Below are 221,258 nucleotides of genomic sequence, written 5' to 3'. Positions count from 1 at the left end.
CACAACAGCCAAGCCTGATGCAGGCACAGTGCGAGACCTTCGCAGCCAGGCTCTGACAGCAACTAGCTGGGCACCAGCCCTTCTGGGACACTACAAGCAGGGCTCTTCCCCCCCAGGACAAGCAGCCCTGTCAGGAATAGGAGCGATCTGGGACAGCTGGTGTAACTATCCAAGGGAAAGGTGAGAAAAGTCACCAAAACCTGGTTCACCCATCAGGCACAGCAGGGCAGGAGGGTGCAGTGAGCCTGTCCTGTCTGTGCCAGGTGCATGAGCCGCCTGCCCCACTCAGCTCTCCAGCGCTGAAGGGCTGCTTCTGCCCCGGTGAGAACAAGATCCCAGCCATTGTGGCCTGCTGAGAATTCAGCTCAGGCTTCAGCCATGTGGCTTTCAGGTACGGTGACCCAGGCAGATGAGCAGTCATCAGCCAGCATCAGCAGATGTCCCAGAGTGGCTCCTTGGCACATCCAAGGCAGCCCAGCTTGCTGGCCAGCTGATCCCTGTTTCCCAGCCTGTGACCCGCTGCCTACAGAAGGGATTTTCCTCCTTTGTGCCTAGTGTGACACAGGGAAGCCATGCAGCTGATGGCAGCACGACGGCAGGTTGGTCCCTGGGAGCTGGGTTTCAACTGACATAAGCAGGCAGCATGTTGCTTTCAGCACTTACATCAGCTTTCTGCATGCTTAGGCTGTGTCTCATAGGACACAGCATTTGACACAGTCCCTCTCACCTCCCTTTTGGGGACTGGTTCTCCATCACATCTCTGTATGGAAGGAAAGCGTTCCTCGGGAAGAGCCACATGAACCTGGGCAGAATTATCTTCTCTTTATGAAGGGAAAGGAAAAAATCCTGTCCCCTGGGATCTGACCTCAGCCTCCAGCCTCAGCTCACATCTTCCGGCATCCCCAGTAAAAAGCACAACCCAACCAGCAGCTCAGGATGAGCGGCCAGGGCAGAAATGTGCAAGGGAAAAGCAGAAGCCCTTATTAAATAGCTTGTTCAAAGATAAAACCCTGGCCATCTGTCAGCTTGCACTGCTGTAATAATTAGCAGAGGGAAAGATGGCAGAGATGCTGGTGAAAAACCCCAGCAGTTTGCCAACACCTCACAGGGGTTTGCCATGAACACAGTGTGAGGAGGGAGCAGGGGGAAGAGCTGCAAAGGAAGGACAATCACATTGCTTTGCCAGGGCAGATGCTCCCAGCAGTGAGGGACAGAAGCTTCCCAAGAGCCACAGGATACTTGGAGCTTGTGCAGTTTGGCGCTTGGCACCCCAGGGGCAGATGCTGCCAGTCTCTCTCAGACCCCAGGGTTCTGCCCTGCAGAGGAGTCCCCACTGCTGAGGGGGGTGTCCCAGAGGACTGCGATGCTGCTGGTGACGGGAGGGACCCCAGTGGGTCTGGGTGCACGTGGCACCCTACTGGGATGCTGTTGGCGTGCTGTGCTGCTGCACAGCTCTGACCATGGCTCTGTTGCCCACCCAGCACACTCCCAGTGAAACAGTGATGGCTAATGAACCCTCGCTTACCATTCCCAAAGAAAGAGCCTTCTCTCTCTTTTCAAAGCTCAAAGCATCCAGAAGCCCCTGAAAGTCCATCAGCTGAGCCTGACAGCAGCACCTCCCCAGCGCTCAGACACACTCTGTGGTGACAAGGCAGGTTCACAGCCACGTGACAGTCCCTGTACCAGGGCTGCAAAGCCACGCACACTCCCCCCATGCCAAAGCATCACCCCACACAGCTGCTCCCAGAGCCCAGGGGCACCACTGAGCTTCCCCTGCCCAAGCACCTGCAGTGGCTGGGGCTGTGACAGCTGCTGTCACCCAGCTCCCCATGGAGCATCACGCTGAAGTTCCCCTCACAGAGCTCGAAAGCCGCTTTAAAATAAGAATCCTGGATTATAATTCCTAATCCTTTCATTTGCAGTAAGCGCAGAGAGGGGACAGAGGGGACAGCTCTCTTTCTCTCGTCCTGCAGGACCAAACATGCTTCAAACATGCCTCAAAGTGTTGGTACCACAGGGTTGGGCAGGTATCAGCCTGCTGTGGCGTCGGGGAGCTGTGCCCCTTCCTCCAAGAGTGCTCACCTCTGTCTCTCATCTCCAGGGAGTTATTTTTACAGGCACATCCACTGGTGCCGGCATGTGGCAGAAGGGGATGCACAGGGGGAGGGGGGATGGGTAGCCGTGTGGATAAGGGTGAGGTGTGGCAGAAAGGCACATGGGCTCTTTGGGGATGGGCAGGGAGCAGGGCAGGAGGCAGCACTGCCTGCCTGCTGAGGCCCAGGTGCCCCCCATGTCCTGCCCATCGCCCCTCAGGGACAACACTGGGGCTGATGCACCTCCCAGACTGTGTTCACTGCTTCGGAGCCACTGAGCAGGAGGCTGCTCTCTCTAGGCTGATGGCAAGGCTGAGCTTACACCAAAGACCTGTGCTATCTGGACACACACGTGGCAGGATCTGTCTGAAGCTGGCACAGCAGGAAACCTGTGGGTGCGGGGGTATTTGTGTCAGCACGATGCAAACGGGCTGAGCGCCTCCTCTGAGCCAGGCAGCATCCAAAGAGAGAACAACCAGCCAGGCAGCTGTGCCCAGGGCAGGCCTGGGCTCACAGGAGATGTGATGTCGGGGCAGGAGTGCCCGCAGGCAGCTGTGCCCCCTGCTGTGGCTACGGGACCTTCTGTGGCTGGTGCCTCCCTTCTGTCATTGCACCAGTGACTCAGACACCTTCTGCTGGGTTGGGTTCTCTTGTCTGGAAGCAAAAACACCCGGAGTCCCCCAGAGGCCTTTGAGAAAGCTGCCGTGAAACAGGACTGAGCCCCACCTTGGCTGCTGTGCACAGGCCTGCAGCCATGGGGGTGAGGGCTGCTGGTCCCCAGGGGCCTTGGCAGGGACACGTGCCACCCCCCAAAAGGCTGTGGTTTTACCCCTGTGGCCAGGCTGCAGTGAGCTGGAGGCTGGGATTGTTCCCCAGGAACCCAACGAAAGCTGGTGCTGCTTTCTTGGCAGCGCAGCAGCATCATGCTGGGCTGTCAAGAGGCATCTCCATCAGCGTCACGGTCGTCAGGTATCGGCGTGAGGAGCACTAACCTCTCCCGAGCATCTCCAGACACAGACACTTCCTAGCTGACAGCTCTGCAGGGATGATAGATGGGTGCTTGGCAGAAGTCCCACTGCACTCAGCGATGCTGCCTTAGCCAGCGCTGCAGTGGGGACACCAGGATGCCACCCTCACCCCCTGTTGATCGCCAAGCTGTGGTGGTCCTGGGGCTCCTCCATGGGCATGGCCCCAGGGCTCAGCACCCTTTATGCAGTGTCTGAGAGCTGGACTCGGGTCCCAGCCCCTCCAATGTGCCAGGGCAAGCCCTAAAGCCAGGGGAAGTGCCAGCAGCCCCACACGCAGCCCTCCCCACATGCACCACTGAGGCACAGGAGGGGACACATGGGGACTTATACTGCATAGGGCACCTGGCACAACACACTGGAGGGAGGGACTGAGCAATTGCTCCTGATGGGGTTGAAAAACCCCTGAGGATCACTCAGCTCTAAGGTGTCCGACACCTGCAGGGACCTCTGACAACTTTAACGTACGATTACAGGTGCAGAAAGTGGAAGAAAGCCGCTGAGAATGTGTGGAGTGTACAGTGCTCTGGATTTTGCTTTCACAGCACCCTTGCACCCCTCCTTTGGGGCTACGGAGGGCTGCCTGCCAGCTGGGCAGAGGAAAGCACCTGACAGCCCTGTTAGGTGCCAGTGAAACAGCGTTGGCTGCCTGCACTGGGCAGAAGGGCTGCCAACGGAGGCATGGGGAGCTCCTGGGAAGGAAGGAGGCACAGGCCCTGCAGAGGTGGCTGGGTGAGCGGGGAGGGGTTGGCATCCCAGCCTCTGTGCAGAGTCTACCCTGCTGCCCGTTGCCAGCCTGCCCACCTTGGTAGTCCCCTGGCCCAGCCATGGGCACACTGGTCCAGCTCAGGGGTCACCAGTACCAAGCAGAAATGAGGTGAGGAGAAGAGCTTGGGCAGGCAGATAAACCTCTCTCCACCCAGAAAGGATGAGACAGGAGAGCAGGAGGATGCAAAACAGAGGAGAGAAGGAGCGATGGGAGTGACCCAAGGGCTGCCTCAGTGGCCAAGACGGGAGGTGGTAGCCAGCCCTCACAGAAGCCCCCATCTTTCAGCCCTCCCCTGACATCTCCTCTCTCGCCTTGCCAAGGGCTTTGAAGGGGTGTAGTGATCAGAATGGTCCTTGCATTCATTTCTAAGAGCTAGCTCCCACATGTCATCTTAAAGGGTGCAGCGTTTCAAGGCTTTTTCTTCCTACCCATGGGGCGACTGGCCTCGATACAGACAAAACCACAGCGGCCACGCCCCTCACTGGCACAGACCTCCCCCTCTTTGGTCATCACCACCAAATGGGTGCCCCAAGCAGAAGAGACACTTCCTCCCTGGGGGACAGGAGCGGGACAAGGGCAGGCTGCTGACCCAGAGTGACGCTGGCTTTAAGCGCACCCCCGACGCACAGCACAACTGCGCCCAACACATCGTTTAATAGAGAAGTGGAGAGACTACAAGCTACATGGCAGGGGGCTTGCCAAAGCCTTGCAGTGCCACACGGCAGCAGTACCGTGCTGTGGCTGTTGCACATGTGTTTCACAACCAGCTGCCAGCTGCTGGAGCACATCTGGGAGCACAGCAGCAGGAAGCGCTCCCCACTCTCGGGGGGAGAGGATCGCACCCACATCTCCAGGGGAAGCAGCACTTGAGCAGCAGCAGCGAGGCCACCCTGCCTTCCCCATTGCCCCCCTCAGTCCCCACTCCCGCAGGAGAGGGTGGGGGCAATGGCATTTATTTTATTTTTCACAGTCCTTGGGATAAAGAGGATTTCAGAGGGATTTGAGCACAGCTCCCTAAATAGCTCCTTAGAATTAAGAGGTTTCACAGGGGATTACTTCAAGCAGCTGCCCGTGGCAGGAGGGAGAGGCGGCAGGTGCTGGGGGGCAGGGTGAGGGAGTTGAGAGAAGGGAGGAGCAAGGTAAATGAGCCCAGGGTGTGGGATCTGCTTCTGGATGGCAGCATGGGGGTTGGGGGGGAAGAGAGAGGCATTGCACCCCACCGGCCATGCACATACTCCTTTCTGCCAAGCGAGCCAAATGAGGGGTGGTCGCCAGAAGTGATGCACGGTAGGAACAGCCCAAAAGGAGTCGCTGGCACTGAGCACAGCCTGGTATCTGAGGTCTGAAGTGACTGAGTCAATGCACAGATATGACTGCTTCGCTGGACCTGCAGGTAGAGGCAGTTCTGAGGCTTGGGGTGAGCATGAGGGGCTGTCCCCATCCCTGCCTCCTCACTAGATGGGAAGCCTACGTGTGATGGGGGTGGGAAGGCTCTTCTAGCTCTAAGAATGGGGTGAGCTTGAACTGCTGGAGAAGGGGATCAGTCAGTCAGAGCTTGACTAAGGGCAAACTCCTCCCTGCAAGGCTACGAAAGCCAGACTTTGCAGACCCAGACACAAAATAGTGCAAAAAAGAGGAAAGGCCACAGAGTGTTTTGGCTCTGCTGAGACTGGTGGAATGTGGGACTCTCCCGTAATATACCGCGTTGCTTGGCACACCGCTTTCTGGTGCAGAGAGGAACTTCATTGTAGTTTTGATATTGGGATGGAAACGGATTCCTAGGGACCGGATCCTGCAAGAAGCTGAGCTCCTCCATGAGGTCCCGCGCTCCAGCATTCAGCAGGCAGAAGGGGCGAGCATGTCCGCAGTGAGCCCTGGGCACGCAGGGGTAAGTAGTGAGGCTGAAAGACCAGCACGTGAGGGAAGCTGGGCAGTGAGGCTGGAGAGAACAGAGACAGGTGGAAATGAGGAACGATAGAAAAGAGAAGTCAGAGGTGGGGGGCTGTGATTTGACAACAGCGGAAGCAAAAAAGCCAGAAGCAGCAAGCTGAGGTAGATGATTCCCACTGGATGGATGAGAGTGGGGAAGAAATGAGGCAAGAGAACAGAAAGGATCAGGGCAGGACGGGGAGCAAATGAGGAGGTCACAGGCAGGAAACTGAACAAATGGTTAAATGTCCTCAAACTTGCAAAGCTGAACACCAGACAATGAAAGCTGCAATCACAGTTCATCATGATTCATCTCAGCCAGTCACAGCCGTGTCACCCTTCCCTGTCTTGTGATTGCAAATGCTAATATAGCTGAAATTTTTTGTTCCACAAGCAGTGGTGGGTCCTGCTGCTGCACCTGGAGTGGTGTTCTGCAGCTGCCACACACAAGGCCACATGTCAGAGAGATGCTGGGACTAAAATCCTAGCAAGAAAGAACTGGAGATTTAGGGATTTCCTCAGCCACCTGGGAAGGGACTTTGTTTTCTGGACTCTTCCTTCTCTACTGCCTTGAAGGAACGACCCGGACGGTACAACCCTTTGAACAGCTCTTCCAGAAACCCAGCTTTTTTTGGCCAAGAGTTTCTAAAAACACCACTGACACTGATGTGTTCTACCACAGACCTGGGATGCCCCAATAAAGCTGGAAAAAACGGGACCTTCGAGGTTTTAGGGCCTCGCTCAAGAATTGACTCCTTTGCCCGTCACCCACCTGCACAGCCCTCAGTATGCATTTAAGGGGAGGGAGGTTACGTGGCCTGGATGTGCAGGGAAAAGCAGGTCATCGCTGCAAAGATCAGAGGTTAACATCTCCTTTCAACACAGAGACAACTCAAAGGACATGCATATATGTAAAGAGTGCTTTTCTTTAACCCCTGGTTTATAAAGATAGGTGGGATAGAAAATTTCAGCCATATTAGCGTGGGCAGTTACAGAAACAGGGAAGGGTGAGACGTCTGTGACTGGCTGGGATTGATTGTGAGGAACTATGCCTGCAGCTTTCAGTGTCTGGCTTTTGGCTTTACCAGATCAAGCCTGTAAATTCAGCCTTTCCTCATGCCTATTTAGCAGCTGCGGATTTTTTTGACGTAGCCACCCTCACGACTCGACGCGGGACAGGGCGTGATCGTGTCACTGGCGATGACAACACACGCAGTCGAGGCCCGGCAGCTGCCATCACGAAGGGCCAGGACACACAACGTGCCACACTACAGGAACACGAGTTGGTTACACACCTGGCACAACGTCAACTGAGACGCACTGACGAGCTGGCAGAGGACCCCGCCCCAAAGGTGACCAACTGCAGCTTTCACTAGATGACTCCTTCGCTCTTTATGCTACGGACCCTCTGGCGAGGAGACCAGCAGAAGAGTGGGTGGGCCCCGCCATGCACTTGCTGGCTCCAGGGATGGGCAGCACAGGGCCAATCCGCATCATTTCACACCTCATACCAGAGTGCAGGGCAATTGTGCAAAGGCTCATTGCTCAGCTGGCACCTGCAATGGGACCCCCCGGGGGCTTCAGCAGGTCACCTCTGAGACCAGACCCTTTGGTAGGAAGTGTGAGTGGCACATACCTTTTCTTGTTTTTTACTTTGTTGATTCTGAGCTGAACCTGGGAGCACGAGCAGACCTGGTGATGCTGTCACAGTGCCAAGGGAGGGGAGAGACTAATTTGCACTGTCACGTTGTGTGTGCACATCTTTGATGGGTGCTCATCAGATACTCTGAGTATCTCCCCATGGGGTCACTGGGAGGCTGTCACAGTCAGGAGCATCACTGTCACACCTGCACGTGGTGCTATGATGAGCCACCTCCTTTCTCAAAGGCTTTATAACCAAGAAATAGCGCTGCTGCTTTAGGACTGCTCTGAAACACTTCCCAGCCCTCTCTGAGGTGTTTTACACTCCTCCAGCACCACCTACAACAGCTCACAGCCCCCTGTGATGTGTGTCCTGAAAGTTGGGAGGTGCCAGCACGAGCAGCTGGCCACACAGAGGAAAGTCGGCACTGGTTCACAGTGCTGGGTTTAGCATGGTGGCTACATCCTACCAGTTCCCCTAGGAGCTCTTGCCTTCCACGGGCTGGGATTTAGGTGTTGCCACTTCCAGAAAAAAGGTACAAGCTTTTTTCATGGGCATGATGCTGCATCTTAGTGCCTCTCATTGGGGGATGCAACCAGGAAGCGTATCTGTCTGTGGGGGAGATTTGCACCATGATGGAAGGTCTCCCCATCACATGGCAAACCTCTTGCCTCTGCACAAAGCTGACTGCAGCAGAATGGTCATTGTGGGAGACTGGGACAACCTCTAGCAAAGAGCACTCCACTTACCCTCTTAACTGCATTTTAGGGCCAGGGAGTGGCTACTGTGCACAGCTGCAGAGGGCAGGATGCTCCAGGAGGAAAAGGCTGCCTACTCTGCCAGGCTCCTGCTCGCTGTGCCAGCTGCGATGCAGTTAAAACGGCTGGAGAGCATGCAGGGCTGAAACAGAATGTATGTGAGCAGCACATGCTGTCCTGATGCTCTTCTCCAGTTTTGGGGTGACATCCTACAACTACCAGCATGCTGGAGTCTTCATGGGAATCCCTCATTCTGCCACATTCCCTCCAGTCATGTGTTTGCTAGTGTTGGTTAATACTAGATCAATCGACAAACATCTGAGGTTCAAACCTGGTGTTAGCTGGCTCTCTGGGGTGACAGCATGGCTGTGTGCTATGGGATGCTCTGTGGAGATTCACCTAGCAAGGCAAGAAGAATAGAGAAGTGGTCAAAGATCAGTCTAAGCTCTCTAGAAACATCACCTCTCTTTGGGAGGAGGAAGACCTGGCCACTGGCTGCTCCTCCGTGAGAGCCTGGACCAGGATGTTGCAGGATGAGGATGGTCACCACACAACGTCCTGGTGGCAGCTCATGCAGAGCCTTGGTAATCTGGGCTGTGAGGAAGAGTCACAAGAGGGTTCCTCTGCCAGGTCCTCTCTTCGACAAGCAAAAGCCACCACGGAGCCAGGGACAGCGAGCTGTGCTGGAGGAGCTCGAGGGACAACGTGGCGCGAGCAGCTACAGGGCAGGGCGAGGAGGTCCAGGCTCTCCTCCTAGACAGCAGCATCCGAGACCCTCCCGTTCAAGGATGTCTTCGGCTGGAGGCCGTTGTTCTGCGTGTGCACCTCTGGTTTGGGCTGTGTCATCTGCTGCAAGCGCTGCCCAGGAATGAAGGGAGAGAATGTGTTAGCGAGGGGGGCGGCAGTGGTGGGGCAGCTGGGGCAGGGCAGTGGCTGACGGCTGGGACCCTCCTCCCCAAGCCTCAGAGATGTCCCTAGATAGAGGGTTCATGCGGCAGGAATTCCTCCTCCAGCACCATTCACTAAGAGCCTCCACAGCGCAGCAGCTCCTCCTGCTACTTGAAGTACCCGCATCGCCCTTACAGCACCTGCAAACTGCTACCAGGCAGTACCAGCTGCAAAGGGGACTGACAGCTGTGATGTCACGGGCTTCCAAGCAGACCTGTTTTCCCAGTTTCCACAATTTTTCAACTAGGGTTGGTCACAGAGTAGCGCTAGCCAGCTAGAGTGGGCTGTCAGGGCTACGGCCTGTGTCGCTGATGCAGACCAGAGCAGCTCACCTCTGCACTAGCAGCAACCCGTCACCCTGAGCTGGCTGAATGAAAACTGCAAAGCCAAGTGAAGCAGGAACCCAGGAAAATATGGACGGGCACGTTGTTACGAGAGGCGTGTGGACTGAGCATCGGGAGTGAGGGAGAAGAGTGAATTGCCTCTGCCTGTCAGGGAGGGCCCAGCACTGTAAGCTGCAGCAGAGAAGGCAGAGCCTGGCAGGAATAGACACTGCTAAGTCAGGAAGAAGTTCTTTCCACCAAAGGGAAATGAGCTCCTGCTCTCCAGTATGGCTGAAGTGGCTGTTTCTGGGTGAAGTCCTTGGAATTCTCACTGAGCTGCTGCTGCCATTCATAGGCTGTTTTTTTTTCTTTCTTCTCTTCACATTCACTAGTAGGATCAAAATGGCTTGTAATCTTTCCTGTCTGTCAAAACCACTTAATTCAGCATTGGCATCTAATTTCCCTCCAGCTACAGCTCTATGACAAACTAATCCTGGATCTGTGTATATAAGAGGCCAAAAATTCTCTCTGTCTCTCTGACATGGACACACATGCACACACACACAAGCCTACTTTCTTCCTGCTTGCCATCTGCTGCTCACTCCTGGGTCTATAAAGGATAGGGAGGAGGTCTGGGTCCCCCTGATGTGTGTGGGTGCAGTTAGAGGGAGAGTGGTACGGAGAGGGTTTACAGCAGCCACTCACGCTATTGCCTGGTGGCACTGGATTGCACAAGGTGCCAGGGGGATGGGTGGAAACATTATCCCGAGCTGCCCTGGATGCCAGGATGTGCTTTCACCAGCCCCAGGGGAAAGGGGATTGAGCCTAAGCAAAGGGCTGAACCTCTATCTGTATTTGCAGTCTTCCATTTTCTCTCTTGTCAAGCTCATATTATGAGGGGATCTGGAGCCCCCGAAACAGCTGAGAAAGGACCCCGAACCTGAGAAAGGACCTACGACTGGAACTGCTGCTGTCCTTCCAGACAAAATGGCAAGAACCTAACCTCGACCTCAGAGGAGAGAACAGAGACTGAAAGCAGTTCTGAGACATCAAACTCACAGTTTCCCCACCAGAGCCAATCCAAACGGAGAACTGGGAGGGAGGAAAGTCAGATTCACCAGCAACTTGACCTCAGGGATAGAGAGCCCAAAGCTAACCTCAGTCTAGCAACTGCAGCCAAAACACTTCTGAATTAAGTATTGTTCAAAATGCAGTATCCATGAAGTAAACTCATGGGATTTAGAAGACATCTGGTTGCTGTTGCAGCTGGGCTGGGAAAGCCATAAATCAGCTCTCCTGTGGTGACTTCTTACATCTGTGCCTTGCAGCAGCATCAAGCCAGGGACTTTGTGCACAGTGCTCTCTGGGTTGAATGTCAACACTGTAAATAAAACCTTAACAGCAGTTATGAGGTATGACAAACAGAGAGTCATGGTTCACTGCTACGTAAGTCCCTGCTCCAATTCAAAAAAGGTTTTAAACAAGATCAGAGTTGTGGATCCTGCATAAATGTCTCCATTGCTTCTTAACCCCTCATCCACTCAGTGTCCTTTACAAAGCACATGGAAAATCACTGCTGCACAGGTTTGCTGCCAGCAGGTCCTAGCCCTGAGATATGTCAGGCTTCATGTTTGGAGGACGCTGATCTCTCTAATGAAAGATGCCAGGTAACCATGCTCATAGCCAGGGATTGATGGGAATTGGGATTTCTCTGGGTCAAGAAACCTCAAAGATTTCTTGCCAATCTCTTCCAGAGCTCCACTTCCCTGCACCAAAGAGATACTCAGAAAAAAAGGGTTCCCCTTTTGTGATGCTCAATGAGGAACAATGGACTGACCTAAGGAGAGACTGCATGAAGGTCTATCGGCTTGGCCAGGCACAGCTGAGTGCTGCCCAGTGGTTTAGACATGTTTGTGCTCAGTTTTGCTAGTAATTCTTCTCCTCTCCATCCAGCCCATGCCACTGGAGGGTGTTCTGTGTGCTGGGGGTGATTTGAGCCCTCCTGGAGGACAGGGTGCACAGAGTTCCTGCAGCACCATCCTGAAGAACTCTGACAACTTTGTCAGAGCAGAGTCTGCTTGGTTCTCCTTAGATTTAGTTCAGTGGGGGGGTTTACCCTAAGCAGAGAGCAGAAGAGGAGCAGTGCAGATGTTCATACCTGCCGGAGAGTGCCCGTTGAGGTGAAGAAACAGTACAGCATGTATCCTGGAATCAGTACCATGGAAGACAGAGCCATAAGCCAGCCAATGCCTTGTCCCCATGCAGGGTAGATGTATTTTCCCAGTGTCAGAGGGGTCATTTCCACCACACTGAAGAAGAACACACCCTGGGAAAAGAGCACCAGCCATCGCAGGTGAAGGCATGCAAAATCAGGGTCCATCCATCCATCCATCCATCCATCCATCCATCCATCCATCCATCCATCCTTTCCTTCACTGTCCTCTTAGTTCCCAAGAGTCTTAGAGGAACCTAACAGCTCCTTAAAAAGTTGGAACTGGAATAGCCCTTATTTCCTTCTTCACCAGACTCCTCAAACAAGCAGTGCCCTTCCCCCGCCTCCCCCAGCTCCTAAGCAGGTTAACAGCATCCTCACAGCTGGCCTCAGGAGTTTTCATCACCCTATCACTGGCCTTCTCATGCCATTCCCTGTATGTTTGCTGGAAGTGCAGGACCCAGCAAAGACTAAATTGCTCCACAGTCAGCTGTACTACCTTTGCTGATGCTTTGCTCTGACAAGCCTATCAGGGTTTGAGGCTGGAGCTGGAGTAGCTGAGAACCAACAATGGCTTTTTAAAACACTAAATTTTTTGCTTATCTTTTGGCACTTCAGAAAGAAGAATCAAGAACTGATGGCATGGTTTAAGTTAAAACAATAATCTAGAGCTTTTCTTACATGTGATTTCTAGCAGGTAGAGTGAAAGACCCTCCTGTATTACTTTACCCATCTCAAGTTTGACTAGAACTACCTTGTACCAGACATATACTAGGTTGAAAACATGGTGGTTCCTCTACAAACTAAGATGTCCTATGTAGATAAGATGCTTCTGTTCTTACCAGGCAGACAAGAGGAGTGAAGAAAGCCCAGCAGATCTTCCACCAAATGCAGGGTTTGTAGCCAATCATTTCTTCAATGTTCCTGTAAAATCTGTTCACACCTGCAAGAAAAAATGAGCACTGAAAAAATAAAAATCCCATCTCACCACGATGGTCATGACCTCTTCTCATTGCACAGGACAGCCACAGCAAGAGGATGTTGACACTGTGGCATGAGAAACATTATCTGGAGGGGATGGGGCATGGGGATACAAAAGCAGATTTGTGCTAGCAGCTTCCATGTTCCTGGTGTCCTCCCAAAGGATCAGAGGGCAGGACCCCAGGTATCTGTCATTTTGTGCAGAGGTCTTTGTGGTGGCCTGGAGAAGTGGAATGACAGCCTCTCACTCCTGATTTTCTGGAGTTATGAGCCAAAGTTATTTTCAGTTGCAGTTTTCGTTGGCTTCACTGTGGGAAGCTTCTGAAATAACTCACAGTGCCCATGGAGAAAACAAAGGAACAAGGTCTTCTGCACTTACCATAACACCAAGAAATTGAGATGGTTTCAAAGAAGACAAGAAAGAGAAGACACATGCCACTGGCCGAGTAGTAATCAAACAGCTTGAAGACATAAATGCCACCCTGAGGAAACAAAACCAGGGTCAAGGAGTTTAGTACTAGATTATGGTTGACAATATCAGTTAGCTGCTTGGGTTGCTACTATCTGCATCTGCTGGCTTTAATGTTAATTTCCTTGGACAGTAGAGCTGGTGTTGCAATGTTTCCACTGGAGTTTGTCTCCCAGCAGCAAAACTGATGTGCTCTTGCAGACAATTAGCCAGCCTGTTCAGGCATGGCCAAGGGTGAGGAGAAAAGAGGGGATCTGCTAGGATTTCCTACTTTGTTTTCAATTGAGTCACTTAGTTTAGTCTGCTCTGCCTCTCCCAGGAGCTTTGCTGCTTTGCCTCCTCATGAACCTACAGTACTCCACAAATGGTCTCTGGACTCTTGAGCCCTGACCTCCCCACATGAGAACCTTGGCTTCAGCCCCAGAGGTTCCAAGCCCCAACAGATTGGGCTTCTTTGTGCTCTCTTAACTCCTTGCACTAAGCATTCCCTTAACTCGGGCTCTGTGGGATTTAGCTCTTAAAAAAAAAACCCAAGTCAGACTGACAACAGGATGGTGCTAAAAATTATGGAGGCATCCTAAGTCACTTGAGATGTGGCAGTGATGAGCAAGCCTATTTAACCAGCATTAGTGTAGGTCCCAGGGATGCCTCTCCCAAAGCTTTCAGGGCTGGTGTGCTATGCCATAGTGACTGGGAAGGCATTGTGAATGGAGGTACAAGTGCAGATGTCTGTACCTGGGTGATGTTGGAGAATCCAATGAGATAAGAGATGAAACAGACTACTGCAATGAAGACCTTCTTCCTGGCTCTCAGGAGATGAGGATACTCATCCATCAGGGCTGTAATGAACCCTTCCACAGTGCAGAACTACAGGAAAAGGTATACACCAAAGACAAATATATGTAAGTTTCTTAGCCTGACATCATCACATTTAACTCCAGTGTTGAAATCCTCACTGCTTTAAGTGCTCTCTGCAGGCACTGGAAAAGAAGGAGGCACTTCTTCCCAAGGTCCAAGCCATCTTCCAAAAAATGCCTCTCTCCCTCCACTGAGTATAGAGGGTGCTAAAAAAGCACCAGGGTTAAATTCCTAAAATTAGCTGAGCTAAATGGAAAGCCTCCTGTTTCTTCCTGCATAGTCTTAAGGTCCTCCCTGCCACTGCCCTCTTCCCTGATGCTGCCAGGCTCTGTCACAGCAATGAGTCTGCTGCTGGGACACGTGCAGGACCTCGCTTGCTCTTCCTTTCCCATGTGCACTCTTCTCAGCTTATTACAACAGTGCCAGTGCTGCTCAGTGATCTAAAACACTCATTAAGGAGCTGCATTAGCCACTGCCCCATCCCACATGTGTGACCAGGACAAGCACACCTCTGACTACCCGGCCCTTTCAGTGCATTCCCCCTTTCCATGCACACCACACTGAGTGTGGCAGTACGCTCAGTCCTCGCAGCACGCGGTCCTTCCAGAGCTGAGGACACCTGGCTGGCTTGTGCAGCGCTAGACCAGGCACAGCCTGTCTGTGCTGTCTGCACCACAACACATGGGGAAGTCCCCACGGGTGTCACCTTCAAATCAGTTTTCCTACTGCTTCTGCCCTGTGGCATGAGGACAGTTGGACTGTATGTTTGTGAAGCGCAACCTTTCCTCCTATTTCTTGTGAAGTTGTGAGTTTCGCTTTTATGCCTACTCTTAGAAACCAGTGGTAACACAGACCTCTCAGTGAGCACATCATGCCTCTAGCAAAAATACTGGCAAGTTTATGAGGGCAGCAAGCTCTTAGTTTCCTTGGTCACCCTCAGTAAACGCACAAGACAGCGCAATGAAAACTAAAGAGGTTTCATTGCTCTTGGATGTCAGGGACCTCCCTGTCCCTGGGAGAGTGCTCCAGAAAGTGCTGGCATTTTTTTACACTCAGCTTTGAATAGGGAGACAAGAAGGCAAATGGCCCAGGGTTTTGTATCCACACGATGTGGCACAGAAACCTGTATTCCCAGAGTGCCAAAGCTCAACTGCTTCAACTTGAATTTTTAATGAGCTAAGCCTTTTATGTTGGACACAAGTGCTATTAAAGCATTTTTTGCTGTTTGGTCATGGGTTAAGCTGCCTTTATACTCATTGACAGTGAGCTCTTCAACCCATCCCACCCTGCTCATTGCCTTGAAGAGTCAGGTCTGAGCTGGCACCGCAGTGTGAAGAGCGGGCGTGACAAAAAACCCTACTGTCGAAAGTTATTCCTTCCACGTGGATGCATGTCCTGGCACTGCTGGAGCCATGGGCAGGGCCAGGTGGACTGGCACCAGGCAAGGAAGAGAGGAAGAAGGGTTCGAAGGTGGGGGATGGGGTGGCCAAGGGCAGAGGGTGGATGTGAGGAGTGTCCAACAGAGAAGCAGCAAAGATGCCTCAGGGAAAAGGAGGGAGCAAAATGAGCGGCCCTTTGGTGCAGGAAGAGGAACTGAAGTCAGGGAAAGCAGAGGGCAAGACAGGGAGACCTGTGATGAGGAACAGCGCTACCAAGTGAGCTGAAATCTCTTTACCTCCTGCCAGCATTAAGCTGGTGTATAATGGATGAAGTGGGGAACCAAAAAGTAGTACACAGGGTTTTTTTAACCCATAAAACAAGCAGTGCCCTTCATACCATTTACTGAGAATTGCCTCATGCCAGCCTCAGGCCTCAGTGAGTACCTTTCTGACGCTGGGGACTGCGGCTCCCTGGCTGACCTGGGGTCCACATTTCCCAGGTTTTGCACACCTAACCTTCGATGCCTGCCCAAGATAAGTAGGCTCCTGAGTGAAAGCTTTCAGGAGCCATGAGGATCCAGTCATTGTCATACCTCCTCATATCACCCTTGCCCTAGGTGTGCACTTGTGCATGTAGGTGAGACACACACACAGATGGGACACACACACACACACACACACACACACACACACACACACACACACACACACAAATGCTTGCACACATCAGTCTGCTTTCCATGAATTTTCCTTGTTCTTACCAACTGTATCTGCCCACAACTTTTAGCATATACACTGATTTGTCTCATGCCTTGTGTGGTGGTATTGTTTCTCTCCTAAAGATTTTACTTCCATTCTCTGTTGTCTTGAGCTCTTTTTTCCCTTTCAGGGGCTTAACCTTTGCACAAGCTGCTGGGTCTGACAATCCGAAGTTGGGAGTCAGCGTAGGCAGCACCCCAGTCTGAGTGAGCCTCTCCCAGTGTCAGGAGCTTGCCAGCCCCTCCTCTGCCACGCAGAGCAACCTGACCAGGACCCATGGGCCTGTGGGAAGTATGGCTCCACAACTGTCAGATGTGCAGCAGAGAGCCAGGAGAGGGGGTCTGGCTGCCGGCAGCTGGGTTCCTCATGAATAACCCGTGAGAGGCAGGCTCACATGGGGGACAGACGCAGGCTTGCAGTCACAAGGCCTGCTGGCTCCCTTGGGGAGAAAATGCCTGACCTGGAAACTGGTAGGTTAAAAGAAAGCATTAGCGTATTACGAAAGAAGGTCTAGACACAAGAGAGCTAAAGCCTGCTGGATCAGAGGCAGAGTAAACGTTATGGCAAATGAGTGGCAAGCTGGGGCAGGGGAGGGAGGTGTGTGTCTGTCCATATAGGTCATTCACCCCGTTCCAGGCCCTGCAGAGGAAATGAGGGGCCTGGCAGAAGGAGGCAGACATGGCTGTGCTGCATCTGCAGAAGGCTCGCTGTTGGAGCTACTGGGCGTGGGTGGACCCACTCCTACCACCAGAAAGGGGTTGGGGCTGGTCTCTGTGTTGCAAACGCAGATCTAAGCCCTACCTCCCGGTGCTGGCTGGGTTCCTGAGCATCCCCACTGCCCCTACAGCTGGCGACAAGGGGCACCCTCAGCCCAGCAGCCCTGGGGCTGTGGGGCACAAGAAAGGCTCTATGGCCCCGCCGTGCCTCATGGGCTGGATTGCTGACCCAAATGCAAAACCAGCTGCTCACATCTGCAAACACCATAAACTATACTTCACCTGCACAGAGCAAAGCCAACTCTGTTTTTATTTTTCCTTTTTAACTGGATGCTTCAGAGCACACGTGGGATTGCAGCCCTTGTTGCAGCAAGCCTTACGTGTTCTATGTGCATCAGCTGCCCTGCTGCTAATGGTGTGTTTGATGGAATCAGAGCTCCAATCTGCTGACAGAAAGCTTCGTCACATGTATTTAGCCGTGATTTTTTAAAAGCTTGTTTTCCTTTTGAGGCTTTGTTCCCTGCCCCTTCCTCCTCCTCCTCCAGGCAATGATAGCCCCCCACAGACTGCCCGCCCTCGGAGACTAGCTGTCAGAAGGAACTCAGAGAATTTCAAGTGGTATTTCAGAAGCAAATGCAGCAAATGAATTCCACACAATGCTTAGAGGGCTTATTGTCATGTCTCGAACTATTTACTAGTACTGGGTGAATAATCCAGGAAGAGTAATGTGTGCGGGGGGTGTGTGTATGTGTCTGTAAATGTAGCTTCTTAGTCGTTATTTGAAATTATTCACCAAATAATGTCTGTGGCAATGCAGACGTGAGCTTCATCATGTGTTTACAGGAGTGTGTCAAAATTGAAAAATGGATTTGGTTAATTACATTTTCCTAGAAAACAGGTATGACACTTCAGGGATAGGGCTGGAGTCTGATGATGAATTAGAATTTTGGTTTATGATCGTTACCTGTAATCCAACAGAGTATTGATGTCTTTTACCGTTCATTGGCAGCACTGCAAGGAAAGAGCACGTGGGCATGGGGCCAGGGGGATGTGGCAGACCAAGCACAGGCTTTTGAAGGAGCCATTGGTCTTGATGCACACAAAAAGGAGGCATGCTGCAGTTCACTGCTGCCCTGGGTAGCTACTTCTATGCTGAATTATCAGAACTTTTAAAAATACAGAGATCATGAGGGATTTTTTGCTTTGTGAGGGCTCTGAGGGGGGCAGGACAGAGGCCTTTTGCTACATCCGGCTGCTTCCCCCTTGCAGCAAGGGTACCCAGGCATCAACCTCTCCCAAGGCACAGCTCCTTCCTTCTGCCAGGATTCATCCCTGCTAACCTACAAACCAGGCCAAGGTGCTTCTGCGCTGCTCAGGGCCAGTTTTGTTAACAACAACAATGCCAAATCACTGCACCAAACCCCCATTCCCACACCATGGCAGAGCCCTTACTCAAACACCGCATGACTGCTTTTTGCAGTGCAGCCTGTCGATACTGTGTCAGGGCACTGTGGGCTGGCTGGAGGCCAGTACCTTGTGCAGGGGTGCTCCTCCCAGCTCCCAGGAGCAGGGAAGATGGGGACTTCCTACCCTAACCTATGGAAGTAAGCCGAAGTAATGATATTTTCTTGACAGTGCCTCACAGCTAAATGCAGTTTGGTCGAGATGCTCCATGACACAGTAAGGTAATCCAAAGCATTCAGACTTGGCTTCTCACAAAATACCCAGAGAGCCACAGTGACCACAAAGTATTATCACACAAGCATGAAATGAAACAATACTGATTTCCCTTCCTTCACTTCTCTTTTTGTGGAAGAAAAAAAACAATCGCATTTTACAAGAACAAATCAGTTATCACTTGAAAGACATCTTTTTCCTTTTTCCCTTGTCCCAAAGTGTTTTGGCAGGTATACTTCCCACTAGCTCCACTTAGAGCCTGTGAGCTCAGCTGTCAGGGTCACCCAGCAAGACGGGGACATGCTGTGCACACGCAGCAGCACTAGCACTCCACTAAGGCCAAAAATTGTTCTGAACAGAGAAAAGCTCCTACAGAGAAGGGGGCGATCATCTTATAAGGCTGACTGGTTCTGCTGGGCTGCTGGAAGCTGGTCATTACTCTTATTTTTAATTGGCTGCAAGACAAGGACTGGTGCATGGGGTAGTGGTCAGCTACCACCATGTTTGCAGTATATGCCCACCTTGGGAAAGACTAGAGGTAAGGGCCACAGGGGGCTTTGATTCATGCAGCTCCTTATCATCTTTAAGAGTAAGAAAAGACCTTGCTCGTCATTGTCTCAAGGTGCAGAAGGGGACAGCACCACCATTGTATCTGAAGCTACCTTAGTATCTTACCCCACATTGTCCCCAGGTCATCTCACCTGACTATCCAGACCCAGCATCATCAGCATGGAGAAGAAGAGGATCGACCAGAGTGGGGACAGGGGCAGCTGTGTGACGACCTGCGGGTAGGCAAGGAAAGCCAATCCAGGGCCTACAGTAATGAAAAGAGGGATGAAGCCATGTTCATGAAGCATTTGATGGGAAGTCTGACCTAAGAGCAAGAGCTGGACAGGAGGATGATGATTACAGTCAAGTATTGTAGGTATTTATTGTAGGAGCCTTCACCCACAGCACACCAACTTGGAGGGGTGCACAGGCATAGGATAGGGAGGCAGGAATGACTGGGGAAATGTTTTGCCTTTTCTCTTCCTGCAAGCAGGAAGGCCAACAGATTACTGTTACTGAATGAAGTTGGAATGCTTTGCCAGAAAAACAAACTGATATTCAGAGCTGGTTATAACTTTCCTGATATCTCTTTTTTTTTTCCCCATCACAAAATGCTGTTTCTAGAGATAAAGGCTTTCCCTGGGAAGACAGCAATTTCAAATGTCTTTTTGTGCAAAAAGACACAGTCCCATCTTGGTTAAAAATTATTCTGAGATTACAATTTCAAAATTTCACATAGAAAAGGGCCTCCAAATTTTAATCATGTCTACTGAAAACATAAGCAGTATTTATTCTCCATAACAAGCTTTCAGAAAGCAAATGGTCTAAATATTTCACCACAGCAAAAGCACACAAAACTTCAGCATGGAAAGAAGGTGAATGTTAAAAGCAGGTGAACATTAAAAGCAGGCCCTTTACAGCCAAAGCATGATGGGCATCACCCGTAGGTGCCTGAGACCCATCTTGGTGGAAAGATGTGCAAAGAGGGTTGCAGACCTGGGTCCCAGTCAGGAAAGTCCTGGGAGCATCCCATGATCTCTGACCAATTGCTCTCAAAGGTTGCTGTTACATTCGAACCTGGGCTTCTGCTTACCTGAGGAGGCCAGTTCTGAGATTGTCTTCTTCGTGATGTGCGACATGAAGCCAACAATAGAAAAAATAACAAATCCGGCAAATATGCTTGTGGTGGAGTTTATACAGCAGACAATAATGGAGTCTCTGGAAGAAAGAACAAAAAGAAACCACCTGCAGATCCCTTACTAAGAGGCCAGGAGCAAAGGGTGGGGTAGCCAATGACCAAGCCCTGCTGAGAGCAGTTCCTATGCCTTGGAGAGGTAGCATGGGGGACGTTAAGTGTCCTGTAGCAGGGGAGCCCCTCTACGGTGGCTGCAGCATGCACTCTGGGCTGCATGCTGCCGATGAGAGGACATCAGAGATCAGGCACCCCAGCCTGACCGTGACCCCCACCTCACCCGCAAGCACACCCCGCCACACAGGAGGCTGGAAGAAAGCCCAACAGACCTGTAGACGTTGTTGTGGAAAGTGTTGTAGCTCCCCAGAGCGATCAGGGACCCCAACCCCAGGCCATAAGAGAAGAAGATCTGTGTGGCCGCATCCATCCAGACCTGCGGAGAAGGAGCCAGGAGAGGAGTGCAGTGGGAGGTTCTCCATGCTGCAGGTGTGTGTCCTGCAGCAGCTCAGTGCAGGGCTAGCTGGGGGTCCAGATCCCAACCATGGGGCTATGGATTTGGTCATATAGCCCACTGGGGTCATCAGGACCCAGGGCACCCTGTCACTAGGGCCACGGGTGCCTGCAATGCTGGCTGCTGACCCGAGATCCAAGGAAATGTTTGGGCCAGTGCGTGGACATGTCACAGGAGCCACCTAGGAGACTGTAGCTGTGTGACTGCCAACCAGGCTGAAGAAAAGACGTTTTTCCTTGCCTTTCTGACCACCTATCTCCATGGCAAGGTCAAGGTGAGAGACAGCAGTGTGTGCAGAGAGGAGAGTAGCAGAGGTGGATGGTACAGCCCTGTTCTGCCTTTTGGGTGGTGATGTGTGTGCATTTGTGTTTCTCAGACGTGGCTGAAGGACTCTGCCTCCTGGAGCCACTGCTCATCCTGCAGCTATGTGGGGTCGGCAGGGCCCCTGCGTCCTCCCTCAGGGGAATGGGGCTGCCAGGGATCCTGTAACGCAGGCTACTGTCTGTCCTGCATGCAGTGTCAGGAGGGAGCCTGACAGAGAGGCCTCCCTGAGGAGGAGGAGGAGGAAGAGAGGACCTCTGCATCCTTCCTTCCCATGTTGTGTGTCAAGAGTGCAGCCTGGCACCAGAGGCACATCTCCACCCCTCCAAAACCCGTGTCTCGAGGCTGCTTTTGTGGATGGATGGGGATGGAGGAAGGGTTGTGCATCCCTTTTTTCCGAACCGTGTCCCTCAGCCACTGGTGCAGGTCAGGAAGGACTCATGAATCGTCGTAATTTGTGCCTGTGTGCTTGCTTTCTCACAGCTGCCCCCCAAGGGGTGCTGCTCCCCTGAGAGACCCATGTCCCACGCTCACTCCCTCCATTCCTCTTCCACTTGCATATCTTTGATTTTCCAACATGGAGTTTCTTGTACAAAGAACTGTCTAGGACAGCATGCAAAGCTGGACCCAATGCCTCAAGACCTTAAAGCCTCAAGGGCAAAAGAAAAAAGGGGGAAACTGTTTGTTTCTTAATTGTATAACATATAAACAACTCTTCTAGCCTTGAGAGCCCTGTTTTGAGCATTAGAACCAGTGCAGCTGTCAGTACAGTTATAGAAAGTGTCCTGCAATATCATTGGGACCCCTTAGAAAATGATGGGTATCCAGCTGTCCCTGCTCACACGTGACACATGACTCTGGAGCCACAGGAGCATCACTGCTGCAAAGGGCAGTGTCACCTGAAAAACTTCACCTTTACATGCCTCCATGCTTTTCCTGGGTTCCCTCTGCACTTCTGCTGACCAAAGCAATGTTAGTGGCCACCACTTGTCATTTCAACATTTCCAAAAATTGCTGCTGTGTATACTGTTGTGCTTGTGCTGCTTCAGAGGCTGCCATGCAGGCTACACAACATCATCCTTTCTCTGGGACCATCAGGTCAAGACCAAATAATCACCAGGCCTGAGACAGTCATGAAATGAAACATGCCCAGCCTGGAGAGTCTCCTTCGTTGAGGTGATTTCTGAGCATGCACACACCCCCCACCCATGCCCCATGGATAACACTGCTTGAGTACAATAGAGCTGCTGCACAGATTTCCACCTATGAAGGACCTGACCTTCAGCTTTGCCTCAGCCTGTGATGGCCATGATTGCTTGAATGGGGAACTATTGGGGCAGGGAGGTGTGTGTGGTGTGTTCAATACTTCAATTGTTCAAGGTAAGTGCCTGTGAACGACTAATGTGAAGACAACTGGGAGGTAGGAGCTTTCCTTGCTATGCTGCTGACCTCGGAGTTGGAGAGCTTTCTGAAGTCAGGCGTGAGGTAGAAGAGGATCCCCTCCTTGGCTCCCGGCAGCGTGACTCCACGGAAGAAGAGGATGAAAAGCATGAAGTAGGGGTAGGTGGCTGAGAAATACACCACCTGTGAAAGACACCATGGGATAAACACCATCAGTCCACCAGTGCCCAGGAGCTTTCCTGCCCATAGGAGTATTGTGTCCAGCATGTCCCACTGTCTCCCTGTGCACAGCCACTTTCAGCAGCATTTCCTTGTGTTTTCTGTCTCCCATTGCCCTACTAGTAATGCTTCTGGCTGTTTGAGCTTTCTCCTTGCCAATGACAGGCAAGGACACGCTAATCGCAAAAGTAGCATGCTAAAGTCTGGATGAATTGCCCAAAGAGAAGGGAATTGCACTGGGATAAATTTAGTCCAGAGAAGTAATCCCTTTAAGTCATCACATCCTTATTCTGCAGAGCTAAAGCTGTTGTTTCTCTAGTCCAATGCATCAAGCTACATGAGTTGTCTTGACTCCACTGCTTTCTTTTCAGCACTGATTTGGGGATTTGCAGGTATGTGCCATCCCCCATTGCAGGCTCCATGCCGGCAGCCACCAGGGCTCTGCTGTGGCTGCGTAGCTAAAACCTGTCTGAGACAGGTGTCTGGAAGTTAACAGCTTAGGTGACCTATGCCTGAAGTATTTCTATCTGATCTCTCCTCTAGATTATTTCTTTCATAATATTGTCCTGCTACACCACGCTGTGCTCTAAATAACACATCTCGGTATCTCAGGATCGCTGTTTCACTAAACTAGGCAATTACCTTTCTGCTGTGCTTGCCTGAAATGCGACACAGTGAATAACAACATGCTTCTGATCGGAAGGTCTCCCACCAATACCTAAAGGGCAGCAGGAAAATTTTCAAAAGAGGTGCTGAGGGTTTGTTTTTTTTTTTCCATCAGCACCAGCACTTTAAAGAAATCATGATTTTTAAAAGGAGGAGCCGAGAAGAGGCCTTGCTCTCTCAAAGGGCTGTCCCGAGGTGGGAAATGTAAATAATCTCTGAATATCTCTTCCCAAGTCTCTTTCTGAAGAGGTGGAGACCCGTGGCTTTACAGGGTAAAACTATTCTCTAGGCTTAGAATGAGAATTACCATAAACACAGTAGCAGTTTTTACAACTGTGAAAGGTAAATGTCATGAATTTAATAGCATCAACCACAATTCTGCCTTGAAACACCAAAACCTTAGTGACAGCCACTCAAAATTGAGTCCAGAGGACATTTCGACAGCCAAGACCCAAGCTCAGCAATGAGAGGCAACACCAAAACACCCAGTCCTCACACCGTACCTTGCCAGTCCATTCCACGCCTTTCCATATGGAGAAGTAGACCAGCAGCCAGGCCAGGGCCAGTGTGCCAGCCAGGGGCCAGCGGACGGTGCCGGGCTCCCCCAGGCCCCCGGACATCTGGTGCATGTTCCTCCTAGGAATGGGAGAGGTTGTGTTAAGGAAAAGTCCGACCCTTGGGGGCAGAGGGAAAAGGGATTGTAGAGTTGGCCAGAGGGTGAAGGGACAGGTGCAAGCACGAGGGCCCGCAAAACCCTAAGGGGACCTGAGGCTCATCGTGATGGTATAAATGAAGGAGAAGAGAGCTGGAGAGACTGTTATCCTCTCTATCCCTCTGACCTGCAGCTGCACAGCACACCCCACACCCATGCCCACACCACCTGGCTGGCTCTGACACCCTCCTGCCAAGGCTGTCCAAGGAAAGGTGCCATCGGGCATGGCAGCAGCCCCGGCGAGCAGGCATGGTGGCCGTGGAGGAGGGGAGAAACCTGGCGTAGGCAGGCTGTGGACGTACTCCCAGAACTCAGTGACGGCGCTGGTGAGGTTGGTGGTGTCGCTCAGGGAGTAGTTGGAGAAGCAGCGGTCGGTGTTCCACGAGTTCCCACAGTTCTGCCATGGCAGGTCCTGTGCCGGCACAACAACAGCAGGGATATCATTGGTGTGGTAACTCCCAAGAACAGCATCAAGAAGTGAAATTTGTCTTCTTTTAAACGGAAACTGTCATTTATTAACGTTTTTTCACAAAGGGTGGGTGGCTCCTCTGGGTGGGCAGAGACCAACGCGCAGCCCAAAGCACAGCATGATTTTCTGAAATAATGGTAAATTGTGACATGGACTTTGCAGGAGACAATATCATGACGGGATTAGGGCGATGCTGAGGCTTAATAAAATGCTAGCAATTCCCCAGATATAAAGCCATTTCCAATTAACTGTTGGTAATTAATAGCTACTAATTAAAATAGCTACTGGGGGATATTGTGTTTATAATCATTACAGCTTTTGGCTAGCTTCACTCAACAAGTGGTCGGAATTTACTGCACAAAGAATAAACACTGATTTGATTCTTCTCTCTCATTTATACCAAGCTTAAGCACTTGAAAAGCGATAAGCCCAGGAGTAAATTTAAAGCACAGTAACTATTTCATGTTGTCCCCTGCCCTGATTATAGGCAGCAGAAAGGGATACAGATATGATACCATCATTTCTGGTTCCACTAGTGATAAAAACGCACTGTCAGAGGCTGTGCGAGCACACAGGGCAACTCACACAGGCTGTGTAGTGCCACAGCTGAGACAGCCCAACAAGAGCAGCTCAGATATGTCTCCATGTGCAGCAATCTTGTTTCCCGAGCACAGTGCATGTGGATAAATGCAGAAAGGCTATTCTGGATGATTTCCCTCTGCAGACAAGGCCTCAGGCTCCAGCTCAACCCGGCTTTAAGAAGATGTTTGTGTCCATTCCCGTTCACCCACGAACACAGACCCCTTTAGAAACACTATCTGTTTTGAGTGCTTTGTCGCATCAGTGCCTTTAAGTGCTGCCTTCACCCCCCAACTAAACCAGTTCGCTGCAGCGGATGCTACCTCCTAATGCACACGCTGGCTTGGCAGAAGACGGGCAATAGGAAGGGCAGGTGGGGACACCCCAGTTGCCACCCAGGCTCTCTGTACCCACCCAGTGATTTCGTGGTGGACTTGCTAATTGCATTGAAGCAAATGCAACTGCTCAAGCATCACCTGCACAGCAGCCCTTCAGCCAAGCAGTTTGCACATCAGAGATGTCGTACAGTTCTCATGAGGAGGAGTGGGTAGGGGGATGCTTTGTTGCTGCTCCAGTTCCTCTGAATTTCAGAGGACAGAAACTGCAGAAAACTAGCTGGACTCCTATTCAGGTTCAAAATACTTGTAGTCAGATTTAGGAGGGATAGGGTACAGACATCAAACAACCTTTTTTATTCACATCTTGAATCCTTTGGGGAGCCTTGAATTACCTCTGGTAAAAGAAAAGGCATTGAGCCAAACACCTGCTGCCTGTGCAGCTGTGAGCCTGTCAGGTCTGTGACACCTCAGTGTAGCAAAGCCTCACCCTAAGATGCATCCTGCCCAGGGTGTGATTGGGAAGGGTTCTTTTGGGGTATCTTTTGTTAATTTGGGAAGCCCTCGAGGGATTATCACCTTATGATCCATGGCAAACAATTTCTCTCTGGACCTAGAAGCTTGATTTTGGACCCCAGTGGGTGTTGCTGGTAGAAGCATGGGTGGCAATGCCAAACATAATATTTTAGCAAAAGTCTTGATAGGTGCTTGAAATCTTTGATCAAACAAAAAGTGAAACTGGATATACAGCATTCAGAGTGGAATTTCAGGCTATATCTAAATGAAATTAAAAAAAGATCCCATTCGAACCATGGGGTTGATATCTTCAAGGCTGTTGCTCAGAAAATGAAGTTGCTCAGAAAATGAAGTTACTCAGAAAATGAAGCAAAGGGAGCTCTTCTTAGCTGCTGGGATAAAATAAATCATTCAGCTATTGAGAAATTAATGATGTGGGGTGTGGTTCTTACCTTGTTTGGTAAAAGTCCCTGCTATAGGAGAGGAACTCAGTATAAACCACAATGCTAAGGGACAGTCACATCTAAATGCTTTCTGAATCTTTTTCCCAGCAGAAAAAAATGCCCTGGATTTCATTTGTCAGGCATAAATGAGGACTATTAACATCAGGACTAAGTCCTGGGTAATAAGAAGACATGACAAAACCAGTTTTGGAAATGTGCAGCTCTTAGGTTTGCACAGCTCTAGAAATACAGGAGACACACAATGAGTTTTCAAGACTGGTGTGAGTGGGGAACAGTTCCCAGAGAGAGGATGGGATCATCCGCTCTGGAGGACAAGCATCAGTACCCATCACCACAACACAGCTGCCTCCAGGGCTGATGAACCTCTTGAGGAAGGGTCCACCAGGGCACTGACAAAGTCTCTTTACACAAACTACGAGCAGCTAGTGCATGTTTTGTGGCATAAACAACTCAACCCCCATAAAGTAGAGAGTAAAGACCCAGAACACAGCCAATGCCATGTTGCAGACATGTCTGCAACTCACCGCAGTGAAAGAGTTGAAGAGGTAGTAGAGAGCCCAGGCGATGATGACAATATAGTAGATGTTAAGCCAGAAGGAGAGAACCACAGCTGCCAGTCCCACTCCTGCAGATGAAGTCAGAGAGCAGCATCCATTCAAGTCTCTGGTACCCAACTGATCTCATGAGCACCACAGCAAGTTTTGTGGCAAAGCCAGAAAAAGCAAATCAGCTGCTCAACGCAGCACGTGTTACAGCTGCACCATGAGCTGTCAGCAAGGGAGGCTCATTCCCTCACACCTCTCACCCACCCATTTCCACTGGTTGAGAAGTATGCCTTTTCAGTATGCTACAGGTATGCCAGGGGCAGAGCTCCATGAAAACAGGATCTGGTCACTTCCTTGGAAGAATCACTCTTTTCCCATATCCAAGGTGCTTCTAAATCACCCCTGTTTTCCAGAATGCTGTTACTCCAGACACAGCAACAGGTTCACGTCCCCCTATCTACAGGTGTCATGTACAATTAAAGTAAGCCTACAAAGGGAGGCTTGGGGCAGGTCCTCTGCAACAAGCGCCCCTCCATCACAGACTCTGCTGCTCATTAAGTGCCTTGTCACTATGCAAGACCATTTGAACAGAGCGTGGCAGTGTTGGTGACTGCAGAAATCAGGGTCAAGGACAGCTTGATAAAGCCAGAAGGAAAAAACCTCCCCTCACCTGCCCTGTGATCCCAGTCCCCAGGGATTTCCTGATTTCCTTCCCAAACCATTAAAGGGTTTTTGTCTGTACCTTTGTGCCATCACCTTCACACACTTACAATACAGTACCTTTAAACATGGGTGCTAGCTTCCAGACTCCCAGTCCACCGACAGAAGTATATTGGCCCAGAGCAGTTTCCAGCAGGAAGAGAGGAATCCCAGCAAAGACCAGTGTCAGGAAATAGGGGATGAGGAAGGCCCCTGAAACAAGGAGCAGTGTTATCAGATGGCTTCCCCTTTCACCAAGAAGTAAATGCTTCCAGCTGTGGTTTCTCACTCCACAACACCTCTGTGATGAGGAGCAGACTGGCTCAGAGCTGGCATTTTGCAACTGGAATTGGCATGTTCAGCAGGTCTCCCACTGAGGTCACCACTGACTTCCCCTTATCTGTTCCTACCACTGTGGATATATATGTATCGTATATATGTGTGTAGTGGCATCACTAGCTATAGCATGCCAGTCTCACTTAGCTGTAAGGTATTTAGGCAATTCTAAACGCAATCTGATAATGAACCCATAAGCCTGGGCACTGACACTGGTAACTTGTTCTTGTTGATGTTTTCTGTCTTACCTGCAGCAGCTCCCAATCCTTCACCTTGAAGGAAATAAGCACAGCAATATCTAGCACTGGCCACTGCTTGCTTTGTTCACAGCTATTTCAGTCTTTTAAAGAAACCACAGCTAAGACTGTATTTTCTCTTGTAACAGCCCTATACATCTTCCCAACCTTCTCCTAGGTTTTACCCTTAAAACTACTGCTGAGAACATTATTCCTCTCTGTGGACTCTATGGAAATCATCTCATCACTAGAAATGATGTAGTGCAGCCACTCAGTAAGAGATTAATGTGATTTAAAGGCTCATCTGACTTCCAGGACTTGGGACAAAGCACATTTTTCAGCTTCCTCGTGCATGTGCTAGAGCATGCCATCATTCCTGAAGAGGACAGACTTTTGCAGAAGATGATGTCTGGGTAGACAGAAGGAACCTCCAAGTCAAGGGAGGTGATTCTGCCCATTCTCTGTTCTCATGAGACCCCACCTGGAGTACTGTGTCCAGCTCTGGTGTCCCCAGTAAAAGAAAAATATTGAGCTGTTGGAGCCAGTCCAGAGGAGGGCCGTGAAGTGATCAGAGAGCTGGAGCACCTCTCCTATGAAGACAGGCTGAGAGAGTTGAGCTTGTTCAGCCTGGAGAAGAGAAGGCTCCAGGGACGACTTAGAGCAGCCTTCCAGTATAGAAAAGCTGGAGAGGGGCTGTTTTCAATGGCACATAGTGATAGGATGAGGATTAATGTCTTTAAACTGAGAGAAGATAGATTTAGATCAGATATTAGGAAGAAATTCTTCATTGTGGGGGTGGTGAGGCACTGGAACAGGTCTCCCAGAGAAGTTGTGAATGCCAGGTTGAATGGGGCTTTGGGCAACCTGGTCTAGTGGAGGGTGTCCCTACTCATCATGGTGAGGGGTTGGAGCTAGATGGTCTTTGAGGTCCCTTCCAACCCGGAGCATTCTGTGAGTCTATGACACTCCATTTGCTCTGAAGCAGCTGGCTGTGTGCAGGATGGCACTGGTTTCCGCAGTAGCCAAAGGGCTAGGCTGTCAGTCTGAGTCTTCTTCTCCTCCACATATGAGTGGGAAAGAAAACATGGAGCCAATGAGCAAAGTCACTTTGGAGAGCTGCAGCCCAGCTTGCACCTGGAAGAGCCAGGCTCCAGCAGCTGCTCTCCAAGGGCAGGGAAGCAGCAAGGCACAGCCAGGGATGCTGGCTCAGAGGACACCCAGCTGGGGATGCCAGCCTGCCAAGCAGGGAGCTGAGCCCAGCTGGGAGAGGCAGGCGCCAGCACCGGGCAGGGGAGTCTGCAGGAGGCAGCATGCAAGAGTTGCTGGCAGCGGGTGACAGGGAGAAAATGTGCTCCAGGCCAGTAGCTTGATGACCATGAGCTGGAATAGCAAGCTGGCATTGAAGCACAGGCTCTCAGCTTCACCAGCAGCCTGGCATGGAGGAGTGAACAGCTTTGAGCATCGCAGCAGGAAGAGCACTGTCCACTCGGCATCCTCCCCCCAGCACTCTCACTAACCACCGCAGCCTGCAAGGCTGTGACAGGTCCAGCCCTGCAAGAACCCTGTGGGAAGCCAGGCCCTACTCCAAGGGTATGGATGCTGCCTTGCTACTGCTGTGTTTCATTGTAGAGTTTGGAGACTGAGCTTATCAGCTGTGACAGTGCCTGGTTCACTTCTGTGCAAGCAGATAATTAAAATCGGCCACAGCCCTAATGATCCTGCATTTCCATCTACAGCCCTCCAGGAAGGTTTGTAGGTGAAAGATTGAGAAAGAAAAGTGGACAAACTTTTGGGCCCAGGTCATTTATCCTGACTTGTCTAAAATCTTCTGGAACAGGGGAAAACCTGCAAAGCAGCCCACAGCCTTGAAGTGAGGGCTGCTAGCGATGACATTGCCCCTCTGCAGGTTCAGGTCCTTGAGCAGGCACAGATAACATCCCCAGATGCCACACAGCCAGAGAAGAAATCAGTTTGGAAATCTGTACCTAAAATTTGTGGGCCTGTGCCTGCATCCTTGGGACAGAGAGAAAAGGGTAGTCTTTAAACTCTGGCCCCGCATGGGCTGCTGAAAGGTCTGGCTCAGTTCCTGGACCTGCTAGAAATGGTTGTGTATGACCAAACCTGTCTCCAAAGACTGGGACAAAGATGAGACAGTGCTGTTCCTGTCCCGCTCAGGGCCATGGCCATTGAAGGGAGGGAGAGAGGGAGGGATGGGAGGGATCACCCAGCACCTGGCACTCATTGTGCAGCCCCAATTCTGCCTGCAGTCTCCAGCTCCTAATGCCATACCGCGAGGAATAATAATTTAATCCTTAAAATGGCAAACATGGCCCACAAATCAAAAGTTGAGCATTACAAGCTGTTACATGCTGTTGCTTGGAGTCTTAATGTGTAAATGAGAAATGCATGATGCTTATTTAAAGAAATGTTCTTCTCTCAAGTTATTCAAGCTCAGGATCTCACAGACAATTTTTAGCACCTACTGAGCCACATTTAGAGTCAATTTAGAGTCCGGTAAAATTCTGTTGACATCAGAAGGACTGCATCAGGTTAGACAGCAGCGTAGAGCCTGTTACTCATAGCTGGGCACATTCGGCTGCGTGCAGAGCCAGGAGGGAGCCTAGGAATCACTTTGGGCAAAGCCTGCTCCCTGCAGCGGACGGGCCTCATGCCGGGCTGCTGTACCCTGGCTGAATATCCCCTAATTATGCACCCGATTACAATGCCGAGCAAATGGTCCGTGAGCTGATACAATGTGACAGCGGTAAGTGAGACGACAATATTTCCATTCAGTTCAATTTGCCTGTGCGTAATGGAAGCAGCCCACACGGCCGTGCTCCGAGCAGCGCACATGCAGGACGCTAAAATTAGAGTCCCACCCACAGTCTGCTCTGCTCCGGAGGCACCTCCGCTGGGCAGAGCCAAGACAGTGCCCACCCGATTGCGAATCAGATGCTGCGTGACCCTTTCCTCGCTACTCCGCATCGGCTCTCAGTGACGCTTTCGTGCGTCAGCGCTCCTGTCTGTCCCCAGAATCAGCAGCCTCCACTTGCTGCTTGTTATTGCTGGCTGCAGGAACAGCCGTGCCTGTGAACAGCCAGGCCAGGTAGGGGTGAGAGGAAGGAACGGCACAAGCTGACAGGTGAAGCGGGGTGTTGTTTTAGAGGAGGCAGGGACTGACTCCTGCCTTTGTTTTTGCTTCTGATCCCTCTGCGTGCCTGCAGCTGCTGGGGCAGAGATCCCCTTGTGTGTCATTTCTGATGATAATGATAGTGTTCCGGACCTCAGCAGCACCCTCCGTCCTAGGATCTCAGCTGACTTTAAAAATAGGATTGATTTTACCTTCAAAACAACCTTCATCTAATTATATGTATCACCATCCCCACCTTTATGTGTGAGGAGACAGAGCCGTGGCCAGTGCAGACCCGGTGTGTTTGAGACAGCATGGCAATCACAGGGCAAAGGCTGGGCTAAAAACCAGCGCTGGGACGTAGCTGTCAGGCTAATACTGTGTAAGGAGGACTAGCACAGCTAGGTGCCCAAGTGTGGCTAGATAGAAATGGCAGACCTGCACCACGGCACCGGCAATGGTGGCACAGGCTCCCCTAGGAAGACTTGTCTGATTCCCACACATCTCACCCAGCTCAGCTGCAGACTCATGCCTCTGCACAGAACAATGTACTGAATTAGAAATCTCCTTGTCAAAATGGCTAAGTGTCTGGTCTTCCACTGGGACTTGCTCCACATGCTTCAGAGAAAGGGCTGAGTTACCCTCTAAATGCCGCGGAGCTACATGGACAGACCCCTCTTTCCCAGGGTGGGAGGAGAAGAGCATCTGACACCTATAGCGTGGACAGCAGCAGTGGGCTGATATGAGGAGAAGTCACGAGAGCCAAAGACAAAGTGGGCTGTGAAAAGGAAATTCAAAGCAAAAGGAAAAAAAGAAAGGCGTGGAAGGGAAGCATGATAAGAGACCCCGAGAGCAGCTTGAATTAACAGGGTACTCCGGGCAGTGAAGAGCTAAGAGGGAGGTAAAGAGCTACATGGGAAGACTAGCAGGCAATACTAAAATTATTATATACAGCCACAAAGGTGAGGTGAAGCTATTTGGACTTGGGTGGGAACTCTGAGTAATGGTTCAAGGAGCTGAGCAGCGCTTCATGGGGGGAGGGAAAGTAACAGCCACAAACAGTGCAAGAGCTGGGTGTGGGGAGAATAAAGAGCCTCTGCTCTACTGCCACCAAAGTAGCCCATACTCCTCTCTAAAAAAGCCAAGGTTGAAGAAATAGCACCATTTTACATAGAGGAGAGCTGAGGCAGAAGAGTGCGTTTTCTGACTTGACCTAAGAAGAACAGAAAGCCTGTAGGTGGACAGGGAGCTGATCTCCCAGATCTCTTGATTTCTAGCCAGGCACTGTTTCCCCATCTGCCTGCCTTTCTCCAGCCTTGCAATGGTGTGGCAAAATCTCAGCTGAGGAAAGGATGTAGTGAGGCAGTAAGAATAAAAAAATCTGATATCAGCTGTCCACAGAAGAGGTCACTGCTACCAGCTGCATCACAGGGACCCCCAAGCCCAGCTGCTGCCTTCTCTCGTGACTTCTGCTCTCCAAACAGTAAGGTGGAACCGATAACCATGATCTTCCTCTCAGCACTGGAGTAAGTCAAAGCTCATTTCCTTCTATAGATGATGACACTCATGCGTGCCTGTGTACTCATATGTGTATGCATGCTTGTGTGTGTGCGTGTATATATATGTGTCTACAAGGCCCTGCTATGGTCCAGTACATAGCCCACCTTGAGGTCCCACATGCTCTTTGCTGTAGCCCTGAAAATCTGGATGGCAGAAGCTTGACAAAATTCAAACCTTCTGTTATATTTCTTTGAGCTGCTTCCTCACAACCTGGACTTGCTGGGAAAGCCCACAGAGCATAGGAATCTGTCTCCTGACAGCTTAATAACTCATATCGTGGGGAGAGCTCTCAGCCAGGGGACCAGCTGCTTCCCCAGACTCACAACAAACCAAAACCCATTCAGGGGTTAGGGCCACTCAGGGATAAGCACAGGTGCCAAGCATGTCTCTCACCTCCTCCGTTCTTGCCGCAGAGATATGGGAAGCGCCAGACATTGCCCAGCCCAATAGCATAGCCCACACAGGACAGCAAGAAGTCAAATCTCCCCTTCCAGGACCCTCTGTCTGGGATTTCCTTCTTCTTCTTCTTGGTGCTCACCGCCTCGGGGGCAATGGGCTCTGAGTCCTCCAGGGCTGCCTGCTTCACCTCGGAGGGAGAGCTCAGCTCCACAGAGGTATTATCCATCTTGCCCATTGTGACTCAGACGTACGGCGTTCTTGCTCAGGGGTTGGAGAGGCAGTTCGGCCTGGCTGAGCACAGATGAAATGGGAAGCGCTGTGCAAAGCCCCTGATGAGAAAGTAGAGAAAGAAGGTGTCTGTATTAGTGCAGCTTTGCTGGGTCTGAGGTGGACCCGCTGCATAGACCAGTGCACAGCAGGCAGCCTATCCATGCCTCCCTGCTTCCCCCAGAGAGCAAAAGGACAGTATGGCCTTGCTCCAGAGCCACCTTTCTGAGGAGCCATGGTCATGCAGACTGCTAACAGGGCCAGACCTGGTTGTTATCAGCACACTACAAACCCCTCGACTCTCATCTTCTCTCCCCTTCATCCCAACCCCTGGTCTGCAAGAAAAGCTCCAGGACCAGTATGCATGCAGTGAAATCACAGGCTGTGGGCTGTGACCCACCACAGAGCAGCCCAGGCAGAGAAATACATCCAGTATAGCTGAGCAACAGTGGAGAAGGGCATGATGGGCATGCTCTGGGGTCCAAACCCAAGCACACCAGCCATGGGGCCATCTAAGAGATCACACATGGCTGTGATAGCGTAGTTTTGCAATGGTACCTCCACTACGGTCATGGCCACATTGCAATCCCATGCCTTAATCCCTTTTCATGGCAGCAACACAGCTGTGAGCAGAGCTGTGCATCTGCAATCTTGTCTGGCAAGGAAATCACTGATCTGCTCACCATCTCCTTGTACACCATGTCTCATATGATATTGTAATTGCCAGCTTTATTCAGATGATGCTCATAGTGACTATAGCCAGCCTGTGAAATCCCACTAAGTCAGGACTCCAAAGTCCTGAGGATTAATTGGATGAGTCTGACTAAAAATCTAATGAACATTTCCATTGATTTTAGTCCCTGAGAAGTATATAACCAGCACACCAAAACATTTCAGAAAGAAAATGAGAACAGGTTATGCTGTAACACTAAAGCAATATTGTACCCATGTCTTGAAAAAGTAGTTCAGTTCCCCCTTCCTCTTACAGAGACTATTGCAAAAAAAGGCAGAAAAAGGCATGGAAGAGAGCCAAAAGGGTATTCAAAAGTGTGAAACATCTTCCATGTGAGGAAAGGCTAAACGAACTACAATCCATCATCCTGTGGATGAGGTGACTGACCGGGGCCTATAATGTATCAGTGTCACAAAATAGGGGTATTCACCATTTCTAGCACAAGAACTACGGGGGACTGAGTCAAGACAGCAGGTGGTAGGTTCAAAAAGAGCAAAAGGTGACGCTCCATAAAATGCACAGCTATGGAGTGAGAATCTCCACCCCAGAACATGCTGGATGCTAAGAGTTTATGTGACTTCAAAACAGGAAATTAAGAGGAAACATAATGTAAGGAAAATCCACCAGAAGCTACCACTGCAGTTCAGAAAATCCCTGACCTTTAAGTTGTTGAAGGTTGAGGGACTCTTCCAAGTAAGCATGACGCTACTTTTCCTGGTTTTATCCTCTCCCTTCAACATCCACCCATGGCCAGTGCAGAAGACAGGGTCTGGGACTGGCATGATGTTTGCTCTTACATGGTTCTCATCCCATTTTACAGAGTCAAATTTAAGCCTCTACCAGGGACGTAAGGGTGACCAGTGCCACAATCTCCCAGAGAAGTCTGTTGACAAAAACATTCCCAGATGCACACATAAATAAAATCTAAAAAAACCCAACCAACAAGAAAAAAACTCTCAACTGAGTGAGCATGTCAAGAAACAAAATGATGCTACGACGAGATCGCGTACTCCAGCAGTTACAGCTGGTGTACTCCAGCAGTTAAAGCTGGCCTTGCTTGAGCTGCTTACTCTTGGCAACCTTGTCTCCTAAGCAAACCCTACCCATTTGCCCCATGGGGACTTGTTAGCTAGGGTTTCTAAAGCATCCTGAACAGTGATGGTCTCCCAAGCCCAGGCTCAACAGCTCCTGCTTACTACAACTGACACCCCATGATTACAGCAGATGGATTTCCTTCCCTCACAGAATTTGTCACTGAGGTTAGAAAAACTGTGTCAACTGTGAAGGGAATAGCTGAACCAGAAAATAACTGTAATTCATTCTGGTACGTCAGCGGAGAAGCCACAAAACTCCTTGCTGCAGTATGAGGGCTGTAACTAAAGCCCTCTGAGCTATGGGGCCAGCCCTGAGCCTCACAGCTCCTCTAGCCCAAGGATGGTTGCAGGTAAGCCCAGAAGTTGAGGCAGCACAAAAAAAGCATTCTGAGGAGACTGTTTCACATGAGCCACGCAGCAGATGCCAGAAGAAAGCACTGCAGGACGTCCAAAGCAAAGGCTTTGGCTAACAGATCCACTTCTGTCTTACACCTTGTGATAGCACTGTCACACCAGCTCCTGGCTCCTCAGTACGGCAGGGAGAAAAAAGATTATACAGAATGTGTAGGAGGAAAGTAAAATAAAGACAATTTATAAATCAAAACAGAAGAAATAGCACCAAAACCCCTGGGAAGAATTCAGAGCCCGGCAAAGTCAGGATAATTAGCTATGCCTGGAGACATAACAAATTAGGCTCAGCAGAAGCCATTTTGACTCACTTTTAATTTTTTTCCCCAAGACAAAAACAGTAGGTAAGCTGCTATCTTAAAAAGTATGTATATATCCTGCTCTCCCTTGTGCTCTTTCCCCTATTTTTGCTGCCACAGTTCTGGAGCTCTACAGCAGCCAGATGATCATACTTCATCGTCTACATACATGGGGTAGGATAATAGAGGAGCAGCTGACCATACTAGTGGCTTCTTCTTAACTGAGAAGTGAAGTCCTCCATCTCCAGCTCACAAAGAACAAACTAGATTTACAGAGGTTTCTCCACAGCCAAGGAATAGAAAAACTCAAGAGGAGCCACTGACAGTTCATCCCACCTACTGTCCTGTCTCCCACAGTGATGGATGATTAGGGCAGAAGGGTTCACACATGTCCTCCAGCCCAGTCGTGCCATGTCATGCCCCAAACACACAGTTCTGACCAGGAAAAATACAGGCCTCAGTTGCTCCTGGCTAAGTGTTTGACTCCTGTGTTCAGACATCAGCTTACATGCTGGGCAAGTGGTCCTACCGGGACAAAATGCACCAGCCCCTCCCCTTATCCACATGGGCCTCCTCCAGCTCTGCACTGACAGCCTAGAGAGAACAGAGTCGGTTCAGCAGCTCTCTGTCATGTCACATTATCAGTTCTGAAAAGCACACAGTGCTTTGGGCACAGCAAAACACCCAAAGGACTCGAAATGATAATCAATAAGAGCAGAGCTACAAGCTGGAGGTGGGTTCTGCGTCACAAGGACTTGAAAACAAGGTCAAAGAGTTTAAACATGACGCTATAGCGGGTTTCTCATTTAGATTCTTCTAAATTCATCATATTCTGAAATCAGGACTTTCCAAACAACCACTAAAAGCTAGGGTTATAAATCCCTGGCAGTAAGTAGTAACCTTAGTTTCACAGAGGCCTGCAGCAGGCCTGGTCTGCTGCTGCTCAAGTCAATAAAAACAATTGTGTAGTCCTCAGTGGGTGCAGAGCCAGGCTGAAAAGCGTTCTTGTAAGCAGCCCTTCCCCTCCTTTTTTTGTTTCTTTTTGAAGAATTTCACTTCAAATAAGAAAATAGCCCTGGAAAAGTGTTACCTTGACTTGAAACGCTGTTGCCTGAAACTGCTAACGACCGTGACCTTTTTTGCTTTCCCTGGCTTCAGTGTGAAATAGTAACAGTCTCCTCGAATTTGACACAAACCAAAAATTTCAAGGGCATAAAATTACCTGAGATGAAATAGCAAAATTACCTGTGGAAAGGCATGTAAGAAATACTTTCACACCTCCCCACCTCTTACTTGTCAGTGCTTTAACAGCCACACAAATCACTTCTGACCCATGCAGGTAGAGCCACAATTAGTTTAATTACACAGCTCAGGCTGTTGTTCAGTCAATTAGACTTTTCCTTCCATCCATACCATTTTAATGACAGCCAAGTAGCCCCAAGGCTCATGCATCTTGCTTGGAACAGTGACTGGCTGATCAGGGCACAGCAGACACTCGTACAATTCTCTGCTTGCTGCAGCAGCAGCATATGCTTGAGCTTCCTGCTTTGGTAAAGCCAGAGGAGCTGGGGGAAAAACCCCTGCACAGGAGCTTGAGGATGCTGGTCGGGCATTGGCCCCGTGTGGAATGCACTCTGAGGCGCCACTGACTTGGGTCTGGAGAACAGAGGAGCTTGTGCTTCACAGCCCTCTCCGTGTACTGCCCAAGAGGCAACCACCGCAGCCACCCAACCTTTCACCTCCCTTCCCCTGAAGAGAGGTGATTGCTTGATTACAGGAGAAATCAGTGCTTAGAGAGGACCGGAGAAGAAGTATCAAACAGGTCTTCTGGGTGAAGGAAATGCCAGGTGGCCTCCACCTGCACATCCTCCCGCCCGTCCCCCCATGAGATTTGGGTTGTTGATTGCCAGGTTTGACTGGTGGCTTTTGCCCAACATCCCTCCACTGCCAGCAGCTCCAGCCAACCCATGTCACTCCCAATAACATGTCAGGTGAGGTTGGCACCGCAACCCTATCCAGATGAGTAGAGGGGGCAAAGCAGGCATGGGCCATGTTTTGTAAACCATTAAATGAACAAGACATCCACATGAGGACAGAACACATCTCACAGTCCAGGCCGTGATCCTGAGAGCTGTGGCAGTCCCTCATGGCCCTGAAAATAACAAGTGAAGAACTGCCGAGCTGTTAGCACTGGCTGCAGCCTACCTACCTCATGGTCACTTTGCCAAGTGCCACCTCAATTTTTGCATCACCCAAGCAGGACCACTCAGGTCAGCTATCATAACACCCTCCCTGGCTCCGGATTCAGAATTGAATCTCCACTGGCTTTTCATCCTTCAGGGGAAAGCGGGGTCAGATCCCGCTCCTGGTTACACACCATGCTTCACCCACCACTACTGCTCTCTCCTTGGTCTCTGGGGCCACCTCAAGTCACCTCTAAGGAAAGTGGCCTTTTTTGAATGATGCGAATAATGCAGCCCCCTGAGCCATTTTGGCAGTTTAAATCTCATCCTGGCACCTGAGAAACTTCCCCGTGGGGCAGAGAGCTGGCAGGGCTCTGACTCAGCTTCCACTGGGCACCCAGACCCTGCCCAAGCAACCTCGGCAGTGTGAGGATCAAAGCAAAGCCACACTCAGCTCCCCCGTGGCCGCCTCCGAGCGGAGCGCAGGCCGCTCCCTGAGTCCCTGCCAGCTTGGAGACTGGAGAAGACAGACAAGTGGCTTAAAGGCATCCCTGTCTCCATCCTGTGCAGCAAAACCACCACATTAAAAAGATTAAAGGCCTATTTCTGCCTGTTTTAAATGTGCTGATTAAAGAAAGAAGTGTTTTCCTTTTCTTACACGGTGCAAGCTGGCATGCTGGGATGCCAGTTTCGTGACACTAGTAGTTTATACATCTCTGCTACATTATTCTTTTGCCGTGCCTGAAGCAATACAGACATTTTTTAGCCCAGCTTTCCTGTACAAAGACCTGCTTATTCCCAGCCCCAGAGACTTTCTGAGCTCGCTGATGAGTTTCACTCAGACTTGAAAAAAGAGCACAGGCCTCAAGGACATCCAATTCCTTGAGAAGTAGGAAAGGGAGAGAGGGTAGAGACTCAGATTAGTGCTTCTCCTGAGGAAGGGCTGTGGGGTGACCCCAAGAGTGCCCCGTTGTGCACCATGTGCCAGGGAGGAGGGAGGCAGCTCCTAGGAGGCAGCCTGGAGACATGGGAGACGAGCAGGAGCACTGAGGATGGAGTGGTGTGGACAACTCCCATAAGGGACCTGCCATGAGAGGTGGAGAGCCAAAGAATATTATCATAGAATTTCTAAGATCATCAAGTCCAACCATCAGGCCAACACCATTGTGTCAAATAAAACATGTCCTGGAGTGCCACACCTACACATTTTTTGAACACCTCCAGGGATGATGACTCCACAAGCGCCTGACCCCTCTTTCAGTGAAGAAATTTTTCTTAATATCCAATCTAAACCTCCCCTGACACAACTTGAGACCATCTTCTCTCATCCTATTTCTAGTTACTTGGGAGAACAAGCTCCACCTCACTACAACCTCCTTTCAGGTAGTCGTAGAGAGTGATAAGGTCTCCGTCCCCTCAGCCTCCTCTTCTCCAGGCTAGATAACCTTCAGCAGCTCCTTCAGCTGCTCATCACAGGACTTGTGCTCCAAACCCTTATGGAAGAAAGCAGGAACCATTACTTCTGCTCAGCAAAAAAACCCAAAAAACAACCCAACCCAACTCACTGTTTGTCCTGTAGGAAAGAAGCTGCTGGTTTGCACATATTTCTCCACTTTTTTTTTTTTTTTTTTTTTTTTTTTTTTTTTTGTATGCACAGCCTAGGAATAGCATTCACTGGTCTCTTCTGCCTGTCGTCTTCTTTGCTAAGGAACAATCCCACTCCAGGGAGACTAATGTAAAAAAACCTTCCAGAGACATCAGCAAGAACCTCACTGGGGCAAAAGTGCCTAAAACAAGCACAGAGGGCACTTTGAGCTGGAATTTCTCACTTGCTTTATACGTCCTGCTGCCACCACAGTGTGGGCAGGCATCTGCACTGGACCCTTCCCTCTTTCCCCCAGAGAGGCTGTGGTGTCACAGTTCAGCTGGTGCAGCATGAGTTGCTGCTCCCACCAGCCACTACCTTTCCAAAACTGCACCTCTGAGATAAGATTTTAGCTCAAACCCTGAGCTGCAGCAACATCCCCAGTGGGACCATGGCCTGCACAGAGTTGTATTTCCCCACCTTGCCAGGAGCCACAAATTCTGTTGTCCTGGTTTCAGCTGGGATAGAGTTAACTTTCTTTCTAGCAGCTGGTGTAGTGATGGGTATTGAATGTGAGATGAGAATAAAGTTGATAACACAGTGATATTTTGGATGTTGCTAGGCAATGTTTACACCAAGTCAAGGACTTTCCAGCTTCTTACACTGCCCTGCCAGTGAGCAGGCTGGGGGTTCCCAAGAAGCTGGGAGGGGACATGGCCAGGTTGGCTGACCCAAGCTGGCCAAGGGGATATCCCATACTATATGACATCACGCTCAGTATATAACTGGGGGGAAGCTGGCTGGGGGTTTGCACAGCAGCTCAGGAACTACCTGGTCATTGGTGGTCTGTGGTGGTGAGCAGTTGTGCTGTGCATCACTTGTTTTGAAGATGATGATGATGATGATGTTGATGATGATCATGTAAACTCTCTTTATCTCAACCCATGAGTTTTACCCTTTTATTTTCCAATTCTCCTCCTGCTGTCCCCCACTCTCCCCACCCCCATCCCACCAAGGCAGGGGGAGTTGTTTTAGCTGCCTGCCAGGTTAAACCACAGCTGTGTTGTGTGTAAAGGGGGGAAATAACAACTTCATATGTGTAGACCTGGATTTGATGCCAGAGACACCGCAAGTAAAGCCAGTGGTTATTTGCTGTATTGGGCTTGATATGTTTTGGGTTTAGAGTGGTTATTTGCTGTATTGGGCTTAATATGTTTTGGGTTTAGTTTTTTTTTTTAATGAAGTCACTGAACAGAGCAAATTGGGTGAATCTGGTCTTGCAATAGAAAATGATAACCTTAACCTGAGAATGTCACCTTGGACATTTTTGCCAGAATTTAATAAAGAAAGGTGAAAAAATGAAAAAAAAAATACAAGGAAAGAGCAGAAACTAGCATGATAATGATCCCAATACTACCCTGAAGTGTCCAGCGTGGCAGGGAAGTGATCTCTCCTCAACTTGTGTGGCAGAGGAGCAGGTCTGGCCACTGTGCATGTCCCCTGTGGTTGGGAAGCTCACAGCTAGGGACACAGCCCATCTCAGGGCATCAAGAAGTCCACCTTGCTCCATGCCAGCCAGCACCTGCTGCTTTTGGAGTGAGACAAGCAGGTAAGACCCCTGCACTGTCTCAAAACTCTCTGCTACTTTGTTCAGCTGAAAGCAAAAAGGGAAAGATAGTTGGGAGACAGAGGAGACAAAAATGCAGGCTTTCCCCCTGCTCCTTCTGGGCAGGGTCACAGCAGCCTCTGAACATCAAGTCCTCAAGAGCTCATCCAAAACAGGGTGCCTGTGAAACTGCCTGGCACCTCTCCGGCACACATATTCAGCTCTGAGAAAGACCAGAGCCTCACCATGCAGAGGACAACATTCTTTTCCTACTGCCACACAGCCAAGCCAGAGAGGAAATCTGTGTCCCATTTTCAGATGCCAAACTCTTTGTGCTCCTTCTCCATGAAAACAGAGAGATAATCATGCCCCAGAGCACTGAGGCTGCTGCTACTTTGTTCATATGCTTTTTTGGGGTGGAAAATAGGGAATGGCAGATCCAGCTCCCTCCACAGGAACCACACATGAGCATTGTTAGCCAGCAGCCTCTTGGCTGAGGTTTTCCTTGAAATAACCCAGAAAACAGGCTCATTACCCAGTAAGGGCATCACCCCCAGTCACCTAGGATCAGCCTGCAACTAGCTGGCCATTATTACCTCTACTACCGCTATCTTCCTCCTCCTCTCCTTACTTCTTGTGTTAAACACTATGCAGGAGTACAGAATGAGCAGCTCTTCCCCCGGGGTTTGTTATATCAGGAGATAAGGCAGGAGAAGGAAAGGCTGTCGTCCCCTTGCCTTCACTGGAGACCCAAGCCCCAGCTCACGCAGCCAGTCAGTACCAGGGTGTGGACCCTGAGCCTCTGGGGCAGGCACAGACAAGCATCTACATAAGGATCTCCAGAGCAGCCAGACACAGCTCTCACATACTATATCCCTGGCAAACAGGACCCAGTGCCATGGTGATGCCCATCCCCAGCATAAGGACATCAGTCATTTGCTCCTTGCCTCCCTTAAGTTTCTTCAGAAGAAAACATGCTTGCAGCTGCCTGTCTTTGGCCTGATTTGTGTTCTCAGCACAAAACCCCGAACTGTGGCAGAGATTCTTTCAGAGAGAGGAGAATTGAAATTTAATGTTCCAGAGGTCTCCACCAGACAGGCTGTGGAGATAGCCACAGCAAAGTCACCACTGAACTGAGGTGCCTTTGGTAGCCCATCTGTAGTTGTCTCTTCCTCCAAGCAAGGTGGTAGGGAACTGGGAGAAGGTAGGAGGGGAGGCAGTGGGCAGATGAATTTGGCCAGTTCCCCAGTGCTGTGGAGACAGAGGAGGGACAGAGAAAACCAAGGGACTGAGACACCTCCTTCAGGGTCCCTTGGAGGTAGATAGGAAAGAAGGACATAGACATCCCTGAAACGCTTCAGCAGAAAAAATATAGGCATAGCAGTGGTGCAGATGACTGTAAAGTACAGGCAACTTCTCCTGCTTTGGGCAGCATGCCTGCCCCACATTGCCCCAGCTGAGCATCAAGCAAGCAGCTCTGCCCTCATTTGCTGACCTCTCCTTCATCTTTTGGGAGGCAGAAACCTCTTTCATCCTGCCTTGTCCTCAAGGTGCTGAGCCCCTCATCAGTCCCCACATCCAACCCAGGTGCTCAGCACCTGCAGCAGCCCTTCCCCAGGTGGCTCTTCCCCACCACTGCTGCAACGCTCCCTTCTCCTAACCCAGTGCTCACGTCCCCAAGACCAGACATCCCAGTGGATGTACCTACCTCACAGTGCCGGCCAGTTACACGTCCTTGGGGTGTGCAGAGCTGCTCATGGAGACACCAGCTCAGGGAGGCACATACTGACCTGCTCCCACCCTCAGAGGGGAGCTATGAGCCCCTCCTGCTGCAGGGCTTCTCTCCCCTGCCTCACCCCAAGCAGCTCCTCATTGCCTGTATTGATGAGCCCTTAATGAGCTTTGAGCTCACGTCCACTCAAATCAACACCCTGCATGTCGTGGGTGTGGGGCGGGGGGGTACTCAGAGCCACTGGAAAATCACACGTTGCTTGGAGAGAAGAGGCTCCAAGGGCATGGGCAGGAGTGAGGGCGGGAGTGCGGGCAAAGGGCCTGCTGGCAAAAAATGGGGGAGGCAGCAGGTGAGTGTGCTGCATGGGGTCGATTGTGTGCATGTTGCTGCAGCAGTTCCTGCAAGGATGGCTGCAGCAGTAGATAAGAGGCTGTGCTAAAGGCACTGTGCACACCCCTTGCCCTCCATATTTGCAGCTGGACAGTGGTCTCCATCCTCTCGATGAGTAGGGCTGGCTGCAGCTGTGCAGAGGACCAGCACGCCATGAGCAGTGGGGAAGGAGCCCAAGTAAATTAAAATATAATTCTGCCCAGAGATTGGCTGGCAAAATGGCATCTTCTCACTTAGCAGCTCCTCTGTGTGTGTGAAAGCAGAGCTAGGTATGCTTAACTTAGTGACAAAAGTACACTTAGTGGCTTTCAGCACTGTGGAAACTATTTGACTAGGAATGTGGATCCCCCTACCCCCATGTCCCCCAGCAAGTACACAAGGGCTTGCTTCACCCCACACTAGCTCCCCAGGTCCTCAGGTGTACCTCGACAATCCCACAATTTTTATTCCTCATTAGCAAAACTCACCTTCTTTAAAGGTCCCTCGTCTCTTTAGAGCGGGCAATCATACCTATAACCCACTGCAGCCAAACCCAACAGAGCTCACCTGCCAAAGCCCTTAGCCCAAATGGACAGGAGGGAAAACACACTGCCTTACGTCCTTACATCTCTGCTGAGGGTACTGCTTGTGGTCCCATCTACATCTGTGCTAATATCCTGGCAATGGGCTCCATTGAAAGGTCATGTTTCTGGGTAAGCAGGCACTAGAGGAGCATGGAGAAGACAGTAGGATCCCCACCAGCCTTTTTCATCCATCAAAGGAGAAAGATGGTGTCAGGAGGGGCGGCAAGGCTGGTGAGAGGGAAAACAGAGAACCAAAATTATTTTTGCTGCATAAATCCAGGAGGAGTTGAGAGATGAGTGGGAGGACTGCATGCAGACTGGAGGCATCCCAACAAAAAGGCACCCTCTCTGAGCTGAAGCAAATGTTGTGAGTGGGAATCCCTTCTGAGAGTGAGCTGTGGATCTGACAGAACACCCTGATCCTTCTCCTCTGCTAGGGAGCCCATGTTCCCCATACTGCTCTGTGCGCTTAAGTACCTCTTATTCAGCAGCTAATGAAGTTAAGAGAGAGGTAAACTACATCTGTGTCAGAAACCTTTCCGTTAGATTCCCCTGGGATAAAAAACCAGCCAGTGAAAATGTTGTCATGCCTTCACTCCCTAGAAAACCCATTCTGCACATACACAGACTGTGCAGGCCAGACCTGCGAGGACAGGGAGGACGTAGTTCAGAACAGGGGAACCATTACTGCCCCTCGGGCCATGGAGCTCTGCAGGAACTGCTGCCAGCCGAGTGCTGCGTAAGCAACACCCAGTCCCTGCCTGGTGAGCCAAGGCTCACGGTGTTTCAGCTCTTGGTGAAAGCTGGGCTGCCAGAGGTGCTCTTCCCCCATCTCCTGGGGAACACAGGCACACAGCCCTGGATGTGCTGGGCCACGTAGGAGGCCCAGCTCTGTCTCATCTGCCAGGCTCGCTTTGCAGCTGCCACAGGGCCCAAGCTGGGAAAGGGCTCTTTGGATGGTCAGATTTGCTTTGGCCAAACAAACTGAATTAGAGCAGGTACCTGCAGACAGTAGTTTCAGCTGGGAGCCAGCAGCAAAGCCCCTGGTCTCTTTTTGTCAAAAGGAATGAAACTTCCACTGCCAAGATATCATAACTCATCCTTTCCTCAGCATGCTGTGCCTGGCATTAGCCTGTCTATCACTGTTCCCTCTTGGTCTTCAATCTCTCCCCAAGCCCCATTGCTGATGTGACACCTCCTAAAATAAAAAGACAGAGAGAGACAGCAGCAGTTTTCTTGCAGGGTAGGTGCAGATCCCAGACCTGAGAGGATCAGCCAGTTATGTGTTTTCACAGCTCCCCACACCGTTCTGGCTGAGGAACACCTGAGAACTGCAGCGGTTGACTGGAAACACCAGTCGTTGAAGGCAAAGAAATTTACTTATTTCACTGGAAACATGGCAAAACACCTCCCCACCTCATGCACTGCTGGGCTGGAGAGAAAGCAGGCCAGAAAGCTGCCATTCTCACTGAAGTGATAAAAACAACCCCCCCAAAAAACCCTGAATTTGAAACCAACATGTGTTTTCGGTATAGCATTAGTTGTGCAAGTTAAAAGCAGAAGAAACAGGCAGGGAGTGTCAAGGGCACTGGGGAGCAAGAATACCTCTCAGCATCAGTCTGAACAATCCCTTCCTTTCCCACAAGAAAGGAAAGCTGGACCAAGAAAAGAAGAGAGTGCATGGATATTTCATACTTGGCTAGAACTAGACCCGGACTGGTAAGCCTAAATGAATTTGGGAACATGCCTTAGGAGAGAAGCAGAATTTGTTTGGAAGGGTGGGATTTGGAGCTGTTCTCTTGGTTGTTGTCCATAAACATTCATGAGAATAAATTTTGATTCACCAGTGTGTTCCCAGAAAATGGGAACTTGGCAGATACTCAGGCAAATACTCACTGGCTTGAATATTTGCATTTGAAGCGTTTGGGCTGCCACCTCCAAAGCTTTTGGTGGCTTGGGAAAGTATCCAGCTAAAGAGCCCAACCCCACCATATAATCTAGGTGAGTAAACACAAGTGCAAAGAGTGTTTTCTGAATAACAGCTATTGGATGCGATGACAGCAATAAAAGCAGCCAAATAATCAGGCTAGCCATCTCTTGGTTTAAAATTCATTTGCAGAAATCATTAGCACAATCATTATAAAATAAGCAGAAGTATAATCACTCGGGGATAATTTGCAAAGAGGAATAGGGCTGCACTCACAGAAAAGAGCTGCTACTAGCTGTGAGGCTGCCTGGCTCTGACTGAGCCCACCAATTCCACCACCCCCAAAGGGAAGCAAAGCTGGCCAGCACAGCAGATCTGGCAGGCCTTGCTTTTTTGAGCCCAGACTAAGGCATGGTCTTCTCCACAACCTCAGCGATCCTGCCAACCTGTGGTGGGGACCAAGCTGGCTTGCCTCCTTTCTCCCTGTGCAGGCTCAGAGCTCAGGTCTGGTGTGGTGGTTTGGCTCTGGCTGGAGGCCTGATGCCCACCAAAGCCACTCTATCACTCCCCTTTTCAGCTGGACAGGGGAGAAAATATATATTGAGAGGCTTAGGAGTTGAGATAAGGACAGGGAGAGATCATTCTGCAATCAGTCATGGGCAAAACAAACTCACCAGAGTAAAAAGAAAAAAAAGCATCTGATTTATTACACTACACCCCCCCTCCACTCCTCCGCAGTGAAACCAGAGTCAGACAATGAGAAGTGTGACCAGATCTTAAAGCATCTCCCCCCATCCCTCCCTTTGTAGCAGAGGTCCCTTTAGTCATGATTTCACTCCCTTCTTCCCCCCCATTGTGGCACAGGGAAGGGTGGGGATGGTGGAATGGGGGTTTTGGTCAGTTACTCACGAGTTGCTATCCTTCTTAGCTGGGGGGGGGCGGGGGGGGGGGCATTCCTCACACCCTTCCCTTGCTCCACTGTGGGGTCCCACCCACAGGAGGCAGTCCTCCATGAACTTCTCTGTCAGTCATTGCCCACGGGGCTTCACCTCCTCACCAACTGCCCCAGTGTGGGTCACTTCCATGGGGTGCTGACCTTCAGGCCCAGACTGCTCCAGTCTGATCCCCCAAGGATTCATAAGTCCCCCAGCAAACCTGCTCCAGCGTCAGTCGGTCTATCCATGGGCTGCAGGTTTCACTGCCCAGAGGTTGATCCAACATGGGCTTCCCACGGGGTCACAGTCTCCTTCAGGTGTCTCCATCTGGTCTGGTGTGGGGTCCTCTGTGGGCTGTAGATGGGATCTCTGCTCCCCGTCATCATCCATGGGCTGCAGGGGGACAGCCTGCTTTGCCATGGTCTTCTCCATGAGCTGCAGGGGAATCTCTCTGGTACCTGGTGCGCCTCATCCCCCCTGCCCCGCGCCTTCACTGACCTTGGTGTCTGCACAGTTTCTTACATCTTCTCACTCCCTTCTCTGGTGGCAAAAAGTGTCTGCTTGTGGGGTTTTTTTTTCTCCTAAATGTGATTCCCAAGGGCACTCTGACCATTGCTGATGGACTCGGCCTTGGTCAGCGTCAGGTCCGGCCTTGAGCTCAGCTGGTGTTTGCTCTCTCAGGCCTGCAGAGAGCTTCTGGCTGCTTCTTGCAGAAGCCACCCCTGCAGCCCCCCTCCTCCACCAGAACCCAGCCACACAAAACTAAAACATCTGGTCTGACTCCTGCCACCCAAGGCATCGAGGGGCAGTGATTTTAAACTAAGGCAGGGTAGCTTTAGGTTAGACATTATGACGTTCTTCACTATGTGAGTGGTGAGGCACTGGAACACGTTGCCCAGTGAGGTAACGGAGGCCCCATCTCTGGAGGCATTCAGTGTCAGATTTGATGAAGCTCAGAGCAATCTGGTCTAGTTAAAGGTGTCCCTGCTTACTGCAGGGGTGTTGGACTAGATGACCTTTAAAGGTCCCTTCCAACGTAATACATTCACTGATTCGATGAATCAGTGATCATTCCCCAAATGGTGGGGGTATAGTCAGAAAATGTTTAAGACCAGGGTAGGTAAGGAAGGACATTTCCCATGCTCTAGTCCTCCCAGCTTGCACCCACAGGTGCTATACAGGACTCCCAAATCAGATGACTTGTTGAAAACTCCCTTGGTGGGGTCTAGGATTGCTTTGTCAGCAGTGACTGGGCTGTTAATACCCAGCAACATAATCATCTCCCAGCCTCACCAGCCTCTTCTCCCCAATAAAGTTCCCAGAACTGGGGGTCCTCCCAATCCTGGGCACCTTGTGCAATTACTTCTAGTCAAGGTGAGACAAACCAGTTCTACACCACAGAGAGACATCTTGCCCCACACACTTACAGTTCTCCACAAGCTGCCAGACATGCTCCCAGGATACACGTCTTCCTTTTCTTCCCTGGAAACCTGTCCAATGCTTTCCACAGCTAGCACTTTTATTTACAGTTGCTTTCACCTGCTGGTCTTAAATCTACATTTATGCCACTTGCCCCTGCAGCTGCTAGGAGCCCTTGGGAGCAATTTCATCTGGAGATCCCTTGTTTCAAAGACTGGGAATTTTTAAATCACTTTCACTGCCAGCAGCAGAAACAAAGCAGAACATGGTGAAGGAACAAAAAATGTAAAAGAAATATAGTAAGAACTAAATTGAAAATAAGTACAAGAAAAGAAAAGGAACTTCCTCCCTGGAGGAGACTAAAGGTGATCTGCAAAAGAAAAATAGATTGAGTTTTGTTTGGGACTCACCAATCCTTTTATTATTTTTTTTCCCTTGGAATACTCTGGAGACAGGGCGAACTCATAAGATAGTCACTGGAGGTACCGGCATTAAGACTTCATCATCTGTGTAACAGATAAGTTCTGTTAAGCTCAGTGTATTTTCTGTTGTTTGCCCTGTGCACTTCACCTTAGCTCATGTGGTTGAGAAAAACCTGGGAGAAAAGCTTCCTCTGCTAAAGGTTTATCAGCACTGAGCTTTTGGTCAGCAAGTGGCACCTGAAGGTACAAGACTCCACCAGCACAAAATGAAAAAGATCAATCTGGTAAGTCCTGGGAAGAGGGGGAATATTAGATAGAAGAGAAGAAAAAGGCCACTACAATAAAATTCATGCATTTAAAGAAGTGCCACTTTCCCTACTCTCTCGTTCAATAAAGAGCCTTCACTTCCAGTTTGTTTGGGTAGAGTACTTCTAGGTGTGTGACCAATTTTTCCATTTGATTGAAATAAAGAGAGCTGTATATATGGAAGTTTCTTAGAGGAGAGAAACACACAACCATGCAGGGTAGCATGCCTGTGGCTTTTGTTAACAGCTAGAGCCACGATGAGTCCTTCCCCCGCTGCAGCAGAGCTGGCAATAGCGCCTGAGGATGTTCCATAGCCATGGGTAGCCCTGCTTGTTCCTCTGATGGTGCTGACAGCTGCAGCACCTCATTGCAACACAGATTCAGTTTCTGCTGGGCAAAGCCAGACCCGAGTTGCCCTTCCAAAGAGTGAGGTTTCATTTCTAGCACCTGCCTCCCAAAAGCTGCCAGAAAGCTCTTGAGCTGACTGCTGGTTAGTGTCTGAGCGCTGGCAAGGGTACAGCACCTGCCCTTAGGCTTTCAGCTTTCTCCAGAGGTGCTCCAAAGACTGGAGTCCTCAGAGTGCAAGCTTGCCTGGGGTCCAGGTGACACATGGCCACTAGTGTTCCCAGGGAGCCCCAGAGGTCACGTGCCACTATTGTCTATGATAGGCTTTGGGAGCAGACTCAGAGCACCGGAGTCTCCCCTTCCCCTCATCTTCCTGGCTATCTCTCCTGCTGTGAGGATACCTGAGTGAAACTGGATGTCCCTGTGACGTGCACCTCCTGGCCAGCACACCAAAAAGGCACACGAGCCCTCAGGAACCAGAAGCAAGAGCTCTCACAGATGCCAGCCACAGGATTTCCACTGGGAGAAGGACTTCTGGCAGGACTTGTGTAACAGCAGTGTTATGGTACCTACCCACTGCACAGCCCTCTCTCAGGTCTTGTCCACACATAAGCGACCAGTGTTGCTCTATCTAAATCAAAACCAATTTGGATAAATTAAACTGGAGGAGCCCATTTGCAAGCACGATTATTCCAGTTTAAAGACCATTTGAGTGATAGGTGGACAAAGCTGCACTGATGAAAGTGTGCCTGTGTCTGCAGGCTGTTTTGATAAATGTAGTTAAATGTAGCTAAATGTAGTTCAAAAAACCTGAGCATCTTTCTATCCCATGCTCTCACAAGGGACTGCGATGATTTAGCTCTATTACTTCTAATCCATCCAAAGCAGTGTGAAAAGTAACACTAAATTCAACTCAGCTTAAACTTGATCCTGGTGGACTTAATATAAATTAAAATTAGTGCGAATGGAACATAAATAGAAGTGTCCTCACATACTTTGGAAGATTTAACTGAAATCGCATACTGTGTTAAACCAACCTCACTTTAAAGTAAATGTGCCCTTAGGTCTAGTTACATCATCGGTATAGCTCTGCCAGGAGAGCATATGGTTTTTTTCCCTCTTTATTAAGAGGCTTGTGCTGATAAAAAGCTCCACGGTATATGTTTTAAATAGGCATAAGAACAGTTATAATGATAGAGCTTATGCCACTTCCCAGTACAACTGCATGGCAATGCTCTCCCACAGGGAGAAGTAGCCTTATTGCGTGGCTGTGTCTGACCTCAAAAGCACATGGGTGTGGGGAAAATGTGATAGACGTGGAGGAAAAAAGAGGACAGATTTGGGTATGAGAGGCAAGTGAGGGCAACTTAACAACAGAGGCAGTGTAACCACAGCCCACCACAGGTGCACCATCACAAGAAGTATGTGGGCCTTGGGGACAAGAGAGAGGAGGAAGACCTCCTCTGCAAAGTGCCACTTGGGTGCAGTCTCATTTATCTCCATGTAGGAAGGGATGGTGCCTGTACCACAAGGGAAAATGTCTCCAGCCTGCAGCTTTGCTGCTGCTTGTCCATGTGATGCACACCACCAAAACAAGCCCTTGTTTGCAGCAATTGCGTTTCACCCCCCAGGGGATTTGCCTCTATTGATAGAATCGGACGGTGGGAAATTGCTTTGGCCATCATTCGATGTGCTGTGCGTCAGCCTGTCCAAGGGACTTTCGCCAGAACAACCAGAAGGTGCTGCTGAGACCTCTGCCCAGGGTCAGTAAAACACCCTTCCCTTCCTTCCAGAGAAGGAAGAAATTTGGACAGTTTTACCAAGATTACAAATTACTCCTACTTATAGTTGAGGTCTAAAGGCTCACAAACCTGAAACACCAGCAGCAATGTACTTTACTCACCAGTATCTGTCGCAACATGGATATCACTCATTTGGTTAAGACACAAAAAAATCCCAAAGCACAGTTCTCCCCCAGATGCCCTGACACACACACACACATTCACGTGGAGAGGAGCAACATCTCAGATCAGCATCTCTAACTTTTTAAAAGGGACTGTCCCCCTTTCGCCTTTCTCCTCTTCACATGAAGCCTCTCAGGACCCCGAGGACCAAACAGCAAAGATTTTGCTGCTGCCTCCCCTGACCACACTCAGAGACACCACCCCAAGAAATACCCGCACAAGTCAGAAGCCCCCTGCCCTAATAAAGCCCAACTCCAACTGCCTGGAGACCAGGGAAGCAGCAAAGTGGGGCTGAGATTGACCACTCCCAAACACAAGGGAAATGCCACCCCTGTCTTGAACTGAAAAAGAGGCCGGGGTGGGGGTCATACTGAAAATTATATTAAGTAAAATTTTAGGCACCGAGTAACTTTTTAAAAGGTGGATCTTTTAGCTGCTGTCTAGGGCAGGTAATTCATGAAAAAAAGAAAAAGGAAATTAATTCCTGCCATTTTCCCAACTTGTCACTGTAAAATCAGTATCTTTTTTTACGCATTCAGATATCCTCCACCACAGGCACTGAAAAAAACCAAACTGTGCCTGATCACACCACTGACTCATGTGGAGATGTGCACTCCTATACTTTGGCTCCTGGACAAGGAGGTTTATGGGACAGGACAAAAAGGGGCTGCCCTAGGCTCCAGTTTTAATTAGCCAGTGGCTTATGCTTTAGCTAAGTAGCAGGAATAAGGATAAGCCCTACAAAAGTAGACAGGAATGGGAGAACTTGGAGTTGGTGATGGGACAGACACCCATGGGACAGGACTGCATGGGCCGTGGGAGAGAGGACTCCACCGCCATCTCACTGTTACACGACTGATATACTCATCCCACTGGTGCCAGTGGGAGCCACAGTCTCCCAGCCTGTCTGGGAAATTCATACCTCATCCAAAACCGCAACACAGAAAGCTGACACTGCCTGGGTACGTTTTCCCCACAGTTCTGAGAGGAAGCCTCAGCACTGGGAAGGTTCCCGTTGCCAGGTTGCCTCCTGCCATCCAGAAGAGGCTAAACCAGGGTTTCTGATTTACAACACTGTGCCTTGTCCCTGGTGGGATTTCTCTTCAGCTCCTGGGTCCACCCATTTGCTGCTTGCAGCATCCCAGGACAAAGCTGTCTGCTCCTGGAGAGCCTGGTCAAGAAACTCCAGGGTCCAGCTCCCAGGTCATCTCCACTTCAGTGTGGCAGTGGCCCTTCTCTGGGATATGGGGAAAGTGACAGGTTGCTTTCTTTTTTGGGGGTGGGATGGGTTTATTCCTCTGTGAGAAAAATATCGTTGTTTCATATTGAAACACGAAGTCAAGAAAGGCACCAGGCTGGCTGTAATAATCCTTCTTCAGAGACTAGTACCTATACCATGGCACAACAAAAGCCTTGCACTCGATAAAGCATATTTTGGAAAAGTCTAGTGGCCACTGGCAAGTAACAAACGAGCGTGACCATGCCTCTGGTCCAGAGCAGACATCCTAGATAGCTAGTGGGGTAAAGCTCCCTGTCCTGGCTGCAACCCAGGCTGGGCAGGAAAACATTCTACAGCCTAGAAGAAAAATGGAGGGAAAAAACCAATCCAGTGGCCATTTCACAGCATGGTCTTGGCATGTCACCAAAAGCAAGACAGGACAGAGGTGCCCACAACTGGCTTTGCATGACCATTGAAAGCATTTCTTGCTGGGACTCTCTTTCCTTTCACAGCCGTCCAAGCACAGGCTTGACAAACCAGAACAGACAGCTCCAAAAATACATGTCCTCCTTTGCAGAGACATGGATCAGGGATTCAAAACAGAGTGAGGATCCAGCTCCAAGAGCAGTCACAGGGCCAGGGCTCATTCTGGGTTTAAAAACAAAACAAAGCAAAACAAAGTCCACCCTGCTCCCCCCAGGTGCTGTCAGACACCTTTCATCTTTTTCCCTTGGCCCCAGCAAGAGATGCAGGAACAAAGTCTTTGACTTTAATATCCCAGTCCTTCCCTGCAGAGGGAACTGGGTAGCAGCATACACACACTTCCTCCACCTCTCAGGGCTTAAATTTACATCCTTACTTTTTGAAAGCTTGTATTATTTTGTCTTCTCCTCTTACCCTGTTCAAGTCCAACTTAGCTAATTAATAAGTGGTTATTGTACATAAGCACATGTAAACCAATAAAGCAAAGAACAGCAAGACATCCTGATGCTCTCTATGGACTCGTGACTGCAGAATGCCTCTTCCTGGCTCTCATTTGCCATGCGCCCAAGTCACTGGGCTACCGTCTCTTATTTCTACCGAGGCAAGGCCCACTTCCCTTCAGGACTTTGAAAACACCTCACCTCTCCTCACCCTTCTGCTACACACCAGGCAAGCAAAAGCTTATGGAAGTCCCCAGGTGGAAGCACAAACCACACAGTCTCTGCAGAGCACCTGGAACCCACACAACAGAAATGTGATGTAAGATCTGAGAAACCACTCTCCCCTGTGCTTGTAAAGATTTCCACAAATGAAGATGCCCTGTTTCCTCCAGCTCAATCTCTACTGCCCCTTGTCCTCTCCTGGCCCTTGGCAAGGTGCAGTACATGCACAGGATTGAAGGAAAACCCAGGGCTTTGCTCAGGATGGAGCTGTGACTCCATTCCTTGGCAGCTAACCCCTGCGCTGGGGCTATTGTGGGCACAGCTGCTCTCATCCCAAAAAGTTCAGATGGAACTGGAGGGAGGGCACAGCTCCACCTTTAGCTCATTGGGAGCTACAGCAAATACTGTCCTTTTCCTGAAGACTACCACAGTCACCTGGGGCAGGAGAAAGGCTTGAGAGCTGAGCTCCAATCAAAATGAAACACCACTGCAATTCTCCTCCCTACAAAAAGCTATCTTGAGGATTGGAGTCATGAAAATTGAAGATATCCTGAAAATGAGAAAAAGTACTTATTACTTCATGCTGGAAAGAGATAGAAGTGCGAGAATTGCTATGAGTCCTCCAGACCCTGAATGCACCCTCCAGGACCAGTATGGAAGTGGATCCCCAGCTGGCTGAGGCCCAGGGGCCATCCATGTCAAGAGACACTATGGTGTCTCCCTACCTGACCAAGTCTAGGGGATGGCAGTCCGACCAGACCAGGAATCACCTTAATTCAGACAAAGATCTAAGGGAGGAGGCTCAGGAATGACACATTTCTCTTTGGGAAAAAGAAACTTGCCAGAAAAGCAAGGGAAGGGGGTTGTTTGGACACAACCTCTCTGGCTGGGAGTGGAGCAAGAAAACTCAACAACTTGTTTGGTTTGTCATTTGTTTTCTCTTTCTTTCTTCAAATTTTGTACAGGACAAGTTTTCAGTTATTATTTCCTTTTGCAACTGTCAATGGAACAAGGTAGGGAAGGCTGAGTGGGAAGGATTAGCAAAATTGGGAAGGAAAGAAACAGAATCAAAAACAGAGAAGGAAAGTACAAGACCTTTTAAGCTTGATTTCTTCTTTGACAAACTATAATCTTGTATTTCCTTTCTGGAGAAAGGAGTGAATTGGCCTTTTTAATGACAACAACCCTGAAAACACAGAAGTTGTAATTAGGTGCTTAACAGTTACCTGTCCTTTCTTCTACATACAGCATTGGTTTTCCTCCAACCAGGAAGATCAGCACAGTATAGCTACCTCTAACTTCCCCTGGACTTCAGCATCAAATACATGAAATCTTGGCATGTTATCAACAATTACAAGGGAACAAAACCTCACCCTCCTCCCCATACCATTGCTTCAATACTGTATTTACACCCTGATGGTGTGCAGGAAAGAAGCAGCTTTCCATCAGGCTCAGAGGTCTCCAGAAATGACCACTTCCAGGGCCTGATGGAGACATCACATCTGTCCTATCTCTGCAGCAATGCCTGAGGTGTTTGTGTAAGTTTAGTAAATCACTACTTGGTCCCTAACTATAACATTCTGGGGTCCTGTAGGAAAGAACAACCACTGGTGGCATTTTCTCTTGTTCTCTCAGCGGGGTGTACCTGGGTCACTGAGTTTACCCTTCCACTTCTTGAGACTCTGCCAGTCCCATCCAAAGAATCAGGATTAGTTTTATCATCCTAGGAATTTCATAACTGCTTTCAACAGGGACAGCAACACCTCTTTTGACTTTATTAAAATATGCTGCTTCCTGGCAGAGGTGGAATGCTACTATTGGATTATACATGAGCAGTGGAGGAACCGGTTCATGCAGTATTTATTTTCAATAACGTTTCTCCTCAAAACTGAAAAGTGATTTATTTCTATCTGGAATTTTTGCAGTGTTGCCTGACTACTTGAGAAAAAGGAGTGAACACATCTCCACAATGTTTCAAAGGCATGGTGGTAGAAACAAGAGGGCTAAATGTCGTCACAAAGGTTGTACAAGAAACCCATGCTAGTGGGGGGGTAAGACTGACTCTGAACCCCAAGTCTCAGTGCTTTAACTTCCCTTTCTGTTGCTGGAAGAGAGACCAGGTTTCTTTGCTAAACCAATACAAGTGCTGACAAGGTAGCTGCGGCCTTTCAAATCGAATCAAATTGATTCTGTTTGATCGGAATTGAATCTCTGGTGCACGGGCCTCACCACCGCCCCGAGCGCAGGGAAGCAGCCACAGAACAAGCACCCAGCAGATACCCAACACAGGTGATCTCTCCGCAAGACTGGGCTGTGCCACCTGGCACTCCTGCTCCTTGGTGGCAGCCAAGCTCCAGCTGCAATGAGACCCGCTGCAGGGAGCAGCCCCCACTTGTGAACAGCACTGCTGGGAGGGAGAGGAAAAAAACCCCACTAAAATACTTACCCCGAGGCCTGACTGCAAGCCTCTAGATGCTAAGCACTTTGTAGGATTATTGCTGCAACGTGACATTTAGCTCTTTCAGAAGTAAAAATAAAGTAAATGTCTTCTGTGGCGTTGCAGTCCTGTGCAGGGAGGGAACAAGAATGAGGCTTGCCAGCTATCTCTGCCTTTTACAGTAAATCATCTCAAATCAAATGATAATGTCCCTGAGAGGTACAAATTTTTGATACTTGACTTCCAGTGTTCATTTCACCAACAGCTTTTAGTTTTTAGTTTGTAAAGGAAAGGAAATTAAATGGGGAAAAGATTGTCCTATGCTAATTCACCAGTTAAACTCACAGGAAACTGCAAAAGATAAGGTTCCCATAGCAATTGGAATAGATACCGCACTGCACAGATGAGGCCTGATTTTCCCACTTACTTTCAGCAGTGGTGGTTTATCTCCACATAGCACAGGGAAAAGCAATTACTTGGAACGAGGAACAAGGGAAAGGAGCCTGTGGCATCTCTGATTCTTTTTAATGGCCATTCTCTGGCCTGGATGATGCGCCGCTTTTCCCATACAGCCATGCACTGGCGTGTACGCCCTCAACCACAGCAAAGCTCCCACGGGGATCCTGCTGCTGTCTTCTCCTGTGGTTTTAACCATGAAATTCTGATAGGCATTCAAGCAGGTTTTGGCAGGGAGTTTTACAGCCCCAGCCTCCGCAGGACAGAGCTGTGTGGCATCGCACCAAATGCTGCATCCGAGCGCAATCCCTCTCAGTCATCTCCTCACATTCATGACTAGAGGCCTTTAATTCAACACAATCTGCTTCCAATGAACCCATCATACCTATTAATTATCACTTTATCTTGCATGAGCTTATGATTATTGCACCCGATTATGTCTTCCCTGTCCCCCAAGCAGTCATCTGTAGCAATATTGAGGTAGTGCAATCCTTCTCCCACCCTTGTCTCAAAGCTGCTCTGCAGCATGGAATCAGGTCCATCGACTCCTTCATTAATTCCCCTACAAAATGCCCCTGCAGCACCATCAAATTCGTGGGCGTGCAGCCCCCCGGGTCTCATTTTTCCCTGCTCTGTTGCAGCTCATTTTTTTTTATCAACTGCTCTGGGACTTTTCCTGCACTCCATGAATTTTATGAAAGAACTGTCAAATATTCAGCTGTTTTGCTCTCGGATGTGTTTTCACTGGGTCGTGTAGTTTTGACCAAGCGCGACTCCTCTAGATAACTTTTTCTCACCCCTTTTCCATCCTGACACTACTTTGAGATCCATCATTAATAACTATGATTGCATCAGGTGCCCCTTTGAGCGACAGCTGAAGCCATAACTACTAACACTACAACCTCTTTTTAACATTGCCTGGCTCCCTCTCCCTCCTACATAGGTGACCTAGCAATGCACTTTCCTTGTCATCCTGCAGCTTCTTATGTACAACTTACTTATTCCCTGCCCCATCGTTTTGTGCTTTTACATCCCTAACTTTGCTCCTGCACACCCTGATTACCTGCTCTGTTATCACTGTGGTTTCCCACACAGCCACTTCTCTTTCTTTTCTTTTTTTTTTTTAACCTCCTTTTCTGTTTCTGTTAATACATTGTTTTTCTCTTCCCCACCAGTGTCAGTACTGGAGCATGCTTCTAACAAAAGAGAGCTATCCCTAGGGTGTCAAAAGAAACGTTGTCCCTGGCAGATGCAACCAGCTGGCTGGAAGGAGAGCGTGTCCCAGATGCTTATGTCTCAAACATAAAGGAGAGAAGGGAAGAGCCCAGGAGAGAACACAAACCACTTTGTAAAGAGAAAGCAAATCAGTCCATGGTATGCAGAAGACATCCCCAAGTGCCTTAGAAGTGGGTTTCTCTCTCTGTGATGCTGAGCACCTCCTGAACTGGGGGGGACCATCCCTTGTGCTTCAGTTCAGACAGACCCGCCATGTGCTTCTTCGGCTGCGGCAGATCCTCTGCTGGGGAAATCAGCTGTGTGAGCCGCTGCGGAGAGGAAGTCTCTGTTAATTAAGCTGATAAACAGACACCCAATAGTGATCCACAACCATTGCTGGGGGCAAAGGCATCTAGAGAGCTAATGCTCCCGGCTACCCACTCCTCTCCTGCCGAATGGCTGTGAAAGGGAGAGGAAGGAGAGCAGGCTCACTTGAGCTGCTCTCCATGATAATCATTTCACCTCTGGGCTCAAACCTGGGCTGTGGACTGACAACCCAATGTACAGGGCTCCTCACAGCCTGAAGAAGAGAAGGCTCTGGGGGGCCTTACAGCGGCCTTCCAGTACCTGAAAGGTGCCTATAAGAAAGGTGGGGAGGAACTGTTCACAAAGGCATGTAGCAATAGGATGAGGGGTAATGGTTTTAAACTAGAAAAAAAGTAGATTTAGGTTGGATATAAGGAAAAAATTCTTCAATATGAGAGTGGTAGATCACTGGAACAGGTTACCCAGAGAGGTAGCAAAGAGCCCATCCCTGGAGATATTCAAGGTCAGGCTCTGAGCGACCTGATCTAGTGAAGTTGTCCCTGCTTACTGCCGAGGGGTTGGACTAGATAGCATTTAAAGGTCACTTCCCAACCCACCCATTCTATGATTCTATGAAGGATGCTAGTGATTTGCCCCACAGACATTTTTTGTGGCCATGGGAAAAAACACCATAAAGCCCCCTTGGGTTTTTTTTCATATACCAGGCAGCTGTGCTTCTTGTTGACTTTGGTGAGAGCCATGGAGCCTTCCAAATGGTCTGAACACCAAAAAGGGCTAAGCATCTCCTGTTGTGGTGCAAAACAGGATGGCAGATGCTACCTCAGGGGGCACTTCTCTAGTAAATCAGTCCCTCTGCAGATTGATTCCTGTCCCAAAAACATCCCAGCTCCCCTCTCATAGCCAGACAGCCCCAAGCAATGTGGATGGTGCCACAGGCTGTTCCACACATGTATGCTAGTGTTGTCTCAGCTTTGGGAACATTTATCTTTAAAATAAAATGCAAACAACTTGGAGCTTTTTTGCAAAAGGTGCTGGCCCACCAAGGCAGCTGCTCTCAATTTCTGGCATTTCTCATCTCATTTTTAAAGCCCTTATGGTACCGCACACCTTCCTGAGCACCTAGGCTCCTCTGGAAGCTAAGTAACATGCACTGTCCTGCAGCCACCTGCCCAGGTCCATGGGCCAGTGTATCACTTCCCTGCTGAATACTGACTTTCACAATTACTTTTTCCATCTCAAGCTGTTTTGGACAGTACACGCTCCTCCCTTGCAAAGCAGGCAGTTCATCCATGACTTCTTGGATTAATTTCAATCCTTCCACTTCTTGTGAAGTGCCTGCCAGAATCCTGGATTTTGCTCATTTATTCAGAACTGTTTGCCCCATGATTTCTGAAATCAGCCTTGGCCTGCAGCTGCTCTGTAAGCAGTTCATTGCGAGTTTTCAGTCTTTGGAGCTTGAGTTGTCTTAATCAGATGCATTAGGAAGCAACATTTGTGTTTCTTTGTTAGTCAAGTGTAACAAGGGGAATCAGTTTGTTACAGTGACTGATCATAATTACCAATTACAAACTTGCTTTCAGTGAATGGTTGCAATATTCAGTTGAAAGGCACTGTTCCTAGAAGCATCTGTGTCCGGAAATTAATTCACTACATTTCTGGGATATGGCTGGAAAAAAGGGAAGAGGTATTATCGTGGTTTTGCCCCCAGCCAGGAGCTGAGCACCACACAGCCACTTTCTCTAGGGGAAAAAAGAGGGAAGGGGAAAAGGAAACCCAAAAAGCAAACCTCGTGGATTGGGATAAGGACAGTTTACTGGGACAGCATAGAGAGAAATAACAATAATAGGACTTTTATAGCAAAATACACAAAACTGGTGACACACAATGCAGTTTCTCACTGAACCACACAACTCAGGCCATACAACTCAGAGACATCCTGAAACTGGAGTATCCCAAAAACTGAGTGTCCTGGTGCTGTGAGCTCCTCCTGCCACCAGCCCTCCTTTATGTTGAGCATGACATAATTGGCACAGAATACCCTCTTTGGCCAGTTTGGGCCACTGTCCCAGCTGTGTCCCCTCCCAGCTTCCTGGGTGACCTCATTAGCCAGGCATTATGAACAACTGAAAATACCTTGACTGCCTGGCAACAATTAAGACATCCGTGTGTTATCAGCACTGCTCCCCATCCTGACTCCCAAACACGGCATTCCACCAGCTGCCAGAAAGCAAGCTAACTATCCTAGCTGAAACCAGGACAGGTATATTTTGAGAAAATCTGTTTTTCAAACAGGTGCAACTACTCCAGATGGTATAGTGTGGTTGGCTTTGATTGTCCCCTGAATCAACCCAGGGTTAGCAGCCGATTCCTTCCTCCTTGCCTAAACCACATCCTTGGAAGTTTCATCATACAGGTATAACTGAGAAATCCCTGGGAATTGTAACTAATATAATTTAAACCAGGGCAAACAGAAAAATCCTCCATCTGAAATTGGCCAAATCTATTGCTAGGATGTGCTGCAAAATAAGCAGTAACACTACTCACAGCAGCAGCATTTCAGTTCAAGGGCTCCAAGCACTTTGCAACAGGTGAGAAAGTGCTTGTTTGGCAGGTGGAACATTTGGGCAATTACTTCACTGACAGTTCCAAGTCCTCATTTAGACATATGAAACCTCTGAACTGTGTGACAACAGACTTGTCGTTAGCCACCCAGTCAAACTCTTCAAACCAGCCGTGGGAGAGGACAGATGTGCTACTGCTAAATGGCCTGGAGCACAGAGAGGGCCATAGGAGGCAGGACACAAGATCTGACCTTGGTGTAAATCATACCACAGCACTTTGGCACAAGATTCACCTGGAGCTCCTCATATTGAGAGGTGTGCAGCTCCCAGCACCCTCCTAACCTTGTCATTTCTTCATTGGCCAATGAGGACATCCTGCTCCCAGCCCATCCCTGGCTGTGTTGGCAATGCAGGGACCTCTTCCCCATGACCCCACAGTGTGGCTGTTACATGTACACCACAGCCACAGGGATGATCCCATCCCCTGTTCACCTGCTCCCCTCCCCAACCAGCTGCAGATGAGCCTGCGGCCAGACAGGATGGTGAAGGACCAGCAGGAAAATTGTACAGAACTTTATATGCAAATTGTGCATTACTCAGTTCCTTCTTCTGGGTCAAGTAGGGTGTCATCTCCATAACACTATCTTCCTAGACACAGTTCTTTCTAGGACTAGGACAAGGTGTCTACAACACTGAAAGAAGACAGGCTTAGGCATGGCACAGGGTAGCCCTTAACAGCTCTGTGAGCATGCCCTCTTTAGTAACCATGGATAATTTGTTCAGAGAAAATAACATGGTCCTGACCCAGAACTAAAAGGAGAGTAGGGGCAAAGACAGGAAGTAAAGGCAAAACAGATCCTGGTTTTGCACCTGGTTTGCACTGACACTAGTCAGTAACAGAAGAGGAGGCAAAGGTGGTGGCATGCCTTCTTTATGTACATGACCAGCAGGACCACCTGAACCATCAACCATACCAACCACCCTGTGGCCTTGAGTAGCCCTCACTGAGGGGGTCCTCTGCCATTCAATGAGCCGTGTTTGAGACATACTGCATATGTCTAAATATTGCACCAAACATGGTGGTCACAGAATATTCTGGACATTGGGTGATTACACTGGGAGTTGTGCTGGGACACTCCCAGCCCTCCAAATTGCAACAAGAGCTATGTGGCATTCTGAGGAAGGGCCAACTTCACCCTCCCTTGCCTTCTCAGAAGAGAAATGTGCTATGTGCATCTTCCCTGGGGACCTTCCCATGAGCCATCTGGGGGAAGCAGCAGCAACCCACCCAGTGACCACAATCTCAGTACCTGCTTCAGTGATCCTTTGGTTTTCAGAAGGATGAAGATGGCGTAAAGAGGAATGCAGACCATGGAGGAGAGTGCCATCAACCAGCCCACCACGTAGCCCCAGGGCGGGTAGATGTAGGAATTGTTGTATTTCAAGGGCTTGTACTTGATCAGGGAAAACAAGAAGACAGCCTGAGGAGCAGAAAACAGAGACACAGCCTTTGTCTTCACAGTAAACAAGTGGCTTTTCAGGCTCAATTAATTTTCCAGGTAAATATAAGGCTCTATAAAAGAAATAAATCGTCGTCTCACCTGTGGGCAACCTTCTGCTTCTCCACAGCCTTTGGAAAAAAATTACAGTAGCACCTTGAAGACAAATCAACCTTTTCTACTGAGAACCCAGGGACCCAGAGCAATATGCCATGTTGTTGTAACTCCACTTACCAAGCACAGACCCGGCGTGAACACCAGCCAGCATATCTTGATCAAGGGCCACGGCCGGAAACCAATCATGTCTTCAATGTTGTCGTAGAAGCGGTTGGCACCTTGGCCATCAGCCAGCACAGAGACAACGTCAGAGGTCAGATCACTGTTTCCTTCAACCACTACACACATCAGATCTCACTTCCTTTATCCTTAGTGATTATTCCTGGCAAGACCACAGCTATCCTAATAATATAGCAGCAGGTAACAGGCTTTTCTGACACTGAAAAGACCCATATCTGGCTAAAGACAGATGGAGGTTTTTAACTTCAGCCAAAAGTTATCAGAAAGCTTGTCATAGAAGAAACGCTCTGTCCCTCGGACAAGAGAGGCAGCAGCTGTAAGTGAGAGGGTGCAGTCCATGTGCCACCCACTAAGCACTGATATGGTCCAACAGAAGGCAAGGAAGGATGCCTAGTTTATAGGTCAGCAAGAGAAAGCTCTTGCGGGTTGAACACTTGGCATTGTGTGAGCCCAGAGTGCTAAAAGGATAAAGGGAGTGGGGGACACCAAACAAAACACTCTCTTTGCAACCAGATTGGCACACCAGGGAAATCATATCAAGAATCCTCACTAAGATGGGAATTTCCTGTCATGAAGAGCCTGGTTTCCATGGAATATTTTATTTTTGGCATAAACATAGAACACCTGACAATCCAAAATCTGCTGGAGACCAAATCTTCCATCTGCAAGTGCTGCTGTACTGTCCAATGGGAGCTGTTCTGGGGATGCCTGATGATCTTAGGTCATTAGTCTCACTTATTAGATTATGTTGTTCACAATATGTAGGACCCACCTGAATCTCATGGTGCGCCAGAGTAGGATATACCTCTGAAGAGCATCTAAAAGTCCTGCCACTGGCCAGAGCCTATCCGTTGTCTCATCCCAACCCAAAGAACAAAGAGGAAATGCATGCACTGGTGTACAGAAGAAAAGGTGTAAAGCCTATGGACATCAGCAGACCAAGTAGTATGCTCCAAGATGTCCTAAAGGAACAACAGCCTAATGTTGGCCAAAAAGAGATGTAAAATGAAGAATTCATGAGAAGCATTAACTTCTTCCCAACCAGAGGTATTTTCTAGGTACAATGAAACAACAATATTAGACAAAAAAATTTGAGCTAGACTGTACATATCTAAGATATTAATGTCCATAGCACCTCAGGGATTAAATCATACCATATTTGCCTTCTTGTAGTTTAATAACAGTGCACAGCTAACAAAGAAGGGCTCTGCCTTTAGGAATGTTTATCCTGCTGAGAACTGAAGGTCATGCCACAGTTCCCACCTGCAAGCATGATAAGACCTTGCTTCTTTGCATCTTAACACCAGAAGGCTGAGTGGGGCAAAATGTATTCATGTATCCTAGAGGACTGGCCACACTTGCAGGTGTTTGGGGTTTGATGAGTTTTATTTTGGTTTGTGCTTTTTATGTCTTAGAATTAAATTGCCGTATTATGTTTCCTTTAAATATATGGATTCTAGAAAAGCACATGGCATGTACTTTTCTGTTTTGTAATTCTCTGCATTATTTTCTATATCCCATGACTAATGTTTACAGGAAACCTCTTTTAAACTCAGCTTTTTGAAGTGTTCAGGCTGGGGAGGGCAGGTTCTTTGAACACCTCATGGTTTCCATCCTGAGTTGGCAAGTTAATAAGTAGCCTCAAGCAAAGACAACAAGCTGTGGCACATCAGGGGACACACACAGTCTTGTGTGGGAGCCCAGCCTACAGCAGAGAACAGAACCCTGAAACTTCCAAGCTGTAAATACTATGAGGCTTCAGACAGAAGTTCTGAAAACATACTGGGGATGAAAGGGAGATGGTGTAAAAATTTATCTTACCAAAAAGCCAAAATCTTCCACAGGGTAAAGAAAAGGAGAGAGACATAAGTCATGCAACTTTCAGTTTAGAATATGAGCATATCGCAGTCTCTTATAGCACACAGTGTTTCCACAGAAACACACCATGATGTTAGGCATGGATAAATTCATTCATAATAAAACTCTGTGGAAGTCAAAGCTTCACTGCAAATTTGGATCCTGAATCCAGTGGAATAGACATAACAGTTAAAGAAATACAAAGATGCCAAACAAAGACAACAGTCATCCATCCTCCACTGAGAAAAAAAACCCCAAGCTTTTCTTAGTTATGGTGTGCCTCTACAGTACAGTGTGTTCTCTGTTGTACAACATCCAGGTCCTGCGTTTCCACAGCCACTGCAGCAGGCAGTAGGATATGGGATGAAATGCAATGGGGACCGACATGAACATCCTCATGGAGTATACAAACAGGAGGTTTTTACATGTGCCATGTTTTGCAGGCAGATGAAAAAGTAATCAAGCTTAAGAAGCCATCAGTCCAGTCACTCACTGTTGGCTTTTGGAGCAAATTAGAAGCTGGAGGATGAGTGCAGTCCCCCTTCCTTCCGAGCACTTTAGAAGGATTACATAAACCATAACGATTTCCCCAAAGATATTTGGTTTTGTAACAAAGAAAGTTGTTTGCTATTTTTCCCATTATCCCAAGACAAGGAAGAATGGTTTGCACACACGGGGCAGTTATCCATGTGTGCTGGTACCACGTTGCTTGTGCTAACCAGTCCCGTATACCTTCAAACCCCTTTTCCGACAAAGAAATTACTTTTGCTACATACATTCATGGGAGTAAATTTCACATGAACCCAAACAGAGGTTTGCTTACTTCCTTATGCCTTGTTCTTATGGACCCCTTCTCAGTTTATGCAGCTTGTAACAACTGCAAGCGACACCTAAACAAACTGAAAAGGACAAAGACTATATTTACAACACCCAGTGAGTTTCGCAGATATGCTAGTTAGGAATCTATGAAAAAGCCCCCTCTTTTAACTGCTTTCTCCCAAGCTGCATGTATTTCCATTCATCCTTACCAAATTTCATCCATGGAACTTTAATAAGTCAGGACTTTGGCTCTATGCCGTAGCGCTAATTTTGTATCCACTCCTTGGCTCTCTGAAACCTCAGGTATCAACACCTGCACCAGCTGTACCCTTTGGGTACCAGCTGCACAGAGTCGGCCCCCTTATGGCCCATAAATAAGTGTGTAAGATTGCTTGTAGCCGGTGCATCCAAGAAAATAAAGCACATGCAGCCAGAGCAAGCCCAACAGGCAGGATCTAGGAAGGAGGAGGCTGCAGAAGGAGTCACACTGCATGTGAGCAAGGGAGCAAAAGAAAGACTTACACCAGCGCAACATGGATTCACCCTGGGGCCACCCACAGGTACCCACTGGCATCAGTTTGCTTTAGCTTTGTAAACAGTCCTAATGGTTTCAGCTCTGGCTCTCCTGCAGCGATGGAGGCGCTTGCTTTCTCCTGGAATAGCTAATCCTAATGTGCACGCTGTGACTGCCTGGAAAATATCCTCCCTGCAGCACGTTTTGGTGGCATCATGTTGTGAATCCCAGTGCTCAAAACCCCATGTCTGTTTATATGAGGGCTGCCTATCCCTGTTGGATGAGAGGAGAAGGGGTCAGAAAAACCCCAAAAGCCCTCCAAGCACTACCCTCTACGGAACGTGACCAGCAGGCCCGATGCTGAGCGATCCTTTCACAGGCAGGGAGGGGTACGCAAGGAAATTCTCAGATCTGTGCAGGAGCAGATGCCTGGCAGCGGAGGGAAGCTGCCAAGTGGTGGGTGGTTGGCGTATGTGCTGGGAGAGGGGAAACTCAGAACGCATATTTGTGTTAGCAAAAATGCTGTAATTCTTCACAGTGTAAGCAAGAGGCTCAGCCCTGCCAATTCTGAGGCTGGAAAAAAAGCAAATCGATTGGCACCAGGTACTTTTTTTTCCACTAAGATGCCACACCTTGGCCCTCTGAGTAGATTTCAGCCCAGAATCAGTCCATGGATGCAGAGCAGATCATCAAGAGGGTAAGATCCCACGGAGTGGGCAAATGAACCCACAGCAGTGGAGGAAACGGTCATTTCTCAGTCCCCAGCTGCTCCATCTCTCTTTCCAGGTTGCTGTGGCAGCATCACCTCTTCTGCTGCTCATTGTCTGCCATTGTTCTTCTCCATGGGTCATCAGAATATCTATATATATATATGTGACTGTAAAACTGGTAGGGAGGGCGTTCTATGGATTAGAGAGTAATACAGCTTAATGTAACTGAGCATGGTGATGAAAATTAAAACCTGGCCAAGATTTGGTATTGCAAGCTCCCAGGTGAGCTCCCCAAGCAGGACATCTATCTAGAATAAATCTGTCTTGCAGATCTTCTTCTCTTGTATTCCCCCGTGGTCAAGCTCAAGCAGCTGGGCTTGCTCCCATATCAGTAAGAGGGGAGTCCACCCACACTCGCGGTTGGCTCCTACGTGAGGTGCTTGGGGAAACTGGCAACCCCTTCATCAGGCACTGTGCTACAGACAACGCAACCTCTGTAAAACTGCATGCACCAAGGAGACCCCACAGGGTCACTGCTGCCTCAAATAAGACAAAGGTGGCACCAAAGGAAATGAACAGGTGGCAGATTCCAAACAAGAAAAAGAGAGTGACTTCCTACACAATAACTGACCAAGCCATGAAGCTCCTTGCTGCAGGGTTTTGTGGATGATAAATGCTTACCTGGGTCAACTGGAAAAATTAACAGAAGAGAAATAAACAGATTTTCCTTCTGTTTCTGTAAATCCCTGAGCAACAAGCTGAGTATTGCATCTGAGCCCAGGACTCCAGCACAAGTAGGACATGGACCTACTCCAAAGAGTGGATCACTTCAAAAGACTGGACCACTCCAAAGAGTGGAAGGAAACACTCTTTGGAGTTTTGTTCAGATGCATGGCTGCTCACTGGCTCACAGCTGGATCTTAGATAATCCAATATTACAAAAATCAAACACCCAACTCCACCAAAGATGAAAACAGCAAGTAACTACAATTCCTCCTCCCAGGTCTTCCCCCAGCTTCTCACTGCTGTCAGATCAGGTACTTCTTGAGCAAAACCAATCTACTCAGCAACCCAGAGACAATCCATCACAAGCACTTTGTCAGTTTGTCCTTGAAGACATGGAAAATTGTGCACAAGAGCTCCACAGGTCTATCACCCACAAAATGAAGAACTAACTTCCACACACCCCTCCTTACTTCAAGCATACTGGGCCCTGCTGGTTTCTTTTGCAGTTATTGTATTGGGATGGGTGGGAGCAGACAGTCCCTACAGCCTCCCCCAGTGCCTCTTCTGATTTTAGCTTAGCTGTAAAGAGCCCAATTTCTTTAGAGAAAGAGATGAAGAATCAATAGAACCTCAGGCAGGGTGTTGAGTTCTCCCTAGGAGGAGAACAGACAGGAGAGAGGGACACAGAATGTCTTCCCCCAAAGAGTTGTCAACCACTGGAAGAGGCTGTCCAGGGAAGTGGTGGAGACATCATCCCTGGAGGGGTAGATTTGGTGTTGGTGACATGGTTTAGTGGTGGACTTGGCAGTGCTAGGTTAATGGTTGGAATCAATGATCTTCAAGGTCTTTTCCAACCCAAACGATTCTGTGATTCTGTGACTTGTTAGAGTGGTTCCAGAGGAGGACCACAAAGATGATCAGAGTTCTTCACCTCTCCTGTGAAGACAGGCTGAAAGAATTGGGCTTGTTCAGCCTGCAGAAGAGAAGGCTCCAGAGAGACCTTGTTGTGGCCTTTGGATATATAAAGGGACCTTGTATGAAAGAAAGAGAGAGAGAGGATCTTTACCAGGACTTGTAGTGACAGGACAAGGGGTAACACTTCTAACTGAAAGAGGGTAGATTTAGATGTTAAGAAGAAATTAATTACTGTTGTGGTGGTGAAACACTGGAACAGATTGCCCAGAGAAACTGGACAACATCACTGGAAGCATCCAAGGTCAGCTTGTACAGGGCTTTGAGCAACCTGGTCTAGTGGAAGGTGTCTGTGCGCACAGCTGGGGGAGTGGGCTAGAGGATCTTTAAATGTCCCTTCCCACCCAAACCATTCTATGGTTCCATAATGTAGGAATGAGTGGAGCCAGTCATCCTGCTGATTAGGATTCAAAGGGAGTATTCTAAGTCCTGGGATAATGCCTTTTGATGTTTGAAAGAATGTGTATTTACAGCAGAACAGGGCTTGGCTGTACGCACGTGGGAGGTCACGAGAATGGAGAGAACGTGTGAGAACATAAACATCAAAGTGGCGAGGATCTCGTGAACCCTGGTCGGCGACCCCTGGCAGGGTTGTTTTTGTAAAAGGAGAGAATAAAAGGAGCACTGTGAGAGAGTGTAAACAAAAAAAAGAAAGAAAAAGAAAAAAAAGAAAAAAAAGAACCACAGAGAAGAAGCTGCTCCAAAACCAAACCCTTCTCTCTGTGTTTTTCATCACTGACAATCATCGCCAACACCATAATAAGTTGTCAGAAGCTGGAAGAATATTTACAGGAAGTATCATTGCTAATTTTGACTGCTATTATAAACTTTCCTGAGCATCCACTTCCGGCCACTGAAAGAGACACAACATGATGCTCATGGCTGCAATCTCTTCCTTCAGTTAGGATGGGCATGCTGTTTGGTGTAGCTAGGAGCCGGCAGGTGCTGATTGTGGGATGTTGAGGTTCTGGTCTAAGCTGGCATCTACTATAGCTTTGCATGACAGTTACAGGTACTGCGCTCCATGACAGTAAGGAAAGAGAGCAGCTGCTGTGCATCACACAAAAATAGACCCTTTGCCTAAAAACCATCAGCCTCCACATGAGCTTCAAGGGGATAAACTGCTTCCTATGCACTCAGGCACCTTTCAGCAGCTAAGATATCTCCTGTAGGATATCATGCAACATTCTTCCTAGTGCACAGGCTAACAAGCAATTGGTTTCCTTCTCATGATTTGTGGAGTTCAGTTTAATCCTGCCTCTCAGTAGTTTAGTTACAGACTTTACTAAAAACCTAAGCAGTCCCTCCCATTTCTTTGAAGAGTGTCACAACAGCCTGCGCAAACAGGAGTATCATCAGAGAAGTAACATACAGCAAGTCTGCATCCCAGCATGTTCCATTAAATTAACTGACAGGACTAATCCAAAGGCAGAATGTAAGCAGACAGTAAGAGAGACCAAAGAAGAGCAGTCTCTCCTCTACAGCTGATTTTGTTACTCAAAAGGCAGATGGGAAGAGCAGCAAGGTAGTTCAACATGAGGAAACTTCAGAGAGGAAAAAAACATTCCTACTCTAGATATAGAGCAATTAAGAAACATGGTGAGTAAACAGTGGGAACCAGACAAGAAAGAAGCTAATTACAACATTTCTTTGCCACCTAAGGATCTTTTCTTCCCATTCCCACTTCTCAACTTGTTATCCTTGCCTTGAGAAAGAGCAACACAGGGTTTTGTCTTCCACTTACCATACACCCATCCAACACATATGACTTCAAAAATGGCCAGGAAGAGCAGGCACGTGCCGCTAGCAGCGTAGTAGTCAAAGAGCTGGAAGATGTACATCCCACCCTGTTGAAGAGGTAGAGAAGAGAGAGTCATGGCCAGACTATTCCATGTGAGGGAAAAAGTCACTGAGGCAAGTAGAAGAATAGCAGCAGAAACACTACATCTAGAGCAGGTGGGAGAAGGAGAAGAGCCTTCTCTTAGGGCTACTCACACTCTGTCCCCAAATGACAGTCAGGCCTGGTGGCAGGAGAAAATTTCATATCCATTTTATGACAGTGCTGGGCTAGTGGGTGTCTATGTTCACAGGAGCAGGAGCCAGTTTGTTTGACTGAAATCAGTTAGCAAGTTTCCAGTGTGATTTCAAGCCAGCATGTAGCAGTGCAGAACTCCGCACCCAAGAAATCAGGATCCTGAGGATCAGGACATTCAAATACCTCATTTTAGCTCCATCCATCTTTATAAATCAGTCAAGGTCTGAGTCCTGTGACAGCAGAGGCATGTAGCTCTGCTACTGCCCCTGCCTTCCAGGTGAGCCTGACACAGTCGCCATCAGCTACCTCTGCAGGTCAGTGGATGATTCCTCTCTTATACTTTTATCTGTTTTCTCAGCGAAGCAGCCCCTCTAATAAAAGTCAAGCAGGTGCTTTCAAATATTGCTGAAGGGCTCTAGACACTGCCAGAGTAGCAGAGCGGTTACCCTTTCATTCCACCACGTATGAGGTGACATCCTGCAATGATAGGAGTAGATTCTCCCACGTAAGGGACATGCGAAAGCCATGGGAACCCTTACCACAGGTTCACTCAAAGCTCAAAAGGGCAAAGACTGTGCACATAGCACTACACCAGCACAGCTCTACTGTGTCTGGTTCCCAGGATCACAGGCTCCCCACTGGCTCGGGCAGGCTTATGGTGCAGCCATTACCCCTGGCCTTCCTGGTCACTGCTCTGCTTCTTGTAGAAGGCAGCCAGAAAATGGTCATTGCACTGAGAAGAGCTTCTGCCTGTGCAGCTGGGCTTCTTTTAGCCACCATGCCTGGTATTTGCACACATCTGTATGTCAGGCAGCCTCTCTGGGCCTCGTGACTGTCTCTCTGGAAGGCTCAGTTATGCGGTGAGTACGCCAGCGTCACACAGTAAAAGCAGCAGCGGCTGTGAGACACACCAGCTAATGCATTCGAAATGAAAGATAATTACCAGCATCAAGTATGAACTTGCTGTCTCTCCCCACTCCTCCAGAGCAGTCTAGCAGGGTCTCTGATGCTCAGCTGTACCCCAGCTACTCCTGACTTACCTCAGTGACCAGCAACAAGCCCAGCAGGTAGCATATGACCGCAATGGCCAGGATCAGCAGCTCCCGACGTCCCTTCCTCCGAAACGCTCCCGGGAACATGTCAATAAGAGCTGTCACCATGCTTTCCACACAGACAAACTGCAGAAGAAGACAGGTAAGAAAAACTAGCATCTCCCCTTCCCCTAGCACACATTCCCTCTCACTGGCCTTTTTCCCTCTAGTCACCAAAATCCTTACTTTTCTATTTTCTCTTTTTGTCTGTCTTGCTTCCAGCCAAGGACCAGCTGCAACTTCTAGGGATGCTAACATAGCTCTTTTCTCAGTGAAGATGGCACAAGGAACCCTTGTGACAGAGAAGAGCTCCACTGCCACTGTAAAGCTACAGGGAGCCAGGTGACTGTGGGGGCACAGCTCAGCCCTAACATCAAGCACACCCCTCGTACAGCAGGACTGCCTGTAAAATATGCCATGATTGCCTGGGACAACCCAGAAGAAACTGGCCAGGGGTTCCAAACATTGATTTCTGGCTTTTGGGGCTGACCATGGGGCAGGATGCTTGCTGATCACTGTGTGGCTCTCGATCCCATAGAGCACATCATCCATGGGGTGCACAGGAAAACATCAGCCCCTGCTAGGAGGGCCCAGCCAGCATGAAGCACAGGCATAAGTGAAATGAAGCAGGATGGGACCTTAGCCCAGGGAAATAGAGGAAAGAGACCTCATTGTCCAGGGGTTGTGGCTCAGATGCTACAAAGCAGAGCCTGAACAGACACCTTGTTTGGCTGACATGCCAGGACATCTCCTGATCCTCTCATGCCATCACATGTAGGTTGCACACTGCAGATGCTCTGCTGGGGTTTGCTTCTGGCATACCAGGGGTGTGGGAAAGTAAGAGATGGGCACACCAGTGAGGAGAGCACACAAGGATCGCTCTAGTGAGATGCAGCTATGAGAAAACAGCCCCATTCCCCTTCACAGTGTGCAAGGTTTTGGTGCTGGCACAGAGGTGGTAGGGGATGCATCTGGGACACCCTCATGTACACACCGGGAAAGGGATGCCAAACAGATGCCAGCACACATAACCACTGGCCTCCTATCATCCCTGGCTCTGAGCTCCCACATTCAGAAAGTGCTGTGGACAATGTGGAGAATGTATTTGAGGTACCACACCTGGTACATAACCACCTTACAAAGTAGAGAACCACCTTATCCTTTCCCATGGCCTTGGGGAGTTCTCAGGATGGGGACAGGCGCCTGGGAGGGGACATTTGGCATACCTGGCTGTCCAGTCCCAAGAAGATCAGCATGAGGAAGAAGAGGCAGGACCAGAGTTGAGACACAGGCATCATAGTTACTGCTGTTGGATATGCTATAAAAGCCAAGCCAGGACCTGCCAACAGACCACAGGATGACCACATGTGCCCCCCACATCATAGTGACACAAGGTGCCTGCCGCCACCAGCCTGCAGCATGGAGTGAGCTCACATAACACTTCAGGGCTCATCTCATCATGGCTCCCTGCCCACACCAGGCTGAAAGCTGTGATGGGGAGCACTGCAGACCTCACTGCAGACACCCATAGTGCAGATGACCTCCTGGGCTTCACTTGTTAGAAAAGTTCCCTCCCCTTCAGGCTTTCTGTTTTGCCTTGGCTCTGAAGTCCTCCAGAAAAACCTACCTGATTCAGCCACTTCTGCAATGGGTACACCCTGCTCTTGAGCCATGAAGCCCAGCACTGAGAAAATGGCAAAGCCAGCAACAAAGCTGGTGGCACTGTTCAGGAAACAGAGCATGATGCAGTCCCTGCAGGAGGGAGACAAGAGAGAAATCAGTGTTTCCCACTGCAGAATGGATCCACTTGGGATCATGTCCCCACTCAGCTCCCCCAGTTGGACAGCATGGACCAGGGAACAGAAATGCTCTTGAACTCCTGTAGAAGTACAAAGCTCAGAACAGGGCTGAAAATCAGCCTACCTACCTTGTACCACACTCTTCAAGAGTTATAGGAACATATGTGGCACAAAGAGAGACATAGGGCACCACCACAGGCTTGTGAATAAGATGCCACAATCATAGACATAGGGAAATGACAGAAAAATGTTGACAGGAGTCAAGAGAATAAGAAAAACAACAGAGAAAATGAGGAAAATAGCAAATTAGAAAAGGGAAGCGGTTGGAAAAGTAAACATAGTCAAGAAAAAGGAACGTCTGAAGACATAAACACACAGGGGTTCAGCAGGTCTGGTAAAACAAGGACTAATGGGTTAACAAAAATCCCCACCTGACAAGAGTTTATCTACATTGTCTTTACTAACTGTGCTCAGATGGAGACTGAACTATGCTGCTTGTCCTGAATCATCTGTGCACTTGCTGTCTGTGAAAATGGGGTACCAGTCTGAGCTGGCTGGGCTGTAAACCCCACACGCTGGAGTCCTGCCTGATCAGCTGCTGTGGGACGGTGTGGAGACCCAGCACATTTGGGCCTCCCAGACCAAGGCACCTGAGGTATCAGAGGATGGCACTGGCTCCACTGGTGACAGATACGGATCGAGAGCGCCAGGGAAAAGTATTAATATCCTGACCAACAGCTGTGGCAGCATCTATTTGAGAACAGAAGAGGAGAGAAGATTGATGTCTCTTGAGTACCATTACATTTTCCTGTCGATGACAGAGCAATATATGTTGGAATAACAAAGCCCCCACTCCTCATGGCTCTGTGGAAGGTGTCAGAAATGGTCCTGATGACTTTACTGAGTTCCATGTCAGGCCATGGATAAAATAGATCTGTAATCCAAGGGCAAGGAGGAGGCCAGACAGACTTGATTAATCGCCTTGATAGGACCAAAATGCCAGTGGCATTACATTATCCCAATGGCAGCTAAACACTGAAGACAGGGGACCAAACCACCTTCTTTGTACCATCTCCCCTGCCTAGCAAGTGACAGTAGACCTCACCATACCACCCCTGCTCACCCACCCTGTCAAAACAGCCCATGGGGTCTCCACAGTGGTTGGAGACACTCTCCATTTTTATTGCTCCCCCTCCTCCAATATATCCTTCTTCCAAGCTGCGTCATGCAGGAGAGCACTGCTAAAGCCATTTTCTGGAGCCCCTGTGTTCCCTCAGCCACTCTCCATCTGTATGTAACTTCTACACTCTGAAGAGCTTGTTAGTCAAAGCAGCACGACTCAAGGTCTCCCCTGGGGACAAACTGCCTCAGAGACAGCTTTGTGCTGTTTGTCTCTGAGCAAATTTCCAGAAGGATGCCAGAGGCCCAGGCTCCTCTTACCTGTAACAGTTGTTGGTATATTTGTTGTAGCTGCCCAGAGCTGTCAGACACCCCTGGCAAATGGCATAAGAGAAGAGGATCTGAGTGCCTGCATCCATCCAGACCTGGAACAGAGAAGGTCAGCGGTCTTCAGATCTGGCAACAAAATAAACAAATAGCTGTGCACTGTGTAGCAACAACCCCTCCATCCATGCAGCACAAACTGTAGGAGACAGGGAGGGGCTCAGTGAATGCAGAAACTGGGACACCTCTCTGGGAAAACTGAGGCATAGGATGGAAGGTCCTCTAGGAAAAGGCTCCTGCAGGCACTGTATTTTTCACATCCCACTCAAAGCAACACAGGGCACTTGTGCCTGTGATTGATGCCTGACACTGCTCCTCCATCCCTCGCTTTTGCTTCCTGGGTGAGGGCAGCACCCCTGGTAGCGTGGCTCTGGCTGAAGTTGGCACTGCAGGTGTCTGGTCCCTATGTGTCTCAGTCACTGGTGAGTTGTACCAAGACACAGCCAGCGAGTCCTTTGCATGATCAATATACTCCCCCCCCCAGCTCCGAAATCCGGTTTCCCACATCTCTGAGGCCACAGCACAGGGTGAAAAGGGGAAGATTGCTGGGCTGAGACCAGGTCAATGGGGTGTTGCAGACCCAGCTTCCTCTTTGCTCTAGCACTGCATGGGAAAGGCTGAGTGGGCCTTAAGCCCTCTCCCCATCAGGAGTGCCTTGTTCACCTGGTGTGTTGCGGGCTGAAGTGCAGCACCACTCTCACACCCTCCCAGGGAAAGCCCTGAGCTGCGAGTTCACAGGCAGGCAGAAAGCAGCCCACCTCTCTGTTTGTCTGTGCATCCCCACTCACTCTTTTTCCTCTATGCAGCCCCCAGATGGGAACATACAGGCAGCTGCACTGTGTCGGCCTTCAAAACAATCCCGGCCTGGCCACTGCTCCTTAAATTCACACAAATAGGCACGGACACGGGAGCCCTTCAGGCACGGCCACACATCCCACTTTACACCAAAGGCCCACATTCTGCCTAAACTCAGTAGCAGGATCTCTCTCTCCTGCTATGCTGGGTTGCAGCAGCCTGGAAAGACCACGTCAGCTTTAGTTAGGCTGTGAAAGACAGCAAGGTTTTCAGCGAATAAGCTCTGACCAGGAATAAAGCACACTCAGCTCCAGTCACCCCCTTGTTATTTATTTTGATATTAAAATGCCATCTACTTTCAGCTGGCTCTTTGCATTCAGTGCACCACAGATTTTGTATTGACAACACATAATTGCATCTGAAAGCCATGTGGGGGGAGACAGTGTATTTGGCAGCTGGTTTGGGAGCAGTTGGGGCTTTGGCCATCTGGGAAGATGCGGGAGGTAAGCTGAGACTGTGGGCTAAGCATATTGCTTGGCTGCCTCCATGAAAAGATTCAGTGGTGGAATAATTACCAGCAGTGTCATTTAAACGCTCTTTTGGGGCAGGGAAGGGTCTGCATTAATGTCTCCCTGGCTGGCAGAGGCAGCGTGCACAGCGTTGCTGAGCCCGCGTGAGGAGGGGAAGCAACCTGCTGCTACAAAAACATGCCTGAGCAGACACCTGGGGAATCCTCCAGCAGGAGTGGGGGGGGAGCATGCTGCTGCTTGCTCTGTGCAGCCCCCAAGGGTGCTGCCCACTACCTTGCAGGTCCTGGGTTTGGCTGCACCCTCTGCCCTAACCTGGACTTGCCCTCCCTTGGGTACACAGCATTGCCCCCACTGCGGGGAGCTTCCATGAGCTCAGATGAGTGGTGGCAGGGGCTGACCCTTTGGCCAGCTCCTGAGCCAAGCAGGTGGGACCAGATCCGGGGACAGGTGAGAGGAACCTGCTGCCCAACCAGCAGGGCACAGCCCGTGTTACCTGTGTGCATTTGGTCTCTGACAGCACAGGGGCCCTGTGCTTCCTGGGAGGGCCCTGTTGAAGCCAAACAAAGTGCTAACCAGGCCAACCAAAAAAAAAAAAAGGCAGGCAGTAGATTATTTCCTCTCCTCCTTCCTTAATTATTTGCATTTAACACCCAGCAAAACCATCTGTTATGTGCTGAATATTTCATATACTCTTCTGGATTTGCTGAGCCCATGAGTGGAGATGACCTAATATGCCCATATGCTACAGATGCACGAGCAAAAAGGCTGTGCTGCACAGGGGGACTGGACCCCTCTCAGCTCTTCTAAGGAAGTCTCAGTGGTTTGCCAGCTTCTTTTCAGAGAAGACAGCGAGATCCTCAGCTAGCAGCAGCTCCAAGGACCAGAGTGCTGGAAACCTTCCTGTGTCCAGCACTTGCCTGGTGAGTGCCACCCACCTGGGGGTCTGCCAGCCTGGAAACGTCCGGCTTCAGGTAGAAGATGATCCCCTCAGCAGCACCCGGCAACGTCACTCCTCGCACCAGCAGAATGATTAGCATCACGTAAGGGAAGGTGGCAGTGAAGTAAACAACCTGTGGGTGCAGGAAAACAAGAGGAGAGAGGGTCAGTGGGGAGGGGGTACAGGCATCCTCTCGTCTTGTCTCATCTGCAGGCCCCCACCCCACCAAACATCCCTGGACTCTGCTGTTGGCTATAGCTGCTACTGGTAGCATAGAGGAGGGGTGGGGAAGAAATTAATCAAGGTGACATCTCACCAGTGATTTAGTTAATCTGCATTTTGTTCCTAACCCAAGGCTCTGCCACTGGTTGCTCTGCTTTATTTTCCTTTTCCAGTCAGTGTAATTTCCCTGCTCTCCAGCTGTTCCCTTCATCTTTCCAGAGCTGCAGAAGAAACCCAGATCTCTTTCTGTCACTGAGTTTTAATGAGGACTTATTAAAATGGTCCTATTCCCAGCAAGAGTTTTCCAAATTAAATCACAACTTCTGCTGCCCAATTTGAGACACCTCTGAGGGGTCTCATTTCCAGAGGGTGCTCATGTGGCGCTGTCATCCCTTCAGTGCCTCTGAGCTCACAGGTGAAAAATAGGGGAAACCTCAAAGCCTTTATAGAAAATGCAGACTGCTATTTTTGCAAAACCTTCTTTTCACTTCTTCTTGTGTATGATGTAAATAAATATTAATTAGAGTTAATCATCTCTAACCCTTTGCATAATGTAAGTTTTTTTTTACTGCAAAAATATCCATGAGCAAGTTGCAACTTCCTAACATTCATTCATTATTAAAATTCATCCAAATATGTGAAGGCTTGCTTACTCTATAGATTCATAGCGAGGGGCCTAAAATTATGGTTTTTCTGCTTAGTGATAATTGGTCAAATAAGTCACAGTACAGGACACTTCTGCTGTTCCCTGATCAAATGAGAATGCAAGCACTTCTAGCACAAGTACTAAAATCTATCTTCAGAAATCACTTCTGGGGAACACTTATACACATCAGCTGAATGCATAAGGAAAGGAAACATGGAAATAGCACAAGAGTGGGCAAGATGAATAAAAGAAAAAGGCTTTTAAAGAAAACGAGTCTTCACGGAGTAATTCGAAATTATTTTTCTGAGGTCGCTATTGTTTCGTTAAGTTTGGACACCTTAAATCACAGAAGCACAAGCCCAAGAGTCCGGCAGGGTTAACCAATTAAAGCAGCCTCTCAGCCAAGCACAACATCCTGTTTAGTCTGCAGCTGTTAAACAAAATTATGCACCTACTCAGAATTCCTGGGATCTCCCTACAGTTTATCCTGATGCATAGTCAGTGAGGAAGAAGGAGGAGGGAGCTGATTTTTTTTGCCAGTGCCCCTGCAGAACTCAAAATGACAACCTGCAGAAAAAACAACAGGCCTGTCTGACCTGTGGTATTCCTTGGGAGAGAGAGAAACCCACCCTACCTTGTTGCACCATGTCCGTAGCATCTGGCTGGTAAAAAGTAAGCCCTGTAGGCTAAAACTTGTGATGGGAAAATCTTCTGTGGTCCCAGGAATCCCATCCCAGTTACTACCTGCACTCACTGTTCCCTCTCACTTTCTGGTCTGACTTTGCCAAACCGAATTGGCCCAACCATCCTGGCAGAACTTCTTTAGCTTTGTCCTTGTGCAGGCAAGCTCTGCACACCAGGGCAGTACCAGGGATAGGAGAGAGTCAGTGGAAAGTGCTGACAGCTGAAGGTAACCTGTGATGACTTCCATGAGGATCAAACAGCCTCTTGGACCCAATCTCCTGAGATCAGAATGATACCTTTCACAAAGATGGAACTGCAGGATTCAAAGCTGGGAGCATCAGAGATATAAAATTTAAGATTTAAAATGCAGAGCATCCCCTCTCCCTGTAAATGCGGTGTCTGGCAGCAGGTCAGCAACAGTGAGAGCCAGTCATCATAAAAGTTTGGGAGAAACCTAGCAATCAGAGCAAGTTATAGTCTTGTTCTGTTAAAATGGGTGCCCAGTGCCATTTCAAGGTGGGAGATGGGATTTGACACTGAAACATGGGTGTCCAGTACTACAGGGAACACCTGCCAATACTAGGGGTAGTGATTTGAAGGAAGAAGTCTGTTGCAGAAATTGGATCCTCTGTCTTTGCTACTGGGACATCCCCTGCATGCCCACAAAACCCAACCATCATTAATGACCTGCCCATCTCATTGCAGCTCTAGGAAGGAAACATGTCCTGAATAAGCCAAGGCCAGAGCAGCATCCCTAACGCCCACCCCAAGGTATCACACACTCATTCACCCCAGTGGATAACCTGCCTACCTGATCTAGGGGATCAACATCAAGAGGGAGCACTGACTCCAGCCTCACTAGCCAAATGCAGAAACTGAACTGCTGAGCCAAAAAATGCAGAGCCAGTGAGGGTATAAAGGAGAGCCCAAAGACACCTCTCCCACACCGAGTATTTTGCACAAGAGATTCATTATCTATTCACTGAGCTGGTTACAGGTAGCAGCTTGTCTGTTTTGCTGAAGAGTTCAATTATTGCCAGGGATAGGAAGTTTGCCACTGCAGAGGATCTTGTTAAAAACACCAGCAAGCCACAGTGAGACAACACACTGGTGAGTGGATGATTCCCAAGGGCACCTGGGGAGCTTCCATCAGCCACTGTGGGTATCTGCAAGGGAAAAGGTCACTCAAGACTCCCCTCAGTTCCCAGGCCTTCCCCTGTCCTCCCTCCCCTGTTTGACCTACTCTTTTTTTAGTTCCTCTTACGGGTAGAACACAACTGGTGTGAACCTGTATGGTCCCACCAGAGGCTTAGGTTTGACTTTGTGCTGTGTGTCTCCCGCCTCTACTTCATAAAGAGGGAAAAGAGACTGGGAAAGAAATGCAAGATGAGGAGGCTTATGGACCAGGAGGACAATCTCCATTCCTACTTTGCCCGTGGACTTGACCCCTTTCCAGATGCAGAAGTAGCAGATGATCCACGCCAGCAGGAGACACAGAGCCAGCTCCCAGCGCACAGTGCCCAGTTTGTGAATACCATCCGTGAGCCCCAGGACTCGCTTCCTGCCAGTGTCCAGGGACAGGGAGAGAAGCATTAACACCCAGACCCCACTCATCCGTACAGACTTTTCCCATATTACCCCATCCAAAGACTTAACAGACTATCCACAAAGCATCCGCCCAATGCTCCCAGCCATGTCAGTCACCCCAGCTTTGCCTAGGGCTCCCCTCTCTGTCATTCCCACTGATGCTGCTCCACTGTGCCCTGCAGCTAGCCCAAGTCCTCCCAGTCCCCATGCCCATGGAGCCCTGCAGCACAAAATCACCACCTGTCCCACATTTCTTCCCCACCCTGGCAGCTACCCAACAGACACTGCTCAATCCAAAGCAGGCCACCAATGCCATCATCATCCGATGGCCACCACTCTCCCTCTGTACTATGGACAACCTATAAATATGCATAAATACTGTTTATTATTACCATGTCCTTCCTTCGGCCTCATTCCTTGAAGACTCACCATGAGAGTTCAGCACTGAAGTTCATGCGGTCTCCGGAAGCCCAACTCTACACCTAAGATTCCTCTGCACACCCTTCTCCAAACCAGTCCCCTCAGGGACCCCTTGCCTTTGCAACCTCTGCAGAAAACCTGAACATATATTTCAGAAGGGTCACAGCTCTTGCTAAACACTATGTAGAGAGAATATGGCAGGAGACAGGGTCCAGTACTGTGCAGACTCTTTCTGCACACCCATGGATGCATATCATTTCTATGTGCACTGTGGTGGCTGCAAGGGACAAAGGACACTCAACCTCTCAGAGACAGTTTAGGAGCCATAAATGGGGGGAAAAAAAAGGCTGAAGCTGAACCCCTGGCACACCTCTTCTTTATGAGTTCTTCCTCAGTTGAGTATGGAGAGGTAGTGTGGCCTTGGCAGCCATTTCAGCCTCTCTAGGTTGCAGTGAAGACCCTCTCTGGGATATTGTCTGTTCTGTTGTAGGACCCCTCCCTCAGAGGTGTTTTGTAGTCTCCAGCCCTATGTCCAAGCCTTCTCGAGCCCCTCTCTGGCATCTCACATATGGTCCCCAGCTCCCTGCCCTCCAGAGATAAACCTGAGCAGCCTAACGGACCACTTCCCTTAGGTGCCAAGCAAGATGTGGTCAGAGGAAGGGAAATGGCAGCTTTGTCCCTTTCTGTTCCACCAAAGAGGACTGTTCACTCTTCCCTCACCTCTCATGTTTGCATGCCAACAGTACCCTCAACATCCAACACAACCACCTCCAGCTTACAGCAAGCCCTCATCTTCTTTCGGTGTCTCTTTCTGTGGCCACGCTCACCCAGGCACCTCAGTTCCAGAAAGGGGACCTGCCTGTGGATGTGTGCACATGAGCACTCCTGGGCAGGCACATTGCGAGCCTGGGCTCCGCGCCGAGCCCCTTGGCAGCTCAGCTCATTGTGCTCCCTGAGTCTGACATACGGCACCTCACTCGGTCCCACAGAGATGCGCGTTCCCTCCACCCGGACAATCCTACAGCTGCGGCATTTGGATGAGGGAAGAGCCTGAACAGAGGGAAAGCAATCACGTACTCCCAAAACTCAATCATTGGGGAGGTGGCATTCGCAGGCAAGGTCCTGTTGTCCAGGCTGGAGCTATTCAGAATGTCCACACAGAGATCTACCAAAAGAAAAGGAAGCTAATGAGCCAGATAAATTCTCCAAGGCTCCTCTGCAAGGGATGCCCCTTCCCCTCTGTACCCTAACCTTCACTCTGGAAGCATACACACCCTTTTCCCAGTGCTATAGGGCATCTCATTAAACTCTTGCATCTCATTAAGCTTCTCATTAAACTGTGCAGTAGCCATAGGGCATCGAGAAGGGGAGCAGGAAAGAAGAGAGTAATCCCCTGCCAAATGGAAACCAGATGCCTGTAATATATAGATTATTGAGGGATAGATTATAGAGCCAGTTTGAGTGGTCAGGATAGAAAATCCCATCCTCCTCCCACACCACGCAGCATTCCCTGTCCACACATGCATGCATATGTTCACACACGCCACATATGCCTTCATGCTCTGCTCTGCCATCCCCGACCCTGTCACATAGCGTGACATTCCTAAAAACAGTGGAGATGCCACACATCCAAGCAATGCACTTCAGCTTCATTTGGCAAGCAAAAGACAATCCACGGGAAAACTGAGGAAGCCCAGCTCTGGCTGGGAAGCTTCTGCCTGTTAAGAGAACATCTGTGGCTTTCCTTGCAAACAAGCCCATGCTGAGGGAGCTGAAGCAATCAGATCCACTCTTTAAAAGCCTAGTTGCCTCCGCCGGGTTGAAGGGGCAGAGGAAGCTGTGAGTGAATGGCCCATAGAGTGGAGAAATTTTCACATCACAGAAATTAATCACATGGCACAAGAGAAAAAGGGAGGAAACCTAGCTGCTGCCAAAGCTCTCTCCAGCCTGGCTTACCACTGAAAGAAAAACCACCTGTTCAACATGGTCAAAAAGCCTGTCAAGGACATCAGATGTATGAGGATTACCTCACATCTAACCCATCTTCTTGGGCACAGCCCAAAGTGCCTCGAATAAAACCAAAGCCAGGTCTCCTCTGCTGGGCACAGTTGTGTGAATTGCAGGCACGAGGAGGTGGGACCCCTGGCCAATATAATGGTACAGGGACTTGTATGGGTGTGATTAGACCAGGAAAACTGTTTTGTGTTGCTGATTGCTGCACTGGGGACTTGAACTGACCTGTACTACTACCTGTACTACCAGTGAGGGCTCAGCCTGATTTAGCCAAAACCTGAATGCATGGAAGAAAGTTGTGGCAGCAACTGTCCCTGTAACTCTGAAGGGGCAGAGTAAGGGAACTATAAGATAAATTGTTGTACCAGAGCTAATGAAAAGGTCCTACCACATGAGGAGGACTCTAGATTGGCTTGAAAACTCTCCCAACACACCTACATCTCCCACTTGGCAGAAAACACAGATTTTTCAGAGAAATCTCAGCACCCAAACCATCTCCATGTGGAAGTAGTTTTACTGTCCCCTGCTGCTAGCCACAGGGCCATGGCACTCACTCTTACTGACATGTGCCACGAAGACCTCTCTTTGGAGGGAGTCACTAGCCACACTACAACCCATGAGAGTTATTTATCTGAATAAAAATTATTTTCTACAAAACTCAAATAATTTCTGGGAATTGGGAAGGAGCTAGGAGCCAACCCAGGGAAGGTATACCTGAATTCCAGGGGTTATTGCAGGTGGCCCATGGTAGGACTGCAGTGAAGGAGCTGAACAGATAGAAGAGTGCCCAGGACAAGATGATGATGTAGTAGATATTCAGATAGCCTTCAATGACTTGTGAGGCATATCCAATTCCTGTGAAGGAAAGAAAAGAAGGTAACGATGGGGCTGCCAACCAACTCCCAGTGCATCGGGCATAACCCCAAAGAAAGATACAGAGCGTGCCATGGAAAGAAGCGTGCCACACTGACCACATGGCTCACTGCAGAATAGGACAAGACCTACCTCAGGGAAAGAGAAAGGATTTTCTGACTGTGCATGCAGACAGGAAGCACTGTTATTATCTCTAGCTAGGTCTGTGGTGGAACAGAGAGAAAGCCTTTTGCTGATGGGAAATCTTTTTTTCTGACCAGTACCATGCTGCTGCATCGCACTGCCTCTCCTGCAGGAAAGCCAGCTCTAGCTTTTAAAGACAAGACACACAGGTGAGTTCCTCCTGCAAAGACTCAGGCAAAAAGGGCTCTCACTGCTGATATACATTGTGTATAAAACATAGTGCTGGGGTAATAGTATGGACTTAGGAGCTGAACTCTGGTCTTGGGTCTTGCATGTACCTATTGCTCACTGAATGATCAGGTAATGAGATCAGAAATCCCCAATTTGTTGATTTAACACTGGTTGTCAGTGTCCTGTGAGATGCCACTTCTGTCTACCTCCAGGCCACGTGCCAGAGTGGGAAGTCCCAGACCCCTCGGGGGGTTTCAAATAGCACTGCACACCCATGCATGAGCCAACTAACCAGGCTTTTCATCGGCCTGAGCACAGTGTGGGCAATAAGCTCTCCTCTGGACAGGAGAACTGCAGACATAAGATTTATTAAATATTAATACCATTAAACAATCTTCCCCAGGGCCCCAGGAATCCTGGTTCTTATACCTAGGCCTTAGCCACAACCCCAGCCCATCACCAGGCCACGAGACCAGTGCGTGCAGTGTGATTCCCCAGGTCTGCAGGACACCAGCCTGCCACAGCAACCCTGGGCATGATGATGGGCAGGAAAAGTGCCGTAAGCCAGGCAGCCTTCCTCATCCTCTCTTCACTTCAGTATTTGTCCAGTCCACAGGTGTTCATGTATTGACACTTCCATCCTTCTCCTCCTGCTTGGTGACCATGATGTTTCTCCTTCCTTCCAGGCTCTGAGCATCTCAAAGCAGAGATTGTGGCTCAGCTGGACCAGTACAGCCCCAGGCCAACACTATGCACCCTCAGACATCTACGTGGGATTGGGACGCTGCTCCTGCCACATAGCAGTCACCAGGAGGGATAACAAGACTGGGAGAGAGAGAGGAAGGGAGGGAGAATAAAGGAGAAAGGAAAAATGGAATAACATTTCCAAAAACGTCTCTGAGTCACTAATGGTTAGAAAGTGCTGGCAGCAATTTTCATGATTTGACAGACCTTCAAAGATGGGACAGATCTTCCTCCAAGCAGTGACCCCTCCTTGGCTGGTGTACTGCCCCAGTGCTGTCTCCAGGAAGAACAAGGGGATCCCGCAGGTGAAGAGAAAGATGAGGTAAGGAATGAGGAAGGCTCCTGCAGAGAGGGGTAAGATGTTGCCTCAGAAACCTCTTAAGAACTTTATCCCCACCACCCCTTGTCAGGTACCTGGAGCCACAGCTAGAATTGGCTAGATAAATACAAATATTTCTCAGAATTAACTGTGCAATCTCTGCCAGAAAAGCAAGGTCTCCAACACCATCATTTCTCAGAAAAAAAAAACCAAAACAAACAAACAGGATCTGTCTCATGCTGCTTCAGTACTTCTGCCTTTGTCTCAGCCAAAAACTAGAGGTGAGGAGTAGCCAGGAAAGGGGATTAAAATAAGGAGAGCATCGGAGAGGGTCTCTCTGCATCACTCTCCTGAACCCCTTCTAGCTTTCAGCAGGAGCCAGGCGAAGCAAAAGGAGCCCTTTTTCCGCATAACCACATTTGTTCTGCCTTTCCCTGGAGTCACAGCAAAACTCCCACTTGCCCAGAAGATACAAACCTGGAGGCTGCTGACATTTCTTGGTAAGTAATACATTTTCCAGGTTATAAATTTGCTTGAGACTTATTTCACATCAAATTTGGGAAACCGTTTCCACCAAAAGAACAGTAATAGGGGAGGGGCAACAGAGTATATTTCCAGCATTTTCAAAATCTAAAAGTTTAACTTCTCTCTTCAAATTCAATTTTTCATTAAAAATACAGATAAATGTCTTAAGAGAAATCAGTCTAAAATAGTACTCAGATTAACCCCTGAAAAAAGGAAGGGGAAGGGGAGAGACAGAAGGGGTGGGGTTTTTTTCCAGATGCAATGACCAACAAAAACAAAGCATCAGAAAAGACAAACAAAAAAAATGTCCTGTTCAGCTGTCTGAACCCTTTTTCCTTCTTTTTGGTTCTGCTGCCAAACCCAATATTTTTGCTGTTCTGCTCAAAACTGTTCCTGAGATCTCATTTTCACTGCTGACCTTTCTTCTATCACCTCACAGCCTTCCTCACCATCCTTAGCATAGGCTTTCACACTTTTGCTCCCCTCCAAATAGGTCAAGGCCAATGCATTCCTAGCTGGAACAGCTGCCAAGGTCTTGCCACCAGTGCCTGGAGAGCATCTCTGCTGCTTGCAACCAAAATGAGGCCCCCTTCTCACCCAAGCCAAACCCTGTCCCCCAGGCCTTATCCTTCCCTGCCAGCACAGGCATTCACACTGAAATTCCTTCGTATGACAGTTAGCAACTAGGAACACTACCCCTTTTTGTCAAGCCAACAATGTTGGAACAACAAGCAACATCCAAATTTCCCCTAAACACAGCTGTGCTGTAGCTGTGGGGACCTGGGGCCTGAGGGAAGGAGGTGGGCTCGCAGGATTGGTCCAAGTTTGCAGAGCAGGGAATGGGAACTGCGTGTGTTGAGCAAGAGGCAGCTGCTGCTTTCGGTGCTGTGAGGCATCTACCTGTACGCCACATCTGCAAGGCAGTTTTATTATCCCACACAGAGATGAGCCTTTCAGCAGGTCTCAGACACTGTCTTCTGATACCATTTGTCCCAGAGGTTGTTCAACTGTGATCTCTGAGTAATGAGGCCTTTCTGACGCCTCGATTGTATTGTCTCGCTTAACCATCCCAGAGCAAGTTACCAGCTGAAACTCCAGTTAAGTTCTCCTCCCTTGGTTTGATGTTCCACTGGAGGAGACTCATCCCTGAGAAGGTCCCCCCAGAAATATACCCTCTTTCCTTATGAGCCAATAACAAGTTGAGGATGCTAAGCAATTAGATCAAATTTGAAAGTGCTAAGTTTATACTTGGTCACTTTACAGCAAGTTGGAACAATTGTCTCTATGACATCTGTCCTTACAGTTTCCTAACCGTCTCACTACATCCCAAGGTGAAGAAAGGTGAGAGGACAGATGTCTCTAGTTTGGAGGAGTAGGGAGGCAGGACAGGGACACAGGATTTATAGGTGGAAAATGTATTTTTTGCAATTTCAGGAGCTTTTCCAATGTTGAGAGTCTATTTGAGTGTCACAGGAATGAAAGTGCCTTGTCCCATACTAGTCAGTCATCTGGTTCCCTAGAGCCCTAGATAGAGAAATGTACCTTCTACAGTAGCAGCATACTTCCTGCAAAGGTGCACAAGCTGTGAAGGAAGGACACTCCCATCCTAATCTTTCCCAAGCCTAGCCTTTTTGGCCTCTAAATCACAGCCATAGGTAATCCATAGTAGTTAAATGTAACACACACACACACAAAGTTATTCAATAGATACCTAAAATGAACCAAAGTAGTCTTTTCACTTACACAAATTAGCATACAAATTGCAAGGCCTACTGAACCGGGTACCACAGGCATAAATTATGCAAAGATATCATCCGAGGTCAGGAAGAAATTCTCCATGCAAACACCATGGCTTCTCTATCAGAGCGTCGCTGCAGAATGAGCTGTTCAATCAGACACACCGTGGTGTTTACCAACCCGTGCTGGTCTGACTTGCTTTTGGTGCCTCCAGTGCCAACCATCAAAACCTCAGAAAAAGAGACTGGGGAATCTGCTAAAAACCATCCCAGGTTCAAGAAAAATTCAGCTCCATTTTCTTTAACTGTCCTATTATCCAACCCCCTTTTGGTTCAGATGAGAGAGTCTACTGACTCCAGCTTGATTTGGATAAACTTCAGTAACAGCACAGGGGACAAGAATTTGGTAATCTGGGGGTGCACTACAGCTGAATCACTCATTCATTGTTAAAAGCTCACAGCACCTTGTGAAATAAAGGCCTTTGTGCAGAGAAAGGAAGTTTAAATTGGGGGATAAAGGGGGGGAAAATGCAAGTCTCAGAGTGTTATTTCAAGGCGTCTCTAGAGAACAAGAACAAAAGAGGTGTTATTGCTGTGTTTGACATGTAATTTAATATTCCTCCTTTTCTTTTATAAAGTTAGATTTTGATTCACCAAGAAAAGTTAGTGACAGTCAATTATTCCCTTCCTCTTTCCCAGTTTCGTTTTATTGTTATGAGAAAGTTTAATTTTTAATCACGTAATGATCTTGTTGCAGTGTCATTGGAAAAGGAGAGTCATGCAGGAAACAAAAGGGGATGGGAACGAACTCTTCCTGGGGATGGGTTTCCTTAGCAGTGGGTTGACCACTGGGAGAAGTGTTCATGGGGAAGTGATAGCAATGTCCTTCTAGGAGGTATCAGGTCTTGGCAAGGATACCAGCACCATCAAAGCCTTTCCTCCTCTGTAACAAGGGCCTGAGAGAGGTGACACTGACATTGGGAAAAGGGAATTATATAGGACGAGGTTGCTGATGGCTTTCTGATCACTCACAGGGTTTGATGGTTTCTCAAGACCACCTGTTTCTCAAGATGTCCAAGAGCCTTTAAGAGTTACTAAAGTTCAATTCAGCATCCAAACTTGGGAGAGCTGCTTTGAGAAGCTGTACTTTCTGGGGAGCTGGATTCACAGCTCAGTGTTTATTCTTCCTGGTTTTGGCAGGAGCTAACTTGCTGGTAGAATCAATAAGGAAGTGCACATGGGGGCACATGAGGTGTAGCAAAAATGTATCCAGGCACACACGTGTCTCTTGTCATGCCTAGAGACCTAGGTCGACTTGTACATGCTGTGAACTTACCACCACCATTCTTGTAGCAAAGGTAGGGGAACCTCCACACATTACCCAGACCAATGATCTCCCCAGCCACAGACAGCACAAACTCCATTTTGCTACTCCACTCTCCTCTCTCTTCCATTTCTTCCTTTTTTATTTCTTCGGGAACCGCCATGGCCCCATTGGGCTCTTCTTCCTTGGCCACGGGTCTTGTCATGGCTCTGTGGGACAGAGGAAGAAAAGATCACAGGACGTAGGAAGCTTCTGCATGACACGCTGATGGGAAGAGGAGGAAGGGGACCAGTCACCACAATGGATGGGTTTTAGTATCGCCGTGAGGTTTTCTCGCCTGACGGGAAATGTCTCCTTTAGCGTCAGCACAAAGCGTTTTTCCCCAGGTTACGCCTGTGGAACAGAAAGTCTATGCTGAAGGGACAGAGGAGAGGTCACTGCTCAGGTGAGATGGGACCATCTGCACCACCCCTTCACCGAGTTCACCCCCGAATTCACCCTTCTTTCCCACAGCCCCTGTTCTTGTCCTTCCCAGACCACCAGCTTTAGTGTATCTCCATCCACCCTTCCATGCCCTGGCTAAATGTTCTGCATCTCCATTGTTGCTGGAAACTTGGACCAGACCTTGGAAACAGCTGTTCAGAGGAAGAAAGAAGGACCTGGAGCTGAAGCAGGGCACAGGAGCGAAGTCATTTAATTAGCAGGCTAATTCAAATCCAACCAAAATTCACACAAATTAGAATGAAACTTTTTAGCAACATTTTCATTATGAGAAAAAAAATGAAGTGTGAAGAGAGAAAGAAAGCTCCCTTTAACTTAGCTGAGAGAATTCTCCTCAAATCTTTGCTCTAATGAGTTACCTGAGGTAGGGATGCAGATGCAAGTCCAGCCAGAAAGCACAGACCTAACACAAGCAGGGCGGCTGATGAACTAATCCAGGGAAGTCCTAACTCAAGCAAGATCTCACTGGTGGTGTGACTGAGCAGAAGTTAGCCTTTGAAGAGGTGACCGGTATCAGCAAGGGATACACATCTCCACACTGAGTGTAGGAAACTACACTGGAAACAAGCCTCTCCAAAGCACCAGCATCTCTGCTTCCACTCCCACCAGCTGAGAGTGCTAAGAAATCAGGGCTTTGTTCATTCACATTCATCTACAGATTAGGTTCGCTGGTGGTTTATTAGGTTCCTTGAAGAGCACATCTATGATTTCTCCCATGCCTCTTAAGGTGGCATCCCCATGTCCAGGGAGCAGCCAGGACATCAATCTATCACCCATACTACTTTTCCGCAGCATCCACATCTGCCCTGCACCACTTCAGCTTGCTCACTCCCAGGCAAAGTCTCAGCATGGTTCTGGAGGCAGCTCAGGCCAGGGACCTCTCCCAGTCAGCCAGTTGGTGGTGAGCAAGACCTCATCACCCTTGATTACAGGGCCACCAAACCTACCCATTGACCTTTTGCACCATGATGGTGCACGAGGACCATGATGACAAACTTCCCTCCCTCCTTGTGCCTAGTCTCCCTCTAGTCTAGCATGAGGGTATGAGCCATCTCATGGAGAGCAGGGAATACCAGGACAGTCTGATATAACTGAGAATAAGAGAAGTGTAGTCCAACGGACTAGAAATAACATGGCACTTGTTTTGGTGTGGTTTTCAATGAGGCAGGGAGGAAACAGGTGCGGGACCTGGTTGGCTATGTTTGCACTTACTCCCCACAAGACAGCATCACGATCATGGTGTCTCATTTGCTTCTGTAAATCACCCAGTGCAAACGAAATGATTTCCTAAATACTAACCCCCTGGATATACCAGGGCCTGGGGCAAAGAAAGATGCTTGCATATGAAAAGACAACTTGTCCTGAATGTTTATAGCAAAGCAAGCCAGTTTTTTGGCACAAGGCATGTTTTCTCCCTCTGTCATTCAAGTAAAGAAAGGAAAACAGGTCTCACAATTGCACCAATTGCTCTCTAAATGCCCTGGGCAACAACAATCTTTGTCATCCCACCCCGCCCCCATCTGCCTTTATGCTGAAGGGTCCATCCGATTCCCTTGGAAATAAGCAGATTTCCATGGATGCTGCAGAGGGATGAGTCCCATGCAAAGCATTAACACTGCCTTTAGTAAGAGTAGCTGCAGCAAGAAGAGGGGAGCATAAACAGCAGAGGAGGGCAGTCAGGGATCAGTGAAGACCATCTTCCAGGTTATCTAGCTGCCTCTTCGCAAACTTTGCAGAAAAGATTCTGATCCCCTTGAGAGTTTTTTAGAATTATTTCCAGCAAGGGCTTATATATGGGCAGTGTTCAAGGTATCACAGCACCACAGTGGGCACAACCAGTTTCAGTGTCAAATGCAGATGCACCAGAGCACCAAGGAAGCATTCTCCCTTCTCCCACCCCCCTGCCCCGCCAGCCCCTGCCCTATATAGTCCATATGCTGGAAAACACCTATTTACTGCTTTATTCTTTTATGGATCACATTGCTTTGGCAGGGGGGTTGGACTTGATGATCTCTGGAGGTCCCTTCCCAACCCCTACAATTCTGTGAATCCGTGCCCCAAACCAATAGAGAAGTGAGGCACATGTGGATGTACAAAGGAGTGTGAACTGAAGCAGTCTTCTAACAGCTCATACAAACCTCTAACCCAACATTTAAAGAAGGTGCTGCAACCCAGAAATCAAGGCACAGCATCAAATGCTGCCTGGTACAGAGCTAGCAGCTCTGGAGCTCACCAACAGCTCACCAACACAGAGGACCTTTCAGTCCTGGCTTGGTCCCCCTCACTTAGCTCTCCTGCTGGGTTGGATCAGGAGATGGAAACATCAGGTCCTCCTGCTAGTCTTTTCTCAGGTCCTGAAGCCCAGGCAAGGCCCTTTTCCCCACTGCCTGCTCGCAGCAAGGCCTGCCAGCTGGCTAATCAGTTCATTCAGATGCTGCAGCACAGCCTCCTCATCTCCGAGAGGAGCAGAGCTCCACGCAGTCAAATGTGAGAGAAAAAATAACACATACTTAATGAAACCTGTTTGATCTGTCACAGTCCTTGGCACGTTCCAATTTGCTGCAGTCCAGGGCACATTATCAAGTACAATGACGCTTAAGTCTGGGCTTATTGGGGATGTCATGAGAAGCTGACAGGAGAGAGCTTAGCTAATTCCTTGATTTTATTTTTTTAATGCAAAGTGGCTCCAAGAGCCAGCCTATTCCTACTAATATTTGTGTTTTACCTGTTCTTGTGTTAGCCCTGTTTCACACATGGAAGCTCGGGAAGATCACATCAGGGAGTCACCTCCCCTCACCTAACCCCAGGAGGGGAATGCTCTGAGTGCCAGCCCACAGCCTCATCCCTGTCACCAGCCTCCACCCAGGAACACCTGACTCTGCATCTGCCCTCTGACTCCTGAATAGGACAACTGAAAGGGTAGAAGCTGTGACGCTGCAATGGGGAACAGGGCTGGGACAAATACAAGCAAGCGGGGGGGGATACAGTACTTGAGGCTTCATTTTCCACCTTTTTAAAATAAATAAGGAAAGCACCCTAGTTATGGAATCAAACCTTTTCAACTGGGAGCAGGTGGTAGATTAAACAGGTGTACAAAGTTTTGGCCTTTTGTGGCACAAGCTTCAGCTTCTCCTTCCCAGACAGAGAGCCTTACCCATCCCCACCACTTCCCTCTCCGCTCTCCCTGCTGTTTCTATGAGAAAGCCTATTCACTCACCTCCTGGCTCTTTTCCTGAACATCTAATCCTACTGTGCCCCTGCCCTATATGTTCTCAGGCCAGATGGGGACTCAAATAACTTCTTGTTTCCAGCTAGGAACAATTTGGCTCTCCCACAGCAGCCACAGCATCCCACTGTGTTACATCCTCCCCAACAGGCAGACGTTTTCTTCTCCCTTTGGATTCCCCTCTCCTTAACACACAAGTTTGGAGAAAAGACTTTGGCCCTCACTGCCTGCCTGCACTTTTTGTGCTGTTCCTACACCGAAGCTCAGAGAAAAATCTTCTAACTCCTTCATTCCCAGCCTCTTTTTTCCCACTGTCACAAAGGGTTTTTTCAGCTGTTAAGACACAACCTGGCACAGTCTACAATCTAACCCTGCCCTCTGACCTCACCAGACTCTTCTAGAGGTTCCCTTGCTCCAGTTTCACCCCTCAGCACTGAGAAGGTGCCTTCTTCCAGGCCTGGAGTACCCTTTGCAGATGTCATCTTCCCATGGAGAGGAGAGGGCTACCTCTGTTCCCAGTGCAATGTCAGCTCCATGTGAAATGGTACTGGGCTTGGTGCACAGAGGCAGGCACTTCTTTCCCCAAAGGATTTATTATACTGGGAAAATAAGAATACACCTGGATTCCCCCAAGCACTGGAAACAAAGCAGGAAATATGCAGGCAGACCACATAACACAAACACAGACCACACCAACAAATTCCCTTCTTCAGTATTTGAATGAGATAGCCCAGTCCCTTTGGTCACAAATTTTGGGCTGTTTGTCCCACACCTACCAGCACGGGATCCTTTAGGTATGGCCACAAAAAGCAAGAAAAGCCAAGGACACCTCTGAAGCGTGTGAAGACCCACCACCAGTTGGGTCTGATGTGTCAAACACAGGCTGCCGAGATGCAGGAGAAGAACATTTGTTGGTTTTATTTGGGGACAAGCTTTGACTTGGGAGGGGCGGGCAGGAGTCAGAAAAATAAGAGAATTAAATAAAGCATCCTTTGAAGGCAAAACATGGTGGCATCCTCAGCCCCTCCCAGGGGAAAAAAAGGCTTATTTGGGGCTTCTCAGGTGAGACAAGGAACAAGAGAGATAAGAGAGAGGGGAGAGAAGCCACCTGGAGTTCAGGCACCAGAGGTGCCTGAGAGATTTTAGAGATTTTTCTAAACCTTTTTTTCACTCAAATTTACTGCCTGTTCCCGACTGCCATCACACAAGAGCTCCTACTGCTGGGAAGTTAACATCCTCTGTCTGACCTCTTCTGCTGTTTTATCTTAAGGCAAATGAGAGGAGGACACTCTCAAGAGCAAACAGTGAAACAGAGCGAGCAGAGATGTCATTATAAAGCAGCTGATAACAGGAATTGGAGGAAGCACAGCGTTAAAGCACCTTTAGATGCTTGTAAGTGCTGCCTGAGCCACAGAAGGCAGTCGCAGGTGACACTGCAGGCAGCTGCACTGCATTTATATTTCTTGGTTTCATTTTGAAACAAGCAGCAGCCGAGCACGCAAACTGTAGTTTCAGGTGGGGAGGGAGGAATCTGAAAGCCGGCAGGCTGGGCTGTGTTACAAGAGGACACAGAACATTCTCTGGTTGCACAACGCGAGCCAGGAGTTAGTCAGCAGCTGAAATCCTGTGTTGCATTTTGATTGCAGGAGGGGGGGTGGCTGTAGGAGCAGAGGCAGAAAATGAGGGCTCAGTGAGGAAAAGCAAAGCCGAGGTACGGCTTAAGGAACAAACCCGCTGAGATTGGTGCGTGGGGGCTGCTACTGGAATAGGTATCTGCACGGTGGACAGGAAAATATTAGCAGTAGAAATAAGTGCTTTCCAGCCTGCCTAAGAGCAGCTACGTGAGTGGGGATGGCTGCTTCAGCCACAGCAGCCTCCAAACCTGAATGCTGCTGGAGAATGGCTCACTCCAGCCGCAAAAAGGAGAGAGGCAAGGAAAGATGTAGCAAGAGAAAAACTGATCAACTCCAGGACAGCAGTCAAAATTAAAATGCCTTTCCTTTCAAGCTCTTGAAAGCTAGTTGGCTTCTTACACCTTCTAATTAACTTCCAGGTTGTATGGGCTGCGGGGCATTCCCAAAGCATCTGTTCAGCAAGGTTCATGGGGCACAGGAGGCTGTCACAGGGATCAGATCCTGCTTACATTTTCTCCAACGTGGAGCACTGCTTCTGCAATCACTGAGTTTGCCACTTACTGACACCAGCAAGAGTGAGATAAGAAACTCCCGTGAGTTTACTAATGACATGTGCATCTGTGAAACAAGCTGCCAGGATTACAGAGCATCATCTTTCAGAGCACACAGCCCCAGCTCAGGAGAGGACCAAATGGCTCTTGCCCTGTCCTCTGCTGTCAGGACAGGAGAGCCTCCCCAGTATCTAACAGTGGGTGGACTTTCCTGAGGATCAGAGGCAAATCCCTTGCTAAAAACAGTGCAGGCTGCTGTTCTCGGTGCCAGCTCGGTCTCTGTTGGCATCCATCGCTGCTCTGAATTACAGAGACACAGAGGAGGTTTCTTACTTCAGCCTAGGAAAAAAAAACAAGACTAACTGATGAAGTCCATAAATGGGCCATAAATATGATCAGAAACCAGCCTTTGCACCAACCAGATGCTCTCAAGGGCTCGCAGTCTGGTTGTACCCACTGCCACAGAGCAGGAGGTCCAGTAGCACACAACAGCGACGGCAGACCTACCTTTCTGTCCACAGCAACAGGTCTCCCACGGGTGCAGAGACAGGCTGGCCCCAGCAGAGCCCCTAAAGCCATCCATCCCACCAGGCAGCTGCTCAGAGGTCCTTGCGCACAGCCAAGGCGTGGGGACAGTGTGGCTCCTGGCACTGGCTGGAGGAGCACCGTGGGTGAATGGCACAGAGGGTGAAACCACGCTGCAAACAAGGCGCAGCAGGGGCATGGCAGGGCAGTGACCTGCAGTGCAGCCTGGAGGTGTCCTACAGGGATAGGACAGAGTCCAAAGGAGGAGACACAGTGGCTACAGGGCTTCCACTTCACCAGGGAAGCAAAGGCACGGTGCAAGGCATGCTACACGACAGTCCTGGGGAGGGCAGGTGGAGCTGGGGAGGGAGGCTGACAGCCCCCAGCCCTGCAGCTCAGCCACCTGCTGCTGAGGCAGGTCAGCCTGAGGCTGGGAGCCAAGGGGTTAGGGAGGGGTGGGCAGCAAAGCAGCTACCCCTCTGCAGGTACATGTGTGCTTGCACAAAAAGCCTAACCTCTGCAGTGCTTAAAATCTGAACCTTGCAGTCACTTCCCAGGGGCTGCTGCCTTGGAGCAGGGGAGCAGAGGAGCCATCACAGCTAGTGTTCAATGTCTCCAAAAGCCTGTGGTTTGAATGCAGGAGAGCAGCATGGGGGATCTGGCACAGCACTGTTCTAGGCAACTCTAGCTAAACTCCCCCCAGGCAGAAACACCCCCTAAACTCCCTAAAGCGCAGCCTGGGGGCACTTGCTCTCAGTGTGGTGAGAAGCTGGGAGTATGGGAGAAGACAACTCAAGCAAAACTCTCCCAAAAGGCAGGTGAGGTTATGACATAACACTTTACCTTATGCCTCCCAGCAAGGAGGATGAGGGGAGCCGCTTATTTGGCGGAGCCCAGTGCTTCAGCACAGATGCGTGTGTGGCCACTGCAGTGCAGCACTGGGTAGGCTGCCCACATTGATCACACCCACACCAAGCTCCCTGTTGAGCCCTGCACAGGAAGCCCAGCACTCTGCATCCCGCTCAGGTGCAGGATGGAGATCTACTTGGCATACCCTGGGCAGGCTCAGCCCTCTTGAGTTGGTGCACAGGACAAGGCATGTCAGGTGAGATTGGGACAGGCAGGGGCACGTGCAGACTATGACTCTAGCAGCACGTAACCCCTTCCTAGCAGCGCCTGCTGTGACACTGAATTGCAACGCAATAGCTCTACATCATGCCCGCACCCTCCAAGAGGCAGGGTATCTGCACTCCCACCTGGGGCACCAAAATTTTCCTATTACCCTGCCCAGGAGCATGGGCAGGTAGGAGATGTGGCACGGGGCTTGTTAGCTTGCCCTCTGCAAGGACATCTGTGCCCATAAATCCAGAAAGGTTGGGCTGTTGCAGAGCTGCAAAGGGCAGGTCCAAGGTTCAGCCTCTCATATCAGCAGCTGTCACAGAGGAAAAACTGGGGCAATAGCATTTCCAGTGGCGTTGGATGAAAGCCCTGGTTAGTAGTGATTACTTTAAAAGTGCTGTTGATTTAAGGAGACACAGATCAGGTGTTATGAAACCCCCATGCATTCTGCCTGGCTTTGTTCACAAATATGCCCACAGATGCCCACTTTAGCACATGCACAGACTGTGCTGCCTCCTTGCCTCACCCATACGCTGGAACAAGTTTGATGACGCTTCTGAGACAAGAAGAAGGAGGAACATGCACCTAGGCACACCTTTTAGAGCTGCAGCCCACAAAGTCAGTGCGCCAGGGACAGCACCTCTGCAGGCCAGCACAGGAGGAGGGAGTCACTCCCTCGTGTTTGCAGGAGCTGAAACACCTACAGCCTACCTCACTCCTAACACATTTCCTGTACTTGTTATTACTAAGTAATCACCACCGTTCATCCCCATCCTGATCCGGCCCACTCTCATCTTCTCAGTCTTTCTGCTTAGTCCTTTTCTTTCTCTCCCTGGTGCTGCAACCTTCAGTACCCATCCTTCAGGCAACCCTTTGCTCTGCAGCTTCCTGGCAGGCCCCCAGCATCATCGCTGTCTGCCCTCTCTTGTAAGAGCCATTGAAAGAAAAACCTCTTCATTGGGCTGACCAAAACATTATTTACCCCCCATCCTCCAGCACTCTCTTCCTTTGCTTGATGTTGGGAAGCTTTTCCCCTTGCAGATTTGCTGGCCCACACCCCAGAGCACAGCAGGCAGCTGGCGTACCGCAGCTGGCTACAGACGGACCAGAGACACCATCACACCCGGTGTGATGTGCACATGCAGCTAGTTCAGCTCAACAAGCAAACACCCAACTCACCTGAACCCGGCACGGGTCTCCTCCAGGCAAGCCTGTCCGGTCCTGTCCCACTGGAGTCCAAGGCAGGGAACGCACTGAGTGCCAAAGAGACACAAGAAGAATTAAAGCAAAGATTCTCCTCTCTCCTCCTCCCGTCCCTCCTCCTCCACCAGCTCTCCCCACCAAACTATCACTCAGCTCACATGTGGGTGGTGGGACGGCAGGAAGGGAGGTGCATTGGGCGGGAGAACTTTCTCCCCAGCTCCCTTACAACATACACCTCTCCAGACCTTGAACTGCAGCCCTGACAGCAAAGTGAGAAAAGAAAGCAGCCACGGTCAAGCCAGGTCCTCTCAACCTCAGGAAGAGAGAGCTCATCCCTTGCCAAGCCTGCTGCCCAGCCCAGGATGGCTGCAACACACCCTGACTCTGGGGTGTTGGTCTGGGGCTGTAACAATTTAGTGGGAGAATAGCATCCCTTAAAATCCTCCTGCAAATGTACAGAATAAGTTGTCTCCATCTCCAGGGACCATTCCATTAAACCTGCTTCAGGGCCCAGGCCTGAAGCTCACCAACACCATCAGGCAGACAGTGCAAAAGGCAGAAAGTGGGTGGGGAGGGAGGGGGGTGTTTGTTGTGGGCTCACACAGACCCCTCCATGCCTGTGCCACACACTGCAAGCACCAATACAGCTCAGGGGAGAGCTCTGTCAGCCCACAGAGATACTGCTGGAGTGTTTATTGTTACAGTGCCTGTGCTTGCTTGGAAGTGAGCAATCCCACTTTGCCTCTGTCCTGGCAGCTCTTTGTATCCACCTCAGTTCCAGGGCTTCTCCTGACCAGTGCCAGCAGCAGGCATTCTGGTTATGTCCTTCAGCTCCTTTTTTTCTTTTTTTAATGTTAGGTTTAATGCTAGGGCTGTTTTGTCTTTTGCTTTGTTGGGTAATGTGCCTGCCAAATCCCGACTGACCTTTTCACAAACCCACGTGGTCAAGCCACAGCAGCACGTGAGAGGGAAGGTAGGACACATCCAGCACATGCTCCAGTTCGCCCGCCTGTGTCAGAGCTCACAGGATGAGCATCCCCTGGCACCCTCAGTGGAAAACCTGGGAGCTGACAAAAGCCCTCATCACCACAGAGTGGGGAAGCGGTAGGTTTACGTGCCTGCACACTATATTGAGGTCATTTGTAACGCTGTCTCAAAAAACTCCTCCATGGGTGCCAGAAGGTGGTGAATCAGATCACATTAGAGCATGCCAGAGTGCCCTGGGGACAAGCAATGCTGGGGACGTGCATGAAGGGAACCACCTCTGTCCTGGCAGGATGCTCAGGACAAAGCACTGGAGGCAGTAGGAAAAAACATCTCCTACTTTGGGGGTGTTTACTACCTCAGTTGACACTGTGAGAGAGCCCACGCTTCTGGGCAGTGCGAAGAAGGGGCAGAGCAGCTCAGCGTGAGCACTGGGGGACATCCCCGGGGCTGGGGAGCTCAAAGCCAGCACAGTGCTGCCCCAGAGGTCCCAGTTGGGCAACGGGGCCATGGGCTGGGGTGGCAGCTGGAGCAGGCATTGCCTCTTCACAGGCAGCCAAAGACAACACACAGCATCCTGTTTCCAGGATTAAATTGTCCAAGTGTGCCATTTTTCAAAGCCCTGGCTTTCACCTACCATTTGGGGTAGCTAACTGGATTGATCCCATCCCCAAAGAAATACAGGCTGAATCTTCCCTAGCACGGACTGGGATCAATGTCAGAGGGGCCAGGCTCCATCATCTGCCTTTTGGGGGCTATAGCTGAAGTCCTGAAAGACTCTGAGGGGAACATCATGTGCTGGTTACACAGTGCAGGCACTGCGCTGCCTCTGGCCCTGCCAGTGGGGGACGGTGCTACTGCATGTCCTGCCAGGGAGGACTGGTATGGCCCAGCACAGAGAGGGGAAAAAGCGCAATAGAGGTTATCCAGATACGAAAAGGGCATTGAGATAAGCCTAGGTAAGCAGAGATGACCTAAAAACTTGATTTATCCATACTGAAGTGTTTCACAGGAACATCACAGGGTTAGTTCCAAACCCGTAGATGAGAAATGACCTGTGACATTAAGGTAAAACAAGAAGAAAGTCAACCTAAATGAAAACTTTATCCAGCAATGCGTGAAAATCATTCTCTGGCAGGAAAAAAAAGGCTACTGTTCCTGCTCTCCAGCCCACAGGGTACCAGAAGTTACACCCAGGCTTCAGAATTTCCCACCCGGCAATAATTCACTGTGTTTTTAAATCCTGCTGTGGGCACAGGGCACCTTCATCCCCTCAGGGCAGCCTCCATAGGAGGGATTGCACTGGTGCCACGGTGCCTCCCAACCAGCTTAGCTATGGGGGTGCAGACTGTGCTCAGCCCCATCCCAGGAGAGGGTGACACACTTCCTGACCACTAATGGCCACCTTTTCTGGCAGAGAGAGCTTGGCTGCAGGTCTTCCCATGGCACAGGCTCCTCTCCTCTGCCACAGGGGCTAGCAGAGGGATACAGTGGCAAGACTCAAATTTCCCAGCAAGCCCAACAAGAGGAGCCACAGCCAAGGTTTGGCTGACACAAGGGACAGACACCATCAGGAATGAACCATGGAAGCTTCTGGCAGGGGTCCCCAGGAAACCCCAGGAAAGGTGCCTTGACACAGGTACGCAGAGGAAGCTGGAGGGGAGAAGTAGCAGAGCCCTTCTGGCAGCAGGGATGGTAAGAACATGGGTCAGGCTGCTCTTGAACACTCCATCCCCAAAAGGGAAACACCGCTTGTAAAGAATTCTGGAAACATTCACCCCTCCTTTGCAGCCCCTCCCCAGAGCTGGGATGTCCCCACTGTGTTTGGCACTTAGCAAAGGAAAGGATGGCAGCATCCAATTTCGCCAGCAGGAAACCCAAGACAAGAGGTAGCTCCATTGCTGTGCCCAAGGGGCAGCAGCCTTCTCCCCAGTAGGTCTTTCAAGCTGTAGGATGCTTCCCTGTCTAGGAGTCAGTGGGTTCACCCCACAGCCTACCCTGCCCAGTGACTGAGGTTTGGATGCCCTGCCATTCTCAGCCATTTTGAACCCACTGCCCCAAGGATCTGAGTTCCCCACACCGCTGAGCTCCCTGGGGAGCCACCTCAGGTCAGCAGGTCTGGGTGGGGCTGCCCCACTTACACACTGCATGCATAGGAGGAAGGGAAAGGCGCTGCTGTCCCACCACACAGAGGGTCCTACTCCCTCTGCAGCTGCCAGCTCAGAGCCTGCCACATGAGTTTCCATCCCTTCCTGTCAGCAGAGAGGAAAATGCTCCTCAAAGTGACCCTATGCCAGGCCCAGAGAGACTGGAGACCTGGACTTAGCTTGCTGGACCAGCCTTTTCCCTGATGGATAGCTAACCCCAACCTTGGAGACACCCTGCAGCTTCAGAAAGGTCTCCTCCTCACCACACCACTCACCAGCTGACAGTACACCCTTTGCCTCGCATTTTGTGTCCCCTTTTCTTTCCTCGGAGGACATGTTGGTTCTTCCTATCATTGCTGTCTCCCCACCACTTCCTCCCTTTCACCCAGCTCTGACACGCCTGCTGAAGTGCCAGGCTGGAGCAGCAGGCTGCCAACATCAGCCTGCACTAGGACCACGCTCCCCGGCAGCAGTGAGCCCCAGGACTCCCCATGATGCTTCCTCCCTCCACGAGCCAGCAAGAGGCAAGGCCTCAATCCAGAACGAGTCCCTTTCCACCCGCCCCAGCTGCTGGGAGTCTTTCACCATGACACCTTACGGGTGCATCCAAAACACACTCCTGCTTTCTAAAAGTTAGAGGCTGGGGGAGGTGGGCACTGGCTTTGGTGTTGGAGACATAGGAGCCTGCACCCCTGGCTGCCCCCCTTGCCAGGACACCTGTAGGAGAACCCACCACAGTCCTCGCTTGTCCAGACACCCCACCTTTTGAACCTGTGCTAACAAAATGGGAGAAACACTGGTGTCCCCACAGGCACAGCGCCGCTGCTCCTTCGCTTGGAACGTGCCCAGCTGACAGTGCTGTGCCTGCAGAGGAGCTTCCCCCAGGCACTCACATCATTCATTTTTTACGTTTACGGCTAATTCCTGCTTAAGTGTGCCTGTGACTTCCTGCAACAGCTTCACTGTAACTAAATCAGAAGTGAACATAACCAAAGTAACAAGAGCTAACGAGGCCCTACAGAACCATGATGGGCTCTGGCGGCAGCAGCACTGCTTCTGCGCTGGGCTCCCAGGGAAGAGGAGGCTGTTGGGAGCCTTCATCTTTACAAGTATGGATGGTGTGAGACATTCCTATTTCACAGCCTCCCCAGCTGGGGAGAGCATGAGGCAAGAGCAAACAGTTTAGGAGCCCAATGTCAACAATAAAAGTAGTTGGGGGGAGGATTAGTGATGCTGGGGAGACATCTATGGTCTAACAGTCTCTCTAAAAGCTGCATTGGCTGTTGATCAGAGACCAAGGAGGACCACAGAAGAAGAGCAGACAGATGACACATGGGTACATTTGCTCCTGCTCTCCCTCCCTGCTTCCTCAGGGCAGCTGAGCTTGTTGCTGTGGGAACACGTGTTGTGATGGCAAACACCTCCAGTGAAACAATACATGAGGATGCAAAGGACAAGGTTGTTCTGGGGGAAGAGAGAAGTGCATGTTACTACCCAAGGTTGTGACTCTGGACAGGTCAGATGGGCCAAGTCACTTCTCCGAAGTTATGACTTCCCAAATCCATTTAAGCACTCCTCTACACACACCTCCCTTACCTATGCCATGCAGATCTCCATCCTGCAGGCTGCTGACCACATTAGCAGACAAGGGCTCAGCTGAACACCCTGCAGGACACATATAACAGATTATTTGGGGACCCCTGTTTCGCAGGATAATGTATCCCACACAGTAAGATGTTACCCTTACTCTGTTCTCTCCATTTGTGGACAAGGGCCTGTCTTCTCCCAACACATACACCTTCATTGTCACCAAAACGTGCAGCACAGTTCATACAACAGGATCCATCAATAGCCACAGAAAACTGCCTTGTATATCACTAGTGGCAAAGCAAGAAGCACCTCTCAAGGCATCTGTTTGACTACATTGGGAGCCACACAGTTCAGGATGCTCCCCACCAGAGCAGATGCATCCTGCTCCACAGGTCCATGGGTCTGTCCCCAAGATCTGAAATCTCTTCCCTGCCTTGTGTGAGGCATCTCCATTCATGGAGGAGGAAGCTGAGACTCTTCCCCAGGCAACACAGATGCAAGCACAACAGTATGGGGAGAGCAAAGCCTGTTTTTTTGTGGACAGACAGATGGAAAGGCGAGTCACTCTTTCCAAGCACTAAAAATCTGTGGTAGAATCTCAGGGACTTTTTTTTTTTTTATGTGAACTTCTCATTTGAAATTAAAATAAAAACCAACCACCAACCAAAAAGAACCCAAAAAACCCAACAGAAACCCTAAAAAAAACAACCATAAAACCTGGGTCTTGAATCTCATCCCCATTTTCTGAGAAGTAATGGGTTGAAATCTCAGGCTAAATTGCAGATTTGGGATTCTGAAGGCGGGAGGTTTCCAACAACCACATATCTCCTGTCTAAAGAGACATCGGCATCTCCCCAGCTGGAGAAAGTATGAGCAGGGGTAAATTCCACAGACTGCAAGAAGTGGACTACTGGGCTGATCTTGAATGTAATGAAAAGAAAATCTCATTCACCATATTCCAAATACTGAAAAATCACTATATTCCACAATCACCATATTCTGCATTTTACAAAGCTTCCCTTCTAACCACGGGGTCTTTACTAAAAAGTCCTGTGAAAAATGCCATGCCTGGAAGTTTCAAATATATTCAGTTCAGATTTAGTCCATCAGCCTTCTCAATGAGCAATACAGAATATACTTGATTCTTATTTCAAGCCAGGCATCACAGGTTTCAATACTTTGTCTTAAAGTCCTATCAGAAAATAAATAAAAAAAAAAATGACATTTATTTAAGAATGACCAGCAAAACCTTTGGTTTTCTTGCTTATCAGAACTGCCTATCTCACCCAAAGCTTTACAGCAATTGGGTCATGCAGGAACACAGGCTTGTGAGGTTTCCTGGCTCATATATAACCAAATCAATAAACCACATGGCCAAAGCACTGGACACCAGAGTATTCTGAAACAAAGCAAATCACAAACCTTTCAGCAGAGTCCCACTTTGCCCACAACTATCTCCAAAATACGTGTGGTGCAGGAAGTCTGCTCAGCTGCACATAGGCAATTACTATTATTTTTATTAGGGTTAAAATATCTTCTCCATAGGCCAAACCTCTAATAGATATGACAGGAAAATGAAAGTATAATTCTGTTTAGGATTAGAATTACAGGACTGTCTGTTGCTGGAGCTTCTAATACAATTGATGCAAGAAGCCAACAAAAAACCCCTTCTGTATTGGATTCTCTGCTCATTTCTAGAAGTAATTTCTACCAGCCAGTATCCAAGTGGCAGAGCAGCTGGATGGCTCCATCCTCCATCGCACAGTGGTTCTCTCCTAAGAGGGACTTCTCCTGGGTTTGTAAGCTCTTTCCTGCCCTCAGCTCACAGAGGAGCACCAAGAAGTGCTGCAGTAGCTGGGGAATGGAGACCTCCGAGACTCTGAGGCTGTCCAGGAAAACAGTGACAGACGGTTCAGCCCTGACCTCCAGCTCCCCAGCCCTGTGTTTTCAGCACTCGCAGCCTTCTCCAGAAGCAGGGAGGGAAGTGTGCAGAATCCAGGGGCTGAAATTTTAAAGGAAGTGCAAGGATGACCCCTGCTTGCACATGCAGCCTAGCAAAGGTACCCATCTGCCCCAGAGCCTCTATGGAAAATAGGCTGGGAAAAGCGAAAACGGTCTGGAAATGAGATGAGGTTTCCACAGCCTCTCCGGAACAGAGCAAATGAAGCCCCAGAGGACCACAGATCAGCAGGATCTCCACCCCCGGAGCTTAAATCTGCGTGTTCACAGCCCTCCCAGCAGCAATCCCCTCTGTGCTTGGTGCTCTCCAGGCATTGTCAGAGGCGTTCAGTTCATGAACTGATCATGGGTCTGTTTCCCACCTCAGGCCACCAGGTTCCAACAACACCAAACTGGGGGAAAACGAGTCAAGCGAATCCAAGCCCAAGAGCTTGGCATCGCCTGGATATCTAAACCAGCGTGTGCCACAAACCAGGCCAGGGCCCCCCGCGGGAGGCTGCGGCCTGCGCAGGGCAGCTCAGCGCCGGGGAAGCGGCCGCTTAACCGTGACCCAGGCGAAATCTTCTCCCCGGCCCTACGGCTGGTGAGCAGGCAGCCACCGACCGTACTAGCAAAGCCACCCAGCTCGGAGGATCTTCGGTCCCTCTGCGAGGGTGCCCGCTGCCCCCGGCCCGCCCCGCCGGGACCCCGGCCCCGCGCCGCGGCGGCGGGTGAAGCCCTGGGGCCCCCTTGTGGCTAGTGGCGGGGACAGCTGCCTTGGCGGCCGCCCCCCCCCCGCCGCACCGCCGGCCTCGCACGCAGCGCGGTGCCCACCGGCGCCCACCCGCGTTTCGGGAAGCCGAGGGCCCCCGGCAGCTCGCTCGGCGCTGCCCGGGCTCCGGCTTCCTCAGGGTTTCCTGGGAACCGTCCAGCGTCCCGGGGCTGCGTGTCCTCTGGCTGCCCTCCCCGGCGGCTGGGGCTGCAGCGCTTCACACGCAAGTGGCTTGGGTTTATTTCCTTTCAACCCGAACAGCCCGTAAACAGGGGCCCTGTCTGCTGCCACAGCACCCAGATCCCGCTTCAAGCCGGCAGCCCCTCTTCCGCCTGCGGGAAAACCGGCTTGGGAGCACCTGGAAGGCAGTCAGCAGAGGGAAAAAGACCTGCAGGGAGGAGGGAGAGGCTCCTGGGATCCATCACCCACAGGAAAGGAAAGGCAACCCCACACGCTTCCCTCAGACCCTGAGAAGGGCCAGCCCAGTGACCCATCAGCCAGGCAGCCCTTCTGGCTGGGAGCTGGCAATGGCTCCAGCAGAAGGTGGCGTTGCGCTCTCTACTTCACCGAGGCCTGACACTCACAGGGGTGTCTGTTCCCTGTTTTCCTTCCCGCCCTAACCGAGCTGCCTCTCCTCTGGCCACCATCCCACATGGATGTGCCAGTGACGTAGATCCAGACCTGAGCGCCCAGCACAGCTCTGCTAACGCGTACCCCGCCTGATGCGCCACAAGCAAGGCACGCTGGTGAGACAAAACTGAGACAGAGCGGATCTAGAGGGGAAAATCAAGGGTTTAATGGAATGAATGGAGAAGCTCCCAAAGTCCACGCTGGAGCCACACCTCTGAGACTCAATGACACTCTCCACTTCAGGATCAGTCCTTCCTTTCTGACCACCAGAAGGCTGGGGATGCTCAGGAACACAGGTTCTTGGTCTGCCCCCTCAGTGCCCTCTCCAGACAGAGGATTAAGGTGCATTGCTAACTCCACGCAGACTATCTCCACAGCAGCCTCTTCCTCACCTCTTCAAATCTTCCAGGGAAGGGAGCTCAGCACAGAAATCCCTCTCACCTTAGTGAGTGAAGAATCCTTGTGTTGTCCAAGAGGTGATAAAGGCTGTATAGAAACCGTCCTGGGGGGGAGGAAAGAAGAGCCACACCAATCCTAGCAATGAGATTCAAGCTCTGTCAGCATCAGGAGGCCAGCTCTGGTGGAGGGAAGGGGCTGTCCCGTGCTGGGCCTGGAAGGCAAGTCCTCAAGTGGGCAGGTGAGTTGGCGGAGCCTCTGGAAGGCAAAGACAGGCACTGAACACAGCTGCAAGGGTTCTCCTATCCCACTTGTGGGTATCATTCAGCCAGCCAGCGCTGCAGGTCTGGTCCTTAAATGCCAGAGATGTCCCACATAAGGACAGTCAACCCTTCAGAAACCAAGGGGATAAACTCATCTTTGAGCCACCTGTCCCAAAACAAGCACTGAGCACATGAGAGACCCGAGACACAGAAGGAAAGCCATGTCCTCCATTTGCTCCAGGCCAGGGCTAGAAAACAATTCAAAGAAAAGTCAGTCCCCAAGTAGCTCCAGGTTATGCCCTTCGTCAGCACAGACTGCAAGGGGAGACCCTACACACACACACTTGGCTTTAACTGAGACAGCAAGTACACAACAGGGTACCCTCTACGTCATGAGCTGTGGCCCTTGCTGTGCTCCTGCAGCTGTGCCCTCTCTTCCTTGTCCATCCTGGGGGGCCCATTGCTGTCACAACCCATTCCCGAGCCCTGGGCATTGGGATGTCTGTAAAGCCTCCAGTGGCAGGGACAGGATGCCTGTTTGGAGCAAGGTCTGCTATGCCAGGTCTCAAGGCATGCTCAGGGCAGCCAGCAATGGGTCCCAGCAGCTCTGGGAGCCAGGCAGGCCCGGGCCACTGACACTCAGCTGCCCACAACGCTCACAGGATCTGGAGCTTTCTCAGAGTAAGTCCCCAGGCTTCAGTCAAGGGCAGTCTCCAAACTGATACAAGGTGTTGGAGATCATCTTTATCCTCTCCATCTAATGAACTTTTTCCTAATGGTGCTTGCAAAGAGACAGAAGCAATAAACAAAGGGCACCAAGAGGCAACAGCCAGCTTGGAGCAGCCCTCCAGCCAGGCAGAATTTAATAAAATCAACAGACAGTTATAGCAATGGACTCATCCAATCGATTTATTCTAGGCTCCCTGCTAATTAACCTGCAACACAGAAACGATCCCCCTTTGAGTCTCAAATTCAACACAGAAGCACAGCCCATGCCCTGATCCCAGAGCAGCAGCCTCACCTCTCTGAGGGAGCCTTTGATGGTGGAGAGTTTGTAGACAATCCAGAGAGGGATGCACACCATGGAGGAGAGGGCCAGCAGCCAGCCCAGGGTGTCTCCCCACCATGGGTACACATACTTCTTGTTGTAGGTCAGTGGGGTGTATTTGATCAGAGAGAACAGGAAGGTTGCCTAGCAAGGTGGAAAAGACCAAGAGAAAGAGCAAGAAAATCAACAACATTAATTAAGAAAGATCTTCTTGGTGAGCCCACACCTACACAGAGTTTCACAGTAACAAAGAACTCCCCAGGACAGCAACAGAGGAGATACCAGACCAGCTTTGCTAGGACAGCCCCCATGTGTCTGTCTAGGACAGCACAGCTCCCAAAGTACAGGCCAGATAACCCCCTACAGATACACACATCCCTCTATGTATAGGTAGGTATCTGTATCTCAGAGGCACACAGATATGCCCTCCTCCCTCCCCACAGCTCCTCTTCCTGTGGGCTCTCACCATGCAAACGGCTGGGGTGATGAAAAGCCAGCAGTATTTGATGATGGGCCACGGCCGGTACCCGATCATATCTTCAATGTTATCATAGAAGCGCTCGGCACCTGCGGAAGAGGGGAAGGATGCCTCACTGCTAACAGCGAGGGAAGACACGGGGTCTGCATGTACAAGGGGAGGAGGGCTGCTTCACCGCTGTTTGGGTGCTCCCCAGAAGAGGGGGCAGTAACTTCAGCATAGCCAACAGCCCAGTCAGGGAGCTCACCAGGAGTGTGGATGGCTTCAAGTCTCTGTCCTGGACCTTTTGCCCCCCTCCCACCAGAAGAGTCTGGTGGGTCAGCGAGGCCAGCCCCTCAGCTGGCATCTCTCAGGCCTGGACCTAAAGCCAGGTATTACCCATCCCTTGTGGACATCAAGGCTGAGAGAGGGCTCTTAAAAACGTTGAGTGTCTCGTACTCCTCTTTACACAGGTTGGGAAAAGATTTCCCAGCCAGCTCCAAGTCCTCAAGAATGGAGGGCCTCAAAAGCAGGGACACATAGGCACATGCTGAGGATATCTACCAAGCAGATGCCCCAAGGCATTGCTGTGAGAAAGCCCCTGCTAGCCTCTGGGCACTGAAGCGAGGGCTTAGAGGTCTGCCTTGCACTATGAAGCAATTGCCAAGAGAAGCTACTGATCAGCAATTTTAGGATGGGAACAAGCAAGAGCCTGAGAGACCAGAGCTGGGGTACCTCCCAAGTTCATACTCACCATAGACCCAGGCGATGCAGAGAGTCTCGAAGATGGCCACAAAGAGCAGGCACATGCCACTGGCAGCATAGTAATCAAAGAGCTGGAAGACATACATCCCACCCTGGGAAGGGCCAAGCAGGCAGCAAGGCAAGGTGGGGAAGGAGAGATGGAAGAGAAATCAGGCACAGGCAAAGAGCTCCAGCCAGAGCAGGAAACAAACTCAACCCAGAGCTGGAGGCACCTTCCTAATTAAGGTTTTAGCCAACAGCTAAGGCCACGTCCAGGCCTGATGGAGACAGGCAGCAGCACTGCTCTTGGGAGTCCCTGTAACCCTTCAAGTCCAGGGCAGGGCTGAGGAGGGCAAGTGACTGATAGGGATCGTGAGGATGTGTTAAGACAAGACAGAACTAAAGCAACTCCTGTGTCTGGAAGTGAGGGTGAAAAAAACCCTTTCAGAGGCACAATGCATCAGATTTAATTCAGCCTCCTAATTTGCCCAGAGAATGCAGTGCATGCAGTCTTGCAAGTACCTGTTGCTGTAGGCCCGGCAGCTGGCAGCTTTACTGCCCAGGCCTGCAAGGCTGTCTACAGAATGGGCCTGCAGGTAAGTCCAGGCTCAGAGCTGCAGGGGCAGCAGCTTTTTCAAAGTTATGCCCAAATGAAGATGCAAAAACTGTCATGGCAGCATCAGCCCCCACGCTCATACTGCTAGGAGGAGTTAAAGGTTTTAAACCAGAACAGTTTAACTCTCAGGCCATTAATCACAACAAGGGGAATATACAGAAAACCGGTGTAATAGATTTGGGGCACACTCAGGCCCACCACATCCCCTTACATCAAGCGCTCATGTAGCCCCATACAGGAGAGAAGTGAAGGAGAAAGGTGCTCCCTTCACCATGCCACAGGCTACAGCTGTAAAGGCTTAGCTCATGCAAAGATAAATCTGTCACCAAAACATGAGCTGCCCAGAGCTCCAGTCATCGGTCTTGGCAGGAGGAGTGTGGCTGGTACAAGGGGTGAGAAGGCTGTAAGGGAAAACACGAACGCCAAGGGAGGAGGGAAGGGCAGCCTCCCCCAGGCACTGTGCAGCAGGGTGGGGCTCACCAGCAAGCTCTCAGCCGCAGCACAGACCCCACCACCCGCCAGGTCCCACTCTGCCAGGGGGGCACTCAGACCAGTCTGAGCCCAAAATACCTCTGTGAGCATCACCAACCCAACCAGATAGGAGAGGACGGAAACCAGAAGGATGAGAGTCTCCCGGCGGTTCTTCTTGCGGAAGATGGTGGGGTACATGTCCACAAGAGCTGTGACGAGGCTCTCCACGCAGACAAACTGCAAAGAGCAGAGATCACACCTCCATCAGCCTGTCCTGACTGGGTCCCCAGCCCCACTGCCCCCACCTCTGCCACTTTAAAAGCCTGTCCCAAATGGATAGTGGCTTTTGTCTGGCAGGGAATTGTCTTTTACCTGGCTGTCCAGTCCCAGCAAAACAACCATCAGGAAGAAGAAGCATGCCCAGAGAGGGGAAAAGGGCAGCATGACCACAGCCCGAGGGTAGGCGATGAATGCCAGGCCAGGTCCTGCAGGGAGAAGGACATACAGAGTGGATGCTGGCATGGCAGCGGCATGGCTGGTGCAGACCTGCCCAAGGCAGCTACCTGGCCAAGGTACAGCCTCTTTCTCCAGTTATACAAGCCCTGAGCATGAAACCCAGGCTACTCAAGGGTTGGAGGAGCCAACAGGAAGGCAGGAAAAGGGGAGACAGTAAGCTCCAGCTGCACTGCCATCGCAAAGGCTGGGAGCCAGGAAAAAACTCTGAGCCCAGAGGAGCACAGCACAAGCCTGGGCATACACCATGCACGCACCTCACCCCCACCCCTCCTAAGAGAGAACCACTGCCTATGATTCTATGATTCTAACACCCCAACAGGCAGCTTATATTGACCCTTGAGCCATTGCATCTTAGTATTTCATGAGCATGCATGTGTTTCTCCCTGTTTTCTGGAGGCAGAAAGCAGAACCGCCTCCTAGGATGGGAACCTGCAGCAACATTGTTTTCTGCAGGGCATGCTCCTCTTGTTGAGGGGGGACAAATGGCAGCACCCTCATGGCCCCATCCCACCACAGCCCCACTTACCTGACTCAGCCACCTCAGCAATGGGCACGCCCTGCTCCCCTGCCATGAAGCCCAAGATGGAGAAGATGGCAAAGCCAGCCACGAAGCTGGTGCCGCTGTTGAGGAAGCAAAGGGCCACGCAGTCCCTGGGAGAAGGAGACACAGCATCAGCCAGGTGGGGGTCCAGATACAACCCACACCCCATGGCAGCCACCTAGGACAACACCTGTCTTCCCACCCCATGCACTACACACGCAGCAAGGCCTTGCTTCCCAGCTCCCCCATGGCTTGGCCTGACACCGGGAGGATGACCCAGGGTGGAAAACACAGCAGCAGCCCCTACAGAGAAAGGTTTTTCCAAGGACAGTGTAAAGATCCATTCCTCACCTAAGCTGCTCACTCAATGAGAAAGTCTTGTTACACATCTAAATGCCTGATTTTTTTTCATTTTTTTCCTTGCTCTTCCCTGGTCCCTCCTGTAGCAGAGAGTACCAGAGATTGTTTTTGTGTGAGAAGGGGGCATGGGGTTATTTTTCCTTAATAGATTTCTCAGACCTGTTACAATCTTCTTGGTTCTCAGCACGACCAGATATCTCCTGGTCCTCACATGATGAGAAAAAGATGAACAGAGCCATCCAATTTATTTTCTCTGATCTATTCCCTTTTGTCTCTGTTTCATCTCATTCTCATCCATCTACTATTTAAACTAAACATCTCTTATCTATCCAATTCCTTTTCATGCTCCAGTCTCCCTAGTTGTCCTGTGACTGCAACCCTGGGGACAACAATAACATTTGCAGCATTTTTCTGAGATATTCTGAACCAGACTGAATGCACCCCTTCTGGCATTTCATGGCCCGGTCTGACTTTATTAAATGCTACTCTGCAAATCCAGTGTGATTTTATGTATCAGTCTTTAGGTATCTAGCATTTTGGGAGCTTTGTGCTCCTCCCTGCATGTTAACTAGATCTATTAACTCATGGCTCGGTGGAGCCAGAGGGTCATGCTCCACCAAGCTCAGCTAACCCAGTGGGAAGCCCACACCAGGATATCTCCATGCTACACATCTAGACTGAAGATGCAAAGGGCTAATCGCCAAGGACATGCACCAGGCCACAAACACATCCATTATCTCTTTTCCTACAGCTTTTTCTCTCAGAACTGCATCTGGGAGAAGGGACATGAAAAGGAAGAGGAGTCCCAGCCCACCTGTTGGACAGGCATCCCTACAGCACAAGTGAACTTGTCCTAACATGACTAGAGAGAAAAAGTCCAAGCAAGGACCACACTGCCAGCAGTCTGCCTGGACCTTCGATAGCAACAGACACAGTTCTGAATTTAAAAGAAAGGGGAGAATCCAGTGCCAGGAGCAACAGGGTCTCATCAGAGAAAGGGTGGGAAAGGAGGTGGGCAGTTTTACCTAGAGGTGGTCTCTTCACTCACACTAGCGTTTTACCCCTAGGGATGCAGCTCCAGATGCTGCACACATACCCAGCAAAATGAGTTTGTTTTCACCTGACCACTTCAACTTGACAGCCTAATTCTATTTCACAGCCTGGCCCATCTCTGTTCAAGGGAGAAGGCAAGAAATAGAAGTCATATCTGCAGGCTTATACGCAGGCACAGATAGCACACAGGAACCCAGAGCACTGACAACCGTGCAAGACACTAGGGCCAAAGGAACCCAGGAAGGATAAATAACAAGGTGAAAGGACTCCAGTCTACAGCCATTAGATTTCACAGCTTAGCTTCCCCTATGACTACTCATAGGTTGTGGTGTGGGCTGAAGTCACAAAGGTAGTGAAGAGGATCTGACTTTGCTGGCTCTCAGATGATGGGGGAGAGAGGATTTGCCATCCATGCCACAGATAGAAAAGTTCCCTTGTGTAGAAAGCACAGAGCACTGGATTTGGGGAGAAAACACCTGGAAGGAATTTTCTTACACCTTGAGTATAAACAGAAAGCACACCACTTCAAAAAGCTAGCAGCCTCCAGCAGTTCACCGTCCTATGTGCACTGATGTTCAGGGAGGGGAAGGCTCTATGCAGCAGAGCTGTGCTCCAGTTACCTGTAGCAGTTGTTATGGTATTTGTTATAGCTGCCCAGAGCTGTCAGGCATCCCAGACAAATTGCATATGAAAAGAAGATTTGAGTGCCAGCGTCCATCCAGACCTGCAAGGGACATGCAAACACAGGTGAGAAGACAAGGCCAGCACAGACACTGCATGGATGCAGAGAGGCAGAGCCCCAGAGGCTGCTGTAGTCAGCAGAAAGGCCAATGATCATGAGGTCAGCCATACCCAGCATTTAAGACAAGCTCTTTGTTATACAGCACCAGGAGTTACAGCACTGGGAGGCACCCAGCAGGTGCTAAGAGCGCCAAAGGGAAAGGATGCACCAGGAGCCTTGCAAACCCACAGCATGTGTAGCTCCTTATCATCATCTCTTCCAAATCTGCAGAACGCTGTGCCTCTCCAGAGCATCTGAACATCAAGAGCCCAAGTGACCACTTCCCAGGAGAGCTGAAGGAGCCCTCTTCTAGTAGAGGAGGGATACCTGATTCAGGCAAGCGTGGTCTCCCATTGGGTGGCATGGGTGCATAGATCTTCTGGCGGTGGCCCTTCTCTCCAAGGCCTAATTTAACAGCTCCAAAACTTAGAAGAAAATTACTGGTGAGAAGGGAAGTACCAGTAATAAACAAACAGAGTTGTTTGAAAAAGACAGCTCCTAAAAAAAAATACAAGAATGCTGCTAGTCTCATGAGGCGCCTCTGAACTCTGCTTCGCTCTCACTGTCAATAAGAGGTCCCGGTGCTCCGAGGCTGACATTTGTCAATGCCAAATCTGATCTGAAAGCCTAGCTGTGTGCAGTCACCAGTGCAACCACTGCCACTGCCTTCTACAGAGAGCAGCAGAAGCAGGAACCAACCACGGTAATGAAGCAGTAACAGGGAATATTAATTAACCCCTCTGGTTTCTAAGATCTTTCTTCCTAAGGGGTTTATAAAGGCAGGTTTAGAGGGCAAGGGGTTTAGTTCGTTTTTGCATTTCAAAAAGATTGGAATAAATCAACGGCCCTTTTTTTTTTTTTTACAATTGATTCCTTAAGCACCACTGTGCTTGTGGGCAGTCAGGGCACAGCCTTCACTGTTCAGATGCTTTTTGGGCACAACAAAGCCCTGAGGGGACCTGAACCAGCCAACACCTCTGTATAAATAATTCACGCATCTTTGCGCTGATCAGGGGTAGAAGGTTTTGTTAAGTTTTCTTTTTGCTTTGCTGTTCATTGCTAGAGCTCTGGTTTTACATCAAATTCAAACTCAAAACCAGCCCTCATGGGTTTTGGAGCCCTTGTAGTTTGATTTGTCAAGATACAAGACTTTTGCCACCAAACCACCTACTCCACTCCTGCCATAACATTGGAGCTGGTGGGTGAGTTCCAACCAGATTTAACAGTTGGTAGAAACCTCAAAGATACCAACTAGCTATGAACTTCACAAGAGCCAGGGAACAGGAAAAAGACAGGAACTCAGCTTCGCCACTGAGCGGAAAGCTACAGGGAGGAACAGTCAACCAGTGTAAAATATCAGATAAATCACACAGCCAAAGAGACACGAGAAATATTCCCAGGGCAGGAAAAAACTGGTGCTTTACCAGCCATGGCAGAAGCCAAATATCAAGGCACCAAGCTTCATTAGTGCTGTGGCTCATTTCTAACATTCAATAATACCCTTGACTGTGTAGCAAAGACCAGTGCAGGATCTGTGGGCCCTCCTTCCCCTGCTTGCTCTGCCCAACACAACACCTATAAGGTGCACATGGGGTTACACGGAAGCTCAGCCCCAGAAGGATGTCTTTGGGGAACACAGGACCTGCATTTGCATGTGCTCCTACTTGAAGCAAGACAGCCTGTGGCTGAAACAGTGCAAATAAAGCTAAACTTGGCTTGCAGAATTTATGATGCTGCTTCGTCAACATAATTGTGAGCATTAGCTCAGGTTGCACACACTTTATTTCACTTTTTTTAAAGGTTACTGCAGCTCTTGGGCCAAAGACCAAGCCACCTTTGCACCCGCCCAGCCTACTGACAGTTCCCAAATGGAACTCAAGGGATCAAGGCTGATACTCACTTGTGATGGGGCCAAGCAGCAACAGCAAGTTCCAAGACTGCAGGATCACTGGGGCTGGAAGAGGCCACCTGTCTGTGGCCCAGCCTTCTTCCCAGGCTCCTCAGGAGAAGCACCATTGCCCACCCAGCCCAATGGTCTCACAGGGGCTACACAGACCGCTTGTTTCAGGAAACAAAACCTGAAGTGTTGCCTCTCCAAGCTGCTGCCTGTGCTCATTTCTCTCCCAGCAGTTTCTCCAAAAAACAGGTTTTTAGCTTTTCCAAGACACCCCCCACTCCCCCATAGCTGTTGATCAACAGCCTCTCATTATTTTAATATTTCCACTCCGCACTAAAGGGGCTTGCTGGGGTCAGGCAGGGCTCTCTTTCCTCTACATATAAAAGCATGCTGCTGTTCTCTACCCGCTGCTCCCAAAGAGGTGGGTAAAGTTTATCCTGTTCAGATTTCGAGAGCACATTGGGAGCCTGGGTATTTTGATTTGATTGCTTTCTGCAGTTTTCTAGGCTATTCAGTTTAAGTCATAATTCAATTTCCCTGAATGTGTTGTTTACTCCAGTTTATAATAACCTTCTACTCTCTGTTTTTAGCCAAAGCCCTCACACCTGAGCTGCAGTTATCCAAGATGGTTATGGCCTATAGGAGGACATATTCCTTCACCCCTTAATTTTCTCAGCAATAATCACTTTATTACAAGTACTGGAATTTAATAGCCCCCTGTACTGAAACAGATCCTTCCTTAGGAAGATTTCAAAGCACTTATGAATAACAGTAAGGACTATTTTCAAGCAAAGTGTTATTGAACCCCAGTGCACATCTTACATCAAATACATGTACCATGCTGAGCAGCACTGAATGGTCCCCCATCAGCAAACAGAGATGATACAACACAGAGCGGTACACACTGCATGGAGAGTCACGCTCAGCGTAATTCAGAGCAGAGAGCAAAAACCACCCAGTTTAACCTGTATTTCTTTTGCATCCAGCGTCACAGCTCAGCTCATGGCACCAGCACTGCCAACTAGCCGCCCACTGCACCATGCAAACACATTGCTTCATTCCAGCCTTAGAAGAGATCCTGATTCCTAACAGTCCACCTCAAGATGCCCAGGGCACCATTTCCAAATTATTGCCCTTCTCCATTCAGGGCTGGCCCACAGGCCCCAGGCCCAAGACCCAGTTCATATCCTGCAGTGCTCCAACAGCTTTGGGTGGTGAGGCCCTGGGGCCCTGCTGCAAAGAATCCATCACTGCACCATACAGCCCAAGCCAACACTTTCCTGTTTTCTCATTCACCCCAGGAGAGGGGAGGCAGGGAACATGCCATTGATGTTTCCATAGAGTGTTCCTGGCCCTTCTGACCACCCTATGCCCAACCAAGCATCATGTTCCCCATCCCAAGCCCTGAGCAGTTTGGAAAATATATTCTCAGGCTCCTTAGGAATCAGGAATGGGGCTTTGCTGCCCCGCTAACCTCCCACTTGAGGCCCCTGCGATGTCCCCCAGCAGTAAGCACTGACCTCCTGTAATACCCACACCTTGGAGCACCTGAAGACCCATGGGATGGTTTACACCCAGGGAGCCCCTCTACTGCTGGGTTTCTTTAAACACCACAAGAAAATAAACAGGTTTCTTGTTCATCCCAAAGAACACAGCTGGCCGCCCCAGGACAGTGCAGAGGGCCACGGGATGCTCGGAGGGATGCTCCTTGCTGCCCAGGAAGCCAGGGTTTACAGTCCCCCCTTGCCCCACTACTTGTGGGCGGACAGACAGACAGTTTTATTCCTTCCTGCTATGTCAGCGCTGAGATCAGGCTCAGCAGGGCTGCACGGCCTTGGCTGGCCGGCCACCTGGGTCCCACGCCAGCAGAGCTGATGAGAGGCATGGGAAGAGGAGGAAGAGGAAGCCCCACAAAATAAATACAGCTGTGGTTCACCCCACATGGATGCATTGCTCCAGCAAGGCAAAGGAGAGGACGCCAGCCCCAACCCCCTCCAGCACGCCGTGGGAGCTTCCAGCACTCCCTCCCTGCTGCCCAGTACCTGCCCTCAGATAGCAGCAGAGCCTGGGCTTGCGAACCCTCTTCAGACCCTCTACCAGGTCTGGAGGTGTGGGGGGCTCTGGGCTGGGGCATGAGGGCATGTGGCAGGAGAGAGTAGAGCATGCCAGTGGCAGCTCACAGGCGCATGCATCCACGCACAGGCACAGCAGGTCACCCTCCAGCACGAAAACAAACACGCTCGCCTTCAGAAGGGGAAGCAGGAGGCCGGCAACAACACAAACTGAGCACATGGGGTCAAGTTAAAGGCTTGCTGGGAAAAAAATAAACAAGGGGAACAAATAATATTTAGCAGGCCCACAGTTGCCCTCCCCTCTTGCTGGGAAGCAGCAGCTCTTGCTGGCCATGAAGCAGCAGCATGAGGGGCCTGAATTTGGAGAGGATCTGGGGGCTTCAGGTTAACCCAGCAGTAGGTCACAGCCCTGCAAGATGCACGAGCCTCCTGTCCTCAGGTGGTGGCCCAAGGGGCTTACTTATCCTCAGCACAGCCTCAGCAGCAAGAGCCGCTTTGGTGCAAACCGTGAGCCAGACCCCGGTAGCCTCCATCTCCAGCCACAGTGGGCAAGCCCCCCGAAAAGCTGGGGGCATCTTCATCTCTTGCCCTCCCCCTCCTGCCACATCCATTAGGAAGCAGGAGCCTGCCCCAGAAAGCAGCCACCAGCAAAAATGGGTGAAAGAAATGAGAGGGACATAGGGAAGGTTGCAGATGAGAGACAGAGAGACAATTAAAAGCAGAGGTTGGATGAAGATAATGCTCTGAGTGTATCTATACAGAGCAAGTCAGGGCATCTCGGCATGGCGCTGCGCAGGGTAGGATGTCCATTGCCATGGTGGGGACTGCTTAGAAGGTATCTGGAGAACTGCAGGTCCTCTGCATGGCCCCAGCACCACCAGTGCTTCCCTGTCCCCACAGCCAGGGGCACAGCCTCCCACCAGCACATCTGGGCCAGATCAAAATAGCCCACTGCGGAAAGTTCTTCCTTTATATAAAGACTGAATAAAGTAAAAACACATACAGCAAGGTGGTGGGCTTTCTGGAAATTTCAAGAGGAAAACAAGAGTGGGAGGTTTTGAGAAACATTTGCTGCTTTTCCAGAGGGGAAAATGCTCAGAGGCTGCTGAATTTACTTTATTCTTATTCACTAAACCTAATGAAATTTAGCTAAAGTCACTCAAAATTTTATACCAGAGTGAAAGGGGACTGCTGGCACTTTCTGCACCAAGCCCATCAGTCTCCACTTTAAATCAGTCTATTAAGATGATGTCTAGTCATGGAATGAAAGCATCAAGCAATGGAGAGTCCACCAGTGCCTGAGAAGAGTTCTTCTACTGACAAGTTTCCCACACTTAAACCTTATTTCTACTCCAAATTCCTCTCATTTCAGCTTGCCACTAGTGGATCACACTGCACATCCCTTAATCTCACCCGTAAATCCCCATTGTTATCTACTTAAATAAACAACTGATAAAATTACCACAGAGTTAATCGCAGAGGGCAGATTGATCAAAAGTGGAAGCGTTGAACAACTCTGAGACACACCACCCCCCCCCCCCCCCCCCCGGGTTGTTAGAACACAACCTGCACCATGAAGTAAGTAGGAACCTTCTGGAGCACAGAATAAACGAACAGGGACGAGCAAAAAATATTTGGGTGCAGTAATAGATGGCATGCTAACATGATAATACCAAGTATTATACAAATACAAAACAAACTATGCGGTTTCTTTTTAAATTTTTTAGTTTGGGGCACACACTTCAAAATAGACGATCCCTTCGGTGGTTTTGCTGTCATCTGCTTGCATTTGAGCAAAATTGGACTTCGTTATTCAAACCTTTTGTTTGGCAGTTTCTCTGTGTAGTCTGATCTACCTATCAAATGTATTTTCTTCACCATTTTAATTATAAGCCTTTCATAGAACTAGAAAATGAAGGGGAAGGAAGATTTAGGGCATTGCAGACTTCATGGCTAGAAGACGCCACCATCAATCAGCAAGCCTGAGCTTTCACAGGCAGGACTTCCCCATTCTGTCCAAGGTCATTTGGCAGGTGAAAAGCAATGATTTCCACACACCAGTCTGATATTCTGACACTTAATCACATCTCGGCTGCTGTTGCTCCCCTGGTAGAATCTACTAAATAATTTATCCCCTCTCTTCATCTAGATTTTTCATATACTTTAGAGGAGCTTTGACTTTGTCCTCTTGTATACGTTGTTTGCCCTTCATTTAAACCTCCCTTTGAGATGGCTTATCATGAGGCTTGGATTGAAGAGGGTATTTTATTATTATTATTATTTCCAGAATCCCTTCCCAGGCACTAAAGAACCTTGCATTTTTCTGGGCAGCATGGAATTGCGGGTAAACAATTACAGCTTACCGTTCTCTGAGTGCAAATCAATTCTAATTGACTTAGCCCCGATGGGCTGGCAGGACTCACGCTGTCCCTGCACAGAGAGCATGCACATGGGGCTTGGGGCGCTAACCCCTTCCCTCTCTAAGGGGAAAACACAGGAGAAACGACAAACCCTTCTGCCTGGCCTGGGAAGATGGTTAAAGCACACCGGAGGAAGGCAAATGCTGCTACCGACTCCTGATTTTCTCCTGCATAAGTGAAAGCATTCATTGGGAAACCCCAGAGGAGTGAGTTTTCCTCCCCCAGTTAAGGACAAGACCTTTTTTCTTGTGGTCTGAAGGGTTACTCTGGCTTTCCACGAGCACATTAGCATTTTCCAGGCTGGAAGGAAGCTGTGCTTCTAAAACTCAGGCTGTAACTGGAAAGTTTGCCAGGATGGACCTAATGAGGACACAGCCAGTACCAGCAAAACCTTGCCATGCTTGAAGTAACTTAATTCAGTCCCCTAGGTGACACAGACACAGTAAGAACAGGACTTTTCATAAGTGAATGAACACTGTTTGAAAACATTCTTTCATTTCAGAGGTCTTGAACGGAGCCACAGACACTGCAAACACAGACCTGTCCTCACCCTCCCCCAAACCTTGCTGCACCTTCACACTGAAGAGCAGCTGTCCTGCCCACCGCTTGTCCACTGGCAAACAGAGACAAAAGAACAGCCGGCACCATAAACCGAGGCTTTTCAACCCCCACTCAGGCACAGCCTTGACCAGACAGCAACTTCCAGAAAGCTGAGCAGGAACTCTGACTCCTTCCCATGATAAAAACCAGACCGCCTGTCACTGGAAACCGGATGCTCATCATTAGCTCCCCAGATCGGAAGCTGTAACTCAAATTGACTGCACCAGTGGCATGGGCAGGACACAGGGATGCCACCAAGCAGCCCCTGACACTCTACTACCCGCACTCACAGGGATCATCTCTCTCCCATCAGGGAGGGCAGGATCAACCAGAGCCATTCCTCCCCCAGCACTAATGCCCCCCCATTTGCAAAATGAATAACCAAGGCAGCACTGGGGCTAGACCACAAAGAGTTAATGGGGTTACAAAGGGTTTTGCTGGCCTATTTTCCAGGCAGGCACCCTTTAATCTCCTTTGGAAACACCTTCACACAAAGGCTGGTACAGCAGCTCAGCTGGAGCCAGGATTTAACGTGGAAGAACTTGTCCCAAAGAGATTAAAAGCAGCAGTCAGGCACTGCCCCTCCTGTCAGACTGGCAGGAATTTCTCACTGGGGATGGGGAGGTGAGTACAGCTAGGTCCCTGGGACTGCTGCTGCAGCATGCTATGGGCCCTCACCATCAATGCACCCAGCACACTTCCCAGTGGAGCTGGAGAGAGCACGCCAGGAACAGGGCTTGTCCCTACAGGCTGCCAGACAGTGCAGAGCAGCACCCTGTGTACCAGCTGCCTTCACAGCACAGAAGTGTCCCCAGTAAAGGGGGCAGCTGGGAGTGCTTAAATGCACCACGGGTAATTCAGACCCAACTGGGTCTGAATACTTAATGCCACAGGAAAATACTTAATGCAAGGGCAAGAGGGCACAGGGACCACCCAAGTACGTGCTGATATCCCAGCCCTGAGGTTTGCCGGCAGAGAGGAAAGAGACAGAAAGAAGAAACTGGAGGAAAGAGAGTGAGAAAAATTGAAGGAGGGGAAAAGGACAGCCACGAGCATCCATGCAAGCACAGCTCAGCCATCCAGTCCCCTCCCCACCTTACCTGGGGGTCCCCGAGGCGACTGAGGTCTGGATAAAGGTAAAACAGGATTCCCTGGGCTGCCCCGGGCAGGGAGACTCCCCTGATCAGCAGAACAACCAGCATCAGGTATGGGAATGTGGCCGTGAAATACACCACCTGAGAGGATGATGAAGGAACAAGCGTGAGCAAGCAGCATAGACCACAGCACACAGCACCAGCTGGCAGCACAGCACAGCACTGACCCCCAGGCTGGGGGAGTTGAGCAATGGCAGAAGATGGGTCGGGCCGCCTCGCCGAGCACCTTGCTGTGGCCTGCAGTAGAAACAAAAGCATTTTAAAATGTGGCCAGGAAGTCTGTCATGTGCTGTAGCATGTCTGGAGCCAGAGAAAACCTCTCTAGTCCTAAAAGCAATGCAGACCCTGAGCTGGGTTGTCACCAGTCAGAATAGCTCTACTGAAGCCAGCAGTGTAATATCCATGGGCATCAGAGGAGCCGCCCTCAGTATCCATCTGCACATCCTTACCCCAAATAGAGGTCAAAGTCACACACAGAGAGTCTTTTCTTCTCAGCAATTAGTGGCAAGGATGAAGGGGCGTGCACATAAGAGATACACCTTGGAATGTGGCTGCTACTGAAGGACCACCAGGTACAACGCTGGGGCTCCCCTGCTCCAGGGCTGGTGCTGGCAACTGGCTTATGTCCCACTGCTCCCCACTGCAGTGACCAGCAGCCACTGCCTCGGGCTGCCCCAACACAGTCACTTCAGGCAGAGCAGGACAGCATGTCTCAGACTCACCACCAAGGAGTCAAAGCCAAACAGGACCTTTAGCCAGTGGCCTCTTGCTTTTTGCCCTTCCAGCCCCAGGAGCAAGGCAGACATACTCAGGCCCAACTGAAATCCCTTCTTCTAGCAAAGCAGCCACATCCCTTGGGGGAATGCTGCAGGCCCGTATCAGCTAATCCTTTCAGGGACTCCACTTCTGCTAAATATAACATTCAATTTGAGGATTACCAGGGTACTTTCAGGACTGCTCATGCTAATTGCTGTAGCGTGCCACAACAACAACAACAACATGTTGTAGTCTGTGCTTCCCACACAAACTGACATCAAGGGCTCATGCAGCATCCCCAGCAACTCAAGCAGTGTCATTAATCTCTTTGCTCTCGTGCCTTCAAGACTTATTGACCACCTTGAAAAACAGTTGTTCAGCCTCTTGTACCACCCTAGGCCAAAAAAGAAATGCTGCTTCTTCCCCTCCCCTTGTGAATGTGCTGAGCAAGGATTTGCATCAGCACGCTTCACGTGCTAATGGCTCTTTTCTCAGCTTTAGCAATTACGCACCAGAGAGCTAAAGATCATCCCTGGAGGAAATGGAAAATGTAATGATGTGAAATTATCTGGTTTTCACACCTGCCCATCCACTAGAAGTGAGTTGTTTCAAACTCCACCTAAAACCCACCATCCGCGAGGAGGGGTCACAGGCTCTGCCACAGCTATAGCAGTTTCTGCATTAAAAGAAGGTCCTACAAAGAACAAACATGATTTCTCTGGACAATACGCCCACTTTTGCTCTGACACTGGGTAATTCTTATGATCGCAGTAGTGATTCAAAAAAGGATGCTTTCTGGATTCACTCCAGTGTACTCCATCTGAACAAAGCAACAACCAAAGCACATGACACTGCTTTACAAGTCCTCCTCTAAGTCAAGATGCACGCTCCTTTTGTACCATGGAAGGACAGAAGGATTTGAGAGAGATCCCATCCATGAAAAACCACACTACTAGATTATCACCTCTGCCTGCAGCTCCAGGTTTTCTCTGCATTTCATGTGCCGTGCTCCCCATGTCACAGCAGTGTTGGGTAATACCACAGAGGGCGGTGAAACACATCTCCTTGCTGGGTCACATATTTGTCTGAGATGTCTGCATGAGCAGATCCATCCCTGTCCCTCCAAATCTGCACCCTGCACGCTGAAGGAACCCAGGGACAGTGTCCTTCAACACAGGCAAACACCATTATTCATTTCATTCTCAAAATTTCAAGGAGTCTCTGATTTAATGCTTTTCAGTGACAGTTAATCAAAACTGCAGGTCCTGTGAGTTTAACAATCATCGTTGTATTTACCACACAACCAAATTCTTTCTTCAGGAAATGATAGGATGCAAGTGTAATCTTTCTCAGCTCATGAAAGGAAGGTTAAAAACAAGCAAACAAAAAAATCATGAAAACAACCCATTGCCTCTGCACCCTAGTGCCTGCTCTTAAAGGATGCCAGGTTGCTGGATAACTAAATAACGTCAGAGCTCAGAACACAAACCAGTAGTTGTGTGGCATATTATTTGGATTTACATTTTGATAATGCCCTGTGTGCTTTTCACTCAACAGCCACTCTCATCTGCACTGAGACCAGAGGCCTGAATTTGGACAGCATTTTGCTGGGTGAAGGTTCCAATATTCTATCTAACAACAGGAACATCTGGATCTAATAAGATATTACTCAATGCTTGGCTCAGGCCCAACCTTTTTATTTCTCAGGCATTGTTAGCAATAACTACATCGCTAGGAACCTTGCCGGGATCAGTGTGATCATTCTGTCACATGCTGGTCAACAACATCCAGGGTTTTATTTGAACCTGATCCACATGCCTCGGCAAAGTGGTTCCATCTGTGACAACCTCCTGCATCTGCAAGCGCTCCGTGGAGACAGGCAGGAACGCGAACTGCTGCTGCTGGTCTGAGGAGGGCAATTCCAGCCCACAGAATTTGCCCCTCCATAGGGAAATCCCCAGGACTAAAGGTATATCTTTTCCCCAACAGGATTGCATTCTCACAGACATCATTTTAGATGGATATGCAGAGGGTTGGTAAGCCTAGGGACACTGTTGCTTTACTGAAACAAGGTTTCTGTGTTCAGGATGATAAGATCTCACCACCACTAGTCCTTTTTGCTAAAAAGAACTTGCTTTTAACCTAGAACTTGCATCTAAAATAGATTGAATTTGTTCTCAGCACTTCCCACACTGTTTGCTGTATCTTAGTATCATATTTGCTGTTATTATACTGCCTCTGCTTTCTTTTACCAGGCCACCACAGCAAGCAGTTGCTCTTTTCTTCTAATTTTACTCCATGGAAACCAGAAAACATCATTTCTGCAAGCTGCTTGGTTTCCCCATCATGTTTTGTAATCTCAGGCCATTCTGGGAGCAGGAGAAACCGCCAGCATCCATGCCATCAACCTTACGGAAATGTGTGATAGGGTGTAAATTTTAGCTACATCCATGATGTCTTGTTCAAAACATGCAGAGAAGACACCATTTGGAGAACATGCTAAACCTTTTCATTTCCATCTGTTCTTGCTGGCCCCAGACAAAGCTGTCTGGGAATGGGTCAGGAGGCAGTAGCAGAAATGAAGTAATAGGGACAGTGCAAATGACAGCGGCACACTCTGCAACAGAGAAAGCATAAGATGGAGCTGGAGAGTCACACCAACCTTTTCCAGAAGCGTTCAGAGAAATACCTCTGCTGTGACCAGTGTGGGGGACAACAAAAAAAAAAAAAAAAAAAAAAAGAGACCACCTTTATTACTGGGGAACACCAGCAAACGTAGGAAGAGTTGGGATGAACAAAAAGAACAAAGAAGATCCCTGTAGTGGTGAGACAGAGAAAGCTTTAATACCATCAGTTACCTTCATTACTATCTAATTAATCTGAAGATCTTCCAGCTGCATTTGCTAACAGAGGCAAAAACATGCTGCTTGCTCACACTGGTGGGAGGGAAGCACGCAGCACCCTATAAATAGGAAGACTGTGGGGTCTCCTGTGCCTGTGGATGGAGAGAGACCAGATGGGGATAGTGTGAGAGACTAAAAGGGTTAATGGGAGTTGATGTCTCAAACATTGTGGCAGGAAACAACTATAATCTGTATAGCAATGGGAAACCTCAGGGTAGGGTTTGGGTGGCTCGAGGAAGCATGTCAGAGAATGCTTGGATTTATGTTCTGATCACCATATACGGCTGGAAGTTCTGCAGAGTTCGTTTGAGGAAAGGGCTCATGACCACCCAAAACACTCCTTGGCAGAAGACCAAGAACTTTCTGGAATCAGAAACATATAAATTCTGATTATATGACCCATGCATGTCAAGGGGCATAAGATTAAGAGGTGCACGCCCATCACCAGAGGATTGCTGCATCAGTCATCCACATTGAGGAATCCAAGTGTGGTGATACCTGTCCGTCTTCTCCCTCTTTCCTCTTCTTATATAGGTTTCAATAAGAGGCTACACCACCTATCCCAGGTGCACTCTCCCAGGTCAGGTTGCTTCTATCACAAATAAAATCATTTGGTGCCGTTTCACCTTAATTTGGCCTGATGGAATTATGAAACCACTACAGCTCCCTGAGTTATCCAGGTTGGGTAGTGACAGGTAAACATCTTGGAAGTTAACACTCTGAGACATCTCCCATCCCTTTACTACCCAAAACACTGCTGCTGCAAGATGAGCCCCACAAGTTCCTGCCAGCTCAGACAGGGGGTCCCAGGGGATCCCTAGGACCTCTCTTAACCTACGAACAGTGAGTAGATAAAGCACTCCAGTCGTGATCAAGGGAAGAGGCTTGATCTAAAGCAAGGACTTACCTTGCCAGTGGACTTGACCCCTTTCCAGATGCAGAAGTAACAGATGATCCATGCCAGCAGGAGACACAGAGCCAGCTCCCAGCGCAGGCTGCCCAAATGCTGGATGCCATCAGATATCTTTAGGACTCTTCTCCTGTGTTGGGGGGAAGCAAAGGAGCATCTAGTGTTGCTGGTTATCACCAATGTTCCCAAGACCACATTGGTTCTCCACACACCTTCACAGTGCCTCAGGGCTTTGGGGAAAAAGGAGGTCTGAGCTGAAAGGATTCCTCCGAGGAATCAAGCAATACTCCCTCCTCTTAGAAGTACTACCAACCTGCTGGATCACACACAGATACACACTTCTAAGCTCACTCCAGTGCTGGACTGTTGGACCAAAACCTTTCTCCTCCTATCCTCCTCCCACCCTTCATCTCTCTTGTCCTTTCTGGGGAAAGAGCCCTCTCTCTGCAAGAATATGCAGCATATGCTGTGCACACAAGCTTCCCTGGGCCTTCTTTCATGCAATTTACAAAGGTCACCTACGTTGCTGACACGCTTCAAGCCTCAAGATGAATGATACATTGCACTTAACACTTGAATTAATCAGGACCACTCAAGGAGCAAGGGTCACTAAACCCTTCTCCATAGCACTTTTCTGTCTTTAGGAGCAGCTATGTATTTCACTTCAGCACCCTGAGCAGCAGAGCATCCCATGCCATGACAAGGAGTCAGCCAGAACCACAATAATCTCCATGTACAACTAGAAAAGGCTGCCTTGGGCATCCTCTTCAGCCAGTGTGGAGGTAGGATTCCTGGGCTAGATGGACTTTGGTTCAACTAAGGTCTTGCAGTCTCACCTTGGCCATATAGTAGCTTTCCAAGTCACGTCTATGTCAAATCTTCCTCACCACTTACAGAAGTAAGCACTCACCCTCCTCCATCTACACTGCACCACAGTGTAGTCCCAAAACCCCAAGCCTGAGACAGACAGAGAGGGACATGCTTTACCCTGGAGCCCAGCAGTGATGATCACCCTGCTGCAAAGACAGCAGTTATCCTAAAATAATGGGTGAGCTCCTGGAGAGCTCCAGTCTAAGTCACACTGCCTCCCTTCCTGCCCCACAGCCTCGCAGAAGATTGAGAGGGTGAGAGAAGGGTCAGAAAAAATGACTTTGCTCCACCAGATCCATTTCATGGCACTGTTCTTTCTCTGCTTCTGAGGACATGGACTCTGTAACCAGCGGGGAAAGGGTGCCTGCAGAGCACAACTGGGCACTGTACCACGGCCAGAAGAAGCCTCAGAAGAGTGCTGTCAGCCCACTGGCAGGTCAGTGCTCCTCAGGGAAACAGTGGCCTTCTACTTCCCCGCCCAGGCAGGACAGGAACAGATGCTGCATAGGAAGCAAGGGACAGTGGAAAATTCCAGTCTCGTGTGCTGATTCCCCAGTAACACAAGGATGGCCACAGCAGTGATGGGAACATCAACTTTTCCAGCAGACTGCTTTCCCTGAGGCTGGCTAAGGCAGGTCACGTGTGAGCAGCAGGCAAAGGAAGAGGGCAGGCTCAGGAAGCACAAGGGAGACAAAGTTTAAAGCCTTTAATATTTAAAGCCAGCATCCCTGTGCTGAGCCAGGGGTGCCATGGAGGTACTGCACGCTCTGTGTGCTGACAGCTCACAGCAGCGCTGCCAAGGGCGCAGCCCTCCGTCTATCTAAACACACAAGGGGAATCCATGGGCGCAGCAGAGGGGTTGCTGCACAGCCTCTTAGCCAGGGCTCAGCACTGAACTGTGCCTGTTCTCCCAGATGTTGAGGATCATCAGAGACCCAGGACAGAAGTAAAGCTATGCTGTATCACAGGGTAACACAGGAACACAACAATGAAAATGAGGGAGCAAATTTTAACCATTAAGCAAGCTGACCTCAGTACTTCATTTTGATTTTGGTGACCTTATTTCTTCAGGATGACTTTTGTATTAGTCACTCTGAAGTAAAAACATCACCTTTTTGCTATTTTTAAGATGAAGACTAGCCCACATACAAGTCACCTTCCATCATTCCAAAGCCTCCTGGGAATGTACCGGTATGACACAGTAGCATGGATTTAAAGGAAAGATCATCTACTGCATCATCATAAGTACACCACAGGGCTTTAAGGTATCCTCTTCAACAGCAGAACATGCTACAACTTGCAAAAGATGCAGACAAGAACTGGATGAGGCAAAGCTTAGTGAGGTAAGGTCTTGCACAATCAGCTAGTCGTCACTGAGGTCAGTGAGACCAAGAAGCCCAAAAGGTCCAGATGGACAGGAATACAGTATCAGAGAAGGACAGTCAGACAGCTCTGAGGTATGCCAGCACAGCACTAGACAATTACCACGAGCCCAGTGATGTTACCCTTAATGGATGGTGCTGCACCCGAGAGTCTTTGCTCTGACCTGCCCAGCTTCCTCTTGTTCCTTTTCTGGCAAGGATGGGTTAATAGGACATGCCACTGAGGGTTTGTTCCTTGCCCCGTGAAGGTATGTCCTGGAGGAAAGGGGGTACAGGCCTTTCCACTACTTACTCCCAGAACTCGATGACAGGGGAGGTGGCGTTTTCACTGGTCACGTTGAATGTCGAGTTCGCTTTCTGAAGCTCCATGCAGTTCCCTGCAGGAGAGGCCCAGGGAGAGAGGCAGTGTAAGTAGCAGTGGCTGCAGTATCAGAGGAGCTGAAAAACCCCTCCCTTTCCACCCACAGTGTCAACACGCAGTGACATTGACTCTCAGACAAACGGCGTAGTCCCAGAGGCACGTGAAAGGAGTCCCCTCCAGGGTAAGGCTGGCAAGAAACTTGGGACAAATGAGACTGTGGCAGTTCATTTTTCTTTCCAGTAGGCATGGTGAGCACTCCTGAACAGCACTGCACCTATGGCACAGGATGACTGGGAGATGCCAAGGAGGAAGGTGTCCACAGTGGCTGGAGCCAAGAGCAGGAGGCACTGGGCAAGTCACTGCTGCACAGCACTGGCTGGGTGCTGCAAGTGGTTGGGCAGTGCCAGCAGTGGTACTCTCTAGCAGAGACCAAGATCAGCTGAGCTTCTTCCCCAAAAAGTGCCAGCAGCACTGCAGTGACCTGGCACTCCCCACACCTACGACCAGCGGTCCCACCCCTGCAAGCTGCTCTCCCGAGGTTTGGCCCTGGGCAGCAGCAGGTTCCCCTCAGCCAGGATCCAGCAGAGGATTGGCAAGGGGGTTCCACACCCACCTGTATTCCACTCGTGGTTGCAGCTGCCCCAGGGGAGGTCGATAGTGAATGAACTGAAGAGATAAAACAAGGCCCAGGCCAGGACAATGATGTAGTAGAAGTTCAGTAGTATGACGATGACCTGTGAGGCATAGCCAATTCCTGCAGAAAGCAAGCCCCAAAGGCTGGTGACCCACACACTGGGAACAGCACTTCCCTTGGGAGGTACTCACCCAACATTTTCATCTACTGCTCTGCATTTTGGCCTCACTGACAGATGAATGCCAGCAGAGAACCCACCAGAGCCATCATTTCCTCCCCGAAGCACCCCATGCTGTACCAGTGGGGGTCCAAACATGGGCATCAGGGACACCCCCCCAGCTTCCTACCACCCCACCACAGCCTTCCCTGGTGAAAGGTTAGCAATGGGAGGGAGTCTGGGCAGCAGACAGGCAGATTATGGTTGAAAAGCCACCTAAAGGGACAGAAACATATGATGGTGCTCTACCTCCTGAGTAACACCTTTTCTGCCACAATTGACCTTTTATTTTGTTCACTCATCCTCTTTCACTTTTATTTGGGAAGCTTTTCTATTAACACCCTGCACCCTCTCTAGGAGGTGCCTGAGGAATATCTGAAGATTTTGGTATGTCGAGAGGAAAAAAATTGAGACTTCCAGAGAAATCACAGCAAGTGGCTTAAGACTGGATGACTGTGCTGAAATCATACCAGAAGTGGATCTGACAGCTAGCAATTTATTAAGACAGGAGACACCTCTCACCACTAATTGAGACATCTGCAAACTCAGGAAAATGACACAACATTGACTTAAAAAGATTTTACTGTGTTTTAGGTTCCTTATAACCACCAGCAGCATTTCCTTCATTCAGCTCTTGGAGGACAACCTTGATTGTGTCCAAAGGTCCTGGCTGAGCCATGACCATAAAAGGGAAAGCTGGGACATAGCATCATGATGAGAACTGTTTGGTGAGACAGGTGATCAATTTTTCCAGCATGATTTTGTCAAGGGGCCAGCCAGTGGACTGCCCAGACTGGGATCCCCAGGGTGGGCAGCGGATGCACGGAGTACGTAACGATCCAGGCTGTGAGGAGAGGCATCATCACTCATCGCCCCAGGGGTCTGCAGTCCCCCCACCTCACTGTGCCCTCCCGGGCTCACCCCACTCACCTTCAAAGAGAGGGCAGATCCTGCGCCAGGCTGTCACCCCACCCTGGCTGGTGTACTGCCCCAACGCCGTCTCCAGGAAGAAGACAGGGATCCCACAGGTGAAGAGGAAGATAAGGTAGGGGATGAAGAAGGCACCTGGCAGATTCAAGTAGTAGATAGGAGAAATAAGCCCCATGTGCTGGCTGGGGTCAAACCAGACCTGGCAGCACACAGTTCCCTCCCAGGGGATGCCAGCCCAGGAGAGATGGGGACTATGGGGCTGGGGCCCCTGTCTGCGGCCTTCCCAGGAGAAAGATTTTCCTCACATTTCTTTCCCTAGAGCGAGACAATTGGATGAGGAACTCAAAATTTAATGAAGATGGAGAGGAAAAGAAAGCTTATAGGCCTGATTTTTGTGCAGAAGAGAGTGAAACCGGTTCTTGATAGGTAGGTATGAATGCAAGAGAATGCCCTGCTATAAAAACATTGCGACTTTCAGTCAGGTTGGTGACTTGTTTCACGCTGACTATTCTGCATGCCTGTGGCAGACAAGCCCGTGATGGGATGGCACATAGAAAACGACAGCTTCACCAAGTCTGAGAGGTCCTACTCAGTTGTTTGCTCACTGAGAAGAAGCACCACCAAAGCTGCTCAAGCTCTGCTGTAGAGACAGGGACATGAGGAGCTAGCATGGAAAAGGGTTGCCCTGAGCAGAGAGCAGAAGCCAAGCTATGGCAGGCTCACAGGGGCATGCAGCATCAGAGGTGACAAAACCAGCCAGTCACTAACCACAGTTCCCATGCATCATCCTGCTCTGCATCACCAAGATGCTACTGGCTCTGGGTCAGCGGAAGTGTATGGGGAATAGCAATCCTGGTGCACCAGTAAACTCAAACCCCAAGAGATTTCATTAAGAAGCTTAGCTAGCATGGAGGGACAGGGAGAGGGGGCTTTGGGGACACCGGACCTGTTACCACCCCCTATGCCATTTCTACTGGCTGCTGCTTGCCCACATGGGCAGAAAAGGAAGACAGGCAGGATGGCCTTTGGGCAGGGACTGCAAGGATGAAAAGCCGAGGAGAGGCACCTAGCAGAGCCACCCTGCACAACCGCTCTGGCCTGGGGGGCAGCAGGAAGGGCAGCCCATGGCAGGTGGCTGCAGCATAGATGGGTGTCCAACAGCCCACCTAAGTAGCCCCCCAGTGCTGGTTGATGTCCCTCCAAGCCCCATCCACCCTTCCCACAGGGGAACCTCAGTGTTTGGCAGAGTTTCTCTCTCATGAAGGGGAAGGAAGAAGCACTGCTGCAAGTGCCCCCTCCACTATGACCCCTTCCCCTCCATATGCGCAGAGACACGGTGGCAGTGGCAGGGCCTTGCAACCGGAAGGTTTGGGAAGCACCTGGGTTGGGGTATGGCACCAGCAGCACAGGCTTCCCCAGAATTTCCCAATCAGGGGGGCTAGCCTGCACAGGGACAGCCTGACCCTGCCATGGGAGGCAAAAGCAAAAGTGAACATGGGCAAAAAGAACGTGTTCACCCCCCTGCCATGTCGGATGTGGGCATCAGACACTGAACACTAAATACGTACGCGACTACCCTTTCTTTCTGTCTTATGTGGAAATATTTCTAAAGAGAGAAATGACCAACTGCCCCTCTTTGCAGAGCTCAGATTTTGCAGATACCTCTTTTGCAAAGAGCCTGACCTATTTAGGGCAGCAAAACAAGAGCTGAGAGTAGTTATCACTACTGCCAACACAATTTTGGGGGGGGGGGGGTGGGGAAAGCCAGCCAGTGGTGCATTTCAGCCAGATGGTAATGCTGGCACAAAAGCAACTGGTTGCAAGGTGTCCGTGACTGACCTCGAGCTGGAAATTAAATAAAGGTCCCTCACCTTTATTGAGGTACCAAGAGAAGCATGTACCTAGACCAGACTTCCTGAAGGAGTATGGGACACACCCTCCAGCAGCTTTTAAATTTAATCTTGAAGCGTTTAATCAAATCAAGGGATTTGAGAAAGTACCAGCCAGGGCAGGCTGCACTCCACAGTGCAGGAAGGAGCCAGCCTCAAGTCCTGCACAGCATCATCACACTGCCCTGCCCCAGGAAAAGCCACAGAGGAAATGCTCGTGCCCCATCCTTGCTCCAACCTCACAGGAAAGGGGCTGGAGATGAAAAATTTGCCTGAGAATTCAAACTCCTCATTGCCAATGCCACTTCACAGGGCTTTCCCTCAAGCACATTTCTCCAGGGAAGAAAAAGCTGAGAAATCACTTTGCATCTTGCCTCTGCTATCCAACCATACACTATGCCTCCCCCTTTCCCCAAAGCCCTCCCAAAGCATGGCTAGGGGGAGGGGAACAGCACTGAAAGGGGTGCCAGGACATGGTCCCACAGCCTGCTCCCCTCGGTCAGGATAGCGCCAGGAAGGTGAAGCAGTGGGAGCAGACACAGCCCAGCAAGCAGCCAAGAAGTGTTCCCTGTGGAAAAGGAAAACATGAAAAATCCTCCTTTTTTCAACAGGGAAAGAAAATGCCCGACCACCTGGTGAAAAGAACCAAGTGCTGAGCAGAGCATGGCGTGAAAGTAGCTAAACAGCAGTTAATCCTCTTTATGCCACTGGGATGAAAGCAGTTTAGTGAGGCCCATGAGACTACCCCAAGCTGAAGCCAGGGGATTTCAGCCCCAGGTCCCCAGTGCTCGTTCCCTGCCAGCTCCCAGCCAAGCACCACTTCCCTCTCCCCTGCCCTTCCAGAGAGCTCAATTAGGAATTAATCAGCAAACAGGGAGAGCAACTCCCTCTTCTCCATGTGCCACTGAACCAAACTCGAGAAGAGCTTTAGGCTTTCATTCTGTGAATAGCTTTCTCTCTTAAAAGGCATCTGCAAACTAAAAGCAGGCACAAACACCCGTAAAAGCCCATGGCAAGCCTCCACCTGCAAAAGCAAGCCCAGCCCTGACACCGTGCAGCTCAGAGCCCCGGCCTCACGGGGGGGATCAGCCACTGGGCACGACTGGGCAGGGCCTGAGCAGCACCAACCTGGCAGCACCTTGCTGGAAACAGGGCCAGTAGCAGCCATGGCCTGTTCTCTCTCTCTCCATCAAGCACATCCATCTGCACACCTTGCAGCTTTGTCATGAGGCAGAGGCACACGTGTCCCCTCCCATGGGCTTGCAGCTCCAGCAGGTGCTGCGAGGGCCCTGCAGCATGCAGGAGGGGTGCTGTGCTTCTGTACCAAAGCAAGGAAAATCCTCTCACTCTGCCTGGTCCCTGTGGCCTGGCTTCAACACTGGTGCCTAAGGGACACCCCTCTGTGACCTGTGGTCAAGAGCCCCTAGAAACTACCTGAGCTTTCAGGAAATGGTGCAGCTCTTTGCAGCATCCATGAGGACTACAGTGCCCTGCAGCCTCCTGCTCTGCTCCCTGCTGCATCACCAGAACCTGACACCTTGTTTGCAGAGGGCACCCAGCACTCCCCAAGGATACCTGGGGTGAGGCAGGCTGCTCAGAGAGCTGAGGCCCCCACCCAGCTCCTCCTACCGATGGCCACCCACCTCGCCAGCAGGACCAGGGCTCCGCATACCTCGGTGAAACAAGGCCACCAGAAACACTGGGACATCACCGCTTGGTTACCCATGTCCCACCATGTCAAAATAGCCCCTGCACATGGCCCAGCCGGCGGCACCACACTGGCAGGTTGGCACTCTCTCTTCGGACTCATGACTTGGGCGCTGCCGAGAGGCTGCTGCTAGCAGCAAGTAGGGTCAGGCACAGATGCCACAGGGAGGGAGAGTGGAGGGACAACAGTGACCAGGCATCCCTGGGGCTGGACAGGGCACAGGCTGCACTTACCTCCGCCATTCTTGTAGCAGAGGTAGGGGAAGCGCCAGACATTTCCCAGGCCGATGATCTCCCCAGCCACGGACAGCACATATTCCAGCTTGTTGTTCCACTGACCTCGCTCCAGCGTCTGGTCATCCTCCTTTTCCACGCTGGGGTGTGCAGGCACCATTTCACCATTGCTGACAGCTCCAGGGACTCTGTAATCCATCCCACCTTCAGAAGGAGTTTCCTTCATTATGTCCAGCACAAGCCATGCAATGAGGCAGAAATTTGGGCTACAGGAGGCAAGAGAGGGGAGAGTGCACACGAGCGCACGTGCTGAATCATTTCTCTTTTGCTCCTCATGGCAGCAAGGCACTAAGAGCACAGATACGTTTTCACTGCTTAGTACAAAACCAGTCCTTAAAAGCTACTATCACTTTCATTATTTTAATTGACTCATCTCAAAACACTACTGGTTCTCGAAGCCCATCCTCTCGGCACAGCATTACACAGAAGACCCAATGGCTCAGCCAGGCCAGAGCTCCCACTGCAGCAGACACAGGAAACAGACTTTGAGCTGGAGGGGGACAAGACCCGGATCAAATACTTGACCGGATATTTTTTATGAGGGTTTCTCTTCTGCCCTCTTGTTGCTTACCAAGGTCTAGTTTTGCAGCGACAAACACATGCAGAAGTCTTAGATGCAGGAAGAGGACAAGCTAAAGTAAGAGGGAAGTAAGTTTCTGCTTTCAGTGGTGACAGCTGGTGCTGGCAATCTAGCAAGTTGTGAGAAAAGGCAATTTTTTTTTTTTAAGATGGTGCTGTCCTTTCTAGTAGCAGGAAATGAAAGGGTGTAGATGCCATGGCCATCTGGGATCTCTCCTCTCCTGAGGCTTGCCCCTCCAAACATTATCCCATTGCCCACAGAGGCTCCCCACGGTACTGCTCACAGGGAGTTCTGGCACCACAAAAGCTCTCCTGTTTCTAAACAGATCTCTGCTAAGAGAAGTACAAGATGAGTGCAGCGTAGGTGGGCACTCCTCCTGCTGTTCCACCTTCCACCGAAAACCTCTGAGGGACACCTCTCCTCCCAGAAAAGCCATGGCTTCAGTGACTGTTGCTGCACAGCTGGTGCCTCAGAGGACAGCAAGGAGATAGGTACGGGTATCACCAGCTCTGCTGCAGCCATTTAGGAGGCTCAGGGGTGCTCAAGCTTGTTCCTCATGGGGCAGAATGCTCCCCCAGCTGCTAAGCCCTGCAGGGCAAAGGGTGAGGACTGTGGTTCCCACCAACTCCAGGTGCTGGCATCACTGCAGGCATCGTGCCAAGGATGGCACCTTCCTTTGCGCAGTGCCAACCCTCAGGCCTACTTGTGTCCAGAGCCAACCTAATGCTGCCATTCATTCCCACCTGCAAATACCTTGCCAGGAGAGCAGGAAAAGGCACTGGCAGCAAATGACACTCTCCCCCAGCCAGGGAGAGAGAAAACAAACCAACAAACAAACAAACAACAGGAAAAAAAAAGGCAGAGAGGTACTTTCAACATCTCCCCTCTCCCTGCAGAGTCCCCTATAAAACACTTTGAGCCATGAAGAGGAGGAAGAAACACTGGCAGACGTTTGACAGCGACTGGAAGGAAGGACTGGGAGGACCCCTCCATGCTAGAAAATGATTAAACAGGCAGAAAGCATGCAGTGACCTCTCATCCACGGCAGACCCGGGTGGGTGTGGGGCGCGGGGGGGAGCAGGGCAGAAGAAAATGGGGACAGAGGTGTTACCTTACGGATGGCGCTGTCAGGGCGCGAGCCGACGGGAGACACGAAGGCAAGACTGAAAGGTGCTGGCTATTTAAAGTGTGGAAAGAAAAACTCAGCGGTGGTGTAATCTTAGACTTCGCCCAACCCACATTCCTTCCCCCACCCCCCAGGGCTGGACAAAACCCTACACATGACTGATTTCATGGCCAGTGCAAAGGGGCTCGTTCCCCCCCGCCTGAGAAAAGGGCTCACATCGCCCCTGCCGGTGCTCTGCCTCCTGGGCCGGAGACCGCTTGGCTCCCGTTCTCCAACATCTCTCTGCCCAGCGCTGTCCCTGGAAGCATGGGAGACCACCCCACGCTGGTGCTCTCGCAGCCCTGCTCGCGGGAGCCAAAGCCCCAAGTCCTGCTAGGGAAAATGTAAGAGACCAAATATTAATTCACAGTGAATTCCCATCACAGGATCTCTCCTTGGCAGGGAGGACAGGGGCACAGCGTAAGGTCCTGAATTGCAGCCTGACCCACAGTGCACAGGGAGCAGCTGGGCTGTGCCATGGCCAGGATCAGCAGTGGGCAGCAGAGCTCTGAGCTGAAAATAAACTGCTAAACTCGCTGCTGCTTCTTACTAAGGGCTCAAACCAGCCTCATCCAGAGATTCATCAGGTTTGCAAACTCTCTTCCTTCCCTCACAGGGATCTTTTCCACAGGTCTTTCCCAGGAGCAGCACTGCCACAATGCCAGGACATCACTCCAGAAGCCTCAATGGGTTCAGGTGATCAAGCAACAGATGAAAAAAAGTCACGTAGCAGGTCAAAACCCAGCCCCAGTTATGCATACCCAACACGTGGCTGCAAAATGAACTGTGGCTCCTTGGGAAGGAGGTTTTGGGATTACTGCAGGTAGTTCGTTACCTGATGACCTCATCTCTGTGACCTGAAGCCATAAAAAAGGCAAAGCAATGGGATACTGTTCGTGGCAGATGTGTTACAGCTGTGATGGTCCAAAGGATGCTAGGTTTTAAAATATTTTTATTATGTCTGCTGATGAATATCTGTGGTAAGAGAGAGCAAGAAAATCATGTTTTGGGGTTCAATGGCTTTCTGTCAGGCCTGTAAAGCAGCAGCAAAACCTGAGATGCATTTGAGAAGGTAGTGGAAGAACAACAGGAACAAAGCAGCAAATGCTGTGGTGTCATTGCAGTAATCTGTGGTGGACCCACACAGCACCACCAGACTTCCTACAGGAGAAACAGGGAAAGGGAAGAGAGATGGGCAGGGCTAAGATGGCTTGGTGGAGTCAACCAAGGAGTGACCAAATATGTGGCAGTTCCTGGATGCCTAGGAAAGAGATGCCTAGGATAAAGAGAGGGTGACAACAGAGGTCTAGAGAACAAGAAAAAGACAGAGAAGATGAATACGTTGCTCTCATAGCGCAGGAACTAATGACATCCAATGAAATACTCAGATTTAAACTAAGAGGAAACAGTTTTTCCTCACACTGTGCATAATTAAACATGTGGTCCCTTTGTCACAGAATATAGTTCATAAAGGAACTAGAAAAATTCACACTGGGCTACTCTGCAGCAGCAGTGATTAAACAGGACGGACCTTCTTTGGGTCCTTATTTGAACAGTCAGCTCCAGTCCTCAACTCACAGATCACTGGAAACTAGGGAAGGTGTTCCAGAGGAGGACTTATGCAGGATGGTGAGAAGTAGAGAAAACCCTGTGCAGCAATCATCTTACTGTGACTAGCGGAGTTGTTACATAATTAAAGATACTGGCATTGAAAAACAACAGCAAAGTCAAATTATACCTTGCTTCATGCAACAGGCTGGCATAAGGAGAGAAGAGATTGAATAAGGAAGCTTTTCCAGAGATTCTCAAAACTATTTTGTGTGCATCAGTGCTGCTCTTCAAATATCCCTGGATAGCCGTAATCACTACAGCACACTGATGGCAATAAACTTATCAACAATATGACAAGCTAATTGGCAGGAACTAATAGAGCATGATAGGAAACTGTGTAATCAATAACAAACTATTTGGCTTCCACCTGGTGAGATAAGATCATGCTGAACACGAAAATAAGTTGGAAATGAAAACAAATGTTCAGTGTAAGCATAAGCAGCGAGGGGGAACGTTAAATCTACTGGTGCAAAAGCAAGCTGGAAAATCCCAAGTGAAGCATGTTTAAACATCACTTTGCACATCTTCTGGGGTGAAACAAGAAAGAGTCCATCTGTTTTCAGGAGATGTTACTTCAGAGAATAATGAAAAAAATATTAAAAACTTCTTTGTACTCAAGATGGGAAGAGAACCAGCAAATATCACAAATGATCAGTTAAGACTATAAAAAAGAATGTTTTCTGGGAGAGACCTGAACTGCCCTGTCCAAGGCAGTGAAAATCTAAAGGGTGAAATCTCAAAGGCTAAGATTTTGGGTCTGTAACCATATCTAAGCTGAGAGGAAGAACAAGGACCATCAGAAACAAAACCTTAGGAAAGAAACAGATTTCCAAGAAACAAGTAAGAGATATGGAATAACGTGAACCTTTAAAGGGGAAAAAAAAAAAGGAACAAGCTTAAATGCACACTGATGCACACTGTAGTAACAGGAAAACTATTTCTTCCTGAGATGGTGCCATTTAAAAATGTTTAGATATACATACAAGTACTTTATTTGTACATATGAGGAGAACACCACCAGGGAAAGGCTTCTGCAGCAGTAATGTGTAAGCTGAACCTCACCAGGTGCTGCAGAGCATCTTCCTTCCAATGCTACAAGTGCTGACAGGTGGCAGCAACGATGCTGGTGCCCATCTCATGTGCACTGCTCTCATGCCAACCCCCAGGATGGCACAAGGGGGTTATTTTCTGGGTGACCTCCCCCCTGCCAGAGGTACAAAATGGGACCCTGCCTGCTTCATAACCCCCTCCTCCCCCCCCTTCCAGAGCACAGGGCTGAAGACTGCCAGTGGGAGTAGCCACACTCCTCCCAGCCATGTCCCAGGCAGCTGTGCCACGACCCACCTGCCATTTATTGGCACACTGGAGCGATCCTTCATGAGCAGGTCCTGCAGCAGCTTCCAGGTCCAGGCAGGCTGCCAAGCTACCTTTGCTGGTGCAGAACAGCTGATGCACAGGGTGTGAGTGATGCAGCATGGTCCCAGACTTCCTCCAGCAGCTGAGGATGTGGTCCCAGGGAAGTGAACAAAGCAAGCCCAGATTGAGCTTCCTCTTGTGGTAACAAGGTCCTTCCACATTTTCTGGGCCAGATGTGCACAAGTACTGCCCCCAGCCCACCTCATCATGCCCCTGCATGCTGTAGTAGGAACCACAGGACCTACTCCCAGGTCTGCCCTTGCTTCACATCTACAAACAACTGAGCCACCCCAAGTACTCAGCCACCTTCAGAAGCAGCTCAAACCTAAAAGGAGAAGGGACTTAAAAGGCACCAGCTTAGAGGAATGATGAGGGAAAAAAAGAGAGGGAAACAGTTACTAGGAGACATCACTGCTCTGCAGGAGTTGACTTTTAAATGAACTTATGCTTCTAACCCACCAAAAGACTAATTTAAAGAGCATGGTCAGGGGATGGTTGCTGCTGCCGCTGCAGCATTCCCGATGTGAAGAAGCCAAGAGCAACATCCAACTTCTGCTGAGCACGAGAGCAACTATGTTCCCCACTTCCACCTCCCCCTCTACTCCTGTGTCACACGTGACAAGCTACCTCCACGCCTTTCAGGACTGTGTAATCTCAAAAACCACCTCCCAGCTTCCAGGAACACAATTTGCCGTTGTATTATCTGGGAACCAAAGGCCAGAGCAAATACGATGCATTTCCTTGATCTGATAACCACCCTGCTACTAGCCCTTTCAGCCTGAAAATGTTATTCAGCTTAAGTGACCATGGCTGTTGCAAGCAAAATTGTCACAAATACGCCTGGAAAGAGGATAAATAGAGGCTGACACTGGCTGGCACATTACAGGAACCCAGAGTCTGCTCAGCAGAGAACGCAGCCAAAGCAAGCACAAAGGATCGACAACTCCTTGAGCCACTACACTCCCTCCCACAAAGGCACATTTATTTTGATACTACAGCAGCAGAAGCCAAAAGCCATTGCAAGAGCTTGCAGTTCCTGCAGCAGCAGCAGATCCTACTGCAGCCCTTTGGACAGCCTCATTCAGAGGCAGCTTCCCCTCTGAATAACGACCCAAGACCAGACTCCAGAGGCACGATAAACCCAGCCTCCACTGGATGACTGCAGGGTGTCAGAGGCCTCACTTTTGTGCCCAGACTGTTTGGGGTGTGAGATACACGTGCCTGTGGACACCGTGCTCTGCAGACAGGAGATAAACAGATGACTCCCCTGCGCTATACAGAGCTCAGGGGCCAGCTCACTTACGGTGCTGGAGGACCCTCTCCTGCTGCTGCTGCTGTACCCTCTGCTCCTTGCTGTACAAAAGCGAAGGGAGATGCTTGCACTGCGCTCGGTGCCCAGGGTGGCAGCCCGCTGGCGAGTCCCTCCCTACGGCAGGAACGTGCAGGCGTTTGTACCGCATGCACAGACGCAGCCGGAGTGCCCGGGCAGGCAGAGCTGCGGGCGCCTCACATCTTACCTGTGCTTTGGCTTCTGCTGAGTAGCCTGTCTCTGTTAAACACTCCAGCCCTTTGCACGCACGAGCAAGAAACAGCTTTTTTCTGCTCAGACTTCAAAATCGCCCACTTTAACTCATGGGCAGAAGTGAAAACACTGCAAGGCTACTCAGTTACAAGCACATAAGATACGTTATAAGCATATATGTGGGTAAGGAAGAGTTGAGTGGCCAAAGACTCTTGAGCCTAAACTTTAATCTTTTTAGCATCTTCTACTTTCCTCACAACTCCATCAGTTTGCACCAGCTCCTCAGGGCCCTAGTTCCACATGGGCATCGACTGAGCAGCCTGAAAAAACTCTGGCAGAGTAACTGCAGGAACAGAGCTTGAGCACATTTTAGGGAAGGAGCAGGAATCACCGCTCTTCCGAAGAATAGTCATTGACCTGATGTGAAAATTGGTAGTTTGCATCAGGAAAATAAAACACACCAGCATGTTCTTCCTGCCAAGGAGCACATTAGAGAGATTTTTTCGTATCAAGAACCACATACCAAAGGAAATCTGAATTTCAGGCTAGCAATGGTAGTGGCATTGCTGCTTTCACCCAGAAGTGAGAAGCGCGTGAGATCGGCAGATTGATTAGGTACGGTGTAGATTGGGAAGCAGACAGAGAGCTGTATATTTGGACCATCAGGATGAGGGTCTTTCCTTATTCTCCGCACACCTTACTCCTCTGCAGCGAAGATTAGAAGCCTTAAACAGACTGTCTTCAGAAGAATAGAATCAAAGCCACTGACAGAACTGGGATTTTAGATACACCCAGGCCCTGTGGCCTGGAAGGGGGATGTTCTGGCAGGACAAAGAAGTTTTTCCTCAGAGGTGAGACAAGGCGGCTCCCACTTAACTGATTTGCACATGACAAACCCATAACCTGGTTTTAAACAGGCAAGGTCTGGGCAGGGTCCTCAGAGCATCTGTTCATACACATTTACATACTCTAAAAAACAAAGAAAGGAGATTTGAATTCAAGAGACCTGCTGGGATGGTGACTTGAATACAGTCTCCACTGGGTGAGAAAATCCAATAGATAGCCATTGGTGGACAGACTGACAGAAATAAATTAAGTAAAGAGTAACAAAGCAAAAAATTTTGGCATTTCAAAAAAGGTCATTAAGAAATAAAAGTCATGCTCAGTTTATCCAGCTTCAAAAAAATCAGACATAGAGCAGATTTTTAGAAAGCCCCTCACTGCCAGCAGGCATTACCTCTTCAAAACATCTCAGCACAAGGAGCTGAGTGCCCCAGCTGAGCTCCTGGGCAAGTGCAGTACACAGGGATGCTGTGCTTAGAGAAGCACTGCTGGGAGTCCAGATCCCACCCACAGGAACGGTGCTGGGTCACTGGCACCCCACAAGGCTCTGCAGGGCTTCCCTGCGATCGCTGCCGAGCAGGTTAGCTCTTGGCTGTTGCTCATCAGAAGCAGTTCCTGTATCTCCTTTTGGTTCTGCGGTGGCTGCCAGCCCAAGGCAGGGAAGGAGGGAGCTGAGGGACCTGTGCTGTCTCTGACCACCTCCTTGGCCATCCTGCTGAGATCCTACAAGGCAGTCTATGCAGACACCGAGTGCAGATAGTCCTGCAGAGCAGGAGAAAAGGGAGCTCGCACAGAGGAAACATGCTCCCTACCACTCGCCCACTGAGCTGGCTCTGGGCTTGGTGGGGATTTGAGATGTAACATGAGCAAGACCTAGAGCCTTTAGACATCTTCCCAGAGAGACGTGATTCTGCCTGAAGCAAGCTTCACAGCACAGCTGATTTCCTGTCTACAAGTCATTCCTGTTCTGGTGGTCAGTTGTGACATATCATAGCACTAAGTCTCTGTGTACTTAAGACCTTTTTTTCCTCAAAAATGTAGGTAAAGAGTAATTTGTGAGTTTTGATTAACTTCAGGCAATCTCATTTTCCTATTGACAAGTGCCAGAGAGGAAAGTGCTAAGCTTCAAATTAGATCCAGCTGGTGTCTGAAGAATGTCTACCCTTCTGGTCAAGCGGAAGAACAGCAGTGGTGCAGGCAGTGGGTGCCCAGGAGCTACGGAAGTATTAGCAAAGCCAAACACCTTGGGTCTGGCTGGGTCATTCCACCACACACATGCCAAACGGAGAAGGCAGCTTCTTGGCGCTGCTTGGGAGCAAACGAGAAACAAGAGGGGTGCTGCTGCTCATGTGCTTCACTCTGTCAGTTTTTGACTAGATCCAAAGCCACATTACCCTCTTGCCACCATGAATTCAAATACTGATGCCTACTTGAAATAACAACACAGGGGCTGACCTGACCAAGAGGTCAGAGGGATAAACACCCATGAACACAAGGCCTTTCCATCATGAACATTAATTACTTTCCCTCGGCCAGACAGGCTCAGAGCACCACTGCTCTTTTTGATAGAAGACACTTCCTGGCCGCTACAGGCTAAGGTAGAGGGGTCCAGTATCACTTACCAATCACCTGACAAGTGCTGGAAACGTGGTTTCATTGTCACTCCCAAGATGTGAAGTTTTCACAGCAATGAGAGGAAAAAAAAATAATGCAATGGTGATGTGTCCAGACAAGGGCAAATTAAAAATAGGGAGCAAATTAATCCTATAATTTCACCAGAACAAGAAAAATGAGACTGGTCTTATTTGTGAGTTTCCTAGAGCAGTGTTTGAACTGTGTAGCAGTACTGGCATATACACAACAGCTAGGGCAGGAGCTGTGGATTTAGACCAGAGCAAACTGGAAACAGCCCCTTTTTATTGCAGTATAAATCTGATCCCCATGATACCGAGTGACACGCATGTAGCTCTGAGGACAGAGGGTGGTAGCGGGACTTCAGGAGGGAGCAACTGACTGGAGAGTTGAAGTCAGACTTTGACCACAGAGCCACAGTGAGGAACTCAAGTGATGCCCCATGCAGCCTGCTGACTGTGACAGCACAGGTAATACCTCATGGCCACTGTCAAAAGTCGTCAGAAGACACAGAAGCCTCTCTGCGTTCCCAAGCTCAGCCCAGGGCTGCCTGGAAGGGCTGAGTTGCAGAGCGGTTCCACTTCTAGCACCCAGGTGGTGGAGAAGCTGGAGGCTTCTGCCAGGACATCAGCAAGGCACTAACCTGCATCGAGGATGGTCCAGCTTGGAGGTGGAGAATGGCATCCGCACACTTCACCCACAGTGGGGTGAGGAAGTATTGAGCTGCAAAGTAGGAAAAGCTCTGGAGAGGCAGTTTGCAGTCTCACAGCTTCTCTGGAAGTTGACAGGGACTTCTAGAAGAGTGGGAGGTGAGATCTCCCCTGCTGGGAAGGGAAAGCAGCTGGGGAGCAGCAAAAACAACCTGCAGAAGAGAAGGGAATCTGACCCAATTTCCTTCTGCCCCACTCCCCTGGAAGCAGGGACTTCCCAAGGTGTAATAGGAAGGCTGGAGGGAGGAAAGCAAAAAGCACAGAAGGCAACTATGTTTCTCTGAGATCATCAGGGCTGAGAGAGAAAGGGGCACTTGGAACAGCTGCTTTTTAGCACGAAGGGAAGCAAGTTTCTGTTTGTTTCTGTCTCAGGTGTTGCTCATCCAGAAGCGCTCTCTGCACACTCTGTAAATAGGTGTTAAAAAAAAGTTTCTATTTTCTGCTCCAAACAGGAACCTGACCCATCAGCATCCCAGAATTGCCTCACTCAGCAAAAAAACCCCAAACAAACCACCTTCAAGTTGTGACTAGCTTTTCTGTTGCTGTGTGCTCTCTTTCATTATTTATTCCATTTTGTGTATTTTCTAACACCCCTAAATCTTGTGATCATTACCAGTGCATTCCTACAAGAAGCCAGGGAAATCAGTGCCCCAGCCTTTAAGTCCCAGCGCACACAGGCACATCCAGGAACAGCACGGGACCCTCTCAGCATGGAGCATTGTATCCTTACCAATTCATAACCTGTCAACCCTTCCCTTCTGACAAATGCAGCTTGCTGCACACTGGAGATAGGAAAGGGTGCTAAACCATCAAACCTTCATGGGAAGCACTGTCCTGAAGCCCTTACTTCTTCTGAAAACCACTTATAATTCACTTTCTTCAGCTTCTGCATTCCCTGCAGACGCAGCAAGCGGTAGTCCAGGGCTTAGGGCATCAGTGTTGGAGTAGGTCAGCTTCTTCCCCTCATCCTGAATCAGCGGGCACTCCAGGTACATTCATTACCCTCCCTCAGGACAAAGACTTTGGTTTCCCTCTGACAAGTTACTCCAGGGTTTCCTTTCATACAACAGTAATGGTGAAAAGAAGGACCAGGACTGACATACATAGAAACCATACAAAAGGCCACAGCCTGAGGGAATGCCCAGAAATCAAGCACTGCAGCTGTCTTTAAACCTTACCAGTATGGATACAAACCTGGATAATGGTTTGCAACTGCAGCAGTAGATCACCACCTTCTAGCATCGTGTGAAGAGCAGAAGCACCAGGCACTCACCTAGGGGTTTATCGGCATTTGGTGGGGTTGCTACCAGATGATCCCACTTTCTCACCAGGTGGTTTCAGGCACTGGTGTGCAACAACAGAAATGAGAATGTTTCCAGGCAAAGCTACAGCATCTATCTCCTGCCTCCTTCCCTCCCAAGAGACTATCAGGAAAGCTGGCAAGGAAATAGTGGGATGCAGTGTTACATCTTTACAGTATTCTGCTGCGATGATGCCACTGCAGGGACAGGCGTGGGGCCTGGCTAACAATGTTTCCAGCTGTATGAAAGGGAAGAGTTAAACCATTAGATGACCGAAATAAACAATGTGCTTACTCATCTCCTATTCCCCACTGCAATCTGAGCTGTTCCTCAGACTCCTCATCTGGATTTGCGTAGGCTCCGCTGCTGCGATCGTACAACAGCGGCAGCCGACACCTCGCTCCTCTGGGAAGGAACACAGTGCTCCCGGTGCCTGGTGGGCGACCGAGTTGCTGCGAGGGAGGGAGGGAGTGGGAACAGCATCAACCTCATCCCCGGCAGATCCATCAAAACCTGATGCAGGGCTGGCTGGTGACATCAGCTGTCCGGGACCTGCAGGCTCAGCAGCAGCAGCTCCTCTCCTCGGGTGGTAGTACCCACAGCACTTCCTTTAAATGACACTTTTTGAAGGGGGTGGGGGTGAGACACTGCCAAAGCTCAGCTTCTGAAAAGCCTCCGGTTTAGACACAATGCCTTTTCTAGGATTAAAACTATTCATTCACTGCAGCAGGGCTGCTGTTTCAAGGGCATTCAGAGCACGTCTCCTTACAGCTGTTTGTTCCTCGGCAAACCCTTCCCGCTTCCACTGCCTTTACCTGGCAACTTCATGTGCGTTAGTAGCGAGTCATCCCATTACAAGAGCTCAGCGCTCTGGATGTCTTGCCCTGCAGTTTCCAGCTGTCCTGTGCATTTATCACTCTCCCCAAGCCAGCACGGCTACAATTCCGATAAGGGCTGGATTTATTGCATCTCCCCTACAACTCAGTGCTCCAAGCAGAGTTCCTGTTTGGCCCAGGCAGGCTGACCAAACACATTCTTAGTGACTGCAGCTGGAAGGGATTTGGAGGAGGAGTTCCCTACTTTTCATTTTCCTCTAACTCAAGGATGCCTCAAAGCTTACTTTTAGCAGACCACGGTTCTCAGACTTGCAGGGAGAATCTTTTTAACTTTTTCTGCCCTTTTTCTTTCGTTTCCAACACACAAAATGACAGTTTACAGTAGCTCTTTCAATCAGTCATTAAAGGTATGTAACATGTACCTAGACTGACAGTAAGGCATGTCTGGTAAGCAACTGATGACTATCTGAATACTTTTTGCTTTACTTTGCTACGACTCTATGTTACTCTTATTCTAGTAACTTGTTAGAACACAACACAGAAGGTGACAGCTGTCCTCAGAGAGCTGCCCAGCAAACAGCCCACTGATGAATGCACAAGGCTGTAGACTGCTGCTTTTCTCCTTGAAGAGGAGATGACCCCATCCATTGACACTTGTTCACATGACACCTTTCTTCCAGTGTGAGGAACGTCTTAGAAGACGGAGTGTCAAAAACACTGACTTGAGCCAGGCCAGCTAGGACTTGGTATCTAGATGGATGGGACTGACGTCCCCACGTGGAGCTTAGGTAGGAAGATGCTTGGTTCTGCCATTTTGGGTTTTCCATGCACCTTACAAACAGCAATTCAAATAGGTTATTGGTTTTTTCTTTGAATCTTAGGTGCCACTATGATGAACGAAGCCTAGGAAAATGTCTGTATGGAGGACTGTTTTCTTGATGGACTGCGATGAGCCCTTCTGCACAACACACCCATTCTATGAAGAAGAAGAAAGGAGGAGGATGTAGGCAACTGTAGGGTAGCCAGTCTCACTGGTCCCTGGGAAGATCAGAGAACAAATCCTCCTTAAAGCCACATCCAGGCCCAGGAGGAAGCCAGAAGGCTGTCAAATGCCCGGCTCTGAAAATACCAAAACATGACTGGACACAGCCCTGAAAAACTTGACCTCCTTTCAAAGTCAGCCCTGCTTTTGTCAGAAGGTTAACCCAGATGGCCTTCAGATGTCCCCCCAAACAAAATTACTCTTCTATTCTAAAAACTAAGAAGATTAATGCCAGTTTCACAGCATGGCTGACAAAGACACAGATATCTCTTTACCTTACGCTCTGTGACCATATTCCAGTCCCTTAAGGTAATTTTCATGCTATCACCAATTTTACCTTAAGCCTTCATTATCCAATAGCCCAGGCTTGTAGAAGCATCTGGGTACAGATGGCGTGACAAAAGCAGAAATCCTACAAGTAATGGTTCTGAAGTTCAGGGCTGACTTTTTTCTCTGCAAATAAAGCTGCTCAATTCCAGGCCCTGGTTCTTAAAAAAAAAAAAAAAAAAGCTTGAAAACATATGGTTTGGATAATATATACCACTGAAGTCCTGGCCGTTTTTCAGTTCCTCACAACAGCTTGGGTCGTTTCTTTTGACCTTTTGTGTCAGACACATTTAGAGAAATAACACGGACAGTGGCTGATACCCTTTGTAGACTACAGCATTAAGACACATACCTTTCTAGTTGTATGAGCTAAGATTTTGTGTATACTGAGATTTCTGTCCCAAAAGCATGACAGATTTTTCCTACAGCTGTAGCAGACACGTATGAAAGTTACTTCCTTAGCTTAACTTCAGCTAGCTGCTTTGCATATGTTTTTATAAAACTTCAACCCCCTAAGTTCTGGGGATAATACCACAGCTGTACCTTTAGGGGTTTTTTTCAACCCACTAACTACATACATATCTACAGATTTTTCCAAAAGTTAACATTTATTCATAAGTTCATACTATCAGCAATCCTTTGAGAGGAATTATGCTCTTAAAAAATAAGCTTAAACAATAGATGTAAAGCTAATAATGGTCTTCAGTTTATGAACACCTTACCCGAAAGCAGATGAGCGATCCATAACTAGAAAAAGTGTGGCAACCTTCTTTTCAACAGCGTAATAAAAGCCTCTCCATGTGATAATATGAAAAATAGCTACTGAAAGTGTGACCTTTTGCACAGTATTTGCTCATTTCATTCTGCTGTTTACTCTTTTCTATGCTGGTTACAAACGGAACAACTGACCACTGCACATGTAGCTGTTTGTTTCCATCTCATCATAACTACAGCTACTGTTAACATTCTCCACCACACCTTCTACTGAGAGAAACAGGAACATTCAATGCAGATTTACTAAAAGATCTCTTTTTTCCAGTTGATGGTAGTTACATATAACAATGATTTTTACCGTGACAGAGAATGCAGGAATGGTTAAGAGGATATGCTCAGTGGGTTAACAGGATACGCTAACCATATCGTCCCTGTTGCGCCACGGATTCTAGGAGTCAGGAAAGAATACAGAACACTGGGATTCTTAAAGAAATCTTGTACTAGTCTACTTCTGGAACGATTAAACATCTGTGACAGATAGTAGTCTATCCACTCCATATAGGGAAACATTTATGTAGTACCATCAGTTAAAGCTCGAAGGAAAGTAACGTCCGTTTAAACCAGTTTACCAAAACTAAGCATACATTGAGAAGGGAAAAAAAGTGTAAATGGAAGCAAAAAGAGGGTATGTCTAGCTACAGCATAGACTCCTTCATAAATAAGTAAACAAATAATACTCTTAAGTTTGATAGGGTGCCCATTCAACCTCATGCTTAACCACAGCTTGCTTTTAACACCATGTTAGTCTTTAAGGAGTAGGAATTAGAAGTCTGTGCCCAATCCGTACTCAAAAGCTCTCAAGACCCCTCTACCTTCTGCCCTCCATCTCAGCTCTTTTTCTTTTGCACAACTTCCTCTTCCCAGGTAGCAGGCACAAATAACAAACTGATAAAGTTCATCTACCTGAGGTGATTTTTTTTTTTTTTGGATGGATAACTCTGGCAGATAAATAAACTTCCAAACATTAGAGAACAAAAGAAGTGACACGGAACAGCCAAGACAGAACACTTTTGTTTTTGTCAATATTTCTTTAAATCCCAATCCAGCTCCTAGTAAGACTGGACACTACTTACAACACTCCTAGAACTGCAGAAGAATGGAAACACAATAGGGAGCGAGTGGAGAGGGGGGACGAGACAGCCCAGGGGCTGGCTTCAGACATTCACATACACAAAGCCAGCATCCACTGGAGTCCTTAAGGCCCAGATGCCCCACTAATAGGAACAAACCCAAACACAAAGGTAGCACTTGAAATGTATTTACCTATTTAAACACAGGCAGCTGGTCAGGCTAGAATGGGGAAGGTAACTGCTAATTCCTTGTACTACAAGGAAGGAATGGAGTAAAAAAAACCCAAGCCCACGGGCAGGTTTTTGCTTTGTGAACCTCTGTCTGTGCTGCTGGTTAACAGTGGTAAGTATAAAAAACTCAAAGAAAAATAATCTATTTATAGAACAAGTCAGTAGTCTGAGACATTTAGAAAAAAGTAAAAACAAGTCCTTCTTTAAAAATGGATTTACTAAAACAACTGTCACCCAGGATGACCCCAAGCCCTCTGGTCCTCTGGCAAAGCCAGGGGCAACTTCAAACAAGAACTGTTGCTGATTGTACGCTGGTACACATCCAGCAAAGCCAGCAGGGAGGGGGATCTGCGCTGCCAACAGGATCTGCAGACTGCTTGCTCGTATCGCTTGAGGCCATGCCCGTAGCCTGGTGATACTGGAAATAGTTGTGAGTGAAACTTTTCACAGAAGCACAAGTCAGTGTAACCTCTGAGGTAAGTGGGCTGTCTTCTTTCCTTCCCATCCCTGGGTACAGATCACAGAAGCTGGTGCCCTGGGTGCTGTACCTCCTTGCCAGCTCCACCCTGCGTGAGACAACTTTAACGTGCAGGAGTGCAGAATTCTAAGCAAAGCCTAGAACAGGAAAGGGCACCCCTGTGGAGAGGGAAGCACTCTGCTTTTCCCAAGCTCTGCTCTAGCTAGACATCATCTTCCACGTTTTCCGGCCCTCCTCAGGACAGGAAGATCAGCTGTTCCCCACTAAGGAAAAATATACTGCCTAGTGGAATAGAGTTGGGTTTTTTTTTTGGTAAACAGAACCTTTGCTGATTTCCGAGATCGTGAGCTCCTCTGCCCTTAAGCTACAAGAGAGAAATGAAAATACACTCATCCACTTGCTCCCACCCTTATAGTGTAGTGTTAGCTGCCTGGGTATGTAGGCAACTTAACTCTCCTAAGACATTGCCCTACTCACTGGGGAGGCAAAAGATAACTTCCAAAGTCACCTCCTGAGGGTAACTTGGTAGGCCTAAGAGCTCCAGCCTACTCCCACCACTTCCAGGCCAGCTCCACTGCCAACATGTACTTCTAACACCCTGAAGCGTCTAGTCTAACAGACTCAGGTTTGCTCAGTCTCTAAGAGCAACAGCCACACTCAAAGATGGAAATATTCAAGTCAAAAAACACTGGCTGGAGCTCCTAATCAGGCGGTGTCTGCATAGATGAGTTGGTACCACTGTGCCTTGACGTCCCCGTTGTATGAAGGAAGCCAGCTGTAAGGAAGGGACCAACTCTACTGCAGGTCTGTACATCCTTGGAAGTGAAGCTCGGTGGCTACATTAGCTTCAAACCCTCTCTTTCTGTAGGGTTTCAGTGGTCCATTTCCCAATAAGTTCCAGGCATCGAGCGGTTGCTAACTCGTCTCCTTAAGATCTTCCATTGGTAGTTTGTAGCTCAATAAGAAAGGAGGAGGTGGTGCATGGGCAGGGCTACTTGGTCCCTGCATTGGCTTCTTTGCACAGTTTATACAGATGTAATCCTCATTCTCAGCCATTTCTGGAGAGACACCAACACAAACCTGATGAAACCACTCGTCACAGCCACCATCACACTGCACCCAGTCTACCTGCAAGAGATGAGATCAGCAGCACATATCACATTAGAAGGGAAGACAGATGGGCATAGTTTCTATGAAAAAAATATCTTCTACTAAACCCACTTGATATACCTAGAACACTAAAGCTTCTGGGTACAAATTAATGCCCTGTAAAGCTTGGTTTAATGAGTTGCTTCAGTCTAACACTCTTCCAAGAAGCCTTGCCCATCCTTAGGCCATCGCAGTACAGATGAGGAATACAGCACCTGGCTATCCTCAAATGAAAGACAGGTAGACTACAACACATTTAAAATAGGAGCCTGTTCAGGGACAGTTACTTCAGCACAGATGAGCTTCTACAAATACACATCCAAAATCACATATATCCCCTTAGACTGCATCATCAAGCTTCAGCAACTGAAGTTACAGAAAACAAAATTACTTTTTATGGCTTTTGCATGCACAAAAGGCCACATGACATCAGCAGCTGTAATACTTTTCTACCAGCCAGACATCAGGCATACAGCTGGCCACCAAATGCCAAAAAAAAAAAAATGGATACAGATTGTACCTTCAAAAGGTCAGAACATTTAAGGGAAAATACTCTGAACTTGGAAATGCATGAAATGTAAAGGAAAACTTGAGGAAAAAAAAATTAATTATTAGATTTCTGTAACTCCCTGAGTAAAAAAATATGTTAATTTGAGTCACTGGGCAGAAACTCGTATCAGCAGGATAATGACAATTTTTTGGCCATCAATTAGTCCATGTTAAAATACGACAATCCAAACAGGCAGTACCACAGACAAAGGTAGATCAAGTAGGTATCTCAGCCACACCACTGCTCACAGACTGCGTGCAAGAAATATGAACAACTGACTTCATTTAGAAGCACCAAACATTGCCCATTTCTGCTCAGAAACACTGAAGTCAGGAACACTTCTAGCTGAGTCACAGCACTAATTCTCCGAATCAGACAACACATGCTGCATAGATGGTAAAAACATTACACAGCTTGAAGAGGTTAAATGTCCCTAACAAGGCCTTTCCTAAGATTCTTATTTTCTATCTTCTCCTGCTTTGAAGTACCCTAAGAGAATAAGGAAGTTCTATAGCTTTAATCTATTGCAGCTGCATACCTGCCCATGTGCTACTCAATCCTCTCTCATTTCCAATCACACCACCTTGCCCATTTATGCTGTTCAACCCAATTACTAAACTGCACTCTGCGTGTGCGCGCGCACGTCACTTCACAGAGCTCTGCCTAGGGCAGAACTACGCTGAAACTCACTTTGTCCTTGCAGGGCCTCTGGCAGTTCTGCGCAGCACATATAGCATTCTCATCATCCGACTCCTCTGCTCCCGACCAGTCATACTTGGAGGGAATATCTAGAACCTTCTTCTCTCTCTTCTTCTCTGTGCTGTCCTTTGTTAGTTCCACCTTTGCCACAACTGCCTTCTCTCGCTTTTTCTTCCGCTCCTCTTCCTTAGCCAGTTTCTTTGCCAGCTTATTCAGCTCCTTTGTCTTATCCATGGTGAGCTTTAGCTTCTTCTTCTTGGGTTTTTCCAGTTTTTTTAGCTCTTTAGATTTTTGTTTCATATCTCCAAAGAACTGCTCAGCTCTCTCCAGCTTTCGTTTCCGTTTCCTCTCAGAAGAGTCTCTCCCTCTCATTTTCAGTGGCTTCTCATCCATGCTGTCATCCTTCACAGAAAGGGTGAAAAGAGATTTTTTCAGATGCAAATTTCCATATACTTCAAACCTGTTGTTTGAAGAATCCATTTACCTCCACCATTACCCTGACAAGGGATGAAGAAACCTATTCAGCAACACACTGCTACAAACTCTAAACAAAAAAGGTCTCAACTTGATTTTCACCATACTGAAAACACATCGTAAGTGGTACCAGCTGCATCAAAGTATAGTGAATCAATAATGTCCAGTGGAAAAAGTAAATCATCAGCAAGGGTAAGAAGGCAGAATAAGCAATAATTACAATTCCCTTCCCAACATTTCCTTAATAAAAGTTGAGAAGATTAATCATTTGTTAGATGTTCTTGCTTATTTTTCATCCTAGGTCAGTCTTGCCTGTAATTATTTTTGAGAGAAAGCAATTGCTATTCTGGAGATTAAGAAGGAGCAATTTGTGAATTCTTACAATGTTTCACCAACTCAAGCAAGAGAAGAAAGTAGCAGATCCATTATTTGAACAGCTCCCAAACTGGCACACATCATTAATATCCTGGTGTCATTAACTGTTAAATAGCAGGCACAGTTCAGAATTGAGGCTTACCACTGGCAAACCCTGTCACTGCAGGCAGCATCCACAGTGACAGGTCCTATGCATATTTGAAAGACTCATATGTATAGCTCTTTTATACAAGCTGACTCCATTTCAGTTAGGCTATATACTTTAACCTTAATAATTATTACTATATTAAGGGGACACTATGAACCAGTAGAGAAAGACTATATATATATGTAAGCTATATCACCTAATATAGCTACTCCACCCAAAACCAAATCCTCTGAAGATTATTTTACAGAGGTCTACCTATTTTGCACATAAAGAGACATAGAAAGGTACTCAATTCCAAATTAGCAGCAGTGGTAAAGCAAGCATTCATAAGGATTAACCACAAAATGTTGTAACACACCTCCCCCTGCCCTGCCAAAAAAGGCTGTGCTTAGCTATTAATCTAACCGCCTGGCATACTGTTTATAAATTACATCTGCTGGCATTCAAACTGTTTTTCACCAATTCCATGCCAAAACCATTACATTAGAAGAGCATTATGCTTATGACGTACTGGGGTCAAAGCACGGTAAAGCAGTACTTCCTTGGAGGCAGGGTCTGCTTTGTACTACTGTTCTAACCGATGGCAGTTTGGCAACACATTAAGTCATGCATCATACGTGACACACAACTCAGAAAATGAGGGGATTGGATTCACAGGCACATCTAACCTTGCTGTTCACAGCGTGTAACCTTCCATTCACCTATCTTACTTGAAAAGTCAATAAAGAACTACCTGCAATACATTTTTAGTGCAGCTCAGTAACACAAAAAGCAATTGTAACACTCTAACTACACATGGTCAAACTGACCCCTATCTTCAGCTGACAGACGATGAAGGACAGGTTCCAGAGTCTACCTTCTATTCCAGCACACACACACCACTTAGCCACTGCATGAATGAGGCCAAGTGATTTGGACTAGACCTCAGAGTCAGCGGATAAGCCTGCCACACTGTCAGCTGAACAGAGAGACCAGCACATCTTCACCAAATACTAATTATAAAAATTGCTACATGATGTTGTTCTGAGGAAGGAGTCTTACTACCTGCATTACCAAACAGTGTTTTACTAAAAAAGGTTACAACATACAAGTATAAAGTTACATAAGCCAAGCATAGGCTTTCCATCTTCCTAAATGTTTCCTGTATTTCTTTTGCAGATCAGTTCTGATTCCAAGCATAATCAAGAACAGTATTTCCTTCCCTAATATTTTCATGTTTGCACATGAAACTGCCCCAGAAACCGTTCTAGATATGGTTAGTTGTGGGGGACAATGCAACAGCACAAGTGATCAAGAACTGAATTTCTGGATCTCTTATTCTGTTATTTTCTGGAATCTAGTATTGCCTGGTTGAAATCCAAACATGTCAAAGTAACTAAGCGCTTGACTACCCAAGATCATATGTTTTTAAAAAGCCCACCAAAATAACGTGGAGGATTTTCCCCTATACCAGAGTATTTCTTCAAGTTCCATACCTCCATGACATGAAGGAACCTATCCTCAGAAGGTGGATGAGTAGCCTGTAAAATCCGCCAGATGTGCTGAGTCTCATCCAGTGACACCTCTAGCAGATCTCCGACCATCATGAGGTCTTCCAGCTGAGCTTTTGCTCCAGGTGACAGCTCTAACACCGGGGGCTCCAGACTGCGAGGTACCAGCGGACTCTTCCGAGGCTGCTTCCTTGGAGTGCTAGAACCTTTCACACAGGAGGCAAGTCAAATAAGGATAAAAGGAAGCAATCAGACCCAAAAAGAAATTACATACTTTTTGCCATAACACTCTGAGGAGGGAGACAATCTCAAGTCAAAGCCATTGACACAGGTTGATTTATTGGACACGAGCAAATCATTGCAATGTAACTCTACCATACCTTCTTGCAGATGACATAACCTTCATAACTAGCACAGGTTCAGCAGTTCCCCTCCTCACTGACTGCTCGTCCCAGCTATCTATTAAATTTTATCTCAGAATTTTATTTCAGAAGGAAATACCTTGAGAGCAGCTTTTAGAAGCAGACGAATATGCATGTTCAGCACAGAAGGAGGGAGCAGTCCACATGTGTGTCACCACTTCCTCTGATTTAATGGGGATTTCCTCATCGCAAAACAAGTTGGGCTCCAAGCTGCTAGAAGATTTTACACTGGCATTGTCCTAGAAAAGACCCACAGAAAACATGCAGCATCTGGATCCAGAAAGTACCTACTTCAAAGTACATTCTACTAAAATCAGCCAGCTTGCTGTTTCTAAAATCCTATTTTGAAGTACACCACCAGACACCAAGGTAGAAACTGCATGCCCACTTAAGTAGTGAATGTCTCTATAGAGACAGGGCCAATAGATTTTTAGCCAGTTTGAGAGAAACACTTGACAGGTTTCCTCAGTAAGCAGTCATTCAAGCATGGTCCTCAGAAGTAAAAATGACAAGAAGCTGACTCAGCCTATGGGGGTTTTTTTTTGCTTAAAAATGTGACTTCAAGACCAGAAAGAGTGGTATGCTTATTAAAGATATTTCATAAATATGTTGAGTAAATAATGAATAGTTACCACAGAAAGAAATTAAAGACCTTGCAGGTGAGGAAGAAACAGGGTGAGTTCCACACAGCAACAGTTATAAACAGAGAAATGATCATGTAATGGCAAACAATCAAATGTTGCCCTGTGATCAGGACTTTCATGACAGTCACGAAACGTTTTAAGATAGGACAAACACCAAAAGGAGGAAGGCTGTAATACTTCAAACTGTTGTGAATATTTCTGTGGACATATTAGTGATGGCACTGGCTGGCATTCCATGTGTTGAGTAGGACAGCTGATTTTCAGATGCACCATGCTGAAATGGGACGCACACCTTCAAATGCTGATGGATCCAATAAAAGGAGAGAGAGAAGGAATCTCATGGCAGCAGAAGAAAGTCTGTTTGACTTGGCATTACATTAGGTAGAGAATCCAGAGAAGGCACAAACCCATCTGAGTACATTCCCTGATGTCTACTAGTACTCATGTCTCCCCTCTTCCTCCTCACCCCTTCAGGCAAGACTAATGTCGACACAGAATCCTTATCACTTTCCAGAACTTATCTACTCCATCATATTTGTGATAAAACTGCCAACAGGTTAAAAATACTTCTCATGCCACAGAAGACTGAAATCGTTCAGAAAAATAATGAACAAGAAGCTGGCTTAAAAGAAGAGAAAGGCTGTAGCGCAATTAGTGACAATATTTACCTGAAGATTAGGTGTGTGGGTCCCAAAATGGCCAACTCAGGAAATTGAACCACCCAGACACTGTCATTTCATGACATAAAAAGGGAATTTAAGAATGGTAATCTTTCTCTAGATTTCAGTCACACGTTTAAAAGGAAGTGAAGTGCATACTAATGATTTCAGTACAGAACTAGAAGTGGGAAACTCAGATTTAAATTGCTTAGACGAAAAGGCAATATAAATATATTCTGAAAGAGGAATGTATTTCTCCCTCCATAGTAAATGTATCTTGTAGAGTACCTTGTTCTGAATATATTATACTAGATAAAAGAAAGATCAGGGCCAACAGGGAAATAATACAAAGATATCTCCATTTGGTGGCCCATAAACCACACAGGTGCAACTGAACAAGAAAAAAAAGAGAGAGACAAAAATGAACACAACTGAAGGTGAAGAAAATTTACAGTAAATCTGGCCAGTGAATCAGTCTGACTGCTTGAAGCAAGTCTTAAAACAAGTCTAGCTATTGCATTCATAATGAAGCATTTGCTGGCAAGAATGTTTTAATTAGAAGAGGCACAATATAATCAAAGAGGCCTTTTTACATCTGTTTTCGTAGCCACTGTTGTAGTTATCTGAAACAGTGGCTCTTGAAAAATAGTCTACAGATTCTTAGGTGTCCAAGGACTACTTCTACAGGGCCCACAAGAGGTTATTAAGAGCAAATTCCAATATATCCTAATTTTATTTTCCTTAAGCACATAATTGGAAAATGGTTATGAAGCATAAATTAAAAAACCCCACCTCAACCACTGAAAAATAAGAATATAAATATAATTGAACTCCAAGCAACTTTGTGTATCTTTTGAACTCTGCTGCTTCTAGTTTAGACCTGAAGAATTTCCTTTCTTGGAAATTTGCCTTCTAGTCCAACCACACTAGTTGACCTAATAAAAAACACTTCTGGTCTCTATCAGCTTTGCTTTGACATATTTTTTACAACTACATATGATGATGGACATTCAAATCAAAAGAGTAACTAACAGATCTTGAAATCATGACAACAGAATCATTAAACAAATTAAATTACACTCCTGTAAAAAAACTCAGATCTGGAGAAGCATATGCCATCTTTCTTGACATATGCTTTATCACAGCCTCAGAAAATGCCACATCGTTCAGAAATACCTTATTATGACTCCTGATGTAAAGAACAGTTTGGATTTTATTCTTTTTAAATCAAACTAATTTAATTAAAAGCTGTGACATCCCATCATGATGTAAACTTGTCAGCATTTCACATGGTACTGTAAAACAAATGCGTAGTTGTATAAAGCTACTTGGAAATAAAAGACTAAAAATATGAGATCGAGGCAAACCACATATGGGAAATTTGCTGTCTCTTTATAAACCAGAAATCCCACCTTAGAAGAATTTACATGACCACACAATCTTTTAAGTTAGCATCTCAAGTTAGATATGCCACATCACTAAAAAGAAACCACGGCACAAAAAACAGCAGCATTGCTTTTGTGCCTACATGCATCAAAAGCACGCTTCAGAACCTCTGAAATGAACTACATCACACTGAAAACACTTCACTAAATACAACTGCCTTTTCTCAAGGCATTTCTCCTCTAGTTAAGATGTTTCTAAAATCTAACTACATTTAAAGTTTCCAAACTGAAGCTAGACATCTAGCCCTTAGTATTACCATACATCCAAAACTGCACATCTCCTTTATAGGAGGGTTGAAGGATTAGAAAGGTATGAAAAGATGAGAGAAGCTCTGGCAATTGGAGACTGCTTACTGGGCATGCAGTTTTCAAAGACTCACTTGCTCCAGCAAAAACTGTTGAAGAGCTCCCCTATTTACTATTCATGGTATCTCCGATACATAAAGACAATGCTCATTCTCCAAGGTATTATAAATACAAATCCCCTTAGCACTGAAAAGCCCCTTCAGAAACTCAATCAGAGGACATTTGGAAATTCTGAATAAATACATTACAAAACTTTCCAACAGTCCAGAGCTGAGACACCCAAAGATCAAGAAACACCTCTTCTGCAACAGGAGCCTGGGCAGAAGATACAGAGAGCTTAAGACACAAAAAATATTCTGAAATAAACTGAATAAAACCAAGGTTTTCTGGATTAATTCTGTTCAGACAAGCCAGACTGAATTACACACCTTTATATCGTAGCCATATGTCTCCCTGATGTCTTCGTCAGAGTCTGTCTCTTCATCATCATAATCCAAAGTCTGCCGTGGGGATGAGGACACGCTCCCTATCGCTCTATTGAAGGCTGATTGCTGGAAATTAGTCAAGTGTCCCTAAAAGAAAAATGGAATGGGAATGAGACAATAACATTTCCACAGGAATCTAAAAGAAGCTGAGCTACTAACAAATAGCATGGGGCTTGTTTTGGCCTAAGGATAATTGCCTGGACAGTCACAAAAAAAGCCCAGTTGCCCCAGAAGAAAGATAGGGAAACATCCAAGGAAAAGGTTCAACTAGATTTTTATTTCCATGTTTCTGAATGAATGACAGTGCTTACAAACATCTAGATACTGCTGCTCTGTGCTGGGAAGTTATAGCCTATGGCTGCACGAACTTTTTCACCACTGCTTCATCTGATCACTGATCTCAATCTCAAGATGAAGACAGCCCTAAAAGTACCTAAAAGTGTTTGCCTACAGTCCTCCCTGACGTTTACTAACAAGACACCCAATGCCTCAGAATGACCATCCAAATTATTAATACTGAGACCTTCAATTGTGTCAAGAGGGAAAGGGTGTTTGGACAGCAAATCAGCCACAGCTTTACACATCTTCAGGCCATTTGCTACCTGTTATGTGTGAACCAGCATGTCTTACAACCACCTTCAGCAGCTGCTGTTGGCAGAGAGTACAAGTGAACAGACCTGTTCCTGGAACAGCATGTAACCGACCGAAGCCAGCCAGAGCATGAGACTGAGGAACACTGAATTAGATAAATTTGATATGTGTAATTCTCAGCTTTTAACTGCCCTTCCCTCTCCCCCAGGCCCCTCCAAGAAAGATAAGGCATTTCAACACACTGACGGACAAGCGCTGTAAGAAGCAAGATATCCACATCCCTACCTGCAGGTCTGGGTTAGCTGCTGCTTTCTGTAGCTCTGCACTGATTATTTTCTCTGTCTTCTCCCGTGCTGCCTGCTCCACCATTCGCTGGCTGAGCACAGAAAGCTTGGCCAAAGCAGAGGACAACTCGTCAGTGGCCAAGGCCTGCCGCGCTCGGTCCTGCCAGCTCATGGCACGTTCCGTCAGGCACTGCAAGGCCTCCCCTTCCGGCAGCCGCACCGGCAGCTTCTGCAAGGACACCAGCAGGGACAGTATTGTCTCGAGCCTCGGCCTTCGAGAACGCATGCAAAGCGGACACAGAAACTTCACTTCTTTGGCCTGCCAGCTAGAGCCCTTCTTCTGCGAGCTTGTTTTGGGGAGGGGCACGCAGCCACTATGAAACCAGTCTTTGCACAGCTCACACTGCAGCATGAATCCACTCGCTGTTTTGCGGCAGATGCAGAACTTGACTTCTTCAATCCGATCCACCATAGTCATCTTGGCCAGGTTCGCTGCCCTGAGAGCGTGCATTGCTTCAACCTCCTTCTGCTCCCGTTCCTTGAATATAGCCACCTGCCCAAAACCAGAAACAGTTCATTACCCTCACAGGTAAGAAATCACATTTTACTAGCAGTATAGGAAAAAAAACCCAACCCAACAAGGTATCTGCCTAGTTAAACTAGCACAAAATTTAAGAATTGTGTGACCCAATTAAAGCTTTAGCTCCTCCACAATTACTCATTACTCCCCTAAATCCTTCTGACAGAAATTCTATGTAAACATTAGATAACCATCTCCATATCTACAAAGTTTGTGAAGATCACATTAAATCCGTCAGAGGAACAGATTTTTGATTCCAGGAACAAGTCAGAATTGGTTCCATCCATTTGTCTAAGACAACACAGCTCAGCATTGCTTCAATACTCAGCACCAGGAGTGCCTGAGTGACTAAATATCTTTGTGAAGCAACTCTTATTTCCTCAGGATCTCTTTTCAAGTATTACAAAGCATACTAAGGTAAAATGGACTGTGTAAAAGCCACATTAATGAGCTTGCATATATTTTGTTTGCTCCTGGAGAAAGGACAGTCAGATGACAGCAAATTCCTCTGATAAACTGCATCGATATTGTCCCATCAAGGAAGAATCAAATATAGCATTCCCCCCAGTCTAGCTTCTATGATCAAGCATGTACAGACTGCCCTCAAAATGAGCCTAAGCAAACATGTCTCAGTACTGTTTAAGGTAGAGCTGCACCTCATTCCACATTTTGATCTGATGTTGTTCATTAAATAATATGCATTTGAGTCTTAGATATAGCCCAAAATATATTAAATACATTACTTATGCTCTGAACTGTGCTTCCCTCTACTTTCACTGCAATTAAGGCTGAACTATATATTTCCAAACATCATATTCTATTTCTTTCAATGCAATTAATTTATCAGTTCTTCCATAAAATTTCTTGTACAGAGTAGTGACAGATTAAATCCACCTTTCAATGCCCCTTACCACAGCTGCAGTGTCCCTGGCTTCCTCCAGCCCATCCTCCAGTTCACTTAGTGATTCCAAGTCAAGATCTTTCTCCTTTTCCTTCTCCATTAACTCTTTTGCCCTCTTCCGCCTGTTCTTACTGCTCCCATAAACACCAATATCAGTCCGAGGGCTCAGAACCTGTAACCACCAAGGAAACTCACATGTCAGAGCCAAGGATGCCAAGAACAGAATGAAGTTCTCACCTATAACATTATGATAGCAGGAACACATAAGAGAACATCTAACAAAGGTTTTACAACAGAGTCAGCTTTCTAACGCCTTTGCTATCTGTCAGCTAATGCTAGGAAAAGGAGAAATAAACAGAATAGGATACAAGTATTTCATATGTATGGAATTTGAATGCAGTCAGCACCACAGGGACGTGTCAGGTCAACTTGAAGACAACTGAGTTTTCACAATTAAATTACAAAATCTATTCAGATTATGCTACTGTGCATCTAGCAAACTGCAACTCTATGCAGTTAGGTATCAATGGTTTAATGCATTGTTCAAATGCTTTCATCAACGCAAGTCTTAAAGATCTGTCATGAATTCATGTTTACATCAGCAATTTGTTGGCTGAAACAAAACTAAAAAATATACCATAAGCCTTTTGATATAAGGCATGAGAGGCTGCAAAGAACTGCTGAGGACAAGAATTACATTTTAATTAATCTTGACTAGTTGGAAGGCATACCTAAATACAAAATCTAGCAAATTAAATTCAATGTAGAAAAGTTCAAACGGAAGAGAGTCAAAGGCAAAACCAGAACATAGTAAATAACCAGTTTGGCAGAAAAATACTGAAAAAAAATTCACCTATGGTGCATTGTTAGCTGAACAGAAATCAGTGCAATGCTGCAACAGAGGCAAGTCTCATTGGGAAACAGTAAAGAGCAGTATTCTCTTTGAGACACCAGATGTAATTATTGCTTTTTCATAAGGCATGAGGGAAGCCATACCGAGAAGATTCTGCCTGGTTTTGGACATCACACTAAAAGCGAATTGCTATTCTCTGTGAAGCCAGAGATAATAGCGAGAAGAGCAAGAAAAACACAGCCTGCATGAAAAACACAGCCTACAAGAAAGCCCTGGAAAGAACTGGAATTGTTTTCCCTAGAAAAGGGAAGCCTCTCAAGTTGATAATGATAAATCTTCAAACACATGAATGATTTTTATTTAAACAAAGATACTGACTACATTCATTGAAGTGAAACAAACAGTAGCTGACTTCATTTTTCTTACAGTTAAACATCTTGTAAAATATATAAGCTATTTTCTTCGAATTTAAGCATTTAAGTGAAACAAGATAAAATATTCTGCGTCCATTTCAGGTGTATATTTCTACACTTACACAACAAGAGAAACTCTTTTCTTTCCCTCCCAAAAAGGAGAGTTTTAATCTGCACAAAAGTAACAGCTGAGGTTGCCCATAAATATAACAAGACTAGCCAAACAGACTTTTTGCTGTTTTTCACTCTTTCCACTCGAGAACAGTTTTTTCTATGCTATGCTATTCACAAGAGGGCCTGTAATCCTCTGTAATTGAACCGGTTGCTTCCTCCAGACCACAAAGTGCCATCAAGATCAGTTTCCAAAGGCTGAAAGAGAAGTGTCTGTTGCTCACCTGCAACAGACTGTAGCTAGAGTTCTTCTTCAGGAAGGTCCTTCCTGTGCGCTCTCTCCAGGCACGTGCTGCAGCTACCTGTGACTCCAGCTGTGGCAGAGCATCAAGACGCACTGGTATGGGGCGGCCTTTGGCAGACAAGTTCTCCAGTTGCTCCAGGTAGGCATAGTTGCTCCCATTCTGGTAAAAGAAAATTTTCTAAGCCAACAACTCCACCACTGTATCAATGGCCAGCTTAATTTCAAGCCATACACTATTTTGTCACTGACTAAAGGAGAGTTCTATAGGAAAGGAAAGGAGGACAGGATTTCATTCCTACTGATAGTAAAAAAAAAACTCTCAGTTTTTATTTTCACAGCCCTTCTGAAATGGCCAGCTGGCTTATGAAGTAAGTTAACATTTCATTTTAGATGGTTGTCTTATATGCTGCCTGCTTATCAGCAAGCTACAATATCCGAGTTGTACAGGGTCTGATGTGAAATCAGTTGTGATTCTCACTTCGGTTCCGCAAAAACACCTGATGCAAAAACAGCAGCTGCAGCACAGAGATCATCACCTAGAAACATCACAGAAGCCATGCATCCCTTTAGGATTAAGTTATGTAGGTACAGCAATAGAAGGAGGGACCACTGAACTAAAAAATTTCAGTCATCAGCACCATTAGATTACACACTATTTAAGGGAGGAAAAAACCTCCCCACCACAAACCAACCCCCCCATTTCCACAGCCAGTTCCAAATCTGGACATCTTCTGTTGAAGTTAAATATTTCCAGTGACAGCATGCAGAACAGTTTCAATACCAAGTAAGGCCCTTTGAGAGTTACATTTGTATCATAATGAATCTGCCAGCTTTTACATCCACTAAGAGATGCACAAAAGGAAGGGAAAGAGAAGTCAGATAGCTAATGGGTAAACAGCAGCACAACAGGAAACAAATTCAAGCACACAAGCGATGGTAAACACATTTAACACCTACAGTAAGGTTTCCTTTTGGGTCACCTTTGTGGTTAGAGGTACTAGGAATAAAGGTGTACAAATAAAAGGATGCAAGCAGAAGATTCCAATCCCTCCTGTAACCCCTACCTGAATAGCTTCCACTTTGGCTGTCCAGTCTCTAGCCCGCTGCAGGGCTTCTTTCAGTGCCAGCACGTTGGGCAGGTAAGCAGGGATGTTCTTTGCTTCATTCACGATGCCCTCCAGAGCCATCATACTTTGGCGTGGTCTAGAGTAAGAAAAACTCAATTCCAGCCTTTTCTCAAAATGCCAGGCAACCAAGGTCATAGATTTGACAGACTGGTGATGCAACTTCATCACTACACTGCGGTGTAGGCTACCACGGATCTATTCTTGGAGGGTGCTACTGGTTATCAAACAACAGGGGAGTAGAGAAAGTTGATGGACTTCGCACAATCCAGTCCAAGAGGGGAGATAATCAGAACTCCTAAACAACAAGAAAGCTTCAACTGAAGCATATTCAGTGATTATTGTTGAGGGGGCTGAATAGCAAAGACAGCGGCAATTCACAGCCCCCCTGCCATTATGCATTAAGGGAATTAAGTCTTCTACAATTCATCAACAACCTCAAAATCAACTCTTAAGCAATCAAATTGCTGGGAGATTGAAAAAAAAGCAACCCCAAAACAGTACTAACAGCTTCAAATTCCCTTCTCGGCACCTCAATAAAGGCTGAGAATCTCTGAAGCAAATGACCTTTAAGAACAGCTTGCAAAGGAATACTCACCTGGCCTGCAGGCAGACCTTGGCCTTCTCCTCCCACCTCTCTGAGACTGTAAGCAGCTCCTGCAGCTCAGCCATGGCTTTCTCTACAGCATGGTGCGGTGCCAGGCCCACACCCGAGTCAATCAGCTTCTTCATCACATCTAGGGTCACTCTCTGGGGATCCAAGAGGGTGGACCTCACCTCATCCAGCCACCGTGCCTGCTGCAGTTCTTGCTTCAGCCTTGGCAGTTCAGGAAGTTCTACATAAAGGCCAGAACCCATGTCTATCAACTCCTGTAGCTTGGAAGAGTCTGGGATCTCATCCATCATTGCTTCTTGAGCACGCTCATGAAATTCTTCCACGTCATCGAGCAGGTTCTGAAGTAACAGGCAGCACAAGTCAATTAGGAAAATAACGCCCACAGAATCAAAAGGGAAAGTTGACTGAGGGATCAGTCAGCTGCAAATCTGTACGGGATCATCACATCATCAGTCAGAGCTTTGACACACACTGCCAAGTAGTTTGTCACAAGCCATCAAGTCTGACACATACTAAGTAACAGACCATCTAAACTCATTTGGCGTAATGCTTCATACACTGTGTGTACTATGTAGATGAAACTCTGCACCTAAAATAGCACAACCGCAACTAACCACAGCTGCCAACCAACAGAATATTAAGCACTGTCTGATCAACATCAATTTTGAAATAGTGGGGGGAAAGGGGACTTCTGCAAACACACTGTCCCATTCAATCTAGCATCAGGGGCACTACGGTTATGACAGCAATACACAATGGAAAACAACATGCTGTGGAAAACAAACAAGCCAGAGTTGTATGAGGACATGAATACCAAAAGATCATCAAAATAACAACCGTACTATTTCCTAAAGCAGGACCACTACTTAAAACACATCAGGGATTTATCTCAAAAAGAAAAGAAATAAAATTGCAAAACCCTCTAATGAAAGCAGACAATTTCACAGAAATCCAACTGCACTGCTGCAGTTGTCCTCATCCTCACGTTTTGGCACTGCAATGAAAAAAAAAAAATCAAAGAAAACAAACAGACATAAAAGAATCTCTGCAGGAGATTAATTCAAGGACATTCAACCAGTATACTCAATCGATTCATTCCCAAGTCTCTTACAAAAAGACAGGCATTTCTGATAGCAAGTCAATAGCACAATGAGGAGCAAAACCTGCATTTCCTAACCCTTCGCTTACCACCCTTTTTGTCTGATGTTGCTTTTCCTGACTGTTTGGAAACCAAAAGGCAATTACAAAAAAAGAGCAAGATTCACATTATAAGGATTTTGATTTAGGGAAACATATGCTGAATGCTTCACAGTGACAACAGTAAATTATTACAGTTTAATAATTATAATGCCTTTTGTGTTAGAAAATACTCATCATCCAACATGACAATTATTTTGCAATTCATTATGATGGGTAATTGCATTCAAATGTCATGCTGTAAGTTAGTGAGTGGTTAGGCACAAATGATCATTATCTGACTTCATTCAGAAATGAAAAGACTATAGTTCATAACCAGCAAAATGATAATATTTATTTTATTGGTTAGTGATTATGTTGCAGCTTGATGAACACACATATGCATACAGTACTTTGAAAGAATCAATTTCTAAGGCTGGAAGAGAGGAGAAGAGATTAGCTGGGTTTAAATGTTTAGATGAAATAGATGAAAACACAAATTAAAACTGTTAAATTTATTGTACACCCTTGGCTCTGTCATCCACAAATTATGTCTTCATTAGAAGCACGTTTTAAATACACTAGAAACGGAAAACTCCTTTGAGAACAGCCTTATAGGTCTATTAAACAGATGATCATAAAATTTAATGAATAAGTATTAGTAAATATTTGTGTCTTGTCTTTGGAATGAAGTGTAGCAAAATATTCCTATCATATGCAGATAAGCTCCATTATATGTTGGGAAACATACTAAAGAACATCTCTGAGGACAAAAATCAGTCAAGAGGCTTGGAAAATGCGTACCCTGGAGCTGCATAGTGTTCCGAAGGTGCCCGTTTTCAGCAACAACACATCAACAAAGACAAGATGGAAGTCCAATATCAAGTTTCTCCATGATATCAACAATGAGCTACCATGAAAAGTTAATACAGAACTCATGAATGAAGGAGGGCATAACCCACACTAGGAAACACTTATGGGAAAGAGGCCTTCTCAAACAACAGTCACTGTTCTGTTTGATTACACAGGAGTACTGTGCGTACGTACGGTAAGGTTTAGAATGTCAGGATCTCAGTCTAGCACTATACAACATTCTTATTTAAACTGTATCAGTAGAGAATATGCAGGTCAATAAATGGTTAACATACACCATAAGAACCATTTCTCAAGGTGAAAAAAAAATCTTTATTTATTACCATGTTTCTTGAAGGAGTTTTCCAGAAGTTGGTTAGTAGGCGAAACGCTATCCAACATTTCATCATCAGTGACAGAGAAACAAATTAAAATTACTGCTGAAAACACTTGCTATGATACAGACTGCCAGAGTGATAAACGGTAATAGCAGCCAGGGGAATCAGTATGGTCTGGATTACTTATTAGTCTAGATTCATTCAAAGACAGGTGCAAAGATATATATGAAGTACAAGAAATGCAGCCATGCATACAGATTAAGGGGGCTGTAACCTGGAAAACAAGGCTGAGAGGGATTTACTGAACAACTGTCAATGTGGTACTGCTTTCCCTCTCCCCTGAAGAGGCTTCACCAGTATAAATTTCTACCAAAACATAAAAAGGATAAAGTTTAGCTGGAAATCCTACCGCTACAGATATCATTAAAGATGCTGGAACAAGAGTAACTGGTTCAGAGTGATACCACTGGGCCACCTGGGCAGTAACATGTGAGGAAAGTCTTTTCTGTTGATATAACTACAGTGAGATTACCACAGCTGACCATGCCCACTGCTACAGGCACCTTAAAAGGTGTACCCATAGTCAAGTGCTCCCGTTTGCTGCTTGAGCACTGACCACCATGTGCAACACCCCACACGGTCTGAGATGCCACACAAGAGTACCAAGGTATTCTTCCAGAATGGCTATGGAGGCCAGGCAGGATGCTTCAGAGCACTTCACTAGATATCCATGGTAAGGCTACCAAATTGAGCCATATGTATTCAAGCTGCTATGGCTACACTAGCATAGAAGTACAAATGCCATGGTTGCCTGCTGAGAAACATGCTTGCAAAGGAGCAGGAAATACATAGTATCATTTCATTGTGGGCAGACAGCAACAAGCCATCAGCAAAACTTCAATGACAACAGAAAGATCACCCAGTAAAGCAGGGAGACACAGCTGGATGTAACCACAGTATTTCACTTCCTTTCCTGAGGCTACAGATACCATCAGAAAGCAGCTACTTGCTTAATACTAGAAGTTAGAAATGAAACACCCCATTCACTCCACCTCTGCTAATACAGGTTTGATTCTTCTAGGAAAACCAAAAAAAGCCTTTACTCCTTTACATCAGCAAATACCACCCATTAAACCAAACAAAAAACCCAAAAGAAAAATCCAACCAAATAAAAGACCCCACCACAAACAAAGCAGAACAAAACAAACCCCAAGAAGCACAACACTTAAGATACATCCAAGGTACCGATGCAAGCTTACCTTTACTTGTCGGGCCTGGCTGATAACACAGGGCAGGCTAAACAACTGCTGTACAAATGCTTTAAGCTCCTCCATGGTTAGCTTGGTCCGTGTCCTTCCACTATCCTGGCTCTGTCGGCTGCATGGATGGACACAGTTAAGAAACATTAAGAGAGAAAATACAATAATCCCTGGATTTGCTCCCAGTGACAGAATGGTATCAAAACTATTGAGAAGTTAAAACAAAATCAAACAATCCATCACTCGAGAACTCAAAAATCCACAACAAACTCCTAAAGAATTCCAACATCTTTGAAACTGAATTTAATGTAATTTCTCTAAGCATCTTCAAGAGAATTAACTCTGCTCTTCAGAGGTAGAAATGTCTAGATGACTTCCAAACTCTTCTTGTTCCAAATATGTAAAAGAACACAGCCCCAAAAAAGCTTTAGGCAGCTCAAGAAGTTGACTGCCATGACAGGCACGGACAATTCTCAGGTATGTAATAGCAACAAGCTCTGAAAAGAAGTCTTATTTTCTAGACAGCTCTCTTGTAGACAGAGAACTGCTGAAACTGGGCTTGCAACAGGGTAAGGCTGCTCCCTCAACAGGCTTCCCAGGGAAGTGGTTACAGAACCGGGCTTGACTGAGTACAAGAAGCATCTGGAGGATGGCCTCAGTCACATGCTCTGATTTGGCTGGCCCTGTGTGGAACCAGGAGTTGGACTTGATGATCCTTATGCGTCCTTTTGTTCCAGATACTCTATGAGTCTATGCTAATGAGTAGGGCGCGTTCTGCAAAGACATTTCCACTACATACCATCTGTAGCAAATATCACAAGCCTGCTGAATGCAGTAAGACACGCTGCACGTATCACTGACAGGTTGAACAATTTCACAAGCAGGGCAGATTTTAAACCCTGAAGAGCTGATTTCCACTAATTAATCTATTTATTACTATAAAAACATTAAAACCAAATTTCAATCTTTCAACCTATGGACTCAAATTTAATTCCAAAAGTAAAATTCAGGTTAATGATCAAACGTAATTACACTGTACGTAAGACTCAAAAGAACCCCACAGGCTTTGCCTAGCTACCACAGTGAAGAGAGGTGGCCGAACTGGACTTGCTGTGCCTCCACTCCTCCTGCACAAGAGCAAACCCTAACACTCTCCCAAACCTCGCACAGACATTCTGCCCCTAGTTCCAATCATGGGCTGCCACAGCATGAGATGCTGCATGAGAATATTCCTGCCTGTGGAAACCTCACACCTTTCAACAGTGGGGAGCAGCACAGTATTGGAATATCAGACACATTTTCACAGCTACATCACCTATTTTTCAGGTATGTATAGAAATAATTTGTAAGGGAAAGATTTTTTTTGCTACATTTGACCATGAGTTTATTACTGTTTTAATCCCTGTCAAATTGTTCTGTTTGAGCCCTCATTTTTAATTTGCTTTATTAATAACCTTATCCTTTGTGCAAATGTGGTCCTTCTCAATCTATTAAATATACAGATGAATGTGACCTCTCCATTTAGATTTCCTAGCACTGTTCTATGAGGTTTGAAATAAATAAATTTCTCTCAAACATCAATTTCGTCACATATTGCTATTTAGCATACAACAGCCCTCAGACATATATACAAGCCCTTTTATTTGCCCCGTGGAATTCCTGTCAGCTTTAGATCAGATGCATCATAAGAAACTGTAAAATCTTTCTACCCCTTGTGTTTCTTGGGATAATGCTGGCTTCTCCCCTCCTTTCTCATGGAGAGCTGAGAAAGTCCTTGACTTTCTGACAGCAATTAACAATATCAGGGTGTTATCAGCACTACTCCCATTTTAACTCTCAAACACAGCATTCCATCCGCTGCTACAAATGAAATTAACTCCATCCTGACCAAAACCAGGACACTGACTCAGCTCACCTGGGCTGGCTGCTTGGGGATGTTGATTCTGTCCTGGCCAGAACCAGCACCAGAACAGTAACTAACAGATTATTTACTTTTTACTCCCTGCCTTGAGATGTCAAAAGTTATACACAAAGACTACACAAGCAAAAACCCCCATGAAATTGCAAAGCCAAACATACTCAACAGAGGAAATGTAAGCTGCCCAAGTTGCACAGCTGGCACAGGAGTTACAGTCACCTGGTCGAATTATTTTCTATGGGACTTTTACTCATCACACAGAACAGAAAGCTGATAAGGAACATGTCACTGAAGGCTCGTGACTGCAGAACAAGGGGACACATCCAGCAGATTGCTGAGCAGGGCCAAGGGCACAGTAAACTGTGGTGGCCAAAGGTAAGGCAGGCAGCACACAGAACTACGGGAGTCTGAACTGCCCAATGTCATTGAGGCAAGCCACTACTCTGCAGCCACTCATCACTCCCTCTCGTGGTCCTTCCCAAAAAGTAAGAGAGTGGCTCAAATTATAGATTGGTTTTGCTCTCTCTGTACTGCTCTGCTCCCCAAGATCCTTTTGTCCTAGTCAATGCTGGCAAAACACATTTCTGGTAACTCCAGCAGCACCAAAACATATTCTTGCAACTTGAGAAATGCTACCAAACTTATAAATATTTTTGAGAAATGTAATGGAAGATAGAACTATGCTTGCCTCACCAACCAGAATTGGTATTGTCTACTTTTCAAACATTTCACTTTGCAGTCCAAGGCAGATTCTCCTTCTGTAACTTTAAGCTATGTATTTAGCCATACTACCTAACAAAAACATTCAAGGCAAGACTTTCATTACATTTTTTTCCTCTAGTTGTCTTTCCCTACAACCCTCCCAGACATTCAGAGAAATACCTGATCAAATAAACAACTTCTCCAAAGGAGAACATTTAACACATTCCAGCCAAGTCTATTTCCTTGGCCCTCTGTGTCACTCTAACTGCTTCCCCTACCTCTCACTGTATCACCAAGAGCAGGAAGAACTGAAAAAAGTTAGTAGGCTGTGACACCCCATGGTTCTTGTATTTCCAGGTCCAACCAAGTAACAAAACAGACAGGTGGAAGCTGTTGAAAAGAAGTGCCAGTCCTACCTGTGTTTTTGCTTTTTGCTCAGTAGCAGCTGTGCTACTGAAGCACAGGTCTCTGCTTCTTTCACAGCATCTCTGAGCCTGCGGAAAAGATCGTTCTCTGGGTATTTCCTGTCTTCAGCATCCTCCAACATTACTCTCAGCTCAATCACATCTGTAATGACAATACATAAATAATTTGTATGCAAAACCAAAAGAGATTTTAGACTGCTTCTAAGGTCTCTGATCAAGGTTCCAACAGGCTAGTTCAATTTGAAATGCACAGTGATGAGCGCATTACACTCTCAATTACCTTTTATTTTTTTAACTAAACAATACACAATGTTTCATTAAATGAGAACATAACAAATGCAGGATTTTCAGGACATCCTACTATGAACAACAGAAGTCTGACCTTTCTTGTGGTTGAGATTGGCAGACAGAGCCTCCGTAACTCTACTGACCCAAGTGTCATAAGACTGTGCTCTAACTTTCACTCCATACAGCAAAGAAGGGAGGTCTTCTAGTGGGTACCGATACCTGGAGATACAGAAGGAAAAGACAGAAAGAATATTAATGCCCATCCAAAAGCCAGGATATTGCTTTTGTTGAGTTCTTCCAGCTACAGCAAGGCCAGAAAGACATATATAAAACCTCCTGCCTTGGAACCAAGAAACGAGCAAAGAGAATAAAAAGTATTCCTTGAATAATGGAAGAGATAAGTGTGGTCAAATGTTGTATTTGGTCACTAGTCTCCAGCAAACTATTGGATATGGCAGAAAAGTGGGAGAGGGAAAAAAAAAATCCTGTGTACCTCAGACACTTCTTCTGCATGGGACACGGACATAAGTCAGATGGATGGTATAAGCATACCAGACGCTCAGGATTACAGGAACATGTAAGAGCTGACAAGAAGCACGTGGTTCTGCAAGCTGTGCACTGACGCTCATCATCTGGAACCAGTTCAAACACCTCTTCTTCAGACATCAACACTCCCTAACAAAAAAAATTAGATACTTGCTAAAAACTCTAAACCAGGCGGGGGAGAGGGGGAAGCAAAAGTTCTTTTTCAAGCAAAGTATGAGTTGTCTTTTATTACCATCTGTACGACAGACTCCCTTAGCCGTGTCTCTTCCTCTATCATTAGAGTCATCTCCTTGCAGACCATGGCCGCCAGCCCAACGTCCAAGCACTCTGGATCTGCCGCCATCTTGAAGATCAGCTCTTCATGGGAGAAAACACAGTGACGTCCCAGCCTTCGGTAATGACTCACACACTGACGTCCAATGGGAAGCTACAAAAAAAACAACAGCCAGCTATTATTTTGGGAAAAGACATTTTAAGATTATTTCTTAGCTTCCCCCTTGCTTTCCTTTGACGAAACCTGGAACAAGACTAAGATAGTTGTATCCTATGGGACAGTGCCAGTTATAAACTTAAATGACACGAAGAAGATATCCATATTAAAAGGGGCATCTGTCATAACCTTCCGTGCCTAACTGTCAGACACAATTTTAAGAGTTGCCCTAAGCTCTTTAATTTACTTCCAGTGGAAAAACTTGCACAAAGAAGAAGTCATCTGGTCTATGCTAACGTGAATGCATTGTCCTCTGGATATTAGTATGTTTGGACATGGACGTTTAACACAAGATGCCTAGTTAACCAAGATTGGTATAATTTTGTGCCTTTTAAAGTAAAAACCCTCATAAATAAAAAAAAACCCCACAAACCAAAACACTAGATGAATTTGCTACACAGATTTCCGGTTACATTTTGCATATGCGAAGGACATTTCACATGACTGGTGTGAGTTTAGCAGTTTTTCAGAGGTGATACAAAGGTTGTATCATGAACACAGGAGAAAAACAAACCACACTCACTGTCAATCCTGCAAAGAGCTCCTCTGAGAAATAATCAGAGAAAATTCTCTGATTAAGGGCTAAAATTCCTATTTGAGTGTAACAGAGAAGTTACTACAGATGATAGCATAACTTCCAACTGTAAACCATGGATAGTGATAGGACACAATTTTGACAAATGACTGAAGAATCCACATAAACTATGCTCTGGTGTGGCCTGGCTATACTTACAAGCACCAATAAGATTTAAAGGTGCAATGAGCTGTCACAAAAGAAAAGCAAAGACTCTTACATGCCTATTTCCAACATTCAACTCACAACAGCTGCTCAAGACGGTACATTAATCTGTATCAAATTCCAAAAGCAGCATCAAAAAATACTAAGGACACCATGAGATGTGGACTATTAGATCAATATTTAAAAAGGAAGACTACAAGACAGAGTTTCAGTTCAAAACTGCTTAAAATTATGTGCTCATCACAATGATTTTCCATAATGAAAACTCACATCAGTCTTCAATTCTTGTACTAGGAGATATAAACATAAAACACCCCATGTAACATAAAAGACTACTCTTCAGATAGGAAAGGTACGAACACTCTCCTTGCAAAGGTGACCTAGCAGAGACATAGCCATAACATATACAAAAGAACAGACCCAGTCAGCAGTGCAGAAGTTCACAGCTTCAGCAAAGTTATATCCCTGGTTAAATCCAGAGTGATAAGCACGAGGAAAGGTCACAACAAACTCGCCAGCACACTGATTGGTCCTGTACACCTAGTGCAAGGGAGGATAAAGAAAAAATATAAACTCTGTTGCAAGTTTAATTTAAGACACATAATTACAAAATGTTTGAACATCATTTTATTTACCCATAGGACACCACACACAATGTAGCTACTCCAAAGTGTCTAAGGATTGGTTCTGCCTTAAAGAGAATCTTCAATTTATAGCCTTACTCAAAAAAGCTGAATATATAAGGCAACAGTTGAAAATTCTCTTTATGAGTCCCAGAAGGGATATTTCTCTATCATCATTTAATCCATCGTACCACAAAGTGCAAAAGCTTCTGGAAAGAGTTTATGGTTTACTTTGTTGGGGTATTTGCCAGGGAAGCAATTTATCCCAAGACAAAAGCAAATGATTGTGACTGCCACTTAAACATCTGCAGTCAATTTTGTTTGGTCAAGAAAGCATTATGTAATGCTGAGATTTCTACTGAACATGAGACAAGTATTTTATTGTCAAAAGATATTAAAAGCATGTCACACACAAACTTAGTGCTATGGCAGGGTAAGCTTTGTGACATAACATAAACTTGTTCTGTGCGTTCTTTTATGTAAGAAGTTTGGCACGCTTCTGATATAAAATAACTTGCATTTCATGGTAAGCCTAAAGAAGACTCTAGAAAAATAGATTTTTTAAAAAATCCCCAAACTAATGAATAGAATACAAAAACATCCACTATAAAAATTCTCCAGTTATGCCAAACCATTGTTACACAAATCTGGCAGAGAATGTCTAAGAGGGAGCGTATAGGAGTAGTTATGTAAAAAATGCACATGTACTACTCACTGGTACGCCGTGTTCCATCAACACATTGGGGTTCATAATAGTGACCAGCTGATGCAGGAGATCAGGCTGAGATTCAAACAGCTCAGGAGCCAGTTCCTTCATCACATCCTCTAGCTGCTCTGCTGCATGAGATGGCACACCATACCAAGTCTTCGGCTCTCCCCTAACAAAACACAAACACAGCAATAAACAAACACATTACTTGAAGTAATGGTGCCACCCAACTGCCAGGTATGCCTAAAATCTAGCACCACTGTCCACACACACCCAAATGTTTTGCATACAGACACCTGAAAACATATTTCATTACCAATCATCTTCAAGCTGCACCATTCAAACCTGAAAAAAAAACTACAGTACAACACAATTCTCAACACACCTAACAACAGATTTACCATGACAAGCCTAATGTGGAAGATAATTGTAATTTACCACACACTAGAGGAGAAAAACGGAGGATCGTTTTCCTTTAGAAAATTAAGTTTACAAAAATCCTTGGCCATCATGGCTAATGTTTAAGAGAATCATGGTACTTCTCCACTCAGGCTGAGAGCAGTCCTGTTTCTGAAACCAAGGGATAGTATACCAGCTAAGCAGAAGTGGAAAGAATAAAACACCAAACAGTGCAATGAATATAAGCAATCCTTCTAATAGACATAGCCAGTTAATGAAAACCACTGGTCCACTGACCGCTAAAATACAAAAGCCTAATAACATGAACTAGTTAAGCATGGGGGAAGAAAGAGGTTAACAAGACCAAAGCTAAACATAGAGTTACTTGAGAACGTATTATTCCAGTCCTCCTGGTCCTGTCTTAACCAAAATACACTGGAATGACCCAGTACCTATAGTGCTGAGGTTTATCAGTTTTCTTCAGCCGTACAAGCAGCAGTCTGCCGAAGTATCAGGATCTGTTTACGCAGCACTATTTAACCACATCGGTAGCCTGGGCGCCAAGCACCCCAAGCCAGGCAGGCACAGCGGTTCCCACAGGCACTTGCTACGGGCTTCGCTGACACCTGCTGGTGGAGCGCGGGCGGCAACGCCGGCACGGAACGGCTCCTCTGTCCCTGTGCTGCGCCAGCCGGCCGCCTGACACAAAGCCCTCCCAGGCTGACCTAGTTAACAACACGCCGAGACAGCAACCGAGTTCAAAATTTATCCCCCTCCTGAGCCTGCAGGTCAGTTCCTACTAGCAAAAAGATGCTTCTCCAGAAGCGTGCAGTCAGTCTAAAGAATGTCAACTCATCCTTACCAAAGGTACGACAAACTTTCTACTCTGATGAGGTGCTTCCCACAGCTTTCCCCTCCTTCCCCCCTGCTCCATCCACTGTGACTGAGCCTAATGAACTGAGAAGACTGCAATACAAGTAGTTAATCACGATTCTGCTTTTCAAACACAAAAGCTGAATACTGGAACCAGTATCACTACTGAATACTTGTAAGGCTGTTCTCAAAGTCAGAATGATTTTCAAACTTCTATTCTCTTTCTGTGTTCAGCAGATCCGTGTACACAGTCAGCTGTGATGCCTGTGTGAGCCACGAGGCTGCCTCGATGTGCAGCACGGGCAGGGGGAGGCATACCAACTTGAAATCACGAGCAGGGAACCAGTGAACTAAATTCAAAACCAAGCACTCTCTGAGAAAAGATGTGAGCCTGTAAAGCATGATTTTATAGGGACACTGGATTTTTGGCAGCACCAGAGTATTTAATCGGTTAATGAAAACCACTGAAGTTCTTAAAACTTGCTTTTACCCAGCCTCAGGTACCAATATGGGCAGCTCATCACAGTCAGCTTTTTGGTTAAAAATATCGCCAGCGTTTCCAAGCAGAACTACAAATTTGCTGACAGCCAACTGGGCAGCGTAAGGTACATGCACAAAGCTCATACCAGTGCAGGTAGTTGATGGAATAGCTCCAGTGATCTTCAATATGCCAGCAGAACGAGGAGAAGCACATGCCCACGTACAGCCACGGTACCTTCATGCCAGAGATATCTGCGTTGATGTGAGCAAGGACTGACTGCTCTAGAATTGGCATGTTATTCAAGTTCCAACCAGAAAGCGCATAATCCTGCAAAAATAGGAGAAAATTCTCAATAAAGCAGAAGAATATAAGGACATCAACACCAGAAAAAAAGTACAAAGAATGAAATCAGCCTACTTCTATGGCTGATAGTGGGCAATATTCTGCATCAATGAAGCATCAAAATTAGAAATTAATTCCTTGAATACCTTAGTCAGCTATTAATCTGACTAAGATTTAAAGCTAGTCCTAGTACCTTAGTATACACAGACCATCTCCTGTACATCAAGGTTCATATACTTAGATTTTCATTTTTTTCACCCAAGTTTATAGGTTTCACGATTTTCTGGTGGAGTAAAGTACAAGCAGCACTAGTAGAACAACAAAAGATAGAGGTCTTCAATAACATAGGATTACTTAAAATTGTAAACAACGCAGTGAAACTTGCATTATTTCTGCCTTAACATCTGCTTTGCTGCACTGCAGTTTATCTTGATCTTTACGTATTACTTCAGAAAGTTGTCTCAAAAGAAATTCCTACACTCATTTCTGAGAGGAGAGCATCACCAGTTAAGCTATCCCACCATTAATTTCAAATACAAGTGTTTTGTACAAAAAAAAAAAAAAGAAAAATCAGAAGAGACTGCTTCAAAAGCTCACTACTGTGCATTAATCTAGTTTCCACCTTAAAATAAGCTGTTAGCACAGATTTACAGTCATTTTAGGCACATCCCATAGTTGCTGAAAAGACTGGTCACAGCCTCAGCTCAGACACACGTTCCTGCTGTTTCCTTTGTTCTGACAAAATAAAGACAACACAGTGAGTCAGATTTAAGTGATATGGCTAGAATTATTATTTTAATTACTACTTCATGCAAACAGATAACCAGGGAGTTCTGACTCACCAAGCAGCTACTCAATTACTGCTTAGCCAACAAAGGTACAGGTAGGAAGGTGCAGGTATGGGAGGAAGACAATAGTGGGCAGGATTACCTCTTCCAGTGAGCAGATAAATTGATTTTAGGCTTTGTAATCACTAAACCACACCTCTGAATTTAAACACAGAAGCAGTGAGAAAACATCAGACACAGTTTAGTATGAGGGAAAACAGGTAAGCATATGCTCTTTATAAAACTTGCTGTAACAAGATGCTTTATCTACATCTTTTCATTCTTACAGTATGAACAATCAGAAACCAGTTAGATCAAATGCGTTTATTTTACCTACTTGGAACCTCCTAAGGAGGTTAGAATCATGTTTCTGTAGCTAACACTGTAACAAAAAGGTTCAGAACAATAAATAAAGAAAAAAAAATATCAATCTCCCCATATTCTGACATACTGTAACAACTTACACATCTTTGCCTGCTACAATTAAGTGATACAAACCAGGTGACACTTAAATCACAAAGAGCACCTTAGCTATCAGCAACCAGATCTGTAAAAGAACCTAAAATACCAGATTAATACCCTGCTCAAAATGAGGAAGTGTATACAAAAGCCTTAAGCGATTTCTTCATTAAAAAAAATGCACGCTGGTTTTTGGCCTACATTCTTAATGTAAAACCTTATGCAGTGTACAGAATGGAGCCAGTCTGCATGCCCTGTTCCTCACCTCCTCCTCTGGCATCAGCTTTCGTCGGCCATCCTTCACTGGGAAGCCACTTCCAAAGTCTTTGGAAGAGATATCAGCTCCGTATTCCACAATGACATCTTCTTCTATGCTGCTCACCAATCGCCAGAATTCTTTTTCTACAAGCTCAGTGGGAACCATCTGAAAGCAGGAAAGATGTTAGGGTGTAAGACCCAACACAAAAATTCTGATTCAAGCAATAGATCACTACTAAACCCCCCCGAATGTTCAAACACCAAAGCCACTCCCTCTGTTTTACCTCTTCAAAGCCATACAGTTTGGTCTGTATTCCTTAGCAGTGGCTGTAACAGAAATACGATGCCATACCATAAGGGATGGAACAAACTAAAAAGAAGAGGTTGCCAGAAGCATAGCTACAAAGGACAGGACACAGCCATAAGAAACTAAGCAGCATGCAAAGTCCAAGCTATTTCAGAGGATAATAACCAAAACTTTTGAGTAGGGAAATTCAAAGAGTGGTGCTCAAAAGTGTAGTCTTCATATTCATACTTACATGCATTTATTTATGAAGCTTATTTTACAAATAAGCTTCATTCCTTGCTTTGGTCCATGTCCCAAAGTTGTATAATAAATCCGAGTCCTTAAAAGGTAGAAGCTTTGGCAAGAATGCCCATAAATTACCAAAGAATCCTGAGAGAAGGAGTTTGGTGCTGCATGCAGTCTACAGGATAATGGAATCGTCCAAGTGTGCCAAAGCAGAAATACCAGTTTTAACAGTGCTGCTGAGATACAGAACAAAAAAAAAAAAAAAAAAACCCAAAACAACCCACCCTGATTATCAGACAGACTCACTCTGTTGATTTGTCTACAAGAAAAGACTGTAGACTGTAAAAGGGAGGAAAACGATTTATCCTCTGAACAAAATGAACCAAAACAAAAGCCACGGGAAGGGCAGGAGAAAGATTCCTTTGCCAAGCAAGAACAAGTTACTTGGTTCAATTGATCATAAAGGGCAAGAACTTTAACCTAGAGTATGGCCAGTAAGGTATACCCTAACAAGCAATAAAGCCATCTATCCGTTGCAGGAAAATGGTGAAATAAAGTCAAAATGAGATCGGATATCAGAAAGCTAGATCACTTGTTTACACATTAGAAGCTTACGGTGCCTCTTTAAACAAAGCTAAGATGCCTCAGCAAAAATTCAGGATCAGCTGAAAACTCTTCCCCTGCAAGGAATCACAGCAGAAGTTGAAACTCACATGGACCGGCATGTTGAAATAATCAGACTTGAAGTTATCAGCCATTTCACCAAAGCTCTGGAGAGTATATTCCCTGACAGCTTGTTCAAATCCAAAGGCCTCACGGGGTTTGTTGCATTCCTAGGAGACAGAATATAAAAAATGTTGTGCCCTGCAGCAGATAATGACACAGTTACATTTTTAGCAAAAAGCCCTAAGTGTCCATCGGAGTCCTTACCAAACACAGTTAGCTATGGGGTTTGAATGCTTGTCTCAGCTGAGGAAGTCCTACCACAACGGAAACAGAACAGAATTTATTGTACAGAAGCTAATCTAACACGGTAAACCCCAGCGCTACATACTTCTGCTTTCCTGTCCAACACTAAATTTCATCATCTACTTGTGCCAAACACCGAGCGAGACAGTGCACAAGGAGGTTAGATGGCCTTCAGGCATTTCTTCCACACGCTGGATTCAAGCACCTGCAGAATAACTGCACAGGAACAAACCCTGCAAGTGCTTCAGTCTTATCAAGTCAGCAAATCATCAACCATTTGTCACCACCAAAGTATACAGAAGAGGAAGAAGGAACTAAAAGCAACGCAACACAGTTAACCAGACATGGTCCATCTGGCAGAAAACCTTCAAGTCTTCCACTGTTCTATCCCCACTGATCCCAAGAGTGCAAAAATACTAGTTCACACTTCAGACACCCTCCCCACCCATTTCTACAGTGTCTTTTTCAGCCCGTGTATCCAACATAATGACATAATTATCTGATGGCCATTAAGAAACAGGACCAGAAAAGAATTCAGGAGATCAGTAGTTTCTTTTTCTTCATGAGGAACTATCCTTTGACTATGCCCAACATTTACCTAAGTAGTTCTTAAATGGAGCCTGCAACAGAGAATCTACAACATCCATAAACACTGTCAATGTTGACCTGAATATATATGTATCTCCTTACCCTGTTCTTCCTAGCTTCTGTTCTGGCACCCTGCTGTTAACATTATATTAAGCATCTGCGCACAATTAACATTTGAAGTAAAAACAGAGGCAAAAAGCACTACTGAGCATTTCAAACATCTTTCTGCTTTTGTTTGTTCTCCATTACATCACATACCTATGCTTTCTCCCTTTTTCCTCTTACTTTCTATGTATTTCCAGTATTTTTCAAGGACTTTTATTTGCTAGTAATGACTTAAATTTGGCACCTTAACATTCTCAACTGGGTCCCGACATGCTTATTTTTTCCCCTACAAGTACATTTTTCCCTTGGGAATAACATATCCCTGGTTTTACTAGTAGTAGTACTGAAATTTCTTGAGAGTTGCCCTATCGTTCAACCACTGTAGTCACTATTATATTAGCTAAATTACCTCCACATTGGATTGCTATAGTTTGCTCATACTCCTTTATTCTTCTCTCAAGGGAACAATAAACAAGTAGCTTAATCCACTCTGTGAGCAGCAGCCCAAAGGGTTAGTTACATCTCTCCCCTTGACTGTAACTATAAATTTCCACCTCTCACAACAGCTTTTGCCTCAGTTCATCTGACAAGAATCTCTCTTGGTGAAAGGTTAGAAAGCCACGAGCTGATCCACCTCATTTCGTGACTGCATAACTACTCATACACCACCATAAAGAAAAGAGCAGAAGCCCACAGCAGGAAGGGCGTGGGGGGGATATGGGTATATACATGTGTGTGCACACAACTACCCCTTAACAGAGTTTAAAAAGTTAAAGCCAGTCACAAAATTAGATTTAGAAACAGTAAGCTTTCTTCCTCTGAAACCTACATCTACCAACTTCCTGAGCTTTTGAAATTAGTTTTCTTAAGACAAATACCAAGCCAGCCAAATCACGTTTGCTGCCTTTAAGCTGTTGATCAGTCATCTCTTGCAATGTGGTAGCTCTTCTTTTTCAAACAATGAAATTCAACCGGCTTCCACTTTCAGAGCCTCAACAGTTCCCTTTTAGATTTGGTTTAGACTAAAAAACACCTACCAATTTTTGAATCAGTTCTTTCACTTTCTGATACAAGCTATTCTGAACAATGCCATAATGACTTCTCAATATGCATAAATCACATACTTTAGTTACTTCACAGTTTACAAAACGTCTCACTGTTGCTCTGAAACACCTAGCACTACTCTACTTCTCACCCTAATTTCCCACTACCAGCTTACCGAATTGAGTTTCAGTTCTTGGCGTACAAAGACCAAAGTTTTAGCTGTCACACAGCTGGACAATAAACAAAGGTTGTGCCCAAGCCCTAGAAGGAACATTTCTCTCTCCTCACAGCTCATCAAATCAATAATATCTAGAGATCCACAGCTCATCCTGACAATATTCCAAACAAAACCCTGGCTTCCACCCACATGGAACCGGACTGAGTTGAACTGCTGCTCTTCTGATCTTTCCAGGAATATAAGTACATATAAAAAGCTTGAGTAGCTCTTGAACTGTACCTCGGCAACGCACTTTGGACACCTCCAGTCACCTTTGGGTACATCAGGTAAAGGAGGAATCAAGCAAAAAGTGTGATAGCTGTCATCACATCCATCACACAGTAGCAGTTTGTCCTCATTATTTCCTCTGCCACAGAATAAGCAAACATAAAGATCAACCTGTGGAGAGAAAGAAAAAAAAAAAAAAGAGAAAAAAAAAAGGAGATGTAACAAAAAGTTTCTGTATCCAACCTGCATTCCTTAAACAAAGGATGTAATCCTACAGTCTGAAATGCGAACAAACATCAACAGTCTCCTCCAGTTCATAAGAAACACCAGTAATGAATGATCATGTTTCACTTTCCCAAAGAAGGAACACGTGGGCAGCAGGGGGACTTGGGGTGATGCAAAATAACTATCCAGTTCAGCTCGACAACTGTTTTCTATGAAACTCCAAGGAGCATCTCTTTTACATTATTCTAAGGCAAAAAAAAGAGCGGGTTACACTTTTTAGAACTTCATGCTCTCCCTCTCTCTGGGCCCCTCTCACAGAAAACAATTCAAAGTAAATCCCTACAAAGAGCACGTGGCTGAGGAACATCGCCAAAACTATTTCAGAGGCACAGACACCACCACTTGCAACAGTACAGCAATTACCTTCCCAGTGGAAAGTAAGAGGTAACAAAGCCCGCAAACCTACAGATTTCAATCTAAAAGTCCAAGGGGAAGGGAATGAAACTATATGTAAAAGTACAAACTATTTTCTCATTTTCTCCAAAATAAAGGATAAAAACTCCAAATGATAAGAAACAAGTATTACTCCCAATACAACAGCAAACAGTTTTCACAGATGACTGCCCAAGATTATCTCTCAACACCACCCACTGGCAGATATTCTCAGGGACCAAAGAGAAAACAGCATCAACAAGTTTCAAATTTTTTTGTTGTTGCTTCCTGTATTGTCCAAAGACCTTAACTGTAATATAAACACTTAAAATAATAGATCTGTAACATAATCTAAATGAAGAAACTGCCTATTACTTTATCACAGCTAAAAAATATCTCACATATAGAAGTTTAACAACAACATGAATTTAATGGGTAACACTTGCTCCAAATTCTGCTACAGTTCCCATCAGTCATGGGACTACTCAGGAGGGGCCTATTTCCTTCACACACCTTGAAATAGCACCAGAAATGGTGGGGTTACTTTTGGGGTCTGGTATTTTAATCAAGATGTCACCAAAAAAAATGTGCTTTTCAGCTGACCAGGTTCACGCAGTTGCATTAAATACTTGATGTCAACCCCATCTTGGTTACACAAGGCTAGTTCAGTATACAACTTCCTAGCTATGCAATAACACACTTAAGAAGATTGGTCAGGTTTCTTAAGAAACAGTTTTCAAAAATAATGCAGTTTTAATAAAGCCATATAATTTCCGCCTTTTAAAAAAATCCACACACTCAACCTCATTGACTATTACGTTTGTCTAAAACACCAAACTAGTTGCTTTTGTTGCAAGTATATAAAAGTGGAGGGAAGTTACCTTAGTAGACATTTCCAGGTGGTCTTCCCAAAACTTAAAAATACATTAAAAGGGCGCTTGTAAGAGGAGGCTATTCTGTGATATTCACAAGTTACCTATCACTGATAATACCTTCTTCTCTCAAAATTCTTATTTTGGCATTCAGTAATCTCTTTTCCCAGCCCAAACAATGATTTGTCAAATCAAGGGCTGCACTGAAACACCTATTCACTACAAGTAGATCCGTGATTACACAATAACCACAAACAAGCCTCCCAGCCATTTAACAAAAATATATATCACCATAGCCTTACTGTGTTATCAGATGGGGAGGTAAAAAGAAAAAGCTACATTTTATTTCACAGTTAGCATTTACATATAAAAAAAGTTTTCAGTTAGCATTTCATAAAACAATAAATGAGGGAGAAGTGGAAACACTGCAGCACATATTTTGTGAAGAAAAATTATATATGGCTGATGTATCACCTGTGCACTTCACAGACTTGAAGATCTCTTACTCACTTATAAAAAACAAATGTGGAACCAAAAGGTACCAAGCCACAGAATTTCACAAGATCACAGTTACAAAACTGCACAGTTCTGCTGCTACAGCATTTTCATTTTTTCTTATAAATAGGAGTAAATTAAAAGAGTAAACAAATACAGCTTTCTATAAAAAAACTCAGTTATTAAGGAAAATATTTATTTAAATTAAATCATATTTGAACAAAATGGTCACAACACTCACACAGCCTAAGAACACCGTATACTCAGTAGAAGTACAATATAAAAAATTCAGAGCATGCCAATTCTAACTTAACTACAACAGCACAGAATCAGAGTCATAGGGGTTGGAAGGGACCTTGAGAGATCATTGGGTCCAACCCCCCTGCCAGAGCACAATGATGTGTTTTTTAAATATCCAACTTCTCCCACATTTTTTTCCCCCAGGAGGCATTTCCACATATAAAAATATGATTACTAGAGACTTTCATCTGCCTTGACTTTCTATGGTTAAAATTTAAAATAAGCTCTTGCAAGTGTTTTCAGACAAAGAAAAAAAAAAGAACAGCTCAATTACTAGTGAGGAGTCCCACTCTTAAGACATTAAAAGCATGCATCTTCATTTATGATTGGGTACACATGCTACATTAGGACATTTTAAAAGTAAAGTCATGTGCTATGAAAGACATTAAGAACTATACACTGCTTTTTCACAGTCAAACATCAGAGCACCAATCATTTCATTTTTCCCCTTAGGGGCTTCACTTGTATAGACTTGTGTAACGGTGTCATGGTCGAGATCCACGCAGCTTCCTACTCTTTAAAGGAAAGGAGGAGGGGGAGAAGTGGGGCGGGGGGTGGTCAGGGAAGGGAAAAGGAAGGGGAAAATAACCCAAAACCAAGAAACCAAAAACCCGTGAGTTGGGATAAGGATAGTTTACTAGAATAGCAGAAAGATAAAATATAACAATGCTAACAGGACTTTAAAGCAAAAAAATACATGAAGCTGTTGATACACAATGCAGTTTCTCACTGAACCACACAGCTCAGGCCGTGCCACCCAGAGCAGTCCCGGAACCCGACCGTCCCCCAAGAACCGCGCGTCCCAGAGCCGCTTGCTCCTCCTCCCATCAGCCCCCCTTTATACTGAGCATGACATAATTGGCATGGAATGCCCCGTTTGGCCAGTTTGGGTCACTTGTCCTGGCTTCGTCTCCTCCTTTCTCATTAATAGGGAAATATGAAGAAATATGAAAGTCCTTGACTGCTTGACACAATTAAAAACATCAGGGTGTTATCAGCACTGCTCCCATTTTAACTCCCAAACACAGCATTCCATCCGCTGCTACAAAAGAAGTTAACTCCATCCTGACCAAAACCAGGACAAATGGCTAGCTGAAACTCAAAACAGAAGATATACATTGAAGTTGGAATTGCAAAAAAGCAAACTCCTGAAGTAATGGAGCACATCCAAATACCATTTAAGGAAGACTAATAGCATTATATATTCTATAAAGTGGAGCTTAAACAGAAAGTGAGCTACTGAAGGCACGTAGCAGAATTGTGTAGCTAAGCAAGTCCTCAAACCCAGGACCGGCAAGTACCTACATGTTGCAACATCTTCCTGTACAAAAGATTAAACCAGAAACCTAGAGCATCAATTAATTTTTCAAAATACTGTTCATTCTTCCCCTAACAGTTGCAGTGTCCATACATTCATCTATTTGTGCGTGAGTGGAGGGGTGTATTAAAAAAAATATCTTAGTAAATCAATTAATTTCTTATTATGAGAAATAAATCCAAGGAATCAAACTTACGAAGTTGACAGAAAGAGTTCCTTTGCGTTGCCTCATCTGCATCCCGAATGCTTCTGATCTGGTTCCCTTCCGTCTTCGCGTCACCTCATCTTTAAGTACAACAAAATTAAGTGCTATTAATACCACATCAAGATAGACGTAACTTGCAAAAGCAACATAGATGTCCAGCCTGGTATCCTACCTTCTGTATCAGAAACTACCCAACGGTCTGAAGAAAGAAAAATACCTGGCTCATGTAAAATAAACAGGGATTAGGAAGACTTACTTTGGTTAACCTCACAGGTGATCCCAACTCCTTCACAAAACAAGAGCGAATTACACTAACTTCTGCACTTAGCTGGCAGGATCGGTTTCAGTATTCTCTAATTCTGTTTTCCCTTCCAGTCACTCAGTTCATACAACAGCTGCTTAATTGTTATTGTTACTATATAATACAGAAAGAGCTGAAAGTATGCCAAGTTACATGAAGCACCCTGTAAATCTCTCATGAATGAAGCCCTAGATTACTTAGCTTTCTTTTCCCAGTAACAGTGATTTTCTTACTTCTTGATGTTGTCTCTAGAGACGCGCATAAAGATGTAACAGCCTCTCTACATTACAAAGAGATAAGCCCAAGATTTAATTACCCTCTTTATCCTTTGCTCCCAATGCCAGTCCCATCATCTTGGGTCCAGCTCCAAAGATCTGCAGCTTCTTCAGTTCAGTATTTCTACTCATTTCTCCTCCCTCTGCCTAAAAATAAAAAACAAGCCACATCAGCACAGAGTGTCAATATTTCCCCTCCAGGTATCTTTGTAATTTTTTTTTTAATATTCCACTTTCTCACAACATCAGGTCATCAAAAGAAAGGAAATAGGCATGAAAAGACACAATCTTCTGTTCCTAAAACCAATTAACAAATGCAAATGCAATAAAAACATTTTTGTCCCAACTCTCCAAATTATTTCCTATTTAGAACTACAGATCAACTACAGAAAGTCACATATACTGTAAATAAAAGAACTAGGTTTAACATTTAGCAAAAATTAAATTAGAAGAATGCCAAAGCATTGTTTTCCAAAAATCAGCATGATTCAGTCAAGTGCTTGGATGTTAACACTACAGCTTCAACAGTATTTTTTTACCAGCTTCCTTGAGTAGACACATACACATGACACTAATGAGTCCCAACCTACTCTGTGCTTCCTCAAGTTTGGCTGCTTCTGTGTTTGTGATGAAACGCTGTGAGTACACAGCTACTCACCGTACCCTCACAACCTCAGAATAAAACACAAGACCACCTATCAGGAAACAACTCCATGCCCCTGTCAGTGCTGTTTCCTGAAGCTTTCAGTTCAAATGAACTTCTTCCCGTTTCCCGTTACTCCCCTACCTCATTTTCCCACATCACTATCATTAACCTAAGAGCAAAAAGAACCTCTATATTCTGATTTCTCTGCAATGCAATCATCTTGGGGTTTTTTTACATTGTCTCCTTATATTCTACAGAACTTTTCTAAGCTGGTATAGAAGGCCACTAAATTCTCATCATTTGCAATCTCCTTCCTGAAATTCACTCATCTTAAAAGATCTCAGCAAATTGAATTCCCTGTTCTTTCCCACAGATTTATGGCCCGATACATTGTGCATTCAATAAGCTCCCTTGGGATGACATGCATTCAGGTTTTAATCAATAAACAAACATACAAAACAAACTAAGTTAAAATGCACTTGCAATAAAGCTAGAATATGATAATTTCAATTTATTCAGTCTACGCCTGGAATAAGTCTTGCTTCTGGAATACGTTAGATGAGATATCATTTCCTAGGAATTATTACTCTCAGGAATTTTTGGTGATATTTAGAGTCCCTGTTCCCACTGAACTGCGCATGCAGTATGCTAACCAGCATCTTTCTAAGTTGGTTATCGCTGATACTCTCATTTCGAACATCTATGAATCCTATGTTATCAAATTACTTTGACTTTAGATATATGTTAGCAACTTTGTAAGTCCACTCTGAAACGGCATGCTAAGTGGCAAATTTTCCTCATAAAATCCTCTTTTTTTTTTTTTTTGCAAACAAGCCATAAGGAAGCGCTGACTTTGTTGTACAGGAATGCCTACCACCTGGAGACTTCATAGTCCCCTAGCTCCCATTTGAAATTCATTAACAGTCCATCCATTCTGTCAACTAATAGAACCTGACAGAATCAGCCCACATTACACTGCACAGTACAATTTTCCATAATTTCAGCAACACTTATGAATGATCCCCGCAATTTCTCTTTCCTGCCATCGTGACCTAAGATAATTTTCTCAACAATACCTGAACAATAATTTTACTATCACATTTATTAAAAATAAATAATTAACACGTAGCAACTTTTTTTAGTTCTAAAGCTTGGTCTAAAAATGCATTGCCTTAATGTATTTTCGTAACTCGATCGCCCAGATTTACTTGGATTCCAGTAAGCCTAAGTAGATGCAATCCTTCCATGCTCAGGTGGAAAAAGCTCTACATTTTCCGAAAGAACAGGTTGCCTATTGAAATGGAAACATTTCCTTAAAATCAGACTTCAATACAACCATATGAACACCAGCAGTACAGAACCATAGAATCATAGAATGGCATGGGTTGGAAGGGACTCCAAGGATCATAGCACTCCAACCGCCCTGCCACAGGCAGGGGGGACACCAACCTCCAGGCCTGGATCTGCACAAGGTTGCCCAGGGCACCATCCAACCAGGCCTTGAACACCCCAGAGACGGGGAATCCACCACCTCTCTGGGCAGCCTGTTTCAGCACCTCACCACTCTCTCTGTAAAGAGCTTCCCCCTAATACCTAATCTAAACCTTCCCTCCTTTAGCTTCAATCCATTCCCCTTGTCCTGCCATTGTCTACCCTTTTAAAAAGTTGATTCCCCTCCTGTTTATATGCTCCCCTGAGGTACAAGAAGGCTGCAATGAGGTCCCCCGCAGCCTTATCTTCTCCAGGCTGAACTAGCCCAGCTCCCCCAGCCTCTCTTCGTAAGGGAGGTGCTCCAGCCCTCTAATCATCTTCATGGCCTCCTCTGAACCCTGTCCAACAGCTCTACATCTTTCTTGTATTGCTGGCCCCAGACCTGGACACAGGACTCCAGATGGGGCCTCACAAGGGAAGAGTAGAGAGGGACAATCACCTCCCTGTCCCTGCTGGCCACCCCTCTTCTGATGGAGCCCAGAACACCATTGGCCTTGCGAGCTGCAAGAGCACACTGCTGGCTCATGTTAAGTTTCTCATCTACCAGAATCCCAAAGTTCTTCTCAGCAGGGCTAGTCTCAAGGAGCTCTTCTCCCAGTCTGTATCTGTGTCTGGGATTCTTCCAGCCCAAGTGCAACACCTTACATGTCACAGTGTTGAACCTCATTAGGTTCACCCGGGCTCACCTTTCCAGCCTGTCAAGATCCCCCAGGATGGCTTCCTTTCCTTCTATTGTGTCAACCACACCACTCAGCTTGGTGTCATCCACAAACATGCTGAGGGTGCTCTCAATTCCATCATCCATGTCATTGATAAAGATGTTAAAGAGCACCAGTCCCAAGACAGACCCCTGAGGGACCCCACTTGTCACCAGCCTCCACCTGGACATAGACCCATTGACCACCACCCTTTGTCTACGTTCTGTCAACCAGTTTCTTATCCACTGGATGGTCCACCCATCAAATCCACATCTCTCCAATTTAGAGATAAGGATGTGTTGAAGGGCACAAGTCCAGGTAGAGGGCATTGTTGCCTTCCCTTTATCTACCGATGCTGTCACTCCATCATAGAAAGTCACCAGGTTGGTGAGGCATGACCTTCCCTTGGTGAAGCCGTGCTGGCTGTCCCGGATCACCTGCTCATCCCTCATGTGCTTCAATATGTCATCCAGGAGGATCTGTTCCATGATCTTCCCAGGCACAGAGGTGAGGCTCCCCGGCCTGTAATTCCCTGGGTCTTCCTTGCTCCCTTTCTTATAAATGGGAGTGACGTGACCTTTTTTCAAGTCCCCAGGGACCTCTCCTGAGAGCCACGACTTTTCAAATATGATGGAGAGCGGCTCGGCAACCACATCAGCAGCTCCTTCAGGCCCCTGGGATGCATGTCATCCGGCCCCATAGACTTGTAGACATTCAGCCTCACGAGGCGGTCTCGGACTTGCTCTGCCCTTACAGTGGGTGGGATTTACTCCCCCATTTCCTGGGGGAGTCAACTGTTAACTGTATGTTGACAGTTTCAGGTGAGAACACCCAATGCATTCACAAAACCCCAGAAGTAATCTTTCTGCAATGTACTGGAAGACTGCATAAGAACACCCAACTCAAAACTGTGAAGGTACCGAAGCAGAAATTCTGCATTTCATTGCCAAAACCACGAAATTCCATTTAATTTTTGCACTATATTTTTCTCATGTAAGCAAGACAAACTTCATTAAACAGTGATGCTATTCTCAGCTGCTCAATTTTTTTGAAGGATGCAGACGTGTTTTAGTTCCTTTTACTTTCTCAATGTACAGCTCCCAAAGACCTTGTATATGGGCAATTCCTGGTAACATCATCCAGTTATACTGGATTCACATACTATCATTTTCTGTTTTCCTACCCTCCCCAACTTTGAAACATTTACATTGTTCTCCTCTGCACAAAAGCAGAATAGTTACAACCTAAAATCAAAATATTTACATGTTTTCAGCATTTGTCAGCATCTCCCAGAGTTCTTTTGTTTCACCAATTATTCTCAGGGAAGGACATCTTTCAAATTAAAAAAAAAAAGCAGCTTCTTAATTCTGTTACTCTGCATTCAACCAAATTCGTAAAAAAAACTCTGAAAACAGATACACTACTTAGAATTGGACGTTAGTATCCTTTAAAATCACAACACTTCATTTTTTTTCCTCAGTGATGCATTTCTCTATCAGAAATCATGATGATATAACCTCACAAATCCTTCACCAGTTAAAATATACCCTAACAGATCACCTACACTTCCCTGAGAAAAGTGTTCTACTTAATTTAGCCTTTCCTTAAGGATACTCTTTTTTCCTGATCTCAATTCCTTCTACTTTTTGTTGTCTTTTTTTTTTTCAAACCTTTAGTAATTCAGTTGCCCTTCTCGGGTTTTCATCTGCAATAGCTTTCTTCATTGAAAAGGGAAAGAGGATGAAGCATTAAGTTTATTTTTGAGCAGAATCTCTCATCTCCAAACCATCCTGTTCCTATTCAGAGACAATGTATTCAACTGACACTTGACTGTAGTGCCCAAAGATTCCCAACTCATTCACAAAGACAAATTCTCATTCTCTATTTTCTTTCATTTTTCATTCTCTAAATATATTTTTATAAAAAAAAAAACAACCCAGAAAACACCACACCAAAAACCCCCTCTTTTTGAAAGTCTGCCACTCCCTTCTACTGCTAAGGATCTTTGTTTCTTTCAGTAATTTCTGATTACTATCTTTATGATTTCTTACTCATCACCCATTGTTTGATAAGTTACCTGTAAAAATTATGCAGATCATTTTTGGAAAGTACTTTTAGCACCTGGAAGATATCTACTGTGATGCAAAGGTCAGTGTAGTCATCCGTGCTCCCTACCCAGGCACTGGACTACTCTGTACACTACACACAAAACATTCAGCTGTTTTAGCTAGAGCAAAATGCTATTTATTTAGCAGGTTTTTACATTACTTTCATACTACCTGCTCTCTGAAGACTATCTAGACAATCTCTGGTACAATTCCATGTAAGGACTTGAAATAAATAAGAGTCCTGTCTACAATAAGGAAGTACAGTGAAATCCCAAACAATTTCTCACACTCTCCAGGTATTTACACTTTTACTGTTTGGGGCTACTGAGGAGAAATCTGTCTCAACTTCTGGAAGGTCTGTCCCAGAGGCAACTTAAAAGTTATACGTAGCTTTTATCAGAGCCAAAAGACATCCCAGCCATGCAAGTAGGTTCGTTTCTTCCTGTGTTTCAGAACTCATTTCACCCATTTTAATAATAACAATACTTACAAGACAGCATGGCTAAAGTCCTAATAAAAGGCATAAATGTATTTACTTTCTGCAGATGATCCAAGAAAAAAACACCTCTCTCATTTCTGCAATGCAGCCTCTTTAAATGAAATTAAGCTGCTATACCGTGCCAGGATCACCACAGAATCATTTTTCCCAGCAAGAAGAAATGAGACCACTAGTCTAGTGAAACGAGCAGGAGAAAATATCTCCCAGGATCTTAATGACATAGTGACATTTTCATACCATGTATGAGAAAAAGGTCATACTCGCATTATCCCACTGCAGAATTCCACATAATGAACAACTGGTTCAGTTCCTGCAGCATTTATTCTCAGTTTTTCTGGCTGGCCCACTAACAATACACAATTCAAGAGATCTGGTAAGATCACAGCCTGGGACTGCTTGTGTGATGCACTGTTATATAGCTACGATAAATAACATCAAGTCACCCTCACTAAGTTGAGAAAACAGATGAAAAAAGACAATTTAGTCTAAATCAATCATGATATCAGAGAACAAGATGGAAGTTTATAAAGGATACTCAAATATCTCAGTGACAAGAAAGATGCATTTGGAAAAAAAAAAAAAAAAAGCAAGCTAAGGACATTTGGAAAAACTCTGCCATGTTTACAGCAGGTGAAGAATGGCACACTGGGTCTGGCTGAGATGAAGTTCATTTTCCCCACAGCAGCCCTCACTGCACTGTGCATTGGTAGGCAGCAAGGTGTTGGTAACCCACCAGTGATTTGGCTGTTACTGGCAGTGCTGGCACACAACAAGGCTGCCTCCCCAATATGTCTTCCCACCTCAGCAGTAAGCTGAGCAAGATCCTGGGAGGACACACAGCTAGGATAGCTGACCCAAAGTAACCAACATGGTATTCCATACCTCATGATGCCTGCTGAGCAGTAAGATGCCGAGATGTAACAAGAGAAAATCATGCACATTCAGGTTTTGGGGTTAGAGTTTGGTGTTTGGATTTTGGGGTGTTTTTTTTAAAAAACATTTGTTTTCTAGAGCAACCACTATGTGTGCTGAAGCCCTGCTTCCTGGTAAGTGGCCAGACATAGCCTGCGGATGGGAAGCGGAGAATAACCTTTTGCCTTGATTCTGCGCACTGCCTTTTGCTGTATTAAACTTCCTCTATCTTGATCCATAACTTTGGGGTTGTTTTTTCCATCTTATTTTTCTCCCTTTCTTGTCCTACCGAGTAGAGGAGTGACAGATTGGCTTGGTGGTCACCTGGCATCCAGTCAAGGCTAAACCACTGCAAGTGGCATCAAGCAAGTAGTAAGTTCGTGGCATGTAAATCCAGCTTTTGCCCATGTTCCACTGACTGGCAAACAGGTAACCAGACCTACCTTAGGGTGAAGACCCTTAGGACACCCCCTGCTACAGAAACCTCTGTCAAACGGTGAAGGCCTGCTTTAAACAGTGCAATAGAAGCCATGGAGCCACTGGGCTCCAAGCCCTCAAGACTGCTTCTAATGATTTGCATTTAAAATGGTGGTAATTCAGTTTGAATTCTCATTTACTGGGGGTACTCACAGGCTTTAATGTCACCTAGTAGAATAAGAGAAGTTTGTGTAACATCACTAATCCGGAAGAAAAACTGCTTTTCAGTAGAGGAACTGTGTAAAGCCTATACAGTTACAGCAATCACTGAGCATCTCCCCATATACTTGTTTTAAAACAAGAAAAACAGCCTGTCCAGCTTGAGATAATTAGTCCTGATTGAAATTTCCACAATTAACAAAGACTTACTGACACATATTTGCGTTCCTGTAACTGAAGGGCACATTTTAAAAAGTTCTGAAAAACTGTGGCACAAGCAGCAGCTTCAACATCATTTCCCAAATGGCTTTTTTTTCTGTCTAGTTCTCAAGCCTACACCACTTCTCAATAGACAAAAAGCAGTTTTTAAAAGTTTTCAGACACATGGTGCATCTACCATAAGCAAACCAGGCCCCGGAGATACATCCTTTTCTGGATTTTTTTTTTTATTTTTAAACAAAAACTGCTTCCTGGTGGTGCTCTGGAGCATGCTCCTGCAGCTGGACAAAGGCTGTTCCACTGCCAATGCTGCGGCACTGGACGAAGGAATAAGCATTCTCTGTCCGTAAGAACTAATTAACAGGAGTACCTGGGATTTGACACGCCTGCTTCTCTTCAGCACAGCGTTCATTCTTGAAGCCTGCTTTGGGGAAGCTTGTGCATCTGAGCTGAGGTCTTCAGCCTCCACTTTTTCCTTAAGGTCCAAGTTTGGCTTTTGGATGCCCTAGAGGATCAGAGCACAAAACACCAGGGTGATTGATCAGGCAGTGCTAATCATTTTATGGTCTGTGAATCATTCTGTTTGCTAAGAGAGAGCATAAGTAAAATCACATAGCATTACACATGCCATTTGGACAAGAGGCCAATTAATCCACACACCCTTCAGATAAGGAAATTGAATCTCAGCTGCCAGCTTTATCAAGAGAAAAAGACATCTTTCCAATTAATCATAATCCTTTGCCCTGTTTACCTTCCCCACAGGGTTGGCCTCAGTCTTATAAAGAAATGGCTATCAGAAAATAACTACACAAGGTCACACATTACAACTCCTAGCGCCATTCCATCACCAGTAGGTATGAGGTTAATTCTAGGTTTGTTTACACAACTACAGCTTCTAAAAGCATAGACCCTATGTCCTAGTTTCATATGCAACAAATAGCATACTCCGTGCAGCGTGGGTTCCCTCTTGGTTTTGTGAAAGAGAAGTGTCTCACCATAAGGCTGACCCCAGACTGGAAGAGCTCATAGGGGTATAAGATCCGTTCGTAATGAGACTTGAGTAACGACCCTGTGCCTTTTCCTGGCAGGTAGCCAAGCCGACTTGCCACTTTAGACCACTTCTTCTCTTTAGTGACTACTTCAAAGCCTCCTTTGTTGGCAACAATCTGAAATGCATAAATAAAAAAGTTAAGGGTTTCAAGAAGCTCTCACCACACTGCATAAGCTAACAATCAACTAACCAACCGAAATGCTAGAAGGTTCTATTAAAAAGTGACAAAATCCTGAATTCAGTTTTTGTTTCCTGAAGGACTAGTACTCTAACAACTAAGCACTTACTTAGCGTCATTATTTAGTACACTTAAGGTGACAATTTTCCTAGTAAATGTAAATTGCATACTGTCCTGGACAGCAGGAGTCCAATAGTCAAGATTTATGACACCTTGGAAAGAACACAAACCCCACCATGAGAACTAACTGAGAAGTTAACTCTCGCCAGACTTGTACTCTGATGCAAAACACAACTCTGGCCAGAAACGAAGCCCATTCTAACAGATCCCAGGTAGAAAGGAGCACTGGAGCTCACAACTTCAGAGTTACAGAAACTCTCACAAGATGCTGAATGGAAGACACGACTGTAAAGAGTGGAAAACCTGAGTTTATCTTCCAATTAGCTCAGTCCAGCTTCTACACCTGATGTCAACTGGTTTGAGTTGTCATTCACATGCAAAACTGTCACCACTTAGGTGTAACCGAATATGCACACAGAATGAAAAATTACAGACCGTTTGCCTCCAAACAATGATCCTAACAGCATACCAGTTGCTTCCTCAGAAACACCCGCCACATTACCACTGCCTCTGTTCCCTTTACAGTTTCATTGCCAAGCAGCTTAAAGCCCAGATGGATTGTAACTTCATTTATATTACTGTAAGGCTAATAAGCATTTCTACAACTGTGTAGCTTCGCATTATGTTTCTTTACATATGAGGATCAAATTTCACACTTAATGTGTCACAGACTCCTGGGCACCTCAACGCAAAAACGTGTTGTTACTGGAGTGAAATTTATGGTTTACTTTTAAGGCTAAGGTAAATTCAAAAGTCTAATGGGACAGTGACAAATTATTTAGTTAATTCTAATTCCACCTACATGACAAATTATTTAGTTAATTCTAATTCCACCTACAATCAGAGATAGCTACACTTAGATAAAAAAGTACTATTGATCATTATTTTTCCTCGTATTTACAGCAAAGTACTAGAAAAGCCATTTTAAATTAAATTATTCCTAAAGTCCATCTTATCTTCCAAATGTCCATAAAAAATTATTCCTAAAACTATCTGTACATGATCAATGGCTAGAGAAGCCACTTACTAACTAAAGCTTAGACCTGCATATCTGTAGTCAACTAAAGAGTTCCAGCTCAACAGTGACCCAGATATTTCCCAGTACCACTATGATATTCTGCATATCCCAGCAAACCACCACAGACATGAAAAGAAAAAAACCACCAAGTATTCAAAGACATTGTATCAGAAATTCCTGACTCTCGAGAAGACTATGGCTTCTTTCCTTAAAAATAAAATCTATTCAGATGTTTCCATTTTTACTTACCTAAGAGAAAGAAATCTTTATGAGGAATGTAAACTGATGGCCTAACCTAGAAGCACTTGAACTATTGTATCTTAATTCCTCAGCTTTGAAGAAGAAATCTACTCATTAATGAACCATCCTTAGCTGCTAAGTTTGTAAACAGCCCATATCTTGTGCAAGTGCAGAAGCAAATTCCAACAGAGATTTAATTTGTGTGCAAATTTTGAAAAGCAACACACCAAGGAACTACCGTAGCACAAATTTCTAGCCAGCTTTACGCCTAGCCTGTTTTGGAAAGTAAAATAATTATTCCAGGAGTTGACATTATAAATTTGCAGAGAGGCATGTTCATGTCCTGTGGAGAATCTCTACCGGGAGAGAGGAGGGAGCAATTGCTACAGCAATTCTTTACAGAATTGCTAGGCCAGGAGCTGAACTGCAAAGAGGACTAAAGTGCAAGTGGCCAGCTTACATCAGGATGTTCCAGCTCTCTACATGGCAACCGATACATGCTGCACAGAACTCAACCAGAGATAGCTGGTCTAACTGTGCTTGACATGTCTGCTGTAACCACTCAGTTTAGGAATTTTCTTTCACTGTGTTTTTCCCTCCCCGTACTCTCATTTAATCTCTGTATTAACAAGATTAATGCTTTAAAAGAGGCCCTCCCTGTCACTTGGCTTCTTCTTGTGCTTGAATGAAAACCGAGGTCCCTGTCTGACCAAGGCCTACAATTGCTTACTCACCTTGCTCAGACCATACAGATCCAGTATTTTTCTTTCCACCACGGGGATTTTTAAATTGGATCCCTGGAGTTCCCAAAATTTTGCCAACTGATCCAAGAAGTCCAGCTTCACTCTTGTCATTGCCTGCAATCAATCAAGGAAGACAAACATGTATGTCCCAACGCAAACGTGGCAATACCTTGCAGTCCTGAGAAAAAACATGGCAAGTTTTTATAGTATTTCATTTTAAAAGTACAAATTGGCAAGGCAGGTATTTTTCAGTTATGTAAAAAAAAATAAAATTAAAAAATCCCTAGAAATAGAAGTACTAATAAAGATCTTTACAAACAGAAAATTGAATGTGCTTTTCTCTCTGTGTTTAAGATCCTAGAAACTACAAATCCTACCTAACAATTTCTTGGATTGAAAACAAAACGCATACTGAGAAAATCAGCATTCCAGGAGAAAAAAAAAACACTTGAGCAATTATTAAAATAGACATTGCAGGGGGGATGGGGAGAGTTACAAGCAGTTTTTATATATGCCTTAACCATGTCCCCAAGAATTTTTAGAGTACTCAAGTCACTTTCCACAAGGACACCCATTTACAAGCCAAATGATACAACAGTATATGAACAGAGAAAGGCTTTGAGAAATGGTGTAGAGAAAAGGAAAAAACAGGACTGAATGGAACTCATGCTGCTTTCAAGAAAAGCTCCCATACATTTCTGAATCGTAAACTGAAACAACTATAAGCAGCCCATAAAAAAATCAGTTCATTTTGGGGCGTAAAACACATTATCAAGGCAGTATAAGGTAACCAGAGGCTTCAGGACAGTAGTAAATATTAAGAAAAAAATTCCTGCCTATGGAGCTCCAAAGGCTAGACACTGGCTGCTCTTACTACACAACATGGTACTTGGCATTCATTTTAGACATTTCCAGTTGAACGTGAAAAACTCTTGTGGTTATTTTGGGTAATAAAATAGAAACCAGACTTTTCTCAAAGCAGTGGAGAGTTGTTTTATATGATCTCTGCCACTGCCAAGTATAAACACTGGTGTGGTCTATGGGTTTCTAAAGTCTCCCCCATCCAGCCAAGATGCAAATCTCAAGCAAGGAGACCTACAGCTTTCAGTGCAAATACAAAACTACATGAAGAGTGGAAAAGCTCACCTCCAGCTCATTCAGGCGCTGAATTCGTGGAGTGAAACGAAAATTCTGTACTTCACATGCAAATGGAGGCTGCCAATCCTAAACAGAGACAGAAAGACATTTTATTGCTTCAAGAAACTTCTAAAACAATGCACAAAACAGAGGACCCTAACAATGTCTGAGTAAACAAGCTCACAACAGTAAATGAGTTTCTCAGTACAACTGGTGATATCATCTTCTAATTTTATGACATTCTTGTGTTTTTAAAATACTGTTCTTCCCACAACATTTTAGTTCAAAGAAGGAAATCCTCACAGAATTAAAAACGTGAAAGAAAATAAACATCAAAGCATCTGAGTATGCATTACCTCATACAGAGTTTAAATATGAGAGATACACTGTAGCTTCTTGGTTATTTACTGTTTTAAAAATTACATATATCCTGCACATTGCAAAACTCTCACCATCAACAGCGAATACCAAATACAGCCCACATTATTATGCACCTAACTTTTTTTCATGTTTGCCTACATTCATATCAGTAAATATCAGACCACCACCAGCCGGGAGTCTGATTCTTTAACAGAAACACAGCCTTAAATAACAACTTTCTCAACAGCCAGCACTCGGTTCAACCACAAGCGCCTCCCAGCCCCATCTCAGAGAACTCTGTTACAACATCCAAACAAGTATAAGCCAGTCTTTTAGCACTTTTTACGAAAGTTTAAATTATAATAAATTGTCTACCTGGCAGTAAACACAACAGAGTAAGGACAGCCCGTTCCAGGTGGCCAGGCCATGCTAAATATTTATTATTTGCCCTGCTGCACCATATCAAGGCCTCAAGCACAATCGTAAAATATTTACAGCTTCTAATAACAGAAAAGAACAATAAATCAGTAAGGTTAGTATAAAGTGTCTGATTTAGTCCTCTGTGGAGGCTGCAAATCAACCTGACGCATGGACCCTGCAAAAACGCCTGCAGTGCAAACAGCTAGGCAGTCAGAGAGAAATACAAACGCGTTCAGTGGCCAGGAAAGTTCTAGCTGTTCTCAATGAACAGGGTCTGGATCAGTTTCTTTGGGGCCTCTCAACCTAAGCCATTCTGCTTATTTTAGAAAGGGCAGCCCCTTGGAGGTCAAGTTTTCACCATGTCATTAAACCAACTAAACAAATTCCAGCAACCCAGACAGGTCAGAAGCAGAGGATCGTGAAATCCAATCAGCTACCCATCTCCAAGTTGTTCTCAGTTACATGCTTTCTTTTCAGGTTTTCTTCTCTCTCTCTCTCAGGATTTTCCACTCTTATCTCACAGCTATATTTTGAGTCTATTTGTACTTTAATAAGCGATCGAACTGCCTTTTTGCCAAACTGCCTGATGGTTTCGCCCAAGCGATTTACCAGGTCAACAGTGCAGATCACCATAAAAAAATACTCAAGTAATTGGAGAGATCAAGTTTCTACCTTCCCATCAGCTACACACGAACACAATTCCCCTGCACAAACAGGTTGGTGGTACTTTTATTAACAGTCTGAAGATCATGTTTATTAACAATACTCGTTAAAAAGAGATACCCTTCCTTTTCCCCCCACCTCCGAGCAAACGCCTAATCTCACCTACAATGCCTCCGCAGTTTTCACCAGTAGACTCCCGGGGTGGTTTGTTGGGTTTTTTTTAAAATTAAAAAGAGCGTGAAGCCCTGGACACCGCCCTGCGCTACTTGCTTCTCACCTGCTCCAAAGCAACCTCTACAAAAGCCAGCTTTTGAGGTCAAAGACTACACAGGTTCCTTGGTGTCCCTGGCACGGACACGGAGGCCTGCGGAAAGCGACACACGAAACCCCAAGCGAGGACCGGCTGTGGGGGATGGGGCTCCCCTGGTGTCCACGTCCACCGCTCCGCCACCAAGACCCCCTGGCCAGCCCAGACCTCCGGGCGCACGCCGGAGAGACCGAGGCATACGTGAGCCCCTCCCGGCCCCCCGCCCTGCCCCCACCCCAGGCTCCCGACGGGCGGTACCTTGGGGGGCCGGATCTTGCAGATACCGGTTTTCTCAGCCAGGCCGCGGATGCGGCCGATGAAGCCGAGCGGGTCGCTGAACTCCTCCCAGCTGGGCTCAAACACCGGGCACTCGGGCGGGGGCACGAACTCGGCCGCATAGCGCGACCCACCGCCCCCCGACATGGTCGCGGGGGGGGGGGGAGGGCGTCGACGAGGGGCAAGGGGCGTGGGGAAGCGCACCGACGGCCGCCGCGGATCACGGCGGAGAGGGGCGGCCGGGGTCGGCGGCGGGGGGCCCCCCTCAGAGACGGCCGGCGGGGCTGGGCCGGTGGCCGAGGCGCATCCTCCGGCGGCGGCTACCGGGCAGGACGACCGCGGGTGCGGGGGAGGGGGCGCGCGGAGCGGGGCGCGGGGCCGCCGTGCGGGGCGGTGGGGGCGGCTCCTGCCGAATGTTGTTGTCCCGTCCCCCGGGGCTGCCTCCCCCCCGCACCGAGCCCCTCTCGCTCGCGTTCCAGCTCGCCGGAAGTTACGCGGCCAGCTTTGGGCCCTCCCCCGGAAACAGGAGACGTTGTTGCCTTCCGATCCAAAAATTAGTCCCTCTGCCACTCTCGCAGTGAGGCGACTCTTAGCGCCGAGGAGCCGGCCGTCTTCCGAGCCCCCCACTCCGGGAGACGCTCCTTTGGCAAGTCCGAGAGCGAAGCTACTCCACCCGCTGCCCCCCAGGACACCCTACGGAGCGGCTGGGGAAGAAAGGAGGCCGGGGGGAGAGGTGGGGGGGGCGGTCGAGGGAGGGTCGAGGAGGGCGGGGTCGCTTCTACTTCCGCCGCGGAGGAATGTGCGACGAAACTCGAGACATTCGCTTCCTGTGTTGAGGGACCATTTCGCCCATTGTCTGAGCCGGACGTCAGGGAGAGGGTCAGGAGCTCCGCCCCCCTCGGGCTGGCCCCGTCCGCCGCGGCCATCGGCCTCGAGTGGGCTTGCCTGCCGTTCCCGGGGCGCCGGGAAGCTGAGCGGGCTGCGAACGGTGCCCCGAGGCCGCGGGCCGTGCTTACCGGCCCCCACTGCCGAGGCGTCTCTGTCTGCCGGCTTTTAAGCCCCGCCGAAAAGGAGCCGGTGGCGGCGCCTGCCGGGCGCCTCCCGTCAAGGCCTGCACTCGCCACCCGGCGAGGCGGCGGCGCGGCCCGCTCTGCGGCGTGAGCCCGGTTAGCCGAGTTCAATCAGCCGGCGCAAGCGCCAGGCAACGTGCGCTTCCCTGTGCAGCCCCGCCATCTCCGGCCCGGAGCCTCCCGCGCGGGTCCGTAGCTGGCGTCCAGCTCGCACGAAGCGTTCTCCCGCCGACTCTCGGCCTCCGCGTGTTGTATAAGGGTGCTCTGCTGACCCTCGCCCCTCCCCCCTCACCCCACCCCCTACAGAACGTTTTATTTCCAAAGTCAAGCGCTCGCCAGGCAGCTCCCTATCGTTACGGCGTGGCCTTCAACAAAGAACTGCGCGCCTGGGGATTTTAGTTCGGGGTGCTCCACAGCTCACTCTGTTACTGCTTATTCCAGCCTTGGCCCTTGTGTGTGTTCTATTTCAGTCTCAAGAAGTTCACTTCCTCCTGCCGTTACCCCAAGGCTTGTAAGAACTGCTTTAGAGTGGCCAGTACAGAATACCTGCATTGGTTCCCTGCCAGAGCAAAAAGGCGTCTCCCACATACTTACGTACAGGAAAGAAATGTCTCTAATGCAAATGGGTAACATTGCCAAAAGCTATAGATAAGAGCAAAGTCATCTTCTAAGTCGGTGGTTATTGTGTCTTCGCAGTGTCGTCTTACATTTTCCAAAGGGCTCCTGGCACGGATGCCTGATATTTTTATGACTGTAAAAACATGTGGAGTGCAGATGTTCCCTTACCGGTATCTAGAAACTATATTTCTATGTACTCCTGCTGTTAGTTTTGTATTATTAATATTATTTGGTCGTGTCTCTCTTCAGATGAGCCATTCTTTTGAGGAAATGTGTATTGTATTCCCAACAGCAGAATCAGCAATGTTACCCAGCTTCCAAGACAAGCAGTGATTTAGCCAGGAATACTAGGGGGGGGAAACTCCATGCTAGAAAGCACCTAATTCATATGAAAGCTTTGTTTTGAGAACTAGTCTTTTGCTGATTTCCTTCTAAACCATTCAAAGTTGTTTTGGTTGTACGTTAATATGTTTGAGCTAGTGGACAACTCTGGAGGGTGTTGCTGAGAAGGGGGCAATGCTTCCTAACAGTGTACAAATCCAGAAATACCAAATACTCTGTAAGGGACATCTTCTCTCCCCACCCCAGCCCCCCATGAATTCTGAAAGGTACAGCAGAATTGTATGCTTTTCTCAGCCCCTCCATTCCATGCTGGAATTTGTGTACCCCACGTTGATCTTCGTTCTAGTTGGCCATCTGGAAATATTTATCACTTCCCTGAGAGATTTCAACCCCTTGTACAATATATTTGCGGTTGACACAATAGAAGGAAAGGAAGATCCAGAGGGATCTTCACAGGCTGGAAAGGTGGGACTGGGTCAACCTCATGAGGTTAAACACTGTCAAGTCTTGCACTTGGACCAGAGGAATGCCAGACATATATACAGACTGGGAGAAGAGCTCCTTGAGACTAGCCCTGCTGAGAAGGACCTGGGGGGGTTGGTGTGTGAGAAACAACATGAGCCAGCAGTGTGCTCTTGCAGCTCGCAAGGCCAATGGTATCCTGGGCTCCATCAGAAGAGGGGTGGCCAGCAGGGACAGGGAGGTGATTGTCCCTCTCTACTTTTCCCTTGTGAGGCCCCATCTGGAGTCCTGTGTCCAAGTCTGGGGCCAGCAATACAAGAAAGATGTAGAGCTGTTGGACAGGGTTCAGAGGAGAGCCACAAAGATGATAAGAGGGCTGGAGCACCTCCCCTATGAAGAGAAGCTGGGGGAGCTGGGCTCGTTCAGCCTAGAGAAGATAAGGCTGCGGGGCGGACGTCCTTGCAGCCTCTTTGTACTTCAGGGGAGCATATAAACAGGAGGGGAATCAACTTTTTAAAAGGGTAGTCAATGGCAGGACAAGGGGAATGGATTGAAGCTAAAGAAGGGAAGGTTTAGATTAGATATTAGGGAGAAGCTCTTTACAGAGAGAGTGGTGAGGTGCTGAAACAGGCTGCCCAGAGAGGTGGTGGATGCCCCGTCCCTGGGGTTGTTCAAGGCCTGGTTGGATGGGGCCCTGGGCAACCTTGTGTAGATCCAGGCTGGAGATTGGTGTCCCCCTTGCCTGTGTCAGGGGGGTTGGAACTCTCTGATCCTTGGAGCTCCTTCCAACTCAGACCACTCTCTGATTCTATGATTCTATTGCTTTGTGGAGAAGCGGAGAAAGTGAGTCTAACCAACTGCCTTTCTCTGGACTTTGCCCAGAAAATTATTTACCCCCTTTTTTTCTCCATTTATTGAGAAAATTTATTTGAAGAAGCAGCTTGTATTTTTTTCTAAGTGAGCCTAGATTATTTTATTACAGCAAGTCTGTTTGTTTAAAGAAACGGTTGAGGGAAAGGCTGGCTCCCTCTCGCACCGGGGTTCTTTTCCACCATGCTTGGCCACTAAGTTAGGGAATGGCATACGGCATAACGCATGAGAAGTAAGCACTGCTGGGCACGGGAAGGTAAACCAAGTGGGCCAAAAGCATTGAGGGGACTCAAGACAACCCAGCGAGGACCTCCGCTGGAACCCGAACTTGTGCTGGCCTTGCACCCCTGTGCTTCCTCCAGCAGACTCCCAGACACCAGTGGGTACCTGGGGCTGCTGCGCTTTGGGGCTGTGTCGTGGTTTTACCCCGGCTGAGAGCCGAGGAAAAGAAGCCCAAAGGAAAAGAAAGCAGTGTAGATATTTCTTTCTGTACTCCCATCATACCAGCTGCCTTTGTTAACCCCTCCCTGTCCAAAGAATAGACAGGGCAGCAAAATCTCATACAAATACCAGCACAAGTTCACGATCATCGATATCACTGCATCATAGACTGTTGCCATAAAGTACACCAAAATGAGGTACGGGAACGAAAACAGGAGCCGCAGCCCTGAGATGGTAAAAAATCTTGCCAGGATTGCATACAGTATACAGTGCTTTTGCTGCCACAGCTGTGAGCACAGCCTTGTGTATAAATACCAGAGCATCGTGACCAGAGACTGACTAAACCAACAACTTTGTCTTAATCACAATCAGGTCAGGGTCAGATCTACTGTTATCCCAACCTGTCGGGCCCCACGTTGGGCGCCAAAAAGACTGTCGTGGTTTCACCCCGGCTGAGAGCCGAGATCCACGCAGCTGCCTGCTCCTTAAAGGAAAAGAGCAGGGGAAGAGGGAAGGGGGGGTGGGGAGCGTGTGAGAGGCAAGGGAAGGGAAAAGGAAGGGGCAAATAACCCCAAAACCAAGAAACTAAGAGGCCCGTGGGTTGGGATAAGGATAGTTTACTAAGGTAACAGAAAGATACAATATAACAATGCTAACAGGACTTTAGAGCAAAAATATATGAAGCTGTTGATACACAATGCAGTTTCTCACCAAACCCACAACTCAGGCCGTGCCACCCAGAGCCGTCCCGGAACCCGACCGTCCCCCCAAGAACTGCGCGTCCCAGAGCCGCCCTAGGCCTTCCTCCCGTCAGCCCCCGATCTCCTGGGCAGGACGTAACTGGCGTGGAATACTCTCCTTGGCCAGTTTGGGCACCTGTCCTGGCCTCGCCCCTCCTTTCTCATGGAGAGCTCAGAAAGTCCTTGACTGTCTGACAGCAACTAGAAACATCAGGGTGTTATCAGCACTGCTTTCATTCTAACTCCCAAACACAGCATTCCATCCGCTGCTACAAAGGAAGTGAACTCCATCCTGACCGAAACCAGGACAGGCTGCTTTGCCGCTGGTGATGAAATGAGCCCCCGCTGCAGGCTGCGTTTCGTCCGCGTACCTCCCCAAGCCCCGCCGCCGTCAGGGCAGCCACCAGGCGCAGAACCCCTGATCCTCCCAAAAAAGAACCACCCGCCTCGCCCCGAGGCACCGCCCGCCCACCCACCCACGGCCACGGCCGCCTCCGCCCCCGCCCCCGCCCCCGCCCCTACTGCCCGCCCCGCCCACCCTGCTGGGCGCGCATGCGTAACGCCATCACCGCGCCACCTCCTCCCCCCTTCGCCGTCGGTGCAAAGGACTACAACTCCCAGATGCGCCTGCGCAGGACTCCGCCCACTCGCGTGGCGAGGGTTGATTGGTGGAAACGCTCGGCCTCGCACAGAAGGCTGCCTGTGATTGGAGGGGGCAGGGGCGGCAGGTTACTTCGTTCTTTAAATTATGGAGAGCAAGCCGTGGCGGTTATTTTGCCGTTGGGTCCTTTCGCGGTTGAGCTGCCTGAGGCGGCGGTAGTCGTGGTCGCGTGGCCCCGGTCCCTTCCCGCTCCTCTGGGGCTTCTTTGGCTGTTGCTTCCCCGCAGGAGTTCTTCCGCGCGGCTTGGGCCTGCAACGCGCCCCCGCGGTACCCGGGGCCACAGGTGGGTCGCCTGAGCCCCGGCTCGAAGCTTCCGTCCCCTGCCCGCGGTGAGCCCGGGCCTTCAGCAGGAGCGCCATGAGCGCGGCGGACTGCTCTCCGGGGACCTCCCCTCGCTCCAGAAGGTAGTGTGGGGGGCTGCGTCTGTAGTCACTCCACGCCGAAACAGCTCTGCGGCCTCTGCCCTATAGCTCTTGTCTTTCTGCCCGGTAGCCAGCCTTAGTGTAAGGCGAGGGCACCGTTTAGTCCTTTCTTGTACATGCTCTGCTTCCTTATCCTTACGCGTTTCCCTTTCTACTGTTTTCTTAGATCGCTAATAAAGTACTCACCTTGTGCCCATGTTGCCTATTTTTCTTCTGGTGCTGCTATTTACTTTTCCAGGTGTGTTGTTTAAGCCGTTTCTAGGCATGGCCGGTGGGAAAGCACCTACATGAAACAATCATCTTCCTGCATATTTAATACTTACCTGTAGTGCTAGTAGTTAAGGAGATTAGCACGTTTTCGTGGATGTAGCACATCAGGAATATCATCTAGCTGGCTTTGGTGAGCTGCCAAAGGTCACCATAAAGGTGCTGCCTCACTGTCACCTGCTGGATCAATTTATGGTCAAAGTTCTGGCACTGGCTCCAGAATTAGATTCTAGACTGTATTTTTGTTAAGCAAAGCTTTACTGAAGAGGCTTCTTAGCTTTAAATCTGTTATCAATTAGCCATTTTTATATATAAAAAAAGATGTTTTTCAGATAAACATAAAAAGAACACCTTCAAAGAGAATTTTGAATTCTGTGTGTAGCTCTGTGAGTGAATTTGGTCCCCGTTTGAGCAGACTGAGTGTCTGAATGGAGTTAACATCGCTTAAAATAAAAATAAGTTAAGTGGTCACCCATACATTGATTTGATTTATGTCACCCTGAGATGCTTTCCCTTTACCTCAACGCAAGATTCAAGAACTTGCAAGCTTTTATTTCACTATTAAGGGTGGACAAACTACGTGGATAGTAACATCAAGTATGTCAGAAAGAAAAGCACGTAGGTAGATTCCTAGACCAACACCTTAAATTATGGTGGCTGGTATATCAGCTGAACTGAATTATTGTCTTTGTTCAAAAGCTTTTATCTAGAAAGAGTTTTTCTTTATGGGTATCCGATGGTGATTTTGTCACAGATCATGCCTTCCTGTGTATTTTACAGTGGCTGGTACTTCTAATTGCACAACAATGGAGTTTTTGTCTCCTTTGTTCTCTTTTGCCTCCTCTTCCTCCAACTGTCTGCCGCCTCAAGTAACCGATGGGACTGTTCTTATCCCTTTTCCATAACTTGGGCCCATTTCCACAGTATAGTAAGCCCGCAAGCTGTTCTGCAACAAAGCTTTTGTTCTCCTAAATGTTGCCATCTCCTGTTAACACTCAGATAAACTAATCTCTGTTAAAATGGAAATTTTTTTAAGCTATTTCAGAAAGGGTTTTTTTGTGTCTGAAGCTTACCTGTAATTAGAGACTGTTTCTGTGCAGGCTGGCAACCCCCCATGTCTCATCCAGACATGCTAAATCTCAGTCTCCAAGTCAGGAGGACTTTACACCTCTCCCTTCAGTCAGTGAGCGCTTGGCCGTGCTCCGTCCCTCCCGGGAGCTGCTGGATTACTACCGCAAGAAGATTGCTGACTTTGATGAAGAACACGAGGATTTGGCAAAAAGACTGGAGAGATACAAAGAAACATATGATGAGCAGGTTGGGGGGGGGGAAAAGGGATGATGGACATGTATCCTTACACAAATTTAATTTTAATACTTTCCTTCAGTCAAAAACTAAGCACAGATGGTAGTAAGATTTATTGATAATGTAGTATAGCTGTGCTAAGAAGAAATAAGATTTGGGGGTTTGATTGTGAAATCTAGCTGTCTGTCTTCTGTCAAAGCAGAGGGAAACATGCCTGTAGGATATTCTTCTATTAATTTATTATAGCTTGGTTATGGCTTCACAGTAGGTTGTTTCTGGGTTGCTGAGTTTTTTCAAAATTAAAAGTCTGAGTTTAGATGCTCAGTTCCTATGTTGTCCAACTTATTTCCCTTGTTTCTTATCATGAAAAACTAGGGCTCTTCTGTCTGAATTTAATGAGCTTTGAGATACATATATAGTTTGTGTGTACTACAATAGAATTCATAAGTTTGGACATAGGCTGTTAAGCAGTAAGTAGGCATTATTTGCAAATAAATGTGAATTAAAAAAAATCCCTCTGAAACTTCAGTCTTGGTCTTTTAACAGGAAAAAATCTTAGAGAATGCAGGTAACTTTGGTGTTCTGGTGTGCCTGACAGCATAGCTGTCTTACTGGCTAGTCTTACTGCACCACTCTGCCAAACTGGAGACTCTAGTGTAGAATTTATTTGACTGTTTCAATAAGCCTTAGAGGTCTTGAGTTACCTGTCAAAACTTTTTTTTTTTTAGTTTTTCAAATACTGCCCTCATCTGGTCAAATTTTGTAAAGATAAAAATTTCCTCGAACTGGCAGTTGTTCTATACTGCTTCCAGGCTCAGGGCAAAAGAAGTTCAAAGCTTGTAAGGGTTGCCCAATGCATGCTCTGCATGATTTCTAGTACCTCATTTTGTCTGCCCAGCACAAACTGCAGTGGGAAGTACATCAGCGAGAAGAGGAGATCGCGGAGCTGCAAAAGGCTTTGAGTGACATGCAAGTCTACCTCTTCCAGGAGAGGGAACATGTCCTTCGTCTTTACTCAGAGAATGACCGGCTGAAGATCAGGTGTGCTCTCGTAGGTGCTGGGCTGGGTCACTGGTAGTAGCAACTGTGCATGCGTTATCGCCTGGTTCTGATTCAGATCTGGGGTCTGCAGAGAAGAAACTATGCCACGCTGCCCAGGGAGGGCTCCTATGAAATCATTGATCTGGGAGGTGGAATGCAATCTGTTGGGCTACTAAATAACCTTATGCTTATTATTCCTCCTATTCTGGTAGTAAAAATTGAACATAAATTCAGATTTGAATCGTGAATTGCCAGTTCGAATGTGGAGGTTCTGATTTAAGCAGACTGTGATGGCTGGACACCAGGTGCCCCCAAAAGCCCCTCTATCACTCCCTTCCCCAGCTGGACAGGGGAAAAAGAAATGTGATGAAAGGCTCATGGTCAAGGTAAATGATAGACAAGGAGGTCACTGGGTGTGCAGTGTAATAAATTAGAGAGTTTTCTGTCCTTCATTCTGTGTTAAGTCTGTCTTACCTGTGATGCTGATTGTGGAATGATCTCTCCCTGTCCTTACCTTGACTCCTGAGCCTCTCAATATATGTTTTCTGCTGTGTGCAGACAAAAAAGGGAGTGATAGGGTGACTTTGGGCCTCTGGCCTCCAGCCAGGGTCAAGCCACCACAGTATCTGCTCTGATGCCTGGAGCACCACCTCTCCCTCCTTCATGGACCTTGGTGACTGCAGTTGTTCCTTTCCCATATTCTCACTCCTCTCCAGGTGCTGCTGGTGTTGTCCAGGTTTTTTTTCTCTGAGGTGCTACTACCATTGCTGACAGGCACGACCTTGGCCAGCTGGGGTCAGTCCTGGAGCCAGCTGGCATTGGCTGTCTTGGACATAGGGGAAGCTTCTGTCATCTTGTCACAGAAGCCAGCCACCCCTGTAGCTCCTCCCCATCACCACCACAAAAAATACACCATGTATTTTGCAAAGCAAATACATGAACCTTGCACCTGCCTGTCAAAACTTCCTCAGTCTTAAAAATATTTCAACTGAGATAGAGACAGACCAAAGCGAATAGCTTCCCCTCACTCTGAAATCATGTTGGCAGCCACTCCTTTTTAATGCTATTTAGCTGGTGAACTGGAATAGAAACTGCTGTACCAGACCAGCTGCCAGTGGCAAAGGAGTTTCCAACCTCCTTCAGAACACTTGTGGGTAACAATATCTTTTTCTGTTAAAGTTTTAAGAACTTAATGTGCATTAGTCTCCTTTGGCATTTAAGAATGTGACAAAATTTCCAATACAGACCTTAATGTAGTTTGCTTTAAAAACAGTGGAAACTTAAAATCTGTTGAATTAAGTATCTTGAAAGGATTTTGGTAGATTATAAATCTGGAATGCACATTCTTTACCACCATGTGCTAATGCTGTATCAGCCTATGTAGTGTTGCAATGTTTGAAAAGAGGAAAGCTCCCCAAAGCCAGCATGGTGGTCTTATATCAGCAACATCAGTGATATCTTTAGGAGTTTGTTTTTAAAGTGGCGTTCTCAAGAACTGCAATGGTTTGGGAAATTTGTAAGCATTAACAATAAGCTAGCAGATTGTGTCAAAATGTTTTGATGTACTTAAAAATAGCAATGTACTGACTGCTTTCTTTGAATTCCAGGGAATTGGAGGATAGAAAAAAAATTCAGCATCTCCTGACTTTACTGGGAACAGACAAAGGAGAAGTCACATATTTTCACAAGGAGCCTCCGCAGAAGGCAAGTTCCATTCTTCTGTAGAACTCTCCTTTTGATTAGAAGGTGAAAGTCTGACCACCAACCCGATCTGTCCAGCAAGTCAAAAGCTGCTAAATGAGCCCAAAGCAGATGGGATTGGCAGCTCTGTAGCTAGAATATTAAGCTTTAGTATAACTGCTGACAGGTAAGTAGGAACAAGCACACTGGGGTGTAGGTCTGCTTAGCATCAGTCCCTTCCTACCTTCAAAACACACCTGAAGATCAGCCTCCTAAATGTCATATAGGAGTTTGAAGCCATCTGGCAAGTGATCATTGAGAAGTTGGAGAGAGCACCTGAGAGAGAAAAAGGCAGTGCAGAAAATTACCAGGTGTGGTGTTTGAAGGTCAGCTGTCTCAGAGTGCCTCTCTCTTTGGGCCTCAGTTAAGAATAAAGTAGTGTTGAAGTTGCTGCAGCAGGAAACTGCAGAAAAGCCCTCCCCTCAGGGCAATGTTGTATTGCATATTTCAGAAACATTGTCAAATGGCAGTGCATATGAAGGGCAGGGTAGGTGAACTTAGGTGAAGTCATGTATCATAAATGATTTGGACATGCAGAGACTATGATGGATACATGTTTTATCTTGGAATAAGCTGCATTGTTTGTTGTTGCTCTGCACTGCTCAAGCAGTTCAAAAATCTCACAGAAGTGTTAAAATTCCCTCATACAGGGTAGTTCTAAAATTAGGGCTATTATGTAGTTACAACACCAAGATAAACATTGGGGCTGTAAACTGCTCCCTCATGGCCTCCTGTTTTTAAGTGGGCTTCAGTTGAACAGTTGTTTCAGTAGTTTTATCAGTTAGCTTTTATCCCAGGCTTGTTCAGTACCTTAAGTGAATGTGTTGATAAATCAAGACTCGTGTTTCTCTGTCTTGCCAAGACAAGAAGGAATGTGAAAGAATGAAATAACATATTCACATTCCTCTCCTCTCTGTCCTGAAAATGCTCCTTTTCCTGCTGAGGCTGCTGATTTTCATCCTAATGAGGCCAGCAAAGGCAGGATTACTTTTCAGTTGTTTCAGTGGAAAAAAAAAGTGTCAGAAATGGCAAAACTCAGCCATGGTAAAGGAAACTTCTCAACATGGACATTACACTTGTGAATGTCTTGTCTTGTGATAGAAGTCAGGTAATGCTGTTCTCTTGGATGTATCATTTTGCTCTAAGATTTGTTCCTGACCGTTACAACTCCAGACAAGCCAGATGCTCAATGCAGATATTTGATCTTATTTCCATAGGTTACTATTCTGCAAAGGCCAGCTAAAGCCAGAGAGTCACATGAACGGGATGATACTTCTAGAACAGGTACCACACTGAGCTGATTAACAGCAGCTCAGCTATTGATACGTGTTTCTTTGAGTGTTTGTGTTAAGTATACTGAAATAATTCCTTACTGTTTAATACTCCAGTATACCTCCATGAACTTCCCTGTGTGCATCCATCTGTGTATCCACACAGACACACGCAGTACTCCCGGCTTTCCTTCAGAGTCTCTGAAAATAACCTGGGCTGGCTCTCATGTCCGTGACCTGCTCAGCTAAGGAATTGGCTGGCATGACTGTGGAATGGCTGCTGTGAAACTATGCGAGTGCCAACTGGACAATTTACACCCTTAGCCACTGCTGCTCCAGGGTGTGAGGCTCTGCCTGCCGTTAGCGTAGGCAGTAGTGTCGGTCTGTATGCCTATATACTGATTTTCTGCTTTGAAAGAACTGCTTCTTTCAAATAGACAGAAATTTAGCAAAGAAGCTCAGAAGTCATTCAAGGCGTGATACCCATGCAGCTCTGTTATCTGCTTATTCATCATTTATTTAAGAAAATTGCTTTGTAACCAAGAAAATTAGTAGGTTGTCTACATATTGTGGTGCAATAGAGTAGGATAAAGTTACGCCATCGATAAATCCTAAAAACCTTTTCTTCCAGCTACCCCTCCTAGAAGTTCTTGAGTCTAACAGTGGCAGGCTTCTTCCTGTTCTTGCTGACCTGCCAGAATATAGGCTATTTCATGCTTCCAAAAGTATTGCAGGTAGATAGAAAAACCCTTTTCTGCTTTTGTTGAATTTCTGCAGTAGGCACGAAGAGGAGCACTTCAAAATCAGCGGCAAAAGGGGAGAAACCAGAAGGTCCTGAGGGAGATCAGAGAGATAATCAAATGCTTCTACTTCAGGTAAAGGCACTTGCTAATCTTGGCTGTCCAGGAAATTGATAGACAAATTTATCTCCTTAGATAAGATGTAGACGTACCAATTTTATCAGTCCCCACATCTTACTACAGATTCCAATTTCCTAGCAGTTTAACTGCTGCTTTGAGATGAGCATAGGCTTAGATTTAAGAACTTGGGTCTGATTTTGGAAGCTTTACATAAGCAGATGTTCTGTCATGTAAACTGGAATGTGTTACCCTTAAATATAGAATGTGTAATTGATATTCTCTTCCAGAATTTGAATATGAATTTACATTAAACACACAAAAGATCTGCGGAGTTGGTCATTTTGTGGAAGTCTGAGGCAGAATTAGGCGGCCCTGATACGATTCACTAGCACAATGAAATGTTCCCTTTGCTAGGCTTTACTGAAAGACAGGACGTAGATAGCTTGAAAGAGTGAAGGAGAAAATGTACAGAATCATGAATTAGGGAACGTAACAGAAGCTGCATGTAAAGCAGGAGGAAGGATGAGTCAAGAAAAGCAAATTCATACAGCAGATAGGTTTGTTTTTAAAAGTTGTTGTTGTTCAAGGGCAGTGGTGACTAACCTAGTGGTCAGTTATTTTGGAGCAAAAGCATAACACAAAATTGTGATAAAAATAAGTGATCTAAATACCTGACAAGTTTTTTCAGATAGTTTCTTATGTATAGGCCAGGTGCATGTTTTGCAGTTACGTGCTCCAATTTGTCTTTCTGACTCTGCTCTAGGTCAAGATTCTTTGCATCCCTCCTTCAGTCATTATCATGTTTACATTTAATGAGTCATTTGGTTGAGTAATTTATTTTGTTCAAGGTATGTGGACTTGCTGCCTTCCTAGAATTTAGGTATTTTTATATCACTGTTTCACTGGGAGATGGTAGCATAGAGACAGAATTGTCTCTGTATATTCCACAGGATTTGTCACACATCCTGTGTGCAATTTAAATCTTTACAATATCTTTGATCTGTTGTTGCTGCTTGTAATATGCCTGTCTTGCTTATGGCATGATTTTTTTCTTAAATTGTTTTAGTTGTTTGTCATAGTTAACATTGAAACAAAATAAAAAATAGAGAAATTAGAACTCTAAAAGGCATTATTGGCAGAGTCTTTGATCTCAATCTTTGAATTTGAGAGACTTGTTAGGACAGGAGTAGAGCTGCTGTGCAATCTTATTCAAAAATGTCTTTGCTTAATCAGGTGGAGGCACTGCAAGCTCAGATAGAAGAACAGACACGATTATCCAAGGAACAGGTTGAGGCACTGCTAGAGGACAGACGGATTCACATGGAGGAAGCCCAGGTTCAGCATCAGAGAGACCAGGAGAAGATCAAAACTATAACAGATAAGTGAGTGCAAGAGAATGACTGTGATGTAGTCAGAAGAGAGGGCAACAACAGAAATATTTTAGCTTTCAGTATGTTGCTTCCTGCAGCAGGCAGTAAAACAAATTATGCAGCCATCTGTTTGGTAGTGTGTGTGGAAGAAGATGAATGGAGTAATCTACATACTAAAATTCCTATTTCACTTTGGAAGAATGTAACTTTTTTCATTAGATGAGAAGAGCTAAACTCATTAGGAAAGCACCTATCTTTTCCCTGCTTCTTCCCACATGTGGTGATGACTGATGAAATTAAGGTAGGAACTAGGGAAGAAATTAATTGGGATCCCTTTTTGCAGACTCCACAAGACCCAAAATCTCTTATATGAGAGTACTCGTGACTTTCTCCAGCTCAAGTCTGATGCCCGTGCCAACGAGAAAGCATGGATGGCAGAGAAGGACCGTCTGCTAAGGAAACTTGACAAAGATCTGAATCAGCCTATCAGTGGAGAGCCAGGAAGAGCGAAGAAGCAGAGAGATACCAAGAAGATGGTTCGAGCAGATGATGGAACTTGGAAACCCCACAGCAGAGAAATAAAGGTAGGGGGGTTTTGGCCTAGAAGGAGACGTTTTAACAGCTTTTTGACTAGAAAATTGCAAGCATCTGGGTTTTGCCAAGATAGGCAGTAGCTAGCAGCTACATCAAAGCTGTATTGGCTTGCTGTAAGTTAAGTTGCTGTTGGCATTAATGTAAAAAAACCACACCTGCCTCAAAATGAGCATCGCTTGCAAATTTCAGATAAAATGAGTGGTAGATCTGTGGTAGTGCTTCACTGTCAGGTTTTTATGCCCGGAACAAATCCTGACTCCTGCAAGCCATGTGATGTGTGGGCCAACAGTTCTTGACCTGCTTGTTGCACATGCCTTTCTCTTAGTGTAAATGTTCTCAGTAACAGACTTGGAATTCACTGTCTTTGTATTCCTTACTGCTGTCAGGGGAGATGAAGTCCTTTCAGTTGCTGGCCCCCAGCTCTTCTACAGCAGTCAGGATTTTTCTTCTGCTGCTTGTATGTTTCCAGTGAGAAGCTGGGAGATCTGAAGTAGGTAAACAGGCAATAAAGAATTGTTTTAATCTACTACTGAGTGCAGATGCTTCTGAAATGCAGTACTGAGCAAGCAGCTGTGAAAAGGGGAATTACAGCATTAGCTGAATATTATTTTTAAAGGGAAGAGGAGACAATGCTTTAACTGATGAGCAGTCATGCAGAACTGATAACCTAATTCAAAGTTTTGGGTAATGAAAGTGATGATAGAATATTGTCCTTACCTATGTATTTCATTAGCTATCTCTCCAGTTGTTAATTTTTATTTGCCTGTTATACTGTTGGTCTATCACACTTTATTTTTCAGAGCAGGGGAAATTTTGTGAGCACTGACTTTCTGCTTCTCCTATGTCCTAGTCACTGCAAGAACAGCTAATGCAGGAACAGCACCTATCAAACATGTATAGAGAGCAGTGTGTCACTCTGGAAGGTGAGCTGGCTAGGACTCGTGAGGAGGGAGATGCTCGCAGAGAACTCTTTAAGGTAATTAAATCTGTAATCATCTGCTAGCTATGTGTGATGATCTTGCAGCCTCTATTTTGTATACACTATTGAGTTTTCATCTCCATAGGAACGCTCAGAAAAAATGGGAAAGCGCCTGAAGCTGGTAACTCAGCGATACGAGGCCCTGGAAAAACGTCATCGCATGGAAGTGGAAGGCTTCAAGAATGACATCAAACAGCTTCGTCAGAAGCTGAAAGATGTAGAGAAGCAGCTTTTTATGGTAATGGCTGAGCATTTCTGAGACAGACTGTTAGGGGCTTACCCTCTGTAGAGGTGTATTCTCAGTGCTTAACTCCAGGGAAATACAGTGTTTAAGGAAATAATTTCTTTCCTAAGGGTTCCTTTAGATAATATTGGTCAAAACTTCCCCTCATGTATTTTATGTAGCAAAAAAGATTTGTCTTAAGCATCAAGCTTGCCAGGAGCTGTCCTGATTATAACTTAGCTGGTATTTTTGTTACAGCTCTAAAAGTTATCTGATACCTGTAGCTCACTTCACTGCCTTAAAATTTTCAGACAGTTAAGTAGCTTGTTTCAGAAGTGTATCCTGCAAAGAAAATGATGATTGGTTTTCTCTCTGGGGGCCATAGTGTTTGGTTTTGTTCAAGTAAGAGGTAGATAATTGACTTAAATATTGTGAATTTATTCCTTTGTCAGTATGTAATTTTTAACTCTGCAAAAATCACTGCAGAAACAATGGCTGAAAGTTGAAGCTGTGCCTTCTATAGTATATTCTGTAGTAGCTTCCACATCTGCTTAGTAGGGAAACCACAGACTTGATGTTGCATGGAGTTTAAGATGAGATATTTATTTAAAGTGTATTTGAGAGGATGATCCAGGTGTAGCTTTTGTCCAGCTGACTTTCAGGAGTGCCACTTGTGTTCTGTAATTTGGGCACACAGTTCAGTTTACTTAAACTAATGGACTGTGTTCACTAAGGGGTTTGATTTTTATTTTTGGGGAAGGCTGTAAGTTTTTAAACTTTATTCTTTAAGGATTAAACAGCATGTGAATGGGGGAAAACTTGCATATGATAGTTTTATTGCAGGCATGTATGTTTTGTTGCTGTGGGTGTGCTCTTATTTGTATTCCTAGATTCTTTACGCTCTCAACCACAAGAGGGCAGAGAAACAAAATACTTGCTGGAAGTCCCCAGCATGATCTTTTAAATCCTTCTGTCACTTGAAGTCAAAGTGACTATGGATGACTAAATTTCCTGAATTGCATATTAAAATCTTTGACCAAGAACTACGTGATGACAGCCTAAAGATGGAGAAAAAAGGAGCTTTTGTGAGCAGCTTCCAAGGCTGTGCTGCTCTTCTGTTGGAAGTGACTGGGCTGGCATGCTGTCTGGTTCTGGGGTGAGAGGAAATGCAGCCCTGGCTAGCTTGCTATCAGGAATTCTGATTATCCAGGAGCCTTTGTTCAGCTTGGTATGAGCCATACGATATGGCCTGAGATGAAGTGTCATACTTGAACTGCTCTTGAATGGCATGCAGTTCAGAAGGCAGTGGGTTGGTCACAGCAGTTAAATCGCCTCTAGTTCTAGTAGTAAAAGATGACAAGATGTCATCATATCAGATGAGGTACTTAGAATTAGATAAAAAGTGGTAGATATTTCAAATTCCCTTTTTTGTGTGTCTGACACAGGGAGTAGAAAGAAGTCAACAGGTTTTGGGTAAACTTGGCTATATTTTATCCAGATTTCTTCCTCACCAGTGATATAACACCATAATGTATGAAAGGTTTGATCTTTGGTTCTGGAGCACCTTTGGTGATAGGCATTAGTTTAGTGACATTAGCTTAGGCAACATCTTTGCTTAGCAACAAAGGGTTTCCTTTAAAATTCTTTCCTTCATATCCTCATCATAATACACTCTAAATTGTACTCTGTACAACTTTGATTTTCTTAATATGTTTTCTTTTCCTTTTTAGGTGACTCTGAATATTGGACCAGATCAGGATCTTGCAATTCTACACGAGGTTCGCCAAGGAAACAGACTAACCCGTAAAATTGAAGGAGAACTAAAAAACTTAAAAGCAAAAATCTATTGTTTAGAGAATGAACTACGAGTCTGCTGAAACCTAGGTATTAGCTGGCATCCTAGTTCTAGGAATTGGGACATTGCTAGGCTGGAATAGTCTATGAGTTCCTGTCTGTTTCTTGGTGTCCAGAGACAGAAGTCTTGAAAATCTACAATGTTATGATGTTAAGTCACAGATGAGCCATTCCAAACGTGCCAGATTATATTGCTCTTTCAGCTGAGGCACCCAATAAGACTGACATAGAAAGCAGATGATAACTGATACATCAAGAATGATTATGACTTCATTGTACCTTCATATCTGTGATAGAAGTCAGTATACTGGTCTTCAGCTTTATTTGGAATATTTTATAAACCGTGTTTGTAACTAATAATCATGGAAGGATCTAGTTTTCTGTTTCCTACTGTACCTTTACTACCTTACTAAATGCAACAGGAAAAAAAAATGGTATCTTTCTGAAGTATACACCTAAGCTACCAGTGTTTCCTGTCTTGTTGAAAAGTACTTAATGTGTTAAAGCAGTTTATTTTGGACATGGTTGTGGCCATGGAATTGCTCGTTCAGTGTTTGGGAGAGGTAAATATGCAGAAGATGTTTGTGTGCATTCAAGACTTGGAGAAAGACTTGTTTTTATAGCACTAGCTAAATCAGTGTGTGTGTGGGGGCGTGAATTCCCTTTAGATAAGGCCCACTTCAGTTGTGTATCCTTTTTGTGACAAGCTGCTGTCCCTTATGGTCCTCTACAGACTTATTTTGTATGTGTTCTTGAGGTCAAATTCATCACAGACCAGACTTTAGTGTGGGTGGCTGACAGCCTGTACCTAGATGCTCAACTACTACTTCAGCTTGCAAGAGGCTGTCTTGTATGTTCCACTGATTAGGTTAGCTGAAAATGCTGAGTTGGTTCCAAAAGTGATTCATGGACAATTTGGGTGCTCTTTCTATGTGGGCAGTTGAGGAAGGTTATTAAATAATGCTATCCATCATACAGTCTCACTCTTTCTTCATTGACTAGTACTGTCTCAGGTAAGTCTAGTTAATTAAAGTGAGTTTGTATGTGAAATAACATGCTACTGGCTTGAAGATAAGATATCAAAGCTATCACAGGTCCTCCAAGGCTGCTGCTGAAAATTGCTATGTGTAATGAAGCATTCACCACTGATTCAGCATGCTGGCTGTGAGTGGCATTTGGTGCATGTAACACTTAAATTCAGCTGATGGGAAACTAGCAAAAAGGACTCTTGAACTTACAGAAATAAATAGTTTTCTAATTATTTTCAACTCTTCCAAGCTGAAGAATTGCCAAAGGAATTACATCTTCCTCACTTGAAAGCAATGAAGCGTGTCTGGATAAAGACTGTAGGCTTTGACATTCAGGTTTATAAGACTGGGAGCGAGTGTAAGTGCAGATTGGACTTGATTCTTAATTTGCCACTAGGCTATGAACCCTTCCTATCTGAGATGGGGGAGGTGTGGGGAGGAAATTACAGTAGTGCTGATCTGTAAATCCATTCTATTTGGAAGCTTGAATATTTGTCCAAGGGCAGGAAGTAAAAAGTATTGTACCTGTTTTTTCTGTGAGATGACATGAGATCATGTGAAATGCTTTATGTTGTCAAAACATGTGACTCTTCAAGCCAAGAACTGCTTTAAAAAGCCAAGTGTGTTCTGCCACTGACAACTACCCTTCAAAATATCAGTGAAGAAGTACTGGTATTTCCAAAAGGCTTTTATTCCAAAACCTGTGTTAGTCAATTTTCTTCCACAATTTTTGGGCAGAAAACTAAAACCAGCATTTACTCCGAAGAATGATTAGCTTGCTTTTCCTAATTTAAGTTAGTAATATGTGACTTGTGTCATTTTGATACAGGTTATGTATGTAGGAGCACAGAACTTGAAAGACCTCCAAAATGGCTGATTCTAGGAATCTGGAGACTATCCTACAGAGGATTAAAGGTTAGAACTGGACAAATGTTCTTATTGTAAGCCAAAATGCTAAAATGTTCCTTGCATAAATAGGAGAAACTTGAGAAGTAGAGGAAAACTTCATTGTTGTGTAGCCCTATTTAGGTAATGGAGTGAATACATTTTACAAAGGATGTTGAAATACTGGGTTAGGCACAGAACCACAGATGATTCAGCAGAAGAGAAAAGGTTGTGCAAGAACTTGTATTACATTAAGAGGACTTATTAATATACCTGTATCTTGAAGATTAAAGACTACCAAAGGCACTTCTCTCCCAGCAAAGAAAAGCTGAGCAAAAACAAGTAGTCTGAATCTGAAGCTAACTTTTAAAAAGGCACACATTTTTGACAGGAAGATTGCAATTTCCCCCTCATTATAATAAACTGTTTGTGGAGGTAACAAAGTCTCTGTCTTCAAATCAAAAAATGATTGCACCTCTGGAGAAGGTAGCATGTTTTAATAAGTTACTGGGTTTAACACATTCCAACTTAATGAAATATAATGACATGAACTAACAGGAAATCATTTAATGGTTCCTTCTGGCTTTAAACCTAAGACTTATTTTTATGCAATATTTGTAGGAGTTTTACAGCACTCATGCAGTTGTCTTCATTATAGGAATATATGCTGTGTCAGCTCACCCTACACAGCAAGGTTACATGAGGTAAAAAAACCAAAGCAAATTAAAAAAAAACACCCCACCCCATGATCTTCCTGTAGTACAACTTGCAGTAATTCCCAAATTAATTGATGCTGTGACTGTGCTTAGAAAGACAGTTTAACAGCAGTCACGGTTCTGAGATCTGCCAGAATAAATGTAAGTACAGTATGTACCTATATGCAAGGGCTGTCCTTAAATTGCTTATGTAAGCAGTATCAGTTCAGAAACATGCATGTTTTTTCCAGTATGGATAGACTCTGTGGGCAGCCTAATATTCTGGAATTGCAATGTCTGGATGTTGGCAGGAAGTAATTGTCTGATAATCAGATACTTTTTTTGAGACCAGCTGGGGGCAATGTCCCTGTGTACTTGGTTCTGGTAGATGTCTTCGTCTTTGTGAAAAGCTACGTTGTTCAGACTTTTAATTACGGCTCCCAAAGACATTTAATTCTGCTACACTCAAATGTACTTGTGCCTGCTCAGTCAAAATCCTAATAATGATGTCTAATTTGTCCCCAAAGCAGCATCATGGCTCGTTTGTGAGGGATGCTTGAAGATTTTTCTTTCTAACTTTTCTCCAACTTTTTCCTTTTATATTCCCAAGGAAGAAATATCCTCCTTAGCCCCTAAACAGTTATTCTTAAATTTACAAGTCTAGCTGTAGAATTATACATGGTTTTTAGTGTTTGGACTGGGGTTATGGTCCAAAACGCACCTGAATACGGAGTAGAAGTTGTGAGAGGTGAAAGCTGTGATAATTCCTTTTGGCTGCTGTGTTCACAGGGTTTACACACAAAGAACAAGGGTTGTTTCAATTCTTAATGGTGCATCAAAAGTTCAGGAGTTTCTAAAACAGACGATTGTAGGTAAGTGGAATTTAACTCACTGGCAGGAAACTTTGATGCTATGGCTGAAGTATTTGAGAATAGCGGGGTGGACTTGTCATATTTCCCATTTAGCACCATAGGAACTGTTTGGAGAAAGGGCATCTTTCACTGGGTTAGAGTGGCTGCACTTCAAGTAAGCTCCAAAAATAAAGCTTTATAAACAGAGCCCTCAGTGGGTTGATTATTCACTTACACTGGCTAAACAGCATATTTTAAGAATTGCTGTTGGATAGTGTGACAAATTAGAAATCTGTAAATACAGATTATTTGGGTTTATTTAGAAAACCCAAAGAGGCTTTCAACACAGAAGTGTTTTCATGTTAAAGCAAAACAAATGATTAACTACGCAGGCATGAAGGCATTGTCAATATGGGTGTGATTTGAATAAAAACCCCTGGATTTACCCTGGTGAAACATGTCCAGGATGTGCCAAATTCATTGATTCAGAGATGAAATTGCTTTTCTTTCAGTGTAACGTTTATATCAGAAGTGAGTCACTCCTCAGCGTCCAGTAAAACCGTTTGCTTTTTTCTTCCCTCTTTAGTGCTAGTTTGGGTGGATAGAAGTCTGTCCGGTGTCGTCATAGGGAAAAGCCCCTCAGCTTTGTGTTCTGTAACATCCCTAATGAAATGGCTGTGACACATCTCTGGAACTTCCAGAAACATAAGGATGATGAGCATACTTGCTTAAAAGATAAAACAAGTACTGGTACTTTTAAGATGGTGGAGGAAATTTTGGCAGGACTTGAGTCAGATTTGAAAATGTGGATTTCCAAAATGAGGATGGAGATACACATATGACATTATGGTAAATGTCCAAACTCTGAAAAGTTTTTTGAAAATTCTCCACTTCCAGGGGAAAAATGAAGTGCTTTTAGATAATTGAAGTAAAATGCCTGCTCTAGATAGTGAGAGATTGTTCTCATGTGTGGAAAGTAATTCAGGCCAATTCATGAAGCAGGACCTGCGATAAGGAGGTGCTCCTGGAGGTGCTGGGTGAAGTTCATGTAAAAACATGTCCTCTTCACAGCTGAAATGGAAGGGCAGGCCACTTCCACATACTGTGATCTCAACAGGTAGGGCTTGAGGTCTGTGATGAATTAGGAGGTGAACAGACAAAAGCATGAGTGAGGCATTCCACGCCGACAGGCAAGTTGTAGGAGAGCAGCAGTGTGACTGTGATATGGCTGCCAAAGTCAGAACCGAGGGAGCATAGCCACAGGAACAGTAGAAGTGAGAGGAAGTCTCAAACCCGGGGTCAGGCTGGTTCATGCAAATGTTGGTAGTGTAGCTATTGGTAAAAATCATGTGGCTGATCACTATAACTGTGCTAGCAAAACCTGCCGTATCAGTACAGCTTAGCTGGGCAAGAAGGTCCTTCTGCCTGTGGTTCGTTAACTGTGAGACTGTGACACTTCCCTTACTGT

General features: G+C 47.0%; 5 protein-coding genes across 6 annotated transcripts; 1 reads left to right on the top strand and 4 right to left on the bottom strand.

Moving 5' to 3' along the window:
• Positions 1–8,969: 8,969 nt before the first annotated feature.
• LOC311196908 (sodium- and chloride-dependent GABA transporter 1-like) lies at positions 8,970–33,612 on the bottom strand (the record flags this gene model as incomplete). The annotated part of the gene is made up of 14 exons (XM_084270567.1): positions 8,970–9,074; positions 11,646–11,813; positions 12,542–12,642; positions 13,060–13,162; positions 13,885–14,016; positions 19,240–19,352; positions 20,181–20,305; positions 20,609–20,712; positions 22,561–22,695; positions 23,901–24,033; positions 24,412–24,521; positions 26,997–27,097; positions 27,798–27,929; positions 33,372–33,612. 14 exons carry the CDS (start codon positions 33,610–33,612, stop codon positions 8,970–8,972), a joined length of 1,803 nt encoding a protein of 600 aa, XP_084126693.1.
• A 23,529-nt stretch (positions 33,613–57,141) lies between these two features.
• On the bottom strand, positions 57,142–97,322 carry LOC311205118 (sodium- and chloride-dependent betaine transporter-like). Its single transcript, XM_084279409.1, has 15 exons — positions 97,182–97,322; positions 88,459–88,655; positions 84,750–84,884; positions 83,286–83,426; positions 81,636–81,723; positions 79,980–80,112; positions 76,998–77,132; positions 74,675–74,778; positions 73,063–73,187; positions 72,662–72,774; positions 71,385–71,522; positions 70,054–70,156; positions 62,649–62,749; positions 62,226–62,396; positions 57,142–58,356 (listed from the first exon to the last, which is right to left on the bottom strand). Exons 2-15 carry the CDS (start codon positions 88,649–88,651, stop codon positions 58,213–58,215), a joined length of 1,824 nt encoding a protein of 607 aa, XP_084135535.1. The 5' UTR covers positions 88,652–88,655; positions 97,182–97,322; the 3' UTR covers positions 57,142–58,212.
• Positions 97,323–105,686: 8,364 nt separating this feature from the next.
• LOC311205119 (sodium- and chloride-dependent GABA transporter 2) lies at positions 105,687–133,674 on the bottom strand (the record flags this gene model as incomplete). 2 transcript variants are annotated; one of them, XM_084279410.1, is made up of 14 exons in its annotated part: positions 105,687–105,920; positions 106,947–107,117; positions 107,440–107,540; positions 108,185–108,287; positions 109,361–109,498; positions 109,634–109,746; positions 110,304–110,428; positions 112,352–112,455; positions 120,602–120,736; positions 125,222–125,354; positions 127,769–127,853; positions 128,451–128,591; positions 129,619–129,753; positions 133,449–133,674. In XM_084279410.1, 14 exons carry the CDS (start codon positions 133,672–133,674, stop codon positions 105,801–105,803), a joined length of 1,830 nt encoding a protein of 609 aa, XP_084135536.1. In that variant the 3' UTR covers positions 105,687–105,800. The 2 variants fall into 2 exon arrangements, with proteins under 2 accessions (XP_084135536.1, XP_084135537.1); XM_084279411.1 differs by lacking the exons at positions 128,451–128,591; positions 129,619–129,753 and having other exon boundaries at positions 133,449–133,647.
• Positions 133,675–147,130: 13,456 nt separating this feature from the next.
• On the bottom strand, positions 147,131–199,348 carry KDM5A (lysine demethylase 5A; the record flags this gene model as incomplete). Its single annotated transcript, XM_084259991.1, has 28 exons — positions 147,131–150,174; positions 151,436–151,846; positions 153,917–154,137; positions 154,433–154,592; positions 157,836–157,979; positions 158,769–159,320; positions 160,259–160,420; positions 161,910–162,089; positions 162,994–163,132; positions 163,652–164,007; positions 167,295–167,412; positions 170,331–170,481; positions 170,722–170,846; positions 171,121–171,302; positions 171,406–171,600; positions 172,823–172,942; positions 173,741–173,903; positions 175,633–175,814; positions 177,381–177,539; positions 178,619–178,738; positions 181,069–181,227; positions 184,895–184,983; positions 185,521–185,626; positions 193,059–193,193; positions 193,684–193,854; positions 196,030–196,152; positions 197,185–197,262; positions 199,184–199,348. 28 exons carry the CDS (start codon positions 199,346–199,348, stop codon positions 149,962–149,964), a joined length of 5,079 nt encoding a protein of 1,692 aa, XP_084116117.1. The 3' UTR covers positions 147,131–149,961.
• Positions 199,349–204,762: 5,414 nt separating this feature from the next.
• On the top strand, positions 204,763–216,354 carry CCDC77 (coiled-coil domain containing 77; the record flags this gene model as incomplete). The annotated part of the gene is made up of 11 exons (XM_084277460.1): positions 204,763–204,809; positions 206,195–206,411; positions 207,298–207,440; positions 209,048–209,144; positions 210,398–210,464; positions 211,229–211,326; positions 212,545–212,693; positions 213,025–213,265; positions 214,126–214,251; positions 214,340–214,492; positions 216,208–216,354. The coding sequence occupies 11 exons, from the start codon at positions 204,763–204,765 to the stop codon at positions 216,352–216,354; spliced, it is 1,485 nt and encodes a 494-aa protein (XP_084133586.1).
• Positions 216,355–221,258: the final 4,904 nt, after the last annotated feature.

The sequence above is a fragment of the Gallinula chloropus genome (assembly GCF_964237585.1).
Source record: "Gallinula chloropus genome assembly, chromosome: 1".
NCBI lineage: Eukaryota > Metazoa > Chordata > Aves > Gruiformes > Rallidae > Gallinula > Gallinula chloropus.
Note: the sequence above shows the minus strand (reverse complement) of the source record. Positions and strands in the feature narration are given on the sequence as shown.

Excerpts from the sequence above, each read along its gene's own strand:
- LOC311205118 (XM_084279409.1), bottom strand. The coding sequence starts at position 88,651 with ATGACAAGACCCGTGGCCAAGGAAGAAGAGCCCAATGGGGCCATGGCG. Across the intron at positions 81,724-83,285 it reads CAATAACCCCTGGAATTCAG|ATCTCTGTGTGGACATTCTG; the intron begins GTATACCTTCCC and ends TTCTTTTGGTAG. Across the intron at positions 74,779-76,997 it reads CCAGGCTGGCAGACCCCCAG|GTCTGGATGGATGCAGGCAC; the intron begins GTGGGTGGCACT and ends TCTCTGTTCCAG.